A 251,188-nucleotide genomic window follows, 5' to 3' on the forward strand; every position below is an offset into this window, starting at 1 on the left:
TCATGGTACAGTTTGGTCCTTGAACAGAAGTTCTGTTCTCCACAGAGGAATGATGTTCAGCTGATGGAGAAAACATGCAAACCCTGCATATCCGGCATTGTGCTAGGGACCTGTCCCTACTTTCTTGGGTAATTCTTATAGGATACCATCTGATGAGGAAACCAGCTCAGAGAGAATTAGTGATGTACCCAAGGGTGCATAGCTAATAAGTGTGGGAGTTAAGGACATTTTCATTTCAACCAACTGACTTGCAAAAGATAGATTTAAAACAAAGCCCTTCCTATTCTAGCCAGCCCAACATACCCCCTCATATATGTACAGCTGCCATAGTACAGGCGGGGGAAGGGGGACAAGAGGTTGGAACTCTACAGAGAATGTCAAAATGGGCAATGCTTCTGCTTTAATTGATGAATCACAGTAACATTTTTTGCTTATGAAACCACAAACAAAATGGTGCTCTATGAGGTAATTCTTATATTTTATTTTATTTTTTTAAAGATTTTTATTTATTTATGAAAGACAAAGAGAGAGAGAGAGAGAGAGAGAGAGAGAGAGAGAGAGAGGCAGAGACACAGGCAGAGGGAGAAGCAGGCTCCATGCAGGGAGCCCAACGTGGGACTTGATCCCGGGTCTCCAGGATCAGGCCCTGGGCTGAAGGCAGCACTTAACCGCTGAGTCACCTGGGCTGCCCTAATTCTTATATTTTAAAAGGTCAAATTTCTGCCTCTACCTTGTACAACAGATTCTAGCCCTAGGATTCTATTACTTAAAACTATCAAAATGGAAATCCAGCCAAGAACCTAGTTAGCATGGAGGTAGTAAATATGCACATTGGTATAAACCTTTTGTCAAAGCTATTAAAATTTAAAATATGAGGGATCCCTGGGTGGCGCAGCGGTTTGGCGCCTGCCTTTGGCCCAGGGCATGATCCTGGAGACCCGGGATCGAATCCCACATCGGGCTCCCGGTGCATGGAGCCTGCTTCTCCCTCTGCCTGTGTCTTTGCCTCTCTCTCTCTCTCTGTGTGACTATCATAAATAAATAAAAATTAAAAAAAATAAAAATAAAAATAAAATATGGAAATTCTGGGACACCTGAGTGCCTCAGTGGTTGAGAATCAGCCTTTGGCTCAGGGCGTGATCTCAGAATCCCGGGATCAAGTCCCATATGGGGCTCTCTGCATGGAGCCAGCCTCTCCTCCCTCTGCCTATGTCTCCGCCTCTGTGTGTGTGTGTGTGTGTCTCGTGAATAAATAAATAAATAATATTTAAAAAGAAAAAATAAATAAAATATGGAAATTCTTTGACCTAATATTTTCTTACCTAGAAGTTTAACTATGGTAATACCATGTAGTACTCAAAGATATATATATATATATATATTCAAGGACATTCATTTCAGGATTGTTTATAAACAAGAAAAATTGAGAACAATCCACATATTCACCAGTGGGGATTGGCTAAATAAATTATGGTACAAACATAGAATGGATTATTCTTTAGCCACTAAAATATACAAATGTCCATTGACATGAAAAAGATGCCCAAGATATGTTGCTGAGAAGGAAAAAAAAACATATTGAAAGTCAGCATGCATAAAATTACCCCATTTTTTAAAATAATAAAATCCATGTTATATATGTATAGGGAGAAAATCTGGAATGATTCACCAGACTATTCACAGTGGGTTTTTTCTGAGGGATAGAACAAAGAAGGTTCCTACTTTCTATTTTTTATATTTCTTCAATTTTAGAAATTCTTATTTATATGAATATTTATTGCTTTTATCGTTAAAAATAATAAATAGTTTTGTTTTATTGTTAGTCTGGGGCTTGGTGTTTGGAATATGAGAACCTAACCAGTATTTCAAATCTGCAACTAGAAAGGAGAACAAAGGGAACAGAACATCTCTAAAATGTGATTCTCATGTGAGCCACTTGAGAAACAACTATTTATATGAGCATGGATTTGCCGGTAGCTTTCAAACACACAGCTGCACATATACATATGGTTGATGATCTAAAATTTTCTTTGACGTTTCTGGGGAAAATAGCAGAGTTATAGTACATTTGCATGACACCTCTCCCTAAAATTCAATTAAATGAACAAAAATGTATTCCATTTGTGGTCGAGTCTGTAAGTTTCTCACGTAAACTGTCAAACTTACTTTTAAGGAGAGGATTCTGTAATACTGTGTTTTGGTGTCTTCAATCTTAATATAAAGAACAGGGTTTCCCAATCAGTTCTCCTGCTGGAAGATCTGAAGGTCACATGTTCAGGACACCTGCTGTACAATACACAACCTTCCACAGCAATGCGAGTGACAGAGCCTGAGGAAAGCCTGTGATCTGGCTGGAAGGCTGCCCAAAGACCTTACAAGGTGGCCTGCCACAGGCTCCAGGAGTGAGTCTGATTTCAACGTCACACTGAGAATGAATCCATCACTCACGGGTGAACTTACTGCCTTACGGAATTTGATTCAAATAACGAGATTGCTAGAAAATGAACTTACAATGAGAATGATCTGTCAATTATATCAGCAAATACCTATGATAGCACCTGAGGGCCTTCTCTCCTTTGGAACCATCTATTCAGCACGTTAAGTATCATCAGAAGGTTATACTGCAAGTATGACTTCACGGCAGGAGCAGAGAGTTATGTTACTGGAAGGTGTGCGGCATCTGGCCCAAACAGCCTGGGGGGTCCATCTCCACAGTACAGTTACATGTTCCAAAGGGCCCCGATTCTGCTCTTCCATTCAGGACACCATGGCTCAACGGTGTGATCAAGGACGTGATCAACTTCTGGCTGTTTGTCTCTCTTTTTACATCCCCCTTCAGAAACACGGCGTTATCACTATGGATTAGATTTCTGCTGTTTGTTTATCATCATATTCTATTTCTGCCTCATGAGCTCATTCTCTGAATCACCTTGAATGTGATTATCTGATGCCTGCAAATTCTACAGAGAGACTGTTTCAGACTCTGCTCTCTCAGATGGCTAATCACCTCCTTTATATGGAGATTTTACTAGCTTTACTTTGAGAAGATATAGTAGTCAGGATGGGATAGGCTTTGCTGAGGTTAACAGGGCAATCAAAATCTCAGGAGCTCAGAACAACCATTTATTTCATATTTTTGAAAAGTCTCTCATTAGATGGCAGGACCCTCCTCCCCTTTGGTGATTCTGGACCCAGGTCCCATTTATTCTGTCACCTACACACCACCACCAGCTACAGGACCACTGCAGTGGAAGAGACAAAAATGGAGGAGAGTGCCAGCTCTGAAGAGGCTTCAGGAAAGTGACATCTGATGGCCAATGACCCAGCCTACCTCAAAGGAGCCGGGGAACTATGGTGGACTGCTGGATTCTTTGAGCACCAGCTGTACCTAAAACAGAAAGTTGCCCCATTTCCAGGTTTTTAAAGGCACTTTACTGTCACCTTACACCAGCAATAGCTATGATCAGAGGGCACTGATGTTTCAGAACTGTTCTTAGTCCTTTTTTAACTCTACTCATCAATGTGATTCAGATCATTCAGATCATAAAAATCTGGGTTAGACTAGGATAAGACCCAGCTTCACTCCTCAAAAGTGCATAATCTAATCATGAGAATTATGTTAATAAAAGCAATATTACAGTGCTGCTCTATGACTACAACACAAAACAGAATATGTACAAAAATATAATATAAATATATAATATACATTTAATGATCTATAACTGTAATACAAAGAAAAATTAAATGGGGACTAGACTAAATGTACAAATCAAGTTTTGTTGGAGAAATGATTCCTTTGACCTCCTGACATGTCCAGGGCCTCGGAACCTTTCAAATGTCCCTGTCCTAGACCTGGCTGGTACTTATCTCAACAACTCATTCCTTCTCTGCCCCACACTCAACATGTCAGCAAATGCTGCTGGCTCTACCTTCAAAACACATCCTGAAATTTAAGAAACAAAACAGAGGACTACAGGGGAAGGGAGGGAAAAATAAAACAAGATGAAATCAGAGAGGAAGACAAACCATAAGTGACTCTTAATCCTAAGAAACAACTGAGGGTTGCTGGAGGGAACGGGGTGAGGGAATGGGGTAACTGAGTGATGAAATGAACATTAAGGAGACTACATGATGGAATGAGCACAGAGTGTTGTATGCAACTGATGAATCACTAAATTCTGCCTCTGAAACTGATAATACACTGTATGTTAATTAACTGAATTTAAATTTCAAAAAAGCCCCACATCCCGAGTCTGACCAGTCCTCCCCAGCTCCTGCACCCCACCCCCACTAATCCAAGCTGCCCTCCCACAGCATAGTCCTTTAAAACCTGAATCAGAGCTCGCACCCCCCAACCAGAGGCTCTCCATTCCACTCAGTATGAAACCCAAAGTCTGCCCCCAGTTTTTGTCCTTGCTCTGCCTCCTGCATCACCCCGCCACAGCCATACCAACCTCCTGGGGGCCCCTTCCAACTCTAGATCTGCTCCCACTCCAGTTTTAGAGCCTACTGTTCCCTATACATTCAGGCCATCAGGGACCTTTGCTGAGCCTCCTGTCTACAGAGCAACACACCCACATCCTTCCACATGAATCTTTCCCCTAGGGGGACCTCTGTTGCTCCAACCTTCCAAGCTTTCCACAGCTGCACCCCTACCTATGTCAGTGCCTGGCACCCAGAAAGTCCTCCAGAAATATGTGTTGCATGAAGCAGTGAATAAAAGGCAAATTTTGTAACAAGTGGAATAAGAGTGGGGCTCATAGGATAAGAGAGAGGCAGCTCTATTCCTCCCTTATAGAACTTAACATCTCACACCACATTCTCAGTCCAAACACCTCTACACAAGTTTAACTTGCTCAGGTAGAGACTCCTGCATCCAAGGCAGGACAGGAACATTTATCAAAAGTGACCAGAGGCCAAAGGAAGTGCCTGAGGGTCCTACGGAAACATTTCAGCTACATGGCAGGTGCCACCCCTGCACCTGTTTCAGAGGCTGTGACCACTGAAGTCAGTGGGGAAGAAGCCAGGATGGAGAGGGCCCTGGCACACAGGCCAGGAAGCCAGATTTCAGGGATGGTGTCTGCTCCCTGCCTGTAAGTCACTTACCCTCTCAGACTCAGCACCCTCCCCAAGTCCCCTGTCCAACCCCCACAAAATTCTGGTAAGTAAATGTGCTAGGCTGGAGCCCCTACCTGCCGTGTTCTCACAATGATGGAGCTGAGTGGTGTGGGGGGAAGCCATGTGCACCCTGAGTGCCTCATGAGATGTTTGAGCAGGGCCACTCAGGGAGGAGGGGCAAGAGACCACGTGTCTCACCACACCACACCCCCTGCTTTCCAGAGCCCTGGGGAAGGGTAGAGCTAACGCTTAGGGAGTGTGGGGAGAAAAGGTTCACTTGGAATCCTCTTGAGAGCCAAGGAATGGTTCTCGCATGCTCACGAAGACTCGAAAGTTTACATCTGTGATGCCTCGTGTTGTTTTGACAGAATTCTTTTTGTGAGCTGAAAAGGGGGAGCAGGAAATGTGGCCGGCCATTAAATGAGTCAATTAGCAACAGTGCCTTTTGAAGGTCCCATTTTACAAGCCCTTCCAGAGGTTCCAAACAGACCGCAAGTATTTGCATTCCCAGGTTCTGTGAGGTCCAGAGCCACCCAGGTGCCTCGCGACAGGATTGTGCATCCTGAGTCCACCTTTGCCTGTTTCGGGCATCTGTCTCATCAGATTCAGGTCAGAATGATTCAACAAGGATGACAAGAAAGAGTCAGGGATTGATGAGAATTAAAGAGAGAGAAAGTTCACATTTCTGTGCTGTAAAAAAAAATCCATTTCTTTGCCCTTCAAAATCTGACCCATTTTCTCCAGCTGAAAGGTAGGTATGTCAGGAACCCCCAAGTATAAATTTAGAGTGCTGGAAACTGAGAAAGGAGCGGCTGAAGGAGGTCGGCAGTGTTACCACCAGGACGCGCTATATCGCACACAGGCCCTCCTCACCCGGCCCCGGAAATTCCGATTCTGGGTATGTGTAGGGATGTACATAAGTGTGCAGGAATGGGAAGGGGCCGTCTGTGTATTTTATATGCCCCCAGGTGGTCCTGACTCACTCAAGGGTAAGTTGCAAATGACTGTAACAGAGAAGAGGCTCTGGAGGGACTCCTGCTGCAGAAGAGTCTGGCCACTGATCGAGATTCCTTCTGGAAGACTCACTTATCAGCACTGCCAAGCTCCAAGGTACAGAGAGGCTCACAGGTCTCCAAGATATTGGCCTGAAAACTTTAACCACACTCTTTTATCAGTAGCAGCTGTGAATTAGAATATTGACTTGAATTTCAACAACCCACTCCTTCCCACTCCCAGCCTCTCCTGACTTCCATTCATTTGTCAAGTGCATGTTGAGCACCTGCAATGTGCGCGGCCCCAGGGATAGAGCAGAGAACAGAGGGGAAGCAGCAACTTCCCTCGTCATGTGACTCAAGGGGGAGACAGACAGTAAGCAGTAACCCACGGACAGCTGTCTAACTACAGTTGTTAACACAAGCCAGCAAACACACAGGACTGTGTATAGGTATGTAATAGGGCCTGCTTCTGCTGGGGGACCAGAAACACCATCCTGAGGAAGGAGCCCTCGAGCTGAGATGTAAATTGCAAGAGTAAGCTAGCCAAAGAGCTTTGGGAAGGGGCACATGGCGTACGTTTTTGACTATATAGTAGTCAACAATAGCTTTGTTCCCAGGAGGCAGCACCCACCTGCTTCCCTGTTGTGATCCCTCGGAGACATGGCACTCAGGGCAATAAGGTAGAGCCAAGGATCCCACAAAAGACCCTTGAACTATCTCACCTTTTAGCTAAGCAGTGACCAAGAGGCTGGGTTTGCTTTGCCTGCTTTTTGCATTCATTCATTATTCACTCAAGCAATTTCTTCAATGACCTCTTTTTCTCAAGCACTGCACCAAGCACAGAGGGTACAAAGCTTAATCAATCACAATTCCTGGCCTCTAGAAACTCACCACCAATTAGGGGAGACACCAACAGGAGATTCTAAGCTAGAATGAATGTAAAGCGGGAACACTGATGATATGTTGCGAGATGGATGGGATAATGGGCAAGCATGCAAGCTGTTTGGAAGAGCATCTGGCACACAGTGTTTCATAAATATGTGTCATTGTCATTAGAAGATGACAGCGTATAGGATACCATGCAGGGTAGAATATAGGATTATGGGAACCACCTAACTGGGATGGTTAGGAAAGGTGAGGATAACACCCGAGCTGGGTTTCAAAGCATGAATAGGAGCACTCCACCTGTATCATCTCAATTAGAGGACATGAATAATAACATCTAATCTGTACTGTGTGCTAACCATGCATCAGACACTGTGTACAGTGCTGTCCCCATTTCCCAGGTGAGGAAAATAAGCCCTCAGAAGGTGAAATAGCCAAGGGTCACACACAGCAAGTGGAAGAGTCAAGATTTGAAGCCAAGAGGAGGATATCATTCCAGAGGCCATTTTTTTCCCTGTAGTTATATTTCTGAAGAAAAAAAAAAAAGTAAACTTCAATTAAAAAAACAAAGAATAATGTCATCATTTTCATATTTGCTTCAGTAATTTTGTTGTAAAGGGACCAAAGTACCTACCTATCCTTCCCCAAAGATAAGCATGGTGGATCTGGTCTTGTAGCTTTTACTTGTACCACCTGTATAGATATCCAGAAACAGTAAGATATCTATCATAGCAAGTAGTTGCATTGTGTTTGCTTTTATTTATTTATTTTTGTGTGTGTGTTTAATTTAAAGATATATTTATTTATTGGGGGGAGGGCAGAGAGAGACTCCTCAAGCAGACTATGCTGAGCGTGGAGCCCATCTCAGAGCTTGATCCCTTGACCCCAAGATCATGACCCAAGATCATGACCTGAACCTATACCAAGGGTCAGATGCTTAACCAAATGAGCCACCCAGGGGCCCCAGTTGCATTGTGTTGTAAATATCCTTGCAAATTGCTTCATTCTCTGTACCTTGTTCTGTAACTTGCTTTTTTTCATGCAATGTTATACATTGCGTGTAATATGATGATACTTACTGACTCAACTTGTCCACTTTAATTGCTATATGCTTGCTATTCCATCTCACACCATCCTTGATGTATCTGTGACCCTCATGATGAACACGGAGTTGTTTCCACATTCCCACCATTAGAAACATTGCTGCTCTGGACATCCTGGCATAAGGCAAGAATTTCTTCCGAAGCTGAACCCTTACCCTCAATATGTTATTAATTCCCTAGCGAGATATTAAGACAAAAGATAGTGATCAAGTACAGCCATTAGGTGTTCTAGAGTGAGCACTAACCAAAATCCCTACTAGCCACAATGATTTCTTGAATCTTGAATGGGAAAATTTGCCATATTTGATAGAAATTAGCACAAAGGAGCTATAGCCTAGTTATTCTTTTCAAAGATTCCCCCCTCAGAACTTAGAGTATTGGTTCTCTTGGCCAAACAGGAGAATCACCTGGAGATGATTTATTTGGTGTGGGGTGGTCTCCATGTCACAACCCAGTTCCCCACACCTGGTAGAAAGCACTGCCCTAATAAACACACCCTAAATTCACTCTGACCTTGGAACAGACAGGACCACTCCTCTCCCCTCTTCTTGGGACTCTGCTCCAGCCCCACACCCACTCCCACCCTGCCTTTCCTTGTTCCACCGAAAAACCCATGCTGGCTTCCCTGGGTGTACCAGTCTTCTTTGGCTGCCTTGACAGAAACTTTGTCATACTGATTCTGAAAGAGCACCGCAGAGTTTCCTGTCCACCATTCATGTTGCTACTGGAAGCTGAGAAGGAAATGCTAATCAAAAAAAAAAAAAAAAAAAAAAAAAAGGCAGGGATGCCTGAGTGGCTCAGTGGTTGATGGCATGACCCCAAAATCCCAGGATGGAGTCCCACACCAGGCTCCCTATGAGGAGCCTGCTTCTCCCTCTACCTGTGTCTCTGCCTCTCTGTGTCTCTTATGAATCAATAAATAAAATCTTGAAAAAAGAAAGAAAGAAAGAAAGCAAGCAAGCAAGCAGAAAGAGAGTTCCACCATCCCTCCACACAATGACTCATTTCACCACCACGGACAGTGGTTCAGGGTTCAGGGCATTTATATTACACCTTTGTGCATGTGGCACTTTTGTCTATAAAGAACATCAGCCCATGACAAGTGAACAATGATGCTGCTAGGGACCCTGGGTGCGTCTTTGCCGATTTCACAAAGGAATAAATGAGGTTCCAAAGATTAGGTGACTTAAATCAGGATTCCCAGACTTTGTGACCTCACATATCAGTAAAAGAAAAAAATGTAACAGTGATACAGGCAAATGTATTTGGTCTCTGGCATTTTAACCACCTACCATCATCATTATTTAAAAACTAAAGAAGAATACTTCAACACTTTGACAAGAAGAAAATAAAGACCCCTATCTCAGAATAAAGTCCTTAAAATTGGATAAATTTAGCCTTAGAGAAAGCTGAACCCATTGTTCTGATCTTTCTGCATTTTAATGCAGATGGTGAAACTCTCCTAGACCAGCATGGTCCAAGGACTGCATCTGGGAACACTGAGTTAGAGCCCAGAATCTTAGAATTACAAAATATCTTTAAAATAACCATGTTCAACCACCCCTTTGATGCTTGAGTTCCTTGTATAATATACTTGACTAGCGTGTGTCCAGCCAGTCGTAAGAACATTTTGATGAGGCCATTTTGACACATGGAAATCTTGACATGTGGAGTATAAAACTGTAGCTGAGGCTTTTTGGGAATGACAGAAAATCAGCTACTCTAAAATACAAATCAAGATGCAAATGCTTTCAATCTTTTCAGCTCTAACCCCAGCTCCACCCCAGAGCTGACCTTCACTGCCAGCTTATCCCCATCTTTAGGCTACTCAAAAGAGACAAATGACAGATAGGTAGGTAGGTCCCACAAATATGTCAGGAGTGGGGCCTGGGTCCTAGAGGAGCTGTGGGCCAGGAATAGGAGGAGGCGGAGGGAGGGGCTGAGGAAATGGGCCGAAAGCATGTATTCGGTACCTTGTTCAAAAATAGAAGTAAGTTGGGCAGCCCCGGTGGCACAGTGGTTTAGTGCCTCCTGCAGCCCAGGGTGTGATCCTGGAGATCCAGGATCGAGTCCCACATCAGGCTCCTTGCATGGAGCCCGCTTCTCCCTCTGCCTGTGTCTCTGCCCCTCTGTGTGTGTGTGTGTCCCATGAATAAATAAATAAAATCTTAAAAAAAAAAAAACAAGAAAGCATCTGAAGAAATATTTCTGTAAAAAAAAAATAGAAGGAAGTTTAACAATAGAATGAAGCTATGTCCTGCTGTTGCCAAAAAAAATTGATTCTATCTAAAAGGCATGTCCAAATGTTCATGGTGTCATTATTTTTTTATAAGATTTTATTTATTTATTCATGAGAGACAGAGAGAGAGAGAGAGAGATGCAGAGACACAGGCAGAGGGAGAAGCAGGCTCCATGCACCGGGAGCCCAACGTGGGACTTGATCCCGAGACTCCAGGATCACGCCCTGAGCCAAAGGCAGGCACTAAACCGCTGAGCCACCCAGGGATCCCTCATGGTGTTAATACAGTGCAACCCTGCACCAAATTTCCATGACATCAAATACCCACAGCAGACTGCAGAATTTGGTAGGATTATTCCCAGGAACAAAAATATGAAGTATCTTTAGCCATTTGCAACTATGAGAAAGGTCTTCCTTATCGACAACAGAATGTGTTTCTCCATGGTTTCTACCATGGTCCCAGACCTCACCTCGAGGGCCTCACCAAAAGAATTTAATTCCTCTTCCCTCTGACAGCTCTTCAGACAGAGCTTCCCCCAAAATCTCTTCTTCAGGCCAGGGCCTCAGTTCCTCCATGAGTCGCTGATGTAATGTGGTTTCATATCCTCTGCCTGACGCAGACACATATCTGGGCATATTCGGTCTCGTCTCCAGTGCTTCTCAAGGGTGGCTTTTGCAGATGGGAATTCAGTTCTCTGGGCACGCCCCCTCTATTCTCGCTGCCATCCTAAGAGCATGCTAGGTTCTTTTGTGGCCAGGTCACACCACTGATATAAGCTGCTGCTGGCTCATGGGCCTGAACCGGAGTCTTCAGATGAGATGGGGCACTCTCCACTGCACCACATGATCCTGAGGCGTCCACCGCACTGTCCCACTGGGAAAAGATGATGTGAACCATCACTGCTGGTCTAGGGCTCCCGAAGGGGACATTCTACTCCTTTCCTTTGCCTCAGTGAGTACTGGCTACACATCCTCTAAGTATGAGCAATAGCCACCCCCTCCCCACCACTGCCTGCACCACAGCCATAATCCCCAGGCACAGTACTGCTTCGAGAAATAGAAAACCAGTAATCCTCAAGGAGCTGTGTGCACTTGTCTTAGCCTCCCCATCCCCATACTGCCCTTGCAAGTTGCCTGCCTGGGGACAACTCACAGGTGTCTCAGCCCCTCTGAGACTCACAAACAGCCCTGAGAACAGTAGGGGGATTTGACATAGTGACAATCAATGCTTGAATAAGCAGCAAAAATTAGAGAAACTTCCAAGGGGAATGGAATCAGTAGGAGACACATCATCCACCACTTTTGACTGACTTTCCCACAGCATGAAAATTTCTCTTCCGCTATGAGAGAAAGTTTCCCTGGCTCTGCCCCCACTTCCCTCACTGTATTTCCCTTTAAATATTTCATATGGTGGGTGAGACAGTCATTAAGACATTGAAATTATGAAATGCTAATGGATATGCATTAAACAATGGATCCTTGCAGCAAACCTCACAGTGAATTAATCTTGCTTAAACTTACTATTGGCTATAGATCCCTGTACATAAACATGCACACACATATCTCTCTCTCTCTCTCTCTCTCTCTCTCACACACACACACACACACACACACACACACACACACCAGCTATAAAACCATCACAAGATAGATTTTCTTTCGACCTAGGGCTTTGGCTGTGAGAAGTTCCCCATTAGCAGTAACAATTGCCAGGTGACAGTGATTCACCATATCCCTCATTTAGAACAAAATAACTCTTATGAGGGTCCCAGAAGGATGCAGTTCATTCACTATCAGGGTGAATCCTGAACTTGTCAACCATTCATCTTTCCCCTTCTCCACTAATTCTGCGTTCTACCAGAAACCAGCCTCCCTAATTCTTATTATTACTGTTAATATTAATAAAGATGGTGATGCTAATGAGAAGAAAATGTGTTTCAGCAGAAGGAGACCATCCACCCACTGCAGGACAGGCTTTAACATTCAGATTTCATTAGCATTAATGTGACTCCTGGCAGCAGAAGATTTGCACGTGGAGATAGGACTCTGCTTAGACACACATTGTTTTCCTCTCATTATATGAACATTTTCAAGAATATTCAAAATGCAACACAAACTAGGTATGTCATGAGGCTACAGAACCCACTCTTGACTGTGAAAAATGTCAAGTTGGCTGTGGATGAGGCATTTGTGGTATGGCAGTTTCCTTTCCTACATGGTAGAAGTTTGAATTTAGATAGTCCTCAGGGATTTCTGCTTGGTTACGCAGGCTTAGAAAGAACCTTGTCCACAGCCCTTGGCCTGAAGGAAACCAGACAGCCAGAAGCCATTCTCTGTTCTTCAGGCTCAGTAGACAGGAGAAGACAGATAAGGGTCAAGAAGCCTCTTCCAGGGCTGTCTTAGAACAGCTGTGGGTATCAGGCTCTCTGAACACACAGGAGAGAAATACCTGTCCAGCAAACAGACCAGGGCTCTGCAGAGCTAAGGAGGCATCAGAGATGAAAGCACACCACTTGTCATGGAATTCTTGAGGCCTGCTGAAATAGCCAGTTATGATTGTATGTTGCATGCTGTCCCCAGAGAAGTAGAGTTGGTCAGGGCCCACTCGCAAGGTGTGGGGAGTGTGCAACATCAGGTTATAACCTGCTTCACTTTCTCCTCAGTGAGCTGCTATGTTTCTCCAGGTGTGTGTTTGTGTGAGACAGAGACAGGAGGCGATACCACTGATGATGACAAGGGCTGGCTGAAGTGATCAAGCCCCAAGCCACTGAACTTGGATTTGTCATTCCTACTGCTCCCTGAATATCTGAGCCTGACCATACTGTTGTGACATCCACGCACATGTGCATATGCATGAACGCGTGTGCACACACATACAAAAACTGGGTTAGTAAACGATTCATCCTAGTTTCCCTCAGTCTTTGGGAGGACAGGGGAGCCTCAAATAGAGGTGAACAAAGGGTGGATCCTGGCCACCTCTGCCCCTTCTCTTCCCCTTAAGGTGACCTTGTCCACATTCAGCAGGCTTGCATTCCTGTTCATGACAAATGCCATCACTGATGCACCATGGCAACAATAATATCCAGTCCTGTAGGTTTTTGGGTGTTAGTAAGGTGTCTCATTGGTCAGAAACTTCTCCTGGTCCTAGAGTTTTTAACTGCTAAGTCAATTTTGCACCCAAAGTCTGGAGACCCAAGAGAGCTGGAGGAAAAAAGCAGAGTGGACCACAACCTCATTCTTGAGTAAACAACCATTTACATACTTAAAAAGTAAGGCAGGATCCTATCCAGCAGCATTCCAACATGCTGTACAATTTCACCATTGGCCCAGATAACCTAAGTTCTTAAAAAATTCCAAATAATAAACACACGTTCCTATTACCCCAACAGATAGTTGTCTTTCAATAAAAATGTTCTCATTTTTCTTTAACAGCATTAAAACAGGAAGTTAAATTTCCATCCTTCTCTATTCATGATTATGAGCTGATTGAACTCCATTTCAGGATCTATTTTATAAAGCAAAATGTTCATGAAAACCACACAAGCAGAGTTCTGACTGGGCCTGCCTATATTGGCAAAATAAAGTCAGCATTGGAAATACTGCCTGGATAATCCAGTCCTGAGACAATGAAGTAAGTGATCTCTTTGTGAGTCCAGCTTAGTATCAAGACAGGGTTAGTATCAAGCCAGAAATATTCAAAAAGAGATACAAATTATTTCACAATCTTTTCACTAGTGGATGTTTTTCATGACACCAGCAATTGAACCACTATCTAAAAGTCAATATCTACTCAAATTTGAGTAGAGTCTAAAATTTGAGTGAGTCTAAAACAATTCTTGAGTCTAAAATTTGAAAGTGTCAGTGCTCTGAGCTGACCGCGCTCTTCTCAATGGAAAAAATAGATTTCCCACCACTCAGTTCTCCCTTTCCCCAACTACGCCAGTCAGAGCGCTCTAAATACATCACAGCCCAAGAAAATGCCCAAAGGACTTGAAGAGAGAAAGTATTTCACACCCGCTAGGCCAGCGAGAACCACTCATCCTCAAGTTTAAGTACAGGAAGAAGCCAAAAATGCATCTTCAACTGGCATCCCCTAGGGAGGGCAAGGCTGTGTCTGCAGCTAGGAATCTTACTTCCCTTAGTCTGGCTCAGTAATATTCAGATCACAGTTCTCCAGCTGCAAGCACATCTGTTCACAGGAAAACACATTTAGTGAAGCCCTCCCTTTCTCTACTAAAAATATGTGCTTTCCCTTTTGATTAAAAAAAAACAAAACATATTTCACGTCTTTTTCCAGGGCAGGACCAAGTGATACTTTCATTCACTGATAATTGCAAATAGGATTCCCAGCATGTTCACCTCTGAGGAGCACTGATTTGAGGCCAGATTCAGCTACTCTTAATATGTCATAGAAATTACTTTTACCTTCATCTTCTCTGGGCTTCTTTGCAAACTGGGACCTTTAGCTACGTACTGAACCACCAGCCATGATGGGGTAAGGGGGAGAGGGAGGGAGGAATTTCCTCATCCTTTTCTAACTGGACCATACCAGCTTCTCCAGGGAATGAGCCCATGAAGGGGGAATATTCTCACACCAGCCCAAAATGTGTATAGACCAAGTCACTCAGATCTTATTGCTTGTCTGCTTGATGCTGTCTCAGTGAACTCAGAAAAGTTAAGTAACTTGTCAGAAGCCACCTGGCAATTAAGTGCCAGAGCCATGACTCCAACCTTGTTCCATTGTACTCTAAAGTGCACGAGCTTTCCATTATGTAGCAGGTCTCAACATTTTCCTTAAGGGTTCTCAGGGATGATATTAGTTAAGGTAACATGCCTACTGCTGTAACAAACAAGCCCAAAACTACATAATGACCCAAACAGGATAGATTATTTCTTGCACACATGAAGTCTAAAAATGAATATTCCTGATGAGGCCTCTCTCCTAAAAGTAGTGACTCAAAGGCCAGATTCTGCCATTTCAAGCTAGGGCTCCCTTGGTGGTCATGTTCACCTTCATCAAGAAGGTGCAAGGGGAAAGGCATGGAGGATCATCCGTGGCACCCATGCCACCCTTCTAGGCATGGATCAGGCCTAGAAGTGGCACACATCACTTCCTCACACTATTTTGTCTAGAACTCAATCACATGGCCTCTTTTGAGAAATGTAGCCTAGCAATGTACCCCAGAAAAAGGGAAAATTGGTTTGAACAGCTGACTTGTTCGCAGAAGCTGAAGTACTTAATATTTGAAGAGAAAAGAATATACATCTCAATGAAAGCTTGTGGCATAAATTATTTGCATTTTAAAACACATTGTTAATATAGTCATGTGCATAACTATATTAAATTAAATTGAGTCAAAATTAAGATTTGAAAATAACTTTTAAGCCAGGCCTTATTATCAGTAAATGTCTTAAATCTCCAAAGAGGGATACAAATTAATTCACCATCTTTACACTAGCAGATGTGTTTCATGATACTTAGCAATATAACCAGCCTGTAAAAACAACTACTAAAAACAGAACTGATAATATGAAAGGGTCAAGTTCCCCTCAGTATTATATTATCCCCAAGAACAAGGCGTGGCCCTGAAAAGTATCTTCCCAGTTAGATAGACCCTACTGTTTCAACAGGAGAGATGGATCCTGAACTCCCTGTGCCAAGTGCCCTGTGGGGAAGGTAAACTCTGATTCTTTTTTTTTTTTTTTTTTTCTGATTCTTTAATGTTGTTGGCAGTAAAGTTGACACAATTTGCCTGATAAGCCCCAACCATTCTTAGAGCATCAATGTCTGGGATTCCATCTATATCTGCCCACACTGCTTTGGCCAGTGATGACTCTCCCAAGAGACCCTTTTCAGCAGCAGGAGAAAAAAGAAGGTCTTATGATGATAGTGACAATCCCCTAGACACTTTTCTCCATGCAAGAGCTGGGCAGGCACCAAAGGAGATGAAACCACATCCCCTCCATGCCTGTTCATATTCTCTCATCCAAATGTCCAGGTGCATGTGGCAGTATCTGGAAACTGAAGCTCAGAGAACCCTGAGGAATGAATGAAACATCTATGTTTTCAAATAAACTTTGGGGAGATAAAAGTGAGATGCATGAGGCAGGAAAACACTGACTTTATTTTTCTAGTTTGTTAGATATGGTTCAAGCAAATGTCTCCACTACTGTTAGTGGCCCTTTCTCTGTCCCCACCCTGATTTTAGCTTTCTTCTTGGCCTTCTGCAGAAAATCAGAAGGGTGGGAACCACAGCTTGACACAGAGTCTGGCAAATGCCAAGTGCTCGTTTCAATTCCACCAACATATGTGAAGCGTCATCATATGCAGGCCGCCATATGCAGTACTGGGGTTACAATATGGTCCCACTGTAAAAGAGTCCCATTCTTTCCAAGAAAAAAAGGGTAAATATTCTCTTGCATTTGGTAGAAACTCTGAAATTATTTGTTGCAGAGCTAAATGAAGGATCAGACCCTATAATGATACTGTATGTCAAAAAAAGACTCCCAGTTTTTTCTAAAAATCAAGAGTATATCAATTTTGCTGAATTACTGATCCCCATTTCCTTCACTACAGTAGGAGGTAGATTGCATGACTTTCACTGAGAAGGGTGGGTGAAAACAATATCACCTTCTCCATGAGACAATTTCATAAAAATTATCATCAAAAAATAAAAAATAAAAAAAAATTATCATCAAAAATACCCAAAAAGCAGGAAAAACTTTTAAATATTCTCAATGTTTAGTCTTTCTGGGTTTGCCTTTTTAAAGAATAAACACACATAAAAACCACTGAGTTATACAAAATACTACTTTAATGCAAACCTACAAAAACTATGGAAAAAAATTTATTACTTCCTCACTAATTTACCATCCCAATCCCAAACTTCCGTACCTTGTCAATTCTTCACAAATGTAATGTTTCTTTGTCTAAAATATATCAAAGCTGCTTTCTTTGGTCACTTCTTTAAGTGTCATATTTTTATAGGGCTACCAATGTACAAAATTATTTTTTTTTCCTGTTACTCTGTCTTATGGCATTCCACTATAAAATTAAACTGGGGGTGCCTGGGTGGTTCAGTCAGTTAAGTGTCTGCCTTTGGCTCAGGTCTGATCCCTGGGTCCCAGGATAGAGCCCCGAGTCAGGCTCCCTGCTCAGTGGGGAGTCTGTACTCATCTGCTTGTGCTCTCTCTCTGTCTTTTGCTCTCTCTCTCTCTCAAATAAAATCCTTAAAAAAATTAAACTGGGAAAAACTAAGGCACAGCAGACACCAAGAGCCCCTGACACATGAAAAGTGGTTTAGTCCAGAACAAAGGACAAATTAATATGGTAGCCTGTTGGATCACGTTGTTTAGTTTACCCATCATCATCATCATCACACGGTCTCTCTGAAGCCAAACACTGCACCCAATAAGTTCCCCTGACCTCTAGGCCTATCCCTTCATAGAGCAAGAAACCACCTGAGCCAGAGAGATGCCCATTTTAAGTAGGAGACATTTTACGCTGCAAGGTATTTTATTCAAGGTGCTTGCTGACTTATTTAGAGATTCTTCCTTAAGAGTTCATGGTCTAAATCTTCCAGGTGTGTGTGCTTATGCCACCAATGTGTATGGGTGTGTCCACTCCTTACAATTTTGGGGTTCCTCCCCAATTGCTCAAATTCATTCTTGAAATGACATTGGTGACTTCATTGTCATACCCTGAAATGCAAGTACACCAAGTCATTTGAGTTAAATACCCTTCACCCACTTACAACTCCATCCACCACACCTATGTCCTCTCCGCCCTCCAAATTTATGTGCCTTCTGTTCCTATTCCCTGATTTTTTTTTTTTAAGTATAGAGTTTCATCAAAGGAGCAGCAAACACCCTTGTTCTTTTGATGGCGTTATTACTGGCTGTGCATCCCCGCCTAATGCAGAGGAGACGTAACATCTTCTGCTCTCTCTTGTCCTCTGTCTTCTCCAAGTGGTATCTTATGAGCTGCTTTGGCTGGTTTGACCCTATTCCCCTCAGTGTGTCATAGCAGTGTGTGCTACTTGGGAAACCTGCCCTACGTTTTCTTTTTCTTTCTTTTCTTTTCTTTTCTTTTTTTCTTCTGTACTCCCATTTTTATTTCAGCTTTTTCTTACATGATCTTGTTTTCTTCCTCCCTTTAGAGTTTTGCTGGAATCTAAGATAACATCTTCTGTGTCCTTCTCTTTTCTGTCTCCTTAAAAAAGAAAATCCAGTTATTCAGAACTCCTTGGGTCCTTATGCAGCTAAGCTCCACAGATGTTCTTCGACTCTATATAAGCTTGTTAAAGTTTATTTTCTTAACATTTGTTTGATGAAATCAACGGTTAAATCTGTGAATGCTAACATCATCTATCTTGTAAAAGAAACAGTTGAATTGTTCTCATTTCTATAAATTGATGGCCTAAGACCGTCCCAAACATTCTCTTTTCTGCAGGAGCTAGAGATGAACAGCTTTGTTTAAAATGTTCACAGATGACTAACCTGGGATACAGTTAGAATTCTAAAAATCTGACTGCACTTCAATCATATATTAATTAGTCTTTTGTCATTCTATCAAGCAATGAGTTGAACTAGAATTATCTCTCCCCCAAAGTTCCCTTCAGCCAGTTGATGACAGCTCCTGGACTCTCACTACTATTAATTTATACACAACAGAAAGCTATGCTGTTCCTGTTCAGCACCTACAGGTCCTAGACCAGTGGAAACAAGCACATATTTTCCAAGTTTTGCTTAGAAAACCACTTTCACTTTCGGAAGAAAAGCCAGATAATTCTATCTCATCGAGCAGAGGACCACACGCAATTATGGACTTAGCAAACACCTTTGATAAGAATTTTGAAGATTCTTGAACAGAGAGAAAGAGTGGGGCAAATGAAAGAGATTGAGAGAAATGGTCCTGTGGTCAGAATGATAGAAATACACAAATAGGGACTCTTAAGTCCATTTCCGTTAAAATGTTAACCCCAAACATTTATAAGAGATGCACTCTGTGCCACACACAGTGCTAAGCCACTGATGTGGATTAGTGACTCAACTAATCAGTGACTCAATGACCGAGGTATTACTTTTTTTTTTTTTTTTTTTTGACCGAGGTATTACTATTCTTCCTATTTACAAAGGAGTTAACAGGCATGGTAAGATTCAAAAACTAGCCTAACATTCAGCTCAAAGGTGTGTTAAACCAGAGCTTTCTGCTTTACCCACTGCAGCCGGTGATATTGGTTACATGGGGCTGTTGCTTCCTCACAGAGCACCAAAAATGCTTGTCTCCTCTCTGACCCTTCCTCCTCTAGCCCTTTCCTGCTCCTAAGTTTTCTCTATGTTCCCAACAAACTTCCTCACTAGGTCTCAGATTCCAAGTATTGTACTATTTCTGGTATCACCTCTCCTCACCCATCCTGGGCTTGCTTTGCTCTGTTAGCTGCTCAGCCAGATCCTGATGTCTTCCGTAGAAACCTAGCTTTCTGAGACAGCTTGCTAAGGTCCAAGCCCTCCCTAGGGTACAGGGAATAAGATGAGAGGCCATCTGCCAGCTGGCTAGTAATCAGATGGACATGACTACAGTAGTTAGCAGGGGCTAAATCCCTCAGGTACAGGCAATTCCACAGATTCAACTGTACTGAAACTGGGCCACAATGCACCCTATCATAGCATTTGGTAGTATATGGCATAGTCTGGTTGGCAGTCGGCTTGTAGACCCCCGAGCACTGACCAGTTCCCTGTGTAGGCTCACCCTTGTCATCTCACCTGCCTCTACACCAGTGACCTTGAATTTTACATGCTGAAGTATTTTGGACACTTCTCTTAATGCTATTGCAACACTGTCATGTATCACGGCCATCAAGGAAACATAGGTGAAACCCACTTACACAAGCACATGCATATGTGTGCAGTGTGCACACAGACACATACACATCTGCCTGCCTTCTACCCCTCTTTTCCTCCCTCGTGTTTTTCTTTCAATGTTTATTTTAATTTGATTTTATCTCCATAGAAACAATTGTATGATCATTTTAATGTCTATCATTTATTAAGTGCTTCCTAGTGCTAAGGCCTTTGTATGCAATCATCTCATTGAATGTTAGAGCCACCTATGAGAAGAATCATCACTCACATTTTAAAGACACTAAATATTAAAGCTTAAAAAGGCTCAGAGACGTGCCCTGGGACACTCAGTGGGGGACAAGTGACTGGTAGACATGAGTTTCAGACCCAGGACCACCTTCCCTAAGATACTAGTCATTCATATCTACACATGTGTGGTACATTCTTGCAAGGACATATACCCCATGACCTTCAGAGAAGGTCAGGGAAATGGTAATAAGGCATAATACTTTAGAGAAAAATTGCTTGTTCTAATAGTTCCTTTTTATTGGTGTCTTCCGATTTTCTATGGAGAAATTTAAAGGAGGTAATTGACCACCCCTGACTGTTAGCCTGCCATAATTTCCCCCTTCTTGTTCCTCACAGACTATGTTAGCTCCCAAAATGGCCTATGAGGCACAAACACAGGTCAGATCCAAACTCCAAGAGAGGGAAAGGGCTCTAGATAAAAGAAGTAGGCCAAGAAAATATGCCTGTTTCACTGTACTGGGGAATTGCTCACGTTAACCTTCTGCTTTTCAGAATGAGCATTTTGATAATCTTGGATGCATTGAAGCAAGAGTGGGGTTGGCTTTGGGTGGGTTTCCATTAGTGGCCTCCACTCATCATTTCCAACAGCTTCCTTCTGATGGGTTTGGAAAATGATAAGCTATTTGTGAGCTTCTAACACTACCACATTTCCTTGCATTTGGAGGGAATGAAAGTCTAAAAAGCACTCTTGTCTCTCATGTAAACAGTTCCAAACCCGACTACAACATTTAAGAGAGGTGGAATATGTTAACCTCACTAGAGAACTCTGTGAACGCAATCTGTCCAACCCTGAGAAATGACAATATGAAAATATGTTCTTTTCATCTATATGAAAAGAACAAAAAGAAATCACCATCCACAAACAAGAGTTCAGAAATTACAGAAGTCTGTGAACCATGCTTAAAAACATGAACCAAAAGTGTTCTAGGAAAAAGGATTTCTGCTAGGGAATACCTACAGCAAATTACAAGGTAGGTAATTCACGTGAAAGGGATTAACCTTTGGTATTTAGATTGAAGTCTCAGATGGTGCTGGCGTTGGCCATTCTCACCATCTAGTAGTACTCAGAAGGTTCCAAGCTCACAGGCTCAGAGGTCAGACCGGGGCAGGACAGGGGTGGCAGCCTGCCAGGTCTTACCAAAGGGCTGGCAAGCAATTTGATATGGGAACTGGAGCTTCCCTTTTGAGTCTCCAGAGCCTCGGGCCCACATAAGTATTCCCTGCTGACAAACGGTCCTAACCAATTGTTCAGGACATACCACTGTGTTTTCTCTACTGCAGCTAAAGTCTCTAACACAAACGAAATGCTTTTTCAAAAGCAGCATAGCTTCATGGCTTCTTTTCCTTACTGAGGGGTTTTAACAGGAAAATGTATGGTCATAATTATTCACATACAGACTGCTTTTGAAATCATTGCCCATTCCATCAGTTTGATATTATAGACATTTCTGGATTCAAGTTAAATAATGGCTAAGAGAGGCTGAGTATGAAGAATCATATCAACACAATGTTTTAGACAGATTTGACCCTGTTGTATATATGAATGCAAACATGGACATGGAGTCTTCTAAATCTTGTCTTCATTTGACGCTACCTATAAAGAAAAAAATTATCCAACGTGATAATACTTGCTTATAAAAAAATAAACTTCCCATCACTTTCATTAAACAAATACCAAAGCAAAGTTGCAAATAAATATATTAGCAAAACCCTAAGTTGATCTCAAAGAAGACTCTACTTAAAGGCAGGTCTAGATGCATCCAAGTATAATGTGTGATTATTGACTCCCTGCCACATGCTCAGGATTTTATCAGGCTTGATGAGATTTCTCATGCACTCTCACTTCTGGCAGTAAGTCTGGAATTTACTTCAGTTGATTCAAAGAATTTGTGAACAAGAATTTTATCTGAATTGTCATCACCCTCCAGCAACTGGGCAGGCTGAAAGGTGTCTTCAGCTGGATGGCTGGGCATGGCAGGTCAATGAGACCTGCCAGGTGTCTCATCACTCAGCATAGCCACTTCACAGTAGTAACAGGATCAGTCCTGGCCACTTGCTAACAGACAGCATCACAAGATTACCCCAACCATCTCTATGCAGACTCTGATAAGAACTGACAAACTGAATAGGATATGTACTGGATGCTATTCCATAAGCACCTCTATTTGGCTCAAAAGCCCCAGGAGTTAGAATCTGTTGGTGTAACTCCTACCCCAGTAAGAATGAAATCTTCAAAACAACAAAGCCCTGATTGAGAGGTTTTGGGGTTTTGTGGGGGGTGTTTTTTGGCAAAAGAGACAGTTTATAACTCCAGCTTCTGCAGTCAGGGGACCAGTTAACAATGGGGAAAAGAAAAGAACCATAGGAAAGAAAGCAGGATAAAGATGAGAACAACTTAGAAGAAAGGGTTGTGAGTAATTGTGAAACACTTTCCAGTCATTTTCAGCCCAGAAGATGTTTTTTCCTACAGCATAAAACCAGGAGGCCTAGGAATTCCCTCCTATAACAGTGGCCACAGGCATGGTCCTAATATTTTACAGAGTATACATACGCACTAAATTTGATCTTCTGACTTCTGGTTTTGCACCAACTAGTGCAGTAACAAATGGGAACAGAAATAGCTAGAGCTATAGAAAATGATGACAATTAGAGCAGGAAAACTAAGATTGAATTCTGAATAACCACAGACGGAGGTCAGAAGCAAGTATATATCAGCTCTCAAAGAGGTTAATTGTGATTAGGTGTAAGTGACCATGGATCAGTGGGGGACACAGTGGGGTAAAGGTACATCTGATAAGCCACCTCATCTAATGTGTGTAGGGGGCAGGGAGGGAAGGCGCTCATTTCCCACCATGTCCACAGAGAGTTTCAGCATCATCAGTGCCCTTCTGAGAAATCCTGGACCTGACACTGGATATATACTCTAGATATACCAATATGCACTTTATGTTTAGTTTGATGTATGCACACATACTTCAACAAGCTATCAATAAACTATTCCATGGAATATATTTATTTATTCTCAACCAATTCTTTTCTTACATCTCTATAAATTCGTGCCTTAAAATTTCAGAACGTCCTATAGATCTTGTTGTTAGGAGACACTTGAACTGGGTCGCAATGTTCCTGATTCTCTGAGAGGATAAACCAAGTTCACAGCACCCACCACATAATTTAGTTCACTTAAACAGAGCCCAATGTTGTTGCCATTTCTACTGAGAACCATGAAACTCAATCTAAGTGGCTGCAATGGTCTACAATTTAAGACCAGTTCCATGAAGGTGAAAAAAAATAATCTAAAAAATCCTCGTTTTGATTGAATGATGACGCCAAGCAAGGAGTCTAGCTGCTATGTGTCAGGGTAAGAATTTTGTCTTTTTGTGGACCTATGGTTATTTGGCACAGTAACTTTGAATGAGTTTCTTGTAGGGGAATGGTAAGCAAGAAGGTAATTTTGTTGAAAGCTACATGGTCCCTTGTTGATTGTAGGCCTCTGGCCCAGTGATTTTCACACATTTCCACTGATGTACGAGAGAGTGAACCACACTAAATTCTGGGTGAATGGTGTCAACTGGAAAGAAGGGATTTGGGACACCTGGTTTGCTCAGCAGTTGGGCAGCTGCCTTCTGCTCAGGGCATGATTCGTCTGGGGATCAAGTCCCGCATTTGGTTCCCTGAGAGGGGCCTGCTTCTCCCTCTGCCTATGTCTCTACCTCTCTCTGTGTGTCTCTCAGGAATAGATAAAGAATATCTTTAAAAAAAAAAAATGAAAGAAGGAATTTCAAACTGAGTTACTGGGGTAGGACAGTGCTCTACTTCTAGAATCATTTTAGAAGATCCTGAAAGGTTTGTCTTCAGTATCTTTAAAGAAAGCAACCTGTCACAAGAAGAGCAGACAAAAAAAAAAAAAGAAAATCTAATAACTACACTTGGAGACACACTCAGAAACTCCCAGGCCCTGCCACATCATAAGATGTAAAGATACCATCTAAGAAAATGCCTTTTGCTAATAAACTTTAACCTTCTAACCTGTGGTCAGTTAACAATTTAAAAAAGCATAGAAGTTCTCTAACAATCAACTCTAAAAAGTAAAAGAGATCTCTTTTCTCATCATTATTTTCCTCTTATATTTTTGAGCTCCATTCTTATGCTATTTCAACACAAATATCTATACTCACTTCAGCAAGGTACTCAAACATCGCTCTGGGAGCCTGGAGAAGAGGTCAGAAGTACCAGACACTAACTAGGCTTTCTTTTCTCTCCCATTAAAGGAAAAAATCCCAGTCTGGAATTTCTCAGTCTCCATATAAAACCAAAAAAAAAGAACATTCATTACATGTTTCTGAATTTGCATTACAAATTTAATCATTTCTATGTTATTTTATTTTGAAACTTTTTCTTGTTTGGGTCTATTTACATCCTAGGACATAGTTTGGTATTCCAAATCCCTCAATTTCTAAAATCTCTAGTGTCTTATTCCAAATCAAATGTTCAAGTTAATTATATTCCCTACTTCCCATTAAACAGGAGAAATTCTTCAGAGAGAGCGTTATTTGAATTGTTGTGTGGGAAGGATTTTCCTGAGTCCCATGAGAAGAGGCCTACATGTGTTAGGAAATGTGGCTGTCCAGAGTGTATGTACAGGTTTCCTCCACTCTCCAAAGGTAGAGTATTCCTATGAAAACTTTCCTAAGTTGAAATGGCATAAAGCAAAGAAGCAATTACCATTAATGACATGAAAAAAATTTTTTCCAGTGTTCCCAGACCCCCACCCCCAAAATTACCTCTGTTAGACTTTTCTGATACCTTAGGGCACATGCTAGCAGATGCACAAAATAAATCAAGATAAAGCAGAGACATTCACAGACACAGTTCAAAGCTCCAGCGGCTTGATGCTAAGATGTTGAATATAGTTCTGGGGAAGGAGCTTGGTGAGGCCGCTCTCACTGCTCAGAGCGTGCACTGCGTCTATAATGGCTCACTGCAACACAATACTAAATGCTATTTTTTGCTTTTCACATTTTTTTCATAAAATCTTCTTTGGATTTCCTTGGGTTAGCAAAAAGGTAACTGATAGTTGTTGATAAAGATCTTTCATAAAAAAAAGTAGTGGCATAACACAAATTTTTGAAAAGTGTGGGATTCTTGTAATTACTTAGTAATTTGTATACTGCATGAGGAAGATGGCATATTCTGCCTCAAAGGCCAACATGTGAAAGTTCCATTAGCATGGAAACAAGACTTGAAAAGTATCAACAAAAGATTCTGACCCAAGTGAAGGGGCCTACTAAAAAGTGGATATTAGATTACTTCCATACTGTTTTATCAAAATGGAATATAAGACAAGGCCCCATCCATTTCAAAAGGAATCTCCTAAGAAATGGGTGGGAAATGTCAGAAAGGGAGACAGAACATGAAGACTCCTAACTCTGGGAAGCGAACTTGGGGTGGTAGAAAGGGAGGAGGCCAGGGGGTGGGGGTGAATGGGTGACAGGCACTGAGGGGGGCACTTGACAGGATGAGCACTGGGTGTTATTCTGTATGTTGGCAAATTGAACACCAATAAAAAATAAATTTCTTATTTAAAAAGGAATCTCCTACATCCACTTGATGTTAAAAATAAGGGCAATTCCTTCCATGTAGGATTCTAAACTCAACAAAACTCAAGTGTTTCTTGCTTTTAGTCAAGCAGTATATAAAAATAAAGACTCAAGGGGTACCTGGATGGCACAGTATGTTAAGTGTCTGACTCTTGGTTTTGGTTCACATCGTAATCTCAGGTCATGAGATTGAGCCTCATGTTGGGCTCTGCACTCACCAGGGAGTCTACTTAAGATTCTCTCTTCCGAGCAGTCCTGGTGGCTCAGCGGTTTAGCGCTGCTTTCAGCCCAGGGTGTGATCCTGGAGACCTGGGATGGGGTCCCACGTTAGGCTCCCTGCATGAAGCCTGCTTCTCCCTCTGCCTGTGTCTCTGCCTCTCTCTCTGTGTGTCTCTCATGAATAAATACATAAAATCTTAAAAAAAAAAAAAAGATTCTCTCTCCCTCTGACCCTCCCTCACCCCACTCTCTCACTCAAATAAATAAATAAATAAATAAATAAATAAATAAATAAATATTTAAATTTTAAAAAAAGAGAGAGATTTCAAATTCAACTGGCAAAGACTTTGGGGCATTGAGTCCAAAAGCCACCTCTCAGCACAATGCCCCATAGCGTCATCCCTGGGAATAACCCTTATTCTTCTGCTTAAACTCCAGATGATCCAACTCCATACTTGGGCCTAAACAGGTCCAGCTTGAGTATCAACTCTGATCTGGGGGAGTTTGGGTGTACACATAAGGCAGAGGGGCTCATCACAGAGGGTGGGGGCAGCTATGGAGAGGCATTGTCAGGAGCTAGGCAGGCACTTAGAAATGTGCACATTACAGTGAAATCAGACCAAATACTGGTTTGGGAGGTGGGAGACCTAGGGCTACAGTTAGCTGCTCACTATGACTTTAGGAAAGCCATTTCATCTGCCTAACCCTCAGACCCTCATCTGTAAAATAGGCATGTTCATATTACCTGTGTGTCTTACTTCATCAGACCAGTCCCGGCTATAAAAATGTGTGAGGCCCAATGCAATGTTCAAAAGTATTAAGAATATCAAGACAACAACAGCAGAACATTAAACCAAGTGCAGGGCCACACTTGGGCACTCTACTTAATACAAAGGTTTCCCTAATATCCAGCTAATATGGAGTTGTAGGGAAGCTTGGCCCCTTATCCTGCACTCATTGTAGCTAACCCTCAATTCTAGCCCACCTGCAGCATTTCTATGCCCTCTTCCACAAGCTCATCAACACTCCTCCCTAATATCACACTCAGACTCATCTGTCCATGCTAACAAAGTGAAAATCAGCTCAGATCTCAAGCTCACTCATGCACAGCTTGTCTCTACCTCCTTTAATCTACCGACCTTATGATTCTGCTAGGGAGGCAAAGAGGATTGAAGCAGGAACTCAGAAGCCCGAGTTACAGCCTCAGCTCTGCTCCAGGGCAGCCAGAACTGGTATCCACCCCGCGTCAGTCCTCCTTCCTCCAACCTAACAGAACATGGGTCTTATTCAGCTCATGTGTCCCCCACCCCAAATTCCTAAAGGTAATCCTGTCCCCTTGCCATGAGAATCACAGAGAACTAAATTAGTATTAGTAGGAAATGTGGAGAAGCTTGCTGGCAGGTCTGGAAAAGAAGCTTCATTGCCCTCATGAGAGAGTTTCCATCAGTGACCCCCCCTCCTCTGGAGCAGCTGTCAGACAACAGGATGGCAGGATCGGCAGCAGTCATGCAATCTTGCACCCCAGGACCTAAGCTACAGATGAGGGGAAAAAAGCCAAGAGCATAACAGGAAAAAGGGCCAGACCCACTAGGTTCAGTCAGCCCTAAAGCCAATCTGCTTTCTCCGAGGTTTTTAAAAGTACCACTTTTATGGGTACCATGAGGTCTATCCCTACATAAGCTAAATAAATGATAATTCAAAAACCTCTCTCACATAGAAAGAAATGGAATACTTCCAAACTTGTTCTATGAGGCCAGCATCACCTTAAATCCAAAACCAGACAAAGACCCCACCAAAAAGGAGAATTGTAGACCAATATCCTTGATGAACACAGATGTAAAAATTCTCAACAAGATACTAGCCAACAGGATCCAACAGTACATTAAGAAGATTATTTACCATGACCAAGTGGGATTTATTCCTGGGATGCAAGGCTGGTTCAACACTGTGATAGATCATATCAACAAGAGAAAAAACAAGAACCACATGATCCTCTCAATAGATGCAGAGAAAGCATTTGACAAAATACAGCATCCATTCCTGATCAAAACTCTTCAGAGTGTAGGGATAGAGGGAACATTCCTCAGCATCTTAAAAGCCATCTATGAAAGGCCCACAGCAAATATCATTCTCAATGGGGAAGCACTGGGAGACTTTCCCCTAAGATCAGGAACATGACAGGGATGTCCACTCTCACCACTGCTATTCAACATAGTACTAGAAGTCCTAGCTGCAGCATTCAGGCAACGAAAATAAATAGAAGGCATTCAAATTGGCAAAGAAGAAGTCAAACTCTCCCTCTTCGCCGATGACATGATACTCTACATAGAAAACCCAAAAGACTCCCCCGCAAGATTGCTAGAACTCATACAGCAACTTGGCAGTGTGGCAGGATACAAAATCAATGCCCAGAAATCAGTGGCATTTCTATACACTAACAATGAGACCGAAGAAAGAGAAATTAAGGAGTCAATCCTATTTACAATTGCACCCAAAGCATAAGATACCTAGGAATAAACCTAACCAAAGAGGTAAAAGATCTATACCCTAAAAACTATAGAACACCTCTGAAAGAAACTGAGGAGGACACAAAGAGATGGAAAACTATTCCATGCTCATGGATTGGAAAAATTAATACTGTGAAAATGTCAATGCTACCCAGGGCAATTTACACATTTAATGCAATCCCTATCAAAATACCATGGACTTTCTTCAGAGAGTTGGAACAAATCATCTTAAGATTTGTGTGGAATCAGAAAAGACCCCGAATAGCCAGGGGAATATTAAAAAAGAAAACAAAGGGCAGCCCAGGTGGCTCAGCGGTTTAGTGCCTGCCTTCAGCCCAGGGCCTGATCCTGAAGATCCGGGATCGAGTCCCACATCAGGCTTCCTGCATGGAGCCTGCTTCTCCCTCTGCCTGTGTCTCTGCCTCTCTCTGTGTGTGTCTCTCATGGATAAATAAATAAAATCTTAAAAAAAAAAAAAAGAAAAAGAAAAAAATAAATAAATAAATAAAAAGAAAAAGAAAAAGAAAAAAGAAAACCAGAGCCGGGGGTCATAATGCCAGATTTCAGGTTGTACTACAAAGCTGTGGTCTTCAGGACAGTGTGGTACTGGCACAAACACAGACACATAGATCAATGGAACAGAATACAGAACCCAGAAGTGGACCCTGAACTTTATGGTCAACTAATATTCGATAAAGGAAGAAAGACTATCCACTAGAAGAAAGACAGTCTCTTCAATAAATGGTGCTGGGAAAATTGGACATCCACATGCAGAAGAATGAACCTAGACCACTCTCTTGCACCAGACACAAAGATAAACTCAAAATGGATGAAAGATCTAAATGTGAGACAAGAGTCCATCAAAATCCTAGAGGAGAACACAGGCAACACCCTTTTTGAACTCAGCCACAGTAACTTCTTGCAAGATACATCCATGAAGGCAAGAGAAACAAAAACAAAAATGAACTATTGGGACTTCATCAAGATAAGAAGCTTTTGCACAGCAAAGGATACAGTCAACAAAACTCAAAGACAACCTACAGAATGGAAGAAGATATTTGCAAATGACGTATCAGATAAAGGGCTAGTTTCCAAGATCTATAAAGAACTTCTTAAACTCAACAGCAAAGAAACAAACAATCCAATCATGAAATGGGCAAAAGACATGAGAGAAATCTCACAGAGGAAGACATGGACATGGCCAACATGCACATGAGAAAATGCTCCGCATCACTGGCCATCAGGGAAATACAAACCAAAACCACAATGAGATCCCACCTCACACCAGTGAGAATGGGGAAAATTAACAAGACAGGAAACCACAAATGTTGGAGAGGATGTGGAGAAAAGGGAACCCTCTTACACTGTTGGTGGGAATGTGAACTGGTGCAGCCACTCTGGAAAACTGTGTGGAGGTTCCTCAAAGAGTTAAAAATAGACCTGCCCTACGACCCAGAGATTGCACTGCTGGGGATTTACCCCAAAGATACAGATGCAATGAAACGCCGGGACACCTGCACCCCGATGTTTCTAGCAGCAATGTCCACAATAGCCGAACTGTGGAAGGAGCCTCGGTGTGCATCGAAAGATGAATGGATAAAGAAGATGTGGTCTATGTATACGATGGAATATTCCTCAGCCATTAGAAACGACAAATACCCACCATTTGCTTCAACGTGGATGGAACTGGAGGGTATGATGCTGAGTAAAATAAGTCAATCGGAGAAGGACAAACATTATATGGTCTCATTCATTTGGGGAATATAAAAATTAATGAAAGGGAATAAAGGGAAAGGAGAGAAAATGAGTGAAAATATCAGTGAGGGTGACAGAACACAAGAGACTCCTAACTCTGGGAAATGAACAAGGGGTAGTGGAAAGGGACATGGGGGGGGGGGGTGACTGGGTGACGGGCTGAGGGGGCACTTGAGGGGATGAGCACTGGGTGTTATGATATATGTTGGCAAATTGAACTCCAATAAAAAAATTAAAAAAAAATAAGAGATGATAATGAAACAAAACAAAACAAAACAAAAACCTCTCTCAGCCATTCAAACCCATCCCAGCAGCTGCCCTCAGGGGGGGTGCTTTCTGCACCTGCTCAGAGCTGGGTCCTGCTTAGAGCAAATCTGCCTCCAAGCACCCCTCATCCTTCTGACTCCACTGTTCCCCTTTCTCATCCTCTTTCTATCGCTTTTCTGATTCGACATTTTCCTTTTATTTCATTAACCTAAATGAAACATACGAATGGGAAAATCTTGGGGCACCTCACTGGCTCAGTCGGTGAAGCATGCAACTCTCAGTCTTGGGATTCTGAGTTGGGTATAGAGATTACTAAAATAAACAAATATTTTTTTTAAAAAATGGGAAAATCATATAAGCAACATTGGAAAATAGTTTACAGATTGCCTCTGCTGGTCACATTCCTTTACGTGGTTTGATTTGGTTTTCCACTGGAGGAAGCAGTCCTGCCTGCCATTCCACAAACACTTGCCCAAGGTCATACAGCTGCACTGGGGGTGACAATGAGACCCACACCCAGGTTGTCTGTGCCCAATCAGGTGTGCTATCTACAGAAGGGTGGTTATTCAGAAGATCCGCAGGCTCTTGACTCGAGCTGACTAACCCTCCACCACTGAATGATTGAGTCCATTCAGACTTTGAGGAGAGAGGCATGCTGCACAAAGCACAACCTTGAGAGCAGCCAGGGAAAATGCCCTGACAAATCTTGTTTCCTTTCATCAACAGTTCTCTGCCCTACATTGTTCCCAGCATTGTCTGTACTTTCCCGTTAGTCACTCAGTGAGTCAAGAGCTGGCCAGCACCAGCTGCAGACATGCACCACTGGCTCCCCTGTTCACGGGGGGCCTCTGCCAGGGGCCCAACCACGAGGCTGTTTTCCTCCCAGGCCCTAAGGAGACTAGGTTTTGCAGGCCAACAAGCCACAGGGGACCTCCTGAACCACCTGTTATTGTGACCATGTGCATGGCTTAATCGGTTTGTTTTGATCAGTGTCCCAAAGAGGAAACGAAGCCTATATTGATGTTTAAAAAAAACTCACTTGCCCAGGCCCTCTCAAATATTTGGAATTCACTGGGCGTTTCCTAAAACCATTGGAGATTGCAGTGAAGAACATCTTCCCACAGTGAAGGTGTGAATTCAGGGGGTTGAACACTGAGTCTACTGGCTGCTTTTCTGAAGGCTCCTTTTTCAGCCAGGAACTAAGTCTGTGAGGAGCTAGAAAGATCCAAGAGGAAAAATGACTAATTTACATGCCTTAGAGGGTTTGTTATCCAATCAAAGACAAGAGAAAACCCAAACAAACATATATGAGCACATGTAACAAGTTGAATTATGTCTCCCCTCTAAAAAAAGATATGTTGGCATCCTAACCCCCAATATCTCAGAATGTGACCCTACTTAGAGATAGATTCTCCAGAGGTAATTAAGTAAAAATGACTTTGTTAGAGTAGGCCCTAATCCCAAATGACCCTCTTCTTACAAAAGGGGAAATGTGCATACGACATACACACAGCGAGAGAACATCATTTGAAGATGAAGGCAGAGACCCACAGCCAAGGAACACCAAATATTTCCAGGAAAACACCAGAACTAGGAGAGAGGCATGGAACAGATTCTCTCTTACAACCTCTGAAAAAAAAACAACCCTGCCAACACCTTGGCCTCAGACTTCTAGCCTCCAGGACCAAGATGATGAATTTCTGTGATTTAAGTCACTTTGTTACAGCAGTCCTAGAGCAAACAAACATGGGGGGTATCAGTACATTTGGTCCACACTGTTTCCTGGAACAACTTCTGCTAATGAGGGCCTTCACACTGGAGGTTTCTCCAAATCCACTCATAGCGGGCTTCTCCTTACTACACAGACTTTAGCTCATATGATACCTCTTCAGACACTTCCTGACCATTCACGCTAAGGAACATCATCCCCACCCTGCATCACTCTATCCCATTACCTAATTTATTTTCTTTATTTTATTTTATTTTATTTTATTTTATTTTATTTTATTTTTTATTTCTGATAGTCACACGAGAGAGAGAGAGGCAGAGACACAGGCAGAGGGAGAAGCAGGCTCCATGCACCGGGAGCCCGACGTGGGATTCGATCCCGGGTCTCCAGGATCGCGCCCTGGGCCAAAGGCAGGTGCTAAACCGCTGCGCCACCCAGGGATCACCCCTAATTTATTTTCTTGATGGCACTTGCCACTCTCTTGCTCAGTTGTTTTACATCTTTCTCTGCTCCTCCACAATGTGAGCTCAAAACAGCAAAGTTCTCATGTGTCTTGATCACAACTATGCATTTTAGTGGGAACTGAATACATATTTGTAGAGTAGGAGCACAAAGAGAAAGGAATTAAGGAATTAGAAATGAGAAAAATCTTATTTATTCATGTTATCATTCAGTTTATTCAGTAAGCATGTATTAAGAATGTATGAGTGTCCAGAACTCTACAAGACTGGAGAAATTTGAAAGACATTCAAGTCCTAGCCATTGATAAACATAGGAAACTTCCAAAGATAATCCTATGCAATACAAGGAAACTAAGAAAGTCTGATTGCATCTTATAGCATCTGAAATTGATTTCAGCATTATCAACACTACAGACCTACCCTCTTCCTTCCTTCACCTTTCTGTGTGCAGAGAGAGTCCTGAGAAAAGCGACAATAGAGCCACAATGTACCTAGATGCTCCCTGAGGGATAAACTCCCTACCTGGCCTTTTCCTTCCCCACTGCCAAACTCACAACCCCAAAAGCCTCAGGAAAGCCCCAGCAGCTTCAGCTCCCTGTGGCTCCCACCTGTGCCTCTCTCCTCCCACTTCCCAATGAGACAATCAGGGACAGACTGATTTGAGAGTAGAATGAACATTTGTGATGATGGCTTATGCTCTTCCTCTACCCAAATTAGCCCCCAAACAGTGACTAACAGTCAATGCCCTCTGTAGTTTACAGCCTGGGCTGAATGGCACTGCTGCCCACTCCATCCTTTACTCCATAGGATCTGCCCAGGCACAGCCCTACAGGCTGACTCAGGTTAGAGCTGGACCAAGGGGTATTGCCTGTGTCCCTAGGTCTTGCCTAGGATGAATAGATCCCTTACGCATAAGAAATCAAGCCCCATCTTCTGTTGGACCTTTGTTGAAGATCCAACCATTTGTTGAATGGTCATGGCCAGATCTCTTACACCTATAGTTGTTTCTCATTTGCAAATAAGATAATGATCTCTTCCAGTCTCATTCTTGAATGACTGGAGAGAACTGTAATGACATCCTTATTCTCTCCAGACTGTGGAAGTGCTACAGCCTTTGTCATCATCATTGTCATGACATATTCATGGGATTGGCAAATAAGTTACACTGAAATCATTAAATATACCCCAATGGCTTCTTTGAAAGTAGTAGAAACACAGAAGTAAAACTAAGCTTATAGATAAGCTACAAAATACCAGGTTCAAAGAGACTTTCATTTGAGGGGTCAGTTTTCTCCCTAGGCTTATACTGCATTGTTACATCACAAGAAAGAATATGTGGCATAAAAGCATGTTAGTATCCACATGGCTAGAATAAGCTACCTCATCACCAGGGAAAGCAGATTCCAAATAAAACTGAACAGTTGAAAATATCATCTTTATTGTCTTGGGTTTGTTTACTCTTCCTCCCTAAGTGGATGAGAGAAATTAAAGTAATAGAAGCTTAGACAATAAACCCATTAAATCACAAATACAAAAACAATCACTAATAAAATGGAAAAAACAACTACACCAAAAGCCTTGACCACAGATAGCTGAAGTACAAGCTAGAGCTCACACTTTCTGTTCTTTCTGTATTTGCTGTTCCCTCGTAAATGTGTTAAGTTGTTGTTTCTGAGTGCTACAGAAGATATTAAACTCTCAGCTTTAACCTGCTAAATAAAATTAGATGTTCCAGGAAAGTAGGACATGGATAGATGTCACCCAGATTCTGAATTTAGTGTACATTTTTGCCTTTTCTTTCTCTATCCCCAACCAAAACGGAAAAAATTTTAAGAAAAAGTAAAGGAAATTATCTTACAATAATGACCATACTATCTATCTCAAATGCTTGCATTTTCTTAGCCCTAAATTCTTCTACTGTGATCTTCCAGGGAAAAGACCTTGGTGGTTTGGTTGTCCTCGTTTGACACATTAGCCACAGGCCTTTCACATACAGAAAACCAGAGTCATGTATAAATAAGAGTTCATGGGATCCCTTTCAAAACATTCAACACTCCATTTTCAGAGAGCAGTGTCTATCACAAGCCCATCAATTACTGTAATCACATCTCCCACTGGCTAGACACCAGTCAGAACATATTTTAAGGATTCAAAGGCCACTCTGTCAAAGACAAACCAGCTTGACTTTGGATCCAGTGTTCAGATGGGGAGCTGGCAGTGTCTGGTAGTCCAGGAATTCACTGAGCTATCCCCAGGGACAGTTGCAGGGGACTGACCTCATTGTGGTTCCTCAGCCACAAGAGGAATCAGGCAACTGCCTGATTTTGCACAAGTTTTCATTTCCTCCCCATGGAGATCCTGAGGCTGAAGGCTGTTGTTCAGGACATGATTTAAAGGAGGAAGTTGAGTGCTGTTCCCTGTGATATGACCCCATCAACTTAAGAGGAACCAGCAGAAACACTGACCCGGGCCTTGGGTTCCACAATGAACCAGCTTGATTCCACTTTTGCATAGCATAGGCTGCCATGTCTTCCTGGGCACAGGCTGAGCACAATGGTCTTCTCCTCTTGGGCCAGGCTTAACCCTCACAAAGAAAATGAGCTTCTATCTATGATAATCCTGCAGAGCTAGAGGTAAAGCCATTTTCTCCAGTGCTTTAGGAAGTGGCAAGGGGAGGAAACACAAAGAAAATGGCCAGTTTGAAAGCATGAGTGTTTTGGTTGTTTTGAGGAGTAACTTCCAGGTCCTTATCAGGCTGTCCCATAGCTAATGCCAAAAGAGGTACAGCCTGAAGAAGGCAGTACTGCTCCCTTGCACAAGTCCTCAGAGCCATGACAATGTACCCCCAGGGGTGTCTCAATGAAGCCTGTATTTGGAAGGCAAGACATATCACAAGGTCTCACTAGGTCTCATTTATGATAGGCCTAACCTCACAGCCGAGGTGCCTCAACCCCTGTATTTAATGGAATCATTCAGGAGTGCATTCTGTGAAATTGGTCATCCTGTTCAATTTGGAATCTACCCATAATTGCTCCATCAATTCTGGCCTTAAAAAAAAAAAAAAGAAAGAAAGAAAAGAAATATTAACTTTCTATTGTATTTGCCATTTTTTTCAGAGGGAGATGCCAGTCATGGTATTCCATATTGTCATCAAGGAAAAACTGTGTATCTTGATCCCTGCTTTCAGGGAGAAGTGACCAAAGAAAGCTGAGTGTATTTTATATCTATCTTTGTGATACAGATTATGTGGTTGTCATTTTCTCCTAACTTCCTTTACTACTGGATCTTGAAAATGGTGTTGCTGGAGCTGGCCCTGGAAGAATTAAACCAAACAAGCCTCTTTCTTTCTTTCTTTCTTTCTTTCTTTCTTTCTTTCTTTCTTTCTTTCTTTCTTTCCTTTCTTTCTTTCTTTCTCTTTTGATTTTATTTATTTATTCCGAGAGACACGACACACACAGAGAGAGGCAGAGACACAGGCAGAGGGAGAAGCAGGTCCCTGTGGGCAACCTGATGTGGGACTCGATTCTGGGACCCCGGGGTCACGCCCTGAGCCGAAGGCAGACACTCAAGTGCTGAGCCACCCAGGTGTCCCAAAGAGGTCCACTTTCTACATCAGTCTGGTTGAATGAGTTCTCTGACCAGAGTTGCACACTATTGTAAGGACTATTGATGATAACATAGGGGTAAAGAATATGTCATCCTTTGCCAAAATAATTGGGTATTTAAAACATCTTCCAGGATGTTTTCTGCTCTGTTTTGTGTGCCTGGTTAAGAACTCTGTTCCAAAAGAAACAAATTAAAAAAAAGAAAAAAGAAAAAGAAGAAGGGATGCCTTTTTTTTTAAAGATTTTATTTATTTATTCATCTTCATGAGAGACACAGAGAGAGAGGCAGAGATATAGGCAGAGGGAGAAGCAGGCTCCCTGTGGGGAGACCGATGTGGGACTCGATCCCAGGACCCTGGGATCACGGCCTGAGCTAAAGGCAGACAATCAACCACTGAGCCACCCAGATGCCCCAAAAGTTAACATTTCTAATGTTTGATTCTCTTTTTTTCCTCCTAAGGGAAGCAAACTGAAAGTCAGTTCTTCCTTAGAAATCTGCCAATGGCTTTAATGATTTTCACTGAGAGGCCAGTGGCCTAGTTGAAAACTTAGCAATTTGGGAGACATTATGTCTCTCAAAGGATATAAGGACCCATTTTGTCAGAAACGCCAGACTTGTTTAATGACGATGTTTAGTTTTAATAGATATGAATAATATTTGAGTCCTTCTCTTATATCTGAATTCTTAACCAGTTACCATTTATGTATCCTAAAACTAACCAGTGAAAGAAAAAGAAAATTTTGCCTTCCTAAGTGTCTCCCCCCATCATTTTAATATAAAAGAATTGTTTTTCAGTGAAGTTCATGGGGTGACTTGCCAATCTCATTTTTATTTTAAAAATCCACTTTTTGTAGAATAACAAGAGCCAAGCTTCTTGTTTTGTTTTGTCTTGCTCAAAGATTTTATTTTTAAGTTATCTCTACACCCAATGTGGGGCTCCAATCCACAACCCGGAGATCCAGAGTCACACATCCTAACCCAACTGAGCCAGCCAGGCACCCCACACTTCTTGTTTTGCAGCAAAGATTAGCTATGACTACCAAAGAGAATGAGGATGAAGTTCAAGCCTAAACAAGGAGTGAAGGATCAAGGGAAAGAATAAAGGTCGGATTCTAGAACCAAGCCAACTTGAAAATTCAAGTCAGAGTGGGGAGTAAAGACAGAGGACATAAAAGGCATATTGCTTACCTGTGCGACCCAAGCCTTGTATCAGTGCCAGAAGTTTGGCGCCTTGCTTGGCTGTGTGCTCTCTCACTCTCCCTTCTAGACTGCTGGTTCCCTCCACCTCTCCAGGGAAAGCTGCTGGTGTCCTCCTTATGTCCGAGTCTAACTACTGCTGCCCCCAAATTGCCTCCTGCCAGGAGAATTAATTGACATCAATTAATTGATATAAGTTCTAGGAGCAATTAATTGATATTACTCCAAGTCTATAAGTTCTGTCATAATGCAGTGTGACTAAAGTGTTATGTACATAGTTTAAATTTTCAAATTTCCAGCCACGTGATATCTGAAACAATAAAGTGCATGGATTTCTCAGAAGTGTACTTGAAAAAAAAGTTAGTACAAATATCCAAAGTTGGGAATGGCAAGAGAGCTATGAAGAAGTTATTTTATTACAACTATGAACTATTGAAACTATGAAACTATAGGCAACTCTCTGCTAATAACTCTGAAATAGATAGTTTGGGGGAATGACATATATTGAATTAAGACATTTTAAGAGACAGTCATGAAAGAAATGGACACTATTTTCAGAGAATTGCCTCCCTAACGAGTCTGACCAGTTCGTTTTACAGGCAAATTATATTTTTTATAAGTAAATACTATTGTGCTCTATACAAAGAAGGATCTTGATAAAGTTCTCCATTCAATTTATGACTCTACCATAACCCAGATTCTACAAATCTAACAGAGAAAACACAAAAGAAAAACTTGCAGAACATACTCACTTATAGATATAAAAAAACTAAACAGAATAATAAATCTAGTGCAGCAACACAACAAAAAAAAGTAATAAATGACCCAATATGGCTTAATTTTGAGTGTGCAAGTGGTTAAATATCAGTAAATCAATTTATAGAATACATCACTTCAAGAACATGGGAGAAATATGAGATAATTATTTCCATAGGTATTAAACATTTAAGAACCATTCCTCAATTCTGAAAAAGAAGTACTTAGCAAACTAGGAATGGGATACTGTCATAAGAGTCCAAATAATATTTTCTAGAATGATAGATATTTTAATTAACAGTGAGGTGCTATGGGAACCCTCAGAAAAACCAACCAAACAGGGGCACCTGGGTGGCACAGTTGGTTAAGTGCCTGACTCTTGGTTTTGGCTCAAGTCATAATCTCAGGGTCATGGGATGGAGCCCTGCATCAGGCTCCCATGCTCAGCGAGGAGCCTGATTCAGATTCTCCCTCTCTCTCCCTCCCTCTCTTTCCCTCTCTCTCCCTTGCACTTGTGCACAATCTCTCTCTGCCTCAATAAATAAATAAATCTTTTTTTTTAAATCAACTGAACAAATAAATAAGGGACATATAAAAACAACACTTCATCATCTATCTTCTAGCCAATACAAGAAGATACCAAACAAAACAGATGCATAGTAAATAGAAAAAGATAAAATTTCTTTTCAGTGTATAACTGTCTACATAAAAAACAAAACAAAACACACATGAACAAAGGTAAAAAAAAAAAAAAGTAAAAAAAAAAAACAAAGGTAAAAAATAAAAGCAAAAATGAACAGCTTTTATATTTTTATATATTATCATAAATATACATACATACATACATACAAACAGCATTGGAAAACATGATGAGAAAATTATCTAATTCAAAATAACAGCAATACACAGACTGCATCGGTACCACCTTAATAAAAACGATATGGGACATGTATAAATTACATAAAGAGAAAATAAGTAATCATGTAAATTTATAAAGATGTCAATTCTTGCCAAAAAGATCCATAGGTTCGAAGAATTTCAGAAAAAAAAAAAAAAAAAAAAAACCTCTAGCATCCTGCAAGCAATTTTCCATTCTCAGACAAATTGCTCTGGATAATTTAAGATGCCAAGTAAGATAATCTAGTGTGAACTATTCAGGCAAATGCCCAGAAGAACTTCAGCCTCATCAGGCAACGTTTACTGAGCCTATAACTTTGGACAAACAGTAATTACCAGCACTGGCAATGAGACTACCGTGCATGCTCCTCAAGCACCCGGCCAGAATCTGGAGGCACTCGCAGGTGCTTAGGTGTGCCAATAGTAATGACAACAGCTGATGCCCAGTGGGGAACAATTGTGAGGAGCAGCAACAGCTCTGGGCAAGCTGTCCTCAGCTGGTCCTTAACATCAGAGCCCAGCTACAGCAGCCCCACTGGAAAGTGAATGGCTGAAGAGCCACAGCCAGAGGCTCCTAAAGGAAGGGCTCTTGGTGGGCCCTAGAAATGGTGAAAGGAAGACAGCCTTGGGTTTAGGGATGCTGCTGCTAAGAAAAATCCGAGAGACAGAACCTGCAATGTGTTGACCACCAAAAAGGCAAAAAAAAAGGGTGGACAGGATAGGGGAAATTGAGTCCAGACTGATGTCTCAAATTTGACTAAGTGGCCACTGTGATGGTGAACTCCTGTACCTTCAGAGAAGGAAGAGGGATGGCCAGACTGGTTCCCCACCTGCCCCAAGCACAGCCATACTGTATCATGACAACCATAGGCTAAGTTCCAAAAGAGAATGCAGATCCACATTGCCCAGCCCCACAGCCTGCCAATGTACCATAACCTATAAGGCCAACGTGAAGGGTAAGACAGACAAGAGTGCAGGAATGGGGCTTGCCCTACAGGAGCCCCCAGCTGGCTGCAGTCCTCCCACTGCTGTCCAAGCACCTCCAGCACAGCAGCAAGACCAGGCTCTCCCCCGACCCTGCCTAGAGGAAACTCCAAGAGGGGAGCAGGGAGTGTATGACGTCTCTGGTTTATTACTTGAATTCCAACATTCCTGTGACGGCTGAAGTCGGCTCCAGCTGTAGCACCACCCCTCCTCTGCTCCTCTCAAAACTCTACACAATCCAAGGCTCAGTTCAAATGTGTGCTGCTTCTCTGTGAAATAATCCCCCAAGTCCTCCTGAACCCATAAAGGAAATTCTATCAGAATGTGTTGCTCTGAACCCCACATTCCCTGGCACTTTGCTTACATCTCCAACATGGCATTTGTTCCACATTGGCTTTGATTCTGATTCATTGCAGTGACTTGTGCAGACTGTAGACTATAGAAAAGAGGTGAGGCCATCTCCTCTTTCGATGCAAAGAACAACAGTTTGCTCAACAAATATCCTAGGGCTTCTCACTAAATATCTTTGAATGAAGTGAATTTGTTCGCTGACAGTGACTGAGTTGTGGAGAGGGAGAAACTTCTAGTTCTTTTGGCAGCCTCCCACGGCCCTTGGGACACAAAGCAGTTAAGCTCTTGTGCCTTCATTAACTGAAGAATAGAACCCAGCACTTGGGTTCCCTGGTTTTCCCCAATTACGCTCTGCCTGGCTTCTTGCACAAATCTCAGAGCAGTCACCTACACCAGTTTGCGCCGACTCTGTGTTCATTCTGAACCCTTGCCAGAGACCAGCTTAACTTAATTTTGCTCTGACAATATGATGTTCACACTAAAATTCTTGAATGTTCACACTTGCCAATGTTTAAACATGGATTTCTTTTACACTCTCTGTTCTGGAGACATAGTTTGGCAAATTCTGTCATCTCCTTTAGGAGAAGTGCTATCCTTGCCAATAAAAAGACATTTCCAAGCCAAAATTCCTTCCTTCCGTGCGTCCGTCCATACATAGTGTATGCACCTCCTGAGAAGCCCATACGGAGTGTCTCCCCCACATGCAGTGCATGGAGAGAGAAGAGGATTGGCGGGCCCCCTCCACAGTAGGACACCAGGCCGGGGGATGCGGGACATCACAACCAGGCTCCTTGTGCCTCTCAGAGTCTAGCAGCCTGGGCGATCCAGGGTGGGAGCAAGCGCTGGACAGCTCTTTACTTCAGGGATCCTGTCATCCCACCACACACACACACACACACACACACACACACACACACTCACACACACACACACACAACCACTCTGCCATATGCCTGCCAGAGAGCAAGAAAGCTATTTCCCAGGTGTTGGGCAGCTAAGAATAGAGTTATAGCTGCAGCCAGGATGGTCCTGAGGGAAAAGAAGAGGAAAGTGGCTCCCCTCTCAGCCAGGAAAGGCATGTCCTTACCACCCTCTGCTGCCTCCGTGGGTGCGCAAATACCAACTGCAGATGGAGGAGAACATGTACAGGTACGTCAAATGATTCTGATACAAGAACCAAGGATGGTCTCGTATCTTGAAAGCTATTTGGTGCAGGGTGGTAGGAGGCATTTCGGCTGCACCCAGGCAGCATCACAAGGGGTGCACTCACTCCCAGTGGGGAGTCCAGCCGGGGAGTCACCTACAGTATTCATTTCACGGCTTCAGTTGCTACATGGACCTCCAAGTCCAAACACTTCCTCATGGCTTTCTGGGTGATTAGACAAAAAGACAAGTGAGGATAGTTCACAGCCATGTGCCCATGACAACTACAAATGATTAATGGTAACAAAAGAAAGGAAGGAAGGAGAGAAGGGAGTGGGTGAGAGAGAGCAAGGGAGGGAAAAAAATGAATGAATGAAAGTGGGCGAAGGGGTGAAAGGGGTCAAGAGGTACAAACTTCCAGCTATAAGATAAGTAAGTCATGGGGATGTCATGTACGGCATGGTGACTAGCAGTTAATACTACCATACTGCATATTTGAAAGTCGCTCGGACCTCAGTGTCCATCGACGGATGAATGGATACAGAAGCTGTGGTCTATGTATATAGTGGAATATTCCTCAGCCATCAGAAAGGACGAATACCCACCATTTGCTTCGATGTGGATGGAACTGGAGGGTATTATGCTGAGTGAAATAAGTCAGTCGGAGAAGGACAATCATCATATGGTTTCACTCATACAGGGAATATGAAAAATAGTGAAAGGGATTATTATAGGGAAAGGAAAAAAAATGAGTAGGAAAAATTGGAGAGGATGACAGACCATGAGAGACTCCTAACTCTGGGAAACAAGGGATAGTGGGGGGAGGGATGGGGTGACTGGGCAACGGGCACCGAGTGGGACACTTGACAGGATGAGCACTAGGTGTTATATTGTATGTGGGCAAATCGAACTCCAATAAAAAAATATACAAAAAATTTAAAAAAAGAAAGTTGCTTGGAGAGGAGACCTTGAAATTTCTCATCACAAGAAAAAAAAACCCATAACTATGTGAGGTGACGGATATTAGCTAGGCTTACTGTGGTGATCGTTTCGTAATACGTGCAGATGTCAAATCATTATGTTGTACATTTGAAACTAACATAATGTTTTAAAAAGGAACAAAAGAACAAAAGGCAGAAAGCCAGCAATGTTTAACTCTCTGCCACATGAAGACTTCAACGCTCTGGTAGAAGACTCATTCTCTCTTGGCCAGGAATAAAGCTGGCTGTGTCAAGCAGTGAGAGGCAGAGGTCCTGGGCTGACAGCAACCTGCACAGGAGTCACCCAAGAAGACCACTCCTCCCTGTCCATGCCACAGAAAGATCCAAGGCCCTTCCTCATCAGCTCCCACCACCCTACCTACAGAAGTGGCTGTGGGACCACCACAAGGTTTGTAGAGAGAGAGCTGAGGTCCTTTTCTTCCCAGTTAGTCAGGAGCAACATCTTTTAGCCTCCCTGAGTCATGCAGAGGGCGACTATCTCAGCCCAAGAAGTCCAAGAAAGCGAGTGGCATTGAGGATGGTAGTGCTGCTACATAAGGCCCCCCTGGCTTTGGACCTTCTGGAGGAAGTGGTACCAAACTGCCCAAAAAAGGCCACAAAGACAGCCCCACCTGTCCTGCCTACAGGCTATGATTCAGAAGAGGAGGAAGAAAGCAGACCCATGAGTTATGATGAAAAGCAACAGTTGAGTTTGGGCATCAACAAATTACCTGCAGAGAAATTGGGTCGAGTTGTGCACATAATCCAGGCCAGAGAGCCCTCTTTGCGTGACTCAACCCCAGAAGAGATTGAGATCAGTTTTGAAACCCTCAAGCCATCCACGCTTAGAGACTTTGAGTGATATGTCCTTTCCTGCTTACGAAAGAAACCTCAAAAGTCCTATACCATTAAGAAACCTGTGGGAAAGACAAAGGAAGAGCTGGCTTTGGAAAAGAAGCGAGAACTAAAAAAGTGGTTACAAGATGTTAGCGGGCAGCTCAATTCCACCAAAAAGCCCCCCAAGAAAGCAAGTGAGAAAACCAAGTCCTTGATGGCACAGCAAGTAGCAGTGTCACGCCTCAGTGCTTCCAGCTCCAGCTCAGATTCCAGCTCCTCCTCCTCCTCCTCCTCTTCTTCAGACACCAGTGATTCAGACTCAGGCTAAGGGGCCAGGCCAGATGGGGCAGGATGCTCCGCAGGACAGGACCCTTAGACTACCCTGCCCCGCCCCTTCCCCCCCTTGCTGTGACACTTCCTCATCTCATCCTCCCCCTCCCTCCCACTGTAGGAGAGCTGGCTCTGCAGGGGGGAGGGGTGCAAGGACATTTACTGAAGGAGGGACTTAAATGGACAAAGTAAGATTGAGTTCCCAGCCCCATTGAGAGTGACCTCTTGGGCATAGAGTCCCCATTCAAAATGACTGGGGCGGGGCACGGGTACAGGGTGAGAGTGGGCAAAGGCTCTGATCCGGGGTTACCTGAGGCCATAGCTGCCCTGTTCACTTGTAAAGGCCCTGTTTTGAGGTTGTTTGTTCTAATTTATTTTAAGCTAGGTAAGTCTGAGGGGTGTGGGGCCATGGTCCCCTCAGCCTCCATGGGGAGGGAAGAAGGGGGAGCTCTTTTATTCTTTGACTTTTTTCCTACTCTGTTTTCCCTTTTCCTTCTGCTCCATTTGGGGCTCCTGGGGGTTTCAGTCATCTCCCCATTTGGTCCCCTGGATTGTCTTTCTTTGTCTGTTGATTCTAATTTGTAAATAAAGAAATTATTATTCAAAAAAAAAAAAGGCAAAAAGTAAGAGGGGAGAAGTCAATTGGAATGAATATCAATGCACCAGTCTGCCAGGCACGGAGCACACTGGCCCCCCTTCTCTGATTATTATACCTCTCTTTACCTTGATTCATCAACATAAAAATACAAAGGGCACAGTGCAGAGCACATGCCACATTTGCACCCCCTGGGGTGCCCTGCAGACATCAAATACACCAGGCTTGAAGACTTATTTGCCAGAAGCTGAGGCGCATTCCCCTGGCAGAGCTCTGATTATCTGGAACAATACTTGCTCATCTCAGTAAGGACTGGGAGGAGTCCAAAGACCCCTGGCAAGCCAACAGAATGTGGCAGGCAGAGCCCTGTTGTTGTTGTTTAATCAAAGTAATTTACTGAGCTTAGCTTTGGTTTTTTAAATAGCTTTATTGCTATATAATGGACATACAATATACTGCACATATTAAAGCATACAACTGAGAAGTTTTGACAAACGTGCACGGGGAAAAATCTCCATGTACCTGGCACAGTAGAAAGGACTCTGCAGATGCAACTAACTCAAGGATCCTGAGATGGAGAGAGAATCCTGATGATCCAGATGAGCCCAATGTCATTGCAATCATCCTCATACGAGGAAGGCAGGAAGATCTAAGGTAGGAGCAGACAACTGAAGCTGAGATTGGCAGAAGACAAAGAAGCTTGGTGGGCCTCCCTCCTCACTGCGACATCAGTCTGGGGCACGTGTGCAGCCAGGCTCCTTGCACCTAGAAGGGTCTAGAAGCCCAGGCATAGGAAGGGTGGGCAGATGCCACATATGAGGGGAGCCCCCTGCAATGGGGAGAACAAGAAAACAGAATCTCCTCCAGAGCCTCCAGAAGAAACAGGCCTGACAACACTTTGTTTTGAGCCCCCATTAAGACTCATTTCATACTTCTGACCTCCAGAACTATAAAAGGAAACCCCTGTGATGTGCTGAGTCTCTGAGTTTGCAGTAATTTGTTATAGCAGCCAAAGGAAACTCATACCATATATAGCCTGTCCCCAGGCAACCATTCATCTGCTCTCATTCACTACAGAATCACTTTTCATTTTCTAAAATTTCATATGCACGGAATCATGTAGGCTAGGATTCTGGAGACACAGAAATGAATAAGATAACATCATTATCTGGTTGGGGAGGAGATGCATATAACCAAAGGAAGGTAAGGTGGCAAATGCATTCCAGAGACAGACTCAGGTGAAGTTAGCTGAATGCTGAATCTTAGCAACATAAAAGGAAGTAAAATAATTAATCTTTATTAAACAAGCCAACTCTTAAGGTCACCCAATGGTTAGAAAGTTCTTTTTCTCCATGACCTCTAATCACCTCCCAACGCTAGATCTACTTTCTGGAGATTCCCAGAGTAAGTCTCTTCACTTTTCCACATAGCACTTTTTCCTTATTTGAATTTAGCTTCCCAAATCAGCTCTTCCACAAGGAAAATAGCCACAGTTAACACAAGCAGTGGTGGGTACTGGTTGGTCCTTTAGAGGTAAAGGGCACTAAACTAGACTCCAGTCATTTATTAGCTCTGTGACCTTGGGCAAGTGATTTGGCATCTCTGTTTCTGTTTTCTTGGGTGTGAAACAGATCTGCATCACAATAGTATTGTGAGGAAAAAAGGAGATTGTATACATTAAACTTTTAACAGTAAGTATAGCATCAGTAAACTCTCAAGACATTGGGCTGCCATGTGATGGGGTGAAAAATCTTAGTCTGAGAAAGTTAGAAACTTCCAGGAGCATTTAAATCAAGTCTTCAGGATAAGGAGATAGGCTCTCTTATTGTCCCTTGAATTAGTCTCTAGAGCATGTATGCAGCCAAGTTGCCCTTCTACGACGATTGGTCCGTGGAGATGAGCATAACACTCAGGACTCTTCCCTCTCTCACAGAGCCCAGAATGATGCTGTAAGCACAGGAATCTTATCAGAGATGCTGCAGTAAGGAGTAAACATTCTGAGCAGGCCAAGTTTCCTGGCAAGCCTTCCCCCACTATCCTTCTTGAATTTGCTGGAAGCATGGAGAAGGGCATTTATTTTCTATGAAGCTTGTTTTCCTTCTCTGTTCTGTGGAAGCCCTGGTCTAAGCTCATTTCTCAGCATATTTGAAAAAGTCAGCATGTGAAGGCTGAGGACAAAGGTACTATCTCTGCCTTTTGTCTTTCTCCAAGACACCCAGTGTAGTTGCCCTAACTGGGCAGGTTCATTCTATCACAGTTCAAAAAAATGTGAACATACTCACCTCTGATTTTAAAAAAAAAATATTATAGAGCTTCATCTTATATAGATATATAAGTTTATAACTATTTATAGACATATATGTGCTAATCTACTATGAACACTGTAAAATACACACTACAAATTGAAAAAAAATGAGATGAAAAATAAATTCAAATATAACTTTAAATGCTTTCTCTCCACACCCCACTGAATCATCTGCACTTCACGCTAGTGATTTCTGCTCTGTGCTACCTTAGAGGAGACAGAGAAAGATGGAGAGGCTGTTAGTATTTATAACACCAGATGTGGCAGGCACTATGCATGACTCAGAACTTGACAGGCATTCTCTTTTCTGCTTGTCCACCTCAAATCTCTCCTCAGACATTTAAAAACAGGTCAAAGTTTTCTCCACTTGTACTATAAAGGGAGGAAGATTTCTTTTTGCTCTATCCTTCTAAGTTCTCCACTGAGGCCCCTGTAAGCAAAACACAGATTAGCAAGAGAAAAGCATACAAATTATGTAATATCAGTTTTATTTTTTTAAAGACCTATCTATCTATCTATCTATCTATCTATCTATCTATCTATTTCAGAGAGAGAGAAGAGAGCACAAGCAGGGGAATGACAGACGGAGAGGGAGAAGCAGGCTACCCCCTGAGCAGAAGCCTGAGGCAAGTCTCAATCCCAAGACCCTAGAATCACAACCTGAGCTTAACCAACAGATGAAGATGCTTAACCAACCGAGTCACCCAGGTGCCCCTGTAATGCCAGTTTTACATGACACAGGAGCCATCAGAAGGAAATGAAGGCCTGAAGAAAGTGTTAAACTTGAGTTTTTATGCCTGGTTTGATGAAGACTAGAGAATCGTGACAAGGTAGACCAAAGCATATGAGCCACGTGTAGCAAACTGGAGGAAACTTAGCAAGACCTGTTCATTCAAATTCCTTCGTTGTCTTCTTTGGAGATAAGGATGACCCTTTCCTCTGGGTCCAAGGAGGACATCTCTGCCGTGAGAGTTTTATGACCTGCTGCAGGGGTAGGACCTTCCTGATCAGGCCATTTCTCACATTCCTTCAGCCTAAAATACTCAATGTGCCAAGGTGCCATATTTGGGAGGAATGTGTCCTGAACCTCGTCAGAAGCAGAGCTGAGCTGTCCAGCTAAAGTGCAAGATCCTTCTCTGGTGTGGTTCCAGAACACCATTTCTCAGGGGGTTCCTATCAAAGTGCTAGCTAGGATTTGTTAACATGATGTGAACTCCTTAAAGACTTTGAGGGTGAGGCATCCCAGATTGGTAAATCAGTCAGTATCTTTGTCAATTATCTGTGTGTACATGGCCATAAAAGCTTTGGAAACTAGTTTCTTGGCTCACCTGACATGGGAAGAAGAGGACCCTCCAGCCTTTTCTTGCCCCTCCAAGAAAAAATCTGTTGGTTAAGGCTCCTCATTTTCCAGCCCATACTGTATCAGTGCAGCCTTTGCTTGGGAAAGGTCTGTGTATGAGAACGCTGATGTCACCAGCCAGATAGATGCAACCTGTCCTTCTCCTCTAACACACCCCACTGCCAACAGACACAAACACATGCACACTCGTGCACTCAGAACTCCAGGCATGCACACACACATTCACACATAAGTGGACACACATGTCCTCACATACATGCACACACACATGTGCCCATCTCCACCACCCCAACACACACACACCCTGGGCCCGAGGTTCTCTTCCCCAGTTGGCTGCCGCTTAAAGCAGAGAAAAGAGGAGGAGGAAGACTCTAGGGTTTCACATTTCTGGTAGATGGAGCCCAGCTTGGGAACTGGAGCAAAAGCCAGAGTGCTAGTGTTCTGGCCAGCCTCCCTCTGAGAACACCCACAGTTCAGAAAGCTTAGTCAATAGCCCATTGTTTGCTGTGAAATTAAGAAGATAAGAGAGTAAAGGAACTTGGTCTAAAATGCTATGAGGCAGGCAGCTACTATCTTAGATCTTCAGCAGCCGGGCTCCTGCCAAAGTGTTTGCCATTAGAAGCCAGATTGCAGCTGAGATCTAAACTTCACATTCCAGAGCCACTCTCCCCTGGCACTGTCCCCCACAGCCCTTCCCTTCCCTCCCAGCATCCTTCTGCTCTCTCCCTACCCTGGGCCTCTCCCCTCTTCTCTCCCTCCCCTGCCCTGTAGTGCTCCCAACTGCTCCACACTGGGGGGCCCAGCCTTGTTGTGGGGCTCTTGGGGGTCCCGGATGGGCTGGGCCCTGCTCCTTTCTGAGGGCTGAGTTCTACCAGTATGTGAACACGCTACTTGTCTGAAGCCCAAGGGAAGTAGAGGAACTCAGGCAGGCTGATCTACCTCACGGAACTTCATAACTAAAACAAAGAGCTCCATTTTTATATATTTATAAAGGAAATTTTAAGGACCAGGCTAGATGTTGTCAAGCATCTCTTCCAGCTTTCAGGAGCTATTGCATACGTTTCTGAAACCCAGGAAAGAAGGTTGTCAGAAGTTCATTCGGAATCGAAGGCCAGCCTTGACTTCGTAATGAGGCTTTTGAATAAGTTTTCTAAAGAGAACTAAATCGGTAGTCTGACCCCTGGTGTAAACCTTTCTTGCCTTGAGTGTACGGAGAGTTGGTCACAGAGCCATATGTAACTCACAGCAATTCCCACCCACCAATCCAGTAACCTACAGCACCAACAGCACAAAGCCTAGTTTAGCTTCTCTGAAGAGAAAGCTTACACTTTACCAAAAGGAAAGAACCAAAGACCAAAAGGAAGTCTTTGCAAGATAGACTGATTTTCCAAAGTCAGCTCTGAGCCAGGCAAAAAATCCTTGGTCTAAGAATTAGGAAGCAAATGAAAATTGTGAGGATTTAGGAGCAAACCAAATGTGCTAAGGATTCCCTTGGGTCTTCTCACAAGAGCCAAGATGGCAGAAGAGGAGAGGGAAGGCCCGGTGGTTTGAAGCCACCCTGTGGGGCTGATGGAGGTTAGGGTGGTCTCTTCTCAACTTTCTACTGCTATGAGAAAAAAGCAGAAGGAACCAGGCATGCCAGGATCTGGAGGCAAGGCGTTCAAGAAAGAGATAACCGAAAGAGCAAACAACCTGAACCAGGAAAGAGCCAAGCGTTAGAGGAGCAGAAAGGCCAGAGTGGCTCAAGTAGAGTGAATGGAAAGAAGACAAAAGGGGGCTCAGAGGAAGGAGGCCAGTGAGGCCCAGAACACTGTGGGGCTCCAGGACTCAGGTAAGGGGTGGATGGTGTGTGTGCCTGAGTGTTCTGAGTGACAGGGACTAACATGCTCTGACGTGTTTAAAAGCTCTTACCTGGGGCCAAGGGTGGCCAATTAAGAGACCATAAAATAAACTAGGCAAGTAGTAAAGATGGCTTGAGTTAGAGCGGTGCTAAAATACAAACCGAGGCAAATTAAAAATTTCAAGAGTACATTCAAGCAAAATCTATTTGAATCAGGCAGGGCCAAACTGGAAGTGTTAGGAGCGTTCCACTACCAAAAGCTGGGGAGAGACTTTAATGGAGAAAAGGCAGAAGCAAAGCAAGGAAATGATTGACCTGCTATAGCTTAAGGTGTACGTGGCTGTTTGCAATCAGTTGTCCTTAGTGTTTTGATTGTGTAACCCTGAGGCATTTTCAGACTTGGATTTTGGTTTGCTTACACAGGTAGCCAGGGCATTAGAGCCACCTCAGTCTGATGGCCTCTTTGTTTAATTAATTTAACAGTAGTTACAGAGTGAGTGGTGCCAAAGGTCCTACTTGGGCAACATCATCAAAGTAGTTAACAATACTATACTGTATATTTGGAAGTTCCTAGGAGAGTGAATCTTAAAAGTTCTCATCATGAAAAAATAAGAATTTTGTAACTACGGAGGTGATGGGCATTAGCTAAACATATTGCAGTGATCATTTCACAATATATACATGTCAAATCATCATATTGTACATGTTAGACTAATTTTTTTTTAAGATTTTATTTATTTATTCATGAGAGATACACAGAGAGAGGCAGAGACACAGGCAGAGGGAGAAGCAGGCTCCTCGCAGGGAGCCCGATGTGGGACTCGATCCCGGGACTCCAGGACCATGCCCCCAGCCAAAGGCAGACGCTCAACCACTGAGCCACGCAGGCGTCCCCATGTTAGACTAATTTAAACCAATGTTAGATGTCAGTTATAGCTCAATAAAACTGAAAAAAATTAAGCAAAATGATAGTTAAAAAAAGAAAGCAGATCCAGTAAAACGTATTAAATGATTAGATAGAGGGAGAGGGGAAAAAAAGTAATGGAAGAGGAAAAACTGCAAAGGGGGAAACAGGGGACTGGGTCAAGGTCAAGATTCAGGGACTATCTTGTCCCTGTGGTGTGTGAGATGCCTGTTACCCATTCAGGTGGACACTCAGCAAACAGGTCTGGGGCTCAGGGCAGGGGCCTGGCTGGAGCATCACCTTCAAGTGCTATCAGCGAGGGAGAGGGCAGGAAAGGGGAAACAGAGTTAGCAGAACAGAAGAAATGTTTTAGAACAAAGAGCAGAAATTGGAGGTTTCCTAAGGGACTAGAGTATAATGACAGAGAGATTTTTATGGAACTCAGTGTTCAGTCTTAGTAGGTATAAGTGGATATTCTGATTTTTTTTTTTTTGAGTCCTTACTAAAACGGAAATGTGGGGAGGTATCTTATATTCTTACTAACAACTCCTAGAGCTTCTGGAAGCATGTCCCTCATATCACAGAAAAGAATCACAGCATTTTATCAATCATGCACATTCCTAGGCCCTACATTAGACCAACTGAATTAGAATCTTAGGGATTGAGGCCCAAAAACATGGGCCAATAACATTTTAAACAAGCTCTCCAGGGGCTTTTTTTTTTTTAAAGATTTGATTTCTAAGTAATCTCCACACCCAACATGGGGCTCAAACTCACAACCCTGAGATCAAGAGTCAAATGCTCTTCCAACTGAGCCAGCTGGGCACCCCTCCAGGTGCTCATGTTTAATATTAAAGAAACAATGTCTTGCCCCTGCCCACCTGGGATAGGGAGGAGGAGGAGCAAGAGAAGGATTTATTTATTTATTTATTTATTTATTTATTTATTTATTTTGCAAGAGAAGGATTTAAAACCCAAACAGGAAATGGAAGAAAACAGAAGACACACAGAACCCACTCCACCATTCTGTCACCAGTCAATGAGTATTCATTGAGTATGTGCGCTCTGCCAGATGCTGTGCTAACCACTACCTGAGCTTTATTCCTTTTAAACTTTTATCACTCAGTAAGGGAAATATTGTTATTGGTCCCATTTCACCTTCGCAGCTCCAGAGTGAAAAAGGAATTAAATAGTTTGTCCAACAAGATCCAGCTGCAAAGTGACAGGGATGACATTTGAACCCAGATCTTCTGGCTCCAGAGTAACTTAACGACACTCCCTGCTGCCAACCCAATGACACTACTTACTTTCTCCAAATCAGTAATGTGGGTTTCTTTAAGTTTCAGTGTTGGTGGAGGACATGAGGGCCAGCTGACTATAGCCTCAGGTACCCACCGAGGGCCAGGATGGATTTGGCTGATCTATCCCCTCACTTAGGGGTACAAGAGCTGAATGGGTTGGTGTTTCTGAATCACCAGGCTGGAAGCAGTAGGGCCCAGTGATTGTCCATGGTCCTGAGGAGAGGGGGAAGGCAGTGACTGCATCAAAGTCTCCTTGGCAATCATCCTGGAGATACCAAGGCCAAGTGGCCACCAAGCTCCTAGGAAATCTGCTGGTGAAATGGTTAAATTCACACATTGTTAAAGCCTGGCACTGCTCAGTCAAATAGCTTGACCAGTGATGAGTCAGAAGAGGCTGAGAGGGAGAGGGGGAGAGAGGAGAACCGAGGTGCCCCAGTCTCTGAGTGTCATCTCACCTGCTACCTCCTCTCATTAAAAATTAAATTCAATGATGACTTAAACAATAAACGTGGGACTTTGTCTTCAAAATTCCCCAGGTCTAGTACCTAGGAGACTTATATTCACGAAGAGAACTCCCGCTGGATAAAAATAGCAGTGGATATTTAGTAAGTACTTACTGTGCATCAGGCACAATTTTAAGTGTTTTCTACATATTATGACAGCAACCCTGTGAAGTGAGTTTTGTTATCAGCCCTAGTTTTCAGATGAGGAAATTGAGACACAGAAAGGCTAAGTAAATCACCCCAAGGCCACTCAGGTAGCAGAGGGCAGAGCAGGGATATGAACTCAGAAGTCTGATTATACTCAAAACCACTATTGACATACTGCATCTTGCTTGCCACTGAGATCTGTTGTCAGGGGCTTCCTGAAGACCTGTGTTGAGAAGGCTGAGACTGTATCTTAGCTCAGAAAAAAAACGCCTTGATTGATCGAGAAGCATATTGCCAAGGAGCGGATCTCCACTGTTTGTGATGCTGCCACAGACCAGCCAGGACGTATAGAATCGGATGGTGTGGCTCAATGTGGCCCAGGAGAGCCCACAGACCAAATCACAGTAGGCTCAGAACCTTCCAAAAACAGACCCATATGTTAGATGGGTGCGCAAAGATGAATAAATAATTGCAGCTTACTCAATATATCATCAATGTGGGTTCTAATGCCAGCAGCAGGTCTTGGGGAAACCTCAAACACAGAAACTTATCTTTAGAGACACTCTTCCACCTTCTCAGACTCCTCCCTTTTGTGGCAACCTCTCTTAGCACCCATATCCAACATATTCTTTCTTCCCCCTCCCTTCAACCAAAGTGAGATACTATTCCCAGGTACCTTCACACAAAGGAAGGCATCTCTGTGAAATTCAGGCACCAGGCAAACTTGGGTAACACTACAATTTCTTGAACACTTGTTTTGTGTGCTTGGTGCCATATGAACATTAGTTCATTTAATCCTCATAATATTGCCAATTCTGGGCTTCACCTCACTTGACCACCTTTGGTATGGTTCCCTTTAAACTTTTTCTTCACTTGCCTTCCCCAATCCCACTCTTTTTTTTTCTCTCCCACTCAACTAATTGTTCCTGTGCTAGTTCCTCCTCATCTCTCTGGTCTCAAAATGGTGGAGTGATCCAGGGCACAGGCCTGTTTCCTTTTCTGTCTACATCACCCCGTACATGATGTCATCTGATACCAAGGCTTTATTTTCTACCTCTATGTCTCCTTCCCAACTTCACTCCCTGAGTCCCAATCTCTTTATTTCCAACTTCCAACTTAATATCTACACTTATATATCAAACAGGCATGTCATACAACTAAAACAGAACTGCTGACCTGATCTGCTTCTTCCCCACCTCAGTAGACAGCAGTTCCATTTTCACAGTGGCTCAGTCAACAAAAAGGAAAAACCTAGAGTCATTTTTTACTTCTTTCCTTTTCATCCCATATCCAATGCATTAGAAATCATGTCAACTCCACCTTTAAAACAGATCCAGAATCAACCCTATCCTACCATCTCCACCATCTCTTCTAACCAATCTTCCTACTGCCACTTCTGACGATTCAGTCTATTTTCAACTCAGAAGCCAGAAAAATCCTTTTAAAATATAAATCTGATTTATCACTGCTCTGTTCAAAACCCTATCATGGTTTCTGAGCTGACTCCTGATAGATCCAAAGTTCTTACGATAGCGTCAAATATCATCTGTGGCTTCCAGAAAGACCTCTGTTCCCAAATCCTACCCCCCTCCCTGCACATCCCCCTCCAGCTACTTTTCCCCTACCTTAGCCTTTGCACTATCTGCTTGCAAGACTCTCCCAGTGCATTCTGGTGTTGAAGGCCAGTCCTCAGGGAGATTCTCCTTGGACATGCAATCCAAATTAGCAGCCACTGGGGTGTCTGGGTGGCTCAGGGGTTGAGCATCTGCCTTTGGCTCAGGTTGTGATCCCAGGATCCTAGGATTGAGTCCCACATCAGGTCCCTTCAGGGAGCCTGCATCTCCCTCTGCCTGTGTCTCTGCCTCTCTCTGTGTCTCCCATGAATAAACAAGTAATTTTTTAAAAATAAAATAATAAAATAAAATAAATAAAATAAAATAAAATAAAATAAAATAGCAATAGCAGCTATGGTGGGTACACATTCACACACTTCACCAGTGCTCTCTCCCATCATACCACTTGGCTTTTCTTCATATTGCTTACCTCACCTGACATACTATGAATTTATTTGCTGACCGTTGCTGCTATTTATTTTCTATCCTAGGTCACTATGAGTTCCATGAAAGCAAAGATGTTATATCCACAGCATCCAGAATAGACTGCCATATAGTAAGGTTTCAACAAATAATTATTGAATGAATAAATGAATGGATGAACATACTATACAGATAAGGTAACTGAGGGTCAGAGAATCTAAGTAATGTTCCCAAGTTCTTAAAGCAGGTAAGTGGAAGAGCTATATAGAGTCATATATAAATGTATATATATGTATATATACATTTTTAAGACAGTACATAGTTGTGTTTAGGGTTGTTATTTTTTTTACCCATTCTGTGAGTTTATTTCTTTTAATAAATGAGTTGATCTCATTTACATTTATTATTATAATACATTTGGCATAATGCTATCAACTTAAATATTTTGTTCACTTTTAGTGCTTCATTTTTATTTTCTTGGTTTTCTGTTACTATATAGTCTGAATTTTAGTTCTAACAGTGGTTACCTTTTCCATCTTAAATAAGATGCTTAAATTTCTATTTCTCAATTTGCCTCAAAAATCAAATAGTATCTACTGTCTCCCAAAGAAGAAAGATGAGAAAGATAATGATCTTAATGTTCCTACCATTTTCCTCCCACCTCCCCTATATTTACCATCCCAATAAATGTGGTGTTTTGTTGTGTTATTGGATTTTTCCTTCTCATAGCTCTATTATTATCCTTATAACTATTAATTATTGTTTTACATTTGGTAGTTGCCAGAGGTGGGGGGCTGTTTCTTTATTGACTTCTTGTAATGCAACAACTCTCCGGGAAGAGGCCACAGTGATCAGACACCAGGATCTCTAGATGAAAGAAAAGTTCAAATTACTTTTATTCGTGTTGGAGGGGCTCCTCGGCTGTATGACGAGGGAGAGGGTGGGGAAGACAGAGAAAGGGAATATGGATGAGGATGGTGAAATACATGGAAGGTAGTTTGTCTGCTTTTCTGTTTTGCCTTTTGCCAAACATATTTTTTTTTAAAAATTAGTGGAGGGAATGCCTGGGTGGCTCAGTGGTTGAGCGTCTGCCTTCAGCTCAGAGCATGGTCCTGGGGTCCTGACATCGAGTCCCGCATCGGGCTCCCTGCATGGAGCCTGCTTCTCCCTTTGCCTGTGTCTCTGCCTGTGTGTGTTTGTGTGTGTGTGTGTGTGTGTGTGTGTGATGAATCAATAAATAAAATCTAAAAAAAAATAAATTAAAAAATAAATAAATAAATAAATAAATAAATAAATAAATAAAATCTTCAAAAAAAAAAAAAAAAAGCAGAGACTGACTAAACCTGCCCAGAGGGCGCAGGGCAGGCTGGTGCTCTTCCAGGGTAAAAGAGGACAGAGGTGAGCCACTGCTGAGCACACCATCTCGAAGGCTGTCACCATGGGGGGGGGTTGGCTGTGGAGGAAGGGGGGCCTGTCCTTCCCAGGGAGTCCTGCAGACCTGTTCCTTGCCATCACAGCCTTCAAGAACTCTCTTGGCTCCAAATCCTCTCCCACACCACGTCACGTCCTGTCCGCATGCTGTCTCTGGCTGTGGCTGCCTCTCCTTGTAGAACAGGGCCCCATACACAAAAGAATTGCCTCATGCTCATTCCAGGCTCGATTCTTTCAGAAACTGCCCTGGGTTTCTTTATCTCAACCCCTTGTGAGAACACAGGAAACCCTGCTTCCCCAATCCTGAAATATCTGCCTCAGGAAGGAAGGTATATCATCTTTCCAGGGCCTCTGCTTTGCTTGTGAACCAGTTTGATAGCCGGCTTTGTAAATGCGCTGCAAAAGCAGACCAATTCAGATCTTCCTTGGAAATGGCATGTTCCAAAGATAATGCCCAAATCCACTTAAACAATGGGGAAAATGTTAGGTCATAAAACCAGGTACAAACTTTGTACAAACTGGACTAAACTTGGTGCTGGAGAGATCCTTTTTTTGTTTTACTTAGTTTGATTCATCGATTTGGTAGGGCAGTGGCAGTTGAGGGGTGACTACCAAGAATTCTTCAAGAGAAAAATCATTCATTTCCTCTTCAGCATTCTTATAGAACTTAGGGAATAGTATGTTAATTCACCTTTTATCAAGGTTGAATTAAATTCATTTCCTATGCTTTATAAAAGCATAAGGACCTGAAGCTAGCTCAATATTTTATAGTCAATTTTTATAAACAGATGAAGTCAAGACATCTTTAAAAAGTGAATATAGTTGAATTAGAGAGCTACCATGCTCACTATGAAAAGATTTCAATTAAAAATGTTCGCCAGAGACAAAAGGCAGGGTGGACCTGTGGATTGCTTCACTGTCCCAGAATTCTGTTTCTTTAAACACAAACAGTATTTGTACTTGACAATGATTTCTGGGCCATCACCCATGATTTCCAAGCTGGGCTCCAGTATTAATCACACTCACATGAGCCTCAGATGGCCTTTATTTCAGGGCTGATGACAGACCCACCTTTTGGTGAAAAATTGTCAGATAATGCCTAGAATAATTTTTTTTTAACTATGTCTTAAAGTCACTAAATTCCAAGGCAATTTCTCCTTCTGTCTGTTCCTAAGGACCATCACCACACATCTTGTAATACCAAACACTGCAGTGCAGTTAAAAAAAATAGTAATAAAGGACAGGTGCTCTTTGCCTCCGACCTCAGAAAGCCAGCTCTTAGGCACCGTTTCCCAATCTTTTTTTTTTTTAAGATTTTATTTATTTAGTCATGAGAGACACACAGAGAGAGGCAGAGACATAGGCAGAGGGAGAAGCAGGCTCCCTGCGGGGAGCCCTATGTGGGACCCGATCCCAGGACCCCAGGGTCACGACCTGAGCCGAAGGCAGGCGCTCAACCACTGAGCCTCCCTGTTTCTCAATTCTAAAATGCTCTTCCTAGGAACGCCTGCCATGCTTTGCAGCCGCTTCCATCCCTGGCCGCCTCCCTGGGGTCGGCTCCACCCAGGCCGCCTGGCCGGCTCCCTCCCGTTGCCCACCCAAGTGGCCCTGCCTCAAGTGTCCTCCAGCTCACACCGGGCCTCTCCAACGGCTCCCGGAGGATGTCCCCATTGAGGAGCGTGAACAAAAAGAGCCTTTTACAGGATCTCCCAGGCGCAGCAAGAGCGAGGCAGGCTTTGAGGAGCCTGCCAAAGAGGGCAAAGGCCTTGCTTTGAAAACGCTTCTCCAGTTTGCTGACTCGTGGGACTTGGCAAGGCCCGGGACCAGCGCTGCCGGGAAGAGAGCCCTGGACCGGCCTCCCGGGCGGGCCTCCCTGGACGGGCCTCCCTGGACGGGCCTCCCCGGACGGGCCTCCCCGCGGGCCTCCCCGGACGGGCCTCCCCGCGGGCCTCCCTGGACGGGCCTCCCCGGACGGGCCTTCCCGGACGGGCCTCCCCGCACTCTTCACGGGGCCCCGCGTGACGTCGGGCGGGAGCCGATGCGCCCCACACACCTCCCGGTGCTGAACAGCAGCCGGGGAAAGGCCAGCGCCCGCCCCCCCCCCGCCCCCCCAAGGAGCGCGTCCTCCGCGTGGCCGACAACAAGGCCCCCGCGTCGGCACAGAAAGTCCCAGGTGGCGCCCAGGTTGAGTTGGGCTCCGGGTGGGATTGCAGCCTCGATGTTTTCACTCAGTTTTTCCTTCTGCAAAACAGACCCCTGAGACACGTCCCGTCGCCCCCCCCCCCCCCCCCCAAGCGCTCCATAAAGCTCTATTGTTTAATCAGTCAACAAGCTGCAAATCCAAGTTTTCAGTACTTCCTCCACTGACCTCGGGGGTGGAGGATCCAGAGCAAGAACTCAGGACCCGCCATCTGCTTGTTTCCAGCCTGAGTCCCACGTGGTTTGGAGGCCCCCGACTCACGGCGGCTGTCTCTTCCGAGCAGCCAGGGAGGGTGAGGAGGACAGTGTGTACCAAGGTCACTTGATGGAGGCAAGGACCCAGCTACCACCAAGGGCCCTTGTGAAAATGCAGACACCCAGAAGCAAGGACCAAGAGGGCAAGTTCCTACCCAAGAGGCAACCCAGGGCACCCCCTGGCTGAGATTTTAGGAGCAGAAAGAAAATGTGGTCACTTAGAGAAGGCAAGAAGCACAAATGAAAGACTTTCTGTGAATCAAAAAAAGGCACGCCCTCCAGGTGGAAGAATTATAAATATTCCCCCAAGGCAGACAAATTAAGAAGGGGGGAGCCTATGTAAGCAATCTAGGGAGGACTTGGCACCCCATTTCCCCCCAGCTGGGGTGCACTGACAGCAACCCTGCCTGGAGGTCAGCCCCACCTGACCTGCTTGGAGGTCTGGGCACCCTCGCACTCCCTCCTAGGCCCAAGCTCCATGGCTTGACAAGGAACCGTCAAGGTCGAACCAGAGTGCCTCATAGGTGCAGGAACACCAAAGCATCTTCTTAAGAAGTAAACAATGTTGCCCGATTTAGCTCTAATTTTTTTTTTTCTGAATGGCTTTGAAGTGGCAGTTTCTAGGTAAACCCCCAATGACCTGTACAGGGAGGAGAACAAGGACACCAGCATGTTGCAGGTAGTTCCAGAAGCCATGGCCAGGCTTACGAGTGCACAGTAAATGTGCCATCAATACATAGACGCACAGGTGAGTTAGCACAGCCCTCACCCTCTGGGAGCTTACAGTCCAATGCCTTTTTTTTTTTTTTTTAAGATTTTATTTATTTATTCATGAGAGACACAAAGAGAGAGGCAGAGACACAGGCAGAGGGAGAAGCAGGCTCCATGCAGGGAGCCTGATGTAGGACTTGATCCCAGGACCCAGGGATCACACCGTGAGCCGAAGGCAGACTCTCAACCACTGAACCACCCAGGTGCTCCCAGTCTAAGGCTTTAGAGAGACCAACAGTACCACACAGCAAAGGAAAGGTAAGAAGGGCGGAGAGAGTGCTGACAGGTGCACAGGGCTGAACAATTCATTTATTTTAGGAGAACCAAAGAAGGCTTCACTGGGGAGTTGGCTTCTGATGATGGGTAGGATCCCAAGACTAGAACAGCCAGGGAAAAGCATAAGCCAAGCCAGGAGCCAGGAGAGCTTGTGATGTGGCCAGAGCACAGGGTAGGTGGCTGAAAGCCAGCTGGGCCAACCCTGGAAAACTGTGGAAATGAGGAAGGGTCAGAACATTGCTGGGGTACAGGGGGAAGTCATATTCAAAGACTAAAATATTCAAAGACTAAAAGATACTAAAATCATCTAGGAGACTTGCAAAGACCAATGGAGGAGTCTAAGGCATGACGGCCAGACCAGTAAGGACAAAAAGGAGGAAGTGGGGATGGGGATAGGGAAAAGATGACTCTGGGGTCTCTAGATTGGATGAGTCAGAATTTGGCAGTGGATAGTGAGCACAGGAATGAGAGCAGGTTTGGAAGAACAGCATGTAATCCCAGAATCCCAGTTTGAGACACTAACAATTCAGTCTGTAGAAATGTCTAACAATTAACTAACCAATTAGGTCTTTTTAGAATCGAAATGCAGGAGTGCCTGGGTGGTGCAGTCTGTTAGGTGCCTGACTCTTGGGTTCAGCTCAGGTTCTGATTTCAGGGTGGTGGGACTGAGCCTCGTGCTGGGCTCTGTGCTCAGCAGGGAGTCTACTTAAGACTCTACCAATCTCTCCCTCTCATATAGATAAATCTCTTTAATAAGTAAACAAATAAAAAACAAAACCGAAAGGTAGGGGTGCCTGGGTGGTTCAGTCGGTTAAGAATCCGACTCTTGATTTCCACTGAGGTCATGATCTCAGGGTGGTGAGACTGAGCCCTGCATCAGGCTCCACACTTGGCATGGAGCCTGCTTGAGATTTTCTCCCTCTCCCTCTGCCCCTCATCAGCCCCCAACCCCCACCTCTGGCACACACATGTGTTCATTCTCACATGCACTCTCTCTCTCTCCCTCTCTCTAAAAAAAATAATAATAATAAGGGCAGGGATGCCTGGGTGGCTCAGTCGGTTATGTGTCTGCCTTCTGCTCAGGTCATGATCCCAGGGTCCTCAGATTGAGAACCTGCTTTTCTCTCTCCCTCTGCCCCTTCCCCTGCTTGTGCTTTCTCTCTCTCTCTCTGAAAGAAAAGAAAGAAAAAGAAAGAAAGAAGAAAGAAAGAAAGAAAGAAAGAAAGAAAGAAAGAAAGAAAGAAAAAGAAAATCTTTAAACAAACAAACAAACAAACTGAAAGGCAAAGGGGTGCCTGGGTGGCTCAGTGGTTCGAGCATCTGACTCCTGATTTCAGCTCAGGTCTTGATCTCAGGGTCAAGATCTCTGGGCATGGAGCCTACTTAAAAAAAGAAAAAAACCCTGAAAGGCAGAGATTGCTCATGCACGAGGGAGCTGCATATGGGTTCCTGCCTTGTGCAGGTGGCTGTGGAAGTGACTAGGTCAGGGCAGTGGTTCTCTGGGTATGTGAGGGTTGCCTGAGAGCACAGTGACAATGCAGGAGCTTGACCTCGCCCCCCAGTCATGATTCAGTGGTCGGTGTCAGTGCCTAGAGAGGGGACATGGATTCCACCCACTCAGTTAAAAAAAATTAAAAGTCAAGGAGATTGCTTTCAACTTTTAACTTCTTTCTCATTAATTAACTAGAATATCTTCATCAGTTTACCTTTAGCTAAATAATCTCTTTAACTGATTAACTGAAGTTAATTCACCTTGGCCAGCAGGAAGGTCAGAGACATCAGCCTCAGGAGAAAGCATTTCGGATCCCATAGGCTATTTTGTCAGAGCTGAGAGCTGAGGGGGAAAGAGAGATAAAGATGTCTGGAGGGCATGGCTAAGAAGAACGGTTGGTCTGAGGTTAGTGGCAAATACAGCTCAGCAGGTGTGGGTGGTCACTAGAAAATGCTGCAAAGGGCCAATGCAGAAATAGGGGAGCCCTAGATCCTGTCCTCAGGGAAGGAGCGCCCGGAAAGGAGTACTGGGCTCCCTCCCAGCCCCCACCCCCCCACCCCCAGATAAGACCCCTGGGGGGCCAGGTGCTCCAGTCCCAGGCTGTCACAGCAGAGGGCCCAGAAGGCTTTGCTGCTGTTAACCTTTGGCCCTTCGACCTGCCTGACCCCGGCAGAATCATTTCAAAGTTGACTGAGACTTGCTAAATTGTCACAGTAAGAAAAGACAACAAAGCATGACTGGAAAACATAAGGGAGCAAATGCGAAAAACTTGAAACCCTACTGGTCATGGAAAAGTTAATATCCCAACCCAAACAGGCTTGGAATCGAAGGCCAGGTTCTGCAGAACGTCAAATACTGGCATTTAGTATTTAGTGCCATTTACAGACAAACAGCAAAAGAAAAACACATGCATCTTAAAAGCTGATGAGCAAAGGGCCAGAGAAAGGTGAAGAAAAAAAGGAGGCTATATGCTGCTTATATCTGGACCCGAGACTAGGCGTGAGGCCAACTGCCCTGACTGCCACAGCCTGACTGCACAGGGGGATGACACCCGCCCGGTGGCCCCTACCCTCCTGGTCTGGGCCAGTGACCCCCGTGTCAGCCGGTCACCTGGGCCCAGGCTTCAGGTGGAGCAGGGCCTGCAAACCAGGCTGTTGGGGCCGTGAAGGTCTGGGTTTGGGGATGAGGCAGACACCCCACCCGCACCCCACCTGCACCCAGACTGCCCCTGCCTGGACGGCCCAGCACAGAGCACCCCACTCCGCAGACCCCTGACCAGGCCTGCCTGAGCTGCAGGAGGGACCGGCGGTCGGCCTCGGCCGGGGCTGGTCCCTGCGCCCCACGCAGGCTGGCATCGGGCTCCGGCGGAGTCCTGCTTCTCCCTCCCGGTCTCTGCCTCTCTGTGTGTCTCCCATGAATAAATTCAAAAAAATCTTTAAAAACAAGACAAAGCAAAACAAAAGCCTGCTCGACAGGATCACAACGAAAGGAACCCAAAGCCCACAGTGTTCGGTGCCAGGGAGGGCTCCAGGGGCGGGGGCAGGGAGGTGTGGGGCGGGCGCACCAGGGTCCCGGAGGGCTTCGGGTGGGGGGTGTCCCGCGGCGGGAAGGGGGGAGGCCCCGAGCAGGGCTCCCGGCCCAGCCCCGGGGCCACCCTGCGCCCTGCCCACGCCCCGACCCGCCGGTTCCTGCCCGCCTCCCCCGGGGCCCTCCTCGGGAGGAGCCCGTGAAAGTTCTTCTGTGCCCAAGGACAGTTGTCGCAAGGTGCGGCCCGGACGCTACCCGCTCTATACTTTGACAGTACGACTTCCTGTGACATTACCGAGCATCTCCTGTCGTCCCAGTAACAAAGGCTGGTACCTGGGCGGTTTTTCTTTTTTCTTTTCCTCTCAGCAATATACTTGACATTTAATGCATCATCAAAAAGTTTCTGAGGTTTTGGGGCTAAAACTCTGAAAGTATTACTTCCTGTCCCGGCTGCAGCTCAGGTACCTGAGCAGCCCAGAGGTTCTGAGGGAAGGCTGCTGCTCTGCTGTCAGCTTCGCCAGATGGCCTCATAGATTTCAGAGCTGGCCAGAAACCCATGCTGCCCTCAGTGAGCCCTCTCAAAGGCTGAGGAAGGTGCTCAAGACCAGGAGCCAAATAGGGCCACTGGTTCCTGTCCCTTCATTCCAGGGTCCTTGAGCAAATCACTTCATGTCTCTGCTACTCAGAAGGGTAGAATTGCAGAGTTGTACAAAATGATCTCTGGGGAATAGTCTAGCATGCAATTCCCTGGTGTCTTGACTTGAACAGACTTGAACTGCCCACAGGGCTATAAGGTCACCTGCAGTGGAACCACACATTTTTCCCAGTGATAGGAAGACAACCTTGGTCTCCCAGGAAACCATCCTTAATGGCCTAGCACCACGGGAATCTGCTGGACCTCTAGCCCCGTAAAAGCTAGAATTTGCACCCAACAAGGCAGAAGAGCATGCATCATTTATGTAACTCCTCATTCCTTCCAAGGACTTATGGGGCACATGCTCCTGGTCAGATACAATGCTAGGCTCAGGGATATAAGGGTGAAGACAGCTAAGCCCAGGTCCTCTGGGAGGGCACAGGAACCAACAACTGCCCCCAGGGTAGTGCTGGGAAAGGGCTGAGGGGCATAAGAATGGAACCCTGATTTTTCCTGAGTGATGGGAGAGACGGGGAGGAAGGGAAGTCTTCCCCAAGGAACTAACACTTGAGCTGACTCAAGGTCTCAGTAGCGGTTGAGCACTAGACATTCCAGGCAAGGGCAAGAGAAGTGCCATAGCCACAGCCCCAAGACGGGGCATTGTGGGTAATGCCACACCAATCAACTGGACTAGGCCATGGTTTACCTGGGCAGCGCTGGAGACCAGGCCGAGGCTTCGACATCTGCTGAGGAGTGTGGCTCTTCCTCTCTTCTGGTTTTTAAGTGGGAAGAGCACAGCAAGGCTATATAGGTGGAAGATCAGGGTGCTGGTTTGGGGCACCAGCCAGACTGCACATGCCCTGACTAACGGTATAACCTCTAGTGAAATACTTAATTTGTCTCCGCCCCCATTGTCTCATCTACAGAATGACATGACTATACCCACCTCCTTGGATTGTTGTGAAGGCACACACACACACACACACACACACACACTACTGGATCGTACTACAAACAACAAAGATGATGTGATTTAATTTGAAGGAGAAAGAGGGGAGGAGTCAAGGGTTCACAGGGGAGGTGATGTAGGAAATGGGTCTTATTGGAAGAAATGAAGAGAATGAAACCCAGATGGGAACTGGAATCATGAAAGTTCAAGGTGTATAGGAGCAATGAAAACAATTGAGAACCAGTGCGTCTACACTCAGCTGGAGAGACTTTTGCAGCTCCACACTCAGGAAGCACAGATGACATGACCACCATGGGCTGTTGGGCAGACCCCATGCCGGTAAAGGCCGTGCTAAGGAAAGTGGAATGTATTCAAGTAGGTATCAAGGGGCCTACTCTTTTATTAGAATCATGTATTTCCTGTCCACTGATCCACAAAAAAGTTTTCAGGAAAGGAGGGAGGCGGCTGTAGAAGTCTGCCCAGCACCCCTGGCTCTCCCATGTTCAAGGGAAATGAAATGAATCACTTCATGCTCCATTATAACCACAGCAGAGTGTCCTCTCTCTCCCATGAGTGCTAAAGTTAATAAGAACAGTTGAGCTGGCTCAGTCTGAAGTACTCTGTCCATCTTCACTCCTTCGATCCTCATTCTAGGAGCGATATTATTATTCTCCCATTTTATGGATGAGGAAACGAGACACCAAGCCATTAAGGAACTTGGCCAAGGTCACCCAACTAGTAATGGGCCGATGGGCAGGCCGGCAGAGAAGCCTGCAGAGAAAGGACCAGAGGTTTCTCTGCTAACACAGGAAAGGATCCTGGCACACGAGCGGCCAGTGTGCCCCAAAGGGAAGTCAGATTGCCATGTGAGGACTCATCACCTCCATCCTGCCAATGAGAAACAGACACTAAGGACCATTTTCCCAGTAACTGGAAGGGCCAAAATGTGAACCAGGAGCTGTCCAGTTCCAAAGCCCATTTCTCCCCCTGCCACCCTACCATGTGGAGGGCCTTTCCCCAAGACGCACCTAGCTTCTCCCCAAGAATAGAGAGGCAGTCTCATCCATGTCTCTGCTTCCTGCCCCACGCAGATAAGGAACAACCCAGAAAGCATGTGGCAGGGACAGGAGTGCCCAGCAACAGCGCTCACCCCCATCCTTTCTCTCCCTCCCCTTCCCCATCATAATCACTGGGCATGTGACCAGGATCAACCCTCCTCCCAAGCCTTACCTCCTCTCAAAGGGTGAAGGACCAGGAAAAGTGAAGACAGGGAAAGGAGCAGCGACCTCTGAACCTCTGGAGGATCCAACTTCCTCTCACAGTGATCGGCAGACTTCATCTCTACCTAAGAAGCCCTTAGGATATTAGCTGTGGCAGCAAGGTACACCCCAGGAGGAAGCCAGACACATCACATTGAAAACCGAACTCTGTCTAGGCCACCAACTTCCCCCAGGTCCCCGGGGGAGTCATTAAATGTCTGTGTCTTCATTTCCTCCACAGTAGAAGAGGGGTAATGATTCTCGCCTACCTTACCAGAGTGCTGTAAGAAGGAATAACTAATTAACGCTAGCAAAGCACTTTAAAAGTAAAAAGCACTTTGCAATAATTAATGTGGTTTCTACTTTCATCTCCTGCAGCCTCATAAATAGAAGCGAGGCCCCAGATAGCTACAGATGGCAAGAAGCGTGCCCAGGCAGCGGCTCTTCCAAGGAGGTACAAGGGGTGGATCTGTCAAGGCCATCAAAGTTGTCTCGGGGCTCCCGGCCACTGGAGACTCTTCCAAACTGATGATTCCAAATCCATGTGCATCCACTTAGCTTTCTAGAGACCAAGGCCTTCTGCAGTTATAGCAAACAACCATGAATGTGAAGCTCCAAGCAGGGAACACAGGGCAAAAAGGGTTGGGAATTCTCTAGGGCTGATGCTGACTTGTCTTGAAAAATCAAAATGAACTTTCTTCTTCAAAGGCTTTGCTTGTGTTCATTGTCATTATAAAAACAGTCAAGTCCTTGAGGTCTGCAGCTGCAGCAAAAGCACACAGAATGGGCTTTCTGTGAGACACACACACACACACACACACACACACACACACACACAACCAGTGTTCCGACGTTTCTTGTGAGCAATAGGCAATAGGGAGTCTGGCTTTGGAGTACAACTTTCACCTTCATTGGCAAATTTTGCCAAATAGGGTGTGTGTGCCCTCCCCCAAAGGCACCTCCTTTATGAGAATGTTCATATTTAGTAAGGGGTCTTACTAGAGGGAGAAGTGTCTAACTGTGCCAAGGGCTGACCCCTAGAGGACTGTACCCATTCTGGGAGCTGTCCTTATCACAAAGATGTCATCAACACCTCACAGAGCTTGTTACAGATGGGGCTGGATGTTGCTAATCTGCTTTATTAGTGTAACATCTCAGGTCCCGGATGGTCAAAAGGTGTCTGTGGGCTGGGCCAAGCTGGGCCTCACCATGCCTAGCAGCATTACTTGGGAAAATAAGTTCTGATCTCCAAGAAGCTGCCTTGGGATCTGGAATGCAAGCCATTTGTAAGAAGGAAATGGTCCTGAAATATTAGACACTGTTTTCCCATTATTTCAGAGGTGAAGAATGTGGTTATCTTGAATTTCCTCTAGATAGATGGTGTTCCTTTTCTCCTGCTCCCCTGCTTCCTCTTTTCCTTCCTCCACGCCATTTTATTAGCTGATAAACCATCAGTGGGTCACATGGACGTCTCAGAAGGAAGCTAGGGATAAGCCCTACCAGAAAGAGGCCAAGAGCAGATGACAGGCACTGTGGTTGACCTAGGCACAGTGTGGAAACAGAGGGGCAAAAAGACTAAGCCTCAGCCCCCTGAGTCAAGGGCTTGAGAAAGAGATGCAAGGAGACAGGGAAAACCATGAGGGGCCCTTCTGATAAGAAAGAGATAAGCAGTCCCTGAGGATCCAGACTATAACATAGACAGAGAGGCAGAAACCGGAAAGGACAATAGTGGCTGATGTGAATGGACAGTAAAATTACTGGACTGCCTCAGGGAGAGGAGAAAGTAGCATATACCAAAGGCATAAAAAATGTGCTTGACAGTAAAGATGAAAAGACCACTCCCCTTCTCCAGGAGAGGGCGCGTTCCTTCCCTGAGAGCCTTGTGATGTACCTCAGGACTCCCCTTACCCTGCATGCTGGTCCCAAGGGAGGGCTCCCAGACGGTAGCTCTGGCAGGATGTGGCATTCAGGCAGGGACTTCTCAAGTCTAGGCTCCCCAGCCACATCTGGAGCTCCCTGAGGGACCCCTCTGAAGCCGTCCCTCTACACATGGTGAAGGCCAAAACAGAGAAGGAGGCAGCAGAAAACACCTGACTGCCAGCCTAATTAGTTGTGTGCAGGAGGAGGCTGGAGACCACCCCTCAATCTCAACAGCAGAGGCACTGGCCCACCCGAACACATGCAGCTACGGACAGAAGGCCGGACTGCCCCTGGGCACATGGGCTAGAGATCAGCTCTCTTGGGCAGCCTTCACAGAAGCAGAATTCAAGTTTTCTTCTTTTAAAGAACACTTTAAGGGGATCCCTGGGTGGATTAGTGGTTTAGCACCTGCCTTCAGCCCAGGGTGTGATCCTGGAGTCCTGGGATCGTCCCACGTCAGGCTCCCTGTATGGAGCCTGCTTCTCCCTCTGCCTGTGTCTCTGCCTCTCTCTCTCTCTCTCTCTCTCTCTGTCTGTCTCTCATGAATGAAGAAAAAAAATCTTTAAAAATAAAAAATTAAAATTAAAAATAAAGAACACTTTAAGATTAAAACAACACAATGCATAAGTGAATGTGTATGACACCTTATTATAGGCTTTGCATTAGGTCTTTATTACAACCTTGTAAGGGATGAGTTACCTGGGAGTGGCCTGTGCAGCCACAAAGGACTCTGTACTAAAAGACCCCATGCTTGCTTTCATGCTCTCCATCACCATCTTGATGTTCTTAGTCAAGAATACTCTTGAATAGCTCCACATTTTCATTTTTCACTGAGCCCACAGACTAGGGAACCAGTCTCAGTCTGGTGAGGTATGGAAAAACACAGGTATTACCAACATGCCCATTTTACAGATGAGAAGACTGAGGGCTAGACAGGTCAAATTGAGACTCTTCTAATGACACTCTGTTAGTAGGCAGTTAACTACAGCCCCCAGGTACTCTACCTCCCAAACCAGTATCTGCTCTGATTTCTCCATGCCCTGTGCACATTGCTGAGTGCCTGCCCAGCTCATGATGACAACCTTCCATAACTGCCCCTCACCTTCTGTGCTGACCCCTCAGCCCTGTTTATGACTTGAAATCACCATCCCCAGGCATAGCTGATGCCCAAGCTGGACCAGGCTGGGCCCATTGGACTGTCTCTCCCAGGAATCTGGAATTGGAACCCAGGGAGTCCGCAGATGGAGGCCAAAAGGGGGAATCAGAGCAATACCCGGAACAGAGGACTGGCAGGCCCAGGCACGGGAAGATCTTATGAAACAATGTGTACATTGTGGAACACACAAGAGTGTTCCACTCTTTCCTGCCTGCACCCCAAGAGGGTGCATTCCCAGAGAGACACAGCTAGAGGAAGGGCTTAGGTGCTACCCATATTGCCAGGTGATAGTAGTGATAGTAATCCAGGAACCTTGGGAAAAGTGCCTCACGTGACCTTACTAATGGCTGAAAACCTGCTAGACCTGCTGATCGTAGGAGTTACTTGAGGATGGCAAGTAGTGGCAGGCAACATTTCTTTTTTTTTTTTCTTTTTTGGAGTTCAATTTGCCAACATATAGCATAACACCCAGGGCTCATCCCGTCACCCAGTCACCCCCACCCCCCGCCCACCTCCTTTTCCACCACCCCTTGTTCGTTTCCCAGAGTTAGGAGTCTCTCATGTTCTGTCTCCCTTTCTGATATTTCCCACTCATTTTTTCTCCTTTCCCCTTCTATTCCCTTTCACTATTTTTTATATTCCCCAAATGAATGAGACCATATAATGTTTGTCCTTCTCTGATTGACTTATTTCACTCAGCATAATACCCTCCAGTTCCATCCACGTTAGAGCAAATGGTGGGTGTTTGTCGTTTCTAATGGCTGAGGAATATTCCATTGTATACATAGACCACATCTTCTTTATCCATTCATCTTTCGATGGACACCGAGGCTCCTTCTACAGTTTGGCTATTGTTGGATTTATCCCTGGGATGCAAGGCTGGTTCAACACTCATAAAGCAATCAATGTGATTGATCATATCAGCAAGAGAAAAAACAAAAACCATATGATCCTCTCAATAGATGCAGAGAAAGCATTTGATAAAATACAGCATCCATCCTGATCAAAACTCTTCAGAGTGTAGGGAGAGAGGGAACATTCCTCAGCATCTTAAAAGCCATCTATGAAAAGCCCACAGCAAATATCATTCTCAATGGGGAAACACTGGGAGCCTTTCCCCTAAGATCAGGAACACAACAGGGATGTCCACTCTCACCACTGCTATTCAACGTAGTACTGGAAGTCCTAGCCTCAGCAATCAGACAACAAAAAGACATTAAAGGCATTCAAATTGGCAAAGAAGAAGTCAAACTCTCCCTCTTTGCAGATGACATGAAACTGTACATAGAAAACCCAAAAGACTCCACGCCAAGATTGCTAGAACTCCTACAGGAATTCGGCAGTGTGGCAGGATACAAAATCAATGCCCAGAAGTCAGGCAATGTTTCTTATTCATGCTGCTACTCTTGCTTAATACAGAAAGATGTATATAGCATTTACGATACACCAGGTATTGTTCCAAATGCTTTATGGATATCAACTCATTTAATCCTCCTAACAATCCTGTGAGCTAGGTATTATTATCATCATCCCCATTTTACAGGTAAGGAGAGGTTATGTAACTGCCCGAAGTCACACAGCTGCTATGTGGATTTGAGCCACATGGTCTGGCTGCAGAGCCTCGATTCCTGCCCCTCTTACAAACTGCCTCTCAGAAGTATTATTCTGGACAATCTGAGAGAAGCAAAGCAATGTGCAATTGCTATTTTTATGTTCCATTTTACCTTTTCAATGCAGTCTTGCAAAAGTCTTGAATCGACGAGGTCTTTGAGCAGTCAAAACATGTTGCGTAGACTACACACAGCAGGGTGAGTGAATACTTGCTTGGTCCCTCAGATTCCCACTCAGCTCCTGTTCTCTCACTCTCTCTGTGTGTGTGTGACACACACACACACACACACACACACACGTCCCAATAGGCTCTGTTGTCCACTTTTTAAGCACACAGTAAATTAGAAGGAAATGAAAATCTACAGCAAGCCAGCAAGCTGACAATATTAAGAAAACATTACCATGAGCCCGGCAGTAAAAAAGACAAATATCCTAAAAGCAATTGTAAAACTTATAAAGAATGGCAATTCAGCTTTAGGTAAGAACATTCAAACAGCCCTAAACATTTTGACCCTCCATCCCAACCCCATACACAAACAGCCTTTTCTCAGCGTGTAAGCCATCTTCGGTAAAGTTATCTATGATTTGCACATGAAGGCATCTTGCTTCCAGGACAAGTGAGGTTATTTTGCTATATTCGGTATACTATGTTTAAGAAGGCAGAGGAGTAGGATATATATATATATTTTTTAAAGATTTTATTTATTTATTCATGAGAGACACAGAAAGAGAGATAGAGAGGCAGAGACACAAGCAGAGGGAGAAGCAGGCTCCATGCAGGGAGCCTGAAGTGGGACTCGATCCCGGGACTCCAGGATCACGCGGCAGGCGCTAAGCTGCTAAGCCACCCTGGGATCCCATATATTTTTTAAACACAACTAAAATGGTTACTTTTTTTTTTTTTTTTTTTTTTTGATAGCTTAAGTCTGTAGACCAGGGATCCCTCACCAGGGATCAGTCATTTTTATTTCTTGGTTGGTTGGTTGGTTGGTTGGTCAGGGTAAGTGCTTGTAATTTTGGGTCTGCACTGTATAGCAACATTTTTAAAAATCCTATTGCCTTTTAAAAGGTCATGTGCTATGTAGTTCCACATGGTTCCTTTTTCCAATTGAATTTTTATTTGAAGATAATTAATTGTAGGCTCACATGTGATTATATGAAGCAGTGCAGAGAGATCCCATGTTCCTTTTCCCCAGTCTCCCCCAACGGTAACATCCCGCCAAATTCTAGTACCAACACAACACTACCAGGATATTGACACTGATGGAGACAAGATACTGACAGTTGAGTCACCATGAGCATTCCTCATGAAGGCCACCCCCATTCCATCACCACCCCACCCCGGACCTCTTCATAAATGCTCATCTGTTCTCCATTCCTATGATTTTGTCATTAGTAGTGGTCCATGGTATGGATGGACCACAGTTACTGAAGGATATAGCCACCATCCTTTTTTCCTTTATACATAGATTGTTTTCCCCATTTACATGACCTGCCTCACCCTGTGGGCATCTGAACTTGTGACCTCTGGGGTAGAGTCTCACCGAAGATCTTGAAAACTCAGTATCAGGAAGGACTAACTTCCTCCCAGCTCTGTCTATCCAATCTGTGGATTATACATGCCCACAATTTTGACTTTGGGAAGGAAAGTTCCCCAACACAGAGCTGGCTTCCTACTAGCTGGTATGTGCTCAGGAAACACAACACTGGAACCAAGAGAACTTGGACAGTAGATATGAACCAAAAGAATCACCCTATAAAATTGAAAGACAAATATGGGATTCTTTAGTGATCACCCCTGCTTTGTTTTTTGCCTTCTGGTAGCTCCTCTTATGAGCATAGATAAAAAAAGTAAAATCTATTCAGAACTCTCAAGTTCCTTATCTTGTATGTTCCCATCTCTAACTGAGCCCCTTAGATGTTTAGACACACACACACACACACACACACACACACACACACACATTCCTGCACTAAGTATTTCACTCTTCTCAGGTAACTTCCATTTTTTCATCTGGCTAACTTCTGTAACATGTCTTTATTTTTAAATATCTCATATCTCTTGTTCAGTAAATATCTTTTGAGCACCAATTCTGTCATGACTATACTTAGTGATTATATACACATTTTCTTGTGAAATAAATTATTTAAGCCACCAACAGAATTGAATTAGGGTCCTCCAAAAATGTCTGGTCTTCCCCCAACATCTTATTCATAGCAAATGCTTTCAAATGTCCTTAACTGAATTGACTTGCTAGGACATCTTTCAAAAATTGGAATGTGGGGATCCCTGGGTGGCGCAGCGGTTTGGCGCCTGCCTTTGGCCCAGGGCGCGATCCTGGAGACCCGGGATCGAATCCCACATCGGGCTCCCGGTGCATGGAGCCTGCTTCTCCCTCTGCCTATGTCTCTGCCTCTCTCTCTCTCTCTCTGTGACTATCATAAATAAATAAAAATTAAAAAAAAATTGGAATGTGGTAGCTTAGATCAGTCCACTCATCTCTTCGCAGCAACAACCTTCTCTTTCTTCCATGATATACTTTCCTTTTATTCTTTATGCTTCTTTCCTTACATTCTGAACCCTGGACCATTGCCTATATGACCTTAAATGACAGCTACTATCAGTGTTGCTCACTCGTCATTCCTTGACACTCACTAAAGACTTTCTGTGCACTGAGCACTAGGGATTACAGCAAGAACAGCCATGTCATTTGTCCCCACAACTTAAATATGCTACATGTGATGTATGGTGAGCATGAACCCAAGGTATGTATGGCTTCCTGTTTTACAGATGAGGCACCGGACACAACTTTCTTAAAATCTCTGAGTTTATATGTAACAGAGCAAGATTCCAACTCTGGCCTGTCCTATGTTAAAGCCCACTGTCTTAGGACTTGGTCAGACCACTTTCCAGGCCACAAAGCCCCAGAGAATATCCACCTCACTGATAAGACAAAGTCTTACCACTGATTTTTCCTAGAAGAGAAGAACATGGTTTGGCTCCATCCTCTCTCCATTAACTAGGTTTCATTTCTTTAATTCTGCAGATCAGGTTCCCAAGAAACAGACTTCAGACAGAGACTTGGGTCCAGGAGGAATCATAAGGATCAAGACCTGTGGGGAAGTAAAAGAAATAGGACTTGGTGAAGGGAGACATTTGAACTTCAAGGTCATCAAAATCCACGCCTCAGCTTACCCACGGAGAGGTCAGAAATGTTTCAAGTGAAGTCAAGGAGGCCACCCTCAATGAGCACTCTTTGGTGCATACAGTCCCAAGATGTGAGCATGAACTTAGCCCTGGCAAATCCCAGGGAGGGACTCAGAGGAGAGCTGTCAGCCACCACCACTCATGCAGCTGGGGTAAAGACAGCTATCTGAGCAGCCACCCCAGCATCTTTACATGTAACTCCTTCTCTAGTCTCCTTTTCAAACCTCTCACATGTCTTAGTAGATTTCTGGATCGAGTCCGAGGAGAAAGCCAAGCCAGTTTTGTGCATTTTTCCTATACTCTTCTTTCAGAGAACCCAGTATTATTTTTTAATTTAATCTTTCCTTTTTCCCAATGAATGTAACAAACTTTCTCTCCACTGCCTTGGCTCACCTGAGCACAAATTCAGAAAATAGCTTCCCTGGTTTTTCAGTGCCTCCTTCTGAAAGGGTGATCTCAGGTGTCGAGTCCTGCTGCTGGAGTGCTCTCTCTCTCTCTTAGTTGGCCTCAGCTGTCCTTTTCCCCGAACCCTTTGTTTCCATTCCAGCCTTCTACTCCATCCCTAGCACTCAGCTCACCTGGGCTCCAAACCTGGGCTCTGACCAAGTCTCCTATCTGCCCCAATCTTGACCTCTCAGATGCACCCTGCTCACCTCCCGCTGCCCAAGTGATCTTTCTAGATGCAAATCTACCATGTGGTTGTTCTGCTCATTGTTTCTAGGGTATGTGTTAAGTTCTGTACTCTCACATTCCATCCCACCTGATCCAGCCAACCTCCTCAGTTTCTTTTTTTTTTTTTTAAGATTTATTTATTTATTTGAGAGAGAGAGAGAGAAAGTGCACAAGCAAAAGGGGGAAGGGGTAGGGGAAGAGAAAGAATTTCAAGCAGACTCCCTGCTGAACACAGAGCCCAATATGGGGCTCGATCTCATGACCTCGAGATCATGACCTGAGCTAAAATCAAGAGTCAGAAGCTCAACTGACTAAGCCACCCATGTGCCCCTCCTTAGTAATTAGCTTTATTTAATAGCTTCTTTATTTAATAGAAATTAGTTTCATTTAATAGCTCCTCTCTCTACCCACCACTAAACACACACACACACACACACACACACACACACTCTAGCAATATTCAACTGTCTGGTTTTTCCTCATCTACCACATTATTTCTACCTCCATGTCTTTTTTTTTTTTTTTCCTTCTTCATGCCTTTTTGTACCACTGTTACTTCTGCCTGGAATCCTTCCTATACCAGGTTCATTTCTTCAAGACCCAATTAAGATGTTTTCTCCTTCAGAAAGCCTTCCCTGCCACCAAGAGCTGGGCTACAGCACCTGCCCTGGCCCTCAGCCTTATCTCACGTCCTCAGAAGCTATCTGCCATCACTGGCCTGTGAGACCCAGTGGATAGGTTAGAATCTCTCCTTTCCCATGCCTGTCCCACTGTAGGAACTCAAGATAAGCTTGTCAAGTTGAACCAATTAAACCGTCTCTTAGGGGCACCTGGGTGACTCAGTGGTTGAACATCTGCCTTTGGCTCAGTTTGTGATCCAGGGGTCTTAGGATCAAGTCCCACATTGGGCTCCCTGCAGGGAGCCTGCTTCTCCCTCTGCCTATGTCTCTGCCTCTCCCTCTGTGCCTTTCATGAATAAATAAATAAAAATTTTTAAAAAATAAATAAACCTCCTAGGCATCTATACCACATATTTCCTTCATTTCCTATAACTCTCCAACTCCTTGTTCTTCAAAAGACTGCTTGACCCAAATGTACTCATTTTCTCTATTTTTACAAGGTGATTATCAAGCATAGGTTGTGCTCCACATTAAGCAAACAGGCATTAGGAAAAATCTGTATTATAAAAGAAAATTTGGGATGATTATTTGTCTTTATAAAAGGCTGCTAGCCTAGGTGTCTTTAACTAGGAAGCTCTGAGTATCTGCACACAGAGCATATGCATGACAAAATGCTGATCATCAAACTGTGAGTGATGACTAGCTCAGGATTCTTTTACTTCCTTCTTTATTTTTTTTTTTTGAAGGTTTATTTATTTATTTGAGAGAGAGAGAGAGCTTGGGGGAGTGGTGGTGGGAGGAGAGAGAGAATCTCAAGCAGACACCCCCCCCACCCCACCACTGAAAGCAGAGCCCAATGGAGGACTCAATCCCACAACCCTGAGACATGACCTGAGCAAAACCAAGAGTCACACCTTTAACTGACTGAGCCACCCAGGGTCCCCTACTTTCTTCTTTATATTTGTATATATTATAGCCATTTTACCTAAATGACCATGCCTTATTACTGAAGAAGCAAAAAGAAAACAGAAATCCATGTTCATTGTGGGAGAAACAAGGAAAAATCACTGCAAGCTTCTAGGAGATTTTTTTTCTCTTTTAAAGAGATAAAAAGGCAGAGTTATGAAAAAACAAAACTGCAAGTGCCTTAATCTCCAGGCTTACTAGCAATAATAAATTATACAATTGTAGGACTTTATGCCAAGTGCATTTTTGAATCATTCAATTTGAAAACTGTTTCTTTCTCTATAACTTCTAGGGGTCAATGTCTTAGAAGCGGAGTTTGATATCAGGGTACTATTGTGACATTATAGAGGCAGACCATGGATCATGGAGCAAGTCCATGGTCAAGAAGTCTCAAATCCCGATCTGCATCATAAACTAACTCTTGGCAAGTCAGTCAAGCTCTCTGAGCCTCCACTGCTTCAAGTGTAAAATGGGATAATCTCTGCAACGTCCACTTCACACATTTCCAGTAAAAAGAAGAAAACCAGATAATACATGTACATTTGCTTGAGAAAGTGAAAGACTAAAGACACCATGTTAACATCAAATGTTAGAAGGGTGATGATTAATAACAATAATTGAGTAGCAGCCATTTTCCTATCTCTTGGAGTCCCTGCCCTGTTCCTCTTGAGGTATAGCCACATCTGTGAGGATCTCCTTCTCCCTTCTGGGATTCCCAAGGACTGTTTTCCAACTCCAAGGCATGATGCTGAGTGTTTACAATGATGGGCAATTATCAAAAGCTGAAAGGGAGTCTTGAAACCACATAGTCTTCCCTAAGCATGTACATGTTTTCCTTTGTCCTTTTTTATATTCTTTTTTAGGGAAGAGTGTCTCAAAAAATTATTTTAATGAAGTATTTGCTTGCCCAAGATGGAGAATTTTTTTCTCAGCAACTTTTGGAGCAGAAAGAGCCATACAACTCATTGGCTTACATCATCCAATAGAGGAACTAAAAATCACTGCTGCCTATGTTACAGGTGGGAGGCAAATTATCTGATCTCCATTAGCTTGCCACATGATAGATGGTCAAGTATCTTGGGTTTAACACACAGTAAGTGAGTGTGGGTGCCCAGGCCAGAACTAAAGTCTCCACACCTATGGAATGGAGCTAAGGATACCTGACCCGCTGAGTGCCAAGGATTAAATGAGCTAATGAATGCAAAGTGGAGAGTCTGGTACATGTCTGAGAGACAAAGGAGGTTATTTATCAAATGAGACAATGAATTTAAACACATTCTAGAAATGACTGTCACTACTGTCACTTTTCTGAACCAAAAGTATTAACTTTTAAACATAAAAATAATCCAACTAACTAGTATAAAAAACAGGTAAGAGAAAAAGGGGTCCATTTTCCTGAATATTTGTTAGATGGGTTCTCTGTGCTCACGTTGGTTGTTTCTTAGGAGCTGGCCCACAGCCCCACTGAACAAGAGGCCTAAAACCATGGTAGACTTACTTCTGCCACTTTAACTTCCAAGTTCATAAAGACACTGCTATAGCTCAGTGATAGTCCCCGTCACGTTGACTATAACTCTATGGACCTTTTATTTGCTCAACTGGTCCTTTCTTTTAGGACATTCTCCCTTTTTCTCCAAATACGGGAGTCATATCAGCTAGTCTTGTTGACCACCATACAGAACAGCCCGTACCTCATAACATGAGAATGTTCCGCCCTATTGGTACAAACCATTAAAGTTTAAAGCACAGAATAGCATTCATGTTTCTAGCTTTGGAAGAAGATAAAACACTGACTTCATGGCCATTTGTTTCAGAATTTACTCACATTACAACCCTGAAAACATTCCACTGTTTTGGCCCAACTGGCTTTCTTGAGGGAGAAGTATAGGCTTTTACAGCTGAACCACTGTGTAAATTCTCAGGGTTAACTGAAGTACACGATGGCTTTGGCAAGATTCCCAACAGCTGGTGCTACGGTCCCCAGATTAAGGGCCGTTACTCTATCAGCCATCCTCACCATCCACGCAGCAGTAGACCAGTTTGGAAGGAGCCACTGGAGGGAGGGCTTTGTACTTAATAGATAGTTGCAGATTAGTAACAGAGAGTCATAACCTTTACTGAATGCTCCAAGAACTTCTACTCATCCAGAGACCCACAAGGCAGCCGACCTTAATGTGCTGAAAGGCAGAAGGAAGGGATAATAGATTTGTTATGAGACAAAAGGTCTTGGAGCTCACAATTAACTTACTCTAAATATCCATCTTTGTTCCCAGTCCAAAATTCATTCACATAATTCAGCCAACACCAGCTTCCAAAGAATTAATGAGTAGCTGCCAGTCCCCTAGGTCACTCTTTGTCAGAACATAATTCTGTAACCCCCCTGTTAAATTTACAAAACCCGAGGGGGAGAGACTGTATCCTTTATGCCTTTATGTTTCAGTTTCTAGCACAAATGGCTGGCAGAGAGCAAACTCACCAGAGATATTTGTGGAGTGAGTTGAATAAAGGAAAGCATCATACCCCAGGGCTTTGTTTTCTGAGGAATCCCCGAGCTTTTGAGGAATGACCTTATAGCTCACTCACACCATGACTAGAGATGAATATTTGGCTTCACAAACACACACCCCCTTCCCTCACCCAGGCCCTATTGTTTCCCTAAACCAGAAGTCAAGTACTAGGATGCAGGTTGTCTGGAATGCACCTCCCTGGAATTCCCAGCATATGTTGATTCAATGAGTAACAGTCAGACATTGGCTACCACTATCTATCATCAGATAATATCCTTTTCCTCCCACTAGCCAACTGGATTCTGAATCTAAAATACCCTTAGAAGGATATTTTCATTTCAGTTCATAATCTGGCTGCAGGCTCAGCCAGCTGGGGAGGCAGGCAGGATGCAAGGGTCACCACACATTCCTCCTGGCTTTGGGAGGCAAAGCACAGGCCTCTCATCATCAGGAACTTGCCAGCCAGCATCCAGCAATCACAACAACATCCATCTCACTAAAGGCCTTACTCACCAGCCAACTTCCTCTTAAGCCTATTATTGCAAGGTAGTCCGCTCTCCTTAGTTCCTGTAGGGTGGCCTAAGTGGGTGGCTATTTTCTACAGGTCACAAAAAGTGCTTCATTGTCTATGGTCTGGTATCTAGCTCTATGACCTGGTGGGCCACTCTCTCTCTTCAGGGTGCTTTATGAATTTCTTTCCTGAATATGGCTTTCCAAATACTCTTCCCCAGTTTGGGGCAGGAGGCATAGACTTCATGTCAAAAATGTTCCACTACTGAAAGGCAAATGTCCTCTTGCTTTCCATGGACTCCTCACCCACAGAGTGGGCCGAATGGAAAGAAAGCTAGAGCCAGGTCCTCTGGAGTGAGGGCCCAGAGCAGAAGCCCATTTGCTGCAGTCTGGGGTAACATCAGATTCATTCCTCTTCATTAATTAGATTGCGAAGAATCTAAGAGTGTATCCATTACTTTTTTTCAACGAGTTTATCTTCCTAATGTATTGTTGTTTTTAATCATGATTTGAAATTTTTTGTTATCATTGGATATGCTGCACCATCAAGTATATACTGGATAGAACTGTTTTGATGAGACATTGATAAGAATTAAATCCTCAAAAAAAAAAAAAGAATTAAATCCTCAGCTCAAAATTTTACATATCTGATAGTTGGAATAGTTCATCACAGAATAGCTTCTGGTTCCTTCCCTTTCAAGCCTTGATAGTCTTCTATTTCCACACATATTTCTAGTATGAGGTACCTTAGAGACTATTCGCATTGAATATCAGCTCACTCATTGTATTATTTGAGTAAGTACAATGGGCAGTGGTAGTCTTTCTGAAAACCAGTCCTAAATAAAAGTGGTTAGAAATATTTAATTGTAGACAGAAGTGACTGGGAACCTCATAAGTAAATCCCTTTAACCTGCAATGAACATTTCCCTAACTCCATTTCCCTTAGCCTGATCCCAAAAATGCCTGCAGCAACCAATTCAACAAGTATAATGGGGGTGGAATTCACACTGGAAAGAGGCAGTGAATTTATCTTAGGTGTACAAACTTTACAAAAACATTTGACCATATGAATGAACACTCTCCTTGGGCCGTCACACAGCTGTGAAAGCAAAGGGTTCTGAAGCTTTGCTTGATTATCTTTATGTAAATCCATGCTGGCATCAATGAATCACAACAGATGCTGGGCATGAACAACCAGCTCCATCATCTGGCACATATTGGCTGAATGAGTATCCCTGAATGTTCACTGCTGGCATTCAGAAATATCTATAGATGATAAATGCCCATAAAGACCAGATTCTGGTTCAAATTTGTTAAAAGGTTCTGTTTTGCCATCCTTTTCTTGGGTTAAACAGTTCATCCTTGCCTTTAGACTCTCATTTTCTATACTCTTAATCTTTCATTTTCTGTGATACTGTAACTTGATCTGATTATAGTAGACATTTTAAAATATGTCTTGTATCAAAGGGCTTTATAAAGGTAGGCTCGCAGAATAACCTGTCTCCAAAAGGGGACATAAAGAGTAGCTTGAAGTAAAAGGCAAAACATGTGGACAAGGCAAAGAAAGGTATTAAGCAGGAAATTGATGACCTCGGCCAACCGAGTCATGGAAAGTCCTAGGAAGCATTTACCAACCCATTTCCCACCCATGGATTGGGTTAGGAGCCAGACATAAGTGTCAGTTTATTGAGGTTTTCCTCTACTGGAATTTTAAGTGTGTTGAGAGCAGAGTCTGTACTCTTCATCTCATGTGTTCAGCCTGGTACAAGTACAAGAAGCTCCACCACTGGTGAGTGGACACCCAAACAAGCATGGAAAATGGTCCTTTTTTGTTGGTGCTTAGAAGCAATGGGAAATTTTGGCAAGTGTGATTCTGGCAAAGATGAGGAGAGGAAATCAGATCAGAGAAATTCTGGAAGAGTATTGTTTATTAAGGAAACTCATTGTGGATGCATGCTCAGGATGTAGGGAGGGGGGAAGGGAAGTGCAGCTGTAAACAGGACCAAACATCTGGGTTTTATTTTATAAAAGAAAGTATCCAAAAAGAGGGGCTAGAACCCAAAGCGGAAAGGGAGCTGGGGGGCAGGAGGAGATGAGGGAGACAAAGGGCTCCCATAAAACCAGTGACTTAAGGTGTTTGTATGAGGTAGGGTCCTGCATCATTTCACATGAGCCTCTGGACCCCTCGGAGGAAAACGTTTACCTCACAGATTCACAACGCCAGCACAAGTGAATGAGTTTCCTGAGGAGGAGTGACATCATAAGAGAGAGATCCTCCCACCCTCCCCTGGAAGGGGATGTAGAGGTTGTCAGAAGCACAAGGTAATGGGAGAGAAAGCAACACCTAGCACTTACAGATGGCAACAAAAGGATTAGAATGCTCGATGAGGCACTGACAAGTCACAAGAGGCATTTTGGCTCAGTCAAATTAATTAAGACAACACAGTTTCTTTTAATCTTTCCTCTAATCACAAATCACGCATTATGTTCTTCAGTGTTCTCCAGGATGGCCACCCTCCCATTTCCATCAAGGGTTCCTAAAGTCAACATAATTGTAGAATGGGTTAGGACCATGTTGAAGAGCAGTGAGAGAAGACACAACCTAATTTTCTCCATTTTGAATTTGCAGTTTACTTGCCTCTGATCTTTTCCTGCCCTTCTACTCCAAAGTTCACAATAGTCCGTCCTTTGACAGCTGCATATTTTACCTAAGTGAATACTTTTGTTATAACCTTTTAATTTCATCTTAATTAACTGCATTCCCTTCCCCGATTGGCCAGGACTATTTCTTTCTTTTTCTTTTTATTTTTTTAAGATTTTATTTATTTACTCATGAGAGACACAGAGAGAGAGGCAGACACAGGCAGAGGGAGAAGCAGGCTCTGTGTAGGAAGCCCAATTTGGGACTCAATCCTGGGACTTTGGGATCACGCCCTGAGCCAAATGCAGATGCTCAACCACTGAGCCACCCAGGCATTCCTGTTTCAGGTTTTAATGTAACTCTCCAAGGTGCCAATTTTCTCACCTAACACAGTGTCACATGCAAATTGAATATCCACACTAAACAGTTACTCAGGTATAAGAATCAGAAAGAAGGATCCTTGTATACTCTTAAATTAGCTCTCTCCACTTATTTTCTTTATGCCTATTTGATTCTTTGACCTCATCACAAAGTGAACACAGATCTAGAAAGAGTGAGAGAGAAAGAGAAGTTCATTCTGGAAGCAAAAAGAACCCTTCCTATTTCATTAGCTGATAATAAATCCTAAAATGCCATTGCCATGTTACCGGGCAACCTAGGAAATATTGTTCTGACTAAACAAAAACTATCTGGAGTAAATTCACAATGAATAGCTGACAAGTGTGATATCATTCTGCATTCCGCCGTTAATGCATTAGCAGCAGACACTTTGGGACAGTTCTCCCCCAAGAAAACAAAAACAAATATACTGACATCACCAAAAGGTAGTCTGGGGACCAGGGAGAAAAAGTCTGGGCAAGTCTTATAACCTTTGGGGGACTTAGTTTTTTTCATCTGCATAAAGAAACATTAAAAATGGAGAGCACAGTACTAGTCACCTTCTTGAACTACTTGTGTAGGCCATGAACAATGACACACAGACTTATGGGGTGAAAATCATCCATCTCACTTTAAATAAAATCTGCAGTGAGGATTTGTTGGTTTCCTATAGACTACTGATGCCCTTATTGTTATAAGAAACCTCCTTAATTTAGAAAGGCAGATGCTCAGCACATAAAGACTGCTCATCTCATTAAGACAAAAATACCTCCTAGAAATTTCTTTAAGACTATTATAGTGAGGAACCCTGGAGTCAAGGAGCCCTAGCAAAGTTAAAGCAACTTGTCTATGGAAATCACAAATGAACTGATTATAAAGCAACAAGAGGAGCTGCAGTTGAAAACTGAAGCAACAAAGCTTTGAAGAGCACAATGTGGCAGGTAAAAAGCAGAAACTCTGGGCTCAAGCTCTAGCCCTGCCACTTACTGGTTGGGCTGCTATTTAAACTCTTTACATCTCAGTTTATCCAACCATGTATAGGTATAAAGGTAATACACACCCCAAAGGTAATACACACCCCTCTCATGGTGATTGTAGGAACAAAATGAGTTACCAATGCACTTAGAATAGTGGCTGACATATAGTTAGCTGCCATTGTTATTTCTGGCATGAACCAGTGATTGTTCATAGGAGTGCTGGAGCCAGATGGGCCTGGATTCAGAGCCCAGCTCCAGTAGTTATTAGAAATGGACCTTTGGACAATCTTTTTAACCTTTCTAAGCCTCAACTGCTTCACCTATAATATGGGAATAATCATAATCTACCTCACAGAGCGTTTGTGAGGATTATGTGACAGAATGCTTGTGGCAGGCACAGCACAATGTAGCTACCATGAATCACTACAACAGAAGGTTCATCAAGAAATTTTTCTACAGTTAAAAAAAAAAAAAAAAAAAATTTTTTCTACAGTTTATTTAGCTCCTCATTGTTTTTTTCCATGCCACAAAAAAAAAAAAAAAAAAAAAAAAAAAAACAATGTACAGTAGTCCCCTCTTATCTGTGGTTTCACTTCCTGCTTAAACAAAAACTATCTGGAGTAAATTCAGTTGACCAGTTACCCACAGTCAACTGAGATCAAAAAGCAGATGATCACCCTTCTGACATATTGTCAGAAGGTCAGTAGAGGCCTAAAGCTACGTCACAATGCCTACATCTAACATCTCACTTCTTATCATTGCAGAGGCATTTTGTCATCTCACGTCATCACAAGAAGAATGAGTATACTACAATAAGATACTTTGAAAGGGACAACACAGTCACATAGTTATTACATTATATTGTTATAATTATTCCATTTTATTGTTGTTAATCTCTTACTATGTCTAATTTATAAATTAAACTTTATCATATATATACATATATTTATTTATTTATTGGAAAAAACATAGTATATACAGGGTTTGATATTGTCTATAGTTTCAGGCATCCACTGTGGGTCTGTTGGGGGGAAGAGGGCTATGGCTCTATTTGTCTATGTCTCCACAGAACATGCCCCCATGAATAAGGGGAAACTTCTTAACAAATGGATACTTAGAAAATTGGATAAATACGTGTTAAAACAAAAACAAAAACAGGGCAGCCTGGGTGGCTCAGCAGTTTAGCGCTGCCTTCAGCCCAGGGTGTAATCCTGGAGACCCAGGATTGAGTCCCACATCGGGCTCCCTGCATGGAGCCTGCTTCTCCCTCTGCCTTGTGTCTCTGCCTCTCTCTCTCTCTCTGTGTCTTTCATGAATAAATAAATAAAATCTTAAAAAAAAAAAAAACGGTGGACCCCTTCCTCACATCATTTACAGAAATTAACTAAAAATGGATCAAAGATCTAGATATAAGAGCAAAACTATAAAAGTTTCAGAAAAAAACATAGGTATGAATCTTCATGGCCTTGGATTCGGCAATGGTTTCTTAGCCATGGCACTAAGCAAAACACAAGCAAAACACAAGCAAAAGCAATTGCACAAGCAAAACACAAGCAAAACAATTTTAAAAAATAAATAAACTGGATACCATCAAAATCAACAACTTTTGCCCTTGAACTGATGCCATCATGAAGGTGAAAAGAACAACCCACAGATGGGATAAAAACATTTCAATTCACACATCTGGTAAGGCACTTGTATCCAGAACACATAAAGAACTTCTATAATTTAATAATAAAAAGACAAACCAATCAATAAATGAACAAAGACTCTGAACAGACATTTATCCGGAGGAGATATACAAAAGATCAATGAGCACATGACAAAATGCTCAACATTACTAGACAACAGGGAAATGCAAGTCAAAACCATAATGAGATATCATCTTATACTCACTAGGATGAATATAATTAAATTAAAAAGGCAGAAATAACAAATATTGGTGAGGATGTAGAAAACTGGAGATCTCATTGGGAATGTAAAATGCTGCAGCAACTTTGGAAAACAGTCTGGCAGTTCCTCAAAGGGTTAAACAAAAAGTTACCATATGAATTAGCAGTTCTCTTCTTGGTATATACTCAAGAGAAATAAAAACATGCCCACTCAACAACTTGTATGCTAATATTCACAGCAACATCATTCATAAGAGTCAAAAAGTGGAAATGAATGTCTATCAACTGATGAATGGATAAATAAAATGTGATATATCCATAAACTAGAATAGTATTTGACTATAAAAAGAAGTGAAGGACTGATAAATGCTATGGTATGAACAAACTTGAATACCTTAAAAGAAGCCAGTCACAGAAGACCACATGTTGTAAATATGGATTCCATACATAAGAAAAGTCCAGAATAATGACCGGTCCATTAGTGATGGAAAAGTGGTCAGTGGTTTCCTAGAGTGGAAGCGTGGAGGACAGTGGTTAGGGAGAGATGAAGATTGAATGCGAATGGGTACAAGATTTCCTTTCTGGTTGGTGAAATGTTCTAAAATTGATTGTGGTAATGGGTGCACAATTGAATATACTAAAAACCACTGGATTGTACACTTTAAATAGGTGAACAGTATGGTGTGTGAATTATATCTCAATAAAACTGTTATAAAAATAACAACCAAAGGTGTCTAGGTAGCTCAGGCAGTTAAGCATCTGCCTTCAACTCAAGTCATGATCTCAGGGTCCTGGGATCAAGTCTTGCATGGGGCTCCCTGCTCAGAGGGAAGCCTGCTTCTCTCTCTCCCTCTGCTCCCCCCTCTGCCCCCAGTTCATGGCCATTCTCTCAAGTGGATAAACAAAATCTTATTTTAAAAAAAGAAAGAAAGAACAATGAAAATTCCAGAAGCCTCCTCAGCTTGGAAGATTCATTCTGTAGAACTTCAGATGGGCCCAGACTAATGTTCCAGCAGAAGGAGTAGGGGCTGGCCATGGAACTGTCTAGATAACCTCAGATAGAGAGTGGCTGGAAGAGACTCCAGAGTCAGTTACCGAATGCATGTGAATTCCCTATACCCCTTTCTTTGTTCAGTTTCACAGTCGGAAGTTCTGTGGAGACACAGACAAACAGAGCAATAGCCTTCTTCCCCCCAACAGAACAGAACTGGGTCATGCCTCAAGTAAGGAGTTCATTTTCCTTGCTCACACCCAATCACACGAATCCCGTCTACCTATAAGAACCCTCAGTAGAGTGACCATGATATAGACTGTGCTTTGGAAGATGGTGTCCCAAGGAGTTGGAATGGAGGAAGGCAGAAAATGAGCCCACTGATCAACAGTATGCATACTGGGAGGATTCCGGTGTGGTATTTGAAGCTGTGCCCCAAAGAGGCATCCTGAGGCTTTGAGTTTTTTAGATTAAAAACATTGTCTATGCACAGTGTTATTGCAAATTCCTCCTAAGAACCTAGTACTTGAAATTTTTGGTGTGTGAGATTGTAGGGAAAGAACTCAAAAGTTATATTGCAGCAGAAGAATAGACTTCCACAGAAATGGAAATTTTAAAAAAATCTTTCCATCCTTTTTATTTCTCCCTGATCTAGTCTTATTTCTTCTCCTTTCTTCCTTTCTCCCTCTTTCCCTCTTCCTCTCTCCTGTCACCTTACTCTCCCTTCTCTGGTCACCACATTTTTCAGTAAGAAGGTGGTGAGCATGTCACAACATGAACTTCACACTGTCTTTATGCCAGTTCTTAGCATGACACCCCAAAGAAATGAGCTCAAAGATAATTCTTGTTATTGGAATTAAATGTGCTGCACAGTGATTGCGAGGCAGACAAGCTAAGACCAACTTGTGTGGGTTTTTGCCATTTCCTTGGTTTTTAAAGCAGAAGAGGTATATCTAGACCCAGGCCCAGATGACTGGCTGGTTATTTTCTGGGCCAATATTCTTCATATGCATATTTCTATCCCTTCTCGGGACTCTCTCCTAGAAACACATCAAGGCATTTCATTCTGCTAGGTCAGGGTCTGTGGCAGACTGAAATTTCCAAAGATGGCCATGCCATATGTTCCATCCTTATATGTGATGCTGACACTTCCCAATAAGAGATGGCATCTATGTTCCATCCTCTAGAACCTAAGTGGAACTTTGTAACAATTCTACCCATAGAATTGGGTAGTCATATACCCATAATCTATATGGTTATATGGCTATATGGCTTCTGAGGCTGGATCATAAAAGGCAATGCAGCTTCTGTTTGGCTCTTTCTCTTGGGACAAACACGTTGATATCTATGAGCCAACACATAAGAAGCTTGGCCTTCCAAAGCTGCTGTTGATGGAGACACAATGTAGAGAGATCACACAGAGAAGATATTGTTGTTTTTCAAGGCAGCAAGTTTTCTTTATGGAGTCCCTTGGCACAGAACGTGTTACTATGGTGCCTCTCCTCTGTTACCATTAGGCAGAAGCTGTTCCCCAGGGCTTCCAGACAGAAGGTTGGGGCACCTGGATAGCTCAGTCAGTCAAGTGTCACCTTTGGCTCAGGTCATGATCCCAGAGTCTTGGAATAAGCCCCATGTCAGGCTCCCTGCCCAGCGAGGAGCCTGCTTCTCCCTCTCCCTCTGCTGCTCCCCTTGCTTGTGCTCTTTCTCTTTCTCTCTGCTCTGTCTCTCAAAAAAAATCAAATCTTAAAAATTAAACAAACAAACAAAAAAGAACAGAGAGAAAGCTAAGCTAGCTCCTCTGAAATGCCTTCTAGGGTGGCAGCCAAGGGACTAGATATCTTCCTCCCTAGATGTCTCCATGTCTCCAGCCACAGAAGCCTTCTGCCCATGAGCTGAAAAGGTCCAAATAGTATTCACGGCCTTTTCTATTTCTCTAAAAGGCAAGACCACCGGCAGTGGATGAATTTTTGAAACAGTATTGAATTAAATATATATATATATATATATATATATATAGTTATGGAGAAAGAATACAAATATAAATATAACTATATATATAGTTATGGAGAAAGAATACAAATATAAATATAACTATATATATATATATATATAGTTATGGAGAAAGAATACACACAGCATAACACCATTTTTATAAAGCTCAAAGCCAACAAAACAAAATAACATTTTATGGATACCAACAGATACAGTAAAATTCTGAGAAAAAGGCAGGAAAATAGTCAACATGAAATTAAGGGCAGGGCAGGGGATGAGATCAGGTACACTGGTGTGACTATAAGTGAGTAAGTGGTAAGTGGTAGGTTCAAGGGTGCTAATTTCACTTCATAACTACATGGACATTACCTATGTTCCTTTGTGTGTGTAAAATACTGTGTAACAAAAGAACATGACTTAAAAATGGATGTTGTTTCCAATTCTAAAAAATAAAACACTTGGCATCATCCAGTGAGTTGCCCAGTCCTCCCCTCACTACAGATTATGTCTCATGATTATTTATGAGCTCCCTCGTCCCATTCACATGGATTCTGTTTTCCCATCCTCTGCCCAGGACCCTTTCTGTGGCCTCCTATGTGACTCCCTGTCTGTTTTTTCCTCCCACCACACCCACTGCTTGTCCAGTGAGCCTTCTTATAGCATAACTCTAATCCTGGTTTTCATAGCTCTATTGCTTTCAGTGATCCCTCATGGCCCTGTTAGTTAAATCTAGAGACTGACTTTCTTAGCCTAGCATTCAAGGCCCCTATAATCCACTTGCTTAATGCTCAGTAGGCCTAGCCAAACCTTGCCATTTCCCATTCATGCCTCAGATCCCCCACCTTGGTGTGTTTGTCTTGTGGTTCTCCTTTCCTGTTTCCATTGTCTCCACCTTTCCATCCTTGAAAATCTAGTCCCAATTCCTCCACCATCATGAGGCCTTTCCTGACCCACCACTAGGATAGACCTACACATGGCTGTTCCCATGTCTCTACTCTGCTAGGGCTTTAGGTGGCATCCAATGGAACATCAGTCACTTTTTTGCCTTGCAGGATGAGTAGGCTGGGTCTGTTCACTTCCCCTGTGACACCACAGGTTCCTTTAGGGTAGATAGACCATATCTGATTCATTGTCTTTGTCCTCACAACTCATTACACATATCAAAGGTTCAATATTTTTAGAATGACTATATTAACAAAATGAATGAATTCCACATTAAGATCTCTCCTAGGCAAAATTATGAAGTGGAGAAAACTTATCTTTGGTGTCTCTAGCCTACCTGCTCAGTCGTCTCCTCTGTGAGGAGCTTATGCCCTTCCCATGTAGCTACCCAGTAACTTCTCACCTTCTTGTCTGACCAGACCTACTTTTAGAAAAAGACCTGATAAGTTCAGGCACACTACTGTATAAACTACTCAGAAGGCTTCTGATGTTACTGCTCTTTTACTGAGAAGTACTTATTTTGTCAACAGAAGACAAAAATCAAAGAATGTATCTGTAGTGGGTTGAACAGCACCCCCCAAAAATTCATGTTGTCCTCCTCCCAGAGCCTCAAATTGTGACCTTAGTTGGAGATAGGGTCTTTGCTGCTGAAATTGTTAAGATGAGGTGATACTGGATTGGGGTGGGTCCTAAATCCAATAACACGTGTCCTAGATCAGAAGTCTATGAAAGATACAGAGACAGAGGAAAGTCAGAAAAATGAAGAAGCAGAGATAGGAGTGATGCAGCTATAAGCCAAGGAACACCACAGTGCCTAAGACCACCAAAAGCCAGGAAAGGGCAAGAAATGATTCTTCCTTAGAGCCCTCAGAGGGATTGTGGCCGTGCCAACACCTTGATTTCAGGCTTCTGGCCTACAGAACTGTGAAGGAATGCATTTCTCTTGTCTCGAGCAACACAGGTGTGCCTGTACTTTGTGAACCCAGAAAACTAATACAACATCTGAAATGCTGGATTACCAGGTACCACTTCACCACTTAATACTGGGAGAAGATGTCAGTGCCCCAGGGGAGACCTACACCAGCTGTGGGGCTTGGCAGGGGAAAATTAGGAATAAAACTGAGATGCAGATGAACCCTTGGTCATCATTCCCCACACCTTGCAAACAGGTGAGGATCAGTGACTCCCACCTCTTTCTGCACTGGGTGTGTTTCAGCTACCTGCTGAGTGGGTTGAGACCAGAGTCAGGAGCAGGGCCATGAATACGAACTAATGCAGCAGCTATCAAACTTTTGGTGTCACTGGTCCCTTAGAGAACATGGTATGATTTAAGGACCCTCTCCCTAGAAATACAAGCACATAGTTCCTAAAATTTGCAAAAAGTTCCAGAAGTTTCACTGTTTCCCAGGGATAAGAACCTTTGATCTGTTAATATAACAATGATGTGGCTAAATTTAACTTACAGAAGATGTGCACTTCCAACAGCGGTGAGTAGTTTTGTTTCTGAACATACGCATTAAGTACCGTGTAGGAGGATGGCAAGTCCTTGGCATTAGATAGATCTTGAGTCAAACCCCAGCATTGCCCTTCACTAAGAAATTTCCTAGACTCTCTCAGCATCAGGTGTCTTGTCTGGAAAGTGAGGGATGCAATACCTGCCTCCCTACCATGCAAAGGAGATGAAGTACGGTAATCAGTTACAGACTCCAGAGTGCCCTGACATCCCCTTCATCGGGCTTCTCTCCCTTGTAATCATTTAAATAAGCAGTTGGTCACTGGCTGTCGCCCTCAAGAGATTATAAGCTTTGGGAGAGCTTTATTCACACCTGCAGCCCAGGGCTCTATAATTGTTGACAAGAGGACTATTTCGCTTCACATAATGCCTGATGCATGGTATAGGCTTAATAAATAATGGCTCCTATTAACATCCAACTCAAACTGATAAAACCAAGGAAGAATAGCGAGTCAGCAAAAGGCTATCTGCCAAGACCTTAGGCATCTCAGAAACATATGGAGAAAATAAGTGGAAGAGGAACAAATATTATGTCCTCTGCTGCTATCCCCAAGCAAAGAAGTAGGGGATTCAGAGATTCGGAGTCAAACACTCCCACAGACTACCAGGAAATGAGCTTCTTCCCCTAGTTCTGGTCCTCACAGCAGTTCTTGAAGCTCAACATGATCAGTGAGTCTGAATGAACATGACACCAACTGCTGAGGGGGAGGCAATATCATCTGTGGTGAGAAGCCTAGCCCTCTCCCAAAAAGGTGTTACTTTTGATCACCCTCAAGTATGATCAAGGTGGGTGAAGTGGTAGCTTCAAGTGGAAGGCTGGGTGAGGTGTGGGTTGGCTGAGTCAGTGCTGGCCAGGTTCCCCTTGGGAAATTCCCATGGGGAGGAGAGCGGGTGGCAGTTGTCAGCTGGGAAATTAACCAGGTGTGACTTCAAGATCAATGGGGAGATTACACTGTGCCCGTGGAAAAGCCTGGGTCTAATTAATGGATAAGACGCTGGGGTGGAAGTGAGATCCGGTGTTTGGAAAGAAGTCCTTCACCTTGGCCCTCTCTGTCTCCAAATGATATTATTTTCCACCTTCCAAGCTCACAAGAATACTGTTAGAATAAATAAAATGAAATTATAAACACACACTTCGAAAAACTGAAAAAGTACTTGTAAATAGACAAATTAAAAATGATATAAAATAACTGAATGGATTTTCATGGTGTGTTACTTTTATAAGCAACAGAGATTAAAATAAAAATACTACCGAAAAATCTTCATGCATGGCATTATTATTATTATTATTATTATTATTATTATTATCATTATTTGTTTCCATTTTGCACCAAGGAGCAGATTTCCTCATTTTAGAGAATGGAGCCCCAGTCAAAGAATCAGGATCTCAGGATCTCTGGGTGATCCCTGTGGTCAGCAGATCCCAAAGGAGCAAACAAATGTGAGAGGCTGCCTTTTTTTTTTTTTTTTTTTTTTTTTGTAAATTTATTTTGTATTGGTGTTCAATTGAGAGGCTGTCTTAAGCTTCCTCCCATATCTTCATGTTTAAAATAAACGTGCATTTCAAATTCTCAACCCAAGTCATAAACACAGACTGGTAAGTACACCTACATAAAAGGGATTAAAGTTCAGGGTGATGTGGGACCTATGGGAGAAATCTAGCAACAAGGACTCATTCCTTTCAGACACAGATAAACTCCCAGGACCAACTTCTCTCACAACAAGGCTCTTGCCTTCTGGTTGACTGACTGCAAGACAAAGGATTATTTCCCACAACAGAAGGAGCAGCTTTTCATTAATAATGACTTTCATTCTACCAGCCACCAGCTATGCAATAGATAGTTTCTATACGTTATTTCTAACCCTCAAAACAAGTCCCAGTTTAATAAATGAGATTGAGGGGGCACAGATGACATTTAAGATGGTTCTCCTTATGAAGAGTGGCCAGGGATTTGAACTCAGGCCTGCTTGCTCTGTACATACACCCTTCCTTCAGCCATGCTTGAGGCCACTGACAGTGAAACCCAGGGAGTCTTAGAGACTGAGCATAATCAGATGGGGTCCAGCTGGGCATTTTTGCAGGCTGGGCTATGCCTCTTCTCTAAACTAGGACACTTACACTGCCAGAAGTCCAATACTGAACTAGACGACCCCTTATTCAAGCTTCTAGCCAGTGAGATGAAAATTTAAAAACCAGACATGAAAAAAATATTTTAAGTTTTTATTATGCGGAATTCCAAATGCTCACAAAAGTTAAGAAAGTGGTAGAATTCAACCCCCCTGGACTGTGATGCAGCTCCAACTACCACCAACATTTTGCCAGCATTATGTCACAAAGTCCTCTTACTTTCTGGAATATTTTAAGCCATCCCAAGACCTTATATTATATTATATTATATTATATTATATTATATTATATTATCTGTAAATATTTCAATATTAATCCTCATATATAAAAACTTAAATTTAACATGACAACAGATCCATTATCACTCCTAGGCAAAGCAGTAATAATCGGTAACAGTGTTCCTCAATATATTCGATTTTCCCCAGTTGTCTCCAAACCATCTCTTTCAGTTAAGTTACTGCATTCAGTCCCCACTTGAAATCTGGTTGTTTCAGTCCTACCCCATTTCTTTTTGGGGAAGAAAAATTCACAGATAAGGGAACATGACCAGTGTGTGGTCAGAGACGTTCCTGCCACAGTGAACGTGGGAAGACAGAAGCATCCAAGCAGAGCAAATTGCTCTGTCCACCAGGCGCGCTGCGCGCTGCGCGTTGGCTGAAAGGACTCGGCTGTTGTGAGTTGACTCGTCCCGCTGCAGGCACAGCTCGGGTCTTCTCTGTAAGGCGTGTCGCAGGGCCGGATGAGGGGAACAGAATGTGCGTGGAGCGGGGGAGAAGGGATCTCTGCCACCGCCTCGGGAGTCCATGTGGCTGCTCTGAAGTAAGTAAGAGAAGTGTTTCTTAAAAATAAACGAATAAATAGAGGCAGCACTAACAGTAGCTGCAAACTCTCGGCTGGAATATGCAAATACTTTAGAAAATGAAGACTAAGTTTGAGCCTCTCCTTCCTTTAGAAAAGAAGGCGGGTGGTGAAGTCATTTTGGGTTTTGTCATTAACACAGGAGAATATGAGTAACAGATACACAACATCTGCACTCCCTCTGGGCATCTGTTTCTTTAGCTTCAAAATGGTGATGTTGAGGACAGGCATGATGATCCGTAGAAGAATCCTCCAGCTAATCATCAGTAGAGGGTGGGATGCCATGCCACCACACATCCCCTTCAAGACCAGGGTCCTCATTCACCAAGTGGCCTGGAGTCTCTTTTCTAGGGGCCACAGACAACCATTGACCAGATGATGAGGGAGGTATTAAGGCCCAGGCTACACCCTTCTACGGAGAAAACTCTGAAGAGCCACCCACTTTCAGGATGGCCAAGAGCTCTGTTGCAGCTGCATCACAGTCCAGCATCTCCTTCTATTGGTCCCACAAGCCTCCCCCCATCCTCTCACCCCTTACAGGTAATGTCCAAAGGTGCACTCCCCGAGTAAACTCCCCATGTGGTTTCAGAGTCTGCTTCCTGTACCTGCAGGAAGGTCTGATTCCATGACCTGCAGGTCATCAGCTAGGACCTCAGTGCACCAACCTGACTCCCAAACCCCAACATTGATGGCTGAAGTGCAACTGATAACATGCAGAAAGTAGGGGGCTTCCTTTTGAATACAATAGTTCTGAGGCTAAAAAACCTCAGAAAACCACACACAGACAAGGTAGCAGCCCAAATTTTTTTTTTTTTTTTTTTTTTTTTTTTACTATTTTAAGGGTTTTATATATGAAGTGGTAAAATATTTGAAGGTAGATTATCAGTTAAAGATATACACATTAAAGCAACTACTGAAATAAAGAGGGCTAATAAGGGGGCAGTAAGGTAAAGGTCAGATGATTTTCATAATCCTGTGCAGGTAAAACTGTCATCTGCAGTTATGAATTCAGAAAGAGTAGTTAACAAAACTACTGGAAAATGATAAAGGCAACAATATTTCCAAGTAATTAATAACACAGCAGCGTAGGTGAGCTTGTAAAATGAAAGTCAGATCATGTCATCCCCATGCTAAAAACCCCCAATGGAAAGCCATCCATCCCATCTCAGTAAGAATATAATCCCAAATTTCCACCTTGGATTCTAAAACCTAACATTCTCATTGCCTCTTTGAATTCATAACTTACCACTCTCACCCTTAGTCACTGCAACAACTAACCCTGACCTCCTTGCTATTGCCAGAACATTCCAAGCCCACCTACCTTAAGGCTTTTGCCTTTGCAGTTCCTGCTGCTTAAAGTGCTCTTCTTCCAAAAAGCTACATAGCTCCACATCACCTCACTTCCTTCAGGTATCTCATTAAATGTCATCTTATTAAGGATGCCTTCCTGCCTCTTCCATAGAAGGATCCTCAAAATAGGTTACACGCTTCCAGAAACACAAAATCTTTCCAAGGATTATCTAGGCATGTTGAGTTTTGAGGGAAATGCTTTTCAGAGTCTCAAGTTCTACCTGTATCCTTTCCCAAACTGTCCAACTTGAGTTTGACCAGGATCAAGTATCTTACAAATTCCTCTACTCACCTCCCCCTTCATAACAAATCTTCCTCTCACTTTACAAAAGAAATATTTACCTCTTCCCCATCCCAAATTTAATAACGATGCATTTCCTCCCCATGCAAAACCTCGATTTGAAATTTGAGGTTGCACTTGGGAAAGTGCATGACGCTGATGACTAAATAAAATATCTTCTTGTGTTTCAAGTAGTTTCTAATTCATTGTTGTTGTTTTTTTTTAAGATTTTATCTACTTATTCATGAGAGACACAGAGAGAGGCAGAGACACAGGCAGAGGGAGGAGCAGGCTCCATGCAGGGAGTCTGACGTGGGACTCCGTCCTGGGTGTCCAGGATCACACCCGGGGCTGCAGGCGGCACTAAACTGCTGCGCCACTGGGGCTGCCCTAATTCATTGCTTTTGACAAAATGGAAGGAGCTCCTAATAGTTATTCACTCTAGATATCAAAAAATAATTTTTGATGAAAGATCACCAAGTGATTTTTGGCCTTTAACTCAGAAGGAGTTCAGAAGGTTGAGTGACATTGCTCTAGCGGAACCCTTCCACTCCTATCTGCTTAGATATGCAGACAAGATTTCTTAGCAATTACATCTATAAAAATAAAAAATAGTAACAGAATTAACATTGACTCTTGTATCATTCAGACAGCAAGTCACATTCGGCCATGGGTGTTTGAACTAATTGTGATTTTGAAAGAAGGACAAAGTCTATTTTATAACAAGTTGTATTTACAATAAACATTTTTGCTTTTTATTTATAAGACAGTATTAAAATTTTTAAGTAGTGGGTGGAGGGATGGGGTAATTGGGTAATGGGAGATGGGCATTCAGGAGGACACATGATGTAATGAGCATTGGGTGTTATACGCAACTGATAAATCGCTAAATTCTACCCCTGAAACTAATAATACACTATATGTTAACTAAACTGAATTTAAATTTTAAAAAAGATTTATTTTTTATTTTTTTATTTTTTATTTTTTTAAGATTTTATTTATTTCTTCATGAGAATACACAGAGAGGAGAGAGAGAGAGAGGCAGAGGGAGAAGCAGGTTCCATGCAGGGAGCCCGACATGGGACTCCATCCTGGGTCTCCAGGATCATGCCCCAGGCTGAAGGCAGCGCTAAACCGCTGAGCCACCTGGGCTGCCCTAAAAAAAGATTTTTAAGCATAAAAATATGTTATGTTAAGATAAAATTCTGAAATGGAAATATAAGTTCAAAAAGAAAAATGATGTAATATTTTCAACAGCTAAAAATGAACTTGTTTATGTAGTTTTAAAATGGATAATGGTAGATAGAAAATTAATATATTTAGATACCAATGGATATAATTTTAAAGTTATATAATTAATTTTTAAACAAAAGTAGTACTTTTCCCAATATACAGGGAGTTACATTCTTTATAACTACTGATGATAATATTTAGAAATCCATTTAGGGGTGCCCGGGTGGCTCAGTCAATTAAGCATCAGGCTTCAATTTCTGCTCAGGTCATGGTCCAGAGTTGTGAGATCGAGCACCATGTCGGGCTCTGAACTAGGCATGGAGTCTGCTTCGGATTCTCTCTGTCCCTCTCCCTCTATCCCCTGTCCCTCCCTCTCTAAAAAAATAGAAGAAAAATAAAGAAATAAAGAAAGAAAGAAATAAAAGAAAAATAAAGAAAGAAATCCACTTAAAAGTAGTGAGAATCAGCACTACTGACCTTATGAACATGAAAAGGAATAAAGGTGTATTATATAACAATCTATGCCAACAAATTTGATAACTTAGATGGACCAATTCCTTGGAACACACAAGCTAACAAAACTAGCGCAAGGGAAATAGAAAATCTGGATCCATTTTAAAAACTGAATAGGGACACCTAGGCAGCTCAGTGGGCAAAGCATCCAACTCTTGATTCCAGCTCAGGTCATGATCTCAGGGGCATCAGATTGAGCCATGTGACAGGCTCTATGCTCAGCATGGAGTTTGCTTGGGATTCTCTCTCTCTCCTCCCTCAGCTCCTCCTCCCACTCACTTATGTTCTCTCTCTAAAATAAATAAAATCTTTTTAAGAAATGAATAATCAATAAGTATTAGGCCCAAATGTTTCACTGGTAAATTCTATCGAACATTTAAGGAAGAAATATATCAATTCTCTACAGTGTCCTCCAGAAAATAGAAGCAGATAGAATACTTTCTAATTCATTCTATGAGGCCAAGATTACCCTAATACTGAAACCAAATAGATATTACAAGAAAAGAAAAATTACAGACCAATACCTCTCATGAACATAGGCATGAAAATCCTCAACAAAATATTAGCAAATCAAATCCAACTATGTATAAAAGGAATTATAGATCACACCAAGTAGGATTTCTTCTAGATATGAAAGTCTGTTTCAGCATTCAAAAATCAATCAGTGTAATCTACCACATCAGAAGCCTACAGAAGTGGGAGGCCTGGGTGACTCAGGCAGTTGAGTGTCCGACTCTTGGTTTTGGCTCAAGTCATGGTCTCAAGGTTGAGGGGTTGAGCCCTGAGTCAGCTCTGCACTCAGCATGGGGTCTGCTTGAGATTCTCTGACTCTCCCTCTGCCCCTTCCCCTGCTCCTGTGGTCTCTCTCGCTCTCTCAAATAAATAAATAAAATCTTTTAAAAAGACTACAGAATTAAAAAAAAAAAAAAAAGACTACAGAATAAATATTGTATGATTTTATCAGATGAAAGAAAAAAAGCATTTGACAAAATCTAACATTCTCAGCAAACTAGGAATAGGGAGAAAATTTCTCAGCTTGATAAAGAGCATCTACAAAAATCCTGCAGTAATTATATTTAATGGTGAGTAACTAGACACTTTCTCCTTAAGATTGGGAACAAGGTGAGAATGTTCCCCTTCATTACTCATAATCAGCATCATACTAGAAATCTTAAATAATGCAATAAGATAGGAAAAAGGAAATAAAAGGTATACAGATTGTGAAGGAAAAAAGAACTTTGCAGTTCACATGGTTGTCTACGTAGAAAAATCCCAAAATTTCACCAAAAATCTCTTAGAACTAATGATTGAATATAGTATTCATTATTGCTATATTGCAGGGTATAAGCTTAATATAGAAGAGTCAATTGTTGGGATCCCTGGGTGGCGCAGCGGTTTGGCGCCTGCCTTTGGCCCAGGGCGCGATCCTGGAGACCCGGGATCGAATCCCACATCAGGCTCCCGGTGCATGGAGCCTGCTTCTCCCTCTGCCTGTGACTCTGCCTCTCTCTCTCTCTCTCTGTGACTATCATAAATAAATAAAAATTAAAAAAAAAAAAAAAAGAGTCAATTGTTTTCCTATTCCAGCAATTAGCAACTGGAATTCGAAGTTAAAAATAATACTATCTACAAAAGTGCCAAAAATAAAAGAAACATTAGGTATAAATTTAACAAATTATATGCAAGATTTATATGCAGAAAACTATAAACTCTGATGAAATAAATCAAAGATCAAGATCTTTCATGAACTGAACAGCTCTATATTGTCAAGATGTCAGTTTTTCCCAAATTGATCTATAGATTCAACGCAACCCCAGCAATGGGATGCCTGAGTGGCTCAGCGGTTGAGCGCCTGCCTTCCACCTAGGGCGTGATCCTGAGGTCCGGGGATCAAGTACCGCATTGGGCTCCCTGCGTGGAGCCTGCTTCTCCCTCTGCCTGTGTCTCTGCCCCTCTCTTTCTGTGTCTCTCATGAATAAGTAAATAAAATCTTAAAAAAAAAAAAACTCCAGCAAGCATTTTTGTAGATATTGACATTTTTCTAAAGCTTATATAGAAAGGCAAAGACAGAATAGCCTTCAAAATATTAAAGAAAAAGAACAAATTTGGAAGACTCACACTGTCAGATTTCAAGTCTTACAATAAAGCCACAATAATGAAGACAGCATGGTATTGGCAAAAGAATAGGCACATACATCAATAGAACAGAATATGTAGCTCAGAAATAGACCAATACGAATATAATCAACAAATCTTTGACAAAGGAGCAAAGATAACACAATGGAGAAAGGACAGTCTTGTCCACAAGACTGGTGTTGGAAGAATTAGGTATTTGTATGCAAAAACACAGACCTAGATATAAGCCTTCTACTTTTTACAAAAATTAGCTCAAATTAGAATATAGACCTAATGTAAAAATGCAAATGTGGAAAACTGCTAGAAGAAATCATAGGAGAAAATCTAGGTAATCTTGGATTAGGTAATGAATTTTTAGATACAACACCAAAAATGTGATCCATGCAGGGAAAAAAATTATAAACTGGACTTTATTGAAATTAAAAACTATGAAACACGCTGTTAAGACTATTAAAAGACAAGCTACCAACAGGGAGAAACGATTTGTAAAACATGTATCATATAAAATTCTTATAAGCAAATACACACAGAATTCTTACAATTGAACAATTAAAACATGGGCAAAAAATTTGAACACATACCTCATCAAGTAGATATATAGATGGCAACTAAGCAAATAAAAATGTGCTAAACAATATTTGTCATTAGAAAATTGTAAATTAAAATGATGCCATTACACATTTATTAGAATGGCTAAAAAAATTTTTTTTTAATTGAAATGATTGCTGATGAGGTTGTAGAGCAATAGGAACTCATTCACTGCTGCTAAAAATGCACAATGGTACTACCACTTTGAAAGACAGTTTGGCACTTTCTTACAAAACCAAGCATAGTCTTTTTTTTAAAAGATGTTATTTATTTATTTGGCAGAGACAGAGAGCACAAGCAGAGGGAGCAGGAGTAGGAGCAAGAGAGAGAAAAGCAGACTCCCTACGGAGCAGGGAGTCCAACGTGGGGCTCGATCCCAGGACCCTGGGATCACCACCCATGCTGAAGGCAGATGCTTAACCCACCGAGCCACCCAGGCACCCCAAAACCAAACATAATCTTACCAAATAATCCAGAAATCACACTCCTAGATATTTACCAAACTGATCCAAAAACTTATATCTACACAGAAATGTGCATGTGAATACTTATAGCAGCTATATTCACAATAATCAAAAACCAAAACACGGTGCCCAGCTGGGTCAGTTGGCAGAGCATGCTCTTGATCTCAGGGTTGTGAGTTTGAGTCTCACATTGGGCCTAAAGCTTGCTTAAAAACAAAACAAAACAAAAAACAAAAACACAAACAAAACCAGTCCTGAAAGCAATCAGGATGTCCTTCAATAGGTGAATGTATAAACAAACTTTCGCATATATATACTGAATTTTATTCAGCGATAAAAAGAAATGAGCTATCAAACCACAAAAAGATGCGGACAACTCATAAACACATATTCCTATGTAAGCCAGCTGAAAAAGACAAACCCAGCCTGGGCAGCTCAGTCAGTTAAGCGTCGACTCTTGATTTCAGCTCAGGTCATGATCTCAGGGTTATGAGATAAAGCCCTATGTTGGGCTCAATGCCTAGTATGGAGCCTCCTTAGGATTCTCTCTCTTCCTCTCCCTCTGCCCCTCCCACCCACCCCAGCTTGTGTGCATGCACTCTCTCTTTCAAGGAAAAAAAACAAACTAAGACAATGATATAAAGATCAGTGGTTGCCAGGAGTGCAGGTTAAGAGAAGTCGGCTTGACAGGTGATGCACAGATTTTATTTTTTTTGGGGGGGGTGATGAAAGTATCTGTATGAAACTGTATTGTGGATATATGAGTGCATTTATCAAAACCCACAGAGTGTAACAGCACAGAAAGTGAGCATTAATGTATGCAAACTTTAAAAACATCATTTAGGAGGTTGGGGGACAGCAGAATGGAATTCAGAATGTGAGGAAACAATCCAACTGTATCATGAATGTATAAAATGACCTCACTGGAGGTGAAGTGGGAGGATGTTGTTGTCCTCAGTAACTTTGGAAATGAGTGGAAATTGTAAGACTAAAGGCAAAAGAAACTGCATATAAGCACAGTACTCTAGTGGTTAAAGTTGTTTCCCACAGGGGTACAGGTTAACAATTTTGATACTGCTATACCTGTATAGTAGAACTAAGCAATTAAGTAAATGAATGGTGGATGGTGGGAGCCAGGTTACTGTTACAGCAGGCGAGTGGTCCATTTGGTAATGAACTACAGTTGAAGACATCAATAGGAACTCATGCTTGGCTTAATATGGACACATATGGTTATATAGAGAATTGTTTATTGATATGTTTATATACACTGATTAATATACATACATATATTTCCCTTCTCTGTCACCTGAGAGAAGTAATGACACACAGGTATACCAACTACCCAGATTTGTCTTCATTTTTTTTTTTTTTTAATTAAGGTATAACTGACAGGCACGCCTGGGTGGCTCAGTGGTTGAGCATCTGCCTTCAGCTCTGTCGTGATCCCAGGGTCCTGGGATCGAGTCTTGCATCTCCCTACAGGGAGCCTGCTTCTCCCTCTGCCTATGTCTCTGCCGCTCTCTGTGTGTCTCTCATGAATAAATAAATAAAAACCTTTTTAAAAACATAAGGTATAACTGACAAACTGTAAAATATTTGAAGTGTACAATGTGATGATTTAGTACATGTATGCATTGTGAAAGGAATCCCCGCCTCACTGGGCTAATTAACACATCCTCACATATTTTGTTTCCTTTTTTGGGGGTGGGGAGTGAGAACATTTTTCTACTCACTTAGCAAATCTCAATTACACAACACAAGGCTATCAAATACAGTCACCATGTTACACATTAGATCCTCAGGCCTTATTCATCTTGTAACTGAGTGTAATCTTTTACCAACCTCTTCCTATTTGCTCCAGCCCTCATCCCCTGGAAACCACTTTTTACTCTGTGTTTCCATGAGTTTGACTTTATTCAGTTTTTAAGATTCTACATATAAGTAATTCCGTGCAGTATTTGTCTTTGTCTGGCTTATTTCACTTAGCATATACCCTCCATGTGGTCACTAATAACAGTGTTTCCTTCTTTTATAAGGTTGAATAATATTCCATTGTAATCATAAGAAAAAAGTTTTTTAAATTTTATTTATTTATTCGTGAGAGACACAGAGAGAGAGCAGAGACATAGGCAGAGGGAGAAGCAGGATCTTCACAGGGAGCCCGATTCAGGACTTGATCCCAGGACCGCAGGATTGTGACCTGAGCCAAAGGCAGATGCTCAACCACTGAGCCACCCAGACGTCCCAAGAAAAAATTTTTGTAACTACATATGTTGACAAGCTAACTAGACTTATTGTGATGATCATTTTTCAATACATACAAATACCAAATCATTATGCTGTACATGTAAATGAATATGTTGTATGTCAATTATACTTCAATAAAAACCCTTACCTTACACTGTACACAAAAATTATCTAAAAAATCTAAGACCTAATATCAACTTATCTGAGACCTAAATATCAACTATATTAATATATACTTTTTTTATAGTTTTATAAAACTTCTGGAAGAAAGCATAATAGAAAATCTACCTGACCCTGGGGTAGGCAAGAAATTTAGAAATCACACCAAAAATATGATCCATAGGGGCACCTGGGTGGCTCAGTCGGTGAAATACCTGCCTTCGGCTCAGGTCATGATCCCGGGTCCTGGGACAGAGCCCCAAATTGGGCTCCCTGCTCAGTGAGGAGTCTGCTTCTTCCTCCCTTTTGTCCTCCACACCCCCCCCCCCCCCCGCTCATGCTCCCTCTCCCTATCTTTGTGTCTCTCAAATAAATAAATAAATAAATTTTAAAAAATATGATCCATAAAAGAATTATTAAATTTGACTTTATCAAAATTAAAACTTTTTGTACTTCAAAAGACTCCATTAAGGAAAAGAAAAGACAAACCCCAGTATGGGAGAAAATATTTGCAAATCATATATCTGACAAAGTATTTGTACCCAGAATATATGAAGAACTTATAGAACTCAATAATAAGAAGACAAAAACCTAATTTCTAAAACCAGGCAAAAGATTTAAGTAGATGTTTTGCCAAAGAAAATGTGCAAATGGCCAATAAGCACTTGAAAAGATGTTCAACATTAGAGAAATGCAAATTAAAACCAAAATGAGAAAGCACTTTACACTTACAAAAACGGCTATAATCAAAAAGAAAGATGGGGAACTAGGCAAAGCAAATGTTGGAAAGGGTGTGTAGAAACTGGAACCCATGTTCATTGCTAGTGGGAGTGTGAAATGGTATGATCATTTTGGAAAACAGTTGGACAGCTTCTTAAAAGGGTTGCTTAAAATGTTAAATATAAACTGATCATATGACCTAGCAATTCCACACATAGGTGTCTGCCAAAGAGAAATTAAAACATATGTTCATAGAAGACTTGTATAAGAATGTTCATAGCAGCATTATTCAAAATGGCCAAATTTTAAAAATAACCCAAATGTCTATAAGCTGGCAAAAGGATACACAAAATATGTTATAGCCATACAATGGAACACCATTTGGCAATAAAAAGGATCACACTGCTGGGAGGTGCTACAAAATAGATAAACCTCAAAAACATTATGCGAAACAAAAGGAGCCAGATGCAAAATATTACCTATTGATTCAGTTCATATGAAATGTCCAGCTCAAAGCAATCTATAAAGCCAGAAAGCAAAACCATGTTTGTCTGGGCATGGGAAGTAAATGAAAACTGGTACAAAGAATCCTTTGGGGGGCGATAAAAAAAAAAGTTCAAAACTGGATTTTCATGATGGATGTACAATTCTATAAATTTACTAAAAATTGGTAAATGGGTAAATTTATGCTATGTAAATTATACCTCCACGAAGCTGTTTAAAAAATGTACTTCCTAAAAATGAAATTCAAATAAAGCGAATAAACTCAAACTTGTATGTTTTAGTAGAATAACCACACAAAGAGATTATTTCCAAGTGACTTTAAAACTCAGTGATGTAATTGTATATTTCTTAGCAGACTATCCCTGAAAAGGGAAACAAACAAATAAAGAACAAAAAATTTTTTAAAACTTAAACTCTTGGGGCGCCTGGCTGGCTCAGTCAGAAGAGCATGTGAGTCTTGATCACAGGATCATGAATACAAGCCCCATGCTGGGGGTAGAGATTACTTAAACAAATAAACTCAAAAAAAGAAAAAGTTTAAACTGTTTTTAATAAACATATTGTTTATAATAGTGTTGATATAGTTCTAAGACAGCAATTTGGGCTGATAAGCAAATAAATGATTATATTGGTGTACAGTTGACCCTTGAACAATGCTAGGGTTAGAGGTCCCAAGCCCCTGAAGAGTGAAAAATCCATGTATAACTTTTGACTCCCCCCAAAACTTAACTAAACCTACTGTTGACCAGAAACCTTACCGATAATATGAACATGATCACATATTTTCTATATTATATGTATATATACTGTGTTCTTACAATAAAGAAAGCTAGAGAAAAGAAAATGCTGTTTAGAAAAACATAAGGAAGAGAAAATACATTTTCAGTACTGTACTATATCCAAAATAAGCCACATATAAGTGGACCTGTGCTGCTCAAAACTGTGTTTTTCAGCAGTAGTTGAAAATGAGAATTTTCAGTGTGGAGGAAGGAGACACAAACACACAATCAATTAGGTTAAATTTTTTTTTAATTAAAATTAAAATTAAAAAAAAATCCTTGTGGTCCTGAGTTTGAATTGGAATTAGCAGTATGAATTAATGATGTATTTCATCTCAAACATTTTTTTCTAGCTTTGTCCTAGTGATAAATAACCTATCCAATAGTAATGAGCTTCCTAGCACCCCAACTATGGTCTCTGAATATAAAAAAAATTTTCCATGTTAAAGAACAAGTACTCTTTGAAGAAAGGACTGACCCCAGATCTGTGGCACAAAATGTACCAGATGAGCCCCCAAATTTTTGTCATACCACAAAGAAAAGAGGTTACCAGGGCAGCTCTGGTGGCTCAGCGGTTTAGCGCCGCCTTCAGCCTATGGCCTGATCCTGGAGTCACAGAATCGAGTCCCATGTCCGGCTCCCTGCATGGAGCCTGCTTCTCCTTCTCCCTCCCTCTCTCTCTCTCTATCTCTCATTAATAAATAAATTAAAAAAAAAAAAAAAAAAGAAAATAGGTTACCAAAAACTACTAGAGTTGTGTCCAAAAGAAGGAAGTGCCAAGCTGATGCAATTCCAACTGGCCAAATGGAATAACTGAGTATCAAAGAGGACAATATCCACCATAAACTGAAACACTTCCACTACATCTGAATCTCTGACTTTATAATTAGATTTAAAAACCTAACAAAACTCAATGGTTGCTTTGGCTTATGCTGGCAAATCAACCCATTATTTTGAAAAATGGTAAATAAATCTAAGAATGAAGCATTGAAGTTGCTTTCATATTCGAATTCAAACTTAGGATACCAAGCGGTTTAAGAAGGCAAGTTTATCTTAGAAGCATTCCAGGAAATAAGGGCAGAAGGAAAATGAAATTAGCAAACCACCATTTTGCAGTCCTAGTAAAATAATGGATTTAGGCAATGATTATCAGAGGTTGCTAAAATCAAGAGAAAAGATAATCACACACCATGATGTCCCATTGGAAGGACACTACACCATCTATAATGTAACCTTGCTAAAAAAGGAATGGAACCTGAAACTCAGTGAGTCTCCAAACCCAATTTACAGGAAGTACAGGGGAAGATGAACATTTACGATAAATGACATGTTAAGTCTCTTTTAATACACAGGTATTGGGACACCTTGGGTGGCTCAGTGACTAAGCATCTGCCTTTGGCCCAGGAGTTCCAAATGAGTCCCTCATCAGGGTCCCCGCAGGGAGCCTGCTTCTCCCTCTGCCTCTCTCTGTCTCTCACGAATAAATAAATAAAATCTTAAAAAAAAAAAACACAAAAAAACATAGGTATCATCCTGCAGCCCAACCACTTTATTTTCAATTTTTAATTTTTTTTTGCAATCACAATATATGAGCCCTAAAAAATTCTGATTCAAAAAACCATTAAAGATGTATAAGTGTTTTAAGACTGGACTGTGCTAGTATTTGCACAACTGTCTAATTTCACTAAAAATCAAACTGTACATTTAAAATGAGTGAAGTTTAAAAAAATAAAAAAATAAAAAAAATAAAATGAGTGAAGTTTATAGTTCGTAAATTATACCCCAATAAAACTGAAAAAAAAAAAAGAAAGTGTGTCAGACTGTCAAGAAAATAAGAACACTAATGGGTAATAAACAATTATTGTTGATTTTTTAAAGGCATGATAATCAGATTCTGGGTTTTTTTTTTTAAAGAGTCCTTATATTTTAGAGATTAATATTAATACTGAAGTATTACAGATACAGATAATGAACCAGTTGCTTCAGAATACTCTGGTGTAGGGTGAATGAGGGTGTATGTGTTACAGCTGGGTAATAAGCACATGGGCCCATTACACTAGTCTACAACTCTGCCTGGTAAAATGTTCTATAATAAAGAGTGAGGTATAAAAGGATGGTTTGACAAAAAGAAACAGTGAGTGAGAGAGTCTTTTAATGAATTAGTTCTCCCTCCCTTAATTATTTACTTCATATCTTTCCACCTTTGATATGAATGCAAATGTCCTGTGGCAATTGGCAGCATATAAAAAATAAAAATAACACTATAACTCAGGTCCCATGTCTTCAAAACAATATAAAGTGTGGGACTGCTGCCTCCACCCCAGGGATATTGCAATGAAAATGGAAACCAACTACCCATATATGAGTTTGACCTCACGACAGAGCAGAACTGCTGAGCAATGATCATGTTTTATTCCTGGTTTATGTGCATCCCAGTACCACACACAGACGTCCTATCATTCACTATAGTCTAGCTGGTGAGGTAACATCCTCAGACCTTTTAAATAGGTTCTTCTTTTTTTTTTTTTTAAGGTTTTATTTATTTATTTGAGAATGAGAGAGAGAGAGAGAACATGAGCAGGGGGGTAGAGCAGAGGTGGAGGGAGAAGCAGGGTCCCTGCTGAGCAGGGAGCCTGACCTGGAGCTCGATCCCAGGACCCTGGGACATGATCCGAGCCAAAGGCAGATGCTTAACCCACTGAGCCACCAGGTGCCCCAGGGTTCTTCTCAAAATAAATATTTTACACTGTTTCACGAAGATCAGAGCTTACACATCCATGAGTAATGTCATAGCAGGAAGATTCTGAGCAGAGGTGAGCTTTCCCTGCAAAAATTGGTAAAGTAGCCCTGCCAAGTCTAAAGTTCTCCCCGCAGCTCTGCATAATGGCTGATTGTTGGTTTACACAGTTTCTTCCATTCCAACCCCCTTTTTCCCTGAATCTTGGATTATTTGTTCCAGAATCATCAGTCCAGAAAAAAACGTTAGGGGATGCCACTTAATGCAGAACACTGTTAGTATGTCAAGTCATGTTCACCTGCTGGGAGTGCAGGAGGCAGGGCCCGGGTTGGGCTACACCTGTCAGGTATGTAATATGTTTCTCCATATCTCCAGTCACTTGCCCTTGACATGCGGCTTAGGAAAACCTCTAACATTTCCTCTGAATTGGTCTGAGAGGCAATACAGTACAGTGATCAGGAACATGGCCTTCGTAGTTAGACCAGCTCTGTCCAACAAGCTGGAGTCCATTCCTACCTTTCTAGGTAGAATCCTCAGACTCCTCATCTGGGAAATAGAAATAACAACCCCTCCCTCCCAGGATTGATGGAGGGTTTCAATGAGATAATGCAGGATTACCACGATCATTCCTAACACTGAGACTCGAACTGGAGAACCTTGCAGCCTGTTTCACTGGCAGGGGTGGGAGGAATAATCAAAAACTGAAAATAAAGTACTTGGGCTGCTGGATGACCTGGCAGGGCACATATCTCATGAACAAATTTTTCCAGGGATGATTCTGCAATGGCAAAGCTGTTTAAAAGGGCTTCAAAGGTCTGCTGCAGTCTCTCAGACACCACACTGCCCGCCCCGTCAGGCCCCAGAGTGGGCCCGGCAATGGAGAGAGGGCACACTGGCCAAGGGCTCACACAGACCTGGCTCTGCATCCTTGACCTCCTCCCTAGCAGATGAAGGTGCTCACATCTGCCTCAATGAGAGAGTGACAGAGAACCCCACAGAGGCCATCCTCTGTGCCTGGCACTGTGTTATGTAAGCCTCACAACAATCCCAGAAAGAAGGCATTATTATCCTATTTTTTCAGGGAGGGAAAGAAGGGCTCAGCTCGCTGAAGGCATCTGCCCAAGGTTACATAACTGTTAGGCAAAAGAGCCAGGATTTGACACTGACTCTCAGAACAGATCCCAACCCTCCAACCATTCCTTTCTACCCTCTCCCTCGGCTCCCCACCCTGGACACAGAAATGTCCAGAGACTGCCTTCCCTGTGGGACACAATTTCCTGTGTCCACTCATCCCTTTGGTTTCCTGAAGCCCTATCACAGTTAGGAGAGGAAGGGGTGGCCGGCCCAGCTCACCTCCCTCCTGTGGAGGGGGAGGGGCTCACCTCTACTGCATACAGTGGCCCCCCCCCCACACCCACACACCCATAAGATCAAAGGGATATTTTTTGGCATCTAGGGACCAACACCTGGAAGAAAAAACATGGCAATACATTTAAAGTCCATCTCTTCTGAAAATTAACAGAGGGCTGCTCTGTCTCAGCAGAGTCTTCAGAACTGAATATGCAGAGAGATGAGAGTTTACTTTTCTAAGTACATGTTGCCTCATTGCTTGAATTCTTTAAAGCTCAAGTTCTAGTCTCAAGACTCCAGCTCCAAAAGTCTGGCAGTACCTGATACACATCACAGCTGCTAAATTTATGTCTGCTGTCAGACAATTCAGACATAAGTAGAGCCAAAGACCCCACCCCCACCCTCCCCACCCCCTGTGCAACCAGCACTGCCCTGCTCCCAAAAGTCATATGTTATGGTTTCCATCACAAAGTCCCATCTGAGCTTGTCATCCTAAAGAGCCACCTTCCCAGGCTGCACTTGCCTCCTCTCTCAGGACAGAGCTTCTCAGCAGAATGGCCACAGTCACTTGCTAAAATGAGTCAGAAGTTCCCAGGATCTCCTGACACCACTTTGGAGCAAAGGGAATGGGACAGCAAATAGGCCCGGCGGGGGCTGTCTAGCCATGACATAAGAAGGCAGCACATTTCTTTAGAGAAGCATTCATGCCTAAATCCCAACTTAACACACACCTGGGGAAGACACAGCATTTCCACTGGGAGTGACAGGAATGGGGCCAAGCACCGCACAGCCCTGTAGGACACTCCAGAAGTTCAACGACCCCACAGAAGCTTCCCTGACACCCTGGGCCCAGCGATCCCGTCATGCCTACCAGCTGGTTCCCAGAAAGTGGAAGAGTCTGACTGACAAGGAGATTATTTTCATTCTGAGCTGGTGAGGTTCCGTGTCACAACAGGAATCTTCCTGTACCAGGAAACACAGCCCCACATGCCACCATAGGCCCCCTGACCTCAGGGTTCATGGAATGAATGTGTCTGTGGGATGGGAGTCCTCACCTGCCTCTCTGCACATACTGATCTCCCGGTCATTCCCTCACGAGGCCTCAACCTCCACAGACACCTTTAAAATACAGTTTCTTCCATTCCAACCCCCTTTTCCCCTGAATCTTGGATTATCTGTTCCAGAATCATCAGTCCAGAATCCTCTGGGTGCCTGAGTGGCTCAGTCAGTTAAGTGTCTGCCCTCAGCTCAGGTCATGATCCCAGGGTCCTAGGATGGAGTTCTGCACTGGGCTCTCTGCTCAGTGAGGAGCCTGCTTTTCCCTCTCCCTCCTGCTCGTGCCCTCTCTCTCTCTCTCAAATAAATAAGATCTTTTTAATAAATAAAAGACACCACCTGTCTCCTACGCCTTTAGCTGCTCTTGAGGCCATGGGGATAGGTTCTGACTGTCCCTGAATCCTTCAATGGGTGAGCTGTCCCTGGGGCAGAACCAAGGAGTGTTCTCAGTGACTTTGGTCTGGCTTGCAGCAACCCACACTCCTGGAGGCTACTAAGGTCCAAGCAAACCTATCCACTCACTCTTTTCCCCCTTTCCTGCCATTATGCTTCAGTGCAGACTTTGAAAGGACCATCCACCTTAAAAAGACTCACATATCCCATCCAAACCTGCAGATCACAATTCCCCTCAGCCTTTGAGGCACAGCCAAACACTCCCCTGCCTTAGAAGGACCTCCCCGCCAATTCCCTATCCCCATCCTCCAGGCCAGGCACACACCTCCCACCCCAGGTGTCACTCATTCCATTCCACCACCCCAGGGGGAATGTACTAGGCATCAACTTTACTCTCACACTTCAAGTACTTACTGTTTACTTTTAGCTATCACGTATATAAATCTCTCTCTTTTTTTTTAGTTAATTTTAGACATACAGGAGAGTAAAGTAATACAAAGAGTGGTGCTTGGGTGGCTCAGTCGGTTAAGTGTCTGCCTTCAGCTCAGGTCATGATCCCAGGGTCCTGAGATCAAGTCCCTGGTCGAGCTCTTGGCTCAGCAGGGAATCTGCTTCCCCCTCTGCTCCTCCTCCCACTCATTCTCTCTCTCTCTCTCTCTCTCTCTCTCTCTCTCTCTCTCTCTCTCTCTTGCCCTCTATCTCAAACAAATTGATAAAATCCTTTTATTAAAAAAAAAAAGTAATACAAAGAGTTTTTGTACACACTCCAACTTCTCCCTGTGTTAGCACCTTATGTAGCCAGCCAATGTGCAATAGTCAAAACCAGGAAGTTAACTTTGGCACAATACTATCACCTAAACTATGGGCTTTATTTAGATTTTTCCATCAATGTCCTTTTTTCCAGAATGAGATCCAATCTAGGATCCTTCACTGCATTCAATCATCAGGTCTCCTTACTCTCCTCTAATCTGTGATGCAAGCAGGACACTTTGAGAGAGGTACTGGTCAAGTATTTTATAAAACGTCTCTGAACTTGGGTTGGTCTGATGTCTTCTCACAGCTGCACCGAGGTTGTTCATTTTCAGTAAGAATACCACAGACAGGATGTGCCCTTCTCAGGACATCAGGTCAGCAAGTGCATGATGTTATGGGTCTTATTACTGTTGATGTTAACCTTGATCACTTGGCCCCTCCAGGATTCTCCACTATAGTTTCATTATATCTCCCTTTATCACAGTTAGAAAATATTTGGGGGAGATACTTTGAGGCTATGCAGATCTTTTGTTTCTCAAACTTTTGCCTTCTAATTTACCATTCATCAGTGGATTTCCTGCAGCAATTATACTCTGGTATTCTTTTTTTTTATATATATACTCTGGTATTCTAATGGCGAGCTTTACTTCTCTCATTCTTTCTATATTTATTCATTAGAACTTTTCTGTAAAGAAAACTTGTCTCTCCACATGTACTTATTTCAGTCATTTACACTTCTCAGTATTAACTGCATGATATTTATTTTATTTAAAATCAGTATTGGCTCAGCGGTTTAGCGCCACCTTTGGCCCAGGGTGTGATTCTGGAGACCTGGGATCGAGTCCCACGTCGGGCTCCCTGCAAGGAGCCTGCTTCTCCCTCTGCCTGTGTCTCTGCCTCTCTCTCTCTCTCTCTCTCTCTCAGTCATGAATGAATAAATAAAATCTTTTAAAAAATAAAAATAAAAAAATAAAATTAATTTTAGAGTTCTGCTATATATATTACATCACAGAATGTATAATTATGTTCTTCTATCAATTAGAGATTATGTATAATGTATTATACAGGAATTGTATTAAATTATATAAGTTATATTAAATATAAATACTACCATTAATTATCCTGTTGCTCAAATTGTTCTAGCTTTGGCCACTGGGAGCTTTATTTGTGCTATGATGATTTGCTTTACTGAATTAGAAGCTTTTGAAGATAAGAATCATGTCTTACTGGTTGTTTGGCCCCAGAGTCCTGAACACAATGTCAAGGATATAGTGGATTCTCAATCATACTACTTTAATATTTACACACATTCTAGTTTTTAAAGTGTTTTCAGATCTATTATCTTGCTTTTCACCTTGTTAGAAGGATGTACAAATGAATGAGTGATTTCTGTGTCTAGCCCAAAGAGATACCTAAGTTGAACTCACTTAAGAACTCGACTCTTGGGATCCCTGGGTGGCGCAGCGGTTTGGCACCTGCCTTTGGCCCAGGGCGCGTTCCTGGAGACCCGGGATCGAATCCCACATCGGGCTCCCTGCAGGGAGCCTGCTTCTCCCTCTGCCTCTGTCTCTGCCTCTCTCTCTGTATGTCTCTCATGAATAAATAAATAAAATCTTTTTTAAAAAAGACACTATCAAAAAATGAGTAAAATACTTAAATATAGACACTTCACAAAAGAGGATGTACAAATGGCTAATAAGCCTATGAAATGGGGTTCACCAATATTAATCATCAGAGAAATGCAAATTAAAATCATAATGAAACATCACTATAAACAGTAGAATGGCTTAAATTAAAAAGATGAAAAGCACTAAATTTTGGAGAGGATGTGGAACAACCAGAACTCTCAGACATTCCTGATGGAAGTGTAAAATGAGACAACCACTTTGGAAAACCATCTGGCACTTTCTTAAAAAGGTCAACGTATCTATGACCCTGCAATCCCAATCCTAGGTATTTACTCAAGAGAAATAAAAATATATGTACACACACACACACAAACCTTGAATAGGAATGTTTATAACAGTTTTATTCATACTAGTCTAAACTGAAAATAGCACAGATGTCCATCAACAGAAGAATGGATCGACCAACAAACATATCTAACTGAAATACACTAACTGAAAGAAGCCAGGAGTACAGAATTATCTCATTTATATGAAATTCTCATAAATTTCATACAAATTTCACTTATGAAATTTATATGAAATAGGCAAAAATAACCAGCAGCAATAAAAATCAGATCAATGGTTGCATCTTAATGCAGGGAGCTAAGAGGCACAAGGGGACGGGATGCTAAAAAACGTTGATATACCTTGAGACAGAGTTGCCAGAGTTCTGAGGATCTGAAAGTATGTAAGCTACATGACAATAAAAATATTTTAAGACTTAAAAGGATTCTTCTCTGAATAATTATACAGAAATACCTTTTAAACAGGTGAAATTGTGTGCTATCTGGAGTTTCTTCAAAATAATCTAGGGTGAAGGCTGGGTACATATAAAGCAAATTTGATCAAGAGTTGGTAACTGTTCAACCCCGGTGATGAGTACATGGAGGACCACTGCACTTTTATTCTCTCTGCTTTTGTTTCGGTTGGAAATTTTCCATGATAAAGAGTTGGGGGAGTAAGGGTCCCAGGGAGAGAGAGTCAAGGGAAGGAGGGTCAAGATCTGTGTCAACAGCCCTGAAGACATCTCTGAACATCAACGTGGCTCAGTCACAGATATTGCTGTGATGACCCGTGATGACCCTGACTCATCAGAAAAGGTCAAGTTGAATGGAGTAAGATTCTTTTTGCAACTGAGTTTTATGTCCTACTTTTGGGGACACTTTTCAAACAAAATAGAAAAAGTCCAGGCAGCCATAGGGGTGGCGACTTCCGGTGATCTGGAACATTTCCCTTGTGTAGAACAGAGCTCACCCTGAGGACACCACCCAAATGATGGTCAGTGCATTATCATGATGGAGTGTTTGACCCTGCCCCAGAGCTGTGGGCAGCTCTACTGTGGCTGCTGCTCTTCACCAGAACTTTGGAAAGAGGAGCTCCCTACCCTGGAGCTGCAGTAGGCTTGGCCCGGGAGCTAGGAGGTGCTTGCCCAGCCTGGGCCACAGAGGTCTGTATGGTAAGCTCATCTTAGCCAGAACAACTGGGTCCAGTTTACGTTCCTTCAAAGATTTTGTGAGATGAGCTGCTTCTCTCCTACTGCTTTTTTTTTTTTTTTTAAGCCTCATTTCCAATGGAAAACAGATCCTTCATGGACTGGGTTATTTTCCTCAGACCTGGAAGCATTTAGCTTAGCCATGTGGTCACTCTGGATCAAATCAGCTGTGTTTCCAGGTCTGCCTCTTGGCTCAAGCTGCTTAAAAGTCACTCCACAGTGTTATTCAGATATTTGAGCCTCATGCTGGGGAGAAGCCAAATGAAGCCTCCATTCGTAAGCACCTAGAGGATGGGGAGGCAGTCCTAGTCAACCCATTTACTCAGCTGATAAAAAGCCTTTGATGGGTGATGGAAATTTTAGAGATCCGGAGTCTGTTATCAGCCCAGTTATTTATCTGACCCAAGTAACCCTATTTTTAAAGAGTACTTCATGACATCTTTCTGGTAAAATAAACTCACTCACAGCTAAAGAGAGTAGGAGACGTTGAGCCTAAGGAGGGTGGCTAACAGGTCTGTCCCTGTCCCATTTCACCACACTGGGTCCCTTAGCCCTCTGCAGGGGGCCTGGGACATAGCAGATGTTCAGTAGAGATTTAATTATTGGATAGATGAATGAGTAGCAGTAAATGCTACAGCACCTAGGGGTGGTTCTCAATCACTGTTCATAAAAATCATCTGGAATAGTTAAAATGCAGATTTCTCAGACATCATAACTCCTGTTGCAGATTCCGAACCCATAGGCCTGGGTGGAGCCCTGGAAGTGGCATTTCTAAATAATTCTTCTCAAATAATTATGTTTCCCACAGTTAAGAGCTCCCACTTTGGGAAACACTGTGTCTCACATCAGCAGGTTCCCTCAGGGTCTCCAGTTACAAAACCTCCCACCCAGGGGACATTTTTCCCTAGTCTGTGGTTCATCTGGATTGGGTTTGCTCTGCCCTTTTTTTTTTTTTAAGTAATCCCTACACCCAACATGGGGTCTTAAACCCGAACCCCGCACATTCTACCAACTGAGCCAGCCAGGGGCCACTTCACTCTTTTTGACTCAATGGAGAGAGGAGGAACATACATTGGCAGGTGTTTGGTATCCTCTGATGGAAGGTATTACAAATGGTAAGTGCTATGAAATTCACAAGACCTTCTGAATAGAAAGCCTTTCCTAATAACCCATCCACTTTTCTTAATTATAGTTTTTCCTCCACAAGTCTTAGAAGTGTCCTGGAAAAAAACAAAAACAAAAACAAAAAACATTGGCTCACTTCGCAAAGAAACACTCAATTCCAACACTTTCCTTGCTGAATTCCTAGTCAGATGATTAGCCCTGCTGTTTTCAAACATTTCGCTTTTGGGACCTTTATTCCCAGGAATCTGAAAGATGACACAAGGCCTCCCCTGTCACTCGCGTTGGCAGGCTCACCCTCCAGTGGCACACCTGTATTGTGTCGCAGGCAAAGACAACAGAGACAAAGGCACGCTTCATTTCAAGACACTGAGGTCGACCAGCATCTTTTGGATTCTGAGCTAATTCAAACTTCTTTGTGCTGTCAAATACATTAAGAAATTCTAACCCCAGAGGGAGTATTATTGTCCATAATACTGAATTTTCATTCACTCAATTCCTATCAGTTTCACCAACACTCAGATCCAGGAGGGAGAAGATGGCTGGGTTTCGAGCCAACTCTTTGACCAAATGAAGGTAAATTCAAACTCCCAAAATTATTACACAACAGAATGCCCAGTCCTGGAAACATTCCAAAGCCTTTTTTTAGTTACCCAGAAATGACAAAGGAAATTATTTACTCCAGGAAGGTTTGCAGATTGGTGTGGCTGCTAGATCCAAGAACGCATTTTTATGTCTTCCTCCCTATCCCTACTCCTGCCAGTAACCAAGTGACAGAATTATTGCTAGTTATTAATTTTTTTAATCATGTGATTTTCCTACAAAAGACAAGGACAAGTGTTGTTTCAAAAAAAAAAAAAAGGCACATGATGGTTACATGAGATTCCATACAGCTGTTAAATGCTTCCAGCCTGTCCTATCCAGGGTTTTGAAAATTATTTATGCTTTTAATGGAGGATCAATTATTCAAGACAGAAAAAAAGGAGTCAGAAAGGAACTGGAATCTTAGAGATAACTAAAGTATAGCCCATAGGGCTCAAAGAATTTTGAGATCTATTAGAAGATATGTTTACGGGAATAAATGACATTTTCTATTCAGGGTAGGTTTTACAACAACTTCAACAGTATTTCTAAACAAAACTGCCTGACTTCAGGAAATGTCTTTTTTTTTTTTTTTTAAACCAAACCCTGGTTTTGAATTGAAGTAGAAAAACTTTAGTCTTGTGGAGAAAATTACCTTCCTTTCAAAATATTTTATTTCTTTTTTTTTTAAAGATTTTATTTATTTATTCATGAGCGACAGAGAGAGGCAGAGACACAGGCAGAGGGAGAAGCAGGCTCCAATGCAGAGAGCCCGATGCGGGACTCGATCCCAGGACTCCAGGATCACGCTCTGCGCCAAAGGCAGGCGCTAAACCGCTGAGCCACCCAGGGATCCCCTCAAACTATTTTATTTCAAAAAAACATTTGAATGCTTCAGATTAATTTCAAAATAATATTCTTAAAAATCAGGATGCAAAATCCACACATTTTATCCAATTTCATTTGGTAGGGAAGTAGAGGCAACCCAATGCCACACAGCACTTAAGACAAAAATTACAAATGACAGCGTTTATGTCTTTTTCCGGAGAGGTTCTGTGAAAACACATCAGCAGCTAAGGGTTAACAGCGGCCCTCCCACCCCCAACCACCACCGTTTTTCGAAACTGAAAGAATTCGACTTTTAGGATTGGCACAAACTGTAGCTACAGACATAAAACCCTTCCTGGAGTGGTAGTAAGTGGATGAACTGGCATTACGTTTTTAATGGCAATTCTGGAGTTGGGTGGTAAACACAAGGAACTGGCTCTGTCCCCTGAGCCCAGAAAAAAAGCTATATGGAAAGGCAGGGTTTTGCAACCTGCAGGGACCATTCGGTGGAAGGAAAGCCAATGATCCCTTATAGGTATTTCATCATTGGTCACAACTCCTCTCCCGCCTTTAAGGTCTCCTTGGTTGAAGAAAGCGAATTGAGCAGTTCCAGACTTGTCAAAATACCTTGGGCTTCTTGGTCTGCTTTCAATTTGTTGGAATGTTGGCAGACACAGACTGGCTCACCAAAGAATGCCTTTGGCTGTGTCCAGTGGTCAAGTGTACCAGCCAGTTGCTTTAGGCTCAGTGGGAGCTTGGTGATGACCCAAGTGTCAGGCCTGGCTCTGAACTTCTCAGTAGGTTGGCCACAGGGTGGCCTTGGGAGGACTACTGAGGATTATTATTATTTAACTAGAGCTCAACACAGTCACATGTGTGTATTGGGAAAAGGAGCCCTGAAACTCAGCTAGCCCACCCGTTCATGTAACTCCTCCAATAGGAGACGCTGGGATGGGCTTAAAAGATAGGGAAGGCTTTGAGTTGTGCCTTGGTTAAGGAAAGGAGAGAGATATTCCCGATCACTTCTCCAGCTTATGAAAAGGCTGGTGGAGAAAGGTAGAAGGAAAGAAGGCTGGGAAGGACCTCAAATGTCTGGGATTATACTACAACCCTCCAGCCCAAGGCAGTTTCTTCCAGGGAGCCCTGAGTGCTCTCACCCACAGGGGGCTCTTGGTACATCCACTGTGAAGTGAGGGATCCAGGAAGTAGATACTAAACAGCAGTTATTCAAGGATACAGTGAACATGTAATTAACCATCCAAACTTAAACCTCCAGACTGATAAGAGCAGCATTAATAATTATGCCGGGCGTAAGTTGCCCAAACCTGTCTTGGGCAAACTGGAATGTTTGGTCATTCCAATTTCTCGAGCCCTTTCTGTGTGCCAGGCATCATGATAGGGTCTTGATTCCGGTCATTTAATTCCCCCACTCACTCCAGTGAGTAGATCCTTAAGGGACACACCTTGATGAGTCTCAAAAAGCAGAACTGAGGGACGCCTCGGTGGCTCAGTGGTTGAGCATCTGCCTTCAGCTCAGGTCCTGATCCTGGGTCCAGGGATTGAGTCCTGCATTGGGTTCCCTGCAGGGAGCCTGCTTCTCTCTCTGCCTGTGTCTGCCTTTATCTCTCACGAATAAATAAATAAAATCTTAAAAAAAAATGGATTTCCTTTCGCATTCCACTTCCTACTCCAGAACCTTTTTCATCCACCATCAAGTTTAGAAAACCTCTGTTGATGCTCAGGGCATCCAGCTACTCTACTGCATACCCTTCCTAGTCACTGATATCCAGCTGCCACATGCCTCTGCTTCCCGTCAAATTAAAGGCTTTGGCACTTGAATTTAAGACTTTCTCTGCACCCCAGGTCCTGCTGCTGTCCCTTTCACTGGCTCTGGCTTTGAAGTCTGCAGTGCATGCCCCATGCGACCGCCAGGCCTCATCTTCCCCTGACCTCTTCCTCTGTAGGGCCTGAACCTCAGGGCGGCCCAGTCACCCACTGCTCCAACCACACCCTAGGCCTCACCACAACTTCCTGTTGTATCTCCCCCATTCCTCATCTACCTGTTCTAAGTCACCCCAACAGTCCTCTAGTGCCTTCATTATGCCGTCAGTGGTGTGTTGGTTGATTATGAACATGCTCTTTGGAGAAGTACTAGATGCCGGGATGTACATAAGCTTATGAATTTGCTGCCATGAAGGATGTGTAGTATACAATTTGCAAATAATAAAATATACCATACTCTGTATTGTAAATTCTGTCAGGCCAAGTGATTTTCACAAAATGCTTTTGTTAATTTTTGCCAAACTCTTCTAACTGGAGCTAACATATTACAGGGACTCAGCCTGGATTAGATGAATGGACTTGCATCCCCACAGACTTCTTTTCTCAATAAATGTATTTTTTCAGTAAATTTAACTGATAGCACTTACTGTTAAACTATTTCTTACCCTCATTCAAATTACATTCGTTCAACTGAAACTGTTCAGCTTCAGCAGCACAGTAGCACACCATAAACAATATTCCCAACAGACAGACACAAGCCACAGACCTCAAAAGCAGACAATGTACAATGTAGTACATTAGGAGGAAACTCATTAGCGATGCGTGTTGAGCATTAACTATCCTTGTTTTTCTTAATATAACTTACTTAATAGTTTATCTAATTTAATGGTAAAAAATGGTGGTATTTAAAAATCAGCTCTCAATGGGGCACCTGGGTGGCTCAGTCGATTAAGCATCCAAGTCTTGATTTCGGCTCATGATCTTAGGGTTGTGAGATTGAAATCCCAGTCAGGTTCTGGACATGGAGCCTGCTCAAGATTCTCTCTCTCGTTCTCCCTCTGTCCCTCCTCCCACTCCTCTTGGGGAAAAACAAAAAAACAAAAAACAAAAATCAGCTCTCAAAATCCCTGCAAATCTAAGCACCACTTCTCATGAACCAGAAGGGGAGGCTCCAAAACCTCACTGTGGCCGCCACAACATCAAGGTTTTCCTCCCTTCCCCATCCCTATCACACAGAAGGATGGCTTACGGGGACACATGGAGTTGGTGTCCTCCACTGTCTACTAGAAGAACATGAGCAGGGTGAAGTCAAGGTCAAGCAGCCTAAAAGGTCTCTCAATTTTCTTAGTATGGGTCCATGAAGAACTCCTTGGAAACCAATATCACAACTAGTTTAAACCCGGCACATAGTAGGTTTACAACTTAGTAACTATTTTCTCAAGTTAACAAGAAAAGAAAGGCCTACCCTTGGGAGTATAGGCCTGGCCAATTGTTTGCACTCCCCCACTTAAGAGATTAAGAGTGCAAATAAGAATGCAGAAAAGATGGACATGAACCAGAAGCCTCTCCCACTCATCCCGCAGGACGTGCTGACTGTCCAAAAGCCCCATTAAGGAAACAAATCCCCAAAACCTACTATTACCTACACTGACACCAACTCACACATACAAGGTCTTTCTCCCGGACACAGGAAACCATCAGCAGACATTACCTCATCCTCTAATCCTCAAATCAAACCTGGGAGGCAGGTAGTAGTAGGTGTCCTCCACTTTCCTTATCTGTGGGGCAATCACTTCCCAAGCATCAAAGATCACACTGTGCAAATGTACCTAGTGTCCCTGACACCAGCACAAACCAGGCAATGGGCATCAGTGCTCTAGTTCTGCAACCAAGCACTGAAGTGCAGAATGGACCTCCCCTTTATCCCAAAGCAGAAGAAAACTCTGGTTTAAACTGGCCCACTGTGAGGCCTATAGTAAGCAGCTGTCTCAATGAAAGTCATCTCAGTGAGGCAATTTTCCTATAGTTACCCCAAAATGCTTGCAGAAACTCTAGCAGTACCAGTACCGAACATGGCTCCCATCCACAACTTTGAAGGTCTTTACAAATTCTGAAAAGTTGCTTGTTTCGGGGACTGGAGCTCATGGAAGGAATGAGATGTAAAGAATGAATAGCTAAGCCCTCACAAAGTTGCCCTCTTTCTTCCTGGAAGATGTAAATCCTTACTTTTCACCAGTGGTTTCCAATGCAAACAAGACTTGCACTTTTGGGAGACAGAAACACGGTAATGGTACAAATGCCAAGAAATTTCATTTAGCTTGAGCTTACAAGCGACTGGGAGGCTGGAGTAGGGGAGATGACAGCATCAAGCTGCCACTAGTCAAGCTAAGAAAAGTTGGCCCCAACCTCCTTTACTAGAACAGATGAATGGCTTCTCAGAGTGGAGCTTCTTCCACTGCCCCTCACAGGCAAAACTGCTAAAGCCAGGTGTCCACAGACAGCCATCAGCCACCTTCAGTAACTAAGAGATCTCTTGAACTTCTGGATGTCGGTGCCACTCAGTAGCTTCCTCCAAAGGATCTAGATACCTTCGGCTCACACGGCAGCTGTCCCCATTTCACATCCGGTTTCCTGACCTATCACCTAGTCCCAATGGGACTCCCTGCGTTCTTCCTTCTCTCACACCAGGATACATACCCCCCCTTCCATTCCACAGAAACGTCATTTTCCAGTTTAAGTAACTGGAAAACATCTGAGAGTCCATATATGTAAGTTATCATCAGTGTAAATTTTAAAAAAGATTCTATTTTAGAGAGCATGTGCATAGGAGCAGGGAGAGAATAGGGAGAGGAAAAGAATAGGGAGAAGGAAAAGAATCTCCAGCAGACTCGGTCCTGAGGAGCCTGACCCCACCACCCTGAGATCTTGACCTGAGCCAAAATCAAGCTTTAGACGACGCCTCACTGACTGAGCCACCCAGGAGCCCCACCAGTTTTTTATATTGAAATAATGAAATAGCAAATGGAGTAAGATATCTGGCATGACTGCACCCTCACATTGGGATGTCACAGCCCAAGCTGGTCACAGGCTCATGGGCCTGTGATGAGCAAGAACAGACAAGAAGTTCCATGTGCACGTTGATAGTGTCTAATTCAGAGACTGCTACTTGGTGCGATACATCTTGTAGAGCCAGCCCTTCACCTACCTAACCACACCAACCAGTGTACCTTTAACTAGCACATCATTGTGAGGAGCCAGCTCAGACCTGAAGAAACAATAGCTAAGGCAAAGTCCTTCAGTGTGGCAGGTTCACTGGTCAAGAAAGTCCTGGGCACACATCCTGATTTTACCGTCAGCAGTCTGGCCGCAGCAGGGGCCTTTCTATGTTCAGCCCAAGAAGTTTCTCCTTTTACATGAAGCACCGAGTTCCAGCCCCGGGATGCACCTGGGGTATCTTTCCACTGCATTGCTTCCTCTGATCAAGTGATGTCAAAACTTGGGAGTTGGCCTCAGTCAGTAACATTAGATGCACAATTTTGTGTATATGCACAGAGGGTTGTGAAAAGAGCCTGCTGGCTTGATTTCTGGCAGTACAATCCGAGCATGTCTCTGCATTTGTGCTAGAGAAGTTTTCAAAGTCATCTGTGCCTGGGCCCCAGGATCTGGGAGTAAATGGTTTCATCTGTTCTATACTCTGGGCTTTCTATCATGTTTTAAAGAAACGGCTCTATTTGCTAGAAGGAAGGAAAACCAACCAACCAACCCTGAAAGCTGGACAGACCTGGTGTCTAAACAGATAAACATTAGATTAACCTATCTCCTTGTTGCTACTCTCATTCATTCACTTGCCTAGTAAATGAGTCACGGGCAAGGAAACTGGGCTTTGTCCTGGCTTTAAAAAGCATTTTAACCATATTAATCTAATCCTAGCTCATTCCTCAGGCATTTTCTGGAAAAAAAAAAAAAAAAAAAAAGGAAACATATAAACCTCCAACCAGTGCCTACTTAGAGGACACAATCCTCCCTCTTCAGCAGGGTTGTGAAGAAGGGACATGAGCTACATGTGGCCCTGGAAAGCTCCTTCTGCACCAGCCAGCGCCCACTCTGTGCCCTCCAAGCCAGGACTCTCCTAACCTGCCTTTAGCAGTCTGTTCTCACATGAGAGTCAGTATGCCCAAGGATTAATTACTATGCAGGATATAGTTTCAAACATTCCAAAGATGAAGTACCCTGGGGTCATTTATTATCAGGGATTTTACTTGTTCTACAACTAGCAGGGGGACGGTTTCCGCCCCCCGCCCGCCCCCCCCCCCCCGCCCTCTTCCCCGCAAGGGAAATATCAGATCTTAAGACACCATGCCACTGTGGCTGACAAGATTTAACTCAAGCTAAACATTAAACACACACACACACACACACACCCAAAAACCCACTCATAAAGAGCTTATCCTCACAATTAGGAAAGAAAGACACCAAACCATTTAAACATAATTTATGTACATTTATGGCTTTATACAATAATAGCAAAGATTGTTCTTGTGTCTGTAATTACATCAGCATCATCAGGCACTTCTCAGAGAGTATCGGAACAGGAACATGGAATCTGCGCTGTTACTGAACTCGAGTAGTGAAATGCAGGAGGCCGTGGCCATGTCCTGACAGGACTCCTAGGGCCAAACCTGACCATACTGCCAGGATCTGTGCACACCACCCGCAGGGAGGAGGCCAAGAGTAATGCAAGGCTGTTTCATTTGCATAAACCACATTGCATTTTTTAATGAATGATTACTCCCAAACCAAAACCACTAGAAAAATTTCTCGTTTAAAAGTCAGTTATAAATTAAGAACTCTTAAGAGCTGAATGTGAGAATTTCAAGTTAAGTCTGGGGAAGGGAGAGGGGTGTTGTTAACATATACCCAGGAGTTGAACTCAAGTCCAAATTATATACCTTTGGAAAACTTTTTTTCCATTTTAAGTGTCCTTCTCTTCTTGGTACATTCCATTGATTTACTGCCAACTGGGATACAACATTTGCTAATTAATTTAGACTCTGTCAGTTTGCTGAAGCGGAACTTTGCAAGTACTGCATCTATTACCTAAATATATTCCATACGTCTATATTACGGAAACAATACTTCATATTTAAAATATCAGAATAGCTCTATAATACAATATGCTTTTAATAACAGTACAAACCAGAGGAAATAAATCAAACAAGGCTGCATAGGTGATATCATTTGCACATTTCACAAAGCAATCATGTACAATAACTGATATACTAATTATTCCAGAAAGTCAGTATTCGTACAGAAAAAGAATTACCAGAGGTCACATAATGTTTCTTTTCAAAATAGACAAGGTGCCTTTCACTGGACTTCACTGTACCCCAGAGAGATACCCAAGATTCATGTTAGAATCCCAACACAACAAAGAATTTGAAGGGGAAAAAAAGATTTTACACAGACTAAGGAGGAAGAAACATCTTTTAAAAAATTACTCTAGGATGTAGTTAAGATTTTAAGAGCAATTTCAGCTGTAGTTGCCTCTTTATTGAACAATGGGGTGTCTAAGGCTCATCGTGTGAGGGCATGGAGGAGGAAAAAAGGTGGACATGGCAACAGGAATAAGAACCCAAGTATTCTGGCACCAAGTTCTATTACATATGCAGAAGGCACTGCTTAGAGGAACGAGGGTTTCCAAAACCAGACATATTTTGGAGTGGCCAACAGTGAAGATAGTTGGAGAGGCGGCTACTGGATGAATCTTCAAAATAGCAGAAGTCACAGTGGAAAGCTTACAATAGAGCTGGCCCTCCTATAGAAAATCTTTCAGAAACACTCGTGTTCTTGTTAAACACGTAGGAAAAACCAAGCCAACAGATCAGCAACTCACATGCAAGACAAAGCAAGTGGGATCTGGGCTAAGTACACAGAAAGGAATCAGAGCCTTCTCAAGAAGTCAAGAGGAACTTTTTTGTGCACCTGCTTCTTTTATTGTGCTGACTTAGGGCATTCCACATGACCTGAATGAAGATACCGATGGACGCAAAGCCAAATTAACGTTGGTCTGTTGGTTGTAGGTCAGTGCAGAATATTAAAACATCATGATGCAGAATTATAGTTCAGGTTGCTAAGGGCTAAAGAAATTCTCCAATTTTTAACTTACATTGAGAACTTTTAAAATAAATTCAAGAATACAACATACAGCTGGTGTGTTAGGTTTTCAAATGAATTGATCCAATTTTTAAATAAGCTCTATTCCCTTTAGTAGCCATCTGCACACAGGGACACAAAGCATTCTGCCAATCACTAAAGTCCTATTTTAAGTTTTCCTCCATCCACCTGTGTTTCCACAGTGTGCTAAGTAATCTGTGGGACAGAAGGGAGAGAAGGATTAAGTGTGAGTCTTAACATAATCCTTTGAGGCAGAGCTACAAAACCAACCTCCACCTAGACCAAAATAAGAGCAAAGTAGTATGTGGGAAAACACTTGCTAAAGCTCAACTCAAAAAAAAATAAAAATAAAAATAAAAATAAAAAAAATAAAATAAAATAAAATAAAGCTCAACTCAAAAAGGTTAAGTTGATCAAAACTCCCAATTTGAGAGAAGAGCACGGTTTTAGACACAGGACTCCTTTTCTGATCCACAAACATCACAAGGCCCCTCAGGAGTAACTGAAATGACACAGCACATGGACATTTATCAGAAGACTCAATGCTCTGGCGGTGCAACTCAGATCACGGGATAAGAGGAGCAGATGGAATTTCTTTCAAACACGTACATAAAAACATATTACGTTCTCCTAAACATGAAACGCAAAATGTCCACAACTATACATCGCTCTCCTGCCAAAACAGAGCCAGAAACGTTGAGTATGCAAGTACTAATTACAATGATTTTTAAGATTAGTCAGAAACAACACCAAGTAGCATCCCAAAGTGTAAAACCAGTTAAACACGTATAAAATCAGTACTAATCCAGTTAGAAATACAAAATGAAAATTATGGATGCTGCCTCCAATATCTGGGATTCCACAAATTTACAAGCAGACTATGTAACAAAGTAGACTCTAGTTTTAAGAAAACATTACAGTTCAGTATCTATTCCAAAAATGATCTCAAGTCCCAACGATAACATCAAAAATCATTTATCCGGAAATTAGAACCATTTAAATGTTTGTACAAATTTGCAAATAACAAAATAAACAAAAAAATAGAAAAGACCTGTACAAGGCTGGCATTTAAACTATTTTTCCCCGAAAGGTGTTTGACGAGTCCATTATTCAGCAGATTGATAACAGGCTATTGGTTCTCATGTGAATTGTGTGGCTGTGTGAACAGGCCCACAGCTGTTCCACAGAGGCGCAGGATGGAGGAGAGTTGGTTCTCTGTAGTTCATCTGTTCAGCAGAACACAGGTAGCACAAACGAAAGTTTAACTTATCAAAGACATGAGACCATCACAGTATTACAAGAGTATAAACTTTCCTTGGACCAAATGGATATTTAAAAAATAAAAACAAAAACAAAAATACACACAAATACAATTCTGTAGCTACTGCTTATGTACAAAACTTGAAAGCACACCAGGATCCGAATGTCTTTTCTGCAATTATATGGTGTAGTGAGTTTGGCACTTCATTGTAATGAAATTTCCAATGGCACAGTCCTTATCTACAGCAGCACATAACCTGCAAACATCGGGCAAACTTCCTGTACAGGAAAAGTGTCTTCACTGCCAAGTCTGACGAAAGGAAAAAAGAAACACTTTTCTTTCTTTCTTTCTTTCTTTCTTTCTTTCTTTCTTTCTTTCTTTCTTTCTTTCTTTCTTTCTTTCTCTCTCTCTCTCTTTCTTTCTTTCTTTCTTTTCTTTCTTTCTTTCTTTCTTTCTTTCTTCAAGAAAACGAAAAGGAGGGGTGAAGGACATCTTTGGACTGCTTCTCTCAGTTCCTGCTGTCAGACAATCTGAAGTACTTTTAAGTGTAGCCTAGAAAAAAACACACAATGAAAATACAGCCAAATTAAAATCAATTCAATTTAACATTTTAGAGTGACAGACACGGGGGGCAGGGGCACGGTGCTAGGGCTTTTGCAAACAGCTCTGAAATCATTCAATGGGGAAAACTCTACTTAAGAAAACAAAAACAAAACAACAAAAAACTGCAGTATTTGATTTACATCAAACATATTCATTTATTGACCAGCTACCATCTAACTGTCAAAAGAAAATCTTTAAAGCAGTCAGAGAGAGGAAGTTTCCTTATGCTTAAGCTCAAAAAGAAAAAAATTCTGCTGCAAAAGGGGCAGAGAATGCATGCTAAAAGATGTTTTTCTGTAAGGAACAGCCAGCTGACATCAAAAAAGTCCCAACTATGTAAGGTATGTGGCAAGGTACCATGTTCCTATCTTTTCAGCTCTGGCTTCAGAAAGTCTTTTGATATTGGGGTGATCTTACCTGTCCACTAACTCACTCTTAGCCTGACACCCAGCTATGTGTCGTTGTCTTGACGCTGTGCGGGAAGCTTTGGTTGGGCAACACATTGTCAAAGTTAAAATCCAAAGTATCTCCATCCATGAGGTCGTTCCGAATGATGGACTCCATGTCACAGTCCAAGCGCTCAATAAACATGCCATCCAAGTCACTGGGGAGCTTCTCCTGGTGGAGCAGGCCCATCCTTCCATAGCCATTGCAGCTGCTCACAGAGGAGTAGGCTCCCAAGGTGTTCATCTGCATGGGGTGGGACAGAGGCACTTGTAAAGCTGTCTTCACTGGGGCCAAGCGGTTCATACCCGAGGTGTGGGGCATGGTGTTGACCGTGTGGGGCAAGGCACGCCCATTAACTGCAGATGTTGGCTGGCTATGTCCAGGGTGGGTGTGGGAGCTGGGGCTCATCATTTTGTTATGAGATGCCTGGCTGCCATAAGTTGACATGACCGAATTAGGGCCCATCAACACATTCTGACCAAGGACCCGGCTGTTGGGCTGGGTGACCCCAGGATCAACTGCTGTCATAATGTCATTATGGGGAGGAGAATCAGAAGTAAGCAACTCCTTCAAGAGTCCTGGTGCACAGTTATACTGATTCATACCTCCAAAGCTCGATTTGTTGTCCTGAAGTGTTTGCATAGGCATCTGGGGCAAAGGACTCATGCTGGACTGACCATATGTATATTTTTGGTAGTTTGGGCTGGGTGAATTCAGACTGGTGTTTGGCGGTGCAAATGAGTAGCATGGTGTCTGCTGCATTATGGTGCCAGGTGAAGACTGGGTTGAAACAGTTAATGGCGTTGGTGATGAGAGAAGGTTGAGATTATCCAAAAGATTTTCCATATTTTCAGGACTGCTTATCTCAGACAGGCTAGGTAGAGTAGAAGCCATCTTTGCAGCAGACGGTGGGTACACCATAGAATGCACATCGCCATCTCCAAGATCATCCTGTTCGGTCATAATGGGAGAAAGTCTCCCACTAATAGTACTAGCATTTGAGCTAGTTCGAGGGCGAAACGTACTCCAGTTATCAAAGTCATCGTTGCTGTGAGAGCCTGGACTCGCAGGCCACTTAGAAAACTGAGATCCTGGGCTGTCCCCAGCACCCTCCTGGCCAGACTGCAGGGATGCTTTTTTCTTAGCAGCTCGGCCCCGGCTCTTAGCAAATTTACTGTTGTTGTCCATGGAAGCAGCTCTTCTCCGGGGGGATTTTCCACTCTTGCCTCCCTCTGGATTGAGCATCCACCAAGAACTTTTTCCAGTTCCTTCATTCTGCACACGAATGAACTTGCTATGTAGGGACAGATTATGACGAATTGAATTCTGTAAAGCAAAACATCATGTTAGAAACACAGTACTTCTCCAGTTGGAATACTTACTATTCAGTGTGTGTGTGTGTGTGTGTGTGTGTGTGTGTGTGTGTGTGTGTATAAACAAAAAAAATTTGAAGTTTGTGGTACAGATTTCAACCCATACAGGTTCTGAACTCCACGATAAAAGAGCTCAAACCAGTATAAGAAAAATAGTATCTTATCTTAAAAACAGGATCTGTATCTTAATGAAATGAAGGGACAAAATTAAATAAACACTATTATACACATATTCTTTTATATGGCTGTATTTTATAGAGCAATTATAGGAACTGGTTTTAAAACCACTTAAATCTTTGCTTAGTTAATAATGCTATGCAAATAGCACTCTACAACAAAGTGCTATCAAAAATTCTTTCCATTCTATCACCCCTAAAACTACTGCCAATTCTCTTCAGATTGCACATATGCAATTTACAAAAGTGAGAAGTTTTATATTACTGGGCCCACATGATTATGGGAAAGAAAGAAGTGAAGCAGGATATATTCTTAGTTTAAGAATTAAAAGCCTGAAAACTAGTAAGACTTAGATTCCTTTCTACCTTTCAAGCCCATTAGGCGAATGAAAAAGAAAGAAAAAGAAAGAAAGAAAGGAAAGAAAGAAAGGAAGGAAAGGAAGGAAAGAAAGGAAAGGAAAGGAAGAAAAGGAAGAAAAGAAAGAAAGAAAGAAACCACCATTAGGCAAACATAGGTAAATATAAGGCAAACGGGATCATATTTCTTATTTTAGAAAACCGAACTGCCAAAAAAGGGAAAATTTAAATCCCAGTGTTGTTCACTGCCCCCTCCTCCCCAAAATAACCAGTAGTATGCACCACCTAACTCAAGGTCACTGCATCAGAGGTCCTGCTCTGTCTAAAAAGACATGGGGGAGAGAGGGGACACATGGGACGGGACAGGATGGGATGGGACAGTTACAAAGAGCTCTAGACTTCAGTCACTAAGTACAGCTGTTCGATAACTAAATTGTGCCATAAGGATCCATAACACAATTAGTAAAGAAAATCAACTTAACTTTGGGAAACTTGCTTGGCCCCTAGATCTTAAGTTTCCTTATCTGTAAAGGAAATAAATAACAGACCCACCTAAGGCTATGCTATGGATTAAATGAGATACAGATTATAAAATGTTCAGTGGTGTCTTGGGCACATGGTATAAGTAAGCAGTCACCAAAAAGTAGGTACTAGATTCCAACTTTGAGGGCACAAGAATATTGTCATTAATGAGCCCTGCTCACCCTCTTCCTATTCACTGGAGTGTAGGTAGGAGCTTAGGGGTATTACAAACACAAACACAAACTCACAACTCCAAACATACACACAAGAGGCCAGAGACAGTCTCAAGCTCCAGTAAAGCAGAAAAGTCAGGCTGCAAAGAAGGAATTTGATTTCCCCAATTTGATTTCTCTAATGGACAAGTGGTGAGACTGTGAGCATCTGGAGAGTCTCCAGGACATACGGAAAAGGAAAAATGGGCTCCAAAGAAGGGACTCCAATGAACTCCTGTCCCTTGCCTTGTAGCTTTTTGTTCCTCATACAGAACAGGGCACATAGGAGACCCTTAGAAACTGCACATTCAGTAGCCTCTGTCATCAGGCCTCTGAGCTGAAGTTCAGGAGCAGGATTTGGGGGTGTCCTAGACACCTGGGAGCAGAGCCTTGTGCAGGACTCCCAAGCCTTCCTTGGCGCCCTCTGGCAACTGGATACAAAGCTAAGCAGACTGGGCCCCCTGGATATCTTTGGCCCCTCGCCCCAACCACGAAAAGATTCTGGTAGGATCTGTGGTCACCCAGGGATGCAGCCACAATGCCCACATCCTTATGCCATCAATGTGGCATGTAGATGCTTTTGAGTGCTGATTGCTGCGCCAACAAAAAGCCTTTGCACAGCAGGATGAGACCAGGGCTTCAACAAAAACTATGAATACAAGTTCTTTCTTATTAAAAAGAGACTGAAAACAGAAAAGAAAAATAAATCTCCCTTTCTAAAAAGAGATGCAAAAATCAGAGCAGAGTAAAGCCGGACATCCAGGGCTGAGAAATCCATATTTCAAAATGCCCTCTGACCCTCTGTACTACATTCCACCCAAGGATTGCAACAGAGCAGCGACGTGACAGGCCCTTCTGCCGGGACATACAGTGAGTGTGGGTCAGATGCAGCCCTGAACAAACAGGGGCTTCCAGGCTGGGTGCAGGGTAGGTGTACAAGTGAATGGTATGCAGGTTTCTCTTGTTCCCTAGACTCTCTTCTTTCTTCTCACCTCTTGACCTAACCTCAACTCAAGACAAGCTTTGAGGAAGACTTAACTACATATTAGAACCCTTCAAAGAGGCCCAGTACTACATTTCTATACTGGCCTAATTTCATTCCCAGAAGAGTCTCCAAACCCTACGGAAGGGTCTTAAACACACACACTTAGTGAATGCTCCAAGAGCCACAGCCTTGTCTCCTGGGCCCACCAACACCAGCAAACCAAGTTCTAAATTTGTCTTTAAAGAGGCAGGCCTGTCCTTGGGATGGACCTGGAATGGAGCCAAGTGCTCTGCCCCTGTGACATGTTATATAGGCTGAAAATCTGGACGTTTGCACAAAATTCCATCATGACTATCTTGTTCTTGGAACACAACAGACACACAGATAAGCCACGACAAAATCTCTGGAGGAAAGGAAGCTTGACTCCTGTCCCTGTCACATTTCGTTAATGATAAAGGGGGAAGATCCTCCTAGATAATGGCTTCCTGGCTGTCTGCACTGACTGGTGGAGAGGGTGGTACAGCTCTACAACACACCTAATTAGATCAGGTCGTTTGTAACCGCAATTAGAACACATTTTTAACAAGACTGCAGAATATGTAATGATGAAATCTTTAAAAAGTTCAGGGAGCATTCACAAACTCAGGTGGGATATACAGTAACTCACTCCTTAGACTTGCCCCCTCTTCCAAAAAGGGGGTCCGCAGCAATTACCTACTTATCAAAACATCACACTCCCTGTTTTTCTAAGAGGACATTTCAGGTCACTCTTTGAGTAAGAGTTGTCTTCTAACTTTGCCAACAATTAAAAAAAAAATTTTTCCAAACAGGAAAAGGTCTGCTGTGCAGGGCTTGTTACAAAAATTCCTGTTTTTCATACAGCCAGCAGGGCTCTGGTGAAGGGGGCGAGGGGTGGGGTGGGTGGGGGAGGTGAGTAGGCAAGTCTTGTAAAAATGTGTGTTGCTATTAATGGTATTATGCCTGTAGATCCCTGCAGGACAAAGCCATGACTGGAGGAAACTGCAGTTCTCCCGTGAACCGTGCCGCAGAGCCACATGCGATTCGTCAGTGCTTGGAGATATTCAGTTCTCCATCTATGAAACAAAGTAGTACCTGAGGAATGAGGCAGGCTGTAAAGACAGAAAACGCAGGCACTGCAACCACTTACCTAAATCCTGAGTTTTTACATGATGCCATTAGCGCCACTCCTCGCCCCTCAAGACACATCAGCAAATTTCCTCTCCACCAGCTATATATTCCTCTGCAGCTGGGCTTTTTACTAATGCTAAGCTGGATTTCCTTTGCACATACCCTCTCTGCAACCTGCTCCCCAGACCTTCCCCCAAGCAAGCACATTCTTCTTGGGGAGCCTGACTTGAGGAACCCAGTAGGCCATATTGGAGGAAGGAGTAGCTGCACAAGGTATGTGCTTGTTTGTCCACCTGTTTCTAACTCCCAGGTGTTTGACTTCATGAGATCTTAAAGGGCAAGGGCTAAAGTATGTTTTTATTTCCTAATCTTAAAGCGCCTAGCAGACGCACTGTGCATATGCACATACACACAACTCTGCACACAGGACAGAGTCAATGAATGTTTATTGACTGACATCCCAAACAAACTACAAGAAAGATGTAGTCTCTTACACATTTTTGATCCATCTGTTCATGTACCAATTCGTGCCAAATAATATTTACTGGGACCTATTTTGTGCTAGCTAGATGCAGTGAAGGACAAGAGAAGGAATTAGGCAGAGGCTGCCCTCGAAGTGTTTTATGATCTACCTGGGCAAGAACAAGTCCGCCTAAACAGCCACTGGAACAGAAAGTGACGCACAAACAACTGTCTAGGAGCACTGACATTTTCCTGCCAAAGGCCACCCCCCCACCTCCTCCTCCAACTTCTCTCTCATCCCAAATGTCCCTTCCTTCTGGAATCATCCCATCCTACAGCTCTCTAACACAGGACCTTGTTTACTCACCACAATTACGATTCTGCTATGTGTGGTCCCTTGGGGGTGTGTCTGGCTCCCCACTACACTGTAAGCTGCATGAGCTCAGGACCTGGTCTGTCTTCTTGTACACTGTATCCTCACCGCTCCATCACCAAGAGGCACTCAAGTATCTGTTGAATGGATTAATAGGTTCTACATTTACAGGGTTGTTGTGGAGATGAAATGAGATAACACGTGTAAAGTGCTTACCTCAATCAATATTAGCTGTTGTTACTATTAGGATAATGGTATCTATAAAATAACACGTCTGTGTTTTAAAGACTTATCTGTATTATAGCCACTAGTCTTCTTAATGATCATACTTTGCACTGTTGCCACTTAACGTAAGGCTTTTACATGTTAGGTACTGGAAAAATAAACCAATTTAGGGGTAAGAATAAGATGTTTTCTCTCTGCACTAGAGAGTGTCTTGGGTGCTGTGGATAGATGTTAATAATGAAGGAATTCAGATACCAAAGTTGGTCTATTACTACCCTTACCAGCGAGTGTCACAAGAATCCTAAAGTTTCCTAAAGGTGTTGTCATGGAGCCTTGCATGTGGGCATCACACAGAGTTGAGGGTTCTCCATGCTCTGGACCCAGCCAGTGTGTGATGGGGGGAAAAGTAGCAGGGATTACACAGGCCACAGTCAACAGACCAGTCTGCTGGCTCCTCAGAGGGGTGGTTATGACTGAGCCCTGCTAGTCTCCCACTTCCCTGGCAGAAAGAAGCCAGGCTCTGAGACTGGCCCCTGGAAACCCTGAAGACACAGGACAGAAACTGCCCTTCCCCAGGATGCTCCCAGCTGTACTATCTAAAGCAATAATCAGAGAGCCACTGAAGCACAAGCAAGAAGAAATCCTCATTCCTTTCATTTACATTTTTAAACTCATTTTTAAGTCTCTATTTGCAAATGTGTTGTATAATATATGTAATGTATTGTACAGTACAAACGAATAAATATAACACTGGAAAAGTTATGTGATTTTTACAAAAACTTTTAGAGACCACTAGTCTACTAGATGCCTGAAAAAGGAAAATCAAGGGAGCAGAACTAGCCCTAGAGTCAAGTCTAGCAAACGCTTTGGCCCACAGACTTGGGCTGAAGGAATGGTCTTATCTAGGCCTCAGTTTGCACCTCTCCTCCCCTGCCCTGCCCTGGGCTCCTTCTGGATCACTTCTCGGTACTTTGGACCCTCACAACCCTGAATTCTGCCTTCTGACTCAAACTGCCAGTTTGGCTCCATCTAGCCTGTCCATTAGTCTATGTGTGCAGACCACTACCTCTCAGCCATGGGTCTTGCCATCACTTCACTTTTTTTCTGCTTGGCAGTTTTAAGATCACTCTGGTCTTTGTGTTTAACTAAAAATAAAATATAACCATCAACTTATATTGGCCTTCATACTTTATGTCTGCATTTTACTTTATACATGAACTACTTCTAATACTTCATCTCATTCCACACTTGGAAGATCCCTATAAAGCAGATATTGTTGGCAGCCTTGGATTAGAAATGGGGAAACTGAGGGTCAGAAAACAGATTGTCTAACTAGGACCCAGACCAAGGTTTCACGAGTGTGCGTGCAACACTGGTGCCAGGTAGAAAAACCACCTCCTTGGCTTCGCTGTCGTTAAGAAAAATCAAAAGAACATAGTTAAGACTAAGGTTATAGGAATGCATCTTGAGGGAGTGGAAATAACTGTTTATAAATACTAATTTACAAAACTCATCTTCTGCCTCACTAGGTAAAAATTTACAAAATATCTACTTTTAATTCTAATGGGTTACTGCTTGTTAATGCAGGAAACCATAGCAGCTGAAGTGTGAATTTCAGGTATGAGCATCGCCCTGGGGAAAGCCTGTGCAAGGAGACTGTGGGGATCCACAGGAAAATGGAAAGGCCCCTGAAGCCCCTGCAGCCTAGAACTGCCCATCACCCTGCCACAGGGTGGGTGTGAGCAACAGTTACCAAGGCAAACAAAAAGAACTTCAAACTAAGACACTGGAACACATGACTAAATGAACTTGTTGTTCTAGAAATTCTTTCAAAATGCTAGACAAACTAGATTTTTCCCAAAAGCATTTTATCTAAATTTCTGTGAACTCTGTCAAAGCATGCAATTGTTTTGTAGGCTCCTAGCATGGGCTTGACTCCCTCCTCCTGCTTCCTCTCTTTTACACCAGCTCTTCCTGCACATCTAGGAGTGAAAACCAAGGAGAAAGTAGCAATAATCTCTATTCAACAGAGTTGCCATTAGAGTTGCTAATAAAACAACTTTGTAAAATAATCCATTTTGCTTGCAAACAGAAGGAAAACATGTGACCGTTTTGCCAATTGTTCTTTTTACAAGTGATGTCAATAAACATGCTATCCAATAGCATATAGATTCAACTTTGGAAAGTATTGTAATAGATCTGCGGTGAATAGCTCATCTACATGCTTACACATTAGGCTCCAGCAGCATTCAGCTCTTCTTCCAAAAGGTTTCTATCATTTCCCAGAACCTGTCCTTCTTGCCTGGACACCAACTGATGCCATAGTCCACTATCACCCCAGGTCTGCACTAGGACACAGGCTTCCCCAGTGAGCCCAGGGCTGTTAAGAAAGGACTCCTCAGCCACATAAAATTTGTACTCTAGAAGACATGAGAAGGTCATCTGGCCTAACACCTTCATTTCATATCAGGGAAAATAGAATTAAGAAAGATTAAAATGCAGATGAAAAACTTCTAAGTGTTCATTTACAAAACGCAGAAGCACATGGGGCTTTATTCCTAGAAGAAATGTAAAACAAGACTGAAGAACGGGCAACATCCCTCCCCTAGCCAAACCAATTCTTAGCTATAGATTCTCAAATGGCTATAGATACACATTTAGCTCTAAACAGCTTTCTCTCTGACTCAAATCCTTCCAAAGAAGGAAAATATGACTACATTAAAGAACCTCCAACAAAAAAAAAAAAAAAAAAAAAGCATGTGGGAGATTATGCTCTTATGTAAAACCATACCAAAAAGACAAATATAAGAAGTCATGAGCACCATAAGAAGTTTCATGTTTTCGGGGAAGCACACAGAGAGGCAGAGCCCAGAGTCAGGCTCATTTTTTGCAGGACTGCCTTGAGTGAGTGCTTTGATCTTGCTAAGCCTCAGTCTCCCCATTTGTGAAACAGTAATTACACAAGATTCTTACATAGGATGCTTAGGGACTAAACAGCATAATATACATGGAAAGCACTTAAATGTACCCCCTGGACACAAAGCTGAGGAAATAAAGGTTGGCTATTTTGTGATAGGAAGCAAAGGGATATATAAACAGAAATTTTAAAGTTCTCATGAATGGTTATAACTTGATTAAAAACCATCATGGGGCAGCCCCGGTGGCCCAGCAGTTTAGCACCACCTTCAGCCCAGGGTTTTGATCCTGGAGCCCGAGTCCCACATCGGGCTCCCTGCACAGAGCCTGCTTCTCCCTCTGCCTGTCTCTCTCTATCATGAATAAATAAATAAATAATTCATCACAAATTTCCTGTTTAACAGGCTGCCAGCCTTCCTCAGACTTGTTTCCATGTCCTCACAACTGAGCTGCAATCCTTTATTTTAAAAAAAGATTTTACTTAATTTGAGAGAGAGACAGAGAGAGAGAAATGGATTTCCCACTGAGCAGGGAGCCTAGCCTAGCTCAAGACTCCATCCCAGAACCACGGGATCATGACCTGGGCCAAAGGCAGGCACTTAACCGACTGAGCCATCCAGGTGCCATGCAATCCTTTTACAGAAAAATTGTTTTCTCCCCTTAAGAGGATTTTAAATGCAAAAATGTGATTGTTTAACTAATGTGTTCTGCTGGCGTTTTGGAGGACCTATGTCAGAACACACATATGCCCATGAGGTTGTTCAAGAAGGAGACAGACCAGCTGACTGATGACAGGCTACATTCAGGAGGGCAATTATTAGAACAGTGCTTTTTCTCATTTCTTTTCCCACACTAGTTTCTCACCACTGTTTACTTTGCAGAGAACAAAGTCTATGAGAGCCTTGAAGAGGTAGGGGATTTCAAGAATATATTGCAGGACAAAATTATTTGGTAAAAAGGTGAGTTACAAGTGAATGGGACCATTGGTGCTAGGAAACAAAGAGGGAAGCCAGAGGCACCCTCAGCCCTGAAGGAAGGACAAGGAGAAAACCTTGCAATGCAGAAAAAAGATGACAATCCCAGGATGCAAGGTGATGCTTGCGTGATCTTTGATAAGCTCTCATATTAGACAAAAGCCTAAAAATTTCAGGACAACATGCCAGTCAATAATGTCATTGGCTTAGGATTTAAGAAAAAAAAATTTCAGAGAAAGAACAGAAAATTTAGTTAATGATAACAAAACTACCCCAAGCTTTTATTTTTTTCAGAAGGTCATTATCAAAAAGAAGCACAATGCTTCCCTTTGCTGTGTCCTACAACAAAACCCCTTAATTTTCAGAAGGTGAAAAGGAAAAAAAGTCTTTCCTTTATCATTTAATGGCCCATGTTTTACATACTATGAGAAACTAGAACTACAAAAGACAAAATGCCAAAAAATGCAGTTAAGATCGAAACCTTAGATACAAGCATCTTTCCTCCTGTCCCAGGTCACAGGACATTTATCTTAATCACTCTTCTTCTACGACTTCCATAGAAGTTGCTAATGTCTAGAAAGTAAAGTCTAGAAAACAGACACTACCTCATGCTGTCATATACTTAGGCCTGATCACATTGCCACAAAAATCCAACAAGGCCACTCTCAAATGAGTGTCATCAACTCTAGCTAATTAGGTCCCAGTGGTGGATACGGGGACTAAATTTCATTTAGCTAGAATTCTCTTAAATGTGTGTGCCTGTTTTAAGAGATCTATGGGCTAAGGATTTCAACGTGGAGCTCGTTTCTCCTGGGATTAATGGACTTTCTGTGCAGTATGTAGGCATCCCTGGTGACCCTTTAACCCATTCACCTCCTTCCCCAAGGAGGCACAGAGATGAGCCTTGCCAAGTCCACAGCAGAGAGCTTCAACCCTGCCCCCCTGCAACCCTGCCCATTTAGGTGATCTAAAGGAGCCTAACCTTTCTGAAACTTTTACCTATCCATCTATTTTCAAAATGATTTATCTGAGAGAGAAAGAGAGCACAAGAGTGGTGGAGGGGGGCTGTTGTGAGGCGGGGGGGAGAGGGGAGGCGGTGCGGGGCGGTGGCGGCACAGGCTCCCCGCCTGAGCACAGGGGCTCAATCTCAAGACCCTGAGATCTTGACCTGAGCAATCAAGAGTCAGATGCTTAACCAAGTGAGCCACCCAGATGGCCGGTAAAACTTCCATTTAATTAACTCCTCAGAATATGGACTTTTTTTCTGCTCCTGCCTAATGATTATCTCAGACACACAGGGCCACACTGTAACATAATGCTACGAGAAAACTCATTTGTTGCTGAAGTGATCCTGCTGTTTTCTAATGAAAATTTTTGTCTATTTTATAGGCCATACCATTTTTCTCATCTTCAGTGGCTCATAAATGCTCTACTTTACAATGCAATTAACTACATTTGGCTACTAAAAGGATAACTACTGATGTATTTATCAGATTAAGGTAAAACAAAATAAAAACAAAACACTTCAGAATTTATTTTCTTCTGATAAATAACTCAAATTAGGCATAAAATGAAACACAGCATATAATACTTTGATCAATTTTCAAGTTTTCTAAGGTTATTAAAGGACCAAAATGAACATTAAAATAATCTGTTGGGGTTAGTGATGAGCCCATTAAACCTGTTCATGTTAGGTGAGTGTATATTCAGGGTATGTGCCCAAACTGTTTATGAGAGCCAATGAAAAATTTTATGAAGTGAATATAAATTCAAAGGCAAGAACACTGAAACTTGGGATGGATTACAATCTCTAGGATAACATCCCATCCACAGAATGTATGATCTAGAATTGTTTTGTACCCTAAACATGTTGTTCACTGTCTGGAAAATCTATGGAAAAATGAACCCACTGAATGCATAATCTATTTACCAAGAACTGCTACTCTTAGTAAACAGAATTTATTTATTTTTTTAAAGATTGTATTTATTTATTCATGAGAGACACAGAGAAAGGCAGAGAGAGAGAGGAAGAGACAGGAGAAGCAGACTCCCAAGCAAGGAGCCCGATATGGGACTCAATCCTAGGACCCTGAGATCACACCCTGAGCTGAAGGCAAATGCTCAACCACTGGAGCCACCCAGGTGTCCCGGTAAACAGAATCTAAAAGTATAAAGTCAAAGTGGTTTTTCCCCCTATTTTGGAACTGAAATATAACAAATACAGATGATAAGAATGGAAAGAAAGGGCAAAAATATAATACTCTGAATTATAGATTATTTGCAAAGTGAAGTTTTCTTAGTTATAAAGAATCTTGAAGCTAGCATGCTTGCCCAATACTCTGCGCTAAGGGGCCCAAAGCAACAATGATTTGTGGCTGCAACACATACATTTTTTTTTCATTTGGGGGCAACCTCTCAAAAATTCTTGTCCCTAATCAAATAGCTATTTAAAAAAAAAAAAAAAAAAAAAAAAACCAGAATCACTGGCTGACCTAATATTAGCAAAACCATTTGGACCCATCTGTGTTATGATAAAGAAAAATCCTCCCTGCCGTGGGAGATTGGGCCCAAGCCAGGGAGGTTTCCAAGCATCCTGCCGACATCCGGATCCAATTCAGCAAGCAGACCATAGAGACCGTACGTCTGCCGCATTAACAGCCCTAACTCTACATACCTTCTTTCCAAATAACTGAGGCTTCTTCAGCACCACCAGGAGCCCAAAAGAACCCCAAGCAATGTTTCAGAAATGCAGCTTTCGTTGTTACCTAAAGGCCTACAAATATCATAATCTTCAAGGCCTCCCACAATGTGTCCACCCTAAAACCACACCTGCCCACCAGCACAGATCCTCTGTCCTAACATGAGGCTACATCTCACTTCTCAAACAGCATTTGTACACAAGGCTCTCAAGGCAATATAGTACTGTGCTCACTTGTAAGCTTTCCTCCTCAGTGTAAACACACAGAAGGAAGCACATTTAGGTTAGTGGTGGTCACAGATCTGCAACCTGTCAGGCCTCAGGTCAAGGTGATGGGTCAGCCCTGGGAGAAAGGACTTTGCCAAGATCATTCTTGGGTTCAGTGGATGTTGGAAGGCCCTCAGCTCCAAGCTGAGTCTGCCCTTGAAAAAAGATTTATGGGGGGGGGGGATTTAGATAACCTGGGGACATTGCACTATGAATCCTTTGTGTTTCATAGTTTTTGAGCTCAGCTAGTTAGGCACATCCTTATTCCAGAGAAGAGAGAAAGCCAGGCAAGACAAAAAGGATCCCCAAATCACCTGAGGATCCCCACCTGAGCTGATTAACAAACCGTACGTACCACCTAGGAAGTTTTCCAGTTTTCCCTGCATTAAACTTTTTACACTAATGCTGCAGTTTCAACTCATGTCCTCTTTGGAAACATGAACACTGCACCCAAGAATTAAAAGTACAAGACCCTGTTTATAAATCTCCAAAGACAGAAACCTCACATCGACTTCTTGTAGAAGTATCATGTTTAGGAAGGAGTTATCTTTTAAAGATAAAACTTTACTTTTATCATTGAAAAATTCATCCAAAGTAAGTGATGTGCACTCATTACACATTATGCTCATTCACTGTTTGGGGTGGAGAAAGCAAAGGGAGAATTTTGTACAGCTGACTCTACCTTGAATACTTAGAGGGAAACCAGCAAGGGAAAAATTAATAAACAAACCATTTCCCACGATTATTCAAAAACCCATGAAAAATTAGAACTTCTTGCCATAGTCCAAAATTGGAGATACACGATACACCTTAAACTCCTCTTTGGAACTCTGTGCTCACTCTTCTCAGTGTTACCACTTTGCATTTCCTCCAAAAGGGAACTGTGAATAGTAACCACCGTGCCTGGAATCTTGCACACAGTACAAATGTTCTACAACTCTCCCTCACAACTGCATTCAAGGATCCTGAACCACAGCTAGGATTCCCACCAACAATATATATAGTATATTCAGGGATGCCCTCTACTTTCTTTAAAAATTATGTGTTTGCCAGTAAGGTTCAGTTAATATTAAGGGTCTTCCCAGAAGCCAAGTCCTGTATTTGGGTCCAAGTTAGATGGGTATGACATGACGAAGTAGATAGTGCCTCCGTGCCTCGCCATCATATAACCCAATGGAGCACTGTGAAGACTGAATGGGCACATGTTTGGAAACCACACTGAATATTCGAAGTATAAAAAGATGCTAATAATTTCCAACTTATGAGAGAATTCTTCTGTAAATTCTTGATATTCTTTTTTTTTAAGATTTTAATTAATTTATTCATAAGCAACACAGAGAGAGGCAGAGACACAGGCAGAGGGAGAAGCAGACTCCCTGAGGGGATCCCGATGTGGGACAGGATCCCAGGACCCAGGGACCACACCCTAGCCAAAGGCAGCTGCTCAACCACTAAGCCACCCAGGCGTCCCTAATTCTTGATATTCTAAAACAAAAGTAGTAAGGGTTTCTAAAGTTATCACCCCTGTTATCACAGATATTTAACTATAAACATTGACATTAGTCTAACAGACTGCTTCATCCAGCATGTCACCTCCTCTCAAAGATCACTTTTCTCTAAACAAATGCCAATCTCTTTCGTATTTATTTTTATTACTGAGAAAAGTAATTTAGTAAATTCTGACAACCTAGTTAAGATTATAATGGATAGCTTAGAATCTTAGGTTGAACAAAGTTTGAAATAATTGTTCTTTAGTGCCACCCTAGCCCCAGAAGATAAATTTTACATTGTAACCATTTTTAGAGCCCACAATTCATTTCTATTTAACAGTTCATGGAAACAGACACCAATATATTGGATAAATATTTTAGTCCTCAAAGTAGCTAAACAGTAAACTAGAACATCATACAATTTTAGAGCAAAACATTAGTCTTCTAGGTGTGTGTTATGTACGTCTCTCTCACATACACACACACCCGACTGTTCTAAAAATATCACAGGGTGAATCAGGGCTGGAATAGAACATGCTCAGTCAATCCCAGCCCAGCACCAGGGCAGTGTACCAAGAAGGAAAGGTCTCACAGGATCTGGAGTTGGTTGTCTTTATTGGGAATAAAGATAAAATTTTATTTTTATTTTGTTGTATCATCCAAAGTTAATCAAGAAACTGAGCAAAGCCTATTTGAAATCAGTCTAACGTGAACTATTTAAATCTACCTACAACTCAGAAATTAACGTACTTACATTCACGTGTCAGTAACATAAATTAGGGTCTTGAAACACGGCCAAATCAAGAGCAATCAATGTAATTTTCATTCAACAAGTACCTATTGAGCCCCCACTGCATACTAGGTACCCTGGAAACAACAAAGCAGCATGATGCTGCTCTTCCCTGCTTCCAAGGGTTTTTCATGACTAGGTATACATGGCTGACAACACAGCAAAGCCAAGATTTGGATTGCTGGATAAAAAGGGAAAGGGATTCTTTTTTTTTCTCTTTTCTTTTTCTTTCTTTTTTTTTTTTTTTAAGATTTCATTTATTTACTCATGAGAGAGACAAAGAGAGAAAGAGAGAGAGAGAGGCAGAGCCACAGGCAGAGGGAGAAGCAGGCTCCATGCAGGGAGCCTGACGTGGGACTCGATCCCAGGTCTCCAGGATCAGGCCCTGGGCCGAAGGCGGCGCTAAACCGCTGAGCCACTGGGGCTGGTCAGGGAAAGGGATTCTTAATGTGAGGGCAGAACATGAATCAAAGCTCACAGGTATACCATGTGTGTTAAACTAAAAACATGTGGGCAGCCATGGTGGCGCAGCGGTTCAGCGCCGCCTGCAGCCCGGGGTGTGATCCTGGAGACCCGGGATCGAGTCCCACGTCGGGCTTCCTGCATGGAGCCTGCTTCTCCCTCTGCCTGTGGCTCTGCCTCTCTCTTGCTCTGAATAAATAAATAAATAAATCTTTAGGAAAAAAAAAAAAACATGTGTTCTAAAACCAGAGAGACACAGATTTGGACTCAAATCCAGTCCATATACTGAGAGGACTCCCATCCAAGTGACATACAATCTAACAGTATTTATCTTGCTGAATCACTGTACTAAATGTTCAGTATGTACAAAGTGCCCAATAAATATCAACTAAGTAATATTTGTGAGAAAAAATGTTAAGCACTAACAAAACATGTTTAGAGAAGTCAGAAGAGGTAAATGTGGCAGTGTCTGAGTTCAGACATAGAAAGGGAGAAATATGGTGCAAGACACTTTCAAACACTAGGAGCTGGAAGCTTGTATTGCATCTGATATGCAACGCACAGGAGGAGTAAACGAAGATCAGAATAATGAGGGAGGTGCCAACCTATCTCCCTACAAGATGGTGGGAAAGAAGAGTCTGTGTCCTGCTTCGAAAGCAAGAGGTTTTTTTGGTTGTCCAAAAATGTAAATATGTGTGGGTGTCTGTATTTTAATGTGCATATCAAACTTTTGTTAACAAGCAGAAACATCATTGGGGAAGTGCAGTTTTGATACAGTTCTTCCCCACCCTGAAGGTGTCCTGGTTCTACCCCTCAGGGACGTGGGGTGAGGTTGGTGTGCAGAACCAGCCCCACAAGTGTCATCTTATCTTTAGGACCTGATCTATCTATCGGGAAATGATGGGGTTTTACACTTGAAGCAGCTGTTCGGCTTCTGTCTCATGACTTGAATGCTACTTGGTTGTTTTGGAACTCATGGCATAATCTCTGACTTTTTCATAGTTACAGGAGGACAGGATCCTGAGGCAGGGACCATTGTTTTCAAAACAAATTTTAAAATTATCCCTTCGTGAAGTCTACCGTGTTTTCATACTTTTATCCATCGTTCACGACATTTGGCATACAAATTCAGTTCTCACTTTTTGAAAGGCTTATTTTTGTTTCTTGAGGTCATTGTCTGATCTCAACCATAACATCTTTCAGGTTGCTTCTGAACTGCTGAAGGGAAATTAAAGGAAATAATGCCCTACAATGTAACCATGGACTATTTGACATAAACACAGATAAAGCTACAACAAATTATTCACTGTTAAGTCAGTGCCCTGGTGGGTGCATGTTAAGTCCAAAGCCAAAAATGGCCACTACAGCTGGACTACAGTGATTGAGGGTTACCTGAGATTGGAATCTGGCTGCCTGACTGTCCCACACACAATACTCCCTCCCATGCTCATGAAAGGCCACACACACACACAAACGAAAGAGATCTAAATGCTGGGAACTTAATTTTTAATGGTTAATTATCCCATCAGAATATGATTGTAAAAGCACATGACTGTGGACATAAACCCTATCACGCTTGGCCAATCCCACAGGCTTCTCTTATTCCATGGCACAGATGCCCTGCCCTCTACCTGCCTCCTGCCTCCTTTCCCTTCTGTCCCAAAGCAGTTTAGTGCCACCCAACTTACAACCAGGTTTAAAAGTCACAACATTACAAGTAAACAAAGAAACAACAGCAGATAGTGAAAACATTTTGTAAAACCTAAGTCACACAGTTGTCATGCTTTCTCTGACCACTTTTCTGAAGGGACAGCTAAGGAACATTTGCTGAGAGGAAGATCAAGCCTTAGGTTGTTAACTTTCTCATCTATTTCACAGCACCTTGTCCCAGCCATTCGTCCTACTGAGATCATTTTATTCTTCCCACCAAAACAGAACCAAACAAAACACTTCCAGTTTTTTGGGAACAAAACACTTCCAGTTTTTTGGGAACATCTTCTGATTTTAAAATACAACTGTACTGTAAACTTTCGATCTGCACTCAATTCCAGGAAGAGCTTAAGGAAGAAAGCTGGTAGATCCTTTGCCCTTATTAAGGGAGGGGGAGAGGGAGGGAAGGGGGGAGGGAGGGAGGGAGGGAGGGAGGGAGGGAGGGAGGGAGGGAGGGAGGGAAGGGAGAATGGAGAAGGGAAGGATAGAAAAGAAAAAAAAAGGCATCAATCAAGTGTGATATCCAAGATCAGTTCTAAAGAGCTGGACTTGCTTCCCTGGTTGGAGATTTCAATGCAAAGTAAGCCATTATTTCTCCCTGGTTGGAACAATTTACTTCAAAATAAGAGTTTTGTGAGAAGTTCTGCTTCTGCTGAAAGGAAGGAAGAGAGCTGATTAATGAGATGGCTGCAGAATCTGCCACTTGCACATCACAAGTGGCATTTTATCATCATATCCCCCCCCATCATGAGCCAATCTAGCATGAGTAACAAGGGCAAAGTTGAATATTAAATTTTTTTTAAGATTTTCTTTATTCATAAGAGACACCGAGAGAGAGGCAGAGACACAGGCAGAGGGAGAAACAGGCTCCAATGCAAGGAGCCCGATGTGGGACCTGAACTCAGGAATCCAGGATCAGGCCCTGAGCCAAAGACAGGCGCTCAACCGCTGAGCCACTCAGGCATCCCTTAAATATTAAATATTAAAGAAAAGCTGGGGGTAGGTGTGTTGATGCAGATGGCTTCATACGGGGAATGTGCTTTGTCAAATGTGTGCCAAGATGCATCAGCATGCTGTTCTGGGTCCAATTTTCTTTTCTTTTCTTTTTTTTTTTTTTTTAAGATTTTTAAAAAATTTATTCATGATCTATCATGATCTATCAGAGAGAGAGAGAGAGAGAGAGAGAGGCAGAGACACAGGAGGAGGGAGAAGCAGGCTCCATGCGGGGAGCCCGACGTGGGATGACGTGGGACTGTGGGATGACGTGGGACTCGATCCCGGGACTCCAGGATGGTGCCCCGGGGCCAAAGGCAGGCGCTAAACCACCCAGGGATCCCCTGGGTCCAAATTTCTTAAGTGCATCCTTGCCCATCAGGGCAACTGTCATTCAGGTTACAGTTCATGGACCTTTACTGGACAACACTGACAACCAGTCCTACAACTGGTCCTAGAATGCTGATCCTGTCAATTAAGAACTTTCCTGTGTTCTGGGTAAGAGCCTATTCCATAAAGCTTCTCCTGAACTGACAAGGACATGATGACAAGGATTCCCCATGGCCAGCCTCCTACTCCACTCCCAGGGGAACCTTTATTCCCAAAAGCATCATCCCCAACTGCTGCCATGTAACAGCATCCCCTGGACTTTCCCTCTAGGTCCCCAAAGATTAGATTTTCCTCTAAGCACTGAGGTCTCCTGGAACATCTCCAAAGTAAACCCAGGACAAAGCAACACATTAAGAGCATAGTGAAGCATTTTAAGCATGTGCTCCAAACAACCATGATTCCCCTCAAGGTGAAGGGAACTCACTGAGAACATAGAATTGGGACCTGTCACAAAAACATACAGGATCCTTCATGTTAATACACAAAGCAAAGCAAAAACAAAACACCCTTCCTTAGACTTTTTGTTTCATGTTTGTTTATGTTTTTAACATATACCCCCTACACACATACATACATACTTCTCTGACACTTCTTGATAGATTATGCTGTGAAACCAACATTTAGAGGCACCCGCTTTGGAAAATGCTGTCCTGGTAGCAAGATGGTGGTCAAAAGGAAGACCTCGGTCTATTTGTATATAGGACTTTGGACAAATTTTACATCCTGTACGTCTGGGTTTTTCATGTCTACAAGGTAGAGAAAATAACGTCTGTCCTGACTGCCTCACAAAAGAGTCATAATGGATACCACTGCTTCAAAAAGCATCAATCAAGTACTATGCATTTGTGAGATTTTAGGATTGTGCCCGAGGCGAAAGGGGCCACTAACCTGAAGCTGCAGAGTTGCACCAAGCTTCCTACCAAAAACCCAGCTGTCCCAATCTACCTTGGAAAAAAAGCCCCTGTATTCTGTGAACCACACCTCTTGCTCTTTAAAGAATGAAGGAGACACAGACTGTCCAACCAGATCAGATTGCTCGGCAGGAAGGAGGTCTTGCATAGGCCCCTCCCCGTAACATCAAATAGCTTAACAGTCAACAACAGTATCTTCAAAATACACAAAGCAGAGCTACCAGGGGAGAAGAATGGGCCCACTCTTACTTCATCTCCACATCTCTTCCACCTCCCTAAATGCTTTTGTGAGGGGAAGAGACAGACAAGGTAGAGGAAGCAGAAGAGAGGGGGAAGAGGAAACAGGGGAGGAGAGCAGTAGGCTGATTTGCTCAGAAGACAGCTGAAACAAAGAATCCTGAGCCTTCTCAGTGGGTCAGGAAAACACTTCCGCTCTGGCTGTGACACAGCTCCTCACACTTTACTGTGATGAGAGCTGAGGGACAGTTTCTGGGGACACAGAAACAGAGCCTGCAACACAGTCTCTCCCATTAGCACAGCAAGTAGCAGAACTAGTGTAGAACTAGACTGGGCAAAAATAGCGACTACAATTGGAAAATCTGCATATGACGTTTGACAATGAATGTCAATTAAAATGTCCCGGAAACCTCCAGTACATGCTTTTTTTTTAGAATTTGGAACTAATATAAATATTATTTCTTTTACAAGATATTTTAGTGAATATAATGATGGTGTCTTTGGACGGTGACTGTAATGGGAATTTTCACTTTCTGGTTTACCTTTGCATGTTGTCTTTTTTGCTGCTGTTGCTAAAAGAAAGAACATATATAACTTCTATAATCAGAATAAAGTTACATCCTTTGGGGGTGGGGAGTGGGGATGGAAGACAAAAAAACATGTCTATTCTTCTTTTAGGCAGTCATTCATTCAAAAAATAATAAAAAAAAACATATCACTGATTTCCTACCAAGTGCCAGAACCTGTATACACACACACACAAACACTTACATAATCAAATAAGATGGAGTTTACAAACCATATCCTAAGATTTTTCTTTTTCAGGAAACAATAGCCCTTTCCTTAAGAAGGAAGCAGAAAAATCAATAGTGTGACACAAAATTGGTAGGGTACAGTGGTTAAGGAACATGGGCTTGTTATCAGACAAACCTGGAGTCTAATCCAGTCCTGGGACTTAGCAAATACTAGACCTTGGCTGTGTCACTTAACCTCTCCGTGCTTCAATCGCCTCATCTGCAAAATGGGAATGATAGTTGCCACTACAACAGGTTTTTATGAAGATTAAAATCAGATAATCACACAAAGCACTTACTTACAAAAGTACGAAATTTCAAGCAAATGTCTAGCCTCTGACTACAGGCAAAGTAGTAAGTTCATCTGACCTCATGTTACCTCCCTGCACAAATTCGAAAAGCACTCAGTGCTGATTTGTTCTTTAGGGAAAACACATCCAGGGTACTGGGTCTTAATGTTTATCCAACCATTATTAGCAGTAGCAACAAAAGATGCAGTCATTTCAAGGTGAAAGTCATCCAGGGCACAATCACACTTCAGGTTAAAACAGTCTCCATAGCACCTCTTAGCACTCCTGTACACACAGAGTGTTTCGGTTAGGGAGACATGGACCTTCCTGGGTTATGGCCTGGGCAGCAACATTTTAAATCCATCAGGAGGGTGTGTTGGGAGAAGTAACAAGAAATGCAATATTATATCAAATGCTAGGGTGCTTTCTTGGAGAATACAAAAAAGGATTTATTTAGGCTTTCCCATGGTTTGGTTTAACAGGTATCCAGAGTAGAGAGAGCACCACTAAAAATTGTAGCCAGGTTTTATGATCCCTTCCCTTACTTTCCTTACCTTGGACAGACACTGAAGAGAGACTACTTGAAGGCAAAAAGGTGAACAAAAATAGAGCACAGCAGCCTTCCCACTTGTTGCTGAAACACATTCCTTCACCTTTGAAAAGATGCAATAGCTTTCAGAGGGCTGCCCTCAAACAACAGTACAAATTGTGTTTAAATTGGGAAACCAGCTGCTCCTTGATCAGTCATCCTTCTATCAACAACAAAACTTTAATTAGCCCCCATCTGCTTCCTGTTTTATGCTACAAATCTTAACTTTCACCTGTTTAGACCAAACTGCAATAACTATACCCACAGTAAATAAAAGCAATTAACTTCACATACAACACGTAATTAATTCTCATTAAGCTCATAGTGGGCTATTCAAAATAGTGCATAATTCAAATCAACTATTTTCCCATAAATAACAATGTTCTATACTAAAAATTTAACAGAAACTCTCTCCCACCCACATCATCTTGAATTTTTTCCATTAAGAAGGTTTTCAAACTGTCTGGCTTCAATTTCCTGATTTTACTAAGTATGCGGTCATGTTAGGTCATGCAACAACAATGGATAAATCTCAAAAACATAATGTTGACTTAAAAAAAAAAATCAAGTTGCAGAATGATACCTACATTAACTGACAACATTTAAGTAAATGTTAGGTGGGCGATGCAAGTTCCTATATAGGGTAAATGGACTGACATGTATCAGCCTGGCCAGGAGGCCGACTTCGCAAGAAGGCCTAAAATGAGTGACATTTGTTAAAACCGGGTGGGGTCATGTGAGTACTAATTGTGTTAGCCTCCGTGCTTTCCAAGACGTTTACAATATTTCATAAAGTTCTAAGAGAAAGACAAATAGAGGAGGCTAGCAGCCAGCAAGGGAAGGAGGAGAGCTGGCCCCTGTACTTTCTTGGCCCCATTACACAGGCACAAACCAGCTGATTGCTGGGCCTTGAAAAGGCTCTCCAAGTGATTTTCTTGCCACCCTCAAACTCATCCCTTGAGAAAGGCTGAGTAACAATCCACTCTTAAGGGCAGGGACCCTGCTCACTCATCTCGAAACTGCCCACACTCAGCTACCTACCTAGTCAGTACCTGAGGTGTAAATATTATTTGAATAAATCATTAGATAAGCAGAAGAGGATTATTTGTTCTGCTATTATCTAGTCCAACAACCAAGCACATTAAGACAATTTTCCTTTCCTGAAGGAGTCTGAACAGATGAGTAGTTGTCACTCCAAACCAATGATCAGAATCTTCTAGAAAGCTTGTTGAAAACAAAAACATGAAAGCCTTTGGCTCAGGGGCTGGGATTCACCAGGTATGAATAGAGTGAGACCAGGGACCTGTATTAAAACCAGGTTTGGAAACAGCTGGATTAGCTAAATGACCAACATTCCTTTCAGTTTTGATAATCTAGGAAAATAATTCAACTGTTATTTCATATAGGTTCTGATTCAACAGCAAGAGGACGAAATCTCAGAATAGGTATCTCCGATGAGTTTGAGAAATGCTGTGTTAGTGGCACTTCGGTTTACTAACAGCAAATAATAAAAAGCTATTTATTAGTATAATGTTATTTAATAAATGATTAAAATGTTTAAAAATATAATTACAGTTATGGAAGTTATGGATAAAAGCCAGTTCATGCTGAGATCAATTTTTAAATCATCATTGTTTTTCAGAAAGAAAAACAGAAGCGTCGTTAGTGAACGTGTCAACCTCACCTTTCAACTTCCTGCAATTTTCCTCCCCCGCTTTCCCCTTTACTATTTCCCTTGGACACACACACACAGTTAACTTCACAATGGAGTCTTTACAATATTATTGCTCCAGATACCAATAGGCCAGTCAGGGACTCAGCGGGAGGAACACGACTGCAGCCTGACCACCCCTGCTTCAACAGCTCCTGCTTTTGCAGAGAAAGGGTAATGATTTCTTATCAAACGCTGACATCACCTAAAATTCCTTTACATTGACAACATCCCGTCTGGCTCCGGGTGAAGATGAACTTCACATGTGCCCTAAGGAAATGAACAGTGGAATGGACTTTGAAGGGATCAAAGATTCTGCAGATAGCAGAGCATGGGTCAGATGAGCCTGAGTCAGGTTCATGCAAGAAAGCAAGGTTCATGCAAGGAGCAAGAAACCCCATCCAGCAGAGTGGATCCAACCAGCTGCCAGTTTTCAAGGGTTGGATGTAAAATCTAAATGACGAGGATATCCAGCTAAGTGTCAAACTATCCTGGCTAGTCTGTCACATCAGGGCTCAAATCACATCAAGCATCTTCTGGAGGTCTTTCATTTAGTACATAATTTTAACTAGTTCCATGTTTGAAACTAACCCAAAGAAGCACTAGTTTCTTAATTCAGCCCAAGCGAATCATGAACTCCCTCCTCCTCGCTTCATGCTTGTGGGCCAGTCTTCCATATATGGATGCATCCACCTCTTCTCCCCTAACTCCACCACTGTTGCAGTGACTGAAGGTCTTAAAAGAGTTAAGTGTGGGAAAGCCCTCAGGCCAAAAACTCTAGATCGCAATCCATAAAGGAGTGAAATCAATTTTGAGGACTGAGGCTAGTATTTTGTAAAATTAATAAAATTGAGCGTATCTCACACAAAAGAGCAAGTAGAGTACTGTTTTGTAAAACTCCTGTGTCGTGTGTGCACATGTACACTGAGTCACACTATAAAGTGGATTTCTTATTGTGCATCGAGCTGGGGAAAAGACAGAGAAAAAAAATGTAGTACTTCCTAGAGAACATGCTTTCCTGGCTCTAGGAAAAGCTGACTGACAAAGCCCAATCAGAGGGTAGTACAGCTACCCCAAAGTTTCTGGAAATGTCCCAGAACCTTCAGGGAGCTCCTACTCTGCACAAACAACAAATGAGTCTTCCCTCTCAGTGGCCCACAGGACAGACGTGCTTCTTACCACCTGGAACGAGGAAGGGTGCACAAAGAAAAAGGGCCATATAGTGTCATGCTGGGCCGTTTTCTATCAAGTAACTTCTGAGCAAGTTAGGTTCTTACCAACAGAAGGAACATAGCATATCAAACCTTCCCAGAGTGTGATTTAAAGCCCTATCACTTAAGACTTTCATCTATCCCTCCATCTTTCCTTTGGGTGGGAGCAGCACAAGGAAATCATGGCTCGGGCAAGTGAGAAAAAAATGAAATTTGGATTATGTTTACAGCCAAGGGAATGAGGAAAGGAGAGACGTTGAACAATCCTCTACTGGAAACATTGCTGAAGTGTTTTTAAACTGAAGATTATACCACCACTTAAGATATTTTTTCTCTACTATTTTGCCCAGCATATTACAAAACTGCATCTAGGACTGAAATAGCAGATTGCCTCAAGAGCAAATGACAATATTTGTACCAGAAATGTTGGCAACCAGTGGCACAGATGGGTTTCTGCACAGCAATCCTCAAATGGGGGCTCCAAGAATAACTCCACCTACTGCAACAGTGCTAAACTGCTGAATCCTAAAGTCAGAAGGGCTCATTATCCCATATTTTCCCACCATCTCCTTCCCAAAGGTACATGTACCTGCCTAACCTCCTTTGCCTGGGAAAAGCTCAAAGCACAGAAGAAAAGGAGAGAGCAGACCAGCAGGAGAAGTTCACTAGGCATCAACAGTACTGGATGGTCAAATTCAGAGAAGCCAGTTACTGACAGGAATAGTTTTTTATCTTCCCCTTCAAATCCAAAAAATAAATAAAAATAAAGATTTATCCAAGTTGCATCTTCTCTCCAGGGTTGGGTACCTTGGTCAAATAAAAAGTCATTTTTGTTAAAAGACGAACCCAAGAACTGAGGGAGAAACTGGTACCAACCATAATGATGACTAGGATGCTCCCAAAGGCTGTCACTCAACACCTACCGCACAGCTCACTAGAAAACAGCCACCTTTAAACAAAGGAGCTGGCACTTTCACATCTGCTCTTGTCCACTGACATGTGCCATTGTTACACTGTTCTTTTGCAATTTCTACCAAATGGTCTAGAAAGGCCAATTAGAAAGAAGTCTTCACTTAAGGAGACATTAATTATGAAACCCATCCAATTTAAAGTGCTGTCTTGGGACGCCCCAGGTGGCTCAGCAGTTGAGAGTATGCCTTTGGCTCAGGGCATGATCTGGGGGTCCTGGGATCGAGTCCCACGTCGGGCTCCTTACAGGGAGCCTGTTTTTCTCTCAGCCTGTGTCTCTGCCCCCTCTCTCTCTGTGTCTCTCATGAATAATAAATAAAATCTTTTAGTAAATAAATAAATAAATCGTTGTCTTAGGCATGCACAGTATCCTTTCCCTGCCTTTGAAAATGGCTAGGGGTTTAGTAATAGAAATTGGCCTCTGCCTCTGTGTAGACCACGGGGTCTTCCATAAAAAAAGAACCAATGCACAAACTGTTTCAGGATATAACAGTGCTTTCCAAACTACCTTCAAATTACATAAAGCAGAATACAGACAGAATACTGCATTTATGGCTCCATATGCCCATATCTCTCCTATGGTACACAGAAAGCCTGTAATCTCACAGATTAAATTCAATTAATAGAAAGTTAAGGGTTCAGGCAGAAAGAATTCCACATTTAAATAAAGATTAATTTAACCCTAAAGAAACTGAGAAAGGAAGATTAAGGTAGGCTAACCTCCCACATTTCCTCTCCAACTGATCAGTATATTCCTAGGACAGGCTCTGGCTATAATTTCTTGAACTTTGTTTCTCGCAAGGTCAGGTGAATCTGGAAAACAGAGCTCTACTTTCATTACCACGCCCGATTCACCTGAATCTGAATAAGGCAAGTGATGTCACAAGTGAAACTAAATTCCCTGCCAACCTTTCAGTTTCCACTGAGTTAGCTAATGAAAATGAGGGTGAAGGAAAGGAAAAAGGAAAAAGGAAAGAAAAGGAAGAAAATGAAGGTGTTAAACCCTCCACAATCGCCAAACAAATGTTCCCAGAATCCCAAAGTCCCTACCAAAAAAAAAAAAAACAAAAAAACATTAGGCTTCGGAATATATCTTCATTCTTTTATTTGAATGAGTGTGTAAGACTGGGGGTAAGGGAAGGATTTACTCTAAGCCAAAAAGTCACTCTAAGAAGATCCCCACTAAAAAAGGACTGGGAAACAGTATGATTTCCCCTTTGTCCATCTAATCTCCTCAACCACTACTGGTAGAAGGTACCAGCCTCAGCAGGGCAGTCTTCAACCAAATTGTCTCTAGAGATTTCAGAACGAGCAGCTATGGAAGCTTCCTTGGTAGAAAACAGGGTAGGGGGATCCCTGGGTGGCGCAGCGGTTTGGCGCCTGCCTTTGGCCCAGGGCGCGATCCTGGAGACCCGGGATCGAATCCCACATCGGGCTCCCGGTGCATGGAGCCTGCTTCTCCCTCTGCCTGTGTCTCTGCCTCTCTCTCTCTCTCTCTCTGTGTGACTATCATAAAAAAAAAAAAAAAAAAAACCACAGGGTAGGTCCCTCACACTCAACATAAACAGAGTCAACAAGAAGATGGTGACTTAGAAGTGCCACTGATGCACACTGTCTACAGAACAGTCCAGGTAGATCATCAAGCAATGACTGCAAGAGTGTTCAACATTAAAAGAAACCTTATACACTTCCAACTATTCTCATAAACAATCCAATCCACCAATTCTCAGAGATTGGTATGAAATTCACATTTTCTCCCCAATCAAGGCCTTTCCTCACTAATGACATGGAATTTTCAAAAGGAAAAAAAGAGAAAGAAAAAGAAAAACTCACATAAACACAGTCAGCATTATTTTTAGAGACAACTTTCATTTCCATTTCAATTTACTAAAATTCGAAACTTGCTAATAATAGAACTAGTATTTAATTGTCACTCAAACCGGAAGTTGCTGCAAAATACAATATAGTTATTTCACAGCAAATTCAAGGATCTGTGTTGTAAAATATTTGGTCTTTGTTACTCTTTCAGCATTCAATTTGTAAAAAGGAAACATGTTCTGGTTTGGTTAATTAACCACTAACATAAGTCAAATAATGAATGCTGATGCCTCCTAAATAAAGCAGAATAGCTTAACAGAATCCTTTGAGTTTATTCGTTTCAGAACACATTTCAAAGCCACCCCAGTAACTGTCTGGAAGTTCAGAAGGGGAAATGTGCTTCTGAATGTCAATAGCAGGAGAGTCTTTGGGGCCCCATTGTTCCCATGTGCTGGGAGCTCAGCTGTTTGGAACTGGCAGGAGGCCATACAGGAAGAGTTGTCAGACTTCCGGGGCTGGTCACTAGAGCATGACTGCACAAGGCCCAAAGCAGCAGGTGTTTGAGGGGTGCTTGGAAATGGCAACATGAAGACCTAAGTACTAGGAATCTGAAGAGCTACAAAAAGTCTTACTCTCTTGCCATAATTTGCAATCAAGAAGTTTTAGCAGAAGTCTGCAATTTTGTCCTATGGCAACTCTCTATCTCTCCCGGAGTGTTTGTGGCCCTTATCCAACTCCTCCCAGTAACCAGTATCATCTTACAACCCCTAAGGCATGCCTGAAAACACAACAGAGTGATTCAAAACCCATCATTTTGGTCCAAGAATGACTATTCCAGCACACTGACAAAAAGAAACCCACTTAGATAAACAAAAAACCTATTTTCCGCAAAACAAGGAATTGGATTAGGCTAGTAACATCTAACAACATCTAAGCCAAATGATGCAAACAGAACACCATGAGAGGAATTTACACCATGACTTAAATGCCACAAACAGGGAAATCCTCTCCTTACTGAGACTCTTGGGTCCCTTCTTACATAATGACTCCTGGCAGTTACTGTTCCTAAAATAGCTTTCTTTCCAAAATGCCCATTATCCAAAGGCTCACTCCTTCTAGAGTTTGACTCAGGTTTTAGAGAAGTGTTCATCTGTTGAGGCTGCAGAATGAAAACAGAGAATGCCTATACCTTGCTTTCAAGGCACACAGTTGGGAAGAAGCACCACAGGAAGGACAGCCTACTGAGCCGGTAGCTAAGAAATCCTGCTCCGCCTGGTGTCACTAACCAGCCTGGCAACCTTGAGCATAGCCTCAGTTTCCCTCGAGGAAATGGATGGCCTCCAAAGACACTTCAACTCTTGTAAAAGTCTGTGAATCTAAAAAAGCAGGACCCCACTTTAGTAATCCCACCCAATCTGAGGAAACAGAAGAAGGGACCTAAGAATACCCTACAGGATAGATAGGAACTATTCCCAGTGGTAGCCCAGTAAGAGCTGAAATGTGTCCACTCAAATCCAGAACGAGTGACCTCTAAAGATGAACCAAACACAGCATAAACCCAGAAAATGCAAGAGATAAAAGTTAGCTTTCCATCTCCACAGCATAGGTCATCCAGCAGTCTCAAAGTCCAGAATGTGCTACGATGGCTCAGACTTGCTGGGAGTAGAAATGCAACGAGGAAGTGGAGATACACTGAAATGCCATCCCAGTTTAAGCAACATACCGAGGACCTGTACTGACACCTTCTGTGCAGCCTTTTTCAAGAAAATCAAATTGCTCCGGGAAGGGGGTGGACTTAATTTAACTAAACGTTTCACCAGGCACATGACAATTTTTCATTTAACATTTCACTTTATATAGTGGCCAACAAAATCCTCTTCTACCTAATGTCCATGATTCTCTTCCTTTCATTACTTTCTGATTTTTAAGGTGGTAGTAGTAGTAGGTATTGCAAACCACATGATGCATAGGTTCTTGCAACACCTCTGGAGGTATGTAACATGACTGATGGCTGTAGGATGAGTGGAGGCCAAGAAGACTAGCAGTCTCAAGCAGAAAGGACAAGAAGTTCACCAGAAGTTCAACATTTCTGCTCTGTAAACAAAGTAAGAAATAAAGAGGCCCTTCTGCCAACCAGTAAGGAGGAAGGGCGAGCCCTGAGAAATCCAAGAAGGAGCGCACAATTGGGAAGAGGGGAAGATGGTACCTTGCTACTGAAAGATGGCAGTGATATAAGATGTTTCCTGGTGGCTCCCACCTTCCAGACACACGTAGCACATAACTAGGTCCAGGCATGGTCTAGATAGCAACTCCTGAAGAAGGCAAGCCCCACAAAAGGAAAAAACCATCACTGGCTAGGAGCTTCAGTCAAACTGGGCAATTCTGAGCAACTGAAGTTCCTGAGACTGCCAGGAGCAGAGGGAATAACTAGTAAATTAGTGTGCAAGGCATCCAAGGCCCAGAACAGGAAGCCCAGTGCCTTTCTTTTCCCAGCAGGCCAACCAGGTGCTGGAAAGGAAAGAAATTAGAGTGGAAGCTGACAGAGGAAACCCCCAATGGGCCTATGAAGAGAGAGTGTGAAACCATTAAAGGCCAGTCACTTTGTAAATTTACCACTATTCTTTTTGCCAACCCTTATTTCCTTGTGAAGTATGCAACATTTGATTGGAAAACTGGATGAAAAAGTCAGGAAATAGTTTCATTTCCCTCCTTAGGGAGCAGGAATAAATGTAGCTCTCAAGGCCAACCTGAAGAGATACAGAGTCACTACTAAGAGACACCACTGTCCACACTGGACAGCATCTATGAGGCCCAAAGGATCTCCTCCTGATAGTCAAGCCCTGTGTCATCTCCTCCCCTCCAGGCACTCACCTTAGCTAGACCCTGGATTCCTGACCCCACAAAAACTGAAATAATGAGTCTGTGTTATTTTAAACTGCTAAGTTTCAGAATATGTTGTTTTTCAGCAACTGATAGCAAAACTACTCCATTTCACTGAAACTTTCAATACAAAAATCTAAACAACTGAAATTAGTACAAAGCAGTGACTCTTCTCAACTTTGGGCTCAAAGACTTTATTAGGACACAGAATCCTAACAGAATGACATATGGTAATCGGGAGAGATACAGTATGTTCTTTTATTTGTGATGAGGCACCTGACTAGTGCAGCCAGTTAAGCAACTGACTCTTGGTTTCGGTTTAGGTCACGATCTCAGGGTCATGGGATCAAACCCCGCATCAGGCACTGCACTCAATGTGGAGTCGGCTTAAGATTCTCTCCCCCTCCCCGCCCTTCTACACTGCTCTCTTGCTCTCTCTCTAATAAATGAATTTTTTTAATGTGTATTTATTTGTCATGATAAAATGTATGTATATGGTGCAAAATTTGAAAGATTCAAATGAAGACCTCTCCATTTCAGATGTTTGCATAAATGTACCTCAAAAAAGCTACCCTCAAATCCTGGGTTCCCCTCCCCCCCAATTCCACTCTCATTGTTTAACTTTTTTTTAGTAGGCCATGCCCACCTGGGGCTTGAACTCACAATTCTGAAATCAAGATCTGAGATGAAATCAAGAGTCAGACACTTAACCAACTGAGCCACCCACATGCCTCACTTTATTAATTTTTTCCAAAGCACTCGTCATCATAACATACTTCACATTATACTTATCTAATCATTATCTAGCTCTCCTGCTAGTACTGTAAACTCCACATGGGTACAAATTTTACTGTTGTTTACTGGTGGGTCTCTAGCCCCCCAGGCCTATGTATTAGATATTTAGTACACAGTGACTCCATGGATAATAAGGAGATGAGGTAAGAAAAGTCTCTGCATATTCTTGACATGGTCACTGATGTGGGAATTCATATCTGATACTAAATTTAAAGCACTTTTCATCCTAGATGTGTTACTTTTTATCTCTCTTTGAGAGCTCCAAAAGAAACTGGACTTTTCTACAAAAACACTGAACCCTGCCCTGGTGTATCTCAGAATGAAACATCTAATAATGAAGGCCTTTTCATTCAATGACTTTTTGAAATACTACTTTTGATAAGAGGTTCCAATGGATATTTTACTGTAAGTCAAAGTCATTACAGATATTCTGAAGTGTGGCTACATCATATTTCCAATCATTTTATTATTTAAGTCTTCTTTGGGGGAAAAAATTTAAAATTTCAGATAGTAGGAGAGGCTCCCATGCTTGCTTCAGCAGCACATGTACCAATATTGGAATGATACAGAGAAGATTAGCATAGCCCTTGTGCAAGGATGACACATAAATTCGTGAAGTGTTTCTTATTTGGGAGAAGGTACACTTTATAGTAAATTAAATGCACAGATCTTAAGAGACAGTTGAATCTGGCAATTGCATACCCTGTGGAACCACTAGCCTAATCAAGAAGAGTACACTTCTATCACCCCTGAGAATTTCCTTGTGTTCTTTCCCAGTTGATCCAGCATTCTGCCAATTCCCCTTCCTCCGAAAGTGGCAGCCTCTATTATGATTTTTATTCATCACAGCTTATTTTCATGGTTCTAAAACTGCACATAAAAGTTCATAACTATATGAACTTTTTAAACTATTAAAAACAAAAAACAAGGCTGCACATAAATGGTCAAATTAAAAAAAAAAAAAAAAAACCACCACACACACATAAGGCTCACAACACGAAAACAAAACAAAAAACCCATGAGACTGCATACCACCGTGGTACGGCTGGTATTACTCGATCTCTCATTCTTCATACCATCCCCACAAGCTGCTGGTTGTATATCATCTCCTGGGGAACACACATAACTTAAAAACTATAGCAAGGATGACTCAATTCTAGGTCAATAAAGAAGTTAAACTTTTGCAAGTAGATTAAATGAAATAAATCATTAGGCTTGCTAAATGCTCACAGGCTGACATCTCATCCAACAATAAATACTACATGTGTCTTACTCTTCCAACCTGGGGACACCATAATGTGCACTACCCATCTCATTTAAACCTCATGCTACTCTCACCTCCTCCTCCAACAGCGTTCAGATGATTCAACACTACACAAATTAATTTGAGAACCTGCGTACCTGGTCCTCCATGGGAAAAAAAACTTACCAAAACTTGGGAGACAGAGAAAGTTGCATCCTGCCTGCAATTTGCTTAGTGAATCAGGCCTACAGTAGCTTCCGGGGAGTTACCTCAAATTTTGAAAAGCAACAGATCAAACCATATTTCAAAGATCCAGAACAAAGAACATTCGCTTTTTGAACAGCAATGCTAGCAAGGCAGAAGAAGGGCTGATGGACGGATGCCTGGATTTTTACATCAGGAACATTTTCTGCATAGCTCCAATTCAAGGACTAGAACAGGAACATCAGGTGAGCTGTGCCTTGGATGTGAGCTCGTAAAGGACTACCACTCTGTCTTAACCATTACGTGTCCTTGTGCAGGGCTCAGTGGAATCAGGAAACCAGAGTTTTCATCACCAGAAAGAATCTACCAGTTACTCTCTCTCATTTTCCAGTTCCAATAACCCCAATTCCCATTTTCCAGTCCCTTTTTTTCCCCAGTCCTTTTTAGGACTTTACAGTGATGGTGCACCCCTACTGTCCTGCTATGAAATATTAAAGAAGTATATAGGGGGCATTTCTGGGTCTCACATTATTAAACATAATTAAAAGGTACATAGCTTACAATATTTCCAATCTAATAAGCAATAATTTCACAGCCTACACAATAATTATGTATATAAAACTGAACACTGCTAAAGTATCAACTATGCTTCAAAAATAGAAGCAAGTATTTTGATTAAGACTATTTAAAATCTAAGATTCAAGGAGGAGGAGTACAGAATCTTGAATCACACATATAATACAGTAATTAGAAACAGTTCACTTCCAGGGCCTTAAGTGGCAGTTTACAATCATTCCAAGATGTTACTGTTTTCTCCTTATGTAATGTTTAAAAAGCTTAGCAGGATAATTACACATGTTGTAAAGAAAAGCTTTACCACTGTATAGTGAGCTTTTAAAATATTTTAAGTTTGGCGCACCTGGGTAGCTCAATCGGTTAAGCATCCAACTTTTGATTTTGGCTCAGGTCATGATCCCAGGGTCTTTGGATCTAGTCCCACATCAGGCTCTGTGCTGGGCATGGAGCTTGCTTAAGATTCTCTTTCTTCCTCTTTCTTGTGCCCCTTCATCTCTCTTAAATATTCCAAGTTCAAATTTGAACTCTGATAATAATACAAACTACTGAATATTCCAACCTATGAGCTCATTCTATTTATACCACAAGTAAAGAAAAAAAGAAAAGGGGAAAATTAGGGGTTTGTTTTATTTGTTATTTGCTATTTTTTCTCCAAATTTGTTATATACAGAATCCTCTAGCTTCCAGTAAAATCTACCGCAATATAACAAAAATTCAGGCTTTTAGATCTTTCTGACATCCTCCTTTGCTCCTCAAGTGAAACTCAACTACTGGCTCTGAGATCATTTACATTTACTTAGACATTTTAAGCTGCCCTGTCACCATTATGGAGCACTACCTAATGAGGTCCCCTTAGAGACAGAGCTGGCTTGACAACAATCCACAGTTAATACTAAAATGATCCAAGAATTCCTACTTTCTCTGAATTTGAAAAACATAGCCCTCCTCCCTAAAAATAGGAGGGGGAAAGGTCAATTATTTCACGCAGAAGCACTTCCAAGAGAACTATGCAATCATCAAGTGGTGACTTAATATAAATTCAAATAAAATCCCAAGTTCAACTCTTGAGTTCTTGAACATGCAATCTCCCTCCTCCTTGATAGTGCATAAAACCACACACTGATCACTTCTATACTATTCTGGAATTTAAGGATGTCTGTGAGGGAATGTGAAGCCTATAGCAGAAGGGAGGGCAGCAGGGGTAGAGAAGGAAGAAAAGGGAAGAAAGAAGTGATGTCAGAAGCATAGGCAGAAGTAGCAACAGGTCATGAAGAGCTTGGCTGGAGAAGGTAAAAATGGATTGGTGAGGCTCTCCAGGGTGTAGGGATCTAACACTCTCATTTTGGAGGTGAGAAAACTGAGGCCATGGTCACAAAGCCAGTAAATGACAGGAGTCAGGCCCAGGTCACCTGCTGAGGTCAGGATGCATAGATAATAAATGAAGAGTTAGAGCACCTTTTTATGTACCTCACATTCCCCTCTAAGGAAGAGCACAAGATGGAGGCAGGAATATAGGTGTGCAACTGCAGAAGGAGCCATCTGGATCATAACAACTGGTTAATGGGTTTCTATCTTCAGTGGGATCCACATGAGGTACTATGTTTGTAATGTGGTTGAGATTTGTATACTTGAGGCCAAGATTAACTCCTCTCCCCAAACACCCTACTAGCTTTGCATTACAGAGTACAAAGACAGTATAGAAAAACTGAGATGGAATAAAAGGCTTAATAAATAAGTCAGACTTTGCTAGAAATGGCAAGATGCCCCTTGATGCTAAACAACCAAATGACATTTCTATTCTTTAGGGCCTGGTTCTTTTCTTTTCTTTCTTTCTTTTTTTTTTTTTTTTTTTTTTAAGGGCCTGGTTCTAAACTATGAGATTTTATCCTTAAAATGAGCTTTATAGAGAATAAAAAAGCTTCTGTTCAATAACCTTAACCATTAACTTGGAGGGGGTTAAGTACCATAAAAACCAGTGCTTCTCATACTTGAACATGCATAGGAATTACCTAAAATCTTGTCAAAATGCAGATTATGATTCAGTATGCCTGGAATCAAGCCTGAGATTCTAACAAGCTCCCCAGTGATGCTGATGCCATCAACCCAACCCATAGACCATACTTTCAGTAGCAAGGCAAAAAAAAACATGAGATATGAAAGTCACATTTCAAGGTATGTTTATTTCACAACTTGGTCTGCTAGCCACCAAATGGTGACATGAGTCTTTCTCCTGGTGACTGACAGGCACTGTAGAAACATCAACATAATTTGGGGTGGGGGAACAAGTTTAAGTCCAATTAAGTATAAAAGCATTGTGATTATTTAATACAACAGAATTTGTTCTGGGCTCAGGGAGAATAACACAGTCTCTGTGTTTTGTCATACAACAAAGGGACAGTAAAGGTTGATAGTTATGGAATCTGATTTAAGTCCTCTTGAGTGGCCAAATGGACCCATTGTTCATTTGCATGAAAGCTCATCTTTCCTTACATGAAAAGGAAATTAACGCCCATTTGCTCTCAAATAGGCACTGTGTTGTTTTCCAGGAGTCCTGAAGCTTTCCTTCTGACAGCCCACCGGAAAGCCTGGGGCCAAGACAATGGAGCTAGATTGTTCTAATCGAGGCACAAAACTAGTAGTAGTATTACCATTTCTGTCCATGGTCTCCGTGCCTCAGTGAAAATGTAAGCCTTCTGAAGACTAAAAATCTTTGTGGGCACTCCATGTTTGAGGAATAAAATTTTTAAGCCCTAGCCTTAGGAAGCAATGTGGCTTTCTTTTCTTTTCTTTTCTTTAAAGATTTTATTTATTCAGGAGAGACACAGAAAGAGAGGCAGAAACACAGGTGGAGGGAGAAGCAGGCTCCCCACATGGAGCCCAATGCAGGACTCCATCCCAGGACCCCAGGATCACGACCCAAGTCAAAGACAGTCATTACACCGAGCCATCCAGGCACCCCCACAATATGGCTTTCTTTAGAGATCTTTACTCAAATGCCTGCCAGTTACTAGTTATATGATCTTTTTTTTTTTTTTTTAAGTTATATGATCTTAAGCAAATTACTTAACCTTTGTTTCCTCCACTGTAAAATGAGGACAATAGTCACCTAAGGTTCCAGTAAGATCACGTACTTTGAGTTCCTAGCAGCTTAGCTGCTGGCCCTGTGAGGTTCAAGGGCAGGATTATCACTGTTAGTGTCAGGACCCCCCTTCTCCAATGGAGCCAACCAATCCCAATTTGCCTGGTGCTAAATACACACATCACTGGTAGACTCTGTTCTCAGCCAGTTTACATTCCAAGCCAGCAACACATGTAAGTCATACCCACTTTTTAAACATCACATAATTCTTGATTTCTAGGTAATCATCTAAGCACTATGATATTCAGAAAAGAAAGTCTGCAGTATGCATAACCATTCTCTTTACTGTCCCCAATGTCATCTCATCACTAATCCTTCCCTGTCTTCCCTCATTGTCACCTTCATTCTGTCTAAAGACACCACAGCATCCCAAAGTACTCCATACTTCCCCCAGCACAGTGTAAGCAGGAATGGACTGCCTTATTTCTGCCAATTTAGTACTGATTACGTGGAAAGTACTATTTATGCAAAGCAAAACCCTGGAAGGCCATTATTTATGAATGTGTATGTGATTAATACTTACTTGAAGGTCCACAGTCTTCCATCTATATTATCTCAATCAATCCCAACAATAATCCTGCAAAGTATTTAGGACCAGTATACTTTTTAAATTACAGATAAAATCTCAGAGAGTTTGATGAGACAAGTTCATGGCCACCCAGTCTTTCTGTGTGTTCTCTTAGTCTCTAAGACAGAGATCTCCTCAGTAAGAAGGTAGTAGGGAGGTGAATCATCATTATTATTGGAACCATCTGCATAATTCAATTATGTATGATTCTGACAGAGACCACTGGAGCCCACTTCTATCAGTGTGAGCTGCACCCCTCTAAGTTATCAGGGTCAGTAAACCACAGCCTACCCTCTGGAGGACTTTAACCATAGCTTAAACAAGGTCTCCTGTGTCAGAATGTAAATGGCAACACTGCATCAACGCTGAAGCCAAAAACTCTGCATTTTCCCCTAGGTAATGCGTCCTGCCCTAGAAAGAACCTGGAGTTTGCATTAGTCCCTTCTGCCAATTCAGAGCTGAAAAGGAACAGCCAGCCTTGGAGCACTCACATGTATCCTGAGGATCACGGAGGACCCTGTTCAACAGTGTGAAAGCTCCTCTCTCTCCTCCTCCTCCTCCCATCCCCTCTGCCCACACACCCTCCTTGTGCTGAAAGGGCCTTTTCAAAGGTATTAGAGGTGTGCTACAAAATCTTCATTAAATTATTTACTAATGTGTGCGGCTGGTACTTCAGTCCCAAACAGAAAGGAATGTGCCCAGGAGCCAGCAGGCAGAGCTGTGGCTGTTCTTCCTGTTAGCCTTTAACAGCAAGCAGGCTAATAGTGGGCTGGCGGGCACTGCTCTGGGGACAAGTCTTCTGACAGCACTGCTTTCTCAACATCAAAGGGTTGGATCTCATTTCCAATTTGTAACTTGGATTTTCCTCAGTTTCAAATCATAGTCTGACAGATGTTAAAGTCTGACAGGGTATAAAATCATCTTCTCTTGAGTCAAGAATATGACAAGCAAGAGGAACAACAGAGGTCCCAGTTCAGAGAAGGGGAATGGAAATCTACCCGCAGTAAGTAGGAGAACATGAAGTAGTCAATTTGGCTCTTTAAATGGCACACCGCACACTGGTGGTTATTTTGTCAAGTATTGTTCACAGAATATGGTGACAAATGGGGAAGGACTGTGTCTTGCCAGTGGTATTTAGTTTAGTTTTTCTGGTTTTATATTTTACTTTATTTTTTAAGGAGGGGCAGTCACAAATGATTCCAAGTTATTTTTTAAGTTCTTCCCTTAAAAATTCTGACTGAATTCGTGACCATTCTGACTGATACAATATTACTTTCAAGAGGGAACAAAAACAAATTAATGAAATAAACTAGTCTGACCCACTAGCATGAAAAAATAAATCACATAACACTAAACATTTAAAAGAAAAGACCAAGTGCTTTCTTGAATGGATTCTTTCAGGAACATTCATACAAATATGGCTCACAGTTGATACCCACCAAAATTGGTGGAGTGGTTTTTACGAGTTAAGTTGTTCTTGCTTTGCCCTCCATAATGTCATTAATTCTGTGCTACTCAAAGTGTGGCTCAGGGACACACAGCGGCACTTGAAAGCCCATTACAAATGCAGGAGCTCAGGCTTCACCCCAGGCCTAGGGACCCAGAACTTACATTTGTAAAAGATCCCTAGGTTATTCATACACACATTAAAGTTTGCTAACCACAATCTTGCCAGGCATTTATTATTTAAAAATCATTTAAGTCCATTTTAACAGCCCGCTAAGGAAGCCTTCCCTAGACTGAAAGGTAATATGCCTTCCTCTAAATCTCATTTATGGATGCTTCCCTAGTAACGAGAATACTCAGGGAAATAAGTCCAAAGTTAATTAAGCGTGTGTAAAATACTTTTAAAATAAACTCAAAATTCTTTTGATATGTACAATGCGGGGGGGGGGGGGGGGGGGCATTAAAAATTATTACAAGCTTTCCACAACACACATTTGCCACTATTTTTACTATCAAGTGTACACTAAAAAATAAAAGCAGGTATCCACATTAAATCAATGATACCAACTAGCAATAAACATGGCAATAAAAGATTCAAGTGAAAAATACAAAAAAAAAAAAAAAGTCTCCAAAGTATTTGCAAAATTAGTCTTGTTGGGGAAAATCTGCTCCACAATTCAGAAGAAGACAATTGTCCAACTTGCAGCATGAGGATTTTTCCCCATGTGCTTGGCATTTTAAACACATTATCGAATTTAAGCCTATCTAGCCTCAGAAAGTGGGCACTGTTTTAGTCTATGTTTTACTGAAGTTTAATTTATATCAAGCCAAGGGTGGATGTCTGCTGTGTAAGGCTATATGAATTTTTGTATGTTTTCCCGCATTCAACCACCACCCGTTGAATCATTTCTGGAACCCCAGTAGGAGGTTTTCTTATTCCCACCCAGTCAGCAGCTCCTTCCCCACGGGTAACCACTATACCAACTTCTACCACATATGCTAGTTTTTAAGATTTTTTCTAAAGATTTTATTTATTTATTCATGAGAGACACACAGAGGCAGATACACAGAGAGAGAAGCAGGATCCCTGCAGGCAGCCCAATGTGGGACTTGATCCCAGGACTCTGGGATCACGACCTGAGCTAAAGGCAGAAGCTCAACCACTGAGCCACCCAAAGTGTCCCCACGTACACTAGTTTTCCTTGTTTACTGAAATTCATACAAATGGGATTATGCAGAATGTACCTTTTCGAGCGTGACTTCTTCCACTGAATAGCTCCCGATGGATCAGTGTGGACAGGAAGAGGGCAGGCTCTGCTGGGGGAGGTGGAGAATGAGTAAAACAACTAGAGGAGGGAGGAGAGGGTCTCACAGCATGGAAGGTGGGCTGGCAGAGGAGTCTATAGGAAATGAAGCTGGAAAGATGGGCCTTTCAGATGGTGAAGGGCCTGGAATGTCAGTATAGAATGTCTGCAAGTGTTTGGGATAAATGATGTAATTATAGTGTATGTCAAGGAACCTGTTGTGGAAGCCTGTCTAGGGTAGAATGAGACTGGAGGCAGCAAGCCCAGTGGAAAGGTTCAGGTAGGAGGTGGTGTGGACCACAGGGAAGGACAGAGGCAAACCCCAAGGGTGTCTGGTCCTGACACTTGACAGAAGAGGCTGGAGTTGATGGGAGGAGTTGTTTTCCACAGCTCCAGAATGAGACTCTTGAAAAAATAATGAAGAGTGCTATTCAAAATAGAATGCAACATTGTATTTTGGAAACCTGTTTTAGGGAAGAAGGTGAATTGAGCACCATTTGATCACCTGCTGGTTGAAAATTAGACTAAAGCTCAGGAGAAAGATGTGGAGAGGTAGATATGGGGGGTATGGGAGGTGAACAAGACAGCAAGAACTAAATGGGTCTCCAGAAATCACGTTTGTTCTCACCTGGCTGAACCCAGTGAAAAGAGAAACCAACACAAAACAGCCTGAGGTACAGGACTGAACTGTGGGGAACCCCTACTCAGAGTAAGAAAAAGGAGTCTTTAAAAAAGGGCTGGGGATAGGGTACAAGTGGGATAAAAACCAAAAGATCAGAGCACAAATTTTGCAAAAAATCCCTGTAATAGGCATTCAATTTAAAGACCCTTTTCTCAAGTACAACCACTATAAATGCTGAAACAGGTTCTCCAAGAAAACACAAGGTACTTCAGAAGCTTCATTAACTCTTTCTAGCATCTTCAAGGTATCACTTTGCAAATTACTGTCTGGGTATGCTAAACTTAGTAAATTATTGTTTGGGTAGACTAAATAGCAACCTAGTACTCCAAAAGAGTTAACAGAGCTTCCAAACGGTCTAATTTACTCCTAAGGTACTTTTCATATTCAAGACTCTAGCTCAATTTGCGTATCACAAACGATGATTAAAAGGCAATCCACAAAACTGCACATTCAAATTTCTGACCAAATCAGATCTAACAGATCCAATATTTTAGATTTCCTAATCATACAAATACCAGATGATTAACAACCAATCAACAACCAATCAGTTCTTCCTCAAGAACTCCACTACAGATAAAAGCTGAAAAGACAGAAAATCCAAGATCAATGCCTGCACAGAAATGTCTAAAAACATGAGCCTTTAAAAAGAAAGAAAGAAAGAAAGAAAGAAAGAAAGAAAGAAAGAAAGAAAGAAAGAAAGAGAAAAAGAAAAAAACAAAAACAAACAAACAAAAAAAACCCTGAGCCATGCCCAGTCAGTGTATAAATTATCACAGAGGCACGGATTTTAACTCAATCCCCCTCTGTTTGCCCGCTCTGCATTCATCTCTTCCCCACTGCCCCCCATCACCAGACTATGACTTTTACCAAATGGCGAATGATAAATTGGTTTGTTAAAGCCCAACCTTGAGTGGGCAGCCTGGGTGGCTCAGCGATTTGGTACCGCCTTTGGCCCAGCACGTGATCCTAGAGACCCGGGATCGAGTCCCTGAGTGGAGCCTGCTTCTCGCTCTGCCTCATTCTGTGTCTCCCATAAATAAAATATTTTATAAATAAATAAATAGATAGATAGATAGATAGATAGATAGCCCAGCCCTTCCGAGATATTAAGAATTCCTATGGATGAGGCATGCTTCTTTTCTCTAAGTGATGACAATAGATAATTTGAAAAGAGAAATTTATAGCTTTTGACTTGAAGTTAATTTTTATCTGCTGGAGCCACTTTCAGTTATGCTGCCAATGATATTTTACAGTATTCCCTGAATGAACTTACTCTATTAATCAAAAACAAGTTGGCAAGTTTTATACATAGCATTAAGTAGTAATTTTTAAAAAGTAATGCACAGAAAACGGAAGCATTGCTAAAACATTCAGATGTTTCATTAAAGAAACTACAGCAGACTCTCCCACTTTTCAAATTTTCTTTAATAATCACATTTTTAAAATTATAAATAACAATTTAAAGTCAAATTTGTTCTCATTAAGTCTCCAAGCAAATCTGAACAAATGAATCTTCTGAACTGCCCAACACATTAAACACGGATACTTCAATGTAATCCCATTTCAGAATTCTTATTAAAAATCTAAGTGGTTACAATGGTTTTTTTTGGATCAGATTGGCACTTTTTGGCACATGTTTTACAAGATATTACAAAATGCTACTCTTGCTATGCTGTTCTTTTGAAAAAGATAAGGATATCTTTGTACAAACAGTTTTATCATTAACATCTTGACTTGAGGGGTACCTGAGTGGCTCAGATGGTTAAGCGTCTGCCTTCAACCCAAGTCATGATCCAGGGATGGATCCCTGCTCCGCTTCTACCTCTGCCCCTGCCCACACTCCTCTTACGCTCTCAAATAAATAATAAAATCTTTAAAAAAATCTTGACTTCATAAATACTTTGAAATGGATATATCACTGAAGATCCTAAGTTCAGACCTGTTGTGTAATACAAACAAACAAAACAAAACAAAACAAAACAAAACAAACCTTGGGCAGCCTCGGTGGCGCAGTGGTTTAGCGCCGCCTGCAGCCCAGAGTGTGATCCTGGGGACCCGGGATCGAATCCCACATCGAGCTCCTTGCATGGAGCCTGTTTCTCCCTCTGCCTGTGTCTCTGCCTCTCTCTCTCTCTCTCTCTGTGTGTGTCTCTCATGAATAAATAAAATCTTAAAAAAAAAAAAAAAAACTTTAAGATTTGTAAGTTCGGTCAATGGGTAGAGCATGTAAACATGTAACTCCTGATCTCAGAGTTATTAATTCAAGCCTTACATGGGGTGCAGAGATTACTTAAAAATGAAATCTTTAAAAACAAAACAAAAAGGTAATTCGAACTCTAGGGAGTATATATGTTGTTAATGAAATTATTTATATAATATAAAACTTCTTTATTATATTACATATTAATTATTATATAGTTATATTGTGTTAATATTATAAATATAGGTTATAGTAAATACATTGTATTATATATAAATTATAATACATGTATGTTATATATATATAAAACTTTCAGACTCAAGAAGCATTGGTTATATTAATATTGTAAATATAAAATATATTAAATATTGAATTATATATAACTAATTACTATATATAGTTTTAGACCCAAGAAGTATTGGTTGAAATCATAAACAGAAAAATTCATGTAGGGGATCTCTGGGTGGCGCAGCAGTTTAGCGCCTGCCTTTGGCCCAGGGCGCGATCCTGGAGACCCGGGATCGAATCCCACGTCGGGCTCCCGGTGCATGGAGCCTGCTTCTCCCTCTGCCTATGTCTCTGCCTCTCTTTCTATGTGTCTTTCATGAATGAATAAATAAAATCTTTAATAATTTTTTAAAAACCTTCTTTTTCTCCCCAGTCTCATTTTTAAGGGCAAGAAAAAAATTTTAAGTTCAAAAGAAAAAATTTTTTAAGTTCAAAACTTAAAATTCAGTAATACAGATCCCTTGGGGTTCAATAAGAACATGGGAAGATACAAAATCAATGTACCTGTTTAATGTAAAAGAGCATGAAATTCACAGAAGCAATATAAAAGACTATTTTATCTTCAATTGGCACTACAGGTTTCTTTAATGCCCATGTTTTTCTAGACAAAATCATTTAGAGGGGCATCTGGCTGCCTCAGTTAATAGAACTTAAGACTTGACCTTGGGGTTGTGAGTTCAAGCTCTACACTGGGCCTGGAGCTTACTTTAAAATAAATAAATAAATCATTTGAAAACTTTTTAAAAAGGATTTATTTTAATTTCATCCCGATGCAATGCATTCTATCTAGCAGGCATGATTTACAAAGCCCCTAACAGACCATCTTTGGCCCCTAACTGACAATTTTAAGGCTTTTCCAGGACTTGTGCCAGAGATTAACAACACATCCTTTTTAGCTGACACATGTAAAGATGGTCACAAACGCAATACAGAAAACAAACAAAACCACACGACTAAGCTTATTGGCTTGATAAGCACAGTTTTTCTGCAAGTTACTCACACTACCATAAAATTGGCACTAGTTCAAAGTCCCAATCTAGAGGCAATTTTGTATGGGATGAGTAAGGGATGAATGTGAACACAACACACAAAACACACTCAACTCCTCCATTCACTGTTTTAGTCATTCAACAGTAACACCACCTTTAGGGTCATGTCTTTGGTCATTTTTATCGAAGCACTGGCAATACTCTTTCAAGTCTCTTTCAGCTTACTATGCCTATGCCTTCTATTTGCATTTCATTTCCCTCGGCACACACTTAAAAGATAAATCCACCATTTCAATACACGGTGATAAGGGAGGGGGCACCTGCGTGATTCAGTGGTTGAGTATCTGCCTTCAGCTCAGGGTGTGATCCTCGGATCTGAGATCGAGTCCCGCATTGGGCTTCTACCTCTGCCTATGTCTCTGCTTTTATGTGTCTCTCATGAATAAATAAATAAGATCTTAACACACGCGCGCGCACACACACACACACACACACACACACACTGATAAGGAAAAACAAGCCCTGATATCACAAATAAAGTAGGTTAGATGTGGCTTTTTGGTACTTTGATGTTCTTTTAAGATTTATTTATTTATTTATTTGAGATAGAAAGAGGTGAGAGGGCAGAGTAAGGGGAGAACCTAGAGTAGACTCCCCACTGAGTGGTCTCCAGGGGGCTCAATCTCATGACCCTAAGATCATGACCTGAGCCAAAACCAAAATCAAGAGTCAGATGTTCAATCAACTGAGCCACCCAGGCATGCCAGTAGTTGATGTTCTTACATGTTTGCCAATCCAAACCAGATCAAAACCCTAGTTGGTCAATTAATTTAAAAACAAAAACAAACAAACAAACAAACAAAAAGAGAAAGAGGCTAGTACAAAAAAAAAAAACTTTTAAACAATACACAGGAAAAATATGCATGTAAATGTGCTTGACATAAAGTAAAAAAAAAATCTTTCCTTTGAGGTAAGGTCCTCTGGCTGGATTTCTAGTCTCTTACTGATCTACAATGCACTGTCACCAATATTTACATTTTTATTTGTTGAAAGTGGAGAGGGAATCTGCCCACGGCATAGTAATCCAACTACAGAATTCTTCATGCTTTCCCCCTCATCTTTTATAGTGTCTGATCACACCTAATTTATCAGTAACTTAAGTCTTCCCAAAATCTTTGACTAAATATTTCTAAAAACATGATTTCATTCATATTTAATAGATTAACAATTAACTTTAATTGGGAAAACAAGCACAACTGCACAAACACGTCTGAAAAAGCACAACCAAGTTCCAAGAGAAAGACAACTAACATAGTGCACTAGAGGGTAGTTCAAGCAGTCACTTACCACATTCAGCCAGTAAGTGGTTTTACGGAGGGAATGAGAGCACAGGTTAATGTGTGTGTTGGGAAAGTGAAGGCCTACTTAGGAGAGCTGTTGCTTGTGTTACCACCAACACATACCCCAAACACTTTTGTGCCATGCAGGGCTAAAGATTTTTTTTTTTTAATGTTTGATTTAGGTTGAATGTGACAGAATTAACCTGAATTGTTTCCACTTTGATTACAAAAAAAAAAAAAAAAAAAAAAGAATTGCCACCCAAGAAGCACTTATATTAACACTTTAAGTATGTAAGAGTTGCATGTTACTTGTTCCCACAAGCCCATCTTGTGGAAAATCTGAATAGTGGTATTACGTATATATGTGCATGTATGCACATGCTAGTTAATGTACACATATGACCACATGTAATCCCCAATGATCTCATAATTACCTTGATGTCAGGTAATTTTCTTTAATTCTCCTAAGTTTTGGAATACGTATTTTCTCTATGTGGTTCTCTTCATATGTTCACCTTCCTACATGTTCTACATACTTACATTAGAATGGATTCAGATGCTTTCAGCCCGGTGTCAGTCTGGTATTAGACAACACCACCAAGCCACCAGCATCAAGGAAAGGGGAGACACATAACCTATGCTGCAGATGGCTGAAAGGTGATGTTACTTAATAATCACAAGCCCTTTCCTGTGGGAAGCTTTCTTTCAAAATGTCGTAAGAGGCAATATGGCTCTAAACCAGACAGTTCTGGGGATCCCTGGGTGGCGCAGCGGTTTGGCACCTGCCTTTGGCCCAGGGCACGATCCTGGAGACCCGGGATGGAATCCCACGTCGGGCTCCCAGTGCGTGGAGCCTGCGTCTCCCTCTGCCTGTGTCTCTGCCTCTCTCTCTCTCTCTCTGTGTGACTATCATAAATAAATAAAAATTAAAAAAAAAAAATAAACCAGACAGTTCTGTATTTGTTCACATATTTGTAAATATTACTGTCATCCCTAAATACAGTTCTATGTGGAAGAATATGCCATAAACCCCTGAGTTAAAATGTTATTTTCTTCCCCAGACAGAAACCAAAAGTGTATTTAACATTACAGAGTTAACTAGCTATACGTTTAAGTCCTCCTAAAATCCAACTGGATCCTCTTTGACAGAAATTCTTTCCTCTTAAATTGCTTCAGGAATGCAAATTTTGCTATGAATAATCACATTTGTTAAATGCCATAGAAACCTGAATTGTTTGTTTCCAGAATTTAAAAACTGGTACATATTTCATAATTTACTAAAAACCAAATAATACTGGATAGTGCTGTTCTTCATTGTTCATTCAAAAGAAATATGATTTAACTTTTTAAAACTTTGAAGTTTGTTACAGCAAAAGATTGGGCATTCCTAGGAATACTAATTATGCTCAGTTATGTTGAAATTCTTTTAAGCATGCTTTCATATTGACAAAATTGTTAACTTAAATTTCCAAAATGATTGAATATACAAGCACGCGCGCGCACACACACGCACTTTTGATTAACTGTAATCAGTCCTTTAGTCTGCAAAACCACATGCTGTAGAAAAAAGTCAATACTAAGAGTCAGTACAGGTCTACACAAGTAAATAAACAGAAAAATAAAACTTAAAATCCATTGCTTAATCATATCATTTTATTCTTATAAAGTAAGTAATAAGTGGGTGATTTCCAGGATATCTTGAGGATAATTCCAATCTGTTTGCAGATGCTCCACTACAATTCTAAGAAGTCTAGAGTGTCACAGTTGGTACTTAAAACTTTAACAGTATTATTGTCAGCAATACACCTATGAAAAACTCCCTGCCCAATAATGCTCTACTCTCAAAATACAAATGATGGGTAGATGGCCCTCACTTTTCCAGCCTCATTTCTCGTAAGCCAATTCCAACTACAATGCGCTTCTCAATTCCCGTACCACACTCACCCTCTACCACCAGCTTCCCTCTGATCAGAGCTGCCCCATCACCCTGATTTTCCTCCTTCCCAGACCAAATGCCTGTTGAAATTCACCTTCACTTCAGCACCCATTTGAGAGAGAGAGCAGTATTTTTCCCAGTGCTTCCACACAAAGTTACCTTTCCAGTCCCTAAAGCCTAATGGCATTCCCTTTTACAGTTCTCTCCAGTCACATGGAGACAATACTTGCAAATCAGTAGCTTCAGCCATATCCTCTCACAGAAGAGGCTCTGTCATCATCAACTGCACAAAGGGAAGGAACACCACCAGTGGTGATCAGTGAAGATGCAGGGCTAGCAAATACAACCAACTAGCGTGTGGAAGGATACCACAAATAAGATCACTAATACTGCCAACACTAACTAACCACTAAAAGATGCCTCTTCATATCAGCTGGCCAGTGTTTAGAGCTCATTAAGTATGAACCTAATAATCTAGAAGATGTGCATGAGTGTAATAAAAATATCAATAATAATAAAAATATCAACAAGTCTGGAACAACAGAAAAGATATTCGGACATAATACAGTGGAATGGGGCGCCTGGGTGGCTCAGTAGTTGAGTGTCTGCCGTGGTGGGCTCCAGGTGTGATCCTGGGGTCCTGGGATCAAGTCCCGAATCAGGCTCCCTGTATGGAGCCTGCTTCTCCCTCTTGCCTATGTCTCTGCCTTTTTCTATGTATTTCTCATGAACAAATAAATAAAATCTTTTAAAAAATAATAATAATACAGTGGAATTTACTGAAACGCACTGTCTACTTAACCAAAATACTACAAAAACAAGTTTTTCAAATGTCTGATAGCAATATAAAGCAATTGTAAAAACTGAAGATCAAAAATAACAACCATTACTCTAGTGACCAAGGTGGTTTCAAACATACAAAGTTGACAATTTACCAAAGTGAGGTTTTAACATCCTTCAACAATTAGCTAACACCACACCCATCCTGTTACCTATAGCTGTCTAACCTAAAACAGACTATTTCAAGGGCTAGCAGTATTTCAGAAGTAATACACTAGTTTCTGTCACCTTATGAAAAAGGGCTGCACATCATGTATTCTAGGGCAGGACTATGGAAGTGGATGTTCATGCTGGACTGCATCCCAGGTATCCCCCTGTTGCTCCATTCTCCCAAGCCATACTGTCATCTGAGGATCCTGCAGCTCCACCACCCAACTTCTTTTGCTGCCATTCCTGTTCCCCATTTTCTAAAATCTGATCCTGCTTAAAACCCCTTGGTGGCTTTCTTTTTCCAGGCTGCAAAGATAAAGATCAAGGTATAGGTACCATCGGGTAAAGATCAACTTCGTGCAAGGTTCTCAGATCTGACCCTACCTGCCTCTCTCCAGCCTTGTCTCACTCTGCCTCTTAACAGTCTGACTTTGTACATAGGCTATCAAAACATACTGTGCCACTTCACATTTCCTACAGGCTCTCCATAAACCCCTCAAGGTTCTTCTGAGTGAGGTCTCCTGTCTTTCCTGACCAGAGATCACTGTTGCCATGAGAGTGATCTCATGGCATCCCTTTCGTAGCTTGAAATGGGCCATGGTGGCAGTATTTATACCCCATACTGATACACATTCTGCCTCTCTCCATGCCAATGGCACTGCCTCTCCGACTTGGTTCTCTCTCTCTGACCTGAGTGTGGACTCCATCCTCAGAATGACTCAGGCCCCCAGGAGAAGCAGAAACTCTTTACCCAAAAGCCTCTTTCTCTGGGCTCATGCGTTTCTAGGGACTGAAGCAAAAGAAACTGTTATTTTTTCTCCTGCCAGAGATCACTGCTCGCTATATCTTTCCCTTGTGCCTCATCCGGGCCTCTGTTACAGAAAGAGACACATGGTACTGCAACCCTGCAACATCTGGAAAAATGGGGGACAGCGACAAGTTTCCCTCTCCTGCATCCTGAGTACTTAACAAAATGCTGCTGAGGCTGCAAGGAATCAAAGAACATGCGATGTCTCCATCAATGTTGGAATCCTTGGACTACTGTAACATTCCAAATCCCCAGAGGCAAACAACTATCCATCTAGTCACCAAATAGGAGCACCAGAAAACCCACAGTCTTCTGGGAAACACTTTTAAGATATACTTCCATGAGGTTTTCCACTTGGGGCTTCACACAACCTTCATTTGCTCCAAATGTGCTCTACTATATGTCAGGCACTGTACTAGGCACTATGAATGAATGATAAAGTATGGTCTCCACTCTCAAGAAGCTTAGCTCCTGCTGCCCCCAATACAGCATTCAGCAGGCACGATTCCATTCAACTTAGTACAATACACACAAATTATCAGTCCCCATATATTCAATGCTTTTATTCCTGTCTGCTACTTAACCTCCTTTAGTTATAAAATCCTATCTGTTGCTCTTGAATGTTTCCTAAAACTTTACACCTTTCCAAGATACGGCAACATAAAGGTGGACTGGAGGTGCCAATAAATGCAACCTGCAAGTACAGACAGGGAATGAAATCTAAATCCTCATGGCAGAAGGAACTACAGAGAAAGAATAGCCCAACATCTTCATTTTACAGGACAAGTGGCCCAACGCAGAGACAAATTAGGTGAACTGCCTAGGGTCCTCCAAAAGGTAAACAGCTGAACCAGATTTAGAATCCAAATCTCCTAAATCTCAGCTCACCCCTTACCTGATAGTAACATGGCCTCTGTAGTGTGTTAAGTTAGTCCACAGTCACATGAAAACCTGAACTGGTGTTTCTTGGAGCACAGGAAATGACAAAAGCCAAAGACAAGGTAGCACTATATAATCTCATAACCAAATGCTTCCTTCAGCTGCTAACATTTTTAGCATTTGTGGTAAATAGAATTGTTGGGCCCAATTGTTCCCATGTGGCTATTTCTATGGCCTCTTGCTGGACGAAATGCACTTCCCTACTCCTTCATTTCAGGCTTGGCCATGGGATTTATTTTGGTCAATAGGATGCTAGTGAACCTGAGCATCTGACATCATTATGTGAAGAAAGTATCCCAGAGTTACTGACCTTCCAGGTTGGGCCTCAAAGTGAGAAACAGAATGAGCTGCCCAGGGCAACTTCATACACATGAATGAGAAACAATACTTGGTAGGTGCACGCCACTGAGATTTTTCGGTTGTCTGTTATGCAGCAAAAGATAACTGATATACTGTCTTATCCTTCAAGTAAAAAATGCATACTTGTCATTACCTGTCACTGCTATATCCCCTAAGAATATCAGCTTGCTGTTAAAGTAGCAATTACTTTCCTCCTTTTTTAAAAAAAGATTTTATTTACTTTATTCATTCGAGAGAGAGAGAGAGAGAGAGAGGAGAGAGAGAGAGAGAGAGAGACAGGCAGAAGAAGCAGGCTCCATGCAGGGAGCCCAAAGTGGGACGTGATCCCGGACCTCCAGGATCACACACCCTGAGCCAAAGGCAGACGCTCAACCACTGAGCCACCCAGGAGTCCCGCTTTCCTCTTTTTTATTCAATTTTACTAATTCCCCAGGGCCGTCTTTTATTTGAATTACCTTCAAAAAAGAACAAATCTCCAAATTACAGTGTCATCTCCAAGTGTTTCACTGATTCTTAAGGTAGGTATTGTTAGAGTTGGAGAAAAATGTATCCTGTCAGTATCACCTCACAAAATGCCTTCTTTCCCCTTCAAAGCAGTAAGATTTGTCACAATCACAGCTAATTTATTAAAAATAATTCTCAGCTCATATGACGGGGAGGGAGTACACACATCTTTCAACACAGGTACTAAAGATTTTTAAAAGGCTGCTTTAAAAGCTTCAACTACGATTAATGTTAAAATACACTGGTTTCTGATATTTTTAAAGGGCCTCCAAATCAAGATAACATCAAAAAAAAAAAAAAAGGCTCATGTAAACATCCTTCAATTTAACCATCTCTTATTCCAGCATGTAGTTTGATGTTAAAACTACTACAGCTTAATTATCATTTGTAACTTTTGAGGCTGAGTAGACTTGAAATAAAATTACGTTCAGACCTACAGAACACCTAATGCAATAGTCATTCGCAGGATGGAATACCAAACTAGAAACCCACAGCTGATTTCCCCTTCTGGTTGTCATGACAAGGTTAGCATGTCTCCTTTCTTTATTCTTCTGTCTACAAAATGAGAAGGACATGTTTTCTTTTGAAACTATGTAATTTCCAAGTTCATATATCAGTACAAGAGTATTATATGCCTGGAGTGTGTATAGAATTACACGAGTCCCTGTACTTGAGTGTCCATATATCTAACAGCACCAAAAACAAAAAACAAACAAAAATACGTATTTGAAGGCATCTTTATTCCTTTTGTTTTAATGTCAAACGAGTTGGTGGATCTCTTTTGAAGGCTATTCATTTGTCCATTTTGGACTATAGATACTTCCTTAGAATTTGGCCAAAAACACAAACATTCCTCCTCAGTTTTGAATCAAGACCAGGAAACTGGCACTGTCTTCTAGGAAGACTGTATTTACTTATGTATATTCAAACTGATACCTAAAGATATTCTTCAGGGAGGAAAAGAAATCCCTCAAAGCCAAATTTCCTTTTTTTTTTTTAAAATTAATTTATTTGTTTGTTTGTTTATTTATTTTTCAAAGCCAAATTTCTTAACATGGAGCAGAACTCAAGAGATTTCCTAAACTGGGAGGCAACAAGTGACATGCACTTTTTTTTTAAACTAACCTCTCACTGAAATTTAGCATAACTTGCAATACAACATATTATTAGCAGGACTTGTGACTTTGGCACCAATGGAAATTTAGTTACCTTCACATTAGAGTTGCTATCAAAAATCCAAAATATTTACTTGTGATAAGGAGTTACCTCGGAATTACGATGACTCACCAGAAGATCCTGTTATTTTAATATATTGATAAAGAAGTACACCTATTCCCATACCTAACTGGCTTTCTTTGCCATCACTTGTATTGTGCCACATCTCTCATTCTCCACTCCTTATTAACTAAGGACATCCTGAATGGAGAGGGAGATGAGCACACTGGGGGAAGGAAGAGAAGGTAACAATGTGTGTATGTGTGTGCGTGCATGTGTGTAAAACAGTGAAATTTAAAAAGGTAATTATGATGAGGCATCTGTCTATTTGGCACCATCTAAAACCAGCAAGCAATAATTGTACAACAAGGGGGTGTTTAGTGTATGAGGTTTAGGACACTGTGCCAGAAAACCTAAAGCATCCAAGTTGTAAAACATCGTAATAAGCAGGTAATCCTAGGCACAGCGTCCAAGTTTCTGCCCTAACTTGTTCCTTATGATTATGATTTTAAAACATCCCAGTGTCAGCAGGTTCACTCTGAGTCAGACCTGAAATAATAAATGGCTTATTTTCCATCCTGATGGAGGAAATACATCATGGCTCATTGTGGCTCACTTAACTGAGGCTGTTTTTACAGGAAAATATAAAAATAACTAAGTCATTCTGCTCTACCAGTTTTATTTTAATTTTTTTATTAACAAAGCTCTGTACTACAATCCACTTTAAAAAGAAAAAGCATGTTTTCCACATAAGCTATAAAGACAATACCTTGCAAACATCTAGAAGGAAAAATAATATAAACATCCAGAAAGAAAATTAAATTTTTTACCAACAAACCCCCTGCTGGGCCAAGAGAACCAATTAAATGCATTCACTTCAAGATAAAGCCCTGCTTATTTAAGCTGTCATATAATACTGTTGAGACAGCCAAAATATTTCACCACCATTTGTTAAGGTTGCCAGGTTTGATAAAAATACATTTATGTATACACAAATACATACGTATATTCCAGAACCCAAAGTCTTGGCTATCACAACCTCTCAACTAAAAGTCGGGGAGAAAGGGACACTTTCACCAAAAAATGCTTACCCAATGACAACTACGCTGCATACAAACTAGAAGCCCATCATGTTTGCAGGTAAAATAACTACCAGGACTGAGCAGTACATTCTAGGAACAATGAGTTTGCGCTGTCCTGCTACTTAAATTCATTCTATGGGAAGCTTATGGGTTCTAGAGGCCACTGATGACACCACTTCAGAATGCAATCTTGTTTGTTACCCAAAACAGTAGCCAATATTAGGTACATATGTACTTCAGGATATGACAAATACATTTACAATCACATAAGGCTCTCAGTGTACAATACATTTGGATACAAAGAATCCACAGCTCCACTGACTGTTTACATTGAGAGTTAAGCCATCATTCCATCTCCTTTTGAAAAGAAAAGGGTACTAAGAGGTAGAAAAACCAGCTGAATGTTCCCGACTTACCTGCCCATTCCTTTCTCACCAGACTCTCTGTAAGTCCCTAACCATGAATGGGGGAAATGTGGAAAGGCAAACAGCAGAAAGCATATTTTGCTGTGTTCTTCTCACTTTTTCAAGAGTTTTAAAAGGCAAACTCTGTGCTCTTTCATGAGCCTTGTTATCTCATTCCTATCACAGCTATAGTATTATCAATCCTAAAAAACAAATAAACAAAAAACCCAAACCCTAAGAACTAGAGGGATAATTTTTTTGCCCTGCCTTCCTGTAGTAATTACCAAGGACTCTTGGTAAAGTCAGTAGACTCTTAAGAGGCCTGGCAGAGAACTGCCCCTGGGAGTTCTCACTTTCTATCTTGCATTTTTTAGCAGTCACACCATGGAGACCTCAAATCCCATCCACAAAATCTGGGCTTCTATAAAGCTCAAGGGGAATAGAGCAGGGCAGGTGCACAGCACATCAAAGACACTTAAATATTAGGAGAACGTGTCATTAATGAGGGTGAAAAATGTTATAGAATATCCATAAATCTGTAAAATTAAGTACTAGGGGGATCCCTGGGTGGCGCAGCGGTTTGGCGCCTGCCTTTGGCCCAGGGCGCGATCCTGGAGACCCGGGATCGAATCCCACATCGGGCTCCCGGTGCATGGAGCCTGCTTCTCCCTCTGCCTGTGTCTCTGCCTCTCTCTCTGTGACTATCATAAATAAATAAAAATTAAAAAAAAAAATTAAGTACTAGGAGGACACCTCAGGTTTTCAACCTAAAGAAAAAAACAGAATGGATTCTTGATATAGATGTATCAAGTGTACGTTACATGTACATACACAAATACATACACAAGTGCAAGCATACCTAAGGATATTTCTTTTAAAAACAAAGTTGACCATACAATTTCTGTGGCCAAAAGATATTTTAAAGTCTTAGGCACAGGGGCACCTGGGTGGCTCAGTTGGTTAAGTATCTGCCTTCAGCTCAGGTCTTAATCTCAGGGTCTTGGGATCAAGTCCCAAGTCCAGTTCTCTGCTCAACAGGAAGTCTGCTTCTCCCTCTCCCTCATGTTCTTGCTCTCAAATAAACAAATAAAATCTTGGGGAAAAAAAGTCCTATGCACAAAAATCTGCTTTTTAAAGTCAGTTCCATTACTGGTATCAAGTGATCTAGAATTTTAATGGCAACGTTTTAAAAGAGGAAATGACCTACAAACTCTACTTTCCCATACTCCTTTTCTCAGCAACATGAAGTCAAAAAAAGTAAACTTTTACCAGCCACAATTTTAAGAAACCTGTCAGATGATCCCAAGTATCTGAACTTAGGGATCTTTGTTAGGAAAGTCAAAGTGTTCTCTTTTAGGAGGGTGGCATGTGTACTGGGGACAAGGTATGAGGAACAAATGGCTAGAAGTAGAGAGAGACTGTAAATGGTCAGTGGCCTGTCATCTCTCTTCTCCTTAGGCACATAAAAATGTGTCACAGTTACACGTGGGTTACAAGAGACCTCCTCCCTTTACAAGTTGCTTCTCCAACCCATCCTCAATCTAAATCAATTTTATTTTCAGTTTGTTTGTTTAAAAGAAAAAAAAGTTACCACACACAGAGGGACTTCAAGTCTGAGACTTTAATCACATCAAAGTCTGGAACTTCAAAGTTGCAGTTCCCACAGCAACAGCAACTCTGCTCCCATCTGCAATTTGAGTGTTACTGTATATGGTAGTCTCTCTGATTTAAGACCTTGATATGTGTGTGTGGGCAATGCGGCCAAGTCACAGGCACTGTGAATTTTGAATTTCCTGGCTCTCACTTGGTTGAATTTAGTGGGTGATTATGGGGCGTGAGCATTTGCATTTAAAGCAGGTCCCCAAAGAGGAAGCACATTCAGGTCACTTGAACAAACATCAGTGTGGGACACACTAGAACCATCTGACTGACTGCCTGGCGGCCCCGCCTTTTCAGTTCTCTGGTCTTCATCAGAGTCCAGCCACCAGGACCGACAGGATGGTGCTCAGAGGATTTCAAGTTGCACCCCTAATAGCTGGCACCATTAAATGGCTCATTTTTCTAAAAGTCTGTGAAGAGCTTAAACAGACGAGAAAGTAAATCAAAGCCCATCTTTAAGGGAGTGGGGGGAACCCCTACCATCTAACTCAGTTTTTGGACAACTAACTGGTAGTTACCTTCCCTCTACCATTCAACACAGTGGTTTCCAAAGGTATTTTCCAGCCGTCTAGTTCCTGATTTCAGTGGCCACTCTTTCAGGAATAAGAACAAAATTCAATACGGAGACAAATGTTGGAAAAGTCCCTGGGAACTAACTTACAGCCAGTGGTTATGTGCATGTTCACCCCGCCATGCCAGGGTACTTCTAAGTATCAAACTGTCTGCTGCCCTACTCAACAGTAAACTGTTTGCTGCCCTATGTTCCCATCTCCTCCAGCAACCGAAAATTTTGAAGGTAGATACATTTAAACCATCAAAATATGTGCTGACCATGAGCTAAATCTACTTCAGAAAGACAAGAGTACTGCTGGAAATGGGACCCTCCATTTCAAAGCACAAGCCTGCAGTAGGATAGCATCACATTTAATTCATCTGAAAAAGCTATCCAGAGAGTAGCCTATGTGACTCAAGATTACTGGAATTGTAAAAGTGGATGCTCCCAAAGACCTCCCCAATCGCCCCAGTAAAACAGAAGGCAACACAGTGAACTCACAAGTATAGAAAAAGGTATATTCACACAACAAATAGCTGCTGGGCACCTACTATGTCCTGGGTTCAAAGGAATGAGTGTAACAAAAAATGCTTGTCTTCATGGCGCCCATGCTATAGCAGGGAGACAGACAAGCAGAATGCATGCAGTAGGTCAGGTGACAGTATTACATGCCACCATGAAAAATAAAGCAGAGAGGAGCATGCTGGGGAATGTACTGGGCATGAAGGACGCTACAATTATCAACAAAGTGGTCAGGGAAAGTCACACAGAAAGGATGACATTTGAGTAACAGAGGTGCATGAAGTAAAGAAAATCGGTAGGCCATTTAGGTACCTAGAGAAGAGTGTTACAAACAGAGGCCAAAGATAGTGCAAAGTCCTGGGGCAGGAGGATGCCCCTACAAGGACGTCAATGTGATCAGAAGGATACCAAGGAGATGGAAATGAGGTCAGAGAAATGACTGGGGGATCAGGCCATGGGAGCCTCCATGCCAACAGAGGAATCTCAGCTTTTACACCAAGGAAGTCAGGCTGGTGGGAAGCAAAGGCAGAAGCGAGAAACCAGTTAGGAGACACAAGCAAGCAACTAGTGAGAAATCACACGGCTTGAACCAGGGCCAGGAGGAGAGGAGGTGAGAAGTGAGAAGAAAATCTGAACATACTTTGAAGGTAGAGGGCAGAATGTGCCAATAAGATTGCAGGTGGAGTGAAGAGGGAATGGAAAAAGGTCTTCTTTCCAAATACAAAAGAGTTACTTGGCATATTTACTTTAATGGAACACAAATATCTTCAGTAGACCATGCTGAGCTCTCTCAGATCTCTACAAAGATGCTAATGTTTGCAGAAGTATGAACGAAACGGAAATATTAATTGATAAAAACAAGAATCAAAACCAAATACCTTGGGCAGTCCCGGTGGTGCAGCGGTTTAGCGCCGCCTGCAGCCCAGGGCATGATCCTGGAGACCCTGGATGAGAAGCCTGTGGCTTCCTATCTAGGAGTAGCCAAAAGGGCATTTTGTAATAGAGACATTTGATGGTACAAAAAGGCTAGGATAAGGAATGTTATTTATTCTAAGAGGAAGTATTAGAAACTATCGGGGAAACAATACCTGTGGTACAGCCTGAAACACAGAGGGGCAAGATGAAGCTTTGCTTCTGTGAAGGACAAATCAGTGAGTTAGGGTGAATGCAAAGGTAAAGAAGCACAATAAAATTAAGACCTAAAAGAGACCCAAGGAATGAAAAGAATAAATTGGCATTACCTGGTAGTCTGGTTGGGAGCCTGGGGGCAGAGGGGATATGTGGAAAAAGCAGCAACTATCTCCAGTTCCAACTGCAATTAACTGGTAATGGTTAGTTGATTGATACACAAGACAAATTCTGAGTTTTTCAGGGGTTCTTTTTTCAAGGTGATATACCCGTTCTACTCTAGAACCCTAACATACAAAGACATACACAGACATCCCCTACCTACTCTGCTGATTCCAAATCACTTTCTATTAAAAAAAAACAAAAACAAAAACAGACCTTTTAACATATTATACAAAAGTATTCACCTTTGCTTGGATCCTTCAATTAGAATCTCTGCATGGAATCCGGAAGAGAACTTGTACTTTAGAGAACAAATCTATCCCTAATGAATAAGGAAATAGAAAAGGTGAAAGGTTATTAAAAGTTTACCACTAAAAAGAAAGAAAGGTGACATCACCACAGACCGCAGATTCTTCTGACAGAAAAGGAGAAGACCAAATAACATGTCTCTGGTATGCAAGAGCTAGATGGGAAATACAGTCCAAGCGCATAGAGACACAGAGCCACAGTACACGAACCTCAATAAGCCAGCATCTATGCAATCCTAACTTATATTGGAGAAAGGAACAAGAAAAAAAAATAAATTGAATTATTAGAAAGAAAGGAAATTATGATCTAAAAACAGGAAAGTAATAATGCTAAATAACTAAGAAGAACACAAAACTATAAACAGTACCTTATTTTTAATTTCAGAGTTTCCTAAGTAAGGAAAGCATGGGTATTCTATACGATACGTGGCATGACAAAGAAGGTATATGTACTATATGTGATATTATCTGGAGAGACTGGAAGCTCTGGAGTGGAAGCCTAAGATTATCATAAACAGGGATCCCTGGGTGGCGCAGCGGTTTGGCGCCTGCCTTTGGCCCAGGGCGCGATCCTGGAGACCGGGGATCGAATCCCACATTGGGCTCCCGGTGCATGGAGCCTGCTTCTCCCTCTGCCTATGTCTCTGCCTCTTTCTCTCTCTCTGTGACTATCATAAATAAATAAAGATTAAAAAAAAATGTTTAAAAAAAAAAAAAGATTATCATAAACAAAAAATAAAGAGTTCCAGTCCTCTCACACACTTTGGGCCACTGAACAAGTAATAAGCACTTCAACCTTACCCTTTTATTGACAAAATAGAAACCAACATGCAACACACCTGTCAAAATAACCTTACCCACATTTCCCAATATTCCCTCCAAACTAGTTCAAGATTTAATTTAACTTTAAATGTACAAGTATAAATACCAATTCGTAATAAAATAAACACTCTTCATTTTTCTAAGCTCCCAAGAGCTGTGTTCATGTTTCAGGATTACGCTATGGTGGGTGATTTTGCTCAAATGGATGATGAAGGCAGAGAAAAGTACTTTCACTTTATTCAAGATCAGAGTTACAAAAATGAAGGTAGTACAAAACCTGAAACTAAGAGTTTTGGGCACAGACAGACGTGGATTTGATTCCAGCCTGTCCTTTTTATTAACTGTATTATTATCTAAAATATCTAACCTTGATTTCCACTATAAAGAAGGGAAATAGCAACATTATCTACTTTATATGGCTGGGATAAGAATCAGAATTAGATATGCCCTTACCATTTAGTACAAAGTAAGTACTAAATAAAAAACTAAAAAGCAGCTATCTTATTAGCTCATCTACGACTTAAGCTCAATTTTTATTTCTATCAGCATTCCAGCAGTAGAAAGCAGTACAAAACTAGGGATCTTCCAAATCCTTAAAACCCTAAAATACTCTGAGACTGGTAGCTCCTCAAGAGATCCGAAGTATTAATATTATTCTGCAGCATTATGTAATTATTTATATACAGTATGATAAAAGATTTGTATCTTAACTAATGACCTTGGGGATCCCTGGGTGGCTCAGCGGTTTGGTGCCTGCCTTTGGCCCACAGTGTGCTCCTGGAGTCCTGGAATCGGGTCCCACATCAGGCTCCCTGCATGGAGCCTGCTTCTCCCTCTGCCTATGTCTCTGCCTTTCTGTGTGTCTCTCATGAATAAATAAATAAAATCTTTAAAAAAGGAAAATAATGACCTTGACATCTCTCTTATGTACAGCCTATATTCTATTAAAGACTTCTCCTTCATTCTAAAATTAAAATCTCAAATTTCACAATTGTGGAAAATGCTACAATTAATAAGGGGCTGTTTATCTTAAAAACAAAAAACAGGGGATCCCTGGGTGGCTCAGCGGTTTAGCGCCTGCCTTCAGCCCAGAGCATGATCCTGGAGACCCAGGCTTGAGTCCCATGTTGGGCTCCCTGTATGGAGCTTGCTTCTCCCTCTGCCTGTGTCTCTCTCTCTATGGAGCCTGCTTCTCCCTCTGCCTGTCTCTGTGTGTGTGTGTGTGTGTGTGTGTGTGTGTGTGTGTCTATCATGAATAAAAAAATAAAAATCTTTAAAAACAAAAAACAACACAAAAAACCCTCTGCCTGAAATGTCTAAGTCTCAGCATGACACCCTGAGATGTCACTCCTGAATACCAGTTCACCCATGGAGTTTCCTTCTTTTCTGGCAAAAAATAATCTCTTTCCCAAATCAAAGATATCTCAACAAAAGTAACAAAACCTTCTGCCAGTTCCACATAATTCCACTATCCCCTAAACTCACTTCCTCAAAAATAAAATAGGGTTAATAGAAAGTACTTATTCCTGAGGATTAAAGAAAATCATACAAAGTACATAGTTCTATACCTGACATACAACACGATAAAAATTAGCTCTTTAATTATTTACTGAATAATTCCAATCCTTTAAAAAATTATTTCCCAGTTTACTCCTGTCGTGCCCATTCCCCCAAGAATGACTATAGAGCTTAAGTAAGGTTGGAGGAGGCAGGATGCTCTACTTATTAATAATAACCTCCACACAGGAGAAGACACCCTAGGGCATTACCTGCCTCCAGGGTTAGATTCAGAGGTTTAAGCCTATGCCAATCATTTTATTTGGCTTTAAGTATGCTAATGGATACATTTACACAAATTCTCAACTGAAAGAATACCTTTTATCAAGAGTACTACTAAGTGAAAACAAACAACCTCATTTGCATTTAATCACCTTTCCTTTAATCCTCCAAAGGGAAAGTTAAAAAAAAAATGAAATGTAGGTAAAGGGGAAGAGAACAATGAAAACGGGAAATGGACTTCTGAAAAATAATACAATCATACTGAAATATATTTCTCTGACTACTAAAAACATGACCATAAAACATTAATCCATCGATAGGTCACTTTATGAACACATAAAGTGTTTTTTAAGCAACCCTAGGTATCACGTGGAGCATTAGTTTACCGTTGCTGACTCTTATTAATAAACCTTTTCTTACTCTGTGTGTATACCCTTGTGTATCACATGATAACCCAGAAGGCAGACCAAAAAACTTGACAAAAAGCAAAATGAGACAGGCAAGAAAATCAACAATACAATTACACTGACAAGCAACAGTGCTGGGTTAAAAATCCAGAGGAAATTGAAAGTTCAACAGAATTATAAAACAAAGATGGGGAAAGAGAAACGTTTGCTGATGGCAAGCTTCAAATGAACCATCAGGGTGATACTCAACAAGCTGTTAAGGTCTCAGGCTGCCATTATCCAAAGAAAGATCACAAGAAACTCAAGTCTCACTGTGCTCAGAACTGACCACATCATAGTCAGCGGGATGGAAGAGCTCCTGATTAGCACACTCTAAGGAGGACACTGATTAGTGAGAGTGCATTCCGTAAAAGGAATGGAAGCCAATATGGCAAGCTATGGTCAAAGACGCCCCCCATCTCTGCAGATAAACAGGGACTAGATGACCCTCTGCAGGAGATGCTGAAAAGGTATAGAACCTACTCTCAATTCCAAGATGTCATTCACCTGGGAAGTGTTAATAACCCCATCCTAGGCTGATACTGCCATCAACAGAAAGCAGGTTAGCAGTGTGACCAGTATGAAGGTTCCTCAAAAAATTAAAAACAGAACTACCTTATGATCCAGTAATCATACTATTGTTATTTACCCCCAAAATACAAAAACACTATAATTCAAAGGTATACATACACCCCTACGTTTACTGGAGCATTATTTACAACAGCCAAATTATGGAAGCAGCCCAAATATCCATAGATAGATGAATGGCTGAAGAAAATGTGGTGTGTATATATAATGGCATATTATTCAGCCATCAAAAAGCATGACATCTTCCCTTTAGCAAGGACATGGATGGAGCCAGAGTATAATAATGTTAAGCGAAATAAGTCGGAGAAAGACAAATGACCCCCCTCATGTGGAATTTAAGAAACCAAATAAACGAGCAAGCTACTGGCAACAAATAGTGTTGCAAAAATATTATCACTCATGAAAAAACTAAAACCATACAAGAACAGTACTACAGGAGCTTCATAGAAACTTGCCAGAACCTGCACTACTGTTTTTGCTTTATCACATCTGAGAACTGTACCAAAAAAGAACAATACCTAAATATCATTTACCAGGCAAAGCCTACTGTATCCCATCCCTTAAGAACTTAGAGCTCTAGGCAGCCCCGGTGGTTCAGCGGTTTAGCACCGCCTTCAGCCCAGGGTGTGATCCTGGAGACTCGCTATCAGTCCCAGGTCGGGCTCCCTGCATGGAGCCTGCTTCTCCCTCTGTCTCTGTCTATGCATCTCTCTCTCAGTGTCTCTCATGAATAAATAAATAAAATCTTAAAAAAAAAAAAAAGAACATAGTTCTGATTCACGCTATATTATGAGAATGGCACTCTGCTGGGGGGCGGGGGGCAGTTGGCGGGGGTGGTGTGAGTCACAGGGTCAGAGCAGCTAACCATCTCATCCTAAAGTAAATGGTGGTCAGACAGGCAAATGTCAAGAGCACACTATATATGAATTTAGTATTTTGTAAAGCTTATATACTCTACTCTGAATTATTTTCTGGAAATTTTGAAACTGAACAGAATTACCCACGCTCCCAATCTAGTACTTTTTTGTAAACATGTAGAAGAATATGTGATTACAACTTTCAATGAGATTGTTACAGTAATGGAAATAATGGTCTCATTGAGAGTTATGCATAGTTTTTTACGTATATAACAATATTTCTGGCAATCCCTTAGGTAGAAAATTTAACAATATAATTTTTTAAATTTTATTTATTTCTTCATGAGAGACACAGAGAGAGAGGCAGAGACAAAGGCAGAGGGAGAAGCAGGCCCCCCGCAGGGAGCCTGATGCAGGACTCGATCCCAGGACCCCAGCATCATGACCTGAGCTGAAAGCAGACACTCAACCACTGAGTCACCTAGGTACCCAAATAATACCAGTTTCAACATTAAACATTTGTGTGTATATATATTTTTTTAATTTTTATTTATTTATGATAGGAACACAGTGAGAGAGAGAGGCAGAGACACAGGCAGAGGGAGAAGCAGGCTCCATGCACCGGGAGCCCGACGTGGGATTCGATCCCGGATCTCCAGGATCGCGCCCTGGGCCAAAGGCAGGCGCCAAACCGCTGCGCCACCCAGGGATCCCTTGTGTGTATATTCTAAAGCTCTTTGCCAACCAATTATAAAACCTCGTTTCAAATGCTACATGGCAAGTAACAAAAAGTCTAGTAATATATAAAGTTTTGAGTGCATAAACTTGTCAGCAGAAATCATGAAAATACTATTGTGATTAAGTGGATTGTTAGTAAAGATAGAACTGCTTAAAGCTCTAATGCAATAGAATTACCACACTGAATTGAAAGAAACATAAACTAGAATGTTAATCTGGATTCAAACAAAAAAAAGGAAATAAAAACATTACCACAAATAGCATACATATATTGATGAACTATTTATTATGACCTAGAGCTAATCTGACATGGCACAAATTATATTACTTGAAGGGTTAAGTATGCAACGTGTAATCCAAAAACTAACTCAAGGGATCTCCTTCCCACTCAAGTAAAATACAGTATCAACAATTTATATTACTTGTGGTCTCCACTGCTAATAGATTACTTTTCCAATAAACCCTGCAAATTATGACTATTGCTCAATAGGTGTCCAGTTTCCCACCATTAACACTTAAGAAGAGCAGACAACACATAGGTAGCCCAAAAGAAAACTCTATAAAACATTTTAATACTTAAATCTCTATTAGCTTAGACCTAACTAAAAAGTCTAAATTCCAGAGTGCCTGGCTGCCTCAGGAGGTGGGAACACGCAACTCTTGATCTCGAGGTCATGAGTTCAAGGCCACACTGCATGTGAAGCCTACTTTAAAAAGGAAAGTCTAATTTTCCACAAAAGTGGAGACAGTGGTTATATTCTATATAAGGCGACTGCCTGTTTAAAATATTTTAGGTGCAAATTAAAGGAGAATGTGGCTCATGGTACGTACATTATATGGATAGCAACCTTCCCCTCTTGCCACTTGAAGACATACATGCCTTAGCATGTACACTTTTAAGAGCTCTCCAGGATAGCGCGGATTATCAGTTCTATTTTATAAGCTAAAACTGAAACAAGAGAGTGTAAATGAGGGCACCTCGGATCAAGGTGGAATTACTTTTTTCATCTTCACTACACTCTATTTTAGAAAATACCTGTTCTATGATACACAGGTCTTCCCCAACTTATGATAGGGTTACATCCTGATTAAACCCATTAGGATAGGGCAGCCCAAGTGGTTCAGTGGTTTAGCGCCGCCTTCGGCCCAGGGTGTGATCCTGGAGACCCAGGATCGAGTACCCACATCAAGTCCCACATCAGGCTCTCTGCATGGAGCCTGCTTCTCCCTCTGCCTGTGTCTCTGCCTCTCTTTCTCTCACTGTGTGTGTGTGTGTGTGTATCTCATGAATAAAGAAATAAAATATTTTTTTAATAAATAAAATCTTGGGCAGCCCGGGTGGCTCAGCGGTTTGGTGCCAACTTTCAGCCCAGGGCCTGATCCTGGAGACCCCGGATCGAGTCCCATATCGGCTCCCCACATGGAGCATGCTTCTCCCTCTGCCTGTGTCTCTGCTTCTCTCTCTCTCTCTCTGTGTGTGTGTGTGTGTGTCTCTAATGAATAAATAAAATCTTTTAAAAAATAAAGTCTTTTAAATAAATAAAACAATAAACCCATTGTATGTAAAAAAATATCTAAGTCAAAAATACATTTATATACCCAACCTACTGAGCACCACAGCTTAGCTTAGCCTGCCTTAAATGTGCTCAGAACACAGACATTATTAGCCTACATTTAGGTGAAATAACCTAACACAAAGATATTTTAAAATGAAGTGTTGAATATCACATGTAGTTTATTGAACCCTGTACTGAAAGTGATAAACAGAGTGGTCATATGGGTACTGATGATTATAAGTGTATCTATTGTTTACCCCCATCATCACGTGGCTGACTGGGCGGCACTGCTGCCCAGCTGGGAAAGGATCCAAATTCAAAATTCAAAGTAAGGGTTTTTACTGAATGTGTTATTGCTTTTACACCGTATCGCTTTTGCACCATTGTAAAGTTAAGAGACTGTTTAAGTTGAACCATCGTATATCAAGGGCCATCTGTATTCCACTAAGATTGAATAAAAGAGAAATCCTCCCCAAAGGCATTCTAGTAATAATAGGATATATTTTAACTAATGTCACTACTTAAAATATTGTAAAAACTTTAAAATATTGGGATATTCCCAAACTCCCAACAAAGGAACCAAGTAATAAGTTCACTGATCTTAGGTGATCATGATGGCTTAATACAAAGCAATAAACATTTTATAAAATTAAAAATGTAATGCTGTTTCTAAAGTTGTCCTATCAGTGAGAGATCTTCTGTGCCAAACCTCACAATGTTCTTGGTGTCTCAAGGTTATAAAAATAATTCCAGGTCTGTTTAATACATGTATTTTGTGTTTTTAAGTAATCTCTACACCCAACATGGGGCTTTAACTCATAACCCCAATATCAAGAGTCACATGTTCTACCAACTGAGTCAGGCAGGTGCCTTCCACGTCAGTTGAGATTCCCAAATTTTCTTGACTTAACTATATAGAAGACCCAGAGGTAACTCCTTCCACTTAGTAGACTCTTAAATACAGTAAGAAATGAAAAATGGGCTATATAACAAAGTTGTAAACTTCATCTACACTTCTCTCCCTTCCAAGTGTGTGCTCTCTGAGTTGTGGAAAGATGTCTAGTTTCACTGCAATGGGCCCAGGAACTTCCCTAAAACTAGGTAGCCAAACTCTGCCGCCCAAGATGACATTAGCCTGGATTCCTGAAAGCGAGAGAATCAACTTCCCTCCATCTGAAACTGAAGGACTACCATCTATCAATACGTATCTAAGAGAGTCTTCATTGGCAATTGCCCTTCATGCAACAAACTTCTCTTATCTGGCCAGAAGATCCAAAACACCTAACATTTCACCTTTCTTTTTTTTTAAGGTTTTATTTATTCATTAATGAGAGACACACAGAGAGAGGCAAAAATATAGGCAGAGGGAGAAGCAGGCTCTCTCCAGGGAACCTGATACGGGACTCATCCCAGGACCCTGGAATCTGGACCTGAGACAAAGGCAGACGACGCTCAACCACTGAGCCACCCAGGCGTCCCTCACCTCTTTCTAAACAAAGCTGGCACCCACCAAGGTGTCATGATGTCAAGAATTAAGAAGTGTGTGTGTGTGTGTGTGTGTGTGTGTGTGAGAGAGAGAGAGAGAGAGAGAGAGAGAGAGAGAGACTTGGGGCCATAAACCTATCCTTGTCCAATTTTTCTTTACTCCTACCTCCTCTTAACTTCTTCAATTTGCTAGATCATGAAAATTACTAGAACTCTAAAATCTCCTCTGCTCTTTCCCAGTTCCACCCCTGCCAAGCAATTTTATCAGCACTTCCTCCACCCTAAACTAGGCCCCTCAGAATCTCAGTAACAAGGCTGTTACCCTAGATCCTCTCTCTACCACCGTTGGTATTCAGACCCTTGTCATCTTCCTATCCAGACCCTTGTCATCTTCCCTGGACCCAGAGGGATCATTTCAACCACCTGCTCAAAAATCTCACATTCTTTAACTGCTCTGTGTTCTTTCAGCTGTCAACTGCATAAGAGATGAAACTAAGGAACTGTTCAAATCAAAGGGGACTGAAGAAAGGTAATGCTTAAATGCATTGTGCAACCCTGCATTGGATCCTGTACCAGGAGAAAAAGAAAGCAACTAGAGTAAGGACTCTACTGGGAAGCTGACACAACTGGAACACGGAATAAAAACCTGAATGAAAAGCACTGTAGTAACAATAAATTTGGGGGGCACCTGACTGGCGTAGTTAGCAGAGCATGTGACTCATGATCCTCAGGGTTATGAGTTTATACTTCACATTAAGGGTAGAGATTACTTTAAAAAAAGAAGTAGAGGGGTGCCTGGATGGCTTGGTAGCCATCCTGTTAGTCTGACTCTTGGTTCCAGCTAGGGTCCTGAGATCTGCCCTGCCAGGGACTCCACTCAGTGGGGAGTCTGCTGGGGATTCTTTCCCTCTTCTTCTCCCTCCCCGTCTGGCCCTCTGCCAGCTCACATCCTCTCAAATAAATAAAGAACATTTTTAAACATTAAAATCTTTAAAAAAAAAATCAATCTAAAGAGAACAAAATTTAAAAATGGATTAAAAACTTAAAACTTAAATAAAACAGGTGGTAAATAAAACAGGTGGTAAATTTCCTGAATGTGATAGCTGTACCATGGACACATAAGAGTCTACTCTTATTCTTTGGTAATACATACTGAAACATTAAGGGATGAAGCTACACCATTTATATAAACAACTCCTAAATGAGTCAGGGAAAAATTTGTGTGTACAAATGTATATCTGTATAAATTTATACACCCACATGCATATATACCTGAGAATGCAAACTGGGTGGCTCAGTTGGTTAAGCATCTGCCTTCAGCTTGGGTCATGATCTTGAGGTCCTGGGATGGAGATGGAGCCCTGCGCTGAGCTCACTGCTCAGTTGGGAATCTGCTTCTCCCTCTCCCTCTGTGTTCTCCTTCTCTCTCAAATAAATAAATAAAATCTTTAAAAAATGCAAACAAATGTGACAAGTGTTAAAAATTGGTGAATCTGGACAAAGGGTATATAAAAATTCTTTATATTTTTATTTAAGCTTATCTTTTGAAAATATTCCCAAATAAAAATTTTGTTTTTTAGCCATTTGAGGCGACATGAGGAAGCTTTTCAGTGATAGATATGTTCATTATCTTGACTGTGGTTTCACAAGTGCATATACATGTCAAAACTTATCAAATTGTGTACTTAAGATACGTGCAGTTTATTCATGTGAGTTATACCTCAAAAAGCGGTTTCTTAAACATATATACACACTCAAAGCCTTCTGAGGGTTTCAGTCTGTGGGCTCTCTGACAACTTGTCTCAACACACCTTATAACCATGAGGCCCTTTGATCCCTTTAACTCTTCAGCCTTCTTTCCACAATCCTGAAGAACTCACCGTACTATCTGAGTTTGTCTTTCTTCTGCTTTTTTGTTCATTCTACTGTTATTTCCTGGAAAAGTAACAGTGAAATTTGGGCTCACCCAGCTAGACTTAAATCTAAACTGTGTCAAGTCAAGTGGTCAATGACAAAGCCAGTTCCTCATCTGTGAAATGGGGATTATGGCCACCTACGGACAAGATGCAGAGGGGAACTTAAGGTCCAAGTAACTGAGGTAGAAAGTATGACAGCACTGTGTAAACTGAAATAATACAAAGTAATGCCGAGTGGTCACTATCTCCATGCGTCTAAAGCCCTGCGGGCTCGACCTTCTTCCTAAGTTTTCTCCCAGGCACTTGCACATGCCCCCCTCTCCCCTGAATTCAAACAGTACTGTCCCAGGTACTCTGCAAGGCCACCTACAGTCTACCACGTTAATCACAAGTATACCTCATGAACAAGATACACCTATGCAAACAAGCATAACAGCCTCACATTACCCTGGCTGTTTACTTCCTAAGAGCTCCATGTCTGAATTCAGTAACATACTGAACTGCAGTGATGGGACTGTGGTCACTGAAGAGGCCCAGCCAGTAAGTGGCAATGGGTAAGCTCTAAACTGCCTCCAACTTCATTCACAGTCTGTGGGTATATAAAGTGGCTGGATGTGGGGCCTACCTACCAAAGGCCCTCCCTTCACAAACTGGGTTGTGGACCTGGGAAGAAAGCTCAGATCCAGTTTCCCTATGGAGCACTGGCCTCCACATGGCTCTCCTGGGGCACTGTGTTCTCTTAAGAGGAAGCTACAGAGGACAGGCTGCATGAGTGCTGGCACAGTGAAGTACACATCATTCTGAAACCAGAGGACCTAGAAGGCAGATAGGAACTGGTGGTCACCAAGGCTCCAGAAACAACAAGTAGCTGGGTTTAGGATTTTCTCATGCTCAGCACTCAAGCCCATCATTTGGTGCAATAATTATCTTTAGTTAAATCACATTTAGTATTTTTAACTCACTAAAAAATGCTCACCACTTAAAAACTGGCTAATACCTTCTACCTTTCCACCTCCAAAAAACATGGGAAGGAAGTTTTAAAACATAATTAGCTAAACCAGGAACCCCAGATGTCCCAAAATGCTAGGCATTTTGTTCTAGGAATTCAGGTACTATTAATTCCACAGCAAGGGGAACTGAAACCCTGAGAATCTCTGATTATGTGTAGTTTATATACACGCAAGCCAGAGGGAATCCTTCAAAACAGTCCTGGGCTACTTTTGTTTTTGTTCCTAGTTTAGAGCAAAACTTACTTGTCCACACTGGAAAAACCAGGAAAGCCTTGTCATCTAATGATTGGTCTGCTAAATAAGAAAAGGCCCTAAAACATCTATTTTTCCCCTTGAAGTACTGTGAAGGCTACATGCTTTGGGAACACCACTCTGTCATTTTGTTTTAAATCTTATAAATTTCTTGGACAGCCCGGGTGGCTTAGCAGTTTAGCACCGCCTTCAGCCCAAGACATGATCCTGGAGTCCGAGGATCAAGTCCTGCATCGGGCTCCCTTGCATGGAGCCTGCTTCTCCCTCTGCCTGTGTCTCTGCCTCTCTTTCTCTGTCTCTCATGAATAATAAAATCTTTAAAAAATAATAATAAAATAAAACATAAACCTTGTAAATTTCTTAAATGGGAGGGAAAGTGCCTTGGGGTACAACACTAAGATCCCCTCCTGGCACACCATTCTGCTGGAGTGTGGCTCGGAAGAGAAAAGAGACAAGGTACCCACAGAGGTGTGACTTCTGATTCCCAAAGAGGCTTATACGGAGGAGGATTTTCTGTTGAACAGAAATTATGCTGTGGGGGATCCCTGGGTGGCTCAGTGGTTTAGTGCCTGCCTTTGGCCCAGGGCATGATCCTAGAGTCCCAGGATCAAATCCCACGTCGGGCTCCCTGTATGGAGCCTGCTTCTCCCTCTGCCTGTGTCTCTGACTCTCTCTCTCTGTCTCTCATGAATAATTAAATAAAATTTTAAAAAAAGAAATTATGCTGTGGGGATAGAGAAGTGAGAAAGAATGAAGCCATCACATTGAATAAAGAAACATGAGCAGGATGCAAAAATAAAATTAACTGCCCAAGTCTTTGTTCCAGAGTTCTCAATCCTCTGGGGTTGGGGGGAGGGTGGGCTTTGGGGGTCCTGTAGGAGGTAGGAGTGGCAGCATGGTGGTGAAGAAGGGCTCCCCCCCACCACAAGTGTTTATGTTCCAACCTAGCGGCATAACCAAAACAGACTGAACTGGAGGACAAATTTAGAGCCACCAGTCCATAAAATACAGTGAGTCCGTAACCTCACACTATATACTGAAATTAAATAAGTAGGATCTTCGCATTTCAAAGACCACCACCACCACTTCTACATTCGTATTCATGGCATTATTCACGTAGAAAAACTGGAAGCAATCCAAGGGTCTATTGGCAGATGAATGGAAATGTGGTATATACATGCAACGGATTATTCAGCATTTGAAAAAGACATTCTGTTACATGCTGTAGTATGCCTACTAAAGACCTTATGCTATGTGAAAAGCCAGTCACAAATGGATTCCACTAGTGAGGTACCTAGAATATTCAAATTCAGAAATAGTAGAACGGTGGTTGCCAGGGGCTGAGGGTAGGAAGGTATGGAGAGTTACTGTTTAATGGGTGGAGGTTCAGTTTTGCAAGATAAAAAGAACACTGGAGATAGATGGTGGTAATGGTCGAACAACAACGCGACACTACTGAATGCCATACAGTTAAAAATGGTTAAGGTGGGCAGCCTGAGTGGCTCAGCAGTTTGGCGTTGCCTTCAACCTGGGGCGTGATCCTGGAAACCCGGAATGGAGTCCCATGTCAGGCTCCCTGCATGGAGCCTGCTTCTCCCTCTGCCTGTGTCTCTGCCTCTCTCTCGTTCTGTGTCTCTCATGAATAAATAAAATCTTTTAAAAAAAAAAGGTTAAAAAAATAAATAAAATTTTTTTAAAAATGGTTAAGGTGGTAAATTATGTGTAGTTTACAATTCAAAAAAACAAAAAGAAAAATACCAAGGAAGTGAAAAGACCATCCACAGAATGAGAGAAATTATTTGCAAACTGTAGGATATAAGATTTATTATCTAGAATAAAGGAGCCTTAAATCTCAATAATAAAAACATAAGTAACACTGTATTTTTTAAGTAATCTCTACACCCAACAAGAGGCTTAAACCCACAATTCCTTAAACCAACTCCACTGACTGAGCCAACAAGATGCCCCAAATAACACAATTTAAAAATGGGTATAGGGGACACCTAGGTGGCTCATCGGTTGGCCATCTGCCTTTAGCTCAGGGCCTGATCCCGGATTCCCAGGACAGAGTCCCACACTGGGCTCCCCACAGGGAACTTGCTTCTCCCTCTGCCTGAGTCTCTGCCTCTCTGTGTCTCTCATTAATAAATAAAATCAATTGATCTATCTATCAATCAAAACAGGTGTAGGAGGAGTGTCTGGATGGATCAGTGGGTAGAGCATGCAATTCTTGATCTAAGGTTACCAGTTGGAAACCACAATGGACAGAGAGTCTACTTGAAAACAATGGATAAAGGATCTGAATAGACCCTTCTCCAAAGAAGATATACAAACAGGCAAAAAGCACGGGAAAAGATGCTCAACATCATTCACCATCAGAAAGAAAACAAAACCACAGTGAGATACTACTTCCTATCCACCAAGATGGCTAAAATAAAGCACAGTAACAAGTATTATCAAGGATATGGAAGAATTAGAATCCTCATACCCCAGGGGCCTGGGTGGCTCAGTAGTTGAGCGCCTGCGTGATCCCAGGACGTCCAGGGATCAAGTCCCACATCGGGCTCCCAATGAGGAGCCTGCTTCTCCCTCTGCCTGTGTCTCTGCCTCTCTCTCTCTCATGAATAAATAAATCTTTAAAAAAAAAAATCCTCATACCCTCCTGGTAGGAATATAAAATGGTACAGCCACTTTAGAAAACAGTTTGGCAGTGCCTCAAAAGATTAAACAAGAAGTTACCATATGACTAGACAATTTAACTCCTAGGTATATATAACCAAGCCAAGAGAAATGAAAATACAGATCCGTAAACACACACACACACACACACAAATGATCACAGAACATTATTCATAATCATCAAAAGTGGAAACAACCCAAACATCCATTAACTGATAAATGGAGAAATAAATAGCAGTATATCCAAATAACAGAATATTACCTGGCACTAAAAAGGAATGAAGTACTGACATATGGTACAACATGGATAAACCTTGAAAACATGCCAAGTGGAAGCCAGTCACAAAAGATTACATATTGTACGATTCTATTTATATGAAATGCCCAGAATAAGTAAGTCCAGTAAGACAGAACGTAGATAAATAGTGGCCTAGGGCTGGAAGGTAGGGGGCAAGTAACTTGCAATGGTTACAGGTTTCTTTGGGGAGTGATGAAAATATTCTAAAATTAATTGTAGTGACAACTGTACAATTCTAAAAACCACTGAATTGTACTCTTTAAATGGGTTCACTGTATGCTATATGAACTCAATAAAGCTAATGTGAAAAAAAATACGAAAGTAGATGTCCATCCATTCCATATCCGAAAGAAACCAGTCACAGTAACTCTGAGTGGAAAAGGAAAGAATTCACAAGTCTCCTTAAAATAAATTATAGGAACTCACCTTTCTTCAGCAGCCCCCTTGGTAACAACAGCCCAGGTACGTATCAGTGGAAATGTCTATTATACGTAGTAGGCCAAACACACAGAGTTATAAAACTAAAGTTCCAAGGAAAACACTCTCTGTATTAAGTAAGGTTGGAGACAATTATGAAAAGTTTCCTTAACAATCTAGGATTTGACAATAGTTCTTCAACATTAAACTGCCCACATGACAGGTATACGATCAGTAATAAGGCTTGATATTCCATAGCTATATGATTTTACAGCAAAATGTAGAGAAGCTTCACTTTTCTAATAAAACTACCCATGACAAAGTCCCCTAAGAGCTTTCCCAATGACACCACAAAGCTTTGCTCTATGTTGGGGTAATCTGCAGGAGAAGACTCAGCAATTTAACTAGTTCGTGTCTATATAACTACATACAAGCACATATAATTGTATTGCCACATGGGTAAATAACCAATCTCACTCAGACACTAATAAATGAGCAAATGGACATTCAATGAATTGAATATAAGCCTAAGAAGCTGCAGAAGAAAATGTACAATTTATGTCATTGCAGTATATTACTAAGAAAAGTGGCTTTGGTCTTTATTTCTAAAAAATGAAGGAAGGAAAGAACCTCTACAAATCCACTGTCAATTTAGCATCATTCACCAAAATCTAAGCCTCTAAGCCTAACTGACAATATTTATGAGTCATGACCAATTAAGTATAAAAATCACCTACCTTATGGGTCACCTGGCAATGTTCTGCCTGAAATGAAGTACTAGGCACCAAAAATATTTACAGAAGAGCCTTTGAATCAAGGAACCATAGAGCCTAATGCCATATTAAACCCCCCCACAAAAAAAAAGTTTAGAAAACTAGTGGTTCCCATTCATTTTGTTTCTACAATTCCTCCTAGGAGGAAAGAAGCAATAAAGTTGATAAAATTTTTCTGTAGACTACCCAGTATCTGCAGCTTTGGAGAACTGTTACATTACATGCTTCTTCTAATACTTAGAAAAAATTTAATCATTTCTAATAAAAAGCCCTTTAATACAAAAGAGTAACATTTAAAGCTTAGTTTATAGTTTAATATTGCAATCCATGAGAATAAGGAAGAAGTATTTTATACACCATCAAGGCCATTTAATAAGAAAAAAAATCACTACAATCCATTTAGTTTTTACTCAACTTCATAATCTACTCATCAAACACTAATTAAATTTCTATAATCGGGTTTATAATTCTTGAACAAATACCCTGTTAAAACTATCATGAAAGTATTTTTCCAATGAATCTGGTCCAGTATTTGTACACAGACAAAAATTTAGAAGATGTTCTATCTGGGCAATCACTTTAACTCTCTCTCTCAGTGCCCTCTACAATTAGGCAGGGCTGTGCCTTTTCCAGGAAGGGCCTATGGCCATCAAGCACACCCTCTGACAAGGACAAAGGCTGCCACAAAGGCTGCCTTTGTGTCCTCACCCTCCACAGGGGTTTACTCTACCCATCTTGGGGGCCTGAGTGGTCCTGGCCACTAGGATGCACTGCACTCCAACTACTGCCTCCTCCCACAGACCCAATATATACATCTCAGGACCACGGTAGCACAGTAGTAGAGTCTGTGCAAAACATCAGTTATACATCAGAAGGGTCAGGGCACCTGGCCAGCTCAGCTGGAGAAGCATGTAACTTAATCTCCGCATCTTGAGTTCAAGCCGCATGTTGAATGTAGAGATCACTTAAATAAATTAAAAATCAGACCTCTGCCACTTACAACTGCCACAAGCTATACAATCTTGGGAAAGTCCTTCCAACTCTCTGGGTCTGCTGATGATAATAGTCACTTGGATAGGCTGCCATGAGACGAATAAAAAAAAAAATCTACAACAATCCTAAATACAATCGGAATAAATAACAGTAATCATAAACAACCGCATTTCTTGAGCACAGACTGTGTGCCAGGCACCGTTCTTTGAGCACTTCACAAGTACTAACTCAATCAGTTCTCACAATTTACAGTTGAGGAAACTGAGGCATAGTGATTAAGAAAGTCACAAGTAGAGGAAGACAGGATTCAAAAATCAGATTAAAAAAAAAAATCAGGGATCCCTGGGTGGCGCAGCGGTTTGGCGCCTGCCTTTGGCCCAGGGCGCAATCCTGGAGACCCGGAATCGAATCCCACGTCGGGCTCCTGGTGCATGGAGCCTGCTTCTCCCTCTGCCTATGTCTCTGCCTCTCTCTCTCTCTCTCTCTCTCTCTCTGTGTATGTGTGACTATCATAAATAAATAAAAATTAAAAAAAAAAAAGATTAAAAAAAAAATCAGATAAACAGGGGCACCTGGGTGGCTCAGTGGTTGAGTGCCTGCCGTCTGCTCAGGGCATGATTTCATGATCCCGGGGTCCTGGGATAGAGTTCCACTTCAGGCTCCCTGCAAGGAGCCTGCTTCTCCCTCTGCCTGTGTCTCCGCCCCTGTGTATCTCTCATGAATAAATGAATAAAATCTTTTTTAGGGAAAAAAAAAAAAAAATCAGCGGCTCACCAAGCTCTTGGCCATTCTAGTTTACTGCAGCAACTATTAACTTTATGAGAATAACTTAAATCTATGGTTTAGACAACCAATACTACAGAATTTCAAAAACATTTTGTTTCTCTATAAATCAATTACAGGCAAGACTAAAATTCTGAAGCACTTTAGAGTCATTTCCAAGTTACAATACACATTTTTACCTAATGCCCACCTACTTTATTAACAATGATATCTGCCTACTTAAAATTTATTTTTTATTTAATTCTTAAAATTTTTTTCTACCAGTACAGTTCAGTGGCAGAAAAGACTAGAATACTCTCTTCCTTTATAAATTTAAGAATCACATGGATTGGGTTACGTTAGGTTAGTACAATAATAACAGTAAACCTGGTAATTTAAGGATCTGATCTTTTCTTTTTTTTTTAAGATTTTATTTATTTATTCATGAGAGACACAGAGAGAAAGAGAGGCAGAGACACAGGCAGAGGGAGAAGCAGGCTCCATGCAAGGAGCCCAATGCGGAACTCAATCCCGGGACTCCAGCATCATGCCCGGGGCCAAAGGCAGGCGCTAAACCGCTGAGCCACCCAGAGATCCCTCAGAGATCCGGACCTGATCATTTAAATGGGGACTCTTTCCTGCCTGTTATGTGTGAGGAACTACATTCAGGTGTTTCTAGGACCAGTAAAGAAAACGAAAGCATTCTGCCATACGGAGCTTGCAGCTCAATGAGACACAGGAAGCAAGAGACAGATCCAGGAGAATTTCCATGAGAAAGCACACCTGTTATGAGGAATCCAAGCAAAGACAGAGATCCCATTCAACTGGGAGTTAATCAAAAAAAGCTTCAAAAAGGTGGCAAAAGAGATTGTGTTGGAGGAGGAAGGAAGCAAATGTGAGTGAAGCCAATCCCGTGAAGGCCTGAGGACCACACCAGGGATGAGCATTTTGCTAACAAATCCCTGGGGGACTGAAGATCTCAGAAGGCAGCACTGTCCTGAGTATTGCCTGCCCTCTTAAGACAGTGATGAGAAGAACTGAAGCAAACTCTATATACATGCCACTCCAAGTTTTGCAGACACTTAATAATCAACAAATAAAGAGATGTTAGTGCAGGAAAAATATACAGGGTAATTTTGCGCAGAGCGGAGTTTCTCAATCTCACAGTACCGGCTTTTGGGGCCAGATCATTCTTTGTTGGGGGGCTGTCCTGAGCATTGCTGGACGTTTTGATGCTTAGCAACAACTCTGGCCTTTCACCTCCAAATATGCCAATATTGGCCCCCCCCACCCCATTTCCACAACCAAGTGTTTCCCCAATTGCCAAATGTGCCCTGGGGAGCAAAATCTTCCCTAGTTGAGAACCATCAGCCTCACCTTTTATACAAAAATGTAGAAATACTTAGAATTTTTTCCTTTCTCCTTTCTATCTGAAAAATCTCTGCAGATAAAATGGATGGAGGACAGGGGAGACAGCAACCTCTGCCTTCTTATGCGACAACCCCAATCTCTTAGTCCTCACAACAATCAACTTGTCCAAAGCTCTGCTCAGTTCAACAAGCTTGAATAAATTTGGTGACAATACTCAAGGTTCTAAATAGTAGAACCTAAATAGTAGGCCCCCCAAGAGCCCTTTTACATAGGTAAACAGAAATTCAATCACTTTAATAAAACAAATATTAATAACCTTCTATATAATCTCATGCTAAATTGGCACAAATCCTGTCCATCTATTATGAACTACTTGTTCAGGACACCTAAAATGCCACCACTTCATACAAGCAACATATAAAAGCAGTTAAAAGAAAGAACCACTGTGAGCTGACATCATTTCTTAAAATTTATAACATTTGGAAGAATATCCAAAGGCAGATAGTGCCTACCTATCACTGCCTCTGAACCACACTACTCTCTCCAGGCATCTTTCAAAGCAAAACCAAAGACTCTCTCACTCAACAAGGGAAATCCCAGGAATTACACAGACCAACTGATGATCTAAGTAAGAAGGGCAGCTTGGCATTCCACAACTCCTCCAATTCCAGGAGGGTGGTCTGGAACAAGCCACAATGCCTCCCTTGGCCTTAGTTTCCTATCCATGCAATGCAGACAGTGCCAAATGGTAAGGAAGACTAACCAGCACTTAGCAAAGTTTGGATAACAGCTTAACTGAGAATTTTACCTTATCCTTGCCCCTTATTGAGGACTCAGTAATCTTTTTGAAGCTTAAGCTCACCCCAAGAACAAAGTCTTTTCTGTCCAAAAGGGTCAGTATTTGTTCTATTTGTCAACCATAGAGCATGAACTAGCCAAGCCCATCTCCCTGGGAAAGGAAGTACACTTTTCTTCCTTTTACGCAGTATGTGGAGGGAGTGACAGTGCATAGTACAAATGAATGAAATCCATCCACCCACCTACTGAGGAAAATGTGGGCAACTCCTTTAGGCCACACTTCGAACTACGGAACTACGTCTGGTCACATGGTCTCCTCCCAACCATTCATTAATCATCACCACAAATGCACTCCCCTTCCTCTCCTCAGAAGAGAAGAAAATCCACTAACCCAAAGGTTCTCTATGTCCAAGTATTTTGTCATCCTCAAGAGTTAACCAGCTGATGAGCCAACAAAACTTGTCTTGGGACCTTCCGTATGTGCATTAACTGTTTAGATTTTAATTGTTAATTAACTGATTATCTATCCATTAATTTTATTTTACCTTTGTTTTCCAACTTTAAATCTAAGTTCTAGTTTTTTCCTCCAAGATTCCAAAGATACGCATTCTCATGGTTAAGAGCCTGAGATTTTACAATAAAAAACCCAGTGACATCTCGCTTCTATCACTATGTGACATTGGGCAAATTAACTTTGTGCCTCAGCTTCCTTGTCTAAAAAATGGGGATAGAGAATGCCTGGATGGCTCAGCAGTTTAGTGCCTGCCTTTGGCTCAGAGTGTGATCCTGGAGTCCCAGGATCAAGTCCTGCATCAATCTCCCTGCATGGAGCCTGCTTCTCCCTCTGTCTGGGTCTCTGCCTCCCTCTCTCTCTCTCTCTCTCAAGGATTTTATTCATTTATTCATGAGAGACAGAGAAAGGGAGGCAGTCCCACATCCGGCTCCCTGCATGGAGCCTGCTTATCCCTCTGCCTGTCTCTGCCTCCCCCCCTCACTCTCTGTGTCTCTCATGAATGAATGAATGAATGAATGAATGAATAAGTAAGTAAGTAGTGCATATAATCCACAAGCCCATAAACAAAAGACTGAAAGCCCCGGACTCTCAGCTACACTGAAATTTAAGTTCAATGACTCTGGCTAATGCTAAAATGTATAATATGGCATAATCATACAGTTCCTGCTCTGAACACTTCCATTTGCCCTTACAAGTACTTCCCCGTGGTATCAACAACCCCATTTTATAGATCAAGAAGCTAGTAGGGCAGTGATGGGATTTATCTAAACATGAATTATCTAATTACCAACCTAAAAAACAGAATCTAGGACTCCTAATACTTATGGCAAAATTACAGATTGGGCGAGGCTCATGGGGGCCTGTTGTAAATGCAAACGTTAAAGGGAATTAAGACAGCTCCGCAATGGCCCCCAGCCTCAGTTCCAGGACACTTGGGTGATCTAAGGACATCTTTCCAGGGGTGTTAGAAAACATATCTAACCAAAGACCTAGAGGCATGTTTTGTAGACACTGACACTGGCTGGCCAATTACCACTGTCCAAAATTACAGTGGGAAAATTGAGACAGAAGGAAATTAAAACATGTATCTCCCAACAATCTGTAATTAAGACAGGACTAAATCTTCCTCTTCCACCTCAGCTCACCCCCCAAATGAAGCCAAGTAGGCAATGTTTCCAAGACTGATAAAGGAGAGTGGCAACTTCACTGCCTAGAACAGAACAGAAAATGTTAGGAGGGGTGGGAGATGATGCAGGGAGGGAGGACCAAGGAGAAGACAGAGACAGGATGAACATCTCAATTTAATGCAACCCAAGAAATACTCATGGCATAAGATCTGCACATGGGTCATCCTAAGGCATGTTAATAGGTCACGTGTGCAGTGTTGTCTCAGGCACTTCCCAAGTGGTTTACAGCACCTTGGGATGGTTCTCTCTTCCCAAAAGTCAAATATAAATTAACTATTCATCATATAATGGGATAGATTTGATAGTACAGATTCAGTGGAAATGTACATCTATACATCCAGACTATCTGATGCCAGAAAAGCGGTTGCCTTCCCTTCTCTGCCTATCACCAGTACAAACTGAAGTTAGTAAAAATCTTTCAAGACAGGCAAATGCATTCTTAGAGATTTTTTAGCTTAAAGACTACAATACACAGAGTTGTTTCCATTTAGCTTACTCCCCTCAATGACACTCCTCTTTATGGGCCTTGCTTAATGTGCAACTTGCTCCATGAAGCACAGTACTACTACCATCCTCCAAACACTGGTTAGAACCAGCACAGGCCCCTCCAGCCCTACAGTCTTTTACCACTCTTCTTTGCCTATGCCAAAGAGTGACAGGATCCAAAAGCTAGCACAGGCTTTCTCAAGCCACCCTCCCAGAAGCACAGTGTCCCTAGACAAGGGCACTACCAACCGCACTGTGTACTTCATTGGTCATTCCCCAACCACAACAGAAGACTAGGTTTGGAATTCTGTGTTTTGTCAACATAGAGAAATCTAAGTCTTCTGAAAGACTTATTAAAGGGTTAGGACTGGTTAGCTGGGAAAAGAAGAATTACAGGAATTGGCTTCATGTACCTGAAGGGAAAATAAATTAAGCTAATTCAAAGTAGCTACCAAATCCAGAACCAGAAGCAAGCCAGGGGCAGGGGAAGGGGGAATTATGGGCAAACACACAGGCTCAATATAGAAATAAACTTTATAGCAGTATAAGAATTAACAGATTCTCAAAAAAAAAAAAAAAAAAAAGAATTAACAGATTCTCAAAATTCCCAAATGGCCAACCAGAGCCTTCTGTATCAGGTAGTAGTTATAAAATTTGCTCAAAATAAAACTTCAGGGGAGTCTGGCTGGCTCCATCAGTGAAACATGCGACTCTTGATCTTGGGGTTTAAAGTTCAAGCCCCACATTGGGTGTAGAGATTATTTAAAGATAAAATAAAATAAATCTCCATGATTCTTCATACCTTCATTACACAAAGCTTAATAAACTTGAAAACCCAAGTCAAAACTCAAGACCTAGGAAATAAATGAGAACACAAACACTTTATGGTAACTCCTATAAAATGTGTCAAACACTGAATCTTCTACTTTTAACTATCTGAGAATGGGATTAGATCTATCAATACTTTAGTGACCATTTCCAATGGCAGTAATTAATACAATGGGGTTGTTGTAATGAAGTAAAAATGCACCAGTAAACAGTAATAACTTGTGAAGAAACTTTTCACCTGATTAATAGGTTGGAGAACGTATTCAAATTGAATAAATTAGGGGACTGGAAATGAGAAAGAAAGCAAAAAGGAAATGAAAAAGTACAGAATGGGGGACACCTGGGCTCAGTGGTTGAGCCTCTGCCTTCAGCTCAGGTCGTGATCCTGGGGTCCTGGGATGGAGTCCCACACATCATGCTCCTTGAGGGGAGCCTTCTCCCTCTGCCTGTGTGTCTCTGCCTCTCTCTGTGTCTCTCTCACGAATAAATAAATAAAATCTTAAAAAAAAAAAAAAAAGTAAGGAGGGGGAGTAGGAAATGATCAAAAAGACCCTTTTATATAAGCTATTTAGAATTGTACCCTCAAAACCTCAGAAGACTATGTGGCATCTTCATTTAGTGAATAACTTAGAACAGATCAGACCGACTCCCTACAACCCACATTTTTTACTAATCTACCCCAGGTATCAGCCTAAGATGGGAAATGAGAAAATAAATGATCTTTAAAAAGCAATGGGGGTGGGGGTGGTTCTGTTTAAAGCACTTAGGCAAAAGTGGACTTGTGTGACTCTTAAAAAGGGAAATGCTGCAAAAGCCTGGCTTCAACATTTCCCTCGACCTCATCAAATTTTAGATATTGAATTTGATGACAATTCAGAGGGGATAATTTTTGATGGTGGTTCTGACTAATGGTGGTTCAAGAAACAATCACATGTAACAGCAAAACTCTCCTACTCAAGAGAGAAGCGATATGTTCCTTTTTGCAACTTTCTCTGCTGTTGATAGCATACTTAGGACATAAAAGCATCCCAAAAAGACAGATTTTCTTCCTACTATAAATGCAACAAAGAACCTAAAATGTCCAACTAGTCAAAAATTAAACCAGATCAAAAAAAAAAAAAAAACTAAATATCATAGTATTTTCTTAATATTCTGCACTAAATAATTTCATAGGCTCAGACTCCTATAATGAGCATGCCAAGTTTTGAACCACACCCAGCCGAAATAATTAATACACTCTTTGTGCGGTCCAATTTTATTTTTTTTCCTATCTTCCTCCACCTCTGGTTGAAAGAGCCAAAATGTGTATTCCCCACTCTATGACAGGAAACAAAGCAAGGGAATTCCATCTAAACTGAAGGATGTCAAATTCCCAAGCACAGCCAGGCAGGATGTCAAAGGTCATACCTTATATTTGGCCAAAGAAAAATACTATTAATATTTTATAGCCAGAATGAATAAGTATAAATCCGAAAGCTGTAACTTGATGAAAGATGAAAGAAAGGCATTAAATTCAAAAGTTTCCAAGCCTACACAGGTGTGGTGTCCTAGTGACATTCACGTTCATCTGCAAAATACATGTGGTCTAACAAGTCATAATGCTCTTATCAGTGGGCCCCTAATGGGAGGGCCCTGTGAAGAAAGGTCTGCAGGAAAGTGGCTGCTAACGTATGTCAAGCTAAAGTCACAAAGTGACTGAGGGAGCAGGTGGACCCTGCCAGGAGATGAGCTTCTTGCAAAAGGCAAGTCACAAACTCAAAATTCTATGTCACTTTTTTTATTTTTTAAAAAGATTTTATTTATTTATTCATGAGAGACAGACAGAGGGGGCGGGGCAGACACAGGCAGAGGGAGAAGCAGGTTCCATGCAAGAAGCCTGATGTGGGACTTAATCCCGGGTCTCCAGGATTACGCCCTGGGCCGGAAGGCAGGCGCCAAATCGCTGAGCCACCGAGGGATCCCCTATGACACTTTTTTAAATGAGTCCCTGAAATACTCTCAGCAAGCCTCCCAGAAACATGCTTAACAGAGCATGTGACTAAAGGGAGGGCTCTCCATTTCAAATCTCAGGGGTATATTCACAGTTAGGGATCACAAAGAATTTAGTCAGGAAAGGAATCCCTCTGATTCATTACCTTAGAATCTGAGAGGTTTGAAGTTTTAATTTTATGCCTCTGATACCTTTACTTCTTCCTCCCAGTCCTCTTTAAAAGTTATTTGAAACACAAATGGAGGTGGGAAGTGTTAATGAGGCTTAATTGGAAGCCCTGAGCTGTCAATGATAGTAGAATGATCTCAGCTCTTGACTTCCAGGACTGAATGTGTTTTCCCTTTTTTCTTCTTGCCTTTTATACAAACACAGGCGGAAGTCAAGTCATGGTTAGTCTAAGAACCATAGACATCAACAGCTTGTCTTTGATTAAGTTCATCACAAAAAATATTAAACAGGGTCTAAGAATCTATGAATACATTCAGCATCTGACATAACCCAAGATCATTTACGGTGTTCAACAGAATTACATGGCACAGCAGTCATTTTAATTTTTTTCTTTGAAATACAATTTATAAGCCATGCAATTGAATGGTAATGAATTCTGAAACGGACTTTCAAACATGCACCCTTCCCAGTTTGTGGAGCAGAATGAACAGCATACATGTGAGCTACGTATGTGTCAACATAATACTCTCTCCATTTTATTCTCTCTCCCCTATTTTCTACCTTTAGATCAAAATAAAGCAAACACACTAAGAAATGCAATGGCACAAACTATAATATTCAAACTACTTATTAAATGGCTTGAAAAGGGGATCCCTGGGTGGCGCAGCGGTTTGGCGCCTGCCTTTGGCCCAGGGCGCGATCCTGGAGACTGGGGATCGAATCCCACATCGGGCTCCCGGTGCATGGAGCCTGCTTCCCCCTCTGCCTGTGTCTCTGCCTCTCTCTCTCTCTCTGTGACTATCATAAATAAATAAAAACAAAAAAAAATTAAAAATAAATAAATAAATGGCTTGAAAAATCCAACTAAACTGAAAAAAAATTACTCCAGAATATTTACTTCTGAGTTAGACACCACAGTGAGAAACTCAAGTTAGAAAGATCGTGAAGAAAGGCAGTCTCTGAAAAAGTGTAAAAAGATGGTGTGGGGACTAGCCCTCAAACACAGGGGGTCCATCTAAACATCCAAGTGTGAGCTGGGTAATTCTAAAAGCTGTGATAGCCATGCTTCTATATTTCTATTTTTGTAATCCTAAATCTGCTTTTTTGGTTGTTCTTGTTTTTTAAGTTTGTTCTCTGTATAACCATTCAAAGATATCAAAATGCCATTTCAAGAAAACATCCCTGGAATACTGGGATATAATATTACAGCGCTCCTAAAAAGCACAGTGATCACAGCTGGGGAAATATCCATTATAGAACCAAAAAAGATGATGTACGTCACATCAAAACACACACCTAAATTACAGGAATTTTTAACCTTAATACATTTCCTTAGCATTTATTTTTTTAATTTTCCCCAATACTCCAGAAGAAAAAATAGCAATAAAAATCATCTGGTGATCTCTTCTAAAATGTAAAACCATCAAATACTGTGTTTGAAATCAGTATTATATACTACCACCACCACCCCCCCCCAAAAAAAAACCAGTGTTATAATCTGAAAGCCTGCATGTTAATGCAAATACGTATAACAAATATAAACCTAGGCCCTATATAATCCATTCTATTTCATGAATTCTAAGAGATTCAAGAAAGCATTTGAGACACACAGGTAACAGAAGTATAGGAACCTTTTACATTCAACGTATGCAAATGTTATAACGCGACACTAAAAAGAAAATTAGGAGAGACCAATTAAGCCCCAGATTACATAAAAGTCAGCATGATGGTCCACAGGAAGCTTTCACATTCATTGCATGTAAATTTCATGATGGCACGCATATCTACCCATCCAGAGAGAAAAGGTTTATTACATTGAAATTCAGAGAGATTCAATCAGCTTGGTAGCCAGTACACAAACAACCTTAGTTGATATTTACAAGATCTGCAGGTTCCCCTCTGCCTCCACCCCTCCCCCCTTCAGGGCTGGTCCCACAGACTGAGACAGAGAAAGGTCCCCAGATGCAGACAGGTGACATATCACTTGCCTTAAGATAGGTGGGTTTCTCCTACTTTCAAATCACAGTATAGTGGGCTGAACCTGACACTAAAACTTCACTGGTGTGACAAACTGATGATTCTGCAAATTACATGTCACGAATTCAAGAAACTACATCATCTCTGAAACAAAATTAGGGGGCTGAAGACCGTTATCTTGATGCATTTGTCCTGATGTAACCCTACGCTTAAGGTTATATGAGAACGAGAGGGAAAAAATTACTTTCATGTCAAAATAGTACAATAAAATCCACATTTTGACTGTCACTACCTCAAGAATCTGCCAAAATAAGAGCCTCCAGCTAAACCATATGCAAACCATTTCCTTTGACCTTGCTTCCAAGCAACAAACTGTCTAAGGTATTTGATATTTACTTGTATAGACCATTCCCAAATATTTATGTGGTTATTTTGTTTTCAAGCTTTGAAGGACACATAATATTTAAACGCTAGGAATTATGTAATTCACTGTAATTGCTCTCTTCATATTCTATTTGAAATCCAAACCCATTTTTTTGTTTAAAGATTTTACCCATTTATTCATGAGAGACACACACACAGAGAGAGAGGCAGACACAGGCAGAGGAGAGAAGCAGGCTCCACACAGGGAGCCCGACCTGGGACTCGATCCTGGGTCTCCAGGATCAGGCCCTGGGCAGAAGGCGGCGCTTAACTGCAAGAGCCACCCGGGCTGCCCAAACCCCCCCTTTTTTTTTTCCCAAACAAAGAATGTAGGGTAAGCCCTTTTTACCCTTACCCTCCCCACCACTGAAAAGATAAAGACCTTCCCATTCTGTATGCAGGGATTTCTCACCTAGACAACAAGATGGATCTTCTGTCAAGACACCTGTGGCAGGCTTCTGGGCGTGGAAATGGTAGAAGAAAAGCACTAATTTTCTAGATTAAAAAAGGAAAACTAAGGACACCTGGCTGGCTCAGTCAGCAGAGCATGCAACTGTTGAACTAGGGATTTTGAGTCCAAGCCCCATGGTGGGCAGAGAGCCTACTTTTAAAAAAGAGGAGGGGGACTGGTAGTGGGAGAGAGCAGGGAGGAGTTGAGGAGGCAAAGCTAAGTGCCTCCGGGGTCCTCATAACTATTTGAGAGGTACTGAAAAGATCTTTATCTGCCCACATAATTCAAGCTGGTTCTCCTCTTCCTCCTTCCTTCATTAGGCCTCTCTCTTGGCTAGAATCCAAATAAGACTTAGAGGGTTAATCATGCTCTTTGAGACTTTCCTACTGCAGTTATAAAATGCAACCACCAAGATCCCCTCCCCTTCCTGATGTCAGGTTCATTTAACTACTTTCAAACTGTTAACTCAGCAAACCAATAATTGGAGGCCTCTCAGAGCAGTGCAAAGGCAGCTCTGTAACAACTTCAGGATCATGGTTGTAAAGAGAAAAACATTTTTTCTCAACTCTAATGTTTATCAGATCCCTAGTATAATAAAAGAAAGATTCATAAAACCATGACCCATTTTTCAGATTTGGGAGAAGTGGCAATTGAGAAAAATCTGTTTATCCAAAAAAGGTGTTGAATCAAAGAAAACAGGCCACCACCCCTTCTACTCACCGTCTTTCTAACAGCTCTGCTTTAATCAGGAGTTAAGCAGCATCTCCAAGCCACTACGGTCACAAGATCAAGATCAGCTCAGTAAGTTAAGCCACAAGAAGTGACACACCGTAACTGAGACCACTATCATGTAGGGGGAGAAGTTAATTGAGGCAGGAAAAGATCTTTTCAGATCTCAACGATCCACACAGAGATGCTGGAACCAGTCACAGTGACAAAGGCAGCACCTTGGGACATCCACATCTGTGGCCAGCAGGAGTGTGAGGAGCAAGGGTTGTTGGAGGTAAGGGCACATCCCAGATCACAGGTGCTGCAGTGCATACCAGTGAACCACCATCCCTAAGAATTAAAGAAGTCCTGTGACTCAGTATCAGTAAGGAAAGGCTACCTTGAAAAAATGACTGTCCTCCCATAGATCTACAAAATGGCTCTGCCTCTCCTCCCAGGAGATGAGACCCCATACTCCTCCCCTTCAAAATCAGAACTAAGGGACACCTAGGTGGCTCAGGGGTTGAGTGTCTGCCTTCAGTCCAGGGCGTGATCCTGGAGACCCAGGACCCAGTCCCACATCGGGCTCCCTGCATGAAGCCTGCTTCTCCCTCTGCCTGTGTCTCTGCCTCTCTGTGTGTCTCTCATGAATAAATAAAATCTTTAAAAAACAAAAAACACAAAATCAGAACTAAGATAAGACACAAGTTAAAGAATGAAGATGTTTTACATCTCTCTCAACTTACAGAATGAAAAGACCAAAGATGAGCTGCAATTTTGAACCTCGCTTATCTACAAACATTAACAGTGGGGGATAAAACAGATTGGCCAATTACAGATTTCCTAGTTGCTTTTGACTAGTTTACCCTGACATCACTAGCAATCACACAGGTGCAAAATCCTGGTGTAATGTGAAAGCTGTTTTGTCCCCGTGGAAGGTAACTTACACATTTAATAAAACCTCATAGTATGAGGTTCGGTTTGTTTCCCTGTCCCTCACTCCCCTGTCCCCAAACCTTTTACAAGATATGCTGTCTGTATGTATTACATACAGGTATGCATATACAACTAAAATAGCTTTCTACATTTCTCCAACACTTGTTATTTCTAACATGGCTAATAGTTTTTATAGGGGTGTATTTGTGCCTTTTGCTGTACCCCAATACATTTCCTATTGCATATATCTTTAAGTTCTCCATAAGCTAGTGTGGCTCACTCACAAGTATTCAGAATGCATTAAGTTCCATACCTGCCTGGTATCACTTTTAGGTTTAGCATATCCAAATTTAACTTCCTGTGGATCCAATTAAGTATCTCATTATAGCCTCCATTCCTACACTAAAGTCAGTGTTGGTAAAGACATATAAGGAGAAAGCTATCAAGAAGTTCTAGTATTTAGCTAAGGCAATACTAGAACTGATATTTAAATTTTATTTTTTTAAAGATTTTATTTATTTATTTATTCATAGACACACACACACAGTGAGAGAGAGAGAGAGAGAGAGAGAGAAAGGCAGAGACACAGGGAGAGGGAGCAGAGAAGCAGGCTCCACGCAGGGAGCCTGATGTGGGACTCAATCCCAGGTCTCCAGGATCCCGCCAGCCGAAGGCGGCGCTAAACCACTGGGCCACCGGGGCTGCCCTGATATTTAAATTTTAAAGCATCTTTGGAAGCCAGTAACTTTCCCTCACAGTGGCCCTAAGTATATTTTAAGATTGCTAACTCTTAACTTTAGAATTTCTCATTTTTTCAAAAAAACAAGAATTATGTTTAACAATGAGCTTTCTTTGTTTAAATCACTCTGCTCCCAGGACACAAGAGTATGAAGGTTAGGTTTTGTTTTTAAATAAACTCTGCCCCCAAGGTGGGGCTCAAATTCACCACCCCTGAGATCAAGAATCACATGCTCCACTCCCTGAGCCAGCCAGACATCCCCCTAAAGGTTAGTTTCAAAGAACAGACCTGGCAGCCCAGGTGGCTCAGTGGTTTAGTGTCGCCTTCAGCCCGCAGGTGTGGTCCTGGAGACCCGGAATCAAGTCCCACATCAGACTCCCTGCATGGAATGGAGCCTCCTTCTTCCTCCGCCTGTGTCTGTGCCCCCCACCCCCGTGTCTCTCATGAATAAATAAAAATCTTTAAAAAAAATAAAAATAAAGAACAGACCAAGCAAAAAGCTAAGTATTTTGTGAATACCTACTATTCATATACTTTTCTTGTGAGGGAGGGTGCTGGGAAGGGGTGCAGATGGAGAAGAGACTCCCAAGCAGAAGTCTGCTGAGCAAAGAGCCAAACAGAATCCTGCAAACCTGAGATCACAACCCGACCTCAAGCCAAGAGTCTGACACTTAACCAACTGCACCAGCCAGGTGCCCCATGTCTACTATTCATATTAAGTCAATTATGTAATATGTTCCATTACCAAATTCTGTATATGAATTTTAAACCAGATGCAGTACATTCGCTTTATTTGCATTCCATGGGTTTCTATGTTTATGAGCATCTCTAAGAAATTGAATTTTAAAAACTAAAAACTTGACTGTATTTTCATAATTCCTTTTATTATAAAAACAAAGATATAATTTCAGAGAAAAATTCGGTCTAAAAAAGAAAAATTTGGTCTATCACACTATTATTTTCACAATATATATAAAGTCCGATTTTTTTAAAAGATTTTATTTATTTATTAATAAGAGACAGAGAGACAGAGAGAGGCAGAGACACAGGCAGAGGGAGAAGCAGGCTCCATCAAGGGAGCCTGATGCAGGACTTGATCCCAGGACTCCAGGATCACACCCTGGGCCAAAGGCAGGTGATAAACCGCTGAGCCACCCAGGGATCCCCCCATAAAGTCCAATTTTAATCTGACAATAGTCTACCTATACTTTTCAAACTTCCTGTGTTTCATATTATCACTCAGAGAAACTGATGCTTCCCCATTTTCATGCCTTTATGAATGTCAAACCATCACTCTGAAAATCAATTTAAAGAATAATCTGATGGATTAGAAAAACGGGTGTGCCAATGGATAGATACATGACAAAGCAAGTATAGAAATTAGATAGCAGTTATACAGGTGTTCAATGTAGAATTCTTTCAATTTTTCTGAACATATGAAAAATGTTTTTAGAACAGGGACGTCTGGGTGGCTCAGTGATTGAGCGTCTGCCTTTGGCTCAGGCTGTGATCCCGGGGTCCTGGGATGGAGTCCCACATCAGGCTCCCGAGAGGGAGCCTCCTTCTCCCTTTGACGGTGTCTCTTGTAAGTAAATAATCTTTTTCAAAAAGTTTTTTAAATGGTCTTTTGGTTTGGGTTTTTTTCTTTTTTTTTTAGATTTTATTTAACTTATTTGACAGAACACACACACACAAGCAAGGGAAGCAGCAGATGGAGAGGGAGCCTGAAGCGGGGCTCGATTCCAGGACCCTGGGGATCCTGACCTGAGCCAAAGACAGACGCTTTATGGACTGAGTCACTCAGGTGCCCCCTGAAAATTTTATAATGAAATCTTGGGAGATTAACATCCCATTTTCAAGGTCCATCTCAATAGCCAATACAAAATACTATTTTTCTTGATGGCATTTAACCCTTTCTATCATATACTATAGTTACTTATAGGTTATACCATCTCCCTACAGGATCTACGTTTGAATCATTTTTCTATCATTCTGATGCATCTAGTACAAACAATATCCTGTACACAAAAATCATTTAATAAGTGAGGGAAATAATAAAAGTACTTTGACCATCTACAGAAAATAAAATAATCATGAATCTTTATAGTTATACTAGTATGAACACTAACATATCATGAGCGTACAGAAAGCTAAAATATAAAAGACCCATGGTTCAAGAAAAATTTTTTCGCAACTATATATTTACAATATAGCAGACAATATAACATGCAGACATCAAATTATAATACACAACAGCATGAATTAAGAGATCACCAGGCATTCACTGAGAGAAGGCAAAAATGCCTTCAGGCAGGAACTGAGAACAGACCTGAGCTTTGCAGACTAAGGAAAATTTTTAGAACTTCCAGTAGAGGCATGAGATGACCCAAGTCCTGGGGACAGGACGGTCTAGAATTTAAAGAAACCTAACCTAGGTGAATGACTAAAAAGAGGGAAGTTAACATCTCCAGAGACAAAAGAGCTAACAGACTTGAGGGCACCAAGCAGCAAGAAAAGAGTGTGCTAAAGAGAACATCCAAGTCGACAATTAAGGAAAGGGTTAACCACCTAGACCATAAACACAATCAGGGAACTCAGGATGGGAATCTCATCTCAGAGTAAGAGGAAATATAGCATGCTTCGGTTTAAACATGTTCCATGAGAGGTAAAAGTGGAACATGTATGGCCTTTAAGTAACTGGAAACCAGGACAACAGAGGGAATAAGTTATCTAGAAAAGAACACAAGAAAAAGTCCACAACTTGTCCGGAGGTATCTTTAGGTTTGAATATAGAAGAAAAAATTAATGAGTTACTCAACCAGAGGAGAAGCCAGAATGAAATGAGGATAATCCAATGTAACTGAGTCCCCGGTAAGAAAGGAAGCAGTGGTCAACAGGAACCTGAGAAAGAAGACTTAGACACTCCCCTGAGCATCCTTAGTGACTTCTTATTTTTATATATATAAATTTTATTATTTATTCATGAGAGACACAGAGACATAGGCAGAGGGAGAGCAGGCTTCATGCAAGGAGCCTGATGTGGGACTTGATCCCCAGACTCCAGGATCACGCCCTGGGCTGAAGGCAGGCACCAAACTGCTGAGCCACCCAGGGATACCCTCATTAATGACTTCTGACCATAAAGACGGCAAGCTTCAGTAATCCTGAGAAACCAAAAATCGGGGGCCACAGAAGCTCATCACACAGCTCCAGCTCACTTTCTTCTGTAAAAAAAATATAGCCTGAAATAAAGGACACATGTTGCATTTCTGTCCTCATTTATTTTTTAATTTTTATTTATTATTTATGATAGTCACACAGAGAGAGAGACAGAGGCAGAGACACAGGCAGAGGGAGAAGCAGGCTCCATGCACCGGGAGCCCGACGTGGGATTCGATCCCGGGTTTCCAGGATCGTGCCCTGGGCCAAAGGCAGGCGCCAAACCGCTGTGCCACCCAGGGATCCCTCTGTCCTCATTTAAAGTAATGCATTAGGGACACCTGGGTGGCTTGGTGGTTGAATGTCTGCCTTCGGCTCGGCTCGGGGAATGATCCCACGATCTGGGATCAAGTTCCACATCGGGCTCCTTGTGGGGAGCCGGCTTCTCCCTCTGTCTGTGTCTCTGCCCCTCTCTCTTGTGCATCTCTCATAAATAAATAAATAAATAAATAAATAAATAAATAAATAAATAAATAAATAAATACTTAAAAAAGAATTTAAAGTACTGCATTAAGGTGAAAATTCACTAAATAATAAACTGGAAAGGGACTGCAAATTTAGCTTTCTAATTTTATTTGGCATAATATCAAAACTAGTTCGCTTTTTTTTTTTAAACCTTATGTCAGAGCTATATAAGGATGGATGAAAAAGAAAAAAAAAAAGAAAAAAGGAAAGCATCCCAAAAGCCTTCCAAGTGGCAAGAATAATTCGAACCAAGCCTCAGTATTTGCAGTGCTTAACCCACAAATTTATAAACCATAGGCTGACTGAATGAAGTAAAGTGGGATGCCAATGAGGGGGAGGAGGCTTTAAAAAACCATACGAAATCACTAATGTACAAAAGTCCATGTTCACATTTCATATGTTCCTTAGGAAACCACAAATAAGCAGTAATTCTCTACAAAGAATTTCTGTGTCACTGACATGAGTTGTTAGTCCTTATCAGGAATTAGTAAAAAGGGAGAATTCTTCCAGACTTTGGTATATTTACATACAGCATATCCACTGGAACACAAGCCCTCACCCTTTCAGAAACCAAAATATACACTTCTCAAGTTCATCTGATCCCTTCTGTTTGATAACTGAGGAGAAGCCCATACCAACTTCAGAATTTTGTACACATCAAAAAAAGGTGGTTATCTGACCCAAGGCAGGTCCCAGGGGGTTGCGCCAAAGGCAAGTCTCTGCAAGTTGTCACTGAAGGCCAAGGCAAATGTTGAAAGAAACAGAGCTAGATCCATTCTGCTCACTTAATATTCCCATGCTCTGTACAACTAAACGCTCCTTTGCTCTCTCCAATCACCATAGGGTTTATACTGCCTCTCCAAGAGGATTCCAGGAAGCCCCAAAGTTAGGGCACACATGCAGTAAAGAAAAAAAAGAAAAAAATCAGCCAATTAAATTCCCATGATGCCAGGTACTGGGTACTTTCCAAGGGCAGAGTGTTCTAGAAAAATGCAAATAATTCAGGCTCTCCAAAGAAATTCCAGGCAAATACAGACAGCTGCTATCTTAAAAAATCATAAGGAATTGTAGTCTAGGAGCTTGGATGGAGAGGCACAGACACAGGCAAAACATTTTCAGCCTATCAGGGATTCTAACTCACCACTGAGTATTCTTTCCGCTCCCTCCCTGTTTTTTATGTACCCTTAAAAAGAGTCCCTGTGCTGCGCATGGTATCTAGCCACATTTGTGTTCAATGCCAATGTGATAGCCTCTCAGTAAGAGGGGGTGGAGAGGTTGTCTCAATGAACTTTAACTTTTTTTTTTAAAGTTTACATGAAGGTGCCTGGGTGGCTCAGTTGATTGCATCTGCCTTCAGCTATCTGCCTTCAGCTCGGGTCATGATGCCTGGGGTCCTGAGATCCAATCCCTTGTTGGGCTCCCTGTTCTGTGGGGAGTCAGCTTCTTCCTCTGGCCCTCTCCCCTGCTCACGGGCACCCACGCACACTCTCTCAAATAAATAAAACCGTTTTAAAAAATAAAGTTTACATGACAATTAAGAATGTCTTCTTTCCTGTATTTAAGTGTTTGCCACTCTAAGAAAAGCTGAAAAAAAATCAAAAATAGAAATCACCACTCTGGCCACATCTCTCCTAAAGATCTGCCACAAAACCATAGGTAAAATAAAAATAAAATTCTTATAATCGTCAATTAAGGGATTCATACTTGACACCAACACCAATTTTGGAATTACTGGGGGGGAGAAAAGTGCCAGCCATTAAGACCGGTTACATTGGTCCCACCTACCTTTTTCAGTCTTCAGCAAATATGATCTCAATTTGGCTGCATAATTCCCTTACTCATTTTTAATGTTCTTAACTCATGCTCCCTTCCCCAATACATATATTGAAATCTTCACTACGCTGTAAAACAAGGTTTTCATCAAGGTAATTTCAGTAACAAACTATTAAGTTGGCCTCACTGGGAGGCCATTCTGTAAGTTAGAGTGTGCAGCAAGAAAACAGCTGTCATCCCTGCACTAAGGACTGTGGCTATTTAAATCACTCCACCTGCAAATTACAAATCTGAATTACAGAAGATGAATTTTAAAATAAAAATAAAAAAAAACATTTTTCAAACAATCAGTTGACAAGCCAAATTTAAAGAAACAGCATTCCAAAATAAAGAATTATCTGAGATATCTGTTAAAATTTTAATTTGCTTTATTTAAGTCTCATTGTTAATTGTTGAAGCATTCTTTTAACACAGATGCTCCAAATAATGTCAAAACAAAAAACAAGAGTCAACTTAAAACTGCTACTGTGGGGGGAGGGGTTGGGGAAACAGAATCAGAGCTCAGGATACTACTTCCCAAGCTCTAGAAAGCTTTCTATGTTGGGGGGGGGAGGGGGGACGACACACAACTGATCTTGGAAATGAAGTTTCACTATTTATAAATAGTGCACATGGTTTAAAAGACCCCGGGGTTTTCCAAAAGTCTTAGCTCCCACTTTGAGTGTAACCTTATGACAGTTATAGCCAATATTAAAACAAGTGTAAAGCAGATGTAATGTACTATCCCTACAAATACAAAATGCATAAACTGCAAATATAACCAGTGTCCATGGAACTAGTTTATAAACTCTTTAACAGCTTTTCAACTATTCTGTCCTATGCAAATAATTCAAATTCTCTGGCAGCCCCAGGAAGTTAAAGCACAAGAAACTATATTTAATTAAAGATTCAGTCTAATTCCCAGTAGTAAATCACAGGAAATATTGAGTTCCAAAGCAGCCTCTCCTCAGTTCTAAAACAGTTAGGTTTTGGTTGATTTGCATTTTAAATTTGATCTTTTTAAGCTAAAAGTCAGAATAAAATTTGTCCCTTTTATGAATCTTTAAAACAGGGATGTTTTTCGAATCTGAGAAACTTGGTTTTAACAAATAACTCATTTTTATGAAAACTGTAACCAGAAGACTAGGTATGAGTTAGAATACTTAAGGTCGTTTTTTTCTGCTTAAAATATCCTTTTACTCAAAGTGAAAATGCACTTGCTGTAATCTGACTTGCACCAACGGACTCTCATTACACCTGAAACATTTACTCACTGGAGAATGGCAGCCTGCTCCCTCCCAAAGCCGCACTAAGAGCTGCCACTGGGCCTCCCGCCTCCAATTCTGAACAAATTAAAAATTCTATGATCACTTAATGGATCTTCTAGCTACGATAAGCATATTCTTAAAGATAAAATTATAATTGCATTTGGGCAAAAAAAATTTAGAACAATTAAGAAACCAATAAAAAAAAAAATAGTTGGGGGCTTGATTTGGCCTTAGAATCTTTTTAAATTTTGGGACCCCCGGGGGGCTCAGCAGTTGAGCGCCTGCCTTCAGCCCAGGGCTGAAGTCCCTGGAGTCCCAGGACTGAGTCCCACACTGGGCTCCCTGCATGGAGAGGCCTGTTTTTTCCCTCTGCCTATGTCTCTGCCTCTCCCTCTCTCTCTGTGACTCTCGTGAATAAATAAATAAAATCTTTAAGAAAAAAAAAATAAAGCACTAAAATTTAAAAGTCTAGGTCATATTCCTAGTTTAAGAACACTCTAGTTTGGAATCCCTGGGTGGCTCTGCAGTTTGGCGCCTGCCTTCCACCCAGGGTGTGCTCCTGGAGTCCCAGGATCCAGTCCCACGTCGGGCTCCCTGCGTGGAGCCTGCTTCTCCCTCTGCCTGTCTCTGCCTGTCTCTCTCTCTCTCTCATGAATAAATAAAAATCTTAAAAAAAAAAAAAAAAAACACACAAAAACCCTCTGGTTTAAGGCCATGAGAGGCAAAACTAAACCTAATCCCCAAACACCGCCTGCCTCCATCTTGAAAAGGCCCCTCCAGCTAACTGGGGTAAACTGTGTCCATTTCCAAGGACTTAAAAGAACGGGGTAGGCACACAAAGTACTTTGAACATCCAAAATAAAATTTTTTTTCTTAAATGGCAAACTCTGTATGATAAACAACTCAAGCAGGGTTGATAGATGAGCCAGTCAAGTACTTCAAAAGTTAAGCTGGATTCCGCAGACAATTCTGATCTGTGGCTTAAAAGAACACACGCCCACCTTGGGAGGAGGACGCACTTTACTTTTTTGAAACACTCGGTAAAACTGCGTATAATGTCTAATAATGAGATTGTAACTGGCACCTTTACTCTAAAACACACTGTGGGAAAAATAAAATCCTGGCTCCTTTCTCCACGGGCTTCACTGCGTTATGAGTGACTTGACCTTTGACACACATTAGCCACAGACACGACAATGCGTGTAGGACGACCGTGGTGTGGCCGACTGGGCAGCCGCGCGGCGGGGGAAGGGCTGAGGAAGAGGTTCTGCGCCAGACTTTGCTCTCTCCCTCCACCGGCGACCTGTGCCGGTGAGGAGCTGGCGGCTCCGGGGGAGCCTCCGCAGGCCTGTCCTAAACCCCGGGGGCTCTCCGCCTCCACGGACGGAAGTACCTGTCCGCGCCCTGAATCCCTCCGGGTCCCCTCTGACAGGCCGAGAGGGCCAGGCGCCCCCTCTGCAGTCCTCGATCGAAGCGGGGCGTCCCCTACACGTTCCTGTGACGCGCACCTCCACTGGGAACTCCCCCGAAACACTCATCACGGAGCCCCTGCCTTGCCCCTCGCCTCGTACTTCCGAAGCTCGGGAACACTTAGGTGGCCACGCGACAGAAAAGGTACACACACTCCCAGCTCCCGCCGCCCGAGGCAGCCTCTCCACGCTAATTAAAGGCCTCGATCGTGGGCGAGGCCAAGTTTGGGGGCACTTCCTGGCGGAGGGCAGCGCTCGCAGCGCAGCCCCGCGGCCCGGCGGGGAGCGGCGCCCCACGCCGGCGCGCTGGCCCTTTAAAGGCGCGGTCCGCCTGCGCCTGCGGCCCCGCCCCCGCCACCGCCCCCGCCCCCGCCCCCGCCGCCGAGGGTCACACTTGAACTTTAGCTCGCCCCGCGCCGCCCGCCGCCCGCGCCCGCGCCCGCGCCCCGCAGGCGGTGGCCGCCTCTTAGCACGTGTTCGATGCACTACTCAGGTTCGGCGCGCCCGGGACCCCGGCCCCTGTACTCGAGGCCACTCCGCAGGAAACCAAAACAAAGCAAGACGGACGCCGGCCTCCAAAACTGCGCGGCCAGCCCCGGGGCCGGCTCGCGACCCGTCCCGCCACCTACAGCGCGGTCACCGCGCGGCGGGGCCCCGAGGAGCCTCGCCGCGCCCTCCTCCGCCCAGCGCGGCGGAAACAGCTCTGCGGCGCAGCCCAAGGCCGGGGGGACGCGCGCCGCGGCGGCGGCCAAGAGCAGCCGCCCTCAGCCCTCGCGGCCCCGGGGGGGAAGGGAGCAGCGGCAGGGGTCCTCCCGGGCGTGGGGCAGCAGCTCCCAGGATCCGCTTCCCCTTTCACCGGCGAGCTTTCTGCCCGCTCTGCGCCCACCTGTAGTACTTCTTCACCCCCCACTTCTCCGGGGAGCCCCTTCCCCGCCCCGCTCGAACTCTCCCCGGCGCGCTCACACACGGCGACGCCCGCGCCCCGGCAGGTCTCGGGCCGACCCGCCGCTCGCGTCTGCCGCTCCTGGCGCGCTCCCTGCACGCGCTGCCCGCAGGAGGCCGAGCGAGCGTCCAGCTGCGCCTCACCTGCCCCACCACGACCTCCGGTGGAGGCGGGGGTCCCCGCGCCCCCCGCCCCGTCCGGCCGTGCGCCCCAAAGCCACTCACCTTCCAGCCCGCCGAGCTGTTGCTGTCACCCTTATCCTTGAAGTAGGGCACGCTCTTGACCATCCACTCGTAGATCTGCGACAGCGTGAGCCGCTTCTCGGCCGAGCTCTCGATGGCCTTGGTGATGAGGTCGGCGTAGGACAGGTTGCCCCACGCGTTGCGCCGGGACGAGCTGCTCTTTCGCGGCTGCCCCGCGAGCGGCCCGGTGGCGGCCGGGGGCACCGGCGGGTGCTGAGACAGCGGCCCGGGTGGCGGCGGCTGCGGCGGCGCGGGGTGCAGGCAACCCGCCTCCGGGCCCTGGAAGTCCCCGCACAGTCCCCCGGTGGCGGCAGCTGCGGCCGCCGCCGCCGCCACCGCCGCCGCCGCCGCCGCGGCCGCCGCCACGGAGCCCGGCGCCTGCGGGAAGTCCCCGGTCTCCTCCAGCAGGCTCAGGTTGCTCATGAAGTCGGCGCTGACAGCGGCCGCCGGGGCCGAGGGCAGGCCGGCGGCGGCGTCGGGGTTGGCGGCCGCGCCGCCCGACGGCGCCGGGCTGGAGGTGGCCGAGTTGGACTGGCTGAACTCCGGCCTGGGCAGCGGCCAGGTGCACGAGCGCGGCCGGGGCAGCGGCTCGAAGTCCGGGTCGATCTCCACCACCTGGGGCGCTTCGGCCATGGTGACCCCCACCCCTCCCCCAGCCGCCGGAGAGCCGAGGGGTCGCGCGCAGCACGGGGGGCCGAGGGGGAGGGGCGCGAAGAGCCGGTGCGGGACTGGGGGGGCGAGGTCGGCGCCTCGAGGCGAAGAAGACCGGGACGAAGGTGCGGCGGAGTGGAAGCGCGAGCCCAGAACTTAACTTCGCGCGTCCATCACCCTCGGAGCTCTTCCAGGTCCCGGCACGGGCGGGACCGCAGGCCGGAGTCGCCGGGCCGGGCGGCGGTGGGCGCCGCGCTCCTCCGGCAGGGCCGCGGAGCGAAGGACGGACGGACGGACGGACGGACGGACGGACGGACGCCGCGGGCCGCTCGCTCCACCGGTCGCGCGGCCGCAGCGCTGCTGCCTGTTGAATGCGGCGGCGGCGGCGGCAGCTGCAGCGACTACGCGGCCGCCCGACTTACGGGATCTGCCACCGCCCCCCGCCCGCGGCGGCGCGCGCGCCGGCCCGCCCCTGACTGGCAGCGCGCGCGGCCAATGAGCGTGCGGCGCCGCCCTCGAGCCGCCAGTGGTCGCCCGCCGGGGCGGGGCGGGCTGTCCGCGGGGAGGCGGCCGCGGCCGGGGGCAGCGGAGTGTTTTTCTCTTTCGCACACCCTCTTGTTTTTGGGTCTCTGTCATTATTTTCTGGTAGATCTCCAGTGTTTCTGTGAGTCTCTCGCCCTCTCGGCGTGTTGAGTGCTCCGCGGCGAACCGGCGCGGAGGCGGCGACACTTTGTTTACTCCCGAGGCGCAAAGCCGCGCGCTCGGGGAGCTCGAGGGGGGCGAGTCTCGGGGCGCGGGGCGGGGGCCGGGGACGCTCCTCGCTCGGCCGGCGCCGGGTGGGCGCGGGAGGCGGCCTCGCGGAGCTCCACGCAACCGCCCCTTCGCGGCTCCACCCACGACTTTTTTTTCTTGGCAAAGAAACGTGGGGAAGTCGGTGGGTCTGTTTTCGTGTTCGGTTTCCTTTCCCCGCGGTCGGCCAGGCCCTCGGGCTCCGCGCGCGCTGCACCGCGCCCCGGCACCTGGGCCCCGCCGCCCCCGCCGCCCCCGCCGCCGCCGCCCCCGCCGCCCGGGGCCCACCTGTCCGCGCCCGCGAGCTGCGCCTCCGCGCTTCGGCCTCACGGGGCACCCGGCGCCCGGCCCGGCGGCCGCCAGCGGGTCCGTTCCATCCTCCACCTGGCCCAGCGCGGGCCGAAGACGGCCCATTCCGCGCGCACACGCGGACCCGACGCCTCCAGCCAGACCGCGCGCCCCGGCGGGGACTCTCCCGGCGGGAACCGCAGACTCAGCAGCCCGGGGGCGGCGGGGAGGGTCCAGGGAAGAGCGTGTACGCGGAGCCTTGTCACTTCATGACTTACCCCTAATGGAGTCCGACTTCTTGTGATGCCCTTGCTGTTTGGGATGCAAGAAGTAAGGTGTCGGGAAGTAAAAGCCAACAGGGGTAAGACCACGCTTGGGGTTCAGCCCTGCCCCACCCCCAGGTGCCTTTGAACTGTTTGCCGCGAGCGTCCACCGCAGCACCAAAACCACCAGCCCACCCCACTTTTCCCCATCGGAGCTCCAGGTCCTGGACATCCTGTCGAGATCAATGGGGCCAACGTAGACAATGGTCCTTATGTTTCTGGGAGCAAAAGAAACGGTTTTCAAGAAACAGCTCTTTTGTTTTGCTTTTGTATGAGGCATTTCCTTTCAGAGGGATGGGATCCCTTAGGATGGAAGATTGACAGTAGGGTTTTCAATATCTTGTCCAAAATGACAGCTCCCAATGATCTCAAAAATCCCCTTTTTCTTACAGGTAATTCTCCGATTGAAAAGCGGCATCTGGGACACCCGGGAGCCTCAGCCCAGGCCATGATCCTGGAGTCCCGGGATCGAGTGCAGCATTGGGCTCCCTGCACAGAGCCTGCTTCTCCCTCTGCCTGTGTGTGTGTGTGTGTGTGTCTCTCTCTCTCTCTCTCATGAATAAATAAAATCTTTCTTTAAAAAAAAAAAAGTGGCATCTGAAGAAAATTAGGCCTCATTTACAAGAGTTTGAAAGGACTTAAGGGATTTCTTTCTTTCTTTACAAATTCTATCATCTCCCTACTTCAGACCGGTATTTCCTCATAATGCACATACTGAAATAGCTTCCCACCAATACGGAAGCCTGGTGGAGGAGGCCACGAGCCTGGTGGATTAAGGATAGGGTTAATGCTCACCCTCCTCTTTGTGGTCTCTGCATTTACTATCAAATTTGGACAGTTCGGGCCTCCTCTGCCAGCCACTAGGGGACCTCAGTAACCCAGATGATAGGCTCAAAGGAAGGCGATAATGTTAATACCCTCAACCTCTCCAATTAAGCTCTGCAGAGGCAGCTCCCACTCAGATGACCACACCCTACAAATAGGCGGTGCCCTGTTGGATCATCCTTGGCAAAGGAAACCAGCTGCAAATTTGGCCCTGCCTTCCTTTCAATTCCAGTTTTTCATGGCTTCAATCAGAGGACAGTATTTCTTACAGACTTTCCCTCAGGTCTTTGAAATCTGGACAATCCTGCCTAATTATTTAAATGTTGTAGTTTGCTTTCTTTGGTCTTGTTTAAGAAGTTTGACTGGGGGTAGCCCCGGTGGCTCAGCAGTTTAGCGCCACCTTCGGTCCAGGGCGTGATCCTGGAGACCCGGAATCGAGTCCCATGTCAGGCTCCCTGCATGGAGCCTGCTTCTCCCTCTGCCTGTGTCTCTGCTTCTCTGTGTGTGTGTGTGTGTCTCTCATGAATGAATAAATAAAATATTTTTTAAAAAAAAGAGTTTTACTGGAAGCAGGCACAGAGTACCTACAGTGCCAGTGTCCTTGACACATAGTTCCAAAAAACCGAACGTATGTTTAAAGGTGTTTGTACCACACTGTATTTGTCAATTTACTGAACCTTAGGATGCTGGTGAACATTTGGCTTGTTTCCAATCTTTAGCTCGCACAAGGTATTCTGTAATAAATAGCCATACATAACTCATTTTGCATCTGTGCAAGTATATACGCAGGAGGAATTTCCAGAAAAGAGATCACTGGGTCAGCAGTTAAAAGTATTCGCAATTTTGAGACACACCGTCAAATTGCCCTCCATAAGAGTTGTATCAAGCTAAATTTCCTTTTCAGCTAGAGCCACAGAATATTAAAATTGAAAGTAGACAGAAATCACCTTGGTGGCCTCCAGTCACCATTTCTCCATAAGGAAATTGAGGCACAGAGAGGCTGATTTGCCCAAGGTTACACAGAGGTGAGTGGTGCTGCCACAGCTGAAACTCCAATTTCCTGCTTTCCCATCAATAATCTTCTCGATACATAGAAAATTAGAAATATCCACAATTCCTATATGGCACTAACCACTGTAAAACTTAACAGTCTATTTCCTTCCAGTCAACCCCACATATTTTAGTAATTTTAGTTAGGTGAACTCCACTGAACTAGACAAAGTTTTGATTTAGAAGATTGAAGAAGCAGACGCAAAAAGGTAATAGTGACAGTAAGATAATGAAAGAAAAACAATTACAAAAGAAGTAGTTTTAAAAAAGTAGTTTGGGGGTTTTTTTTTTTAGTCAGAAACATAAACATTTTCTCTCACTTTGAAGGATGCTAAAGTATTTAGGTTGGCACTCGTTCTGCTTAGGAGAAAAAAAAAGTTCATTTCTTTTCTTCAGTATTTTTTGTAGTAGCTGTTTGCTTTGAAGGCTGTTTCTAATGATTATAATTTATTTATTGGTGCATATGGCCCGTCTGGGAAGAAAAAATATTTCATGTCAGATAAGAACAAAGTGAAAAAGGAATTTATCCTCACAAAGCGCATCTCACAAACCAGTGTTGTATTCTTTCCTCTGCCTGGTTTTCAGAGTAGCTACTCTACCACCCTTGACAGGAAGACTGAGGGTCTTCCGGCATTTACCTCTTGTATGCAAATACAGAAACTTCTGCATTTACCCCTCACCACCAACACACTGATCTCTGGTTTGAATTCTTACTCGTGGGGCGCCTGGATGGCTCACTACTGAAGTATCTGCAGACCTTCAGCTCAGGTCCTGATCTCTGGGTCCTGGGATCCAGCCCCACATGGGGGGGGGGGGGGTGTCTCTGCTCAGCACGGGGGGGGGGGGGGGGGGGGGGGGGTCCTGCTTCTCCCTCTCCCTCTGTGATCTAACTCTCTCAAATGAATGACAAAACAAATACATTTATTTATTTACTTACTTACTTACTTATTTAAGTAAATAAGTAAATTCTAAAATTGTCAAAATGTGTAACTTAAGTCCAACTTAATGAGTAAGTGAAAAGCCTGGATGTTTATTTTTCAGTCATGAAAATACTGAATACTTCGTATTCCCCTTCCTGGCAACTGCCCATTTCTGCTATCTTGTCTAAATTATTAAGAGGACTGCTATCAACCTAAAACGACCTTTCTTCACTGTGTCCATAGAAGATAACCCAAAAAACCACAGCTTCAGGTTCTTAAACCAATGTTCTGAAACTTGGCATAGTAAGTCGTAGCTATAGCAATAGTAGAAGGAGTCACTCATTTTCCTTGAGGGATAATTTCTTTTGGATTTTGTTATCCTTTCAACAAAGACTTATAGAGCACCTAATATGTGTATGCCAGGTATTGTGCATCTTAGAGTACAATGTTTTGATGGAAAATTCCTTGAGTTCACAAATGTTTTTGGTTTTTTTTTTTACTTTCCTTTATATGATTTTGATGTCAGAGTTAGGACAGTGATACTCTTGGGGATCCCTGGGTGGCGCAGCGGTTTAGCACCTGCCTTTGGCCCAGGGCGCGTTCCTGGAGACCCGGGATCGAATCCCACATTGGGCTCCCGGTGCATGGAGCCTGCTTGTGTCTCTGCCTCTCTCTCTCTCTCTCTCTGTGACTATAATACATAAAAAAAAAAAAAAAAGGACAGTGATACTCTTAAATAATCAATGCATAGGGATGCCTCGGTGGCTCAGCGGTTGAACATCTGCCTTCAGCCCAAGGCATGATCCTGGAGTAGGATCGAGTCCCACATCAGGCTCCCTGCATGGAGCCTGCTTCTCTCTCTGCTAATGTCTCTGCTTCCCCCTCTCTATGTCTTTCATAAATAAATAAATAAAATCTTTAACAACAACAACAACAAAAAATAACCAATGCATATTAACAATATTTATTTGGAGGAATCACACACACACACACACACACACACACAAAGCATTTGGTAGACACAAAGAATGCTAAGTTGGGAAAAAATTGAAATATTATCATCAATTTTGAAGAAAAATGATAAGATGGGGTAGAAAAGTTAAATAAATGTGCCATCCACAGGCATTGGGAGTATGAGCTCTGGCCCCCAGTTCTTGGAGGTTTTTGGTTTTTTTTTTTTTTTATTCATGAGAGACACACAGAGAGAAAGAGGCAGAGACACAGGCAGAGGGAGAAGCAGGCTCCCTGCAGGGAGCCCGACATGGGACTTGATCCTGGGACTCCAGGATCATGCCTTGGGCCAAAGGCAGGCGCCAAACCGCTGAGCCACCCAGGCATCCCAGTCCTTGGAGTTTCCATGATCTTACTTCAAGTGGACAAAAGACACAAGCTACATCAGCTTATTTGCCTATCACAAATAAACACAGTGCTTCCGTACCTGTAACTGAAGAGAAGCATTGGGCAAGTCATGAACCAGAACATCAATATTTTCAGTAGCCAATGTTTGTCACCATCAATAAACATCAAAAAATGTTACCAGTAGTTCTATCTGGGTGATAGATTTATAGGTGATTGTTATTGGTCAAACACAAGCTCCTTTTACCCGTAAGAAAACAGAGACACTGAGAATTTAAAAGATTGGCCGAGTGAACCAAGATGGTGGTTCCCGTGGATCTGGAGTTGAAGAAGGCCTTCACAGAACTTGAAGCCAAAGTTATTGACATTCAACCTATTTATTTTATTTATTTATTTAAAGTTCAACTTTTTTTCTTAAGTAGGCTCTATCCCTACTCAACAGAAGGTGAAGCTTGCAGACATACAGATTGAACAGATAAACAGAACGAAAAAGCACGCACATCTTACAGATACAGAGATTATGACTTTGGTAGATGAGACTATCGTGTATGAAGGTGTAGGAAGAATGTTTATTCTTCAGTCCAAGGAGGTAATTAACAGTCAACTGGTAGAGAAACAGAAAATAGCAGAAGAAAAAATTAAAGAACTACAACAGAAAAAATCCTACCTCGAGTGGAGTGTGAAGGAAGCTGAGGGCAACATCTGGGAGATGCTGATGGCACGAAGGACCCAGTAGGAAACCTCCAGCCAAGCTTCCTGCCCCCTCCCATTCCTGGCAAGGGTAGGTGGGGGGCCCATGTGGAGAAACTTCTCTTCTGCCCTGATGGACTTTTTATTTGGATGATCTCATAACCCTGTGTTTTCTACTTCACCATGATACCCTTTCAGACCCCAGTTCTGTATTTTTTATCCTGGCTCTGTCTGCCACCCCTGTCCAGAACACACTTCTCCCCTGGGGGTGAGTCACAAACTCCCAGGAGAGGGAAGATGGGAGCCAGGACAGATAGGGGAGCTCTGCCCAAGCCTATTACCTAGTTATGCTCCTTAGACCAATAAAAGGCATGTGTTTCCCCCCCTCCCCTGCAAAAAAAAAAAAAAGATTGGCCCCAAACTGTACAGTTAGTAAAGCACCAGGATGAGAATGCAGACTTCTTAACATTCAGGCCAAAACTGAGTTCTATAGAATTGCTTTTCACAACAGCACCTTTTCTTTTCTTTTCTTTTCTTTTCTTTTAACAGCACCTTTTTTAACTAGAGATTTGCAGACTATTTGATGACATTCAACCATTTATTTTATTTATTTAATTAAAGTTCAACTTTTTTTCTTAAGTAGGCTCTATCCCTACTCACCACCCAGAGACGAAGAGTTGCATGCTTTATGAGACATCTGGGTGGCTCAGGGTTAAGCATCTGCCTTCAGCTCTAGGCGTGATCCTGGAGTGCCAGGATCAAGTCCTACATCCGGCTCCCTGCATGGAACTTGCTTCTCCCTCTGTCTGTGTCTCTGCCGCTCTGTGTCTCTCATGAATAGATAAATAAAATCTTTTTTTTTTTTTAAGATTTTATTTATCTATTCATGAGAGACAGATAGAGACAGAGAAGCAGAGACACAGGCAGAGGGAGAAGCAGGCTCCCTGCCGGGAGCCTGACCTGGGACTGGATCCCGGGTCTCCAGGATCAGGCCCCGGACTGAAGGTGGTGCTAAACCGCTGGGCCACCGGGGCTACCTGAATAAAATATTTAAAAAAAAAAAAAAAGAGTTGCATGCTTTACCCACTGAATTTACCCCTTAGATTCAATTTATTTTAAACACTAGGTCTTTATCTTTGAGACGTAAAATAACTCTCCCAAATTCCAAACTGCATAGATGTTACAATTAAATTTTTTTCTGACATTAAGGACTCATAGAATTGCCATAAAATCCATGGATGGCACATGAAATCCCAAATTCTTTGAATGTCACCAATCTGAATTTTGCATCCATGCTTAAACACAATGTGTTTTCACTATTTTATTTCTGTTTCATGTCATATTAAAGCTCTTAATATGCTTCCAAAAAAGGGGGACATATGTATTAAATAAGAAAACGCTGCCATGTAGAACACAGATGGTAGTACGTTTTTGGCAGAAAGGAAGTTTAATGAGGCATTTTACTTATTTACTTGGAAAACTAATATGTATGAATGTTCAAGTTAAGCTGTAAGAATTAATTGCTGTTTTACAATAATCAGATTTTTTTCAAATCAAATCTCCCTATTTCCATAACATTAGTAAGGAAAGAGAGTCAAATGTGATTGTAAAGCAACCCTGAGAGTGTCCTGACAATAATAAAAGAATGAAGAAGAAACTAATTTAGCGTTTTATAACTAACCACACTGCTTGTCATTTGTTGATAAAAATCAATAACAAGAGGTAATGACTGTGTACAGCACATGTGTTTTAAATGTTACATATAGTCACTGTGTCAGTTACGGTGTGAAAACATGAGGTAAGAGTTTTATCAAATTTCAGATTTGGCTGACTCACAGGGCCCACCCATATGCAAAGTCTGCTGTGCCAGAGAGTAAACATAAATGGAGGGTGAGTATTTCTCCAGGATATCAGGTTTCTATTTGGTGGTAAATACAGCCTTTAAAACACATTGAATATTCTATATTCTAAGGTTTAACATTTAAAAATGGAATTTCTAATTAACCGATCACTGATAATCATGCTGGAAGAAAAATTGATTTGTCTCATATGGTGCCATGTGTGCTTTAAATAATTTTGTGTTTGGACAACAAATTACAAACAGAGCATTTGACAGCTATATTGCATGCCTGCACCCTGGAAGAACCCAACCAGGAAAAGCTCTTTCCACAATCCAAGACTAGGCTTGGTGAGAACCCTTCTCACTGCTTTCCAGATTTATATATGATCTGAAACAAGATGATACATAAATTGACAAATATAAGTATATACTTTTTGCTTCAAAATTTTTTCATTAAAAAAAAAGATTTTATTTGTTTATTCATGACAAACACACAGAGAGAGGCAGAGACACAGGCAGAGGAAAAGCAGACTCCATGCAGGGAGCCCGATGCGGGACTGGATCCTGGGACTCCGGGATTATGCCCTGGGCCGAAAGCAGACGCTCAGCCGCTGAGCCACCCAGGCATCCCAGAATCAGAATATATCCATAAAGCTATTTTCCTTGTGCCTCTTAATAAAAATGACTATTTTTTCTACTCTTAAGGACTCAACACTTTATAGCTATCATCTGAATCGGTCCTCAAAACCACCCAATAAGGTAGGAGGTATTATGATTCATTTTTTGCAGAAACTGAAACTGAGGTACAAAAACCTGAGAAATTGACCTAAAGTCTTTCCTTACAAGTTTATCTAATTATAGCAGACATGAACCTACCGTTATCAAAAAATCCAGAACTTGTGTCCTGTTTAACACTTTCTACCTCCATGAAATGTTGAGATTTTTAAAAAGAGAACGAGAAATTAACTAGAGCTAGGGATTAATTCAATGATTCAACATTTTTTCCAGAAAACTGACTTTTAGACTTTTTTTGGTTTGTTTGGTGGAGGGGGGTGGTGGTTATCTGCAATCAGCTCTGCCTGAAACCAGTTCATGTTATGTTAATGAAAGAAGCCTAGAGATAGAACAAAAATAACAATAATAATGCTGGTGTTTGCATTTGTATAACGCAAATGATGTGAGGGATGTCAGCCATTAGCACTTGCTTATTTGAACCAACTGCCCTTCCGGAATGGTTGGCTTCTCGGGAACTCTTTCCTTTTTTCTTTTTTCTTTTTTTTTTTTTTCCGGGAACTGTTTCCAAAGCTCTTTTTATCCTGAATAAAAGCACACAAAACAAAATTGAGCAGCCTAGATTGAGCTCTCCCCACCGAAGGGGGTTATTTGCAATGGATTTTTACCTAGAAACTTTTCTTCATACGAGTTTCAGAAGCTTGGATTTAGATTAGAACACAGGAACATATATTTTACAGTTCAAGTGGAGGCCTCCTATATTATTTGAAATCCAGCTCTATTGCTGAAATTGCTGGGGATGGTCAAAGCCTTTAGGTCTCCTTTCCTGAGACAATAAACAAAAGTACAAGCAGAACAAATAAAACTCTTGTGTTCCTTTCTATTTTGAAGTCAATGTCAAAATGAATCGGAAAGTGCCTCCTCAACCATCAGGTGAACATAAAATTCAGAAATATTTTTAAAGTACCATTAGAGAACTACTGTGGGAATGGTATGGGGCCATATCTCAATGCCCTCAGTTCTCATAAAAAGCATGAATAAAACATCCTTTGGCTAGAGGTTTGTGTGGGGTGTGTTCTCTTGCCTTTAACCTCACAACACAGGGTAGTATAGGCAGCTTCTACAAACCACAGACTACGGGTCAGTATTAGAAGAACTTTTTTTTTTTTTTTTTAAGATTTTATTTATTTATTCATGAGAGACACATAGAGAAAGGCAGAGACACAGGCAGAAGGAGAAGCAGGCCCCATGCAGGGAGCCTGATGCGGGACTTGATCCTGGGACTCCAGGATCACCCCCTGGGCCAAATGCAGGCGCTAAACCCCTGGGCCAAATGCAGGCGCTAAACCCCTGAGCCACCCAGGGATCCCCAGTCAGAAGAACTTCTCTGTGGCTGCCTTCCTTTTAGCCAGGAACAGTTTCAATAATCACTCCTCCGTGCTTTCGAATCTCCAGGAGATGTCCTCGTTTGAATGACCCGTTGAACTTTGCCAATTCATCCAATTGCTGTAAGAGTCAGCAAATGTTGAAGATCAGTGCCAAGCTTTGTATGATAACCAAGTCAAGTCAGTCAATCATCCAAATATATTATCCCTCTTCCTTAAGAGCCATATATCTGATACTTGATTTGATTTTTCACCTTTCTTTTTTTTTATTTATTTTTATTTTTATTTATTTATGATAGTCACAGAGAGAGAGAGAGAGAGAGAGAGAGAGAGGCAGAGACACAGGCAGAGGGAGAAGCAGGCTCCATGCACCGGGAGCCCGATGTGGGATTCGATCCCGGGTCTCCAGGATCGCGCCCTGGGCCAAAGGCAGGCGCCAAACCGCTGCGCCGCTCAGGGATCCCCTGATTTTTCACTTTTCATGATAGACGCGGCTGTATCAAAGCCTGACTAAAATCTGAAAACGGGGGCGCCTGGGTGGCTCAGTGGTTGAGCGTCTCCCATCCGCTCAGGGCGTGATCCCGGAGTCCCCGGATCAGGATCGAATCCCAAATGGGGCTCCCTGCAGGGAGCCTGCTTCTCCCTCTGCCTGTGTCTCTGCCTCTCTCTCCCTCTCTCTCTCTCTCTCTCTCTCTCTCTCTCTCTCTCTCTCTCATAAATAAATAAATAATAAATAAATAAATAAAATCTTTTAAAAAAATAAAATAAAATCTGGGGATCCCTGGGTGGCGCAGAGGTTTGGCGCCTGCCTTTGGCCCAGGGCGCGATCCTGGAGACCCGGGATCGAATCCCACGTCGGGCTCCCGGTGCATGGAGCCTGCTTCTCCCTCCGCCTATGTCTCTGCCTCTCTCTCTCTCTCTCTCTCTGTGACTATCATAAAATAAATAAAAAAAAATTAAAAAATTAAAAAAAAAAAATAAATAAATAAATAAAATAAAATAAAATAAAATCTGAAAGCACGTCCCACTGGGCCCCTGGGGTTGTCTCCATCCAGGGCTGGAGGGAGTAGGAAACTGCGGAGACACGGTGGCTGTCTTACAGATTGGGTAGCCTTTATATCAAGTATGCTACCGTGATGTTTGTTCGCCCTACATGCAAAATACGATAAAGTGAAATCACCAATGGATCATCCAAGTGATCCATTTTTCATCCAAAGCAGAAAACCAACAAGACATGATCAACTAGAAGCTCTTTTATTCCCTGTGCAATGTTCTATTTATTCTGCATTTTGAATTTTTATCTTGGTATGACTAGCCACAAACATACCTCAGTGAGGTATTGTAAGGATTAAAATAGTGTCCAACAATGCTCTGAAACAGGGATGACATGTTTGTTCTTTGACATTGGTACAACCTTGTGGGTAGGTTTTTGTTACATTATGAATTACTTTAATCTAAGTAAACATATGATTTCTAAATCACTGGTGTTTGTTCTAAATCCTACCATGGCTCCTTCATATTCAAGTGTTATGACTTTGCTTGCCCAAATCCAACTGATTATTTGTGAATTCATAAGTAATGTGTGTATATCACAGCAAGCATTTAGAAGTCTCAAATTAGAGATCTTTACTACCTATCAGCGCCCTACAATTGAGTTTGAAAAGAAAGCAATACATAAAAACGACTTGAGGATTCTGAACCTCTGCTCCACCTTTTTAGATGGTCTGATAATACCAAAACTTTGCCAAAAAGGCATTAGAAATCCTATTATTCTTTTTTTAAATTTATTTATTTATTTATTTATTTATTTATTTATTTATTTATGAGAGACAGAGAGGCAGAGACACAGGCAGAGGGAGAAACAGGCTCCATCCCGGCAGCCTGACGTGGGACTCGATCCCAAGACTCCAGGATCATGCCCTGGGCCGAAGGTAGGCGCTAAACCACTGAGCCACCCGGGCTGCCCAAAAATCCTATTATTCTTGACTGTCTCAGCAGACAATTGAAAAGCAGTTAAAAATAAAGTTAGCTGACTCATTTGGTGAGTTAGGTGATGATGTTACTGGCAGCGTCAACTTCCACAGATAATGTTATCACAGAAGGCAGCCCAACTTAACAATAGAGAAAATTTCTCTAAAATTCAAGAGAAAATTGATACAATGTATTCTTTGGCTTTCTGTGGTTCTTTTTTTTTTTTTTTTTTTAAGATTTTATTTATTTATTCATGAGAGACACACAGAGAGGCAGAGACACAGGCAGAGGGAGAAGCAGGCCCCATGCAGGAAGCCTGATGTGGGACTGGATCCTGGGTCTCCGGGATCTCGCCCTAGGCCGAGGGTGGCGCTAAACCGCTGAGCCACAGGGGCTGCCTTAATATTCACTTTTATTTTTATTATTATTTTTTTAATATTCACTTTTAAAATGAAAAAGGGTTCATGTCTGTTCATGTAGACAAATTCTTTCTAACAAGAAACACCACCCGGATTACCACATTTTGCAGTTATTCCTGGATTAGTTAAATCTTGGCAGTTGTGCTGTAAAACCATGTGTAGATGTGTGTGTGTGTTTGTGTGTGTGCATGCACGCATGCACGTTCCTATGTGTACACACCAGGATTCTATTAAAAGATCACAAATCGCCACCTTACTTTTACAGCCCAATTAAAACATACAACAGGGCACCCTGGTGGCGCATCGGTTTGGTGCTGCCTGCAGCCTGGGGTGTGATCCTGGAGACCGGGAATCGAGTCCCAGGTCGGAGTCCCTGCATGGAGCCTGCTTCTCCCTCTGCCTGTGTCTCTGCCTCTCTCTCTCCGTGTCTATGAATAAATAAATAAAATCTTAAAAAAAATAAAACATACAACAAATTTATTTATTTTAAAGATTTAATTTATTTATTCATGAGAATACACAGAGAGGAGAGAGAGGAGAGAGGCGGAGACACAGGCAGAGGGAGAAGTAGGCTCCATGCAGGAGCCTGACATGGGATTTAGTTACTGATAAATAAAAGTTGATGAGAATCATGAAAACCTCTTAAATTAGAAATCAGATGAACCTAGGACGCCTGGGTGGCTCAGGGATTAAGCGTCTGCCTTGGGCTCAGATCCTGATTAGGTCCTGGGATGGAGTTGCACATCGGGCTCCCAGGAGGGAGCCTGCATCTCCCTCTGCCTATGTCTCTGCCTTTCTCTCTGTGTCTCTCATGAAGAAATAAATAAAATCTATTTAAAAAAAAAAAAAAAGAAATCAGGGATCCCTGGGTGGCGCAGCGGTTTGGTGCCTGCCTTTGGCCCAGGGCGCGATCCTGGAGACCCGGGATCGAATCCCACATCGGGCTCCTGGTGCATGGAGCCTGCTTCTCCCTCTGCCTGTGTCTCTGCCTCTCTCTCTCTCTCTCTCTCTCTCTCTGTGACTATCATAAAAAATAATAAATAAATAAATAAATAAATAAATAAATAAATAAGTCATAATGGAGAAATTACTAAAATAGTAATAATGGATAGGGGGTGCCTGGCTTGCTCAGTCCATAGAGCATGCCACTCTTGATCTTAGGGTTGTGAGTTTGAGCCCCATGTTGGGTATAGAGAGTAATTTAAGATAAAATCCTTTAAAAATATAGTAATAAGGGGTAAAGCACTCTTCCTTATCAGGCCTGATAAGGAGGGCTGTAACTCAAGAAAGGCTGTAACTCACAGGCCTTCCTTGAGATGGACAGGTGTGTGGGGTCTGGAGGGGTGACAAGGACAGGCCATCAGTGTTCCTGAAATAGCTCTCCTCAGTCCTCACTAATTTCCCTCTGCTCCCCCCAACCAATTTTAAATCCTGATCTCCTACTTGGTTGAAAATCTGGAGTGTACTTTCATGCTTGAACATCCTCCTGGTCATGTGATGGTAGTCTCACTAGTATCCACTAACCATCAGCTCCCAAGCTCTCAACTTCTCCCTTTATTTTATTATTATTTTTTTTTCTTAAATTTTATTTATTTATGATAGTCACACAGAGAGAGAGAGAGAGAGAGAGAGGCAGAGACACAGGCAGAGGGAGAAGCAGGCTCCCGACGTGGGATTCGATCCCGGGTCTCCAGGATCGCGCCCTGGGCCAAAGGCAGGCGCCAAACCGCTGGGCCACCCAGGGATCCCTATTTTATTATTTTTTAAAAAAATTTTTAAAGATTTTATTTATTTATTCATGAGACACACACACACAGAGAGAGAGAGAGGGACTCAGAGACACAGGCAGAGGGAGAAGCAGGCTGCATGCTGGGAGTCCAATGTGGGACTCAATCCTGGCCTCCAGGATCACACCCCAGGCTGAAGGCGGTGCTAAACCGCTGGGCCACCGGGGCTCCCCTCAACTTCTCCCTTTAAATAATATCTGTCACATTCTTTGATGAATATTAAGGCATCTGGATTTTTTTTAAGATTTTATTTTATATAAATAAGAGAGGCAGAGACATAGGCAGAGGGAGAAGCAGGTTCCTCACAAGAAGCCTAATATGGGACTCGATCCTAGGACTCCGAGATGATGACCTGAGCCAAGGGCAGATGCTCAACCACTGAGGCACCCAGGTGCCCCTGGTTTTTTGTTTTTTTTTTTAAGATTTTATTTATTTATGCACGAGAGACATATATAGAGAGAGGCAGAGACACAGGCAGAGGGAGGAGCAGGCTCCACGCAGGGAGCCCGACTCCATCCAGGGTCTCAAAGATCACGTCCTGGGCTGCAGGTGGCGTTAAACCGCTGCGCCACCGGGGCTGCCTTTTTTTTTTTTTTTTTTTTTTTGGCATGAGGAATCTGTTATGGGCTGAATTGTATCCACCCCCCCACCCCAAATTCATATATTGAAGCCCCCCAGAACCTCCATGTGACTGCATTTGGAGATAGTGTCTTTAAAGAGGTAACTAAGTTAAATGAGGTCATTAGGGTGGGCCCAGATCCAATCTAACTGGTTTTCTTATAAGAATAAATAGAAATTTGGGTACAAGGTAAGACATCAGAGGCATATGACTTGAGGACACTGAGACAAGGAGGCCTTCTGCTTGCCAAGGAGAGAGGCTTCCAAAACACAAACAATCCTGCTGGCACCTTGATCTTGGACTTCTAGCTTCCAGAACCATGAGAAAATTAATTTCTGCTGTGTAAGCCCTGCAGTGTGTAGTATTTTGTTATGGCAGCCTAAGCAAACTAATACACTGACTGAATGATCAGGTATGTTTTATTCAAAGATTAGGTTAGATTTTTAACCTTCCATTAAGGAACTAAAGACCCTAACCCAGAAAGACAATTAAGAAAACAACAACAGCAACTAATAAAACACTAATTTGAGAGCCAAAGCCTCAGCCAAATCCATCTGCTAATGCTGGGTTTATTCACAAGCGGCATGGTCAGCATTGGAGGTTTTGTTCTAAGCACTGTACCATATAAACTCATTTCGTCTTCAGAAACCTTTGGAGGGGGGACGCCTGGGCTGCCTTTGGCTCAGGGCGTGATCTCAGGGTCCTGGGATGGAGTCCCACATCGGGCTCCCTGCCAGGATCCTGCTTCTCCCTCAGCGTCTCTGCCTCTCTCTCTGTATCTCTCGTGATTAAATTAAAATCTTGGGGAAAAAAAAAAAAAAAAAACTTTGGGGGGAGGTTGTCTTCTCTTACAGGTGAGGATGGGGAGGTTGAGTCACTAGCCCAAGGTCATGTAGTTAGCTAGTGTGAGAGCTGGGATACTGAGAAAGTCTAGAGTCATTGCTTTTTTTTTTTTTTTTTTTTTTTTTTTTTAAGATTTATTTATTTATGATAGACAGAGAGAGAGAGAGAGAGGCAGAGACACAGGAGGAGGGAGAAGCAGGCTCCATGCACCGGGAGCCCAACGTGGGACTCGATCCCGGGTCTCCAGGATCGCGCCCTGGGCCAAAGGTGGCACTAAACCGCTGAGCCACCCAGGGATACCCTAGAGTCATTGCTTTTAACGGCTTCCTTTTTTTTCTTTTAAGATTTTATTTATTCATAAACACAGAGAGAGAGAGGCAGAGACACAGGCAGAGGGAGAAGCAGGCTCCATGCAGGGAGCCCGACGTGGGACTCGACCCCGGGTCTCCAGGATCACGCCCCGGGCTGCAGGAGGCGCCAAACCGCTGCGCCATCAGGGCTGCCCTCACGGCTTCCTTAATTAGTAAATTTACTACTATTACCCTTCCTCACCAACCCAACACAGGTCAGTAAGAACTGGTGAGAACACTAGGAGGGAAATTAAAAGACCTGAATTCAAATTTATGCTCTGCCCCGTACCCCTCCAGGTTGGTTCTTTATCTGAATAATAATAATGTCCCCTTATGGAATGACGACTACCTGCTGTGGGGGGGGTCAACTGAGACAATCCTATAAAGGTGCTTTGTAGGTGGGATTAGGCCCAGACATTGTAGACACGTTTACGGGTCACGATTCCTTCTGAACATATTTAGAGGAGTACTCTGCTGAGCGCGAATCCACCATGGCCTTAGTTCCATCAGGGGCTTATATCCCCTCCCAGTTGGTCTTTTTTTTTTTTTCTTTTTTAAGTTTATTTGTGAGTAATCTCTACACCCAATGTGGGGCTCGAACTCACCACTGGGAGATCAAGAATCGCATCCACTGATGCAGCCCGGGTGGCTCAGTGGTTTAACCCCACTTCAGTCCAGGGTGTGATCCTGGAGGGCCACAGCAGAGTCCCATGTCGGGCTCCCTGCATGGAGCCTGCTTCTCCCTCTGCCTGTGTCTCTGCCTCTGTGTCTCTCATGAATAAATAAATAAAATCTTAAAAAAAAAAAAAAAAAAAAGAAGAAGAAGAATCGCATCCTCCAACAGAGCCAGCCAGGCGCCCTTGATTGGTCTTGTATCTATAGTCCATGAGCGCTTAACCATGTCATCCATACAGGTCCATCCTGGCCTTTTGTAAACAATTCTTGGACAAGTAAGGATGGGAGCAAAAGAGGTCCGCACCCAGCTTTCCCTAGCCCCTAGAGCCTTCTCTCCCTCCTTCCCTAAGGCTCCGCAGATCCCAGGACTACAGGATCACGCCCCCAGCCAAAGGCAGGCACTTAAACGCTGAGCCACCCAGGTGTCCCAAGAACCCACTTTTGACATGGACATCCCCCACAGAAGCTTGCATTCGGCTCAGTTCTATTCCTTCATCTCCTCCCATGTCAGGATCTAAACCCAGCTCATCTCCTGTCCGGAGAAGCTAAATTATCTTGCAGAGAGACTTCTTTACATCTTGGCAGGGACAGAGCACCAAGCTTACCCCACAAGAGATGAGCTGGCTGGGCCTGGTATTTAAAAAAAATCTTAGGGGATCCCTGGGTGGCTCAGCGGTTTATTGCCTGCCTTTGGCCTAGGGCGTGATCCTGGAGACCCGGGATCGAGTCCCACATCAGGCTCCCGGCATGGAGCCTGCTTCTCCCTCTGCCTGTGTCTCTGCCTCTCTCTCTCTCTGTCTCTATGTCTATCATGAATAAATAAATAAAATCCTTAAAAAAAAGGTGGAAAAAAATAAAATAAATCTTAACATATTCAGAGCCATTGGGATTTTTTTTTCTGTGCTGTTGGTCTCTGTCTGTACTACTAAAATTTGCAAAACAAAGGACAAAAGTGCCACAAGCTGGGCTAAATGCAATGCACATTCTCTAGCTGTATGGCATGGCCAAAGGGAAATGCATGGGCTGGCTTTTCCCTCTGTTCTCAGAGAAATAAACACTCCAAGAAATTGAGCACTCACTGTTTTAAAACAGATGTTCATTTATCTCACAATGTTGATTGTCCCAGCCAGGAGTCAAGGTCCCCAGTAGTCCAGACTTCCCAGGTGAATATGGCACCCTCACCCAAGAATACTATGTGGCCGTTCTTCACCGTATATCCTTGCCACACCTCAAGTGGACAGCTAAATGTTCCAGGCCTAAACTATTATCTCTGAAAGCTATTACAATCTAATATTTTCTTTTTTTAAAATATTTTATTTATTTATTCATGATGACACCGAGAGAGAGAGAGAGAGAGAGAGAGAGAGAGAGAGAGGCAGAGACACAGGCAGAGGGAGAAGCAGGCTCCATGCAAGGAGCCGGACTTGGGACTCAATCCCAGGACTCCAGGATCACGCCCTGGGTGCTTAAACCGCTGAGCCACCCAGGCTGCCCTAATATTTTCTTTCCATGCAGGGAGCCCGATGTGGGACTCGAACCTGGGACCCCAGGATCACACCCTGAGCCGAAGACAGACGTTCAACCACTGAGCCACCCAGGCACCTCACAATCTAGTATTTTCTAAAGTTGCATTTTCTAAACCATCAAAATGTACAATAGACCATGTACAATTGAGTTTGGCCATTTGTTTCAGTTTGGGGGATCCTCATACATAATTGTGTACAGTCACTGTGGGGTGTCAGAGAACTAGCATGAAGTTTTATATTCATGAGCCATTCACTCTAAACATATTAAACATAGTTGCCACGCTGCTTTTTGCACAGAAAATGATTCTCTGCAAACTTAGTCATGGTTTTGTTAGCTTTGATCTTCTACTTGAACTGTATTTCTCTGCCTTGCCAATGTCCTCTATCATCTTCTGATGAATAAGAAGGGGCAAAGAAAAGTCGCCAAAAAGCCCTATTTATTTTTGATGAAAGTACTGTAAATAATGTTTAAAAGCAATGTTTCAGTGCCCCCTACTGGTATGTAACATTAGTGGTGTGTCTGCAAGAAAGGTTCCCTTACCCTTTAAAGACAATAAATTCATAGAAACATTAAAAAAGTCTTTTATCAGCCTTTAGAAATTGCCTGATTTTAAAAATTTCTTAAGAGTAACTTAAATCCTCCACCATTTTCATTATTGTTCAGTATATAGGCACACTTTAACATCCAATGTCTTGAATTCTCTATTAGATCTTTTTTTCAATCTAATATTTAGGGAGACCTGGGTGGCTCAGTGGCTGAGCGTCTGCCTTTGGCTCAGGGTGTGATCCTGGATTCCTGGGATTGAGTCCTGCATTGGGTTCTGGGCATGGAGCCTGCTTCTCCCTCTGCCTGTGTCTCTGTGTCTTTCATGAATAAATAAGTAAAATCTTTAAACAAAACAATCTAATATTTAGTTTTTGCAGGGGGGGAAACTTGATCACTTACACGTTTGGAAATTGGGTCATTTTTACTTAATGAGAAACTACACTTACTGAGAGTGAATTTTCCTTAGATCTTCACACCCTCTCTGAAGCATCGTTTTTTGTTAGTCCAGAAATAGCATTGTTCCACTTGAGAAAAAGGGAGGAAGTAGGCTTTGGGAATGAATTTATTTTTAAAAAAATGTTTTTTGTATTTATTTGAGAGAGAGGGAGAGCATGAACGGGTGTGGTGGGAAGGGCAGTGGGAGAGGGAGAAGCAGACTCCCTGCTGAGCAGGGCTCCATCCCAGGACCCTGGGTTCATGACCTGAGCTAAAGACAGATGCTTAATCGACTGAGCCACCCAGGTGCCCCTGAATTGATTTTTAACGGAAATTTATGCCTTAGATTTTCATAAGCAATGATAATTATGGAAGGAGATTGATGAATAGCCTTCATGACAAAACCTCAAATGCCTAAGAGGATAATAGAATACTTCATGCCCCATGAGAGACTACAGAGGAAACGACCACTCATGTAGAGAAGAACTGAGGTAAACAGGTAGGGTGGGGGATGAGATGAAACTAGAATGACTTTTTCTTTTTTCTTAAGATTTTATTTATTTATTCATGAGAGACATACAGAGAGAGGCAGAGACACAGGCAGAGGGAGAAGCAGGCTCCATGCAGGGAGCCCGATGTGGGACTTGATTCCGGGTCTCCAGGATCACACTCTGGGCTGAAGGCGGCACTAAACTGTTGAGCCACCCGGGGCTGCCCTAGAATGACTATTAACTGTGGATGGGATGCCTGTGTGGCTCAGTGGTTAAGCACCTACCTTCAGCCCAGGGCATGATTCCGGGGTCCTGGGATCGAATCCTGCATCGGGCTCCCTCTGGGGAGCCTGCTTCTCCCTCTGCCTGTGTCTCTGCTTCTCTCTCTGTCTCTCATGAATAAATAAATAAAATCTTTTTTAGAAATTGTGGAGAAAGATTTTTGTCTTTAATGAAGCAAGCCCTGCTTTAGATAGTACAATAATTTCACAACATTGATTTGCAAACAGAAACCACTTTTTCTCATTGCATTTGTCTAAAACATGCAGCCAAGTAGGGCAAGAAGGACCCCATATGGCCTAGCACTCTCTGTGCACTCTTAGCCAGAAGGAAGAGGAGAAAATCTAAAGGAATGTCCAAGCAGCAGTCCACAGCCAAGTGGAGACTGCTTTGTAGTGATGGGTCCCAGGGGCCCATGATGGGGATAAGACACGCCAATTCAGGGATTTCCACTCCAGTCGTTGATGGGCAGGCCTGTTTTGGCAAAACCAGAAGGAAACTAGAGATAGATTTATGTCAAAAATAGGCCAGAGGAAACCATTTCACTTATTACTTTGTGCTAGATTTGAAAGATCAGCCCTGACATGAAAAACATTTTCAAAGTATTATATCCTCACAATGAGCAAAGCTTCCCAGGAAATTTAAAGTGTCTGAAATGCTCTTCTGTTAGTTTCTTAAGTATTTTCTAAGCTGTTTGCAAATCCCTTAGACCTGATCTTCTTAGGCTTTTTATCTTTATCCTAATTTTAATTTTAAAATTCACTGGAGGAGAGCATTTGAGGTACATTTGTCATTACTTTTATTTCTATCACTTATTTCCACCTCTGGTTTTTAAAATCTGTTAAGTGAGAAGTGAACATTTCATCAAGGCATATACTTAAATGTCCAAAACTGTGGAATGTCTCAGTGTGTTCTGCCAAAATCTTAATCTAGGTATTTTGGCTTCTATGTTAATAACTACCATTATTACTCATACTGTAGGGGGAAAAAACTGCCTTAACTGACAGTTCATCTAAAACCAAACCTACCCATTATAATTTCACAGGAACTAGACAACTTGGAAATCCATGCTTGTCTCCAAGGGCTTATTTCTCATAAGGTCAGAAGCACATTATAAATTTGACTCAACTGTACATCTCAGCTCATGCTCCAGGGGGAAGGGAAGAGACAGGATGAATATTTTTTTTATAAGCAAGCTTATTAACATTCAGATCATTCTCATGAAGGAATTCATATTTATCTGCATTCCATAGTTTGACTAAAATATCTAGCTCAAAGAAAGAGTAAAAATAGACCATCACCCACAAACACATTATGGCTTATGCAGTCTCGAATATGCTTTAAAAGCACAACCCAACTCCTACAGGTAGGGAAAGTTGGCAACTCTGATGTACAAAGCAGTTATCCTGATTCTTTTTTTTTTCTTTTCTTTCTTCTTTTTTAATTTGAGTATAGTTGACACACACATTACATTAGTTTTAGTGATTTGACAAATTTATACGTTATGTTCTGCTTACCACAAGGATAGCTACAGTCTGCCCTGATTTTCTTTCTTTCTTTTTTTAAAAGATTTTATTTATTTATTTATTTATGAGAGACACACACAGAGAGAGAGGCAGAGACATCGGCAGAGGGAGAAGCAGGATCCACGCAGGGAGCCTGATGTGGGACTCCATCCTGGGTCTCTAGGATCACGCCCTGGACGGAAGGCAGCGCTAAACCGCTGAGCCACCAGGATTGCCCTTCCCTGATTTTCTTTATGCTGAGTTCCACCATTAGCTTAGAGAAAACCTACAATTACATTGTTGTTCAACAAGAAATTCAGTGAAGCCTACTTACGCAATGTTGAAAGCTACAGTAGAGATGTTTGAATAAGGGCTAACATTTAGTTCATGCTTAGTATGTGGCTTCATTCATATTATATAGGATAACACAGCAATCCTACAGGGTAGGAACAAGTTTTTTTTTTTTTTAATTTTTTTTTTAAATTTTTATTTATTTATGATAGTCACAGAGAGAGAGAGAGAGGCAGAGACACAGGCAGAGGGAGAAGCAGGCTCCATGCACCGGGAGCCCGACGTGGGATTCGATCCCGGGTCTCCAGGATCGCGCCCTGGGCCAAAGGCAGGCGCCAAACCTCTGTGCCACCCAGGGATCCCGGAACAAGTTTTACAATCACTGTCAAATGAATAAAAGAAGGCACAGAGGTGATGAATAATTCATGCACAATGACACAGCTCATCATGGAGCCAGGCTTCCCATGTTGGTGACCTAAGAGTGGTGTGCACAGCATTGATGCTGTGTCACACTGTCCCTTAGAAGCAAGGGGACCAGGGCCAGCTCTGTAGGCAGATCCTGGAAGGGAAGCCCCAGGCAGCCACTGCTAAGCTCTTTTTTGGAAATGGCAAAGTATTTCTCAATGAAAGAAGGGTGTGGTGCCTCCAACATGGAACAGCACATGGAAAGATAAAAAATGCCTGCCAATTTAATCAATGCAAGGCTATGGAAGGCTTTGGAGGGGGTAGGAGGTTTTTTGAAGAGAAGCTGACCAACACTGTGTCTTTAAAAAACAATCATTCTGGAGAAATTTTATCTATTTTGGGCTCTTTTAGTTACGCATATAGAAGCAAATTTATCTTCGTTTTTCTTGGGGTCCACAGTACTGTGATGCTTCAGGAAGACATGCGAAGTGTTCTTTTAGTATCTTCTTGCAGGGCTATGCTGCAGTAAATTATGTTTCCATTAGGGGAGCCCCTCCTACCCAAATCTGGCTTTAGCCCCCTCTGTGTTTGTAGATTACAGGATGATCTCACAACCCTGAGTAGGCTGAGCTGGTATTTGCAAAGGTGATGAGGATTGAGAGAGAGATCAGGGATTTGAAACTTCCTCCTCTTGTGCTGGATGCAAGACTGGCAAAAGAGGCTGGGCAAGCCCAGCATACCTGGGGCTGAGCTTTCAGTGTCTCCCAAGTGGGGAAATCAAGGACCTGAGGGGCACCTAGCTGGCTCAGTCTGTAGAGTATGCAACTCTTGATCTTGGAGTTGAAGCCCCATGTTGTAAGAAAAATAAATACAAAATTTTAAAAAGAAGGAATATGCTACCACTATATCGCAGCAGGGGCAATATTGGGATATAGGGCAGTTCTTCAACACACTGGACTGTCCTGCATATCACCAGGATAGTCATTAGCAGTCCTGGCCCCCAGTAACACAACCGTCTCCTGAGAATCATGGTGGCAGCCAAAACTCAAAAGCTATCCTCCTGTCACACATATTCCCAAATATCCTCTGAGTGGGGTGGTTAACATTTCATAATGAGTTTAGATAGAATTTTAAGGAAGTGTCCTGATATTTCCATATATCACCTGTAGTAAAATAATTCATCAAGTGATTTCCCCAAAATAGAGGACACAACATCAGAATCAGAAATTATGATTTAGATTGCTTTGTAATTATTATTATTTTTTAAAAGATTTTATTTATTTATTCACGATAGAGAGAGAGAGAGGCAGAGACACAAGCAGAGGGAGAAGCAGGCTCCATGCCAGGAGCCCGACATGGGACTCGATCCCAGGACTCCAGGACCGCGCCCTGGGCCAAAGGCAGGCGCCAACCTGCTGAGCCACCCAGGGATCCCCCTTGCTTTGTAATTAAACTACCACCACCACCAAAAATAAAGCTCATGTCCCCTAAATTCATATATGGATTTGGAGGAGTGTCAAGTGTTCAAACCACACAGTACCTAACACAAAAATAGGCACTCAACAAATGCACGTGGTACAATTGGGAGCATACATAATCTGATTGGGTTAAAATATACTGACCTCTGATGAGCATTGTCTTCTAGCTAATTGTTTTATGCCTGTCTTTCACTCTAGACTGAAGCTATTGTAGCTAGGGATCATGACTTAGTCATGATCTCTCACAGTAGATCTGCAAATAACAGGAAGTACCTTGAACATCATAAAGGTCAAAATCAATGGAAAGTGAAGAAATGATATAAGAAGTTGAATTAACTGGTAGCACTATGTCCTAATGCATTGGTCCCCTGGCTCCTGGCTGCATTTCAGAATCCCCAGAGGGAGAGAGGGATTATTAAAACTTCGGATTCCCAAGACTCGAATCAGACCCTCTGAAATCAGAATCTCTGGGGCTGAATCAGTAGCACTTGCATTTTTTTTCTTTTTAGCAGCATTTGTATTTTTGTCAAACTCCCCAGGTGGCTCTAATATGCCTCCCAGGGAAACATTTGAAGACTTGGGTTTATAGAACCAAACATCCACACGAGTGTTTCTCATTCTTTCTTTATTAAACTTCCAGGTTCTTACCTGAGAGGCTCTAACCAGAAAGTCCGTCGTGGGTCCCAGGAATCTGCAGGCTTTAAACAAGCATCCTAGGCGATTCTCTCTCTTTTTAAAGATTTTATTTATTTATTCATGAGAGACACAGAGAGAGGCAGAGACACAGGCAGAGGGAGAAGCAGGCTCCATGCAGGGAGCCCGATGCGGGACTCGATCCCAGAACTCCGGGATCACGTCCGGAGCCAAAGGCAGACGCTCAACCCTCGAGCCACCCAGGAACCACTGATTCTCATAACCAATCAGGATTACTAGTTTAAAGGAAGCCCAACTGAATCTAGTACCCTGCTGAAGGCTGGTGCCCACGTAAGGTATTGTGGTTGGTATAGAGCACCTTATAGCAAGAACTGAGCAATACTGTCTTTCTCAAATAGCTATTGTAGGATGTGCTTCAGCAAAAGATGAAGTAAATTAAGAAAGAGGAAGAATCTAAGCAATCTAGGGAGAATGATAGGCAACACAAGAGAGAGGTGCCCTTAGAAAGAGGTAAAGAGAGATCCTAGGATGACTGCTATTCACCCCGGGCAGGGGGCAGCCAGTCCATTGCAGGTGAAGAGCTCCCAGGCAAGACTTCTCCAGGAAGGTGAAACTGATAACACAGAAGCATCTTGCGTTATCTTGTGTAACACAAGAGATCTAGACCTTTAGAGAGTGTCCATTTAATGTCTCTGTTATTAGTACAGTACCCTCTTATCAGAGCCTGGTATCTACCAGCCCAAACCTGTTTTACCCTCTCTGGAGCACATCTCCAGTGTTTTGTGAGTGTGGTAGGTGAGACACACCTAGATTCTTGTGCACTTATGTGTGTATGTATGTATGTATTCGATTTTAATTTATTTATTCAGGAGAGACACACAGAAGCAGAGACACAGGCAGAGGGAGAAGCAGCTTTACGCAGGGAGCCCCTTGTGGGACTCGATGGGGGAGCCCGATTTTGGAACTCCAGGATCACACCCTGGGCCGAGGCAGGAGCTAAACTGCTGAGCCACCCAGGCATTTCCAGGGAGTAGATTCTGTAGCATAAAACAGGTTGGTCCCATTTCCTTGGTCAGCTAATCCTTTATCAGTCAACATTGTTCAACCAACCTCCAAAATGTTTCCTTCCATTCTGTCCAACTTTATGCACTTGGGCCTCCTTTTTTAAAGGAAAACTCCCCCTACAGTCATTTTAGTGAGGATTCAGGAAGGAAGGTAGATGGCATGTGTTCAGTTTGTTATCTTTTTAAAAATTTATTTATTTATTTATTTGAGAGAGAGCAAGAGAGACGCAGAGGGAGAGGGAGAAGTGGACTTGCCACAATGCAGGGCTCCATCCCAGGACCTTGGGATCATAACCTGAGCTAAAGGCAGACGCTTAACCAACTGAGCCACCCAGGCACCCCAGTTTGTTATTTTTAGACAGACCTCTAGTATAGATTGCATAGCGTAATGCAAAAGTTTTTATTATGGAAAGTTTCAAATATATACAGGATACATATAATGTTAATGAACCATCCACACCGTTACCCACCACCAGTTTCAACAACTACCAGTTCAAAGTCTCTCTTGTTTCAATCCACATTCCTACCTATTTGGCCTGCCTTCTGGATTATTTTGAAGCAAATCCCAGGCATCATATTATTTCTTTTTTTTTTATAAATTTATTTTTTATTGGTGTTCAATTTGCCAACATATAGAATAACACCCAGTGCTCATCCTGTCAAGTGCCCCCCTCAGTGCCCGTCACCCAGTCCCCTCCACCCCCCGCCCACCTCCCCTTCCACCACCCCTAGTTCATTTCCCAGACTTAGGAGTCGTTCATGTTCTGTCTCCCTTTCTGATATTTCCACTCATTTTTTTCTCCTTTCCCCTTTTTTCCCTTTCACTATTTTTTTATATTCCCCAAATGAATGAGACCATATATCATTTCATTTGTAAATCAATAATGGATTTGGAGTGCTTGTGTAACATCTCAAGGAATGAATTTCTGATTAGGATACTTCAAATGCTAACTAATCCTTCCCTAGAGCATGGATTCCTAATTAGGGTACTTTACATGTGCACAGCCTCTCAGGTATAGCTTCAAGTTAATTTATACACACATACATCACACTGTTAATATTAAAGTATTTAAAAGTAAATTATGATACAATTGGACACTGAAACTCAGAGGCCTAGGAGAATTTATGTGCTTTGTTGCCCAACTAGCAGAAACTTAAAAGACAGAGCACTCAAAGCCGAGAAGTTGCATTTTGCTCTTGGGAGAATAAGAGAAGAGAAATATTAGGAAAAAGAGGTAATTTGTGGAGAAAAATGGAGAACTTGAGATAATGTTGGGCACATAACAAGAAATATAGACAATTGTTACTACGCAATTAGGGCTCAGAGAGAGGCCAGGCTGGCTATTTATATTTAATAATCATTCTTCTTATTATTATTTTTTCATTCTTATTGAAATAAGAATGGAAATCATGTGAACAAGGGGTTTGTCCAACTGAAGAGGGTGGAAAGAGACCAGAATGGGATGGAGAGAGCAAAATGGTCCCTGTTTGGGGTGCCTGGGTGGCTCAGTTGGTTAAGCATTGGACTCTCGGTTTCGGCTCAGGTCATGGTCTCAGGGTGGTGGGATTGAGCCCCACATTGGACTCCATGCTAAGCGGGGAGTCTGCTCAGGATTCTTTCCCTCTCCCCGCTGGCACTTCCACACACGTGTGCGTGCTCTCACTCTCAAATAGATAAATAAAATCTTAAAAAAAAATAGTGGTACCTGTTTGACAGAAAGAGAGTTGGGTGTGACTTGCAATTCCTATTACAATAC

The 251,188-nt window shown here is 42.4% G+C and overlaps 3 protein-coding genes and 1 non-coding gene across 4 annotated transcripts; 3 read left to right on the forward strand and 1 right to left on the reverse strand.

The window, feature by feature from the left end:
- Positions 1-122,592: 122,592 nt before the first annotated feature.
- Positions 122,593-224,341, reverse strand: FOXO1 (forkhead box O1). Its single transcript, XM_025996854.2, has 3 exons — positions 223,226-224,341; positions 126,571-127,926; positions 122,593-126,102 (listed from the first exon to the last, which is right to left on the reverse strand). The coding sequence occupies exons 1-2, from the start codon at positions 223,874-223,876 to the stop codon at positions 126,589-126,591; spliced, it is 1,989 nt and encodes a 662-aa protein (XP_025852639.2). The 5' UTR covers positions 223,877-224,341; the 3' UTR covers positions 122,593-126,102; positions 126,571-126,588.
- LOC112918711 (U6 spliceosomal RNA) lies at positions 157,859-157,961 on the forward strand. Its single transcript, XR_003234746.1, has one exon. It is a non-coding gene; the product is annotated as a U6 spliceosomal RNA (small nuclear RNA).
- On the forward strand, positions 223,875-226,835 carry LOC140594010 (uncharacterized). Its single transcript, XM_072722117.1, has 4 exons — positions 223,875-224,035; positions 224,089-224,423; positions 224,564-225,332; positions 225,687-226,835. Exons 1-3 carry the CDS (start codon positions 223,875-223,877, stop codon positions 225,253-225,255), a joined length of 1,188 nt encoding a protein of 395 aa, XP_072578218.1. The 3' UTR covers positions 225,256-225,332; positions 225,687-226,835.
- A 2,910-nt stretch (positions 226,836-229,745) lies between these two features.
- Positions 229,746-230,181, forward strand: LOC112918572 (prefoldin subunit 1-like). Its single transcript, XM_025996606.1, has 2 exons — positions 229,746-229,810; positions 229,878-230,181. The coding sequence occupies exons 1-2, from the start codon at positions 229,746-229,748 to the stop codon at positions 230,179-230,181; spliced, it is 369 nt and encodes a 122-aa protein (XP_025852391.1).
- Positions 230,182-251,188: the final 21,007 nt, after the last annotated feature.

The sequence above is a fragment of the Vulpes vulpes genome, chromosome 9, assembly GCF_048418805.1.
Source record: "Vulpes vulpes isolate BD-2025 chromosome 9, VulVul3, whole genome shotgun sequence".
Lineage (NCBI taxonomy): Eukaryota > Metazoa > Chordata > Mammalia > Carnivora > Canidae > Vulpes > Vulpes vulpes.

Excerpts from the sequence above, each read along its gene's own strand:
- LOC140594010 (XM_072722117.1), top strand. The coding sequence starts at position 223,875 with ATGGTGACCCCCACCCCTCCCCCAGCCGCCGGAGAGCCGAGGGGTCGC. Across the intron at positions 224,036-224,088 it reads GAAGGTGCGGCGGAGTGGAA|GTCCCGGCACGGGCGGGACC; the intron begins GCGCGAGCCCAG and ends GAGCTCTTCCAG. Across the intron at positions 224,424-224,563 it reads CCGCCCTCGAGCCGCCAGTG|TCTCTCGCCCTCTCGGCGTG; the intron begins GTCGCCCGCCGG and ends TGTTTCTGTGAG.
- FOXO1 (XM_025996854.2), bottom strand. The coding sequence starts at position 223,876 with ATGGCCGAAGCGCCCCAGGTGGTGGAGATCGACCCGGACTTCGAGCCG. Across the intron at positions 127,927-223,225 it reads ACAGCTCGGCGGGCTGGAAG|AATTCAATTCGTCATAATCT; the intron begins GTGAGTGGCTTT and ends TTTGCTTTACAG.
- LOC112918572 (XM_025996606.1), top strand. The coding sequence starts at position 229,746 with ATGGTGGTTCCCGTGGATCTGGAGTTGAAGAAGGCCTTCACAGAACTT. Across the intron at positions 229,811-229,877 it reads CTTGAAGCCAAAGTTATTGA|TACTCAACAGAAGGTGAAGC; the intron begins CATTCAACCTAT and ends AGGCTCTATCCC.